The sequence below is a fragment of the Ursus arctos genome, unplaced genomic scaffold (genome assembly GCF_023065955.2).
Source record: "Ursus arctos isolate Adak ecotype North America unplaced genomic scaffold, UrsArc2.0 scaffold_19, whole genome shotgun sequence".
NCBI classification, from domain to species: Eukaryota; Metazoa; Chordata; class Mammalia; order Carnivora; family Ursidae; genus Ursus; species Ursus arctos.
In genome coordinates this window covers 12959067-13244786 of record NW_026622863.1, presented here as the reverse complement: position 1 = coordinate 13244786, position 285720 = coordinate 12959067, and the positions used below count along the sequence as shown (strand labels likewise).

Sequence of the window (285720 nt, the reverse complement as noted above, 5' to 3'; positions counted from 1 at the left end):
AGAGTGAACACTCACACAGTCTTAGAAGGCAGAGCTGGGGGTATCTCATCTGGTCTAGGCTCCACATTTTAAGGATGATGGCACTGAACCCAGAGAAGGGAATGAACTCCCAAGGTCAGCAGAAGAACCTGAAATCCAGATTTCTTCACTTCCTGGGAGGTGGTGCCACTGGCATAGAAAGAAGCTGGGCTGCAGGCCTCACATCTGCTACCAGCCACCTGAGGCCATTTGCTCCACCTCTAGGCCCCTTTTATTTATTCATGGAAGCTCAGAACTAGAACAGAACTCAAGAGATGATCGGATCAGTTCCTCTGGCTCCAGGCACGTGTGCATCCAGCCCACAGCTGTTGTCTTGAGGTTGCCTTTCCCTGTCCTTTAGATACCCAAAGCTCTTCTCTGCCACCTCTTCTGCACTGGTCTGCCAGTTCTTCCTGGTGTCTAACTGCAGTCATTCCTGCTTTACTTTTGGTTTTATTTTAACCTCTAGGCATGGGTTGGTTTTGGTAATGACTGTGAGGAGTGGGTTAAAATCATTAAACCTACATCAACCTCATTCTCTATTATTTCTATGGGAAAGGGGGCATAGGGAAAATTCCAGCCCTCTACCCCTACCCTCACGGATTGAGGACAAATAGGAAAGAATGTGGCAGTCCACTCAGGCTCCCTGGGACCCAGTCATCCCCAAGACTGGGAGGAAGGTGGAGGGCAGTGTCTCTCAGAGGCCAGTGGGCTGTACAGCCTTGATCCAAACCCAGGTAACTGAAAATCACCCTTGCCAGCTTGTCACAAATCCCACCACCTCTCTCCACAACTCATGTCTGTAAATATGGAGCATCCCCCCTCCCCGCGTTCTAGATTTTCTTTGTGTTTTGTTCTCTTTGGGAAAATATGAGCAGCTTTCTTTGTTCTCTTTGGGAAATATGGAATGGAGAGAAAGGAAGAACGGCTGCAGCCTTAAGCACAGAGGGGAGAAGGGGGGCCCCTCTATAGCTAGTGCGAATTCCTTTTGCCCAGTGCAGGTGGGGAAGTAGAGAGGCCTCCATGGGGCACCCTGTCTCTGGAGAATCAGACCTACAGGTCAAGGTACTTACAGCCAATACAAGACGTAGGATGGACTAAACTGTGGGTGGCGTGGGGTCGGGGCCCATCTGAATATCCCAGAAGCAAGAAAGGAGAGCTCAGTGTGGACTGTCAGAGCTAGAGAGGGCACTATGAACAAGAAATGTTCATGGGATGCTGACCCATAGGATTCAGGCAGGATGAGCCAAAAAAACAGGAACAAGAAGCTCAAGTGTTCAGGGGAACAGGGAAGAAAGCAGAGGCCCCATGCTATGGAAGGAGTAAGAATGGAGCAGGAGAGTTAAGCTAATTCCAGGGGTGCATGGGGGGCTGATGAGGGAGGGAGAAAATTAGCAAAGAACCAGACAGGGCAATCCAATGCCCAGGCCAGACAGAAGGCCATTTGGTCAGCACCAGAGCTATGATGGCCTGGGAAGTCTTCCTGGACTGGGAATATCCATGTCCGTGCCCCAGGAGCTTTCTGGGGTGAGTGGGGATGGAGGAATCCAGTGAGTGAGGCGGAAGGAGGGAAGATGGACAGTTCCTTGTGGATTGTGATGAGTCTCAAATCCCAGCAGGCCTGGAGATGTCCTCACAAGTCCTGCACAGCATGTACATGAGGGGCAGTGACAGGAGCTGGGATGGCAGGGGGACCTTGTCCTGCCAGGTTGAGCTCATCTCTCTCCACCCTGCTCCAAGAATCCCTGGGATGAGTGAGCTGGCCTTGCCATATCCAGGAGGAGTATCTTCGTCAAAGCTGTGGGGGGACTCCCCTGAGAGTAACAGGTGGGGAATCACTTTGTGCTGAGTCTAAAACTCTTCTGTCTGCTGCACTTCCATTCTGGAACAGGAGAATGAAATTCTCCATTCCTTCCCATAGCATTTGAAGCTCTCAATACCTTGGCTCTGGCCTCATTTCTCATTACTGTCCCATCATCATCATCATCATCATCATCATCACCATCATCATCATCATCACCATCATCATGTTAATAGCAAAATTAAAATTAACTAGTTTTTATTGAGATCTATATGTGCTTTTAAGCGTCTAACAGAGTTATATTTAATCTTTATGACAATCCAATGGGTAAGAACTAGTGTGTCCATCTCACAGATCACAAAAGGGGCAGCAAAGGCACAGAGAAAGGAGCTGACCCAAGGTCTCTAAGCCAGCATGTGGCAGGACAGTGGATATATCAGACACCAGAACTTCTTGCATATCATGCACACCTGCCCCCAGCCTTTCCCTAGGTTGTCCCCCGACTCCTGGACTGCCTTCCCACCTCTCGTCCACCTGATGGACAGCCACACAAAACCTAGCCTGCAAGAACGAGCTTAAAAGTCACCTCTTCTGAAGCGGCAGATCAAAGAGTTGGGATATGAGCCTGAAAACTATTAATTTTTTAAGTTTCTGTTTCTTTGTTGTTGTTTTGTTAATGTCATGCGAGTGACAATACCAGCATACCGCTCCTTTGCTGACTTCCTTGCCAACACCGTCCCCTTTCCCCTTGCAGTGGTAGCTCAGATTTCTTTTGGAGAACCACCCCTCTAGGGCTTTTAGAGATAGGGAGCAGCGCATGCGACCCAGAACTGGCCAATCAGATCACAGTGATTGACTTAGACATAAGCCTGTCACCGTAATTTCATCCCTCTGACCCTATAGGGATTGTTTCAGGGATGGATACTCACCCGCGATGGTCCACTTGGAATAAATCTTGGGATTACTATAAGCACCACTGGTAAAAGAGTGTCTTTACTAGGCTGGCTTGGGCCTAGGAAGGTTTAAGCCTAGAGTAGGTAGCTAATGTAGTTATCTTGCTGCCATATAAAGCCTGAGAACGAGGCCAAAGGTGGGAGAGCAGAGTCAGGAGATGGAAAGAGGTAGGATCCTGATGATAACATTGCACCTCTGGCCAAATACATTCTGGACTTTTCAGTTCAATAAACTAATATGCTCCTTTAAAAAAAAAAAAAAAGTCACCTCTTCTGCAAAGTCTTCCCCAGCCCTCTGGAGAACAACTTTCTCTAAGTTCCCCCAGCACACCCTGATTATGGTGTCGATCACGTCATGCTGCTGGGTTTTGTTCATGTGCTGGTTATTTCCCTCAGAGGAAGAAACCACTCTTTATATTTTTGCATTTTGTAAGTAAACATTTCATTGACATATAAAAGAACTGTATTTTTGTTCAAGTTCATGCCTTCCCTCTCCCTTCCTTGCCAAGGTCTGGTGTAGAGCAGGGCTGCAATAAATATTCATTGAATGGAGATGTCTTTCTGCCCCCACTCAGCTCCTTTCCTGACCACCCTGTTCCCGACTCTTTGCTGTGTGGGAGAATCCAGACATCTTGTACAGCTGCAGCTCAGTGTGGCCCATGTTGGCTGGGATTCAAGGAGTAATTGCAGACAAATAAGTATTATTACAACCCGCATCAAACAGCATCCCTCTCCTCAAATGCTCTCACCAGGAAACAGAGGATCTCAGTAAGATGCTTTCTTGTTTAAGCTTAAGTATCTTTCTGGTGCCCAGGCAGTGTGTGATACTCGGAGGGTTACCAGCACTGACCATCTGTAACAGAGTCTGTAGAACATATTGCCTGTATTATTTGAGATTCTAGGCCCCTAGAGGCAGACAGACCTGAATTCAAATCCTGCCAGTCACTGTATCTCTCTGTGAACTTCACAAAGGGCTTACCCTCTCTGAGTTTCAGTGTTCTCATAGGTAACATGGAGTCAGTAATTCCTGGGAATTATTGGGAATGTATTACAATGATTAAATGAGATAATGCAGTTAAAACGTCAGACGATTTCCCAGGCGATTAATAAATAAGAATTTTCTTTCCCTCCCACTTCTTAATTAATCATTGCGTTCTTCATTCCTAATTGGAGGTATGGTTTTGTAATCACAAGGGCTTTGCATCAGCAGCTAGATGTAAAGTTCCAACCGTATCTATGTTCCAAACCTCACAGAGCACAGAGTAACCAGTGTAGAGAAGCTTTCTTGGAGAAATAGGGGCTTGATCTGGGCATGGGAGGAAGAATCATGTTTAAAATAAAATTTACAGATCTTTTGTGGGGTGTTAGGGTATTCTGGAGAAAAGGAAAATAGAGCAGTAGAAGACCCAACCACAGAACTCCCCTCACATGACAGCACAACCTTCGGAACCATCCATGATTTGTCTGCAGAGAAAGTCGCCTATGTGATGGAGGCCTGGAAGATGGGCCTGGGGGCACCATGCTACAGGAAGAAGAACTTGTCCTGGGCCACTGGCTCATCTAGCAACCTGTTTGGCAAAAAAAAAAAAAAAGTTTCTAGAACTTTTTTTTCAATTGGCCAAGTGGCTGTTTGCATGGATGATGCTTTGGTGTGGTAGAATATAGCTTCTTTTTGCCAGTCTGTTCATTTCAATTTAATAAAATATCCCGATACTGTCTTTGGATCAGACATAGTGGTAAGATTTAGGGATCCAGGAAAGACAACTTGCATTCCAGAGTGGTCTATGGGAAGGTATGAACTAAAACATGAGTGCTGACTTCTGCCTGGGGGCGAGGCAACACCTGACCTCAGATCTGAAGGATGAGTGATCTGTTGCCATTATTATGGGCCAGGTGAATGTTTTCAGTTCCTCAGCCAAAAAATAGGATCTAGTGCTTAAGAGAAGTCACACAAACCTAGGTTCAATCCCAAGTCTGTCATTTATTAGCTGTGTTACTATAGGCAATTCACTGAATTTTTCTGACCCTCAATTCCTTTTCTGTAAAATGAGAATAGCGATAAAAACTCCTACTTGAAATGGTTTTTATGCAGATTAATAGAGGAAATGCATATAACACGCTTACCTGGTTCTGTGTAATCACCCAATAGCTGGTGGTGGTGATGGTGATGCTGAGAAGCTAAGGAATGGAGAACCAGAATCTGAAAGTGAATGTACAGCTGGTGCTTTATGATCTGTTTTCTCTTGGCCTTCTGATATTTTCTATGAAGCTCATAAATTCTCTTCTCCCTCTGTCATCAAGAACTGCCTGGCTCTACCACAATTCAGTTCAGATCTTCCATCATCCCAGTGCTTACCCCTGGCAGGTATAGTAAGAAGAGTCACAGAGAACAAACACAAGCACAGACAGGTTTGATTGTTCACTTGTACTTTGGCCCCAAATTCCAATGAAGCCATAGTGAGTTGGACTGGACTCTCATGATGAAGTCCTTCATCTCCACAGAAAAACTAAAGTCCAGAAGCCTCCTATTCCTCAGTTTTTTATTTCCCTCAGTTTCAGACATGTTAGGCTTCTCTCTGGGGTGACCAAGTATAGTCTGGTTTCCTCATGTAGCAGGTACTATGTTGTTCAAATCATCTCACTCTGAATATAGATTTTTTTCAACTTCCTTATATTTTTCTGTCAGTTCACTCATTGTTTTCTCCCTTATTTTTCTGTCAGATTATGCTTTATATATTTTGAAGCTTGTTAGTGGGTGCCTACAAGTTCTTGATTGCATTAAATCCTTAGTGGATTTTTTTTTAAGTCATAGAGTGTCCATCCTTATCCTTATTATTGTTTTTCAACTTAAATTCCATTTTGTCTGATTTCAGTATTGTGAAATATATTTCTCTGTCTTTTCATTTTCAACCCTCTTCTTGTTTCAGGTGTGTTTTTTGTAAACTACATATAGTAGATTTAAGTTCAATCTGGTGACCTCCAACTTTTTAAAATTGCATATATTTGACATATAATGGATAAATTTAAGATGTACAACGTATTAATTGGTTACATTTATATATTGTAATATGATTGTCATTGTAGCAATACGTAGCACCTCTATCATGTTACATAATTATCTTTCCTTTTTAGTGGTTGGGATAATTAAGTTTTAGTCTCTTAGCAAGTTTGTTAATTATAGTACAATATTGTTGTCTCCATTCATTATACTATGAATTAGATCTCTATAGCTTATTTATTATTCACTGCAAGTTTGTACCCTTAAACAACATCAGTCTTATCCTCCAACTCCCCATCCCCTGGCAACCACCATTTTGCTCTGTTGTTTTTTTTTTTAAGATTTTATTTATTTATTCATTTGCAAGAGAAGAAGCTAGAGAGAGAGAGGGAACGAGTGGGGGGTGGAGGGACAGAGGGAGAGGGAGAAGAAGACTCCTCTCTGAGCAGGGAGCCCAACATGGGGCTCGGTCCCAGGACCCTGGGATCATGACCTGAACTTAAGGCAGATGCTTAGCCAACTGAGGCACCCAGGCACCGCTTGGTCTCTGTTTTTATAAGTTTGACTTTTTTATATTCCACAAATAAGTGATATCATACAGCATTTGTCTTTCTCTGTCTGACTTAAGTCACTTAGCATATATGCAAATATATGCATATTTATTGCAAATGGCAAGATATCCTCCTCTCTCATGGCTGAATAATATTTCACTGAAATGTATATGCGGACATATATGTCACTAACATTTTTTAATGACCCCCAACTTCTAATAAGTGGGTTTAAGCCATTTATGTCTATTGTAATTACCATTATATTTGGTTTTATTTTTGCAATCTTGTTATTTCCTACTTTAACTGCTTTTCTTTTTTCTTCTTTTACTGCCTTTTGTTTGTTAATGATTTTTTTGTTTTCTTCTTTTTCCTTCCTCTGCTAGTATAAATTCTCTTGTTTCTTGGCTACCTTTTCATGATATTGTTTTGTGAGTTCACATTTTTTGGTGAGAGCTTTCATTTTCTTCTTCTCTCTGTGCTTATTACCCTCTGATTGTGTGTGGGGGTGTGTGTGTGTTGCTTCCATTCAGCTCTCTTGGCCTTCAGATTCAGGCCTTATGTTGGGGTGTGTGTGGTGAGGTCTTATTCTATATGAATATTACAAACTAAGTGACTGAGCCAGCAAGTCATTGAGACGAATCCATGTTGCCAGGGTTTCTGTACCTGTCCAGACCAATTTCAGACAATAGCTTACAACAGGCCACAACCCCAGGCAAGAAGAAGAGCTTTCCCTAGCTCAGATACTTGACTGGGGGCCTGGATGTGGCCTCCTACCTTGCATGAAGAGTTCCTTGCCTTTCTTAGCCTTCAGGAGTTGAACTTGCTGCTTGTTTCAGGTCTGGGAGTACAGTAGGTCTGCAACGTCTCTGCATAACTTTATCTTTTCTCTCTCTCTTTCTCTGCATACCTTTAAAATAGGTCCAGTTTGGGGATCTGTATTCAAAGGGGTCTTAATTAAGACTGATGACTAGAAGGAGTAAAACAGCCTTCCCCCAGGCTAACTTTTTGTCAGAATTGTGAAAGAAGCAGAGTTAGTCTTTGTTGCTTCCTCTTTCTTCCATCTTTCTTCCATCTTTCCCCTCTCATTTCCCCTCCCCCTTTCACTACTTCTTTATTGACCTGGACTCTTCTGGTCCAAAAATGAAAAACTCATTCCCCTTGTCTGAGAGCCTTGAGCTTCACTACCCCTCACTCTTCTCCAAGGTATTTGTGTTGTAAAGAAGAAATCACCAATAGTGACACTTTAGGTAACAGGTAGAGATGGAAATTTGGATGATAGTCTTCATGTTTTTATATAAATGCAGGGCATAAGGTTGTATCTGGCAGGGGCCACATTTTTGTATCCTCTGAGTCCCTTTCAAACTGAGCTGGGCCAAGGACTCTGACAGCTGTTGATAACCCTACATCATTGTGAATATCTTCTTGGGAAGGTCTGAATAGACAATGATTTTGCAGGATGTTGGTCAAGACTGAGAGAAGAAACCATAGTGATCTCTTCTTTCATTTGCTTCTTATCTTCTATGGACAGGCCCTTAGGAGGTCCATCCTAATGGTCAGTGAAGAAGTTGCACCATCTCTTTCTGCCTGAGGATGGAGGACAGCCCTCCTGGGGGCTTGGCCAAACTGGACAGAAGGCAGCATATAAGAAAAATTCTACTGTCTGTTCCATGCCTCATTGATCATAGCCTCCCCAAATGTCCAGGCACTGTTAGAAAGTGGATGTTCATATTTCTCACTCCCTACCACTGGCTGCCCTGACCTGCTAGGTGGCATAGTTTCTGTTTCATTCTAAAGGGAACAGAGGATGTGGAAAATCTTTGGTGGCTTTTGGCAGGCGAAGGATCAAAGCAGTGTTTAGCAGCCAAAGGCACAATCAAAAGGCCAAGATCAAAGGGAAAGGGCTTCATTTGAGAGTGAACTCTTCTGTTCCTCATTACAGTCTTTGCCAAGGCTTCTATCATTCCCTGTTGAAAGGAACAAGGATAAGGAGTTTGGGCTGCGGCTGGCTGCTGAAGCCACGTGCTGACAGACAGTCCCGGAACAGCTGCAGTTTAATTGTAAGCCTTAAAATTAAAATAAAATCCACTGATTTATAAGAGGGAAAGAGGGTCAACACTAGTAGGGTCAGAAAAACCATTTGCAAGAGCCCTTGAGTTGACCTAAATCCTACATATAAAATGGAAGGTGGAAGTGTTTGCCGTGGAAACCTTTAGAGGGAAGATGAGGGAATTGAGGTCTTGGTAGGTGATTTCAGTCCTTGTTGCACCAGGGGGGGAGGTAATTGAGGCCTCGATAAACAGGAAATCTGGAGAGGCTATACCTGAAGCTCGACGCATTTGGTAAGGGGAGGCTTCCTCACTGAGGATGCGGAATTTGCTTCCCAAACTCTATGGTAGGTAGGTTAGGGTATTTTGTGTTTATAGGGGTTTATTTTAACTTTATATTACAATGTTTGTTTGTTTTTTAACAATAAACCAAAACTTTGAATAGGATGCCCACAGGTATTTGCTTGCTGGCTTTATTTCCCTTACTTTCTGAGAAAGAATCCTATCTTGGGTATGGGTGAGGTGAGCCACTCTTCCCCTGACTCAGACAAACCGCTCTTTGTGCCTCAATTTCCTCATCATACCATGAGGCCGTGAGATGCAACGAGTGCTTCCTGGATGCACTTTTTAGAAAAGCAAACAAACCTCGGGTGAGGCACTGGGTGGATAGGGTTTGAGTGTCCTGGAACGACAACAAGCACGTGCAGCTTCAATTCAAGTTGGCACGGAAGCTGCCATCCAGCTCCCCCCGCTTTTGACCGCCTGAGTCTTGTTCCTCACCCCAAAATCTGCTTCACTCGGACCATCTCCAGGATTCTTCCCAGCTCTGACCAGCAGAGCTCTGCTGGAGGCTGTGTGTCTTCAACTTCTGGAAGTGGCTGTGGCATCACCATCGCATTTTCCCTGGACGACAAGTTCTCTTCCTCTCCTACCGGTGCCTGCACAGGCTTTATTATGGGATGGCACCAGGCTCATTCTTTCCGAGTGAAAGGCTCCCTGTCCATCTGAAGCAAAGCTTATTATTCCTTGAGAGGAGAGCCTTGTCATTCTCAATGTGCTTCTCATACGCCTTTTCTCTCTTCATCCACGTGAGCGGCTATTAATCTCACTTAATTCCCTGCAGCTGGCCTCACTTTGCATGGCTGTTTGGGGACAAGGTTCTTTTGTTCCCCTTTTCTTTCTTCATAGGCAAACAGATTTTCTTTTGAGTTCTGGATGAATGTCATTCCAAGTTTTTGGTGGTAAGCAGGCCTCTCAGAAGGCACTTCTCCTGGGGCAGAGCGTTAGAGCGGCAGACAGGGAACAGGCCATTTCCTGTGGTTGGCCTGCAGGGGAGGTCAGGCTCCTGTGTTGACAAGGAGGGTGAAGGGGGCCCATGTCCAGGTCTGGATCCATGCTCATTTACTGTGTGTGACCTTGGGAAATCCCCTTATCTTTTCTGGACCACATTCTGACTATCTTGCAACAAGAAATTTGGATTTGATTTGGTTTACAATGTTTAGGACTAATGTGGAAAACTCTTTCGAATTGAAAGCTATAGAAACCCAATAGGAATCATATGAAATCACTGCTTTTGTAGGTCAAAAATGTCAAGTGTATCATATGGTTTATTCCACGGTTTCTTTCTTTTTTTCGGAGGAGGGCAGAAGGAGAGGGAGAGAGAATCTTAAGCAGGCTCCACACCCAGCACAGAGCCTATGCAGGGTTTGATTCTACAACCCTGTGATCATGACCTGAGCCAAAATCAAGAGTTGGATGCTTAACTGCCTGGGCTACCTAGGCACCTCTATCCCAGCGTTTCTTAACCTTGGCACTATTGACCTTGGGGGTGGATAATTATGGAAGGCTGTCCTGAGTAGAGTGTCAGTAGCATTCTTGGCCCCTACTCACTGGATGCCAGTAGCACTCCCCAAGTTTTGACAATCAAAAATGTCTTTCGACGTTTCCAAATATTTCCTGGGGGGGGGCAGGCAAAATTGCTCCTGATTGAGACCCACTGCTTTAATCTAATAAAACAATTAAGAGGTGAGAGTCTCCTTTGAAGGGAAGTGGGAAAGAGTGTTACCCAGATACATTCTCTGTGTCTCTAGAGGCTCTTCTGACACACCAGTGTTTTAGGAGACAAAGTTTAAAGACTGATCGAGCCCAGAGTGTCTCTCAGCTCAAAACTCCCAGATGAATCCAAGGTCTTCTTTCCAAGTCTGAATTTTAATTGGAAAGGGAGAGGAGGGGCCTCTGGGGGAGATAGCCAGCAGCATCCTCAGTGCTCCCAGCTTCCATTTTGGAAAAATGTATAGCAGTATAAGCTGCTTTTCCTAGGCATCCTTATTTGGACACCTTCTCCAGGAAGCATTCCATCCTAACAACGAGAGAACATGCTTTTGACTGCTGTTATCTCTGTCCATTCCACCAAACCGAGCTGCCCTTCCCCTTCTGCAGGCTCAGGCACAGAGACCCTGAGGTGTTGGCATTGGGACCTAGGGCAGGTACTGGAGCATGAGGATGGCCGGAAAGGCAGGCCAGGCACTTGATGTGCTTGCCCAGGCTTGGGACTTGGCAGGAAACAAATCCATGGTGTATTTGGATCCCTGCTGAGTCATATGCCGTGCCTCCAAAGCCCTTACAACAGGACCTTCGTCTCAGCCTCCACTTCGTTCTGCCACACCAGCTGGGGGACCTTGGATGAACCTCTGCTTCCCCATCTGCAAAATGCAGCCATCAACACTCCTTTTACATGATGACGGAGAAGAATAAATTTAGATTACCTATTTAAGTACCTACACAGTGCCAGGCACACAGCGGTCTCTTGGAAAACGATCATGAGTGTGTGATTCCTGTGAGGAGTTTGGTGTTGGCACCACAGCCCAGTCTCCCTGGTCAGGCTGTCATCCCAGAAAGCCCCCAGCGTCTCTCACGGTGACAGAGCACTGGTCGGGCTGGGGGCAGCGATTCCTGGGCTCTGGGTGGCCCCCCGGGACACATCCCTTTATGAGAACAAAACCTTCCTTCCATGATGGGAGATGAGTCTTCAAAGGACTTCTGCTCACTGGATCTCAATTTCCTGGTTTAGTGAAACAACCTTATGGAGGCATACATCCCTTCTGCAGGTATTTACCGAGCGTATATGAGGTGGCATTATACTTTATTTGGAGCCTTCCTCCTTTATTCTTAGGGGTTATTTGCTTTGGTTTTGCTGTAGTTATGTCTTTCCCCAAATAAAAATAATCATTTTTTTTCTGATTACAAAAATAGTACGTGCTTATAATAAGTATAGTTTCAAACAATACAGAAAAGTATGAGAAAAGTAAAAATGACTCAAATTTTTTTTGAGTCGAAGATCTTCCCACTCTTGACATCCAGGGGCCCGCCTTTCAGAGTTTCTGGATGCACCTACACACGATTTCACATGCATGCACTCAAGGAATATTCACTATTTGCCTTACCCTTTTTATTTAAGTATAATGTGTAACATGCACATAGAAAAGTGTGCAAGTCCATAGTGTACAGATCGAAGCTTTACAAATTTTTGCTCATGCAGACACACCACACAGATCAAAACACAGAGCATTTCCCAGAACCCCAGAGGTCTTGTGGTCATTACCCATCCCACCACTATCCTGACTTCTGTCAGCATACATTAGCCTGACTGTTTTTGAACTTTACATTATGGAACTTATGCGGGATATACCCTTTTTGTGTCTGGCTTTTTAAAAAAAAAAAAAGATTTTATTTGTTTATTTAGAGAGTACATGTGCACAAGTGAGGAGAGGAGCAAAGGGAGAGGGAGAGAGAGAGAATCTTAGGCAGACTCTGTTTTGAGTGCAGAGCCTGATGTGGGGCTCGATCCCATGACCCTGAGATCATGACCTGAGCCAAAATCAAGAGTCAGATGCTTAACCAACTGAGCTTCCCAGGGTCCCCTGTATCCGACTTTTTTAAGTTTGACATTGGGAGAGTCATTCATTTCATGGCCTATAGTAGTGCTCTATTCTTTTTCACTGCTGTATAGTATTCCACATTTATTGTGGAATAAATGTGGATATATCACTTTTATTTATTCTGCTAATACATTTATTTATTCTACTAATGCTGGACATTTGAATTGATCCCAGTTTTTGATTATTGACATCTAATGCTGCTGTGCATGGTAAATTAATTTTCTAAGCACTGATGGTAAAGACACTTTGTCATCTCTAAGTGCCCCTTAAGCAAAAAGGAAACGTGGAAATATCTGCCCCATGCAGGATCTTGGTTTCTGTATTGTACATTTAGAGGCTTGGAGGGGATGCTTAAGGTTCTTCCACCAGGAACATGAGGGGATTTGGGGAATGCATCTTTACATCCAGGCACATGCTTGGTCCTTCTGTACTCGAAGGTAGATGTCTTGGTGAGGGTTCTCCAGAAGAACAGAACCGATAAGATATATAGAGATATATATAAGAGGAGGATGATTTCAGGAATGGGCTCACCTATTTATGGAGGCCTAGAAGACCCATGATCTGCTGTCTGCAAGCTGGAGAACTAGGAAAATCCATGGTGTGATTCAGTCTAGGTCTGCAGGCCTCAAAACTGGGACAGCTGATGGCTTCAGTCCCAGTCTGAGTCTGAAGGCCAGGAGGGCAGGAGAAGGTACATATCTCAGCTCCAGCAAAAAGCAAATTTGCCCTTCCTCCACTTTTTTGTTCTATTCAGGCCCTCAACAGATTGGATGATGCCCACCCACACTGGTGAGGGCAATCTTTTTACACAGTCTACTAATTAAAATGCTAATCTCTTTCAGAAACACCCTCACAGACACACTCAGAAATAATGTCTTACTAGCTATCTGGGCATCCTTTCATCCCTTCAAGTTGACACACAAAATTAACCATCATAGCTGGCTCCCATAGGACCCGTCCCCTCCATTTGGGTATTTACCCACATCTCCTAAATAAAACAAAGCAAATCTTCATCTTCGCCCCCTTCTAGCCCTATGTCACTTAGAGGGTCGTCCCAGGACCATTTCTTCCCCTTCTGGAAAACCCCTGCCCTCGTTCTCTCCACTTCTTCTTGGCTCTCCCCTCCCCCACCCCCAGTCAAACTGCTTTCTTTCCCATTGAGGACAGCAGGGAGTGGTCCCTGGCAGTTAGACGCTCTTGGCATGGGCAGCAACACTTAGCAGTCCCCTGGAGACACAAGCTGGAGAAAAGCAGAATAAGAGCTCTTTGCACAGAAGTGAGCAAGTGGGGCCTGGAGAAGTGGAGGCTAGTGTAAGTACATGGGAATGCTCCCGAGGCCCCCAACTAACAGAAAATCTCCCCTTGTGAATTCATTCCCCGGGATGATCTCTGGTCCCCAGGCAGGCAAACCAGGAGTTAAAAAAACAGGCATCCCAATTAGTTTTACTTTCAAATGCTGACTCTGCCATTCAGTGTCCAGGACCTTGGGCAAGACAATAACTTTTCGAAACCACAGTTGTGTCATATTTAAAATGAAGATAAACCCTATCTCCCAGGGTTGTCATGAGGATGAAACAAGACATAGCATGTCACCCTTTTGGTCCATACTGCTTACACGGTCAGATCAGCACCCTGGGGGAGGAAAGGGAGAATCCTCTATCATCCGTATAGAGAAGAGTGGTCAGGAGTCAAGAGCCATGGTCCTGGTGTGAGCCCTACCCCCTCTAACCCTCGGCACCCCCATCACTCTGAGGAGCAGGCTGGCTTTGGTCATCTCTACTTGTAATGCTCTCGGCATCCGTGAGGCATGATTGCTGCTTCCAAAGACAAATTTGCAGTGTAGGGGAGTGGGTGAAACCGAGTTAGAGGTCAGGGAACTAATTACTTAGTTCCCCTAAGCCTTAATTCTCTCACCTGTAAAAGGGAGTAGTAATAATACCCACTTGATACAGTCGTAGGAAGAATAAATAAAGTAACGTACGTGAAGCACTTACGCACAGCGGAAGTCATGATAACAGTAACACAACAGTGAATATTACATAATAATTGTGTCATATCAATATTACTCATAAATAATTTAAGTATTTCCTCCAGTTGCAAGGAGTTGAACTTTTAAACCTTGACTCCCATGACAATCATTGAGAGTGAAGGAGTGTGTTGTAATGTAACTACCCGAAACTTAGTACAAAAGTATAATATTCTTGATTGTTTATAACGCTAAGTTAGGATGCAGAGCTCTCACTCCACACAAATGGTGGGAAAGCTTAGCCTGACCTTTTTTCTGGGTTCACTAACCCCCTCCCCAGTTCTGGAGATTGGGTCGTAATCCCTGGACTTTAGTGCCGTGGCATGGGTTAGGGGCATAGGTTTGCAAGGCCACCTCCTTCTCAATCATGGTTCACATAGGGTCCAGCATCTATCATCCAGTGGTCCTACAGGCCCAGAATATCCATGCCCTTTGTGGGTTTCATTTGGGGCATGGAACTTGGCCATTTGTGTGATGGCTTATAGGGTCTTGTGCCCAGGTACACGTTACTATTCTTTCTTGGGGTGCAAGACTCATCCCTCTCCAGCTAGGAAGCATGATGCAGATCCCCTTTGTTCAGGACTCACCGGTTTCTCCTCTCCACTCTCCTCCACCCTTCTCTGCCCCCTCTGGAGCATGGCCTTCTGGAAACAACAGTGTGGAACTGAAATGTTTGCCAGGCATCGATTCTTTTTCTGCCTTGCTACATGATTTCTATCTTATCATAAGCAGCTAAGAGCACACTAAAGATATAACATTCTGTCTTAAGAGTTTAAGGTTTTTTTAGGCAGCATCTAACATCTACGTACCAACTTATGTCTCAGTTATATATTGCTGTGCAACAAACGATCCCAGAACATAGTGGCTTAAAAAATAACCATTTATTCGGCTCAGGTTTCTGTGGGTCAGCAATTTGGGCTGGGCTTATTCAGGCAGTTCTGTTGGTTTTAGCTAAACTCACTCATTCATCTGTGGCGTGCTGCTGGTCAGCTGGGAGACCCTGCCTATGTGGGTTGAATGGCTGTCAGCTGGAGCGATGGGGGCAATGGGCCTGACTCCCTGACTCCCATCATCCAGCAGGCTAGCCAGACTGGTTCACACATGATAATTGCAGGGTTCTGAAGGGCAGCAAGAGAAGCCAAACCCATTATACAAGCACTTTTCAGTTCTTTGCTTGTATATATTTCATGGCCCAAAGCAAGTCACACGACCAAGTTCGGTGTCCATGTAGAAGAGTCAATGCCAAGGGTGTACATATAAGGAGGTGTGGACAAATTTGAGCCTTTCCTGCAGCAATCTTCCAGAACTCCTTCTGGCTCCTTAGCCCCTACTTCTCATAGGGGTTGAAACACTCTTCCTTGACACAGCCCTGCAATCTTCTGGGGTTAGATGTCACGGTTTTAAGCTCAAGAAGGAAATGTAGGGTGTGAACTACCCTCAAGGCTGTGGGAGGACCAGGCTAGAAGCAAGTTGCTTCCTGATGAAGAGACCTGAAGCCATTGTTCAACAGCCATGAGTGCAAGGGTGAAAACTCAGTGGCTATCTGCCCGGTTGCTTCACATGAATCATCTTCCTTCTCTGCACATCATCCAGGTCCAAATCTCAGTTGGGGCAATTACCATGGTCTATCTTCTATTAGAGTTACCTGCATTTACACAGTAATTCCTGCACCTGGTTCTGGGCTCAAGAAGGTGGAATGTATTCCTTATTTTCTTCCCACCCTCCTGCCCACTGAGTCTTGCACAAATTAGTTTCTCAGCAAAGTTCACAGGAGGTCCCAACACTTTCCAAGGATGTGGGGAGGGATAATATTTTGAAGTATTACATTCTCCTGCATTCCTTGTACCTATTTGGCCCTTTCCCCATTCAGTAGTAAGGCCATTCTGCATTCATTGCCTCAAGGAAGAACAGCACAGCATAAAGCAGCCCAAATGGGAATCAGTTCTGAAATTCTGAGGTTCAAAAGTCCATTCAGTAGAATGGACAAAACGCATGTTCATGAACATTATTAAGTTTGCAGTTTCCCGGTCAGCATATGGCAGAGCTTGTTTGTGCCTTGATACCCTCCCGTGGTCCAAATCCACTGCTATGACAGGCAACACACAAGGGAGACCTTGGTAAAGCTCTGCTCAAATTTCAGACCCAAAAAGGAGCCGAGACACAGAACAGTGAGCAGGGATGGAGCTGCAGGCTTGGATCTGAACATGGGAGTGGTGGCAGAGTATTCCACTCTTCGGGGTGATGATGGGCACTCAAAGTAAAAATTTAGTTGAGTTAGAGAAAAACAGAGTCCCGTGTATTATGCTCCTGAGTTTGTGGACCAGGATTCACACATACTCCCTATGCACAGACGGTGAAGAACACCTGGATACTTACTGATTCTTTCCTAGTGGAAATCAGAGAGACCTCACCTGGACTGGTGAATGGGCTTGTACTGTTGGCAGAGAACCGCATCACTGCAGGAACTGCCCAGTGTATTTTCAGGACTGTGGCCTGAGCTGAGAGTTTGGCCACAGGATATAAGGATGAAAAGCTGACTAAATCCAGTGGTTGGCTTTTAGAGCACATCCAGGGTAGGGGGCAGTTGTGGAAGTCAGCACTGTATCCTGTCCAGCCAGGGTACCGGCATACGAGCTATTATTATGGTGACCCAGGGGCACCTGGGTGGCTCAGTTGGTTGAGCATCTGACCCTTGGTTTCAGCTCAGGTTATAATCTCAGGGTCGTGAGATCGAGCCCTGAGTCTGGCTTCACACTCAGTGGGGAGTCTGCTCAAGATTCTCTCCCTCTCCCTTTGCCTCTCCTGCTTGTGCGCACACATACTCTCTCTAAAATAAATAAATAAATAAATCTTTAAAAATGAAAACAAACAAAACAAAACGAAAGAAACAGTGACCCAGCCTTGACAGTGAGTGAATTCAGAAATGGCCTTGACTTCCAACACCCAGCAAAATCCTTAGAAGTAGGACCTCACTGGTTTATCTCTCAGCAAGCTGTTGAAAGATAATTTGCCTAGAGTGAGGCAATGCGTAAGTGTTCAGCTTCATACATCTTTACATATGTTGGCACCCATGTGATCACCAGATTAAGACACAAGACGTTGACATAACCCCCCAAAGTTCCTGTGCCCCTTTCTGCTTCATTCTCCCCTCTGATGTAACCACTCTTCTGACTTCCATCATCACAGATTAGTTTTGCTTGTTGGTGTCTGGCTTCTTTCAATCAAGAGAATGTTTCTGAGATTCATTCACATTGTTGTACATTTTGTAGTTTTGTATATTTTATGGCCGAGTGGCATTCAGTTGTATGAACATATCACAATTTATTCATTCTCCTATCGATGAACATTGGTCTCTAGTTTGGGGCTGCTATGAATAAAGCCACCGAAAGCATTCTTGCACAAGTGTTTTCGTGGACAAACACATTTATTTCTCTTAGGAATAGAATTGCCCAGTCACAGGATTGGTGAATGTTTAACTTACTAGGAACCTCTCTGCAGTTGATCATTCTAACTTCTCCCAGCAATGGACACTCTGCATCCTTGCCAATACATGATGTAGTTAGTTATTTTTTTATTTTTTATTTTTAGCTCATTTGGTGGGTGTATCATGGTACTCACTGTGTTTTTAATAACATTACCCTGATGGCTAATGATATGGAACTCACTTTCATTGCTTATTAACTATTTGGATAGTTTCTTCTGTAAAAAGCCTTCTCAAGTCTTTTGCCCATTTTTTAAAAACTGAAGTATGATTAACATAGAACATTATACTAGTTTCAGGTGTACAACATAATGATTCAATTTGTACACACTGTGAAATGACCACCACAGTAAGTTGAGATACCATCCATCCTACCCATAGTTACAACATTTTTTTTCTTGTGATGAGAACTTTTAAGATTTACCCCATTAGTGTCTTTCAGATATGCAATACGTATGGTTAACTACAGTCACCACGCTGTACATTACATCCCTAGGACTTATTTATTTTATAACTGGAAGTTTGTACCTTTTGCCTGCTTCATCCATTTTGTCCACCCCCCCAACTCATTTTTTGCCCATTTTTAATTAGGTTATTTGTCTTTTTATTGTAGAGGTATGGGAATTCTTACATATTCTAGACATGACTCCTTTGTAAGATATACATATTACGAATGTTTTCACCCAGTCTGTGTTTCATCTTTTTGCGTTCTTAATGGTGTCTCTCGACAAGCAGAAGTTTTGAATTTTAATAAAGTCTAATTTATCAATTTTTGCTTTTCCAATTAGCGCCTCTCTCAGAAATCTTTGCCTATCCCCTCTCAGAAAACTTTGCCTATTCTAATATTATAAATATGTTCTCACATTTAGGTTTCGATGTGTCCTAAATTAATTTCTGTGTATGATGAGGTAGGGGTCAAGTTACTTTTTTAGTAAGTCTTGATGTCTGATAGTGGAAGTCCTCCAAAAAATTTCAGTGCTCTACATTTTAGAATCAGCTTTTCAATTTATCCCTCCCCCCCCCACAAAAAAGGCCTACTGGAGTTTTTGTTTGGGTTGAATTCACCCTGTAGATCAATTTGGATTGAAATGATGTCTTAATAATACTGAGTCCTCAAATCCATGAACATGGTTTATCTCCCCATTTACTTATGTATTCCTTTTAGCAGTCCAGGTCTAGTGCTCTGTAGTTTTAAGTCAGAGGTCTTTCAAATATGTTAAATATATTGCTTAGTATGTGATATTTTTAATGCTATTATGATTTCATTTTCTAATTTTCTGATGGGAGGAGAGATTGATTTTTCATATTGAAAATAAACATGTTTTCACAAACTTAATAACAGACTGATCATTCTGTAGCCATGGTAACAAGTAGCCACCAGAGCTGCTTTTAAACTTGTTCAATCGATCAATGACAACTTGCTTCAGTGAACATGTTTTTGCAAATCACAAATCATCATTATCTGCTCACTTTCGAAAATCAGCCATCAGGAACAAACTCACTTCAATAAACACACTTCTGAGGGGCAATCGGTCAACAACAGTCTCACCTGAGTAAGCATGCTTCCACAGATGATGTCAATCCACTTATAATATTTGAAAGTCCACCAATCCCTGAACTCCAGTGTCTAATTTACCTTGTTATGTGTAACTGTGTTGCTTGATTTCCAAGTGTCTGAAATTTTTCTAATTATCAACTTCTGCATTGTGCCTATATCAGAGAATATACTTATTTTAATTATTTTAATACTTTGCAATTTATTAAAATTTGCTCTAGGGCCAGCATATTCTCTGTTAGTAAATGTTCAATGTGTATCTGAAAAGAGAGTGTAATCTGAAGTTGTTAGTCTAGCATATGTCAATTAGATCAAATTGATTATTAATACTGTTGTTCATGTCTCTATCTTTACTGATTTTTTTCTCCTTATTCTATTAGTTATAGGGACAGAACTGTATTAAAACTTCTAACAATGATTGTAATGTTTTCCATTTCTTCTTATGGTTGGTTTTTTTCTTCATGTATCTTGAGGAACATTGTTAGGTGCATCACAATTAGGATTGTTTTATCTTTCTGATCACTGTATTTTCTTTTTGTCACTAAAAAAATGCTTCTGCTTGTCTCTGGTAATATTTCTTACCTTGAAATCTACTATACTGAATTCACTGAAAATCTCTGTCTTAACTTGTAACGTTTAATCCATTTTTATTAAATGTGTTTACTAAAATGGGTAGGCTGAAGTCTATCATCTGGCTATTAGTTTTATATTTCTTTCCGAGGTTTTTTGTAACTTTTAGTGTATTGTTTTATTTTGTTTTGTTTTTAGAGAGGGAGAGGGGAAGAGGGAGAGAAAGAATCTGAAGCAGGCTTCATGCCCAGTGCAGAGTCCAATGTGGGGCTTGACACAGGGCTCCATCTCATGACCCTGAGATTGTGACCTGAGCTGAAATCAAGGGTCAGACACTTAACTGACTGAGCCAGCCAGGCGCCCTTTTTTGTACTCTTTGTTGTCCCTTCTTTTCTATTTTCTTTTAGATTAATCGAGTACTTTCTATGATTCTCTTTTTTTGGTCTCTGTTAGAGTATTTTGGCAACATAATATAAGGAACTTAATATGAATCCCTGTTACCCCCTCCTCCCATGTCATAGATTTTAACTTCTGTGTGTCTTAGAGCCTCGTGATAAATGTACATTACATTTGATTTATCATTTCCTTTCAGCCAGAAGAACATTCCGTAAAGTTCACAGTAATGTTCCCACTTTCATTACTGACTTTAGTATTTTGAATCTTTTCTCTTTTTGTTTTGTTCAATCTAGAAAAAAAAAGTTTTATTTTGTTTTCAATTTTGTTAATCTTTTCAAAGAACTGGCTTTTGGTTTCATTGATTCTCATGTTTTTCTATTCTCTGTTTTATTTACACTCTGACATTTGTTGCTTCCACCCTTCTGCTTGCTTCCGAGTGAGTCTGCTCTTCTTTATCAAGTCCCTTAAAGTGGAAGTTTCGATTATTTATTCAAGATCTTTCTTCTTTTTTTAATGTAGGCATTTACAGGACTGCCCACACAGCACCTCATCAGTTCTGCTATGTTGTGCCTTGATTTCATTCACCTCAAAGTATTTTTTTTAAGCCACGAGTATATACTTTAATAGAACATCTCAAAGTATTTTTTTAACTCCCTTGTGATTTCTTCTTTGACCTGTTGGTTGTCTGAGTGTCTTGTTTAGATTTCACATATTTGTGAATTTTCTGAATTTCCTGTTGTCGTTGATTGCTGCTTTCATTCCATTGTGGTAGGAGAAGATAGTTTGCATGATTTCAAACTTTTAAAAATCTACTGAGACTTGTTTTGTGGTCTAACATACGGTATGCCTTGGAGAATGTTCCATGTGCCCCGGAGAAGAATGTGTGTTCTGCTGTTGTTGGATGCAGCATAATGTGCAGGTCTGTTAGGTCTAGTTGGTGTTGGTTTGCAAGCTGGCTCCTGTACACAGAAGGTGAGGGAAGACCAAAGAAAGAGGTAAACCGCTCCAGATTGGTGGGTGGCAGGTTTAATAAACAAGCGAACTTACTTACAAAGCTTTTGTTGGGCAGCAGCAAAATGAGTAGGTCTCAGCAACCCCTCACCAGAATCTTATAAGTTTGTATCTAGGCCTTCAACTGGATTCAGTCATGTATACCATCCAGATGGTCTCCACAAAACCTGATTCTCTCAAGGCTCTGTCCTTTAAAATGGCTCCCACTGTGGGAACAGTGGGCAGAGTGTACATTTCAAGGATGGGGAGAAGAGTGAGGTGCCTCCTGATTGCCCAGGTCTAGTTCCTGGGTCAACTAGTGGTCACGTCTTCTCAATGACCCCCCGCCCCAACATTCCAGGCCTCGTGAGGGGCTCTTACACTCCTACACACACCCCTTTTCCTCAGTGTGCCCTGGGCGGTCAATAAGGGGTTTCACTAGCATGCAGGCTGTTCATTTGGTGGCTATCTGGCTACACTGGGGGCAAATACCACAGCAACACTAGAAGCACATGCAAGAGAAAACACCGATCAAGATAATTCCCAAAATAAGTACTATTTTTTTCCTCCAAGAGCCCATGATCCATCCAAACCACTGATTTATTAAGTCCCCTAGACTGGGGGTCGATCACTCAGGGCATTCACTTGTGTCCTCATGTGATATCATAAAGTTGATACATTAGCAGGCTCATCAGGTGTGAACACACAACATTCTATTTGGATGATAGCACAGGTGCCTCTTGGGAAGTAGTAATAATGTCCAAGGCCATCCTATCTTAGAGAACAGCTTTTCTTTTTTTTTTTTTAAAGATTTATTTATTTATTTAATTTAAAAAGAGATAGTACATGCATGCAAAGTTGGTGGAGGGGCAAAGGGATAGGGAGAGAGAAACTCAAGCAGACTCCCCACTGAGTGCAGAGCCTGAGGCGGGGCTTGATCTCACAACCTTGAGATCACAATCTGAGCCGAAATCAAGAGTCAGATGCTCAACCGACTGAGCCACCCAGGTGCCCCAAGACAGTTTTTCTTATGAGAGACATTTCAGTGTTGGGAAAGAAATGTTTTGTTGGCTGTCATTTAAGGCTTGTTGGGTGGATTTTTTAGGGGTTTTTATGAGTGCTCTTCCAGACCAATGGAGAAAACAAAGATGGTGGCCAAATGATCATACCAGTGGAAAACGGAACTTGCTCACTTCATCTGGCTGTGTGTACCATACATGTTGGCTGGGGGAGGCAGCACTGTCAGGCATGAGAAGATGTACTGGGGGCAGGATATGCCAGATCAGGACTTCCACCCTCTCCCCTTTCAATGGTGTTTGTTCTACTACAGGCCTAGTGCTTTTCAACAGGTCTGGCTTGCATCAGGAGAATAGGATCCCAGTGGAGATTGAGTAGTTCCCCCACACCCCCTCATCCAGGGGTGTGAAGTAACTTGCCCATCCCAGTGGGATGTCCCATTGCAAGTTCTAGTAGATGACACCTTTCTCAGGCTTGATGGGGCTTGGTGTTCTCAGCAGCATAGCACACTGATTCATGGTAAGAGCCAGGGCGATGGCTGTCCCCCATCACTTCCATACATTTACAGTGTTGGGTGTCTGGGCAGGAGTCCCCAATCTGGCATATGGGGCAACAGCCCTACTGGTTGATCATTTAAATGTATTAAAGCCACATTAGTCCACCTGACCAATGTGGTTTACCTGTTAGTAATTTAATTTACTGCTTTAATATTCCATTCTTTCTTTCTATCAACCCTGCTGCTTGCAGATTATAGGGGGGATGAAACCTCCATTCAACGTCATATCCTTTTGCCCAGTCTTATACATCATGACCTTTGAAATGTGATCCCTCAACCACTGTCTAACGGATAAAGGTATTTGTACATGGTATCCAGCTGGCCCAAACAGCAGAGGACATGAAAGGCTGCCAGCTTTGAGTGGGGTCTGGAGAGGAAATGGCACTGCAGAACAAGCATCCCTGCCATCTGAGTGATAGGATCTGGCAGGCCCTATGATATTGGAGGTGTCAGGGATGGGAAAAGATGCAGTGTAGAGTTTATGGCAAACTCCAGTGGGAGAATCATGATCTAGGTCCCTGGAATGCTGAAGTAAGTCCTTGCTAACTGCAGCAGAGAATTACACACCCTTTGAGAAGCATCTCCTGGAGTGTTACGGGGTCCTGGTTGAGAAGAAATGCTACATCATGGGCACCAAATGAGCATGCATATGGAATTTCCCATGATCGTTTGGGTCCTGGCTACAAATTCCTTTGGGAAAGAATTGAGGGAATTATTATTATGTATATATTTTTAGTGTCATTGCCTAGTTCTTCTTTAAGAGGATCCAGCATCCTCTCATCAATGGGCTCAATAAGTTTGAGAAGTGGTTGAAATCTGGAAACATCTGGTAAGGCACTGTGATTTTTCATTGTTACAGCTGACATGAAACTTCTGCTCACCAGCTCTTCACTTTTTCTGGTTTTACAAGTGAAGCAATGTTCAATTTGGCTGCCCACCTATCTTACTTCCAGGAATACTGTGGTCTATTAGTCACTGTCATAGACCTCGGTGGGACAAGGCACCCTGGTTGCCACTCCGTCTTTGCTACCCACTGAGGTGATTATTTCTACCTCATCTCTGGTGGTTAAGTAGCACTACCTGGCTTCTGCTAGTCCAGATTCATTCACATTGACTGAATCTGAACAAAGCCCATTCTCATGGTACTATCTGCTACTGTCAACCCTGACTTACTAAGAATTGTCACCATGGGGCTTCTCAAAGATGCAGGTGCCTTCTACACTTGTGCGTTCCTCACGACCCTAGTGAAGAGAGCCCGTGGGCACTCCTCATAAACATCATCAGGTCGTGAGTTCCCCCATTCTAGGAAATAAATTCATTCTAATAGATTCACATCCTAAACCTTCTGATCTCTTTGTCAATACTTGGCCATGGCAATTCTAGCAGCTCCATCTCATTCACTGTAGGCTGTCATCGTGTTCAAGCTTCAAGGAGTCATTCCTGCAGCATCTTAGATCAGCCTGAGGCATTCTTTCAGGACAATAAATCCTGAGTCGTGAGAATGTGCTCTTGTGTTAATAAATTCTCTCCTACCCAGTCTTATCTTCTGCCCCACCCCTCAGGTCCACCACCCTCAGAATTCACTCCCACACCTGTTTTTCTCAGTTGCTACCAGGACATATTTATTGGCCATGATATGCAATTAATTCAGTGAGAAAGCCATTTCCTCCTGGAGAAGGAATTATCTTCCCTTGCTCCAGCTATGCCAAAACCTGGCTCTCGTGATTGACCAGGGGCAGTGCATGAAATAGGGTGATCTTGATGAAGAAAAGCATTTTCATGGGAGGCACACAACACAAACCAAGTCTGCTCTCCTCCAGTGAGAAGGAGTAGGAGGCTTCTGCTAGTTTGGAGAGTTGAGGAGAATCCGAGCGTTCATGGTTTTCAAATGCATCCATCCACATGTCTCCATCCCATGTCTCCAGGTCCCAGTCATCTTACCTGGGGGGTAACTTTAGCATAGGAGCTCCTCCAAGGCTACACAATCAACCTCCTGTGCAGCTCTCTCACTCTCACGGTTAAATCCTGGGTCTCATTCAGCATGGTCTCACTGTGCTTCAAGGAGATAAAGTTATCTTTAAAAGCTGCCAGGAAGCCTTCTAATTTTCACTCTGTGTTGATAGATGACTGACCAGAGCCTGTCATTTTTTTTCAAGATTTCCAAGGCAGTTAATGAAATCCATCAAACACCACAACCCTTGTAATTCGCCTCTATACCTTTGAGAGGCTGGGATTAAGGCATACCTCACTGGTGCCCCTCCAGCTGGACCACATCCCAGCCCACCCCTGAGAGTCTTTGTCACATAATGCTGTCTGAATGGTGAGTGATCCAGTCACAGAATCCTGCTGATGGTCTGCTTTCGAGGTCTCCTTTTGGTGCCCACTGACTTACTTTGGTTCCCTGAGAGCAGAGCTGGGGGCGGGGGGAGGTCAGAGAAAAGACAAGATAGGATGTATTACTGAGACTGCTGCTGTGAGCAATGAGAGCCCGATTTTTCTAGAACCTTCTGCCTCCTGAGCAGCACACAGAATGCCTTCAGAGGCTGGAGTATATATCTCCCAGGCCTTATGCTCCCTTTCTTAAGGATTACTCCTGGGTTACTCTAATTCCAATCTCTCTTAAATAAAGTCAGAGGGGATATTTATGATGGGGTGAATGTCCTGAGGCAGAAAATAGAAAGTCATGTGGGCCTATCCATGCTTCAGGTGCCGTGCTGTCAGTGCAAGGTGAGGCTGAGTCTACACAGAACTGTCCACTGCAGCTGTGACTTAAAGCAGAAGTACGCTGAGGTTATATGACTAGGAGATGAGTGATGCCAACATGGTCATCGCCATCATCACCATTTGTGACTAAACCAGCCGTTGAACTAAAATGGAGCATTGTAAATGATATAATAGAAACATCAACAAAGTGCACAGGAGGAAAGGAGAAAATGATTCTAGCACCTTATTTGAGAATAAGGAGGTCTGCATGGAGGAGATGGTATTTCTGTGGGATCTTGAAAGACCAGTAGGATTTTACCAGATGAAGACGTCAAGGCAAAACATTCCAAGAGAGGAAAATGTAATTAACAAAAAGACTGGATGCAGTTGAGTGCTGTGATGGGTATAGTTATAGGGGTGAAGTGATGGGGTTGCTGTGATGGGACCCACACTGATGGACATAAATGATGGTGGTGTGATGATGAGGTTGTAAGGATGGGGTGTGGTGATGGGGGTGCAGTGATAGGAGTACAATGATGGGCTATAGTGATGGGGTACAATGATGGGAATGCAGTGATGGGGATACAGTGTTGGGAGCACAGTTATGGGCATGCAGCGATGTGGTTAGAAGGATAGGGGTTCAGTGATGGGAGTACAGTAATGTGGGTGCAGTGATGGGGTACAGTGAGGCATCCATCTGGAATGGCAGGACAGAACCAGATGGGAAAAGATCTGAACATCCTGTTGAAGTGTTTGAGTTGAATAGCAGTGTGAGGTGGGTTTGAAGAAAGGTCATGAGAAGGAAGCTCTAGGGTGCCCAGCTCCAGGCCCCTAGAGTGAGAGGTGCATTGCCCAGTGACCCGAGTCCATCCCCAGATTATCCTCCCTTTGTTCTGTCCACCTGCAGGCCAATCTCCACCCCGCGGCCATGGGCAGCAGGGTAAATTAGCATATGTTGTAAGCCAAAGCCAAGCTTCAGACTGAGGTTCTCTCTCATTCTGGTTTCTCCCTCAGGGTTTCAGCAGAGCAGTCTGGGAGAACAGAGAGAGCCCATCACAGGTCTGTGTCTCAGGGGCCCTCCAGGCCACTGGTCTGCTGGGAACAGCAAGGTCCAAGGAGGTGATGTCAGGTGGTTCCTCAGCTTCCTAGAAGATTAGATGATCTTTAATGGCCCAAGAACTGCAGAAGTCAGCCTATGCTCCCCGCCCTTCCTGTTGCTCCTCATTCCCGCTCCTCTTCCCTAAATGGCAAAGGCTGCAGCTTGGAGGCAGGAAGTCTGGGCTCAAATCCCAGCTGTGCTGGCTCCTCAGCCCTGTGATATCTGACGATTCATCCTACCTTGCAGAGATTCCTCCTCTGCAAAATGGGAATAATGGCATTATATAAGGTAATGGCTGCAAAATGTTTAGCCCAGGCTGTGATACCAACAAGGCATCCGGTAAATGAAAGCTAGTATCATTATTTCCTGCCATGTCAGTTTCCCAGAGGGCAGGCTCTGTCCATTAGGAGACACCTCAGATAAGCAGAGGTGGCACCTTCACCAAAGAGCAAATACAAGATATGCAGTTAGGAAGTCACACCTTCCACGGTTCTCTTTCAGTGCTGGGTTTGTAGAAAAAATAGACTTGGTTTGGCCATAGCATGTTTCTTATAGGTATCTATACCACTTATTAATGTTTCCTTTTAACAAAGAGAGAACAAGTCCCCCACCCCACCCCACCCCTATGGTTCATGGTAGATATTTACATGGAGCTCCGTCTGGTAAACTCAGTCCTATTCAATAGTTTAAACAATCTCTTTAAGTCACATAAGCTTTTTCAAATAAATGCATAGCCTCTCACATTTGCTTCTCATTCTCTCCAAGATGGCGTCTTGATGCATGAATTGGGGGCAGCTTATACGACCACACCAGTAGAATGGTAGAGGGAACCTAGACCCACTTGCAGAGGTCCTAGCATTGTTGGACTGTCCACAGCAACCTCCCTGTGCACCGAGTTCCTGGGAGGATGATGAATTCTAACATGGCGAGCTCGTGGTCTGTCCTGTCGTCTTAGTCAAAGCCCGTGGATCCTTCCTTGGGGACTCAGTGCCCCCACCTTGGCTCTGACCAGCACTCAGCACTGTGCTTCACCCAGGTCGGTTGTGGTTCACTTGGTCCTCAAGCCCAGGAAGCACCTCTGTGGGTCCCCTGTCCTCTTCCCTATCCAGCTCCCAACCCATAGTCTCAATTACTTCTGAGTTTCCTTCAGGGCCATGTTTGGGGCTCTTTAAAGGAATAGCCGATCCAGGGTAAGCAGGAGCATCACCTGAGATCTGTCTTGCCCAGCCTCTTCTACTTGGTTGTGGCTGTCACAGGCTGTTTTAGGGATTTGGGGCATCCCTATGGCAGTCTTCTCCTGGAGAACCAAGGCTGCCTTCAGCTCCCCTGTCTAACACACCTCCCACTTTGGGACTCCAGTCTAAGAGGGTGATTCAGGTCACCTTGTATCACTCCCTGTTTTCCCTACCACTGTTACCTTCTCCTTCCCAAGATCCACGGTGCAAGAGGGGCAGATTCTCCACTCTGTCCTATTTTGGGGTCCTCTAACCATACCTTACAGCTTTACTATAATGGTTGCTAGAGATGGGAGGGTGGTTTCACAGCATAGAAATGCAAAATATACTGGTTTACTCTTTTCAAAACACTATCTCCATTGCATTAGCTATATAAAAATTTCTTGGTAATCAACAGGTTTTTTTAAAGGTCTATTTAAAGAAAAATTTCAAGTAAATTGATAAGTTAGGAGTGGGAACGGTGCAAACTGGGAAGCTACCAGGTCCATGGCTGAGTTGGGGAAACACCAGGACCCTCGGAAGAAGCTGTGATGGGTACATAAATGGAAAAGACCTTTTCGTCGAGGTGGAAGGCAGTCATATTCACAGCTCATTAGGAAGCAAGAGGGACTAGAATCAGGAGTTCAGGAGAATCTAGGAAAGGTTGTTGGAAGAGCTGTTGAATTGGGCTTTAAAGGGTAAGAAGCTGAAGAAAGACATCAGCGTGTGTGGGGGAGGGGGGTACAATGAGCACACGCTCGAAGGCACTTTAAACAGTGTTGAATGGGTTAATGGTATAGAGAATTCGTATTATTTCTGATAGACTTATAGGGCAGGGAGAATCTTTCTGGTGGCAACTAGGGAGGGCCGGAGCGGGGAGAGAGTCTAAGTCTCAAGGTTGTAGACAAAATGCATATTGCAGCCCTTCATTGGCAGGGCCCATGGCGATGCCATTTTGAGCTGGCAAAGCCTGTGCCTCCAGAGCCACTTACTGGCCCTGCCAGCAGCCTTCCTCCTCTTCTCGGAAACTTGTCTACTTCTCCACCCTGCTCTGGGTTCCTCTGGCCCCATAGACAGTTCTGGAAACCTTATTCATGCTGGGCTCTCTGGAATTTATAATCTTCAAATGTCTGCACAGATGTCATCAGAAGATGGAAACACTGAGGCCCAGAGGAAAGAAAGGATTTGTTCAAGCACACCCTCGATTCTGAGGAAGAATCAAGAAAGAACCTGGGTCTCTGTAAACGGTCTCAAGGCCATGGGCAGGAGCATGCAGCTGCTTAGGGCAGCCATGCCAGGAAGGGCCTGCTGGGAAAGGCAGGAAAACAAGTTGCCTTTGTTTTGACGGCATTTCGAAGAACCATGTGTGGGTGGGTCTTACAAGCTAGGGTCAGATTGCAATCTAGCCAACACCACTGACTACCCACTCTGTGGCCCAGACCCAAGCCAAGGGCTTTGATGTCTAAAAAGCTATAAGTACTCGAACCTAGCAGCAGCCAACATGTCTCTACACATGCATCGGGATTTTGGTATGCTCAGTGTTTAACCTACACCAGGAAAGTCTACAGGGCGTGCTGGAAACATTTTAGAAATTCCCACCCCACCCCCCATTCACCTTCTGGGATTTGTGGTCACCTCAAAGGTGGGCAGTCTGAACATCTAGACATCTGATACAGGTAGTCCCTTTCTTCCTTGCTCCTCATCATCATACCTCAGGACTGCTGTCCACAGCTCTTCACTGGATTTCAGGGGGCAGTTTGAGGGGTTGTCAAGGTTCCATTTGAACCATAAGTGATTTTTGCTGAATTAAGAATCAAACCTTCAGAAAGGACTCCACCCAAGTCCTATTTTCGTAATTCTTGGCACGGTCAGTGGTGCATCAGAAAGGGACCTGGAGTTGGGGAGAAATATATTTACTGGAGGACTTCTAATCTGCAGAGATTTACAGAGCATCTGCCTTTAGCAAAATACATCGGCAGCCCCTTGCTCTGACTTTGAGGAAGTCTTTCCCTGCATGTTGTGCAGAGTTCTGTATCCAGCAAGCACATAATACCTGCTAGTGACAACCCTGCCTCTCTCAGGAGGTGACTACTCTGGGAGACCTGCGCATTAGATTGATGCTTCCCAAACCCACCATTGACGTTGCTCAAGCACCCCCAGAAAATTCTGATTCCACCCACCCAACCCCAAGCACTTGGGAAGCCCTATCCTGGGCTCTTTACCCCAAGGGCAGTGTGGACTCTGCTGGAAGCAGGGTGGTGATGCTCCTGGGTCCTGAGCCAGATCTTCCACGACCCACCAGAATGCCAAGGACAGGCTCCAACAGAACCGCGTATAGTAACTTCACCTTTTTGGACTTGTCTCCTCATAGTTACACATGGGTGCTGGGTCTAGATCAGAATTGCAGGTGCAACTCAAGCCAGTAGAAATACTGCATTGGGCTCATATCATGATTTTTAAAAATTGAACCCGCATATAAAAATCAAAAGAGACCACTGACTTCTGGTTTGGTGTACCTACATTGTTATAAGCCAGATGTTGTCTGGAGTTGAGAAGTCATTGCCCCTTTAAGAGAGGGCATGCGCTGTGTCCCACAGTCCCCACCACATCCTATTGAGCTCTCTCGGCCAGCTTCGTTCACTGCTTGCTTGTTGCCTTCCTGGCCCCTCCAGGCACTGGAGTTAAGGTCTTTGACTTCCCTGATCTCCAATGTCCCTGGTATTTGTTCCATCCCGCACGCCCAGAGCCTTCACGTTATCCTTCCCTAGCTTACAAGTTAATCATCAGCTTCTCCTTATGTAAATCAGAACAGGGAGGTCTTGCTTGGCCAATTCCTCTGAAAATCTTGGTCTGCAGCCTCTCTTCACCAGCCCGGTGTCGTGATTCTGCCTGCTCAACGTTTGTCTGCTAACCAGAAGCCCTTTCTTAACCCTGCCCGAGGCGCTCTGAGGCCAGCTGCGGCCGTGGAGGTGCAGGGAGCTCAGGCAGGCCAGCCGGATGAGCAGAGAGCGCCGGCACCCGGGCCAGACCCTGATCTGGGCTGTCTGGGTCCTTGCAGCTGCCACCGAGGGTGAGACGCCCCGTGGGAGAGGAGGGCCCTCAGAAGATGGGGTAGGGAGATCTCCTTACCGTAGAGGATTTTCCAATGGTGCAAATAAACCTATTTCTCAGAGGTCTGAAGGCTCATAAAAGGCTATGTAGTAACCTCAGGGCACCTGACCAATGTCCTGGCATTACTGAAAGCCACCCCCAGAGTCTCCTTTGTGGGAGTGGGTAGAGCACAGAAGACCCTGGTCCTGTCCATGGGTTGCTCACACCTTGTCGGAGCTTGGAGAGGCCTCTGTCCTAGGCACTGGGCAGGGGCACAGGATGAAGCCCATGCTTTGTTCTACTATCTTCCCTGACAGGCTTTCACTATTAAAACGACATTAGAGCAGGTAGCACCAAGACACCCGAGTCCTGCAGGTAAATAGCTGGGTGGTGAACTTCTCAATACTCCGTATTCTACGTGGAAACCGAGAAGCTTGCACCCTCAGGTTCCCAAAATGTCATCCTCAGATCCCTGGAGGCGGATGAGCTGATGTCAGGTGGCATCGGCATGAGAACCTTTTGTTTTCATTGATGTGTATGTATTTTCACGTGTATTCAAAACCACAGACCTAACTCATCAAAAGCACAATTCCGTAGATGTTATTGCTTAGGGTTCCTCTGGGTAAGATTTTTAAAGTTTATTTAAATTTAATTTTAAGAAAAGTCAAAAAGCTAGTCGTCATAGAGGGGCTGCACAGACATGCCAGCAAATGTGCTGATAGGTATGAAAATGACTCTGGGCCAGATGACTTTGTGGGATGCTAGGATCCGCAGAGCCAGGCATCTATCAGTTCCAGAGTGAGGGAAATCTGCACTGCAGAAAGGAAGGGTTCCTGGTTCCCCAGCGTGACCGGGGCAAATTTTGTGGCTTGGTGCTGTGTGTTCCTAGGAGAAACTAAGTCGGTGCTCTGAGGCAGGTGCCCTCTAAGGCGATCTTGAAAAAAGCCGTGGGCAGGGGTTCATGGACAGGGAGTCTAGATACTTCCTGTTGCACAGCATCTGAGCCAAGAAGGAGTGCCCCCACTAAGGGGAGCTCCTAGTTGGGCTTGTTCCGGTTCTCTCCACCCAGCCAGCTCCTGATTCCTCCCTGTGTGTCCCCTCAGGGCCCGCCGTGGATGCACCAGTGAGGAGTACTGGGCTGGGATGGGTCCGGGGGAAGCAAGCCCATGTGCTGGGAAGCACCATGCCTGTGAACATGTTCCTCGGGATCCCCTATGCTGCGCCCCCTCTAGGACCCCTGCGATTTAAGAAACCAAAGCCTGCCTTGCCCTGGAATGGCTTCCGAGATGCCACGTCCTACCCTAAATTGTAAGTGCAGCTTCGGTCCCATGGGGGAATGTGACCTGGGTGTGAGGGCAGAGCACTGAGGGGGAATAAAAGTCATGCAGCTCCCTGGGAGAGGTGGGGGCACCAAGGAGGAGGAGGAGAGCTGCAGAAGTGGACAAGGGCTTCCGTAATCACATGGCTCCCCGGCTGGCTGACCAGCGGGATCACTGGTGGTGGTGTTCAGAGCCTGCAGATCCCTCAGGCTCCCTTCTTGGACTTTCTGAATCGGAATCCCAGAGCTGGGCCCAGGAAACTGCAATCACTGAAAGGTGTCTAGGGATTTGAGGACCAGTCAGATTTGGGAACCACTGTGACAGACTTACTGAGTCTTGGTCCAGGTATTTCCCTGTCACCCGCCACCTAGGCTTAGTCTCCAGGGTCCAGACAGGCTGAGGGCTTTAGAGTAAAGAACCACCCGAGAGGGATTTCTAGAGCTCTGTGCCAGATGCAGGGAGATCCACAAACACCTGTAGGAATAGATGTGTGTGTCCTGGGTCAGGACCCCTCTCATGCCCGCCCCCGTCACTGCAAATTTTCAAGCTAAGGGGGGTGAATCGTGATGAGGACTTGAGCCTAGGTTGGGAGGTGAGACTTGCAAATTCCCAAGAATCTTCTGGTGCTCAGATTCTATGAATTGCTCAGGTTGGGTCGTGCTGGTTCTTGGCTCTTGGCCTTGGGGTCCCAGACAGAAGGAGTACCCTAGTGCCAGGAAGCTCCCTAAGCCTCAGAAGACCCCATGTGGCCCAGGGACTGAGGACACTAAGCTGAAACTCATCTATTCCTTCCTTCATGTATTCATTCAACTAATATGCATGGAGAATCAACTCAGGAATTGCCTCTCTGTAACACCCGGGGGGACACCCAGCGGGCTGGTCACAGCTGCCCTGCGGGAACCTGTAGGTGGGGGTGGTAGGGGCATAAATAATAACAATGATTAAAATATAGAGTGTGAAGGGCAACCTTTTAGGGGATCAGAGAAGGGTCTTGAGAAGGAACCACCTAGCCTCACCTTGGGGGGAGCTCAGGGATGGCTTTGCTGAAACCAGTGAGGGCCTGATGTCTCATAAACAATATACGAAGGGGCAAAAAAGGTATAAACACTTGTCGGGGGGTAAATTTGCAGTGATGGTTTCCCACTGCCTAAGCTGTACACTCTTCTATTAAAAAATTAACAATAATTGGGCACTGAGAATGTTAGGAATCACATATATTGGTCTCAGTCAATCTTACTGTGTCACAGTCTCAGTGCTGGGGACTATGAGGTACCAAGGTGACCAAAACAGCTTCTAGCTGCTCACATTTGAGTAGGGGAAGATGGTAGCTCTCATGTACAAGCCTAGGAGAACCTCAAGGAAAAAACACAAGTTATATAGGTGTTTCTAAAGAGCTGTGGTCTAACTGGAGAAACCTCAGAAGGCTTCTTGGAGGAGGTGGCACTTGGACTGAACCTGAAAGAAAGGGAAGAACATGAGCAAACAGATATGAGCAGAGAGCAGTCTGGGCGTAGGCACCAGCTTGAGCAAAGGCTCGGATACAGGAATCTCCCTGCACATCTACCTCCATTGGTTCCTGGTGGAAAGGCCTAGAAATGTCCTTTTGTTCCTCTGGGGGCAGAAAAGGGAGCTGCTAGAGCAAAAGCCTTCATATATAACTCCAGTGTCTTGCTGTCTAGTTTGGAGAATCGTTGAGCCAATGTTGAATCTTCGTGTGTGTTTCTGAATTGTGGTAGTGACTGTAGGCATGGGTGGGTGCTGGAAGTTAATGATACAATTATTCTGCACAATGTGCTTTCCTACCCAAAAACCAGGCCAAAAAGAATTATAGTGTGTTTCTTTGTTTGTGCCACCACGGCGGGGGCCAGGGAGATGACTAGACATTGTACGAGTAGCTCCCATATGCCTCTTCTGCTCAGACACAGGAGATCACCAGGCCTCTCTGCTGTCACAAGACCTGGCCCCTCCCAGGCAAGTTCGCTGACAGCGACTCTGAGGATTTCTCCTTCCTTCCTCCAAGGTGCCTCCAGAACTCAGAGTGGCTGCTCTCAGATCAACACTTTCTCAAGGTGCATTACCCCAAGTTGGAAGTGTCCGAAGATTGCCTGTACCTTAACATCTATGCACCAGCCCATGCGGACAGCGGCTCCAAGCTCCCCGTAAGGCTGCCTGCCACGCCCGGGGCTCCAGCTAGCGGGTTCTTGCCCAGGGACCCAGGCAGAGGGTCTGGGTGTCCAGAATCAAACCTACCCCCTGTTGGGTAAAAGGGAAATGTAATCACTTGACGCATCAATAACTCTTTAAAAGTCATTTAATGACAGAGTCACTTTATCTTCCTTTCCGATTGCTTCTTTGTTGGCAGTGATTTGACTTGACCTTTGATTTTTATTTTGTTTTGTTTTTCCCCTCTGTTGAATATTTAAAGGTCTGTGAACATTTAGAAAGACACTGCTTACAAGGACCCTGATTTTCTGTTTGCTTGTTTGTTTGGGAAATCCTTTTTTAAAGAGGCTAATTCATCCTCCAGTTTTTCTGTTTGCTGTGAGGACAGGTAATAATAAGTATTTCATTTAAGAACATAAACTCTCTCTGTGCAAGTGAATGGGAAAGGTACTAATTTTCAACCACACCCTCTTGTCATCCTCTTTCCCCTTTGCCAATGCAATGGGAGACCCACTCTTTTGGATCCTAACAATATATATTGAGCACTGATTATGTGCCAAGCACAATACGTTATCTCGTGTAACCGGTGGGAAAGAATTATTGGACCCATTGTATAGATTAAGAAGATGAGGCACAGGGACGACATAAGTGACTTGTTCCACGTTGTGCACACGGTAAGTGGCAGGTCCGGTGCCAAAGCCAGTGCTTTGTCTAGTCCTTCTTTTTCCTCAGTGGCTTTATTCTCTTTTCCTGCCCCAAGAGTTGTAGTCCCTAATATGACTTTAAAAAAGAGAAGGGAGGGGCACCTGGGTGGCGTCGTGGGTGAAGTGTCGGACTCATGGTTTCTGCTCAGGTCGTGATGTCAGAGTCGTGAGATCTGCCCGTGCTCAGTGTGGAGTCTGCTTAAGACTCTCTCTCCCTCGGCCCCTCCCCACCTGCATGTTCTCTCTCACTAAAATAAATAAATTATTTTTGAAAAGAGAGAATGGAAAGGATTTATTAATAAGTATATCAACCCTGATAGTGCCATGTGAATGTTTTATGTTCCCCAGTCCCAGTTTTTCTAATCAATATAGTGACGTTTTCACACTTCTCTTCCCTGTCATCTCGCCTTGCTTCTCTCTGTAGATAGGGGAAGGAGTTAAGTTAAAACAACTTAAGTGGTTTCTGCTCTCTTACATGGCTTATAAGGATTTCCATCTTCCTGTGGGTCACAAGTTCAGTGATATTTAGTTAATACTTTCTGAGCACTTGAAATTGTTCCAAGAATTTTAGATGCAGGATCTCGTTTAAATCTCATGATAACCCAAGAGTGAGACACTTTCATTCTTCACATCTTACAGATAAGAAAAACGAGCCTCAGAGAGGTTAAGTAATATGCCCAACGTCACACAGCTCGTCCGTGGCAAAACTGGGACTCAAACCCAGGCACTCAGGGGCCAGAGTCCCCAAGTTTACCACCTGGGCCTTCTTCAAAAGACAAAAACTCTGATGCTTCTTAGAAAGGAAAGTGAGACGCTTATATTTCCCTAAAGAAAGAAGGTCCCAAAATGCATGGGGCGGGGATGTGAGGGCCTGGCAGGTTGACTGGAGAGGTGTCTTCCCTTCTGCAGGTCATGGTGTGGCTCCCCGGGGGTGCCTTCGAGACTGGCTCCGCGTCCATCTTCGATGGGTCTGCCCTGGCTGCCTATGAGGACGTGCTGATTGTGACGACCCAGTACCGCCTAGGAATATTTGGTTTCTTCAAGTGAGTGTCCCCAAGTGATTGACATCCCAGATCCCCAAGGCACAGCTGTGCGGCAGCCATAGGGGATTCAGTGCTCAGCTGCCTAAGGAGGAATGAGCCTTCAGTGACCTTTGAACAAATGTGACCCAAATTGGTTAGGTAATTTTTGCAGCTGTAACAGATAAACCCCCAAGTCTTGGTGGCTTAAAATCTACAAATCCCTTTCTCACTCAAGAAAGGTGCAGTTGAGTGATCCCGACTGACTGACGTCTTTCCACGTGGTCCATCAGAGGCCAGGGTTCTTCCATCTCATGGCTCTGCCCTCCTTAAGGGCCCAGACCCTCTGCAGTTGACCAGCAGATGGACCAACAGTGAGATCATGCCGGGGAGTTCTTGCTGGGTCAGCCTGAAGGTGGCGCTCGTCACTCTTGTTCATAGATCACTGGCAGCGCTCAGCCACGGGACCACACCCAACCGCCAGGGAGGTGAAGCATAGCTCCGATGTGCACCCCGGAATCTGAGGAGGCAGGGTGGGTGAGCAGTGATAGGGCCTCTCGTCAAGCATCCTCAAGATACTCACCTGAGAGTATCATTCCGTCGTGCTGGCTGTCCTCCCCGCAGTAATATCCACCATGCACCAGGCACTCACTACGAGCCAGGCACAGTGCTGTGGACTTGCCATACGTTATTTCAACTCGCCCCCACAGTAATCCTACAAGAAGCGTATTGTTGTCATTCCCATCCTGCAGTTGAAAAGTGGAGACACAGAGAGGGGAAGCAACTTCCCAGAGCTCACAGAGCAGAGCTTGACCACTTCTGTAACCCTGCTGAGAACACAGCAGACCCTGAGCCCTGGCCAGAGAGGGCAGTATGAGCCTAGGGAAGCAGTGAGAGGCCACCAGATGGTACTTTGGGGAAGGTGGCGGGGAGCCCAGCATGATCCTACCCTTTGGGGGCTCTCAGTGTTGAGGAGGAGACAACACAGGCACACAGATATCCAAGCCACCAGGGAGGATGTGATTCATGCCCTCAGTGTGCCAGGCGGTGGGGCTGTACACACAGAGGAGGGAGCTGCCAGGAGTCAGGGTGGCTTCACGAGAGAGGCGGCAGTGGAATCGCACCTCCAAGACGAGGCTGGGTTTGAGAGGGGAGGTTGGGGGAGAGTATACTTGGCAAAGGAACTGCCCTAGCAAAATCTGGGGAGTTGGAAGGAAACGGAGCCGCACGTGGGCCTGGAACAATATTTGCAAGCTGTGCTTTGGGCCCGTGGCGCTGGGCTGGGGCTCTGGGGCTGCCGTGGAGTCAGGGAGGCTCTGAGAGGAACCAGAGTGATTACACTTGCAGCCACTTGGTACATGGGGATTCTGCATAAGATTCCTCTGGCAGAAAGGTTTCCAAAACTTGTTCATAAAATCTGGGTTCTAGTAGGCAGGTAGATGAGGCTATGGCAGGAGATGGATGTAGAAAGGGCTTGAAGGCCAGGCCATGCATGGGGGGCTGAGGGGCCCAGCTGTGCCCTTCTCAGAGCAGTCTGTCGGGATGTCACTCCCAAGCAGGTGGAGGCTGAGCTGGGGGTGCCCCGGCGGCAGCTGGGGAGTCTGGTCGGAAGGCTCCTGCGCAGTGTTGATGTGGGCCATGGGCATATAGTGGGGTGGTAGTTGAATAAACAGAGTGATCGCTCACATGGACACAGTGCTTGTTGTGGGCCCGCACGGTCAGTCTTCACAAGCACACGCAAAGCAGACACCACCGCTAGCCCTGTTTTGGACATGAGTACGTGGATGGGAAGCAGGTTAAGTGACTTGCCCAAAGTCACCCAGATTGTAAGTGATCAGACTGTGAATCTGGATAAATAGAAATGGAGGAATGGGAACCGCTGTGAAAGCCATAATGGGTTGGAATTGAAATCAGCAGGGCTTGGCTCCTGACTGGATGTGCGGGTGGTGGGAGAGAGAAGGCAGGGGTCATAGACGGGCACAGAGAACCAGCAGGTAGAGCCATGAGGGGCTGGAGAGTGGAGAAGAGTAGAATGTGATCCCGGGGCTACTCACATATGGTGTGGACCACATGGATGTTTTGATCTTGGTATTTCTTTGGTTCTGTGGTATTTTCCCTTGTTTCTCCATTAATCGTCCGCCTACCCTGGAAAAGATGCCATTCTGCAGCAGTAACAGCCTGCGGGCATGGTTGGGGGCCTGGGCTCTGGGGCCAGACTGGTTGAGATTGAATTCCAAACCTGCAGTTTTCTAGCTCTTGGGCAAGAGATTTAACTTCTCTGTGCCTCGATTTCCTGTCTGCGAGAGAACTGCGTTATCAGGCAGTATCCTTAGGGCATGCTTCTAGATTTCATGGAGGGGAGCATAGCCGATGCCCAAGGCACTGCCTAGCAGAGCGCATGCCTGGGGTGATGGAATGAACTTCCCAGTCTCTCAGTATCCCACCCTCAAACCCCCGGGCCAGTGCCTCCCACTGACCACACACAGCCGGAAGCCTGGGTGATGCACTTCATAGAGGTCAGGCTTTCGGGAGAGGGCAGAGAAGGGTGGAGAGAGGACCCAGAGGAGTAAAGGAGAAAACCCAGCACCACCCACCGCACAAGTTGGGAAGATCATAGGAGCATCTGCCTTAAAGCCCTTAGGACCGCGTCATGCATGGTACTGCCACTGCACTGTTACCATTATTATACATGTAGTCATTCTCCAGAACCTCTGTGCCCAGGACGTCTAGCTCCCCAGTGCAGACCAACTCTCAGGAACAGGACCTTTCTGGAATCCATGGATTCAGGGGAGCCTAGGAATACCCTCAAATAGCACTTACAAGATTGCATTTTTCTGGGGTACATAACTTTCGCCAGATTGTCCTAAAAAAAGAGAAAGAAAAAGAAACCAAATCCCAGCAGGATGAGAACCAAGCAGAGTTTTCCCTACTGCCCTGCACCTCTGGCCTTCCACCCTTCACCACCAGCTGGAGTGGCGATGCCCTCACACCCTCCCACAGCTCCACCTCGAACTCCTTGAGCTTCGGGAAGCAGATTGGCGTCCACTGAGTATTCTCACCGTGCCTCTTGCCCCAGCACAGGGGACCAGCATGCTTGGGGGAACTGGGCCTTCCTGGACCAGATGGCCGCCTTAACCTGGGTCCAGGAGAACATCGAGTTCTTCGGTGGGGACCCACGCTCAGTGACCCTCTTTGGCGAGTCAGCGGGAGCCATAAGTGTTTCCAGCCTTGTGAGTTCTTCTCTTTGGGGGGCTTGAATGAACCTCGGTGGGGGAGGTCACAAGAACGAGGACCATGAATCACTCGTAGCCAATTGGTGCTTTCATGTTGAACACTTTTATACACGCTGTCTCCCTGAAATCTACCCTTGTGAGTTAGGGGCTCAGTGTCCTTTCGTGGACAAGAGCTGTCATCAGGAAGAGTATAAATGAACTGCCCAAGATCACTTACTGAGTAACAGTTTGAAGAAAAATCCCTTATATTTGTAGGGTCAAAGCCTGGTATCTAAGTACCAGGACAGGTAATTACTCGTTTAATAGAAACATTCAGCTAAAACATAAAGCAACAAAGGATGCATATAACGTTTTATTTCAACTTCCAACATAAAGTGTGCATTTCTCCACCAATGGTTTGATACGGCGCCTTATCTTTTCAGGGTCGGTCTGTTGACCGGAGATCCACCGTGGGCTCTCTGGTGTAACCCCCTGCCCCCGCCCCAGATTCATTGTCCTCTAACAGCCTCCTTAGCTTCTGTACAGCGAGCACGATCTTAAGGTGCCTGCATTTAGTCTGTGAATGCAGCACCACTCGTGGAATCTTCCGCTGCCTCCCCACATATTTTATACTCTTGCCTTATTCACACCAAATTATTTTTCAGCTACTTGCCTTCATCAAGGCTTTCTTTCCTCAAACATAATTTTGTTTTCTTTTTCCACACATACTTCATTGGTTCCCACGATATTTCATTGATTAGGTCATTATAGTAGCAAGTGTAACTGACATAACAAGTTTGGAAGCAAACGCACCTGACTCTTGGCCAGTAACTGGTGGGAATAGAAAGGTGTGTGGTGCTAGAAAACAGCCCCCTGGCTGCAGGTGGTCGGCATTTCCTGGGCCTCTGCTAACAGCTTGATCACAGAAGGCAGTTACATGGAAGTGGGTTAAGAAAGCTTCTGCTGTATAGCACTCGACAATATACAAGATATTTTTCTATCTTCAAGATAACTCGATAAGGTGAATTAGAGTAACAACTTTTACATCTATGATAACAGCCGCCGTTGCCTGAGTGTGTACTATTTGACCAGGCATCGTGCAAAGCCTTCTATATTCGTCACTTCTGCTCTACACAACAGTTCTGTGATATGGGCTCCAGTTTTCCTTCCGGTTTTACAGGAAGTAATTGATGCTCAGAAATATATAAAGCAACTTGCCAGAGGTTCTCCAGCTAGGAAGTGAAGGAGCTAGCCCTCACACCACAGAATGTTTGACCTCAAAGTTCCTAAGGAGCCTGGGGCTCAGAGAGGTTAAATAACTTGCCCAAACCTTCATGGCTAGTCCTTGAATCCCCAGACCAGGGCTTTTTTTTTTTTTTTTTTTTCCCTGTAAGCATAGAGCTTTCAAGGATACTTAAGGGGAAGTTTTCTTTAAAGAAGGATGGGTGGTATGTGTGCGATGGATGCGGAGTCCCCTGCATAACTTTTCCTGGTCTCCTGTGTTCTCTTTCCAGATTCTGTCCCCCATGGCCAAAGGCTTATTCCACAAAGCCATCATGGAGAGTGGGGTGGCCATCATCCCTTTCCTGAGGGCCCCCGATGATGAGAGGGATGAAGATGTAGGTATATTAACACTTCTCTAGCTTCCTCTGCTTGGTAGGGGAGAATGTGGTCAGGTGTTGAGACGATGTGCTTGGCCGCCCTTACTGACCACGGACAAAGAATCCAGTGCTGGCAAAGGCGAAACTTATTGCTGCATGGAAGACCTGGTTCCGGAAGTAGGTCTCCAGTGTAGTGCTGCTGGTGCGCAGGTGTGTGTGTGTGTGTGTGTGTGTGCGTGTGCATGAGCGTATATGTGATAGTTCTTACATCTTATTCATTATTCCTCGCCTGGGATATATCACTCAGTCCCTGTGTTATATACAGCTCATCTCCTATACCTACCCCATCCCACCTAGAGTACTATGCTAAGAAAGATTCTGAGGCTGGTTCCAGTTCAGTGGGAAAGAACACTGTGACTGATGCATGCTGCCTGGCATGAGAGTGTGAGGGGTGGTGAGGCATATGCCCCAGACTTTTGTCATCTGTCACCTTGTTCTAGTGCTCTACCAGGCAGTGAGGACCTGGAGACCAAGGGCTCTATATCTTTTGTGTCCCAGCATAATGCCTAGTGCCTAGTAGGTGGCTATCGATGTTTGCCGAATGAATGAGTTGACAAATGAGCTGATTCAGTCAATGAATATTAGCACGGGGCTGTGGAGCCATCTCCTGGGGACTGTGCATTTTAATGGTACGTTTGCTTAAACACCTTATAGCAAATAACAGTGCACACCAAGAGCAGAGCCCTAGAGATTTAATATTGTAAATGTACCCTGAATACACAAGGACTATTGATTTGGAGAACACGACATAACAGCTTTTGGTTTGTGCACATACTTATTCATTCAGCACACGTATATTGAGTATCCCTTGTCTCCCCAGCTCTATGTTAGGACCTGTGGGTTTATAAACGGAGACAGGCTACACTGACTTGAGAAGACCACCATCTTTTTATGACAAGGGTTTTTAACCTGGAGTCCAGAAAAAGCCCGGGAGGTGGTCCTTGAGCTCCTACAGGTGTATGCAGATTCTTTATGTTTGTGCGTTTTCCCAGGGAGAGGGTTTGTAGCTTTCATTGGATTCTCAGAGCCTTCATGACTCCCAGACACTTAGGGACTACGACTTTCAAGGGGCAAGCTCCCAAGGAAAGTTCAATGACCGGGCAAGACAGTGTTTAGGAAAAGGCTAGGAAGAGTAGGTGGGGATCCTTGGGGTGATGGGAAATTAGAGGAGGAAGGAGTTCATGAAAGGACATCCGAGAGGAGGTGGGGATGAGTGGAATTGGTGGGAGACAGAAATAAGATGTTCAGGGTATTCCAGGCTGCAGTGGGGGTGAGGCTGAGCAGAGCTGACAAGCCGAGACTGAGCCAGAGTCATGCCTCAGCTGACAGTTAAGTCATGCTTGCAAAGCTGCTCCTCACGGTTGGGGCTCCTGCATTGGGCTTCTGGGCTCAGTGGGGCCTAGTGCCAATGGAGCCAACATCAGAGGACTGGTGTCTCCGTGACTAGGGAGCTTGACTCTGTTCTGTAGCCACAGACTGACACACGACCTCCCCCAGCTCCAGCGGTTGCTGAAGATGGCCAGGAGGGTCAGGCAGGAGCGTAAGGAGGTCCGGGGCCAGCCTGTCCTCAACGTGTATGTATGTGGGGGTGGGGAGGGGCAGCAGGCTTCATATATGAAGGACCAGCCTGGGGCTGGATCAAGGACTCTTTCCAGTTTTCATTTTCTTGGCGGCTTTCAGTGCTGTGCTCTAACCCAGTCCTTCTCTGGAAATAGCTGCAGGTGATAGCGCATGTCTGTGGTTGCAATGCGTCAGACTCCGTGGCCTTGCTGCAGTGCCTGAGGGCAAAATCCTCCGAGGAGTTGTTGGACATCAACAAGGTGAAGAGGGGCAGGAGGGTCTGGGGGCAGACAAATCCCACCCCTCTCTTACTTACTTTGATTTGGGACTTTGGAAAGACGGAGGTTGGGATTCATAGTAATGGCTGTAGAAGCAAGAGGTAGAATATATAGAACCCTGATAGGTAACGTAAAGGAACTCGATGGGCCAGGGGTGCTGCTTAGCCTGCAGAAGATCCAGGAAAATATGAAGGTTGTCTCCAAGTCACTGGGAAGAGGGACCGCACTTCTTCCACATGCTGCCAGAAATTAATTCAATGTCAAGAGCGGGAGTTCTGTCAGGAAGCCATTTTGGCTTGGTATAACCAAGAATTTTCTAAAAGCTCAGTTGTCTGCTAAACAGCCAGCTCCTAGAGAAAAGAGTGAGACACCCACCTCTGTAGGTATGCAAGCAGAATCTCGATGACTGCTGACAAATTTCAGTCACTGGATGATTCGTTGGACCAAATGAGCTTTTATGTCCATTCCAATCTTGAGAGCTTCTGATGGTCCTTGGAAGAGCGAGGTCATTATCTGTCAGATTCCAGATAATGGAATCTGTTAAGTAGTTTGTTGAGTAGTTTGTTAAGTTTGTTAAGTAGTTATTTGGCATGGATGAAGGGTCTGCTGTGAGCTATGCTGGAGTCTGGGAGCTGGTTACAAATTCTTTGACCCGATGTAATGTGAAAGGTCTTCTATGTACTCCCTTCCACCCCTACTCCCAAACAGAGATCCCAAAAAAACATGGATAGAGCCAGGTGTTGCTTCCTGAGATTCAAGAAATATCCAGCCAGGTTGAAGGCAAAGATACACCAACCCCCATTACTATGACCACCTCCAACCACCACCACCCGCCCACCCGCATCTCACCACTCTACCCATTTGGCCAGTGCTTCTCAAACTTGAGCATGCATCAGAATGACCTGGAGGGCTTGTGGAACAAGTTGGCTGCAATGCACCCCCAGAGTTTCACATCCGGTAGGCCTGGGCTGGGACCTGAGAATTGGTTTCTAGCAAGTTCCCTGGTGATACGCTGATGCCGCTGGTCCGGGACCGATGCTTGGAGAACTACTTTGTAAGCTATTGTTTTTTTAAGGTAGATACTAATTAGTATCCTCATTGAGCAGATGAGGAATCCAAGGCAGGAAGCTGAGCCCCTTTGCCTAAGTAAGTGGCAGGGCTGGTCAGGCAACACTCATGACTTGGGAAGGGCCAAAATGGCTTATTTTTCTTTTCTTAATGCAGTTTGACCATTGCCGGAGTGGGTTAGCTCTGCTGGGCTAGGGTTTTGGGGACAGCAGATTTTATGAATAGAAAGAGACGCTGATTTTTCTCTTCTCCCTTATTCCAGAAAACCAAGTCTTTCACTCGAGTGGTTGATGGTTTTTTCTTTCCTGATGAGCCTCTAGACCTTTTGACTGAAAAAACATTTAATTCCGTTCCTTCTGTCATCGGAGTCAATAACCACGAGTGTGGCTTCCTGCTACCCAAGGTAAGAATCCCAGCTGTCCTTCCTGTCGCTCCCTCAGCAGTGAGGCAGCCGCGTGCTTCGAAGCTGAGCGCTCCCATCCATGACACCAAGCGCTGCGAGGGAGACCAGCAGCCAAGGACGCAGAGATGCCCCTTCCCGTCGCGGAAGGAGGGTAACTGCGGATTGGGGGCAGCCGTGGCCAATGTCCGCCCTGCTCTTCATCTAAGGCTTAGGGAGAAAGAAACAACTCTATAAAAAAGTACAGGAGGCTGGGGTCCGTTTGAGCTTTGTTCAAAACGTTACAAGTGATGGTTTCAAATTAACACAGTTACTACCTCAAAGATGAAATTCACGCAGGTTTGGAAAATTGCAGGCCTTTCCATTTTCACATTCGGCCTCGGTTCTGGCATTTTGACTTCCAAGAGGGCTCCCGAGGCTTGTCCAAGTTGCAAAATGATTGAATCGCTTCAGTCATTTCCACAAGTATGAACGGAACGTTTGCTACCCGCTCTACACTCTTGCCAAAACCAAACGTTCAGCAGTAAACAGGTCACACGGCTCCAGCTTTCGGCAAGTTCCCATCCCAGTGGGGAGAGCAGATGAAATTCGAGGTTGAATAGACGGTTTCAGGAAGAGGCAAGGGCTATGAAGGACATAAACTGGTAGGAGAAGGTCTCGAGGGAGGAGAAGGGGTAGAGAGGAACGTCTTCTCTGAGGAGGGACCGTTTGTGCTCAGGCTGAATGCTGAGAAGGAGCCATGATGCCTTGACCCTGCCATTTAAGAAGCCCCTTCTGATTTGAAATACACTTTTCATCTGTCCTCGGAAGGGCGGAATGCTCCAATTCATAACACCACCACGGCTCAATTAAAGACAGCAACCTCCTCCTTTCAAGCTGAGGGAGATGAGGTTTGCCGAGGTTCGAGGCTACTTGGTGCTGTTTAGAACCAGAACCCTGAGTTCCCTGGGCTGTCAAAGGCACGTTCTGCCGTGATGAATTTGACCTACAGAGCAATGTTTTGGGGTAAGTGGGAGTGGGGAATCTTTCTCCTCATGGTGTAAATGAGCAACTGGGTCACCGATTGTGGCTTAAGGAAGGCCTTCAGTGCTCCCGATGACAGCCACCACCACTGTAACCCCTGCGACCAGTCCCAAGTGCCTTCCACATGCCAAGCGTGTGCCGCCCGTGCAACAGCTTGCAAGCGGGCATGGTTATTCCTGTTTTTCAGTTGAAGAAACGGAGCCTCAGAAAGGCTAAAATTCCTTTCCAAAGTCTCCCAGCTGGGGAGGAGACAGTGGTGTATAATTTTCTTTCATGCATGTAGGCTCTGCCATTAAATGTTGGGTTCTCTGTTAACCTACTGTGTGACCTTAAGTGAACTGCCCAACTTCTCTGAACCTTTGTTCCTTTCATCTGTGAAGTAGGGCTGATCTTAATACCTGCATCACAAGTACTCATCCCATAGCCTGGCATAGAACGAGTGCTCCGTAAATGTTAGATATTGGAATTATTCAAGTGGCACCGTGGAATTTGGTGCCCAGGTCTGCAGAGCTCAGGAGCCTGGATCGGTGCTGTTATTTCATGTGACCTTGCAGTTACCACGGCTGCTGCCCGTTGGAAACCATGGGTAACCCTCCAAAAACAAAGCTCAGCTCCTGAACACGTAGAGAGGTGCTTAGCAGTTGCACTATACTTGTGGATAAATTGAATGACTCTGGAGGTTCCCTCAGATGCCAGGAGACAGAGATGTTTAAATATTTACCCTGGTGATTTATTATCCCAAGATTCTCAGCAGAAAATGTCAAAGGGAAATTCATTTGACAAGTGAAGAGTACTTCTACCCTCTCATGTTTTTAAGCTGCAGTACTGGCCAGGGAGGGGTCAGTTAGCAAATAATTACCCGTAGCTCGTACTAGGTCCCAGGCAGAGCCCAGGTTTTTACCCCAGCCTTCCCACCTCGCTGGGTATTGACAAACTGCTGGCTTCTCAGAGGCCGTGATTGCAAAGGTCTGGAGAAAGAGAACGGTAAGTCACTAGCTTCGAGGTTTTCTGGCCTCTCTTTGGACTTGGTTGACACCATATAACAAAATACCACAGACCAGATGGCTAAACAACAGAAACTTACTCTCTCACAGTTCTGGAGGCTGGAAGCCCAGGATCAGGGTGTCGGCAGGTTCAGTTTCTTCTGGCCTCCCTCCTTGGCTTGCCTTCTCCCTGTGTCCCCACATGGTCTTTCCTCTGTGTGCACACATCCCCGGTGTCTCTCTTGTGTCAGAATTTCCTCTTCCTCTAAGGCCACCAGATTGGTTGAGTGCTCAGCTAACGTCCTTGACAAACCCTATCTCCACATGGCCACATTCTGAGGTAGTGGGGGTTACGGCTTCAGCAGGGGAATGTGGAAGCAGGGGACGGGTCAGCTCATAACGTGGCCTTTCCACAGAGCAGCCACTCGGGCCCCACAAGGCCACAGGTATGGAAGGGAATGGCTGCCTTTTGGCAAACGTGGGAAGAAGAAACTTCATTGCACCAACCCACTGAGGCTGCTCCTGCGTGTTGCCCCCTGGTGGCTGAACAGGTCCCTGCTCTCCCCAGCCTCTCTTCTAAAAGGCAGGCACTTTGACCCTCAGAGAGAACGCTTTCCCTTCTGGTGACCTGAGGTGCTCACAGAGGATGCCCTACTTCTCTCCACAGAAGGAGTTTCCTGAGATCCTTGGGGGCTCCAACAAGTCTCTCGCCCTGCACTTGCTACAAACAGTCCTGGTAAGTGAGCTTGGCCAACTGATGTTTCGGAGTCGTCTATTCAACAAACCTCCTTGGGCCCTCCTTGGGAGAAGGGTCTGGGGCTATAGACGTTCCTCATTCACTCGCTCAGTGAATCTTTGCTAAGTAGGGTTCCACCATCCCTTATTCAGTCTCAAAATCCAGGGAACTCTGAAAACTAGCCCACAGAGTGGCCACCCCCCAGAGCATGTGACATCATAATGCAGCCTCGGTACTGAATTATCTGTGTATAGTCTGAAAAATTCTAAATTCTGAAAGTCACCCAGGACTAGGCACCCATATTCACGAGATGCCAGCAGGGCACTGTATCAGGTTCTAGCAAGACCAGGGACCATCACTCAATCATTTATTCTTTCACTCCCTGCATGGATATATCACTATCGGGTCTTAAGATGAAGGGTGGATTCCTTTCTCTTCTTCCCTCCTTGCTGTAAACATTTATCCAGCACGAACTCTGTGCCAGGTTCCTTTTGTTCACGTATTCATTGAATGGATGTTTCTTGAGCACCCACCTGCCCCAGTGCGTCCCCGCGCACTGAGGTGCCCTGAGAAGCAGGCACTCCCCTCATGCTTGCAGAATCTGCAGGCTGTGGGGTGGGTGGAAGGAGGAGGCACTTCAGTACAGTGTCTAGCAAACCAGAGCAGAGGATGTCCGAGGCCCTCTGCTGCCCGCGGGAGAGAGCAGGTGGCTCCCTCGGGGAGAAGGGCCTTGAAGAATGAGTTAGGTTTGTCCTGCTCATGGAGGAACAGGGGCCAGGGGAGCCAGAGGACCCACCATGAGCAGTTAGGAGCAGAGCGGTGTGGGGAGGTCGGCGGCTGGGGTTGCTAAAGCACAGGAGGAGGCTCGCAGCTCTTAGAGGCTCCAAAAGGCATGTGAAGTTCATCCCGGGGGCTGGGAACAGAAGAGTGACCTGATTCGATTCCCATTTTGGAAAGAGCCTTCTGGACTCGGAGCGAGCCAGACTGAAGGGAGGGGACGCTGCAGGCCCCAAGGCTCAGGGAGGAGGTTTGATGAGTCTCAGCTGTCTGGCAATGAGAATCGGGACTAAGGTTTGAGAGATATTTAAAATATAAGCCAGATAGCGGGACCTCTCAGGCTGGATTGCAGATGGCCTCAGGCAGGAGGAGGTCATTGATCTGGGCCTTAGGAAAGGGGAACATTCGAGCAGACGGCTTTTCAAGAGGAGAAGGTATCTTGAGCCAGACCCCAGGAGTGGGAAGTAGGCTTTGTGGCAAGGTGCAGGAGGACTGGAAGTGTGTGCAGTCTCTCCTAGGGGGCAAAGCAAGAAGTACTTTTCAAATGATTAAGTTGTTCTCGATGCAGAAAGCAGAACCTTGCTCTAGAATCCCAGGGGGTTTGCACAATGAGTGTCCCCCTGGGGCTCGCCAGAGGCTCCACAGAGCATCTGTACCCACCTTGGACACCTTGAGCACCTAGGGGTCTGCTGGTCATATGGTCCAAGTCAGGCGCACTTGCACCAGAGCCTAGAGCTGCTCTGGGCCTGATTAAAAACACTCAGCCTTCAGAGGACCCCCTGAACAAGTCTGAGCAGTGCTCCCTGGTGTGCTCTCTACTGTCTCCAAATTCCAAAGAAACTTCTGCAGGGCTGTGCCTATTTTCACATGGCGGGTGGGATGGCTGGTGGTCGAGGTGCCATGACTTATCCCAGCATTTCCCAGACCCCCAGATCCCCAAGAACATCACCAGTGTGGCAGACCCTGAATCTCCATGAAGATTACTTTGCACCGTCCAGCATTTGTGCTTGGGGCAATTGGAGGGATAGAAGTCTGGGAGGCAGCCCCGTGATGGGTCAGGAATGCACAGGGATTTGGCAGAGGGTCTCGGGGGGACTGACAGAACTGAAGACGGGCTCTGTGCCAGACAGCACATTTCTTTCTTCGTATCTCATGTAATCCTCCGAACAACCCATTTTTTATAGATGAGGGAACTCCAACAAGAGATCAACTAGCTCAAATCAAACAGCAAAGGACCAGAGGAGCGCTGCTTCTGGTGGGCTGGCCTCATGGGTGTGCGACCTGCGTAGTCGCAAAGGTCTACACTCAGAAGAGTCCTACACTTGGTTGAATGTTCTGTTGTCAGTCACCATCTTGAAATTGGTATCATTTTTGAACACAGAGCCCCACATGTTCCCTTTGCTCTGGGCCCCACAAACCATGTAGCCCGTGCTGCCCGGGGATGGCTCTTTCTGAAATATCTCAGAGAGGCACGTGCGCGCTGTGATGAGAAGCATGCAGTCTGGCTGCAGATAGACTTGCGGAAGATTCGTGGTTGCACCAGTTTGGACAACCACTTACCCTCTCTAAGCCTCAGTTCCCTCATCTGTGAAATGGGGCTAATTTTGATATTTGCACCAGAGGGTCACTGTGTGGATTAGATGAGACACTGCATGTAAAGACCCCAGAATCATGCCCGCCCAAGCAAATGCTCAACGTGTTGGCTGTTGTTGACCTGGGTCTCCTGTGACCATGATTTTTTACAGCACATCCCCAACCAGTATTTATACCTTGTGGCTGATCAATACTTCTCCAACAAGCACTCCCCGGTTGAGATACGAGATAGTTTTCTGGACTTGCTTGGAGATGTGTTCTTTGTGGTCCCTGGGGTGGTCACAGCTCGATATCACAGAGGTGAGTCTCTGAGTACCCCCACCCCCTACCCCCAGCAGGGTCACACCCCAGCAAGGCCAGTGGCTGCAGAGAGTCTTGTGGCCTGACGCCTGGCCACCTGTTCCACCCTTCTGTTCCCTCAGTGAGAGGGAATTCCCAAGAATGTGTGGGAATTGATGACCTTTGCAATTCCTCTGCCTTTCAGGGTTCAGGGATGTTGATCTGTTCTGCTGTTTCTGTTTCTTCTCCTTCAGGACCATGCAGAAAATTCCCACCTCCCCATAATTTGGGGGGACTCGTTTCCCAGACTCCTTTCTCTTTGGAAGTGTCTTCCCAAGCATTTCAGCTCTAAGGAGTAGTGGAGCAACCAGAAAAAGAGTATTACTTGTAGGGACACAAGCCTTGTCTCTCCCTCCCCCCTCCCCGCCCTAATTCCTTCTCTCTCTCCCTCTCTCTCTTTCTTCCATTCCCCTTTCCTCCTCTTTCCACAATTTTTTATCAAGAGCCTACTATGTGCCTGACAGTATCCTGGACCCTAGAGATACAGCACTGAACAAAACAAAGACCCTGCCATGATGAAACTCACATTCTAGTTGGGGAGACTGATAACAAACAAGTAAAGAGAGAATATGTATGTTTTAGATGGTAATATAAGTAAGATAAAACCAGATAGAGGATAACAGTTGCAGGGCACTGCGGGATTCTGTATCATAAGGTCTACAGAGGTGACAAGGGAATGAGTAGCAAGAATCAGCTCTTGAATTCGGAAACACAGAGGTCACTGGTAACCATGGCAGGAGCTATTGTGATGGGATGATGTAGGTAAAAGACTGGTTAAAATGGATTCAAGAGAAAGTGGGCAAACTGATCTTCAGAAAATACATCCCAATCTCAAAATCTCAGCAGTGGTTTTGGGAAAAAATGAACAAAATGATTTTGAAAATTTATGTGGAAATGCAAGGATAGCCAAAACAATCTTGAAAAAGAATAACAAAGTTAGGGGGCTTACATGTTATCTGATTTCGAGTCTTATTTTTGAGATGCAGGAATTAAGAAAGTCTGGTATTGGCTGAAGGATAGACAAACAGAACAGAGTGGAGAGCCCAGAAAATAGTTAGCCAATTTTTGACAGAGGTGTTGAGATAATTCAGTGGAGAAAGGAAATTCTGTTCAACAAATAGAGCTGGGATAACTGGATATTTATGTAGAAAAAAGGAACCTCAACCCCCTTACTCACACTATATACAAAAATCAATGTGAGATGAGTTGTAGATCCAAATATAAAAGCTAAAATTGTCCTTAAGCGAAATTAATATATATTTTTTTGCTCATCAAAAAACACTGTTAACAATGTTAGCAAAATGGTGGAAGAGGGAATTCCAAAAATCTGTTCCACCACAAAAGCAGTGAGTAAACTGGTAAGTACTGTCAGAATCAATTTGATCAGAATCTGGAAACAAATCAAGGGTTTATAGCAAGCAAGTGAACATTTAATCAAGATCTAGATCCTTGAGTCTCAGTGAGAGAGTGTGGCATTTTAACTTACCCTGCACCATTTCCTGCTACCAGCTAGGCAGTGGCCTCAAAGACAGCAGCCCACATTTGTAGTATAGACTCCTAGTACTGGAGGGAGAGAAAAGGACCTTATACCCAAAGAATTGTGGTTATTTGCTTTGAGCTGGTGGCTCCTTAAACAACTAAGCTCGATGGGCTTGCTTTTATTTTACATAACCCAGAACGCTCTCAGGGATTAGGCACCTACCTGGAGGGCATTTTTCACAAACATTTAAAGGTAAATGCATTTGCTGAGGTGCCTGGGTGGCTCAGTTGGTTAAGGGTCCAGCTCTTGATTTTAGCTCAGGTCATGATCTCAGGGTGTGAGATTGAGCCCTGCATCAGGCTCTGCACCGGGCATGGAGCCTGTTTAAGATTCTCTCTCTCCCTCTCCCCAGCCCTGCTCACATGTGCATATGCATGAGTGCTCTCTCTAAAAATAAATAAATAAATAAATAAATAAATAAATAAATAAATAAATAAAAATAAATTTATTTGCTGCTGCCACCAGAGGCAAGGGATAACAGTTGAATAAACAATAGACAACATTTGGGAGGAAAAGCTGGGCAATGGAATGCTCTGGGAATAAAGGTTTGAGAAGCTCCCTCATATCCCTGGGAATTTAGAAGGCCTCGTGCATGTCCAGAGTGGGGAGCATGCTCAGAAGAGGCCTGAGATGGCCCTAAGCTGTTACATCTGGCTGACCTGAAGCCTCCGTGCATATAAAAAGTGGAAGCTAAGTAAAAGTTGCAAACTGTCTGAGTGTTGAGGGCATGCTCCAACACACACATAATGCCCATCTTCCAAGATTGGGAGGCTTTGTTTGTTTGTTTTAAGCATTTATGAAAATCTCAGCTGACCCATAAAATTATTAGTTGACTGCTAAGATAACAGGAGAAAAAAAACTTCGGTGGCCACACGTGATGAAGAATAGTCAAAATTAGTACAGAAATATTTCTAAACAAACAACAGCAACCACAACAAGCAGTAATAGTAAAACCATGGACAAAGGGTAGAATCTGATGTTTAGAGTTGCCACCTTATAATATTCAGAATCTCCAGGTTTCAACAAGGCATGCAAAGAGATGGGAAAGTATGGCCCACAGATAGGAAAAAAAGAAATTAATAGAAACTGTCCCTAAGAGCCCCAGACATTGGATTTACTAACCACTTTAATCCAACTATTAAATATACTCAAATAGCTAAAGGAAACCACATATAAAAAATTAAAGGAAACCAGGAGAATGATGTTTCACCACATAGAGAAGCAATAAAGAGAGAATTTATAAAATTATAAAAAGGACCAAATAGACATTCTGGCATTGCAAAATACAACTGGAATGGAAAATTCACTAGAGGGACTCAATGGCTGATTTGAGCATGGAGAAGAAAAAAACAGAGAACTTGAACATAAATCCATAGAGATTACCCAATGTGAGGATCAGAAAGATAAAGGAATGAAGAAAAATGAACAGAACCCAAGAGACCTGTGGAACACCATCAAACATCCCAACATATGTATGATAGGACTTCCAGAAAGAGAGGAGAGAGAAAAGAAGTGAAAATAATATTTAAAGAAATAATGATCAAAATGTCTCAAATTTGATGAAAGATGTAAATAGTCATGTCCATGAATTTCAGTGAATCCCAAGTAGGAGAAATGCAAAGAGATCCACATAGAGACATATTATAATCAAACACCCCAAACAGAGAAACCCCTGAAAGCAGAAAAAGCGAATATACTAATCATGTACAGAGTAGCTTCAATAAGATTAACAGCTGATTTCTCAACAGAAACCACGGAGGCCAGAGGCAATAGGATAACATATTCAAAGTGCAGAAAGAAAAAAAAAAAAGCCTGCCAACCAAGATTTCCATATCTGTCAAAACTATCTTCAAAAATGAAGGGGTAATCAGGACCCTCCCAGATAAACAAAAATTGAATTTGTCACTAGTAAACCTGCCAGACAAGCAATGCTAAAGGGAGTCCTTAAGGCTGAAACAAAAGGACACTAGACAGTATCTCAAATCCACAAGAAGAAAAAACGACACCACTCATGGTACCCACATTACCTATGTTTACTTACTGAAGTCAGTACTAATTAATTTTTGGTTCTCTAATGTCTCTTTGTTTTCCTATATGCTTTAAAAGACAACTATACGAAATAATAATTATGTTTTCACATACAGTGCATCAAGGTGCAATTTGTGATAATAACAATATAAAGGCATAGAGCCATAAAGAGAGAAAGTTTTTATATACTATTGAAACAAATTTGGTATTAATTTGAAATAGATTATTATAAATTAGGATGTTAATTGTAATCCTCAGGGCAACCACTTAGAAAATAACCAAAAATATGTATAGTAAAAAAAAAAAAAAAAAAAAAAAACGAGAGGGGAATCAAAATGGTACACTGAAAAATATTATCTAACATAAAAGAAGGCAATAATGGAAGAATTGAAGAATAAAAAAGATATAAGGTGTATGGAGAACAAATAGTAAAATGGCAGAAATAAGTCCTTTATAGTCAGTAATTACTCTAAATGTAAATGGATTTTCTCAAAAGGCAGAGATTGCAGAATGAATGGATTATAAAAACACTCCCAACTATATGCTGTCTACAAGAGACTCACTTTAGAACTAAAGACACAAATAGGTTGCAGTGGATTCTTAGATATAACAACAAAAGCATAATCAAAAAAGAAAAAACCCAGATAAATTGGACTTCATTAAAATGAAAAATTATTGTGCATCAAAGGGCAATATAAAGAAAGTAAAAAGGCAACCCACAGAATGGGAGAAAATATTTGCAAATCATTTATATGAGAGGGGTCTATTATTTGGAATATATAAAGGACCCTTATAACTCAGCAAAAAACCAAACAAGTCAATTCAAAAATGGGCAAAGGATTGAATGAACATCTCTGCAAAACAGATCTATAGGTGACTCATAAGCACATGAAAGGTGACCGATATCATCAGCCATCAGGGAAATGCAAATCAAAACCACAGCGCCATACCCCTTCATACCCACAAAAGTGGCTGTAAGAAAAGAACAAACAAACAAACAAAAACCATAAAATAACAGTGTTATTGACAATGGAGAAACTGGAAATCTTATGTACTGCTGGTGGGACTGGTAAATGGTACATGCAATGTGGAAAATGGTTTGGCTGTTCCTCAAAAAATTCAACATAAAATCACCATATAACCCAGCAATTCCACTCCTAGGGATAGACCCAAGATAACTGAATACCAGATGGTCAAGCAAAAATTGTACATGAATGTTCATAGCAGCCTTATTTAGAGAGGCCAAAAAGTGGTAACAAACCGAAGACGCATCAGCTGATGAATGGATAAACAAAACGTGGTGTATACACACGATGGGTTATCATTTGGCCCTAGGAAAAAATACTGATACATGCTACAGCGTGGTTGAACCATGAGAACATTATGCTAAGTGAAAGAAACCAGACACAAAAGCCACATGTATGATTCCATTTATATGAAATGTCCAGAATAGGCAAATCCGCAGAGCCAGAAAGCAGTTTCCAAAGGACAGGAGGGAAGGGCAAACAGGGAATGACTGCATAATGGGTCCGGGGTTTCTGTTTGGGGTGCTAAAAATGTTCTGGGCCTAGATAGCAGTAATGGTTGTACAACATTCTGAATGTCCTAAAACCTACTGATTTATATACTTAAGAGAGATTAAAGTGGTGAATTTTATGTTACATGTATTTTACCTAAAACAAACAAACAAGCAAAAACCCAATGCTGCTACGAAAATGAGAAGGCAAGCCACAGACTGGAAGAAGATATTCACAACATAATTATCTGACAAAAAATTCACATCCAGCATATGAGAACTCTTAAAATTCAATAATGAAAAGACAATCCAATTACGAATGGATAAAAGGCTTGAAAGGACACTTCATAAAACAAGATACAGGAAAGCCTTTTTTGGGGTGCATGAGAAGGTACTCAACGTTATTAGTCGTCAGGGAAATAAAAAATAAATCCCAAATGAGGAAACCATGTACATCTCCTAGAATGGCTAATACCGAAAACACAAACTTACCCACAGGTACTGCCAAGGATGTCGAATATTCAGAAATATCATGTACTTCTGGAAGGAATGTAAAATGGTACAGCCGTTCTGGAAAACGGTCAGTTTCTTATAAAATGAAGTGCACACCTACCCTACTACTCAACCATTCTACTCTTAGGCATTCACTGAAGAGAAGTGAAAGCATATGTCCTTACCAAAGACTTCTATATGGACATCCATAGCGGCTTTAATCATAATAGCACCAAACTAGAAAGAACCCAAAAGTCTATCGTCAGATGAGTGGGTAAATACATTGTGGTCTATTCATGCGAGAGCCATACTAATTGATGATAAGAAGGGATCAACGACTGATCCATGAAATACCATGGATCAATCTCAACAACGTTACATCCAGGAAAAGAAGCCAGACACACAAAAAGTATATATGTTGTGTTATTCCATTTATGCGGAGGTCAAGGACAGGCAAAAATTAATCTGTGGTGACAATCAATAAAAACATCGATTGTCTCCTGGTAGAGTGACTACAAAGACACACAAGGGAATTTTCCAGGGTGATAGAAATGCTCTGCGTGCCTTGGCATGGTGGTTACAGGAATGTGTATACATTTGTAAAAACTCATCAAACCGGATACTGCACTTTTTATTGTCCATAAATGACACTTCAAATAAGAGAGAGAGAGAGAGAATGAGGAGAGGGAGCAGAGATAAATGAGTATTGTAGGGTCTTGCTAGAAGGGAATTTAGAGAGAGAAGCCAGGACCCAGAGGGGAAGCTGAGACCAAGAGTATGTGTGTTTGTGTGTGCCTGTGTGTGTGTGCACACATGTGTGCGTGCGTTAACGGGAGACTTTGTAAGCACGTTGGCTACTGATGGCAGTGGTCCAGTAGAGAAGCATTGATGATGCAGGGAAACGTGGGGGTGAGGAGGAATTACAAAGCAAAGACCTTTAGCAGAAGAGAGGAGAAGGAATGTTGGAAGCAGGAAATAACTTTGGTTTGTCTCTGGACAGTTGAACCGGAATCAGTGGGAAAAAGTCACAGGGAGGTAGTTCTTCACTCGGTAGGAACGGCTCAGAGTGAAGTGAAGAACTATTGCCCTCTTGGTCTGCCCGGAGGGGTAGTGAGCTCTTGTCACCACGGTGCAGGGGCTGCTGTGGCAGCCAGTGCCTGCCTCCAATAAGGAAGAGGGAAGTTAGCAGGGTTCAAGTCACCTATTGTCTCTGAGCCGTCCCACCCACGGGTGTGGAGGACCTGCTGGGTGGGGATGCGGGGCCAGCCACAGGTCCTCTCCTACCTCGTGCAGATGCTGGCGCACCTGTCTACTTCTACGAGTTTCAACACGGGCCCCAGTGCTTAAAGGACACAAGGCCAGCTTTCGTCAAAGCCGATCACTCTGATGAAATCCGCTTTGTCTTTGGAGGTGCCTTTCTGAAAGGCGACGTTGTCATGTTCGGTAAGGAACAGGCTTGGGGGGGGGTTTCTGCTCTTGCAGGGACTCGAGCTGGGGATGAGCTGGGGAGAAGACACAACTCCCCAACCCGACATGATTCAAGAGCCCTGGAGTACTGGTGGGTTAGAATTAACCAGTGGTTTATAGACACAACCATTCCCTGGAAAATGCCCCCACTCTTATTTTTAGAAACCAAGATGAAAAGGAGTTGCCAGCATTTGCCTGATGCGTGTTTCTGTTTCTGCTAAAGCCTAAAGGGCTGGGCAGTTGGCAGCACTCATGCGATCTTATTTATTTTTATTTTTTTTTTAATTAGACCCACTTCCTTTTCTCTGACCACTGGTCTTACTCTCCCTGCCCTTTCCAGAACTGTTGATGAGGCTGCCACCCAGGGCTTTAAAGGGAAAAAAAAAAAAAAAAAAAAAACTCCACAAAACAACAACAAACAACCCACATTTTTCATAATTCCCGGCGTCCTCTGGACCCAGGTGATCTAAGGTAGATGTTCTTGAGCTGCTTCTAGTGAGGTTATCTCATTCATTCCTGAATTTATGACCCATTCAGGGCCTAAAATAAGGAGCCAATGAGATGAGTTTATCCATAGAAACAAATTATAGGAACTACACACTACAGATATCACTAAAATATTTCGTTAAAGAAATTGCTCGATACAGGCTCTTGACCAGTTGCTGCTGGCCTCTCGACGATGAGGACAGAGCCTCCACATAAGTGTGTTGGTGCGCTGAGGTTTATCTGTGTCATTTATTCATTCCATCCTTGTAATGCAGATCATAACACCACTACCTCTTCGGTTGTCATAAGGATTCAGTGAAACAATTCTCACTAGGCGCAATAAATGGCACTCTTACTATTACTTCGCAGCCATCACCGAGCTCGTACTGTGGGACGGGCACAGGACTCTCCAAATGGGAAAAAGTGAACCACATGTGTGTCAAAGTTTAAATTCCTTAATATCTAAAGAGCTCCTAGAATCGGTGGGAAAATAACAACCCAGGGGAAAACTGGCTAGCAGATACAAATAGACAGTTTATGGAAAAGGAAACACGCGTGACTTTTAAAAACCACTTGACCTCACCCATAACAAGAAGATTGCACACTAACCTTGACTGCGGAAGCCTTTTTCATCTATCAAGGTTGGGAAGAGCAATACATTTTACATAATGTATTTGAGCAGGTGTGGGGAGACAGACAACCTCATATATTAATGCAAAACTCCCACATTTAAAATGCAGATAGTCTTTTCCCGAGCAATCCAACTTCTAGAATTTTTTTGTGCAATTATACTTGCACACAGGCAAAAGTATAGGCACACGCGGAAGCATTGCTTTTACCCGCAAAAGATTGAAAACGATGTGAAGATCCACCAAGAGAGTACTGGATGTATGAATTACATATTCATATATAATTGCATATATACATATTTATGCATTATACATTTAGAGAGCAACAAATGGCAATAAATGGAAGGTTTATAGGCGACAGTGTGGAACTATCTCCTGGATATGAGTTTAGTGAAAAGAAAAAGATGCAGAATATGTGCTCCTATTATACTGAGTGTGTAAAGAGTTGATCGCTTGAACCCTTGTACACATCTAGCCTGCCTTCGGCGGGCACTCAAAAAGCTGGGAGCTACGGTTGCCTCTGAGGCTGGGGACTGGGTGTCTGGAGGGAAGAGATGGCAGGGAAACTATTGTCATTAGATACCCTTCCTGCATTTTGGATTTTGTACTTTGGGCAAGTATTCACTTTCTCAAATAAAGAAATGCAATAATTAATTAATTGCTTGAGGGGGGAGTGGGGGAAAGAGGCGGGGTGGTCTCTGTCCCCCGGGAACTTGCGGCCTCGTGGGAAGGCTGGAGGAGCAGTGGCTAGTCGGGGAAGCTGTGTGTTCAGCACCCTCTGGCATTCAGAAGCCACGATTCCTTGGGTGAGCCCTGGCTGCTCTGGGCCTCAGTACCTGCAGGTGCAAAATGAATGCATTGATTGGTGGGCTGGTGAGACGATCAGGCGGGAAGGGAGACGTGAACGTGCTTCAGCAGACCTGAGTCACCTTGGCTTTCTGGTGAATCCGTGTGAGAGCCAGACTCTGCCATTGTCTCCTTCAGAAGGAGCCACCGAGGAGGAGAAATTGCTGAGCAGGAAGATGATGCGGTACTGGGCCAACTTTGCTAGGACTGGGTAAGTGAGCACACCTACCGCCGTCCCCGGCCTCCCCCACAGTCAGGTGTTGGAGGATGGAAATCTCACCCCCGTCTGTGTCCTCACTTCCAGGGACCCTAACGGGGAAGGCCTGCCTCTGTGGCCGGCCTACAGCCAGAGCGAGCTGTACCTGAAGCTGGATTTGAATGTGAGCGTGGGACAGAAACTGAAGGAGCAGGAGGTGGAGTTTTGGTCAGATACCCTCCCCCTGATCATGTCCACTTCCACAGCCCTCCCTGGTCCTCCTTCCACCTTACTCTCCCTTTCTCTGCTCCTGCCTTTCTTCTTCTCCTCTGCTCCTTAAGAAATTCTGTGATTTTGGTTTTCCTTCTTTTGCAATTTGCCCCATGATCATTAGCTCCATTTTTATGTTTAGCTACTTTGTGGAATCAACTGCTTTTACTGATGTTTTATGGACGTGGGGATGATCCCTAGGGGACTTCATTTCAATATCAAACAGTGCTGCTTGCCTTGGAACGCTACCAGATCTCTTTAATAAATCTGCAGGAGGGCCGGCCTATTGGTTGACATCATAATGATCTTGTTACTAAGAGGAAACAAAATCAGAACGTGATATATGTACAGGGAGCAGGATTTAATTCTGTGCTCAAAACTCCCTCCGTCCCCCAGCATCCAAGGTGAAGTAGACTTCCTATCAGAGGCGTGTGTTACCTGAAATCTGGAGTGCTCCAATTCCAATCCAGGCAGGTTTCAGCCACAAGCCAGGCATGGATATCCTGAACCTCAATGGCTTGAACTGGGTCTTTTCTCCAGGTCGGGAGATATACGGGGAGGAGGGGTGGGGGTGCCAGAGAGCCTCCTCCTCAGCAATGGAAGCCAGAGGTCCTCCAAGGTCAGGAGCCAAGGAATCAGACGTCTGGTGGCAAAGTCAGGTCAAGGGGGACACCGAGGAGAAAAGATGTTTGCCTTATGGGGTGGAGATTAATCCATCCTTCCATAAGCCTACACTGGGTGCCTGATGTGTGCCAGACATAGCCCCACTGGGGCTGCGGTGAAAGCATTCACCCAAGTGAAAAGCTGATGACATAAATTTGATAAGCTCATTTAGGGAGAGTAAGGTGTTTTATGAAAGTATAACAAGGGGACCTAATTTAGATGCAAGTCTTAGGAGGTTCTCTCTGGAGAAAGGACAAATTAAAGTTAACCAGATGATAGGTAGGGAGAATGTATTCAAAGGATACACTTTTAGGTTTTTTTCCTTCAAGATTTTATATATATTTTTGTATATTTATTTGAGAGAGAGAAAGAGAGAGAGAGAGAGAGTGAACAAGCAGAGGTGAGGGGAAGAGGGAGAGGGACAAGCAGACTCCCCACTAAACATGGAGCCCGATGTGGGGCTTGATCCCAGGACCCTGAGATCATGACCTGAGCCAAAGGCAGGTGCTTAACTGACTGAGCCACCCAGGGGCCCCACACTTTTACTTTTTATATCATATTATAATTTAATATTTAATTTAGTGTTTTGTAATTATATATTAATTTATAATTTATATTTAATATGTTAATATATTTAATATTCAATATAATTTGATATTTAATTTAATTCATATTTTAACTACATAATCCCTATTCTATCCATGTAATTTACCAGGGTAATTAGTTTTTCTTTGTGATTGCTTCAAGATTACATGTGAGGTGCATGGAGTAGGAGAGTTTCTGAAATGTCAGTAATGTACAGTTTCTCTGAGTCAGAGATCTCCAACTCCTAGCCTCAATTTGGCCCGCAGAAATGTTTTGTTTAGCCCAAAGATATCAAAAACATTTTGGAATTAGTTTCCGGTTAATATGAAATCAGGGAATTTCACTTTAAAAGCCATGTTTCCAGGCCCTCCAGAGGAAAAGATGGAAAAGGAAAAGAGGAGGAGGGGGAAGAAGAAATCCAGCAACACTAGAGCTGCATTCTGCGTGGTCTCCAGGGCTTCTGACAGCCCATACGTCACCTTTGTGCAAATTAGAAGGTATCCTTTCTTCAAAACCCTCTACAGGCATCTTCCAGGAAATCATCATCATCAGCGATAGATATCTACACCTGTGATGTGAATGGTATCTCCTCTGAAGTAGTGCTCTTGTGCAGTACACAACCTACACAACTGTTCTCAGTGACCCCGATGGAACAACCTGCAGGAACTGAGGAGAGGCCACCCCTTTACCTAGGCATAAGCTCTCCATTTTTCACAGTCCTCACTATTCCCCTTTGCGGGAAAGATTTGGTTTGTCTCCAGAGTTTTGTTGGACTTGAATTGAGGTAGTGATTCAGGTCCAAGATTGTAGGGGGAAAAAAAGATTTTCTGTAAAAAAGGAGGTTGTTTAATTTGTCTTGTGCCTGGTCCATGTCACTCATTGATATTACCCGACCCCTGAAGATGTTTAGGTTTGGACCCCTGGCCTCTCATTTTACAGACATCTATGGAGACTTGGAGGAATTCGCCCAAGATCACCCAGTGAATTAGGAGCAAGTCAAAGCCAGGCCTCGAGTCTCTTGTCGTTCCAGAGCAGAACTCTTTCTGTCATGCTCCCTGCCTCCCTCAGCATAGGGTCCAAATGTGGTGGATTGTCTCTGGCTGAGGTGGTTGTGGAAGGGGGTGGATCAACAATACTCGGGGCATTTTCTGGTTCTCGGAAGAGGAACCAAGCCACACACGAGCAAGCTGGAAATTCAGTTGCCTGTGCAGCTGCGGAAGGCTAATTTCTACACTGATATTTGGCTAAACGAACAGCTAGAAAACACCACTCAACTCATTTTTTAAAATACTATCATATTAAATGACATTACACTTATTTATATACTGCACCCAGTCCCAGCATCCTCAAATACAGTTCTAATTTTGGTGGGTGTCTAGCAAGAGGGAGCATATTTCCAACGCATCTAGATACAAGGCCCTCTTTCCTCCTTATTCCTGTCCACGTGCCGTCAGATGTTGTACTGCGTTGAAACTGAAATATAAATGCCACTTGGCATCCTGCTTTTTCCATTTAATTCAGGGTTTGCTATCAGAGGAGTAAGCAGAGGAATCACCCAGAGGGCTTTTCCAAAATTCCACTGCCCAAGCCGCTCCCCAGTCCAACCGAACCAGAAACTTCTCGGATAGAACCTGGAAAGGCACATTTTCACTTTGTAAGCATTAGCTGCACACCCCGATGAAGAACTGCTGAGTATTCACAGTGTGGTATTTGGATTCCAAGTTTCTAGAGCCTCTTCAAAGAATCGGCTTTCCTATCTGTCTGACGTGGCTATGTCACCATCTCTAGCCAGTAGCCCGCTCCTGGGACGCTTGCGGATATAAATTGTTGAGCAGCTTTGGGAATGAGTGATTTTACTTTTTACAACTATTCCTGTCACGTGGATCTGCAGAAGATGGACCCGGCGACAGGCCATGCCCTTTTTAAATTGCGCTTCCTTTCTTTTTTTTTTTTTTAAAGATGTTATTTATTTATTTATTTGAGAGAGAGAGAGGGAGAGCGCACACAGAGGGAGAGGGAGAAGCAGACTCCCCGCTGAGCAGGGAGCCCAGTGCGGGGGGGGGGGGGGGGGCGGGGGGCTCCATCCCAGGACTCCAGGATCATGACCCGAGCTGAAGGCAGATGCTTAACCCACTGAGCCACCGAGGTGCCCCTAAATTGCTCTTTTTATGTTCTACAAATTCACTTCCCCAAAGGGTCCCTTCACTTCTTTACCAGCAACACAGATACATCACTTCCCATTCACCTCTGCTTTCCCACCACTGTGAAGACAGAAAATATTTCATTACTTTCTTATTGTAAATTAAACAAGTTCCTTTTTTACAGAAAAATCCCCCCCTCCCCAACTTACAATCTTGGACCTGAATCACTAAAGCAAGTCAAATCCAGCAAAACTCAGGAGACAAACCAAATCTTTGCCTGTGACTTCCCTAATGCGCAGCAGAGGGCAGCATCGTGAAAGGGGAAAAACTGCCCTCCTCCCCCTCCCCAGGGCTCCCGAGGTACTGGTGAAGTGAGATTGCCCAACTTCGAAGATTAAAAAAAAACAAACAAAATAGTTAAATTATAAACCAATACAATTTATCGTTGTTCCTTTTTTCTGTAGAACTTGGAAAAGGGAAAATTCTAACACATTACCTAAAAAGTCTGACTCCGATGTCCACACTCACAGGCAGAGCAGAGGTTGGGGCCAGCAGGCTTTTTCTTTACTAATTTTGGTACTTTCCCATCGAGACCTGAGGAGCCTGCTTGAGATGGGCAGGAGAGGGGCCCTTCTCCGGTGGCTCCCTGTTCCTACTCCTCTCCCCTCAAGGGCCCTTTAGACTCTGGACCTTTCTGGTCAGCCCCAAAGCCCAGCTCCCCGCCCTGTGGCCCTGGTGACCGGTCCCAGGTGGGCAGAGAGGGGGTGTGTTTTTGCATCGCGTATCCACATAGTAAGGGTTGTGGCTTTTTATCGTTGCTGTGTAGTCATCATTTGTGTGAATATGCCATCATCTGTCCATTCCACTGGTGGTGGGCATTTGGAGAGTTTCCAGTTTCAGGTTATTATGAAACGAGTTGCCATGAATATTTTAGAACATGTCTTTTAATGACTACCTGCATGCATTTCTCTTGGATATTTACCTAGGAGTGGCTTTGCTGGGTCACAAGGGTTGCATATGTCAACTTTAGTAGGCACTCCAAAAAGTTTTCCAACATGGTCGTGCAGACTTGTGCAGAGTTGCCCTCCTGCCAGGAGAGGAAGAAATTTCTAGCTGCACCATATGGTTGTCGATACTTGGTATTTTTCTAAAGGATTCTTTCACTTTTACCTCATTCATTACTGCGTATTTCCTGGCTTAACTTTGCTATAATGCTGACTTACAAAATTGGATTCCTGTGGACCATTGATGGTCAGTTAGTAATAGAGGGCATGTTTAGGTGACCAGGCGTTGGTTTCATCAAGGGTCACCGTGACTGCGCCATTTCCTTGAACCTCAGGGAGCATCTTCCTTTTGACACTGAAATCTCTGGACAGAAACCACACTGTGTCGATGTTGCCAAGGCACTTTGGACGCTCAGTTATACTCAAGTGATTGGATTCCCCAGATTCAGTCAGTCCTGGGACTAGCAGAGGCAGAGCACATGTGGGAACTTTGGTCTAGGGCTGGATCTCAGATGGGAGAGCTGCACTCCCATGTGCATAACTGGGGGATATCTGCACCCCGCTTTCACAGATGCCCAGTAGCTCTAAATCCAGAGGGTTTACTACTGCCTCCACTCTGAATGTGGTGGTCTGAGTGGGGAGGGGCGTCCTTCCTCATGCATAGATTTTCCCTTTCTCTGCTCTGAAAGCAGTTGTCACTCCTCTGTCCACCTTCCTGCTTCTAAAATGCTGATGTCATGTCATCTCCTCTACCGCTCTGTTTGTACACAAGCCTGTGCCTTCAAAGACTTTATGGCCTTTTAGGATAATGTGGGGAGAGCGTGAAAATAAATGCAGTTTCTGATCCTTCTTTTTAGGAAGTAGCAAAAATGCTTTTTAAATGAACAAGTGAAAAATATATCTGTTTCTACATGTTTGAGAGCACGTAAAGAGTAACGAAGGAGAAAGTAAACACTTTCCATAGCAGGAGTACGTGATAACTTATTTAGCCAGTCACTATAGCTGGTCACTTAGATTATTTCACAGATTTTGCTACCGTCAGCATCACGGAGGCTGACCGTCTGACGCGTTCATCTTTGGGCTCATTCAGAATTATTCCTGGTTAGAGAATAGCTAGGACAGTGGGGATGCCCTTTTGCAGCGTTTGGATGGATTTTGCCAAAACTGTCCCCAAGCAAGCTTGTCCTCGTTTCTCACTCACGGGCGATCATTCTTGTTTTTCCACACTCTTGTCAGTATTTGGCACACCCACGAACATAGCAGTGGTAGAAATCCTTGCCATTTTGGTCACGGCCGTTTGAGTGTCTGCTTTTAATTCGTGTGTCTTGATGTTCGTGTTTCTTGGTATGTTGAAACGGCATTTTACGTGTGTGTAGCCTGAAAGGCCCTTGGAACCTAGGTGATAGGATGAAGGGGGTTGACTGACTCATCCGTCCCTCTACCACACACGGGTGCTCACCCCCGATGTGCTCCTGACCTGCTTCCATAGAAAGACAAGCAGGTCAGGGCAGACAGTGACTTGGGGGGGGGGGTTACATCCCCCCCCCCCCAGCTGCCATCCAGCTCGCTAGGCATTCTGAAGATTTCATGGCCCCCCAGGACCTTCTAAAGTGAGAACCAAGGGCCAGCCTTGATAGATCCTGGGATTTGGGCAAACCATTGTGCAGTCCAGCATTTCGGAGAGGCCGATGTCACCATTCTTGCTGAGGCCTGTGGGAGCCGAGTGGGCAAGCTTTCCCGTGCAGAGAACTTAGCCTTCTCTGGAGAGAACTCACCTCCCACCTCCCAGTGAATATTTAGGAGGAACCCTCTTGACCTCTCCAGTGGCTTGCCTGCTTCTGCCAGATTCTACTTTCGGAAACACCCTTTTTTCTCTTGTCACTCCCAGGATTAAAGACTTTCAATGGCTCCCTATTGTCTAGGGTGAAAGCCAGCTCCCCTTAGCTGGCCATTCAAGCCTTCTGTCCTCCATTCGCCCTTCTGGCCCAGATGACCTCCTCAAGAGGCCCTCCAGAACTACCTTGCACCAGTGCTAACGTGCTCTCTCCTTTGCCGTTGCAAATCCTGCTCCCCTCTTAATGCCCTGCGTAATCAGAAGTCATGGACGATTGGGCGTTCATAGACATAAACTCTAACAGTGCTCAGAGTAGGGAAACACACAAAACACTTCTTTTGTTCCAGGTCACTGTATCACCCAGCTATCTATAATACAATCTATAATAATAAGTGGAGTTTGCTGGACACTTTTCAGACTATAATTCAGTCTTAACTTTCTGGGGCCTCCATTTTTATGTGTCTTTCTGATTCAGCCTCTCTCCTTCTTTACTCTTAAGAGGCTGAAGGAAACCTTAAACAGTAGTCTGAATAAGCAGGGAATAGGTTTATACTCAGGCTATCAGAATTTAAGTAAAAGAAAGACAGAAGCTCATCATTTACTGAAGTCTAGTACACTTATTCCCAGAGTTACACAAGATGATTTCAGATGGCGCACAAGTACGCTTAAAGCATTATGTAATGGTTGTATGTTTATTCTGCTATGTGTTAGAAGATCCCTAGTGTCAAATTGGTGATTTAATGGATATTGTTATCTGTGGCAGGAATTGCCATTAAAATCCGTCCACCCTCCTTTGGCACATAGCCAGACCAGATCTCCCGACCTTCCTTACAATTAGATTGGCCATGCGGCTACGTTCTTTCCAATGGAATGTGAGTGGAGGTGAGGCCACATCCAGGCCTGGCCCAAACCCCCTGTTCACTCCTCTGTGCTTCTCCTAATTCCAGCTGACTAGATTGGCACCCAGGACAACATGACAAACTGTGAGTTCAAGATGGTAAAGCTGCCATGTTCTAGCTCAGGAGCCAGCAAACTGGCCCGTGGGCCAAATCTAGCCTGCCTCCTGTTTTTCAAATAAAGTTTTATTGAAACACAGCCATGGCCATTTGCCTACGTGTTCTCTCTGGCTGCTTTTGCTATAACAGCTGATTGAGCAGCTGCCACAGAGACCGTCTGACCCACAAAGCCTGAAGGATTTAGTGCCTGGCGCTTTACGGAACAACTTTGCAGACCCCTTGCTCAGACCACTGGAGCAGCAGCAGCACGTTTCTTTACAGAAGCAGACATAAGCTGTTGACATTCTGGGACCATTCGCTACCATGGTTTACCCTACTCTCACCATGTATTCGGACTTGGCAGAAGCTAAACTAAGCAGTCCCATGTGCTCGTCTGATGGAGATGGCATGAACCTTGCCGGTTGGAGATGAAACGTCTCCAGTTGTTGTGCCTTGTGGAATGACCCCTTATGCCCATGGCGAGTGAAGCACGGCCCTCCAGAAGCCACACTCAGGTCAAGCTTTCCCGCAGGGGCTCTGCCTCAGTCAATCCTAGGACATGGGCTCATATTTCTTTCGGGGTTTGTTATAGTAGGTGCCCTCCATGTGTCTGTTGAGGAATTTGTTGGAGAGGTTTGGGGGGATAACTTGGAGGCCTCGGAGGTGTCTTCTCCCCTAGGAGCTGTCTAAACGCTTGAGAGTTTCTGGGATTTTGCTCCTCAGACCATTCAGCTCCACGAGAGAAACCTTGGGGAGTTTCCCAGGGGAAAAGCAATAATCGGAGTCAACTACCACCGAAGCAAGAAGAGCTGTATTACTTACAGAGCTAATGGGCTGCAAGGAGAGCGTACGCGTTAAGCAAAACTGAGGTCTGGCTTTGTAAGCACAGCCTCACCCGTTACTCTGCACAATCACCATGAGCCAGGAATGGGCTTCCAGGCTGCAGCCAGACATGGCAAGGTCTGGGAGTGGCTGCCTCTGCTTGCAGAATTGGCTAATGTCACAAGCAGGCATGTGATTAAACAGTGGGATCGGGAGAATAATCCCTCCCTCCCTTTTATATTTTGCTAAGACAGCATCCTACAATTTTTTTTTTTTTTTAGGCTGGGAACCAGGGCTTTGTTCCCAGGCTGCAAAGATGAGCTGGCTAGGGCAAAAGGTATAATGGTTATGTCTTAATGTGTGTGGGAGGGGGAGGGTGCTAAATGGTTAGAAACAGTCTCGTTGTCCGCTTGTCTGGAAGACAAGCCAGATTGTCCCATGTGGATAGAGATAAGGGTCCTCTTTCTTAGGGTGGTCTTTATGACTCCTGTTTCTTTCCTGGATGAAAGGGAGGAGCCCCAGCCCAGGTCAATCATAATGGAAGTGATCACCTCTAGCGCCATCACAAAGCCATCACCCCTATCCCAGGGCTTCCCTCACTCGCCTGCCACCGTGGCTAGAATGAGTGCAAATACCATCCATTTTTTTTTTTTTTTAGTTGGGTTTCCAGATGCTTCCTTTCAGCTCTAACCTTTGGCCTTGGCCAAGAACCCATGAGCTTTTCTGAGTGTCATGTGCTTTGTGGCTGCTGTTTGCCCAGTTCTCTCGGATGTCAATATTGGTCTGGCCTGTGCAAGAGCAAGCTTGCCAGAGGACACCAGGAGAGTCGTTCAAGCGTAGAGAAGGCACAGCTGCCCCTTGACCGTGCCAGCCTGGGGACAACCCTGCTCATATCTGCTGACTTTCCACTCACAAGAACACATCTCATGTCTTCAGTTAAATGCAGGAGACCTGGTGCGTGTGATTCCTGGCTGGACAGTGACTTCGCCGCCGCAAGGCCGTCTCGGCTGGGAGAGGGGCGCCATGAAGACTGAGCGAGCGGCGAGCACCTCTGACGCCCGGTCACTACCTGTCCGGAGAAGCCTAGCACTTCTGTTTCCACCCACCCTCCCAGGCAGCTTGAGGGTCCGGGAGGGGTCTGCAGGGAGGCGGGGATGCTTTGAAGGGTGGAGATGGAGAAGCTGCCGGGAAAGAGGAACCACAGAAGCTCACCCACAGGCCAAGGGCACCAACAAAGTCGGTTTGTCAGCCATGTTTGGACAGCACAGCAGAGTGATTAAGAGTATGGTCTGGAACATGATGCAGCTTTTGTTCAATCCCCAGCTCTTCCTATACTTGGTGTTCCGTGCCCATGCTGAGTCCCAGGAGATAGTAACATCAATTCGCAGGGTTCCACTGAGAACCACGTGAGGTACCACATACAAAGCGCTCAGCCCCTGGTTTGCCACACAGTAAGCCCTCAATAAATATTTGTCACACGAATGTCTGAATGAATAGAAGTGGAAAATATAAATAAAGAAAAACACAACACAGTGCAATACAAATTAAATGTATAACCTTCCAGGATTTTTTTTCTACACAAAGATATGTTTTTCCTAAAATGGGGTATTATACATGACTGAATTTTTAAGTATTTATTTTATTGAAAGATAATTCACGGGGCGCCTGGGTGGCTTAGTCAGTTAATCGTCCGACTCTCTGTTTTGGCTCAGGTCAGGATCTCAGGGTCGTGGAAGTGAGGCCCCCATCAGGCTCTGCGCTCAGGGCAATCAGCTTGTCCCTCTCCCTTCCGCTCTACTCCTCCCCCCACCAAATACATACATACATACATACATACATACATACATAAAATCTTTAAAAAAGAAAGATAATGCACATACCATAAATTCACTTTTTAAGTGTATGATTTGGTGTTTTTTTGTAGTATATTCACGTAGCTGTATAACTGTCAGTGCAGTCTAAACCCAGAACATCTCATCACTCCACAAGAAGCCTCCCATCCATTATCAGTCATTCCTCATGCCTCTCTCCTCTGCCCCGAGCAACCTCTAGTCTTTTTGTCTCCATGCGTTTGCTTATTCTGGACTTTTCATATACATAGAATTATACGACATGTGGCCTTCTGGGTCTGGTTTCTCTCATTCGTGTATGGTATTCCGGGTTCATCCATGCTGTAGCAAGTATCCATACTTCGTTTGTTTTCATGGCTGATTAATATTCTATCGTATGGACAGATCACACTTTATTTCTCCGTTCATCAGTTGATGGTCATTTGGGTTGTTCCCACTTTGGGGTATTAGGAAAAATGCTGCCATTTGTGTCTTGTTTTTATGTGGATATGTTCTCAGTTATCTTGGGTATATACTTAGGAGTGGAGTTGCTGGGAATATAGTAACTCTGTGTTTAATTTTTAAGGAACCACAAGTATTTTATAACCTCTTTCTCCCCCTTTACAAGAGATCATGACTGTCTGTCCTTGTCCACACACAGGGTATTCATCGCTAGTCTTCAAAGAATGCAAGGGTGTTTCCTTAGCCAGCTGTACCAGACTGTGTTTAAGGAATTCCCTTCTGTTGGACATTCAGTGATGCTATGAAGCAGGCTTTGAGAGTCTTCATCTTCCTTGTGCCCCCGGCAGACACAGGATACTCTCCCAGGTATGGCCAGAGCACGCCACTATTTTAGGGCTTTCACATTGTGCGGTGGCCCACCACACACATACACCATGTGTCTTATGCACTAGATGGTGGGCTCCTTGAGGAGAAGGACTATCCCTTGAATTCATCTCTGTACCCATACCATCTAGCATCGCATCAGGCATTGGTAAATGGAGAACGAATGAATAAATGGAATATTGAAAAAATGGAATGATGGATGGATGATTAGAGCCAGGGACTGTGGAGACCTAGAGCTCCTTCACTGTAAAAATATTCTGCCCAAAGATCCCTGCCTGGAGAAGGAATGCATTCCCTGACCCTGGAGGTATGACGAGAGGCTGAGTGGCTTGGTAGGAGTATTATAAAATTAATTTAGACATCAAAAGGGAACCAGATGGGGCACCTGGGTGGCTCAGGCGGTTAAGCGTCCAACTCTTGGTTTCGGCTCAGGTCATGATCTCATGGGTCATGGGATTGAGCCCTACATGAGGCTCTGCCCTGGGTGGGGAGTCTGCTTGAAGATTTTCTCCCACTGCCCCTCCCACCACTCTCCCTCCCTCTCTCTCTCTCTCTCTCCCCTCCCCCTCTCTAAAATAAATCAATATTTCTTTTAAAAAAGGGAGGGGGACCCAGATGAATTTAAGGTGTTTCCGAACTTGAGAGCACAGAACTGTATGGAAAAGAAGCCCAACCAGCTAAGGTAGATTTGTCCTGAGTTCCCCAGCTGAGCAGTTACTGGGCTGGCAGATGCTGTAGTTTTCAAGCTTGTTCTGAGAACCCTGGACCAAAGCCTCCCCCTCTCTAAAGGCATCTGTCTGCTTCTGCCTGCCTTGGGAAATTCACAGTTCTCTAAGGTTAGAGTTCTGCAAGGGAGAAGCACTTATATAACAGGCTGCTGGACGAGTCTGTGGCTCTCTGTAATCCGAGACTCAGTCCAGGCTGTTTGGATGAAAGAGGGTAAACTCTGGGTGGGCGTGGCCGAGAGGCCCTGCAGCGGTCGAGAGCCATAGGGCGGTGGGGGTGGGAGTGGGCCAATGGGGCGGGACCTGAGCAGACTCTTAAGTAGTGTGACTGCTTGAGGTCCTGGAGCTGCAATCCCTCCACCATGTGGCTCATAGCTCTGGTCCTGACCTCCCTCACCACTCCCATGGCTTGGGGTGAGTCCTTCTGAAATAAAATAGCGGCGTGTGTTTGGAAATCCCTGCCCAGGCGCGAGATGGGGGAGAACTGTGGGGGTGGGGGGGAGATGCGTGGAGGGGAAGGGTATGGCAGGCCCGGTTCCATAACAGCCAGCGCCCTCTGGACTTCACCCGCTTGGTGGCCAGCCAGTCCCTGCCAACCTGATATACAGGGGAGCGTGAACACTCCAGACTGCCGCTGTGTGCACCCCGTGCAGGGGGGCAGACGACTAACCACCTGCCTCCCGGGTGGGGATTCCAGAGAGCTCAGTTTATTTTCTGCTTGATTATTTGTCCATGTATGGCCAAATCATAGAGAGTGGCTAAGCAGAATATTAATAGGAGTATCCCGGGCTTTCCGCAAGTTGCATTAGGCCTCTTCACCTTTAGGAAAATCCTACATTACTGTAGCAATGGAAAAACAAAAATCCTCCTTGGATTTTTTTGGGCTATGATAACAGGGACTAATGGAGGTCTTTCCTCAAAGCAAAGTGGCTTAATGCAACTTGCAGAAAGCCCAGGATACTCTTTGCTTTGTGCCATTTCGGCTTAGGCAAAGTTTCATAGGAACGCTCTACCCTCAGATGGCAGGCAGGGGACCTGAACGGACTGTGGCTCCAGAGTGTGTAGGTTTGAATCCCAGCGCAGCACTTACTAGCTGCCTGTCCTTAGGCCTTGTGCTTTAGTTTTCTGTGCCTTGGTTTCCCCCGCTCTGACATGGCAGTAGCTATGTCATTGGGCCGTTGTGAGGATAAAACAGGTTGTTTCTAAAGAGTGCCTGGAATGGAGAGTGCAAACAAAGGATTTATAAATAAAGGAGTTGTTTTAAAATGTTGCGTAGTAGTAGAAAATTTGATGTATGGTGAGGCCCACAGATAGGAAGCAACGGCCATCACTTGCACACAGTTTCCAGGAGGAGGAGGCGTGCCCACCACCACCTTGCACCCTGAGGTGATGCTCCGGGTAGGTTAGAGGAAGAGGGAGGAGGGAGGAATTTCGGGCAACAGCCGTTATTGTGGTTGCCAGGGGAAGGAAGAGGTGAGACAGGATAAGCAGGTTTAAGACTGGCAAACTAATCCATTTCTGCAAGTGCTGGGGCACAAACGCTTCCCGCAGTTTTCGGGTGCCTGGCCCTGGAGTGATTAGGGCAGGATGGTAGTGGCTTGGCCAGGGAAGGCCTGATAAAGAAGATGATTGGGGTACAGGCTCCGCATTCTGGAAAAGAAGTTGATTTCTTTTTTTTTAAGATTTTATTTATTTATTTGACAGAGATAGAGACAGCCAGCGAGAGAGGGAACACAAGCAGGGGAGTGGGAGAGGAAGAAGCAGGCTCATAGCGGAGGAGCCTGATGTGGGGCTCGATCCCAGAACGCCGGGATCACGCCCTGAGCCGAAGGCAGGCGCTTAACCGCTGTGCCACCCAGGCGCCCCTGGAAAAGAAGTTGATTTCTATCACTAGAATTGGCTAACTCTGAGGAGGGCGGTCTGTCCAGGGTCAGCAAGGCCCCAGATGTCAAGCATCAGCATACACATGATAGCACATGATTACTACAAAAGAATAGCATGGGACCCCAGAATGCATCTGGGCCAGTTTATAGGCAGGGAAACGGACTCAGAGAGGGAAGAGGACTTGCCCAAGGTCCACTGGAAAATCATGCCCTGGAGTGTGTCTATGGCTTGTGAATGGAGAGCCAGGGCTGGGACCATTAGAACCGGGAGGGCCCAGGCCCCACCTGCACCTCACCTTCATTCTGATGGTGACGCTGTCGGAAACCTGGGACTGAACGTGAGGGCAGAGTAAGAACCGAAGGAGGAGTGGATTATTCCCGTACTGCTGGTTACCCCCTGGCAAGGCCATCCCATTTCCCACTTTAGAAAGTCCACGCTGGTGGCCTCCATTTCCGTAGCTTCTTCATCTGTGAAATGGGCATCTTGTGAAGACGAATTTAAGGGAAACAGAATGTGCATCTGGCACATAGTAAGTGCTCAGCATATAAAGCTTACATGGGTACTTACATAATATGCATAAACATTACATGGGTACTTATGTAATAGGACAAGTGCTGACTGCTCCTGCTACCATAACTGTTACGCCTCTCACCCCATCCACCCACTTCCTCACTCTTGTCCATTGGGCTTCTGTCCACTTCGTCTCTCTTGCAGGTTACCATTGGATATTCTTCTATAAGACCAAATCTGGATTACCCTTTCTTGTTCTGCTCCTACACTTTGAGGGAGAGGTTGACCTTTTGTCTGTGTCTACAAGGGAGCAGCTGGAAGGGTGCCAGGCTAGAAATCATTTCAGATAAGGAAACGTATGCCCCGAGGCTGCTGAGGCAGGACGAGGGAAGACTTGGAGGAGGGCTGTGAGCGAGGGGTTGAGGGCCCACTTGCGTGTGCCAGCCCAGGCAGGTCCACAGCTGGTGGAACCAGGACTGGGATGGAAGGGGCAGGGGGACAGGGCAGCTTGGTGGGGAAGAACCACCTGCCCCACAACGACGGAACAGGTAGGAACCAGACCCTCTGTCTCTCTCCCCCTCTCACAACCCTGTGAGAGATGCATGCCACTCTTGCATACTCCACGACTGTTCACTGATGCTTGTGTCCCCACTAAATAAAGCCCCAAACCTTAGCCTGGCTCTGAGGCTCTCCCAGACTTGAACCTCTCTCACATTCCAGGCTGCCGTCCGCTCCTCATTGACTCCCTCTGGCTCACGTGGACCCTTCGCTCTTCCCCAGGCCAGCCTTTACCCTTTGCTCTCAGAGCCTAGTCTCTGCTCTGCCTTACACCTTTATCTCCCCTCTTCTATCTCCTGCTGTTCGCTCCCCCCTCTCCTACCGCCAGTCCCAGCTCAAAGGTCACGGCCTCCACCATGCCACCAATGAGGCGGCCTCCCTGCCTCTTCTGACCCCTGTGGGACCTTACTGGGGCCTCTGTCAGGACACTGGCCCCTTCCCTCCCACCCAGTAGGGTCAAGTATGTTTGTGGCTGATGCTCCCTACATGGTTCAGAGATTCCAAGAGGAGGGACAGCCCCTTGTTCGTGCTCTGCGCCAGCATGCAGTTCAGTGCCTGGGGCCTAACGGCTAATTGTTTCTGGAGGCTCCTGGGAGTGGCAACCAAATGGCTCGTTCTCCTCAGCTGTCCTCCTTGCATTTCTTTTTTACCTGATGCTATTATACCTCCAATTTCACTTCGCTCTTCTAGACAGCCCCAAGTAAGGAATGGACGGTTGACCTTGAGGTTAACTGAGGCCTCGAGGGTTTAGCTGACTCATTCAGGGTCACATGCTCAAAGTGGAAGACCCACCAGGGGTCCAAGTGAGACCTTTCCCGCTGGCTGATGTGTCCTCTTTCCTCTGGATGTCTAGGAGGGCGCCCGTCCTCGCCCCCTGTGGTGGACACCGTGCAAGGCAAAGTCCTGGGGAAGTACGTCAGCTTAGAAGGGTTTGCACAGCCTGTGGCCGTCTTCCTGGGAGTCCCTTTTGCCAGGCCTCCTCTCGGATCCCTGAGGTTTGCTCCGCCACAGCCTGCAGAGCCATGGAACTTCGTGAAGAATACCACCTCCTACCCTCCCATGTAAGTTGGCATCTCTCAGGGGGCATGTTGGCCTCAGAGTGAGGCAGGAAGGAGCCAAGGCAACATGTTGAGTGGCTTTGTTCCGAAATCTCCAAGCTGTTGTAAATCTTTAAAAACCTTCCAGAACTCACAGGCTTCTAGAGCTCTTTATTCAACAAACGTTTATTAAGCACGTTCTACGTTTCCTAGGATCCATGAATGAACAGAAAAGTACCCCGAATCCCTTCATGGAGCTTGCATTCTAGGCGGGAGAGATGGTGACCAACAACAAGTATGCAAATCAGTGAAAAAATTATGTTAGACTATGTTAGACTATGACATAAGTTAGACTATGACAAGTGCCTTGGGAAAAAATTAGAAGTTGAGCAAGTGAGGGAGGTCAGAAGTAACGATTCTCCTGTCTTGAACTTTGCCAAAGCTGGGGAGCCAGGGTAGACCAGGAGGTGTGTAGGTGGGGAGTGCTTTGGGGAGCTGACACGGAAAGTGGTCAGCTCCCAGGTATGTCTAAGCACCTAGTCATGAGCTGAACAATGGCTGCTGTGCCCCAACCACCCCGACCAAGCTGGGCGAAGAAGCCAACAGCTGCCTCCCCCGGGCGACTCAGATGCCTACATGTATCCATTAGGACCTTATTCACCTCTCAGCAAGGCATTCTGGAAATTTCCAGGGTCCTACCCCTTGCTGCCTTCCCTTCTTCTCTTCTTCCTCCCCTCCTTCCCTCCTTTTGTTTTAAAAAATAGTATTTGTTCTTTTATTTTCCTGATTGCCGATGTAATACATACTTAGTACAGAAAAGGGAGGAAGTAGAGGCAGTAAAGAAAGTGAAAATCACATACGATTCCTCCAGCAAGAGAGAGATTGTAGATTGTTGTAGATTATTTTTCCAGTCTTTTATCTGTTGCATATTTTCTCCCTTAAAAATAGAATCCATAAGATTCTGCACTCAATTTCTGTGTATGTGATCCTTCCCTCCCTCCCGCCCCCGCCCAACACACGCACACCAAGAAACAAACCTCCGACACCAGCTGCATGTCCTCCAGTTCAACTAATTCTTACATTGCTCTGCCTGGAGATAGCGTCAGATCCCACAAGTTAAGGACTTGGGCCCACAAAACTGCTCTCTGCTTCTGATGCCGATTACAAGTCCAAGTTGCTACCCATGTTTGTGGCCTTGGCTGTATATATCAAAGGTTCCTCTGACTCCCTCTTGGGTTCCATTAATTTGCTAGAGTGGTCATAGAACTCAGGAAACTCATTTATTCACTACATTACCAGTTCATTGCAAAGGTTATTAGGGGATATGAATCAGTAGCCAGATGAAGAGATCCATGGGGTGAGGTCCTGAATAAAGGAGCTTCCGTCCTTCTGGAGTTGGGGGTCCGGTACAGTGGCCATAGAAGCTTTCTGGTTCACCAGTCTGGAAACTCTCTGAATCCTTTTCTGTGGTTTTTTAAAGAGGCTCTGTTATGTAGCCATGATTGATGAAACCAGTGGCCACTGGCCACCATTCAACTTCCAGCCCCACCTCGCTCCCCAGAGGTCAGAGAGGCAGAACTGAAAGTTCGCGGGGTGGTTCATCTGGCAGCCAGCCCCTAGCCTTAAGTGTGATCAAAAGTCACCTTATGAACATAATAAAGATATCTTTATTGTTTCCTTCACAGAGGAAATTCCAAGGGTTGTGGGGAGCCTGTGCCTGAAATGGGATGGAGGCCGAATGTATATTTATTATAAATCACAATATCACATCACATGTCACATGATACAGATAGTTTGGGTGCCTGCTTTGCTCACTTATAAGTATACCAGGAACATTATTCTATGTCATTAAATATCACAGCTGGACTTGTAATAGCTGTATTACATTGAGTCTTGGGTCATAATTTATTTGCCCCATCTCTTGTTTGGGGCCATTAAGTTGTTCTTGATGTTTTTGATAGTACAAATAGCACTCTGAGGAATATCCCACAGCTAAATCTTTAGGCACGCCCATGAATATTTTCGGGTAAGTTTGAAGAAATGTCATGAGTATGCACCTTCTGTTTACATTTCCCTCCAGAAATGTTCCAGCAACACTCCTTCCATTGATACATGAAACCCTCCACTCACTAGATCTTTGGCAATGCTTGGGATTATTAAAAAAATGCTCCTTGGTTATTGGATAGGCGAGACAATAATAATTATTATCATTATAATTATATATAATTTTGCTGTTTATTCTGCATTTATTTGAACACTAGTGACCTTGAGCTCTTTTTCCCTTTTTTGACGTTTGATTTTCTTCTTTTATGACTATTAGGCTCTTTGCTTTGGTGATCAGGGGAAAGTTCCCTTAGAATAGAAATGAAGAAGTCATTGTTGGGGGCTCCTGATTCTGCCACTTGACAGCAGAGTGACTCAGTGACCTCATTTACAAACTGGTGGTGATACTTGCATTCTGGTACCTTGAGATCTGGAAATGTTCCTTATAATGTCCTTAGAAATATCATGCACTACATAGTATAGATCTTTCTGGCTTGGGTAGCTTTTCTAACCTCTCGGTGCCTCAGTGTTCTCAACTGTAAAATGGGGATAATAATAGACTCTATGTTAGGGGTCTTCCCATGGGAGAATTAAGTTAGTTAGTACGTAAAGAGTACTTAAAACAATGCCTGGCATGTTGGGAGGTCCATAAATCTTACCAGTTTTAATCTGTGTTGGGTCTTTAAGTTCTGTTATTAGGGAAACCAACAGTGCTTGCCTGGGATGGGTAGATTCTTAGCATGTCAGGGCTGCAAGACCCTTATAAAAATCACTTCCCTCACATACACCGGGCAGATTCAAGCCAACACAGGCAAGGAATTCACCCAAGGTCACCCAGAAGATTAGTGAGTGGGGCAGAACTCGAACACAATTCTCCTGATACTGCCCCACAAATATTTCATCCCTGACCTGTTGTAGGGACTAAATGTCAGCCATTTGAGTGACTTCTCAGGGATTATGGAAGTCTGCCATGGACCAGAACATGCTTAGGTGGCGGAGGACATGTTTGCCTGGAATAGAGATCTGGAAGCTGGGATGCAACCAGGCATGCAGGAAATGGTCCTCTCCCAGGCGGTCAGTATATGGGCAGCCTCCTCTCCTTGACCCAGGGCATCTCAAGGCTCTAGGAAGGGGACAGGTACTATACCTTCTTCCTATCTTTACACGGTCCTGGAAGACCTTAGTGAACCTCAGGGTTCCACCCCCCAAACCTCACCCAGCCACCCAAAGAGACTCCACCACCCCAGTGTCTCCAGCCTGGTAAGAACAACCCTATTTACCAGCCTCAACCTTCCAGCCCAAGGCCCAGCTGACCACAGGAGACATCTTGCTCAGCTCTGAGCGAAGCTCAGAAGTCCTTCTTCCTTGCCCCCCTCTGCCCAGGTGCTCCCAGGACGCAATGGCAGCGCAAGTGCTCTCAGAGCTCTTTACCAACAGAAAGGAGAACATTGCTCTCAAGTTTTCTGAAGACTGCCTTTACCTAAATATTTACACTCCTGCTGACTTGACAAAGAAAAGCAGGCTGCCGGTAAGTGGAAGGTTCCAGCCCTGTGGGTCTTCTGGTGTACACTAGAAGAAGGTGAAGGCTGCTTGGGGGTGGGGGGGTTGTTTCAGAGACCCCAGGGCTTTCTTTACCTACCACAGCCGGACCACAAGACACACAAGCTTTCCATACCTTAGTTTCCCCTAGTGACAGATGTAGGGACTCTGGGGGAATTTGCCGTACTTCTGTCATGTACATTGTAATTTTTCCAAACTGATTCTTGATAATAGAAGGACCAGAATGCTTACTCTTAGAGATAAGCCAGTCCTTCCTTTACAGGTAGGGAGACTGAGGCCCAGAAAGAGGGAGATGAGATCACACAGAGGGATCGGCAGGACCCGAGCAGAGGCCTTCTGAACTTCAAGCCAATGCTCTTTGACGCAGACTAGGAAGCGGGCCCGTAGGAGGCCTTTCCTCAGCACATTAAGATGCTTCTCTAACAACTTCCAGGGTCACCTGAGAGGTGTTAGGGCAGAGTCTGGGGCAATCCAGGAAGTGCATTCTTTTGCCTTTGGCCAAATATCTGGGATTTTATTGTAGCTAAATTTCCTTCCTTAATTGTCTTTGGCACGGCTGACGACCCAATGAGTCAGCATTTCTAGAATAAAGGAGGCCAAGAGACGGGACAACTTCCAGACTCAGGCTGGGGCTTGGAGGCGTGATCTCCTGAAAGAGGAGGTGGTCCCCGGGGTAGAGAGGTGTGGGCATGTTGGCACCCGGCCATCTCCTGACGGGGTGCTCAGGAGTGGGGGAGGGCATCTGTGGGCTTGTGAGCAGAAGCCAGCCCTGCACATGCTTGGCTCAGCGAGATGGGACGAAGTTTCACCCGGTTCTCCATTCACACATTCTTCTGTTGTGTACTCAGTGCGCCCACATGCATAGCTGCAGCTGGGGGTCAGGACAAAGTAGGGACCAAAACAAAAAACAAACCCATCACCAGACCACCATTGCTTTGGAGGGTCTTGGCATCTGGGATGCTTCTTCAGCGAATCCCTGCTGACCGGCCCTTGGCTCAGCCTTCACTCAGATGACTGCTAAGTCAGTCCCTCTACCCAGACGTAGGCAGGGATCTGGAGATGGAGGAGGAACAAGGGGCAGAACCTCTACTTATGGACACAGGCTCTGGATCCCGGTTCGGCCTTTTACTAGCAGACAGACCCGGCTCTGTTTCCTAGAACAGGGCTCATCACGTATGAGGATCCAGGGGCGTGTATCAGGCTTTGTGTCTGTGGCTGGTGAGTGAAATACTCCTGAAGCATTAGTTAGAGTCAGAGGGAAGATCTTACTCCTCTCCCATCAACAGGCCCACTGCACCTGGGCCTGTGGCTACCGTGGGCTAGGGGGCTCAGCAGGTGGACTCCAGAGCCAGACCACATGGGTTCAAGTCCTCCCGCTGCTTATTAGATGTATGATGTCAGGCAGGTTAAGTGCCTCAGTTTTCTTGTCTGTTAATGGGACGGTGATTAGTCCCTATCGCATGGAACGGTACTTGGCACATAGTGTGTGTTACAAATTCTCTTTTTTATGAATAAAATGATTACAATGTGATTATTTTAGCCACTCTCATGTCCTGGCTATGTGAGCTCTTACAATGCCAGAGCCCAGCGTGATGAATTCCTACATCCAGCCTCGTGCTCCGTTCTTACTGCCGTCCCTGGCATGGAGGAGGTCCTCAGGCCCTGTTAGTGACATGATTGAAGACTTACTGGAGGAGGTGGCTTTTAGGCTCGGCTATGGAGGAAGGGTGGGATTTGGGGATGTGGAGGAAGCAGAAAGGATGGCCTGTTCCAGAGAGATCCCACTGGGGGCACGTGTGCTTCTCGAGACAGCCACTCGTGCACGTGAGCAGCTTAATTCCCCGCACCAGACATAACTAAGGTGAAGCCGAAGCACAGGGTTGTGGCAGGCAGAGGTTGCCGGGCTGCGGGAGGGGCCCAGGCACGAGCGCCACAGGAGCGCTGGGGAGAAGATGACACTCTTAGCCATGACTGTTCCCATGATGAAGTTCTGCAGTGTGCCCTTCATTGGCACTGGGGCTGGCGACGCCGGCAGGGGCAGCCAGGGCATCCTGGCTGGGGAGGTGGCCTGGGCCCCAGTTGGGAGGAGGGGGGAGAAGAGCAACTTCCTGCTCCAACTTTGCTGGTGGACTTCAGGTGATAGCCTCCTTGAGTCACAGCTAAGAGGTCGGCGACCAAACAGGACAACGTCTTGAGGTCCTGCCCAGCGCTGCTTCCTCTAACCAGTACGTTGCTTCCTTCCTGTCCAGGTGATGGTGTGGATCCACGGAGGGGGTCTGGTGGTGGGGGGCGCGTCAACCTATGATGGGCTGGCCCTCTCTGCCCATGAAAACGTGGTGGTGGTGGCCATTCAGTACCGCCTGGGCATCTGGGGATTCTTCAGGTAAGATTCGGCACGGTCCTCACTGCACATTGCCCTCCCCCCGCCCCCAAGCAAGGGTGCTAGGTATTCAGCTCTGGCCATGTCAGTCCTCAAAGGGGTCTTTGCCAGGTTCCTTATGAAGGCACCCAAGTCCCTTCATCACTGGGCTCTACTTACCTTCTCATTCCCCAGCCATACCAGGTTACTTGCTTCTGAGTTTTGTGGGTGCTCTTCCCTCTACCTGGAATGCCTGTTCTGCCTGACGAACTCCTATGCGTTCTGCAAGGCCCTACCCAAATGCCCCCCCGAAATGCTCCTCTCTTTTTCACTTGTGCCATCCCAGCACATTGCACACCTCCGTTAAAACAGCATACAGCACAGCTCTTAGAGGCTTACACATCTGAGCTGGTGGGAAAGGAAGGAAGGAGCATGCTCACGGCAGGAGCTTGGTGCATGCTTGTGGGTCAAGTAATGGGATGTCGGGAGCTGCAGATTGTCAGAGCATCTGAGCCCAGCAGACAGCCCTCCTGGGAGGCATGTCAGGCCCACACATCCCATCTCCTTTTGGGAATTTGGCACACGCATGAGTGAAGGCAAAGCGTCTTCTCCAGCGAGTGTCCATGGGACAGCGACCAGTGTTCCCAGCAGGACGCAGTTACTGTGAGCCTTTTCTGAATTCGCCAGCCGGGCACGTCCGCCCCTGAGATGGCTGCTGGGCGGACTGGGGGAGAAGCCCACAGGAAAGACCCCTGGGGCTGGAGGAGGCTTATCGCAGGTGATTCCTGTGCCGGGCTGTAGCACCTTCATGGGGACTCTTCTCTCTCCCGCCTGTGGTTTGTCTCTCTGCTCCCCATTATGGTCAAAGTGCTACATGAGTGCTTCCTGTGGCTCGTCCTCCCAGTCTGTCCTCTGCCCAGTGACCCAACAGCTTTTGGACCAGCCTTGGGAGCATCCCCACACGATTCCTTACCTGTGAGCCTTGGCCTCTGTGTGCGTCTCTCTCCATCTCCACTGCTTCCCTGGGTGACCTCAGGAGCCGCATTCAAAGCTCCCTGTTCCAGCCTCTGCTTCTCCTTGGAAACCCAGATACCCCTCATTCACCTTGCATCTGTTGCCACCTCCACTGGACGTCTGAGGGTACCTCACCCTCTAGGGGACAGACGTAACCGTAACCCTTGGCTCCCACTGCTCCTTCCCCCACACTCTCTTACTTTGCCCACCGTGCCTCCTGTTGGCTGTTGGCAGACCCTCCCCTCCCCCCCCAACTGCTCTGGATAGACTTGTGGTCAGCCTTGACTTCTTTTTCTCACCTCTTCACATCAGGTTCAGCAAATCCTCTTGGTTCCACCTTTAAAATATATTCAGAATCCAGCCGCTTCTCACCTCCTACCTTATGCCCCCTGATCAAAGCCCTCTGTGTCTCTCCCAGATGATTATAATAACCACCTACTTTTATAACCTGCTGCTTTGATGCTGTGTCTCAGCCACGCAGTAGCCACTGTGACCATTTAAGACATAAATGGAATTTTGTCATTCGCCCTGAAATGGCTTCCCACATTACCAACAATGACATCAAAGTTCTTATCAAGGCCCACAGAGTCTTTAGCCGTGTGTATTACACTCACACTTTTGTCCACTGAACCCCGGACCTTTGCACTGGCTGTTTCTTCAGCCTAGAATTCCCTTCTTTGGATATTTGCAAGGTTCATGTGCTCATTCATTCAGGTCTCTATTCAAATGCTACCACTTCAAAGAGGCCTTTCTAGGTCATGTGACCTGAAATAGGACCCCACTGCCCCACCCCTGTCTTTTCCCTTACCCCGTTTTCTTTTTCCTGGAAGTACTTTCATGACCTGATATCATTTACTGGATCTATCTGTTTGTGATCTGTAGTGTGAGCTCTGTATAGTCAGAGATTGGGCCTGTTTTGTTCTCAGATGTGCTCCTAGCTCTTAGAAAGGTGTTTTGCACAAAGTAGATACTCAGTAAATAGAAGCCAATTGAGTAAATGTAGAGCCCTACAACAGAACAATGCTACAGGAAGGAAAGACAGAAGACCCTTGTGTCAGGGCTCTGGAAGGCTGGTCTTTTTCTAGAAGGCTCACCTGGAGCCCTCAGCCCCATCTGTGGTCCCGAGAGCCCCACCATGTAGTCTGTGCTCCCACTCTTGCCCCGTTCTTACAGCACCGGGGACGAACACAGCCGAGGAAACTGGGGTCACTTGGACCAGTTGGCTGCACTTCGCTGGGTCCAGGAGAACATTGCCAACTTTGGAGGCAATCCAGGTTCTGTAACCATCTTTGGAGAGTCAGCAGGAGGTGAAAGCGTCTCTGTTCTTGTAAGTGTTCCTGGCCCTGATATGGCTGCTGGTGGGACCCCTTGGAGCCTTTGGACCAGCTGGCAGCTTTACTTACAAGACCCGGATCCAGAGCTGACCCTACTCCGCCCAGCGTCAGTTGGTGGAGAGCTAATGGCGGAACTCTCCTTGGCCCCCAGGAGGCTCAGAGCCCTGGCTGGCATCCTAGGGCCTTGAGAATCTCCGGCCACAACTACAGCAATAACACTCCTCCTCCTCTAACGTGGTCGAGCACCCCCCCTCTCTCTGTCCTTGTACTTGTTTTAACATTAGGATTCACTTCACTTCTCCTGGCAAGTAGGGGTGTAGATTATGAGTAAGAGTTGGACAAAGTGTCATTGTTTAGCTGGAAGCCAGGTCTGCAAGTCAAGGGATGCCAGCACCAAGAACAGGTCAGGGGCCTCCTGTGAGGACAGCTGCCTCCGGGACTGAGAAGTGTAGCTGGGCTGGGGGTGGGGCACGGGGAGGCATGGGACAGTGGTGTGGGTACCTGGAGCTCCTGGGGGCCTGGTGTGGGGAGTGGGGCTGGGGAGCCACCGAGGGCAGCAGGGATGGGAACCAGATGTGGACGTGCTGGGAGACATAGAGCATCTTCACTGTTGAGCAGAGGGTCAGTGCTATTACTATATTTTTAACTATGTATTGGTTTCCTTGTCTAATACTCAGAAGGAAGTGTTTTTATATTTTATCAAGTGGAGAAAAGGGAAAAGTACAGATAAGCCCAAAGAAGAAAGAGTCCTCCATAGTCCCATTACCCAGGGAAGCTCACCATGGACATTTTGAGTCTTATTTTTCTAGTGTTTTCCCCATGTCTCACTCCTGTCTATCTATCTATCCATCTGTCATCTGTCTACCTGTCTTAAGATTTTTTTTTTAAGATTTTATTTATTTGAGAGACAGAGAGAGAGTGAGAGAGAGCATGAGAGTAGGGTGAGGGACAGAGGGAGAAGCAGACTCCCTGCTGAGTGGGGAGCCTGATGCCAGGCTGGATCCCCAGACTCTGAGATCATGACCTGAGCCGAAGCCAGTCACTTAAGGGACTGAGCCACCCAGGTGCCCCTCCTGTCTTAAGATTAAACAAGCCCCTCCTTTAGCGTACCCTATAACAGAAGCACTCCCCTAGCATTAAGTACGCTTCCATTAGTATCATCTTGTTGTAGATTGCACGGTGTTCCGCGGCGTAGGTCTGAACAGTATTCCACAGTAAAAATGAAAAATCATTTATTCCCTCAATCTCATAATATTGGAACCTTGGGTTATTTCCAATTTTATTATAAACATTATGAGCATTCTCAGAAATCGTCATGCACTTCCGTGATCACTCTTCTTAGGCCAAATCCTGAGTAGTGGAAATGGGGAATCAGAACTGCGTCTTTAAAGTGTGGCTAGGAGTTGCCAAGCTGTCTTTAGATACTTCTGATTATTACGATCAGTGCATGTGACATACTTCCTGTCCTTCCCTCGCTCTGTGCTGCTGGCTCCCTCCAGCTCAGCTTCTCTTGGAGAAGCTGGGCCCCAGGGTCAGCCTGGGAACAGAGCCAGGCCAGGCGAGGACCTGCCATGTTCCCTGGGTGCCCAGGTCTCCAGGGGAATGGGCCAGGCCAGAGCTAAGGATGAGGTGGCTCTTGAAGACCCCTCCCCATGAGCATAAACTCTCTTCCTGTCCATTCCCCTGCCAGGTGCTGTCTCCCCTGGCCAAGAACCTCTTCCACCGGGCCATCTCTGAGAGTGGCGTGGCCCTCACAGCTGCCCTGGTTAAGAAAGACATGAAGGACACAGCTCAGGTAGGTCTCACGCTGGGCCAGCGCCACACTCTTGGCTCTGCTCTCCTGGAATCTTCAGGCGCCTTTCTTGCCATGGGATCCAGTGGGCATCCTCAAGGAATCACGGAAGCGAGAGCAGTTGAGTGGAAGGGCAAGGAGACACCTCAGCCAGCCTCCCTATTTGACCACTAAGCAAACTGGGCAGACAGTGGAAGCAGCTTGCCAAGGTCAACGAGTGATTGGAGTAGAGCTGGGACTCGAACACATGACTCTGGACTGCCAGCGTAATACGCTGTCCCCTGAGCACTCCTCCCGAAGTGTGCCAAGTTGGGGTTTCACCAGTAGGTAGCGGACTGTCACCGTGTCTGGGCTCTCTCAGGCTCTGAGTTCTGGTCAACCCACTCACAGCATGTGGGCCTGCTGCAAGTGGCTCCCCCTTAAGTGCCTCATGGATGGGGTGGGTTCCTGGGAATTCATCCATCCATGCATTCATTCATCAGATAATTTTGATATAGGCGGACATCTAGTAGCCTCATGCCGTTTGCATTCTATTGGAGGAGACTAATCAATGATTTCATAACCACACAAATTATAAAATCTCACTGACAAGGGCAATAAGACAGGGGTATCTGATGTCATAACAGAATCCAAAAGGAACACTTAATCTAGCGTGGAGGGTGAGGTTATCACGAAAGGCTTCCTGAAAAGAAATTTGAAACCAGGCAGTGTGAGTCTGGATTCTGTGCTCTTAAGCCCCACTCTGTGCTCCCTCCCTTTCGACGCTCAGCTCTGAGATCAAGATGCCCATTTGAACAGAGAGAAGGTAACAGACACAGAGTTTGTTTAATTGGCACCACCGGGACCCAGGACCCTTCCCTGCTGGGCTAGACTATGTTCTGCTCCCCGCTGTTGCCTTTAGAAACGAAGGTTGGGGGAGAACCCCTCTTTATTGATCAAGGGAAGGGACATGGCCCCTGAGTTCTGCTATTGCTTGTGATCTCTGCAGCAAATCGCTGTCTTTGCTGGGTGCAAAACCACCACCTCGGCCGTCCTTGTTCACTGCCTGCGCCAGAAGACAGAGGACGAGCTCTTGGAGACGTCGCTGAAGCTGGTAGGCATATCCATTCTCAAGGGCGCACAAGCCCCCCCACCCTTGCACTTGGCCCAGGCTTCATTATGTCAGTTGTCCCGTTGCCCCTGCGCCTGAGAACTGTCGGAGACAGTGTGTCTGGCCCCCAGCGAACAGTGTCAGTCTCGGGATCTGAAGGGGAATTTCTTTTTTTCTTTTTTATTAGGAAGTATCTCAAACATTTGCAAAGTTGAAAAGCAACATAATGGACAAATTGTATAATAATCTCTCACCTCAACCAAAACTTACTATTTTCCCATTCTTGTTTCCAAATGTATTTTAAAGAAGTTACGCATTACATATTCCCAGAGGTAACTACTGTTCTGAGTTTTGAGGATGGGATATTAAGAACAAAGATTTTGAGGAAGGTTGTCACAATGTATCTTGCTTAATTTAGCAACAACCTCAATTATAACCCAGTGGAGGTCCAGTTTTTTTGATTTTTCTGAGACTCTGCCTCAGTTGTGGTTCTAGAATAACCATGCATCCACGCACCCATCCATCCACCCACCATCCATCCATTAATCCATTCATCATCTTATCCATCTATTCAGCCGCCAGTCTATCCAATTTATCAATATTCTTTCATCAGTTTAATATCCATCCACCCATAACTTTCATTCATTTCCATCATCTGCACATCATCCAACCACCAGATATCTTCACCCCATCATTCAACCACCCGGAATCAATGATCCGTCCATCACCTAGTCAGCTAGTTATTATTCATCTATCTGCCAATCCATCCAGTTCATCCACACTCCCTGTATTGACCAGTTCCATCCATCATCTAGCCATCCATCCATCTACCCATCCATCTATCCCTCCATCCATCCATCCATCCATCCATCCATCCATCCATCCTAGGTGTAGGGAAAGGATAACTGGGGGGGGTGTGATGCAGACATTAATCAGATATAGTCTCTGCTGACAAGGAACTATCCAAGGAGAAACGCACTCATATACTTCATGGGTTAAGGGTGGTGGGAGTAGAGAGAGAGGAAATGCTCGTAATAGCAGGGGTGCTTCACAGAGGAGGTGACATTTGAGGACTGATGGATGGCTGTGACAGTGTGTCATCAGAAGGACACCCAGAGAATACAGCAGGAAGGCCCAATGGGAGCTATTCCTTCTGTGGGGGAAGGGTTTGAATGTGATCTCAGACATATCCCGAGCCCCTGGACTTTCTGTCTGGGCCCCCGGCTCCTGACGAGACTCTGGGACCCCAGGGCCAGGCCTCTGGCATCAGACTCCGCTCTGTTTCCTGGAGTGATTCCAATGTGGTCTTGGGGCTCGGATCTTGGTTTCTCAGGCTCAAATAAGGTGATCAGTGCACTCAAAGAATGAAAACACAACCATTTCTGATTCCTGGAAAGAGGCAAGTTTATTTCAGCAATTCTCCATTGGCATAAGAGGACCCAACTTATAAGAGAAGAGAGTTGGTGATTTTGAGGAAACCCAGAGCACTTAAGGACCCATGTTATCCTTGTGAGATTTTCTGAGACCCCGTAGAGTGTTTCCATGATTATCCACTCTCCCCAAAACACACACACACACACACACAGGCACACAGACACACACACCTCTGACTGGAAGGGCCACACCCATAGTAAGGAGTGCCTGACTGGTCCCTCAGTGCATACTGATCAGACCTATCAGCTACAGTGTAACATTACAAACGGTGCAATCTTAGCGACTATAGGACAAAGAGAAGCATGGGGTGGGGTGAATTTCAGTGAGCTTGTATAAGTCAGGACTTTCTCATGCAGAATGAGGAAACTCATCTCCAAGTGCCTTGAGTGGAAAAAGAAATGTAACAAAATCTTTAGGTAACTAACTGAAAACTAAACCATAGTTCAGGAGTACATGGTTTCAGGCATGGCTGGATCCAGATGCACATATATTATTAAGAATATATTTGCTCTATCCCTCAGCTTTTTTTTTTCCCCTCAGTGTTGGCTTCACTCTCAGACAAGTTTGTTCCCTAGGGAGGTAAAGTCAGCGACAGCACCTAGGCTTACATCCTGTTTAGAAACCATTCACAATAATTCCAGCAAAAGTTTTGGGGTAAAGTCTATTGGATTGACATGGGTATGTGCCCGTACCTGAACGAAATCTCTGTGGTCAGGGAGATGGGGCACCACAGGTCACATATAGGTGCTTGGATCTGTGGGGTGAGAGTGGGGAAAAGGGAGGTCCCCCAAAGGATGACTGGGATAGTGCTGTCTAGGGGAACAAGAAGGGGAAATGGTTGGAGGGCAGAGCAGGCAGGAACAGCAGACAGCTGGGTTCACCAGCACTCCCCTCCCACACCTACACCTGTGCCCCTGCCAGGGGAGCCAGCGTCCTGCCCACTTCCTCTTGGCCCAGCCAGGGTGGCACCGGGAGGGAGAACCTGACACCTTTGGCACACCGCTCACAAAGATCGGCTTTTGTCCCTGGAAGCCTTTTCATACACACCCTCTGCCTTTGTTTTCACAGAAATTTTTCACTCTTGATTTGTTTGGAGACCCCAGAGAGGTAAGGACTTCTAGTTTCTTGGTTACAGTTTGTAAGTCTTGACATGTTTAAGCACCAGTTAAATATGAATGAAAAGAACCCTTTGTTGGGGCTCATGTTAACTCTTGTGTTTGTATTGCTGAGGCCCAGAGAGGGCCAGCCACTTGCCTGGATAACAGAGCCAGGTGGACTAGACGTGGGACTGGAATGGGTTCCTTTGACTCCCAGCCCAGTGCTCCCAGTTATCAACTCTGTGTCCCCTGGGCCCAGCCTACCCCCCACTGCTTGTTTTCAAAAATGTCCCTCAGGAGAGGACTGGACTAGAAACTTTCACTATGGGGTGGTGGAGATAGCTGGACGCAGAGTTTCTTCAGGAACCTTCACTTAGGAGCTAGGCTTTCCCAGGGGGCTACAGGGTTGACGAGCTGTGCAAGCTACACGGTTTGCAGGGGCCTCCAGGAGGGGCAAGACTCTCCGTCCTGAGGACACCACCCTCCCAGCCACACCAGAACTCCAGGAGCCTCCCCACCTCCCTCCTCCTCCCCTCACGCCTTCCCCGCACGTTGACACTTCTGAGACATTATCTCTGCCACATTTTATAGTCCTATGCTCTCTGCTCTCTCCTGGGGATACTGGCACCTACCTTAAAAATGGTTGTGAGGATTCACAGAGATTCATTCGGCGAAGATTTCCTTAGCACTTACCATGTGCGGAGACCCGATTCAGGAGCTGGGGAAATAGCAGTAAAGCAGGCAAAACAAGTATAACGCCCTGTCCTCTTGGAGGGAAGGGAGAGCACAGCAAACATGGGGTTTGGGGATGGTCCTTCTTATGGAGACAAAGAAAGTGAGGAACGGGGATAGGGTTTGTGGGGGTTTGGATCTGCACAGCAGGGTCAGGCAATGGCTCAACAGGAAGGTGACATTGGGGCCAAGTTCTGGAGGCGGAGCAGAAGGCAGCCGTCAGGAAAACTGGAGGAAGAGTGTTCCAGGCAGACAGAAGAGCAGCTGCAAAGGTCCCGAGGCAGGAGGCCAGTGTGGCTGGTATGGAGGGAGTCGGGGGAAAGAACAGGCTTGGGGACAAAAAGGAAAGAGAGGTGGGGGCGGTCCCTTTAAAGGACTCGGAGTTTGATTTCAAGTGAGATGGGAAGTCTTGGGAGGGTTTTGAAAAGAGGAGGGTGTTGACTGTGGGTTTATAAAAGGGCTTTTTCACTGCTGCATGGAATTGAAGGTAGGGAAGGGTAGGGCAGTCCCAGGGAGACCAGCTGGGAGGCCCCTGAGCTGAGCAGTGTGGGCCATGGCCGCCTGGGCTGGGCCCATAGCACGGAGATGGTGAGACGGCCAGAATCTGGATAATTTTGAAGTCATGGCTGATGGGGTTTGCTAATGGACAGGATGTAGGGTGGAGGAGAAAGGGGAGGATAAAGCACACCCCTGGGGTTTTGACTTCAGCCTGGCGGTGCCTGAGGCCCACATGGGCAGCCCCTCGCAAGCGCCATGGAAGCAAGCGGCCGTGCTGCTCTGCGTCTCACTGGTGCCAGTCAGCCCCGCTGGATCAGATCGGGGCCCGCTGTCTCTCTCCCGGACTTAGACTATCTTCCCCCTGTACTCCTCCTCCCCACCCTTGCCCCACAATGCTGCCAGACTGACCCTTGTACACATAGGTCAGGGCATGTCACCTCCTTAAAAGGCTGGCCTTCCTTACAAGACCAGTGCCCTGGCCCCCATGGAGTTATTCCTTCAGAGCACAGCCGTGTGGCTGCTACGTGCCAGGCATTGGGCAGAAAATGTCCTGCACCGTCTGACCTCCCCCCCCCCCAGGCCATGGCCAGACTGGAGGAGGCTTTGGGCCTCTGCCTTCCAAGGCAGATTCACTTGACAGAGCTCCTCCTGTGGCCACCAGAAATGGCCCATCATTCATTGGCCCTCGCAGAGCAGACGCAGGTCCCTGGAGCCACAGGGGCTCAAAGCCCGGGGGTCGCCCCATTCTACCTGCCATGCAGCAGCAGGAAATAAGCCACATGGTGTGTGGAGCTGGAAACATGGCTCCTGGAGCTGGGGTCTACATGAGGGCTGTGAGCACTGCCCACGGGTCATAGCTGATGTGGATGGGGCCGCGTCCGGGTACCAGGTACGGTGCTGAGCGCTCTGCGCCGGTGCAGATGCTTCATCCCCATAACAGCCCAGCTTACAGATGACAGGACTGAGCACAAACGGTGAAATGAGTGTCCCAAGTTACCAGCTAGTGGGTGGTGGAGCCAGGATTCAAGTCCAGATAGTCCGACTCCTGAGCCCATGCTCTTCATAACTCCACAAGTGGCCAAGTGTGCAATATAACCAGACCCAGAGCCAGCTTCCCAGGTGGTGTTGAGGGGCCCCTGAACCTGGGCCCATGTGAGTAATTTTCATCAAAGGTAACCCCTAAAATGAAGATGTTTTTCAGTGCGTTGCGAGCCCATCCATGATGCTTTTTTTCATGCTTTTCCTCTCTAATAGGGAGTTGGGTGTTTGTGTAAGTACCTTGGTGATGGGGAGCTCACTACCTCCTCGAAGCAAACTGTTTATCAGTGGCAGCTTATGTTTAAAGACTTTATTTATTTATTTATTTTAGAGATAGAAAGAGAGAGAGAAAGCGCTCACAGGGGAAGGAGCAGAGGGAGAGGGACAAGCAGACTCCATGCTAAATCTGGAGCCCAATGTGGGGCTCGATCCCAAGACCCTGAGATCATGACCTGAGCCGAAATCGAGAGTTGGGTCCTTAACTGGCTAAGCCACCCAGGTGCCCCCAGTAGCAGCTTCTGTTTAAACAGAGACAGCTAAATACAGTCCATTCTTATTAATGGGGAGTTCCGTATTTGTGAATTCCTCGACTCTCTAAAATGTATGTGTAACCCCAAAATCAATGCTCGTGGCACTTTTGGCATCATTCACGGGCACGCAGGGAGTGACAAAAACCTCGAGCGACCATGCATAGGTTCTCACTCGAGAGCAAACACGGCTGCCCTCTTCTTCTTGTCTCATGTCTCACACTATTAACACTCGTCCTTTCCACGGTCTACGTAGGGCCACATTTTCCGCATTTTTGTGCTTTCTCTTGGCGGTTTCACTGTTGAAGATGGCCCGTGGGCGCAGCGCTGAGGTGCTGTCCCGCGCTCCTAAGGGCAACAAGGCTGTGATGTGCCCCGTGGAGAAAAGTCGCGTGTTAGATCAGCCTCCTTCAAGGTGACTCACGGGGCTGTGGGCCAAGAGCTCATGGTCACGGACCAGTAAGCGGCCGTGCAGGGAAAGGAAGAGGCAACTTGCCAGGCTGTCGGAGGCTGCTCGGGCGGGTGCTAGAGTAACACCGCGTGTGTGCTGAGGCTGCGGGAGGTTTTGTGAGATGCCGGTGGGTCACGGTCGTGCGGCCGAAGGTCAAGGAAGCTCCAGGCACGTTACCCAGGGCCCAGAAAGATGGCGAGCCCTTCTCAGCTGGTGTGCTATTATAAATAAACACTACACACAATTCACTATTTGTGAGCCATGCGTATTACATCAGGTGTCGTTAAACACGCATGGAACAGGGTAGACAAAAATGTGACCGGATAGTGGCAGGAACCTGACGTCGTACCTCCCCCAGGAGCGGCGCCTCAGCCCCTGCTGCTCAGCGGTCACGGCGGCTCCGACAGAACGCAGCTAGCGCGGAGACCAGAGCTGGCTGCAGCAGAGATCAGAGAGGCAAACGCGTCCTTCAAACTGGGGCCTAGAAATACATACATCCATGTATTTTATGTGTTTATATTAAAATCATATAAAATGTATGTTTATAAAGTCAATACTAAAATATATGCACATAGTTATATATTTTATATATTTATGAATTTAACACATTTGTATTTAATTTAATTTATACTTACATGCATATAATTATATGAAAATAGGGGCATCTGGGTGGCTCAGTTGGTTAAGTGTCTGCCTTCAGCTCAGGTCATCATCTCGGTGTCCTGGGATGGAGCCCTGCATTGGGCTCCCTGCTTAGTGGGGAGCCTGCTTCTCCCTCTCCCTCTGCCCTTCCCCCTGCTTGTGCTCTCTCTCTCTCTCAAATGAATAAATAAAATCTTTTAAATATATATATATGAAAATATATACATATATGTATACATGTATTTCTTTTCTTTTTTTTAGAGAAAGACAGAGCACAGGAGGTGGGAGGCAGTGGGGAGGGGCAGAGGGAGAGAGAGAGAATCTTAAGCAGGCTCCATGCTCAGTGCAGAGCCCAACCCTGGGCTTGATCTCACCACCCTGAGATCATGACCTGAGCGGAAATCAAGAGTCTGATGCTCAACGACCGAGCCACCCAGACGCCCCAGTGTATTTCAGTTTGAGTGAGTGTTGCCGCCATCACTTTACTACCACTGCTAGTTTCTGAGTCGACGTTCTGTCCTTCGGGGTCGCATGTACTTGGCCCGCTTTGTTCAGGAGCTTGAGTTCTGTGGCCACCACCCGTGGCCATGCAGGTCTGGGGTGCTGGCTTCCCGCTCAGACCGGCAGAGAAGGGGATGTGGGTGTGGCCTCTAGAGGGGAAGCCCAGACACCGTGACGCTCTCTTCCCCAGAGCCATCCCTTCCTGCCCACCGTGGTTGATGGTGTGCTGCTGCCAAAGATGCCCGAAGAGATCCTGGCTGAAAAGAAATTCAACTCTGTTCCCTACATCATCGGAGTCAACAAGCAAGAGTTTGGCTGGATTCTTCCAATGGTGAGAATGTGGGGTCTCCTTCGTTCTCCTCCCCTGCCCATTGAGTCACCATCTCTGCTTGCAGGGCTCCTCCTTCTCTAGACCCCTCTGAATCCAGAGGAGCTGTGCCCTTCACACAAGCTGACATTTCCGTGGGGAGCTTCTCTAGGATGGCCCAAGTGTCACCTGGGGACCCCTCTCCCCAAACACTATTGTCTTCTGATCTAAGAATCCTGAAGTGTGGGTGCCAGGAGGGCCTGGAGTAATGATCACTGGGCAGACACATTCCTATCTCTGTGACAGGAGTCAGGTCTTCCCACTCCCACAGAGCCTGGGAGAGGACGAGGCTTTCTGGGTGAATGTCTGCATTTAAGAGGTGGCTCTCAGGTCCTGGAGGAAACAGTTTCGGGTGGTAGATTTACATCTCAGAGGGCAGAGAAGGATTTGTAATTGCAAGCTCTCTAAAGTAGTTGCTCTAAGAGGAGGCTTGGGGACCTACCACCCTATTGCCAGGTTTTGGCCAAAACAAACAGTAAACTTGGGGCTTCCTGGGTCATCTGAGACATGTAGGAGTGTTTGTAAGGTCTGTGTTCTTTGCTCCAGAGCCCTCTGCTTCAACACTAGCCAGGCTTAAACCTTTCCTGTGTGTCGCCATGTCCAGGGTGGGGGTTCTTGCCTGATTCACACACACACACACACACACACACACACACACACACACACACACACTGCAAAAGCCCGGGATAACTCCTCTTCACATTGACTTTATCCTTTTGCACAGCTTGAGTTTCTGGATATAATAAGCCCATTTGTTTCATTGATTTTGCCCAATGCATCAAGGACCCATTCTTGTCTAAGTCATGACAAAGTGACCTTTAGCCTGCATTGGTCTGGTTGGTTGGTAAGTTTGGTTCTTTCTGCTAGTTCCTGATGATTCACAATCGTGTCACCATTGTTCTAACAGATGATGGGTTATCCGCTCTCTGAGGGCAAGCTGGACCAGAAGACGGCCACATCACTCTTGTGGAAGTCCTACTCTGTTGCTGTAAGAGGCTAGGGAACCACAGAACTGGCTGTAGACCCAAAGAGGGACAGAGACTTGCCCAGATTGCTGAGAATTAAATGGCAGGGTGAAGCCCAGGGATGGAGGGTTCTGTCCCCATTTTTCTGCCCTTCCCCCCTCACCACACAGGGTGGGAGTGGTTGCATAGAGTCACCATTCACACAAGCCATCCCGGGCTCTAGAAGCTGCATCATTCACCAGGGCGGGGCCAGGGGTCACTTTTACTTCTGCTCCATTTCAGAGAGTCCCTGAGGAACTGACTCCACTGGCCACTGAGAAGTATTTAGGAGGGACAGATGACCCTGTCAAAAAGAAGGACCTGTTCTTGGACATGTTAGGAGATTTGGTATTTGGTGTCCCATCTGTGATTGTGGCCCGTCACCACAGAGGTGAGTCCCAGAGGTTGGACAGGAGAGGGACACCAACCCCAGCAGCTTCTCTGTCTGTCCTGCCCACTTCTCAGCATAGACAGATATGTGGAAACCACCAAGGCCCCTCTAGGGCCAATCCCATATGGCCTGGGATGGGGCACAGTCTCACTTTGGGTCCGCCAGAAGGCAACTCTGAGAAGAGGATTTGAATGCAAGTAGCTTATCTGGGAAGGGATCCCGGAACACGCCAGTAGAGGAGGGCGGAAGTGGCACGGAAAGGGGAAGGAAGCCAACGCAGCTGCGCAGTGAGCAGCTGTCCGCTGTGGACACCCGGGGCTGTCATGTCTCCAGTCACGTCTCAAGATTATTCCGTGCGAGTGGCAAGGGAGCTGAGGTGTTTAGCCTCCCACTCCCGGGAGTCATGGGTTGAAGCCTGTTCCCAAGGGGCTGTTAATTCCCTAGAGATCTGACTTGCTGCACACATGGGCAGAATGGTCCTTTGGTCACCAAAGACCTCAGGCCAAGAGCTACGGAGGGTGGGGGTGGAAGTCCGGCTGGCGGGCCCAGAAGCTGGGTATGCGATGAGGGGCCAACGGCATCTACCACAGGAACGCCTTCCCCTGACGTTACCGTGGTCTGTGGGGCTAGAGGGCAAGTCTTAGAAGAGACGTCTCGGAAGGCTTTCAAGATCAGAGCTAGGGGCAAACTCATTTGTTAACTGGTGGAGCTGGGGGTGGGCTGAAGCCAAGCCTAGAACCAGGCTGGTCCAAGATCAAAAAAACAAAAGAAGCAAGCAGTGGGGGGTGTGGAGGTAGGTGTTCTAGACAGCGTCCATGCCTATGGCTGGCTTCTGTCCATCCTGGTGTGTGGGGTCTACCACAGCACCGTCCAACATCGATCCTGGGCCGTGTAGGTGCAGTATGAGGTCAGGGGTGGATACGGTCCTCTAGGGAGGATCCACCCCTCTGAGCGTGTTTTGGGGGTCCTCATAGACCTCTCCTTCACCTAGTCTGCCAGCCAGGAAATGGTTCTTGGTACAGACCTCTCTCTCTCTAACCATGCTGGGAGGGTTTTAAAGTTCAGGACTTTGTAGGCATGAGAAAAAGCAGCCGAGCTGACCTACTCTGTTCCCAAGCCCTCAGTATAGTGAGGACAGGTGCTGCTCCCTCCTGTCGAGGGTCCTGACGAAACTCTTCAGCCAAGGGCCACCTGCGGTCACATTTGCTCTTTTGTAAACTTGGTCTTGCGTCTGGATACATGTCTGATTTGTGGTATCTTATTCTGCTTTGTCTGCCGGTCCCAGCCATGCTGGACTTGTGTTTTTTTAATCTGGTATCCTGTGACTTTGAATTCATGGCGTTCTCTCATTTTGTATTTGTCTCACTGTCTTTTTGATGAGAAAGAACTTCTCTGAATATAAAATTAATATCCTACACTGGGGATATTATGTGGGAACATGTGAAGAAGAAATTCGATAGTACTCTAAATTCCTCCACCGAGAAACATCGGCTATAAATTTTTGATATATTTCTCTGAATAATCTTTCCACATCTTATGCATAACTTAGAAATTAATGTTATATCATGTTTTTGTTCATAAAACACTATTTTGTAAGCCTTTGTTCAATATCAATGAAAAGTCTTCAAAAACATCCACTATTTCACAGAATGATGCATCAAAATTTACTCTAGCATTCCCTGTCCTACTGGATATTTAGTCTAGCCGGATCTGTATTTTAATGTGAGAAAAAACATTATGCTCAGTCTTATGTGCATAAATCTTTAACCAAGGCTCTAAAAGTTTTCTTAGGATTGGATATTAGAAGTGAAATTCCCAGGCACGGCCCTAAGAGCATTTCAAAATTCCTGATACATGTTGTGAAATTTCTTTCCATTGTATGAATGGGATTTCTTAATTCTCTCACTTGGGAAACTCAGATGTAAAAATAAAGATAATGCTGCCGATTTCGTACCCTTTTCCCTGCAAAAACAGACAAACAAACAAAAACCAACAACAAGAAACATTGCCATGTTTTCAGTGACATACTTAGATTACTAACTCTGTCCTCTCTGCTTCTCCTGTTTTCCTGTTATCCTAATCTGTGCCCTACTTTCCTTGTGTTGTGCCTGTAGGAATTTTATACATCTCCGAGTTGTATAGGTAGAAAGCTTTTAAAAAAAAAAAAAAAAGAAGAAGAAGAATTATCTTTTGTGCAGCGTGCTGCCCAAAGAAGTTCTCTCCTTCAGGAAAGGTTCAAGGAGCTCCTTCCTAAAACTTCTGAGTGGTGGAGGTGAGGTTACAGCCCCTTCTCTCAGTGAGTTCTGCTTGACCTTGAAGCAGCTGCTAACAGGTGGATGTCAGACCCATGGAGGGTTGCTTCTTCTAGACAACACCTCTTGCTAAATAAAGGGTGCATTGACGGGGGTGAGTGAGGCAATTCAGTAAATTATTCCACATCCTCATGTTGGGATGGCATATATGGTTAAGTCATTTTTGGACAAATATTTAATGATATGGAGAAATGATTATTGTCTATTTCAAAATGACATATACAACATCATCCCATTTTTATATGCAGAGAAGGGATATATGCTAAAATATGAACAGAGGTGTCTTTGAATGGTGGGACTGTAAGTGATCTTTTTGTTCATCCATTGTTCCTGCACTTTCCAAGTTTGTTGTTATATGCAAGGGGGAAAACGCTGTGCAGTGATGTCTCCTCCAGCTCCACCAGGGACACGGCCAGTCCCCCGTGAGTGTTAGGGTGGGTGTTAGTGTCCATGCCAAGCGCTGAGCTCCCCAAGGTGGTTAGCCCTGAAGGAGTGCGTGAACTGCAGGAGAACTGACTCCTTCTGGGGGCTTGGGGAGGGGATTCCAAGAGCGGGGACTGGAAAAGCAAGAGAAAGCCACCTTTGTCCTCCCTCAGAGACCCCCTTCTCTCTGCTGCCACCACTCTGGGCGCAGCAGGAAGCAAGATAGGAGGTGATGGAGGAATAGAAAATGCTGGGTTTTTGGTTTCCCAAGATACAAGAGACAGATTGTGCCTTTTCCCCATGTTTGTATTTAAATATCTGAGCTGTCAGACCAGCAACTCAGATTTGCATCACTCCTCCCTAGAAGTTAGGTGAGAAAAACACTGGAAACTGTCCAAACTGGGCAGAATAGAGGCACCTGTTGGGCCTGTGGGGGAATCAGACCCAGCCTGCTTCCAGCAACACACGGCAGCGGCTGCAGTGTGTCCGTGGATGTCGTGGTGTGGGAACGCATCGGTAGGCAACGGCGTCTGTGGGTATTGACCCAAGGCCCCTGTAATGGTAGTCATTTTGAATGGATTGATCCCCCAGTTTCAACATTTCATGCATTCAACCTGGGCTCATTGATTTGCTCACTACCTGGCTCCAAGCCAGTTTCACCTCCACCAACGGTGTGTCTTTAAGCAAATCGCGGACCTTTCCCAAAGCTCGGTTTCTCTGTTGTGCTGGTAACCAGGGCTTTTCTGCAGGTCCACGCAGTGTCTAGCACACAGTCGGTGCCAACACTGGGCAGTTGCTATTAATGTTGCTGTTGTTGTGTACCCAGGACCCAGGTGGACCTCCCTGTCCCGGAGCGCTCAGGGGCCCTGGAGACCTTGGCGCCATCCAGGTGTGCCTCTGGGAATGTGAACTGTGTGTGAATCCATGTCTTCCCAGATGCCGGAGCCCCCACCTACATGTATGAGTTCCAGTACCATCCAAGCTTCTCGTCAGACATGAAACCCGAGACGGTGGTGGGGGACCACGGGGATGAGCTCTTCTCTGTGTTCGGGGCCCCGTTTTTGAAAGGTGAGGCCCTTTGGTGACTCCGAACGTGGAGTTAGAAGATCTGGATTCACGTCTCAGTTTAGTGGTGGGCTTGGGCAGGTTCCCCTTTCTCTCTAGATCTTACCCAAATACACCAGAGTGGGGCTGAGCTACAAAGATTTCCAACCTTTCTCTCTTACTCCGACACTCATGTTGGAGAAGGTATACTCACGTGTCCCCGTTTGCAGCGTCTCTAAGAATTTGGGCCTGGGTATCCCTAAGACACCTGGAGGGTCACCTTCAGGGCCCTGCTCAAGGGCCAGAATGCCACCACTCACCCCCCCCCCACAAGAGTGTATCAGAATGTGAGAGTAAGGTTAGCATGGGTGTTGACCTTGAATCGGGGCTAATGTGCGTCTGTGTGTCTGTCTATTCAACCAGCTATCTACCTAAAACTCATGTTTCTAAACTTAATATGTTTAATAGTATTGTATTTTAAAGAAGACCTCTCACAAATATCTCCACTGTCCTAACTAGCAGCTGTTAGAGATGACCCATTTCTTCTTGAAATGCGGTTTTGACTCAGTAGGTCTGGAGTAAGGGCTCAGATTCTGAATTTCCCACAAGCTGTCGAGGGCTGCCGACAGTAACCCATGCTTGGAGGAGCAAAGGCTTTTTTCTTCTTCCCCACAGGCGGTGCCTCCGACGAGGAGGTCAGGCTCAGCAAGATGGTGATGAAACTATGGGCCAACTTCGCCCGGAGTGGGTGAGCTCAGTGGCAAAGAGGGAGCAAGGCTGGGGGAGGGCCGGGCGTGTTGACTGGGAAAGGCAGCTCCCAGCCCTGTGACCCTGATGAGGAGAGTTCTCTGAGCGTGAACAGGCTGCCTGGGATTTGGTGAGCTCCCTGCCTCTGGAGGTGAATGAGCCTCCTGGCGGAAATGAAACCAAGAGGTCTTGAAAATCTCAAAGTGTTGTTGGGGGACCCCACAGTAGCTCTGGGTAATTCTCACTTGGTTCTGTTCCCAGGAACCCCAATGGGGAAGGGCTGCCCTCTTGGCCGGCTTACGACCAGAAGGAAGGGTACCTGCAGATTGGAGCCACCACTCAGCCAGCCCAGAAGCTGAAAGACAAGGAAGTGGCTTTCTGGACTGAGCTCCTGGCCAAGGGGGCAGAGGAAAAGCCGCCTCATACAGAACACGTCGAGCTGTGAATGGGAGGCCTGGCTGGCCTGGGGGCCCAGGGAGCCCAGACAGGGGCAATCTACAGGTGTTTATGAGCCAGAGAGGGATCTTACTGTGGAGGCTGGGGATTGTCTGGTGGAGGAGGGCAAGGGTCAGGGAGGGGGAATTGGGGAATAATTCAATTTGGGGAATAAATTCTTTTGGAGACCAAGTCAGTTTCTGTGTCTTGGGCTCAGAAAGAGAAGGGTGATAGCGTGTGCACCATTGTCCGAAAGGTGCCTCCAGTGGGGATGGCTTGGCCCTGGGAGCTGCTGAGGGGGCCTCTGTCTCTGCTCTGTGTCTCTGGGCCCTCAACAACTCCCAACAACGGGGTGGGGTGGCCAGAGCGCAGTATCCCTCTCCTCCATGCAACACTTGGAGGTGAATGCTTGCTGTCAACCCTGTGAATTTTAACACGAGGCCCAAGAACACTCAACGAGGAAGTGGCAGACCGGACCAAGTACATAATTTTCTGTGCAAAATAAAAATAAGCCTTATTTTTAAAAATTATGAAGAATTTCAAGATGTCAACAGCAGAGCGTTAAAGCGACCATGAGCCTGGGGCTTTGGGTCTCACGCCTGTGAAGCCCACCCTGGCGAGAGAGCTGGGATGTAAACCTTAGCACTCTGGCTCTAGAACTTGAGGCCACAGAGCAATCCTTCCTTCCTAAACAGGATGCTTTAGAGATCCTATTCTGGGCTTGTCCTGATCAACGGAGTTCATTGGCTTCCTGCCAAAAGCACCCATTTGCCTGACGGTCCTCTGCTGCCCTCTAGTGGGCACTGTTCATATAGCCACACCGGCCTCAGGGTGATTTTGCAGCTGATTTTGCAGCTCCACCCATTGAGGGTCTGGGCTGGCCTCTTCACTCGCTTTATTTTATTGTCAAATAAAGTATGGCACAAGTGATGCTATGCCTCAAGGGTCCTTTGCCCGTGCACACGCACTCTCTTGAACCCACGTGACTGCCGTGTGGACAAGCCCCGGCCAACCTGCCGGGAAGGAGATGTCCGCGGAGGTCCTGTCGAGGACCAGCCAGCCTCCAGCTGACCTGCAGCTGCAGACACTTGGGTGAGCCAGGTCAAGATCAGCTGAGGCCGGCCAGGTCGGCGGAACTTCCTGGGTGGCTCACAGGCCCATCAGCCAAATACGCGGCTGCTGTTTTACGTTTGAGGCTGGTGTATGACACAGCAAATCACCTCCAGACAGACTATGTAACAGCCAAGTACGATCACATCACTTCACCGACCTAAAGATTTTTAATGGCTCCTCACTGCCCTGTGGACAAAGTTCCATCTCCTTCTCCCAGCTTGGGAGGGCCCTCATCATCTGGATTTTACTTTTCCCTGCAGCCCTTGCACATGGAAATTTCCACTGCAAGTTTCTTCAGATCCTTCAGTTTCTGGTGCTCCCTGTAATCCTTCATGCATCCGTGCTGTCACTGTTGCTAGTCTTAGCACCTGGAATTTTCCCCCTGACTCAGCTCAGGTATCACCTATTGTGGGCACCCCTCTCTGGTCTCCCCAGGTGGGGTTCTGGGCACGATTCCTCTGCCAGGTTTTGAGATGGTCTTGTCTCACTCGTTTCTGTAAACGCAACCATCTACTGAGGGCTGACCATGTGCCAGAAACTCATCTAGACACAGGAGAGGTAAACAGAAGTGGTTGCTGCCTTCTGTCCCCCAGGCTGCTGGTCCCCTGAAAGATCATTTCAACAAATTGTGGCAAGTTTGGTGAGAGGGGTAGGTTAGGAAAGGCTTTTTTTTCTAGGGGTGACATCGAGGGACAGATAAGAGTCAGCCAGTTTCAGAGAGAGGGAAAAGGCCCAGGGATGAGGCCCAGGGACACGGGGTGTCCTTGGGGACACATCTGCAGCTAGTATGGGGTGACTGGAGCAGAGGGGGGGAATGAAATGAGGAAGGAGTCTGGATTTACTTTGAAGGCACTGGGGAGACACCAGTGGGCTACAAATAAGTATGCAGTAGGTGCTCAATATATGTTTCCTTAACAGCATATCATCTGCATCCTCCATCAGACTAAGAGTTTCTCGATGACAGGGTTATTCCTTCTTTGTCTACCCAGTTCCTTTCTGGTACATACTAGGACCAGGTATGGTTCTCATCAATGAATGAATGAGTAAATAAATCCACCCAAGATACAACAAAACAAACCAAATGGATCTTCTCATCCAGACAAGAATCACTTCTCACTCCTCTGGTTCGGGGAGGTGTTGAGGGTTCCCACAGGCGCTGAGGAGGGTCCGGAGACCAAAGACCCCTGAGTCCTCAGGGCTTCCCTCAGCCTCTGAGAGGCAGCAGGAGTGTGCGATGGCGCCACCTGGTGGCTACGGCCATATTCTGCGTTAATCAGCTGCTTCCGTTGCTAAGGCGCAGTCTGGCCAGAAAAGGTGAGAGGGAAGCTGGAGCGAGCAGAAGGGTAGAAACATTCTGCTCAGCGGACACACATCCCCACCCGTTCAGCCAGCCTCGAGGGACCTCTGGGGATGCCAACCCAGGTCTGCCTGTCCTCCCCTGCAAGACCTGAGCCCTGAGTACCCCCCTCCCCCAAGAGAGGAACTGATCTCAGACCATGGGGCACAGAAGCCCTTAAGGATCGCTGCTCAGGCCAAGGTGCTTTCCACAAGGGCCCCGCCGTTCTCAGCAGATGGTGGAATCCAGGGGGCGGCGCCACAGGAGAGAAGGCAGTGACCAGGGTCGTCCCAATATCCTTCTTGTCCTTCTCCTAAAAGAACCCGGATTTTGTTCGGGGCAGCAATGTACCAGCAACAAATTCCAGACACCCTGACGGCTAGAAGTTGCCCTGATACATGGGTCTGGCCAGTGAGACACAGGCAGACATTGGGCCGGCGCTCCCGGAGACCTGTTCTTCTCCAGGGTAAATGGTTGCAGACTCAGATGGCCTCTGCCTTTTGTCCTTTCTCTGTATTTCCCTCCTTCCTGCCTGAAAGGTGGGCAAGATGTCTGCAGGTGGATCAGCCTTCTCTCTCTCTCTCTCTCTCTCTCTCTCTCTCTCTCTCTTTCTCCATGAGCATGAGAACCACGGGTTATGGATGGTGGAACAGAAAGCTAGAAGTAGTCCAAATCCTTGATGACTTTCTCAGGTGTCTCCAGAGCCACCCCAGGCTTCGGGGAATGTAAGGCAGAGACCTGCTCTAAAGTTCTTCTCTGAGACCAAAGATACTTCTCCTCTTCTTCCTGCTGAGGAACACGTCTCTCCCTGGCCCATTGCTTGCTTGTCACAAGAGAATGAGAAAAACCTCATTTGTTAAGGGGCCATAGTTAGATTCCTGTTACACCTGTCATTCTAACCTTTAGAGGAGATAGATAGGGAGCCCAAGCGGAAGCTGTATTTGGCATAAAGAACCAGAGAGCGCAAGGTTAGGGCGTGCTTGGAGAAAGCCAGCACAGGTATCTTCTCTGGGAGGCAGGGAACCTCTGTGTGAGATGAACTCTCTTACGGTGGTGGCCTGGCGCAGGTCACGTGCTTCCTAGCACATTGCAGACACTTAAATATGTATGCTAAATGCATGCACGTTTAAGCACGTCTGTGTGTGTATACATATACGTAACAGGTGTATGTAAATTATCTATGCGTATGGATTACAGATGGTTCGTAATGAAGAGGGTGTTGGAGCTAGTTGAGGACCCATGCTACTTCCAGCTGGGCTGTGTTATGCCTGTGTGGCCAGGGACCAGGGACAATGGCGTATCAGAGTGGTTAAGAACCAGATTCCCTGGGTGCCAACCCCAGTGTCACCAACTGGTACGTTATTTCAACTCTTTGTGTCTCAGTTTCCCCCACTTGTAAATGGGGGGTAATAATACTGCCTCGTGGTCTCGTCAGGAGAATTCGGTGAGCTGAAATTTGCAAAGCCCTTGGAACAGTACCTGGCACTGGGTAAGCCGGTGCGTTGGCTAATTAAACGTCAGCGCAGTGCATTGGCCTTGTCTCAGGGGCTGATGCTTCTAAGGTCTCAGTCCCCCTGGGAATGCATGGCTGTTGAGACTGGAGGGCCCCATTCTGCCTTTAATAAAGCCAGGGAGTCCTTGTGCCAAGTTTCGGTGGGGGCCGCTGTAAGTATAATAATCCAGTTAACAATTCTAATCTTGGCTCTCATGCTCCCTGATCTGACTCCATGGCTCATTTGCAATGTCCGTGTTGTCTTTCCTTCCTTACCTGTGAAGTGGGAATGCCTCGGATGCCGCCCCACCCCTTACTCTTCGCTACTGATAGGGTATTATTACTGTGTGTGGCTGGAGATGGGGGTCAGGGTTCAATGGCGTTTACCAGGGGAGCCTGGGGGGCTGTCATGCAAGAACAGAAACTTAGCAGGGACCTGGGAATGTGCTCAGGTGGGCAGCAGGTAGGTCCAGATGTTGGGCTGACCGTGGCCTTCAGGTCTGCACCAGACTTACTGTGTCCAGGGGCTGGGCTTGCTTCAGGCCCCTCCTCTTTGGATTGCGAGTCTGCCCATCCTCAGCTGGTCCTCTGGACCACAGCCTGAAGCTACAGGGGGGATGGGGGCTGTCCCCCCCCTCTGAAGACATGCTCTGCTCGCAAACAATCCGATTCTGGCTCCTGGGTATGTGCAGGTAATGGACTTGGCTTGGGCCTTCTCTGGGGACGGAGATGGTCTTCCTTGATTTCCTGCAGCCCAACCCCTTCCCTCCAGGCCCTGTTGATCTGGCCCAGCTCAGCTCCTCCCAGGCCCGAGGCCGACACAGCCAGGAGCTGATAAGCACGACACCAGAAGTCACTGAGTTGCCAGCTCTTGCGGGAGTCTCTGGTCCCCACACTTCTGTCTGCTCCTCCTCTGGGTTGGAGCTGAGGTCAAGGCCTGCCTGAGTCGATGCCCGGCTGGGGGAGCCTCTCCCGTGCCAGCAGCCTGAGGGGGGCTGACAGCAGAGGGCTTGCGGGGCAGGCGGGTCCTGCAGAAGGCTGGCTGCTGCCTGGCAAGGCCCGTGGGTCCTGGTATTTCCCGAAGCTTGAACTTCCTGCCCAGGTAGTCCCGTGCACTGGGGCCCAGGGAGACTCGGATTTGGCTACCGAGACCCCAATTCAAACCTCAGCGGCACCAGCAAAAGGAGGTGACAATGGAACAGAGACACTGTTTGGGCTGCAGGCAAATACAGCAATGACTGGGCTGCCTTTGAAATGGGCAAAGGTGGGGGAGAGGGAGGAGATGGACATTTGTCACAGAGCTGATCTGCACTAAACATGTAACAAGAACCACGGAGCAGGCACTCTTCTGAACACAAGGTTAACATTCAGTCCTCCCCATGGCCCCAGCACTTGTCCTTCAGTGGCTGGGCGCCCTTGAGTGGGTCACCTGTCAACCCCAGCCCTCCACTCCCTCGTCTGTCCAGTGGGACCGTTGTGAATGCTACTGCCTACCTCACAGGGTCGCTGCCAGGAAAACAAAGGACATGTTGGATGTGGGATGGATTCAATGCAAACTCAACACGAATGGGGTGACAGACATTTAGAAATAAGCTCTGCTGTTGTCCATGTTTGGCTGGGGTTGGAGAACAGAGACTGACACCGTGTATCACCAGAAGAGAGAGGCCCCCAAAGGTCATGCTAGTCTCAAACATCTGAGAATTTGACGAATGTCTTCTCTCTCCCACAGAAGCAGACACAAACTCATCAAAGACAAAACTTCAAAAGTTCCAAAATTCTTTGAAGTCCATCCATGAATAGTTTTCATAACCCCTGACCCATTATACAGATGAACAAATTGAGGCCCAAAGAGAGTGCCTCACTCCTCTCAGTGCCTTCGGAAGGAGGCAGAAACGAAGCTACGGCTCTCCACAAGCAGGCCGGGGCTGTGATTCAATGGGGGAACGTGGAAAAGGCTGCGGCTGCCTCAAGCAAGGCTCCCCTGTGCGGGCTTTTCTGCCACATCCGTCAGCCGAGGGCACAGGGCGGCAGCCAGGGTTGCCGGGCGCCCGGTCGTCCCCAGAAGAGCTGCCCTTTCTGCTTCTGGCCCAACCTCCCTCCGCTACACCCGCAGGGCCGGTTACTCATGAAATGTCAGCATGCACAAAGGCAAGGCTGCAAACCGGGCTGCCTTTCGTTTGGTTCATTATAATAAACCCTAACTCTGATTCTGGAGTTCAAACAGAACGACCAGAATCCTAGTACCCTCTCTGGGGTGTCTGCCCAATGGCAGTTCGACAGGCCAAATCACTCCCCACCCCAAGATCCTTGGCACGAGTGTATCTGCTTGTCCCAATGCTGCCGCGTGAGCTGGGGCTCATGGCTCTCCACAAAGAAGCCCCATGGAAGGGACTTTAGAGGTTGTGCAATCTCTTTCCCCCACCCCCGTGGGACACCGTGTCCCCTCTATAACCTGCCCAAGAGACGTTTTCTGCTAGCTGCTTGCATATCTCCAGTGACGGGAAGCTCGCCACTGCCAGCCCATTCTCTCTTCTCGTGTAATCTTGTAAGCTCTTTTCTTGGACTTCCTATTACTGGTTTCAATGCAGCCTTCAATCAGCGGGTTCACCGCCCCCTCCCTGATAGCCTTCACATATTTGGAGACATACACTGGATTGTTTTTTGTCAATACCTTGTTTATATTGATGTCACTTTAAAAATAATAATTAAAAATTAAAACTAATAACAATAAAAATAATATTTATTAAAAATAATAATAATAGTACTTAGCAACAAGGACCTATGTGTTAATGTATCCTTCTCTCCCCAGAAAAATGCACGCGGGCAATAATGGGTTGTGCACTGAATGTGATCCAACTGCAGCTCCCCCCCCAACTGAAGGTTCTGATCCCCTTGAAATTCAGCCCCAGAAATGAAAAAGCAAAGCTAGGTGCCTAACTTGGTGCTCCTTGGTGCCCATTTTCTATTTAAATAAAAATATGTCTTAAGAAATAAAACCAATGTAGCTATTTTAGTAGCTTGAATTTCAAAAAATAAATTAAAAATTTTTAAAAAATATGTCACTCTCAGAGCTGGGATTCCAGATCTCAGCCCCTCCAGTCTCCTGCTCCATGGGTTATACAAAGAGTTATTTGGCTGAGGAGGTGGACCACTATGACCAGAAGCTCTTCTTTACCAGCTGACGCTGATTGCAGACACCCCCCTTTGCCTTACGTAATTCATAGCGTTTTACCTTCATGACAGAAAGAACCCACTACCAGATAACGTGGCACAGGAAATATCCTTTATTACTCTGCACACTTATTTTTCCATGAAGAGAACAGCTTTTAAAACAAATCCACACCAAACAGAGAACCTTCATGACATTGGAACAGTCCGTGACACAGAGAGGGCACCACTGGGACAATCCTTATTTACACAGAAGTGGAGAAGCAGAGGGATGAGGATGGGTACCCCAAAAGCAACGTCACATTCACCCGTGTCTTTGGTGGCCTCTGACCTTGCGGCGTAACTACGCTAACACCTGCACAGCTGTGGCTCCTGGGGCTCTCAAGGGCGTGTCATGTCACCCTCAACCTCAAAACAAAAGGGTTGGGTTTTTTTTTTTTTTTAAACCCATTGTTTCTGGCATCCATTGAAGACATACTAGAGAAGGAGAAACTACTGAATGTCCAGAAAAATCCAAGTTCTGGAGGCCAGAAATTGGACATCGCTCTACTCCACAGGTTACGGGTCGCCAGATCATTCTGGAAAAGTCCTACTGGAAACAATGTGCTTCCCTCACAGTACATTTAGCACAAGAACATTGTCATGGAGACAAGAACATTTTTTAACTGGATGGGACCTCTGATTACAGGCTCCAACCCTTGCCTGCAGACAAAGAACCCCGAGGCCCAGAGAGTTAAGCGCCCCCCTCCCCAGGAGCCCAGGAGGCGGCTGTAGACCCAGGTCCGGTGAGCCGTGCCCCCTTTCTCTGTTCTTCTCCATCCGCTGGCTTCCAAAGGAAATACACAAATGAAATGAGCCCAGCGCGCTTCTCTACTAAGAAATGACTTCTTTGGTAAGAATGTTTCGGTCTCACCTCACCAGGGCCAAGAGAAACGGGTCCTACACCCAGAGACAGCCAACCCCTGCTCCCCAGCCCGGGCGGGGCCGCCGTCCCAGAATTAAGGCAGCTTTGGGGACTTGTATGCGGCAGGCCCTTTGGCACGAGGTGGCAGCTCCCCTTTCTCCTTTGTCTCCTTTGCATCTAGAACGAGGACCCGCTCACAGGTGGCCACGGGATCACGGACACTGAGCAGATGGTAACGCAGTGGTCTTAAACAGACATTTTACATTTCGTGGAAAATAACAGTCTTTTAAAAATCTGATAAAATGCGAAAGTGTCATATACAGTACACAGGAGCACCCTCGTGCCGGGTAACCTCTGCTCTCAAAGAAAGGCCACAAAAAAGAAGTCACACATGACTCGGGATAAAGGACACACTCCCTCTCCATTAAGTGTGGGTGGAAGGTGAGCCCAGAGTGTCTGCCGGCACCCCCACCAGAACTTCCAAGGGCTTCCTGGGTAGGGGGACCCTGGGCTTGGGGGCCAGAGCCTCCCTCGCCCCTCACCCCAGGCTCAGGAGCCGACTCCCGCCGCCAGGCAGCACCGATGCTCCGGTCTGGTGTGGGCCAGCTAGCAGCACATCTCCGGTTCACCCTCGGGACAGATGTCTGGAGGCAGGAAGACCACAGGCGGATGGCAGGGTCTCTCCGTAGGGTGTCCCTGTTCTGATACACACAGGCTTTTCTGTCACCCTCATTTCAGCCAGCCAGCCTCAGCTGTCACTCCCCGCTGTTCCCCAGAGCGACTGTGTTCATCAGAAAGGGGGCGGCTCAATGATTTTCTCTGGCAACCAGATGGATGAGAACAAATGACGCCTCTCCCCTTCTTCCAACAACTGCTGAGGGTCTGACTGGATCCCTTAGTACCTGACAACGCTTGACCCAGAGTGCCCAAAATGCTGGGCCCGGGTGTTCCCATCTGGGAAACGGGGACAAAAACTGGCCCTGCAGTCCTCGCTGGGAAGACGGGAGGTGACAGGGATGAAAGTGCTTTGTGGAAAACAAGCATGACACCGAGGGAGGAATTACCCTTCACGGGAGGATTCGAAGTCACTTAGCGGGTCAGATCCCACCCGTGATGGGTCACCCTGCCCTCATCTCCCAGACCCCCACCTTATCGTTCCACTCCATCGATGCTCCACTCCCAGGCCCCGCCCTCCACAGTGGTCCAAGACACCTGCCACCTGGGCTGTCTTACACTTGGAGCTGGCCTTTTTACATGAAAACATCAAGCGAAAGTCTTCTGATTTTTCCCTCTTTTTTCCAAAAAATGACCCATGGACACTGACTTAGCCGGGAAATCTCAGGACTGTCAGAGAGAAAACCGCCTCTCAGCCCCCGACTGGCCCCCTTATAACTCTCTTCCACACACCGCATGACCCATTGTTCACGCTCAGGGACCTTCTGGATGTGTTGTGTGTCTTCCTACACTCCCAGTATGAGTGGCCTCTCTGTTTATTTACTTATGGACCAAGATTCTTCCACAGGGGCTTCCACAGTCACAACAAGAACCTCTGAATCTCAATTTCCAGCAGGGACATAAGAAGAGACTCAAACCATAAACAGAAACCTCCAAAAGATGCCACCAACTTAACCCAACTAGGAATCCCTTCTCTAAATCACCACCACCACCACCAGAGGGCGCCACACGCGAACGTGTAACAGAAGTCAAGCTGGAAATTCTCTAAAACCACCAATCCGCTCCATCAACTCAGAATAGTCTTGCCTGGACTTCAGTGACCAGGTTGCTCTGTACTTGGTCCCACCCTGCCCTCAGGTGCCAAGTCCAGACCATGAAGAGAGACAAAGGGAATTTTCACGGCCAACCCCCCATCACTTGAAGAGCCTGGGACCCTGCTGCGTGGGGGACCTTGCTGGGTGGGTGGGCTTCCCCACGAAGAATGTTCCAGAACACACACACAACAGACTCAGCCAGAGTGAAAACTAACTGTGAAGGTTTCTGCTCACGATCCCCCAGAGAATCTGCCCACAGACCCAAAACGGAGACAAACCAATCCAAGCTCCCCGACCAAGGTTCAGATACCACAGTGCTGACCGGGTGGCAGGAGAAAGAGGATCCCCTGCCCCAGACCCAGCCAGGCTTCTCGTTTGTGTTTGGTTTTATGGCGTCTGACCAAAAGGAACGTCCCCTCCCTGATTTGGCTGACAGGATTTCTTCCGTGGCCCAAAGTCCAAGCTAGCATGGGGGGGGAGTTCTGCCTGAGCCATGGAGCTCAGCTTGGGCCAGATCCCAAGCTGCGCGAGACCTTCCCCAAAACAAAAGAGGTTCAACAGAAGTCATTCTTCCTGTACCCTCCCCTCCTCTTCTCCCTCGAGGCTTTCCAATCCCAACTCCAAGACCCCGGGCCAGATGAACAGAATGTGAATAAAAACCAGGTCACGAAACCATTTGTAACTGGGAAAAGAGGAAGAGGGACGGCACGACACATCTTTCAGGAGAGGATTTTCAAGACTGTGTCCGGGGTAGTAGCGAAGCCTCGGACCTGGGCGTGGGCGCGGTAGAGCTCCTCCTCGGGCCTGGGGTCAGATGGCCAGCCAGTGCTGCAGCTGCGGGGGGAGAGGACAGGTGTCTGTGCCGGGGCCGGGGGCGGGCGGGGGCCGAGGGGGCAGCGAGAAGCACAGGGCGGGCAGAGAACACACGCCGTCACTCCAATGACCCCGGAGAACATGCAGGCTGATTGCCTTCTTGTCACTTAGGCCCGGAAAGGGCCAAGAAGCCTCCCAAAGCCGCACAGCAAGTCTGAAAACGGGGGGGGGGGGGGGGGCAGGACCCTCCCCCACACCCCAACCGCAAGGATTTTAAGGGAAAAGGACTTAGGTCAACGTGTTACTGATGCCCCTGCAGCTCTTCCTCCAAGATGAGAGATCCCCAGCCTAGTGCGGCGACCACTCAGAGAGAGGGAATAAAGCTTAGGAAAGACTGGACATTCGGCTTCCCCGGGACCACGGAGCAGAGGGTCAGGCAGAAGCTGGTAGAAGCAGAGGACAGGGCCCTCCTCCCCTTCCTGACATCATAGCCCTGGGACTACAGCCCACAGCTGCTTGGGGCTTTGTGGCTTGTGAGAAGCTAGCCGCCCCCCCCCCCCCCCCCCGCCAGAACATTCCAGCCTGCACCTACTTGGAACTGCCTGACATCCCTCTGGGCCACCAGGTGATGCTCGTTCTCCGGGGTGATGCCGTAGGCCAGTCTCTGTGAGAAGACGGAGACGGAGAGGAGGCCTCAGCCAGGCCCTGGGGTACCAGCCCAGCCGCCACCCCCAGCTAAAGGCCACCTGCTCGTTGGCCCTAAAGTCCTACATAAACGGCATGTGAGGTCCATACAGACACCTCCTGGCCTTCCTTGTGGAGCGGGTCTGTTCACCTTGAGTCATCCGGCCAGTCAGGGCACACTGGGCCGACTACTGCGGTCCGACACTAGGTGAGTCCCCGGGGCTCCAGGGCCGAAGGAGCCGCCGTCTCTGCTCTGGGGGGCCCCACAGGTGCACTGAGAGGGCTGGCACTGAACACATACACACACGGGCAGTTCTGAAGCCGCAGCTGGGGTGAGTGCTGCAGAGGACGAGCCCAGAGCACAGCGAGGGCGCAGGGGTCAGGGAGGCCTCCCTGGGGTGCGGACACGGGGCAGGGACTCAGTGATGCATCGGGGTCAATGACAGATCACTGCATGGTGGGGAGCCCTCCCTGCCCCCAAAGTGTAAAAAATAAAAAGCTCCAAGTAGATCCAGGATGGGCTCACAGAACACAGGTCCTCCCAGTGAGCCAGAGGCTCCGGGATGTGCGAGTTCAAGGACGGGAAACGTGTCATGAGGACCTGGGGGAGAGGGCGGACACAGCCCTGCCTGGGACCCTCTTCCCTCAGTCCGCATATCTCTCACTTGCTGCCGTGCCCGTCTGACTATCCGTCCCCTGGTTAGAATGTGAGCTCTGGGGAGTTCCTTCCAGTGCTGAGCGGCCTCCCGGGGCCAGGCACCCTCGCAGCAAGTAGCTGGGAGGCGAGGCCATGAGGGGCTGAAGGAATGGAAGCTTCACCTTGCAAAGGAAGGACACAAGGCCAAGCCTGTCACCATTATTTATAAAGGAAAGGGCCTTTGAATAACCAAATAGGACAGACATCATTTCCAAGGAAAGGCACTGTTTGCTCAACGCTTCTCCGTGTATCTGCACACCCACAATGCACACGAGGAAAAGAAGATGTATTCTGGAAATCTCTGATTTAGGCTGGTAGACGTTGGGTTCGGGAAAGAGGCAGGTAACAGCTGAGATGGCTATGTCATGGTGAGCGCAGACTGGGAGATGGGGACATCGGGGCATGACAGGCCTCAGGTGGGGCCAGGAGGGTTGAGCGCCCCCTCCTCACATAGTAACAGCAGGGACAGTGGAGGGAGCCTAGAGGCGTGCGACACAGAACCTGACAGCAGGGGGCGCAGCCGACCGCCTCCTTGGTGCCAGGCGCGCGCTCCGCGCTCCCCCGACCCTTCCAAGGTCCACAGGGTTCAATGTGGAAACACAGGGTGGGGGGTGGTAAATGGCTGGGCCATCGCTGTGGCTCTGGTGTCCACGCCGCCCTCGTGGTGCCTGCCCTTCCTGGGCTCAGCAGGGATGCCTGGAGACTCCCCGCCATCCCGCCCCCAGCCCGGCCGCACCGAGCTCACCTCCCGAAGGGAACCCCGGATGCTGACGAACTTGTAGATGCTGTAGGCCGGCACGAGCGCCATGGAGGAGAGCGCGATGCCCCACCCGACCCAGTTGGCCCAGAGCGGGAAGACGTAGTCGTCGTAGTTGAGGGGCTTGAAGTTGATGACACTCACCACAACGACAAACTGCGGGGCACGCGGGCGGTGGGGAGGGACCGAAGGAAGGGGAGAGAGATGGGGCGGGGACCGGGAGGGGAGCAGGGGGGGGAGAGAGGCAGAGCAGACCCAAGGGAAGCGAGGGGTCACAGGGAACGCAGGAAAAAAGGACGGAGAGAGGAGGAGGAGGTAGAGAAGGAGGAAACATTCGTGAAGCGAACAAGGACAAAAAGGAGGCAGAGAAGAGGCGTGGGAAGGGGACCGCGGAGCTGGGCTGAGTGGCGGCACACAGGCCCCTGGGGACCCGGCCCCAGACCGAGACCCCGCTGCGGGGGGAGCCTTCCGTGCTGTGAACAGCGCTGGGCGTCCCAGCATCCCGTCCGCATAAGCGGGGCCCTACGGGGCCGGAGCCTCCACCCTGGGACTCGGAGATGCCCATGCCCCTCGCCCCAGGAAGCCCGGGCCACAGCATACACACCAGGAGGAAGGCGGGGCTGACGAACTTCCAGCACAGTCTCCAGTAGAGGCCGGGCTTGAACCCCATCATCTGCTGGATGTCGTTGCTGAACCTGTCCACACCTGGGCACACAGGGCCGGCCGGTCACACCGGGCCCCGAAGAGCCCCGGGCCTCCCCCTGAGGGTCAGGCCCGGGGGGGGGGGCCTGGGCGGTGGGGCAAGACGTGGGCTCCATGGCACTTGGGAGACCCGGGGGTGGGCACTTGGCTGGTGCAGAACTCACGCCCAGCAGGTGCCGTGCGTGACGACAGATGGACCTGGAGGGTGCCGGGCTCAGTGAAGTCAGGCCGTCTCAGAGAGACAAGTGCCACAGGACTTCACTTATCTGCCAGATCCCAAAAAACAAATCAAAGGAGCAAAGCAAAAAAGAGACAAACAAAAAACCACACTCTTCAATACACAGAACATGGGGGCGGTGGCCAGAGGGGAGCCGGCGGGGGGATGCGAGAGACCGAGAAAGGAGAGTAATAGGTGCCCACTTCCAGCTTTTAAACACGCAAGTCCCGGAGCGCAGGGAGGACAAGGAACCACACTGCAGGAGCACTGTTCAATGACCGGGGGTGACGACACTGCGGGGGCGAACCCCGAGGAAGGTGCAGAGCGTCCGACTGCTACGTCGTGCACCTCGGCCACACTTCACGGAAAAATAGAAATATGTATATAGTATCTCCTTATATACCCCCCGCTTTATTTTTCCAGAGGGAAAGCTGTGCTCTGGGAGCAGAGGGGACCTGCCCCAGGTGACGCTCCTAGAACAGCGATGTCACTGTGCAGAAGAGCCCGACCTCACACTGATCAACTCTTTGATGCGACTCGTGGGGAAAGAAAGGAACAGTCGGAGCACAGGGGACAATTTGTGACACCCTCTCCCCGTTCAGCTCCCGAGGAAGGCAGCCAGAGAGAGAACGCGAGCTACCCGGTTCCCTCCGAGTTTCAGAGAGACAGCGGAGCTGCATCCGTATCTGGGACATACTTACACTAACACAATTACTCAGTGTTTATCTGCGGTGCAAGTGTAACTGGGCGTCTTGTATTCTATTTGCTAAATGTGGCCACCCTATGCTAGAAGGAATTTTGCGGCTTGGGGGGTCAGCAGCTTTGTCTGGCTCCTCGCTAAAAGCTGGCCCTGGGTGGCCCTGGGGGTCTTTGCAGCTTTCTGCTCAAAGGCAAGATGAGCTGGGGGGGTGGTTGGGGGGGAGAGCTGCGCCCAAGAAGCCACATGCTCTGCTCTGGAATCAGCAGTGGCTGCCCCGGAAATGGAGAGCCCCTTTGCATGTCCAGGTGTGACCGAGGCTTTTGCCCTGCACTCCGGGCCCCCCACGTACCGTAGAACCAGGAGACGCCGATGGCTTCCATGAGCACCGCGAACAGAATGGAGGTCCCCGCCGCGAAGGTGTCCAGCAGGGTCAGCACATACATCCCACCCTGGGCACGGAGAGAGAAAGCCTGAGGCCACCCTGCCCAGAAATGACCACTGACTGTCACATCTGTCCCGACCCCCCACCCTGTCCCAGTGGCTCAGAACCCTGTCTGAGAAGGTGGGTGACAGGGTCCTGGTGCTATTGTCTCGATGTCACGTATCTGCCTTCCCCCAAGGGCTGAGGGTGCGTCTTTCAGTCAGGAACAGTGAGCGGGCTTTCAAAGGGGCTTCTGCAGCCCCTCAAACAAACCAGCAGTTGGGAAGAGTCGCCTGGAATTCCTGAGGCCCAGAGGTGGGAGGCTGAGGACACTGGGGTGTCGCCCTGGGGGGGTCAGGCTGCAGGGCTGCGGATGCCAGCCCCACCTGAGCTCACCCTGCCCCCCCACCCCACCCCAGCTCCAAGGCTGGGAATTCCTGACCGGATTGGATGGAAATGCAGCCCCAGGAGCTCCAGGTGACCCAGAGCCCAGCCCCTCCTCACCTTGGTTATGCAAAACAGGGCCAGAAGGAAGGTCCCAAAGGTGACAGCAAATGTGAAGAGTTTCCGGTGTCTCTTCAGGACCTGGAAGTCGTCGGCCAGGCCCGTGATGACGGCCTCCATGCCTCCCATCTGGACAGACCAGGCAGAGTGAGGAGCCGGTAGGAGGGCCGGCCCAACGCGGAGTCTTAGGCCCCAGGCTCCCAGGACCTCCTGAAGCCTTGGGGGCGGGGGAGAGACTCGGGCACCCTGGGGTGGCGGCCTTGCCTTCCCCCTCATCCTCGCCCCACTCTGCCCTGCTCTCAACCCCACTCAGACTCAGAACTATGTGGGAGAGGCTGAAGAGTCGACTCCTGTCTTCCTTTGCAACTTCAGGCATCAGTTTCTGACAAGGATTTGTCGCTGCCTTTCCAACTGTCGAGCAAGGGGTCCCCTCCGACGCCGGCCTCTCAGAGTCTGGAAGGGTCCCCGGTGAGGAGTAACCACGGGCTTACGTAAGCGACACCCCAAGCCTGGGATGGCAGGCGAGCAGCCCACGTGCCCTCGCTCTCTCCCTGTACGTGCCCGTAGCCCCGGCACACGGTGTCGACCGCCATCAGGATTCCTTCCTACGAGCCTGGGAGCGGCCTCAGAATCCTTCTCAACGCGCTGCTCCTGGCCGATCTACCCACGGAAGGGAAGAGGCAGCAAGAGGACCCTCCTTCACCGGCCCTACCCCAAGACTTCCTGCAAGCTTCCAGGGGTGACGAGCCAAAGGTGGGCGCGACGTAAAGAGGTCACTACATCTAATCTCGCCCGTGGGTAAAATAAAGGGTTCTAAGAAACCAGTGGGAATCCGAGTGTTTTCATTGGTTGTTGGTGATGAACTCTCAGGGGAAGAGGGCTTGGTGACAGGAGAGACGCTCCACGCATGCCCTCCCTGCATTCGGTTTCCCTGGAGGCCTGGGCCGGCTCAGCGGCTAGGAGCTTCTGGGAGGGATTTCTGTGACGCCGTGGGGGCTCCTACTGGTCCTTAGCCTGGGCCGAGAGGAATGCACTTCCTTGTCTGCCTTTAATTAGGGCTTCTTGGACACAACTAGCAACCAGGTGGGCACTTCAGGCTGAGTCGTTGGGGGGTGAGGAGGGTCAGGCCCAGGGTGTCCCCCCCGCCCCGCCCCCGGTGTGTGTAACATGGTCTCCCGAGCAGGTCACTCACTGAGCTGTCAATTCCCAGAGCCAGGAGCATGATGAAGAAGACGACCGCCCAGAATGTGGATCCCGACAGTGTGGAAATGGCTTCTGGGTACAAGATGAAAACCAGGCCGGCTCCTGTGAGAAGCAGGGAGGACCTCATCAAGGGCTGGGCCTGCTGGTCTGAGATGCGGCTGGTGGAAGAGTAGCCAAGGCCCATCTGCCCGGCCAACCCCGCCATTTTTGGTCAGTCACCTGGGGCAGAGCCATCCCAGGGTCTGCGATGACAGGGGATGCCGGCCCCAGCTCGCAGGCTGTTATGCCCCCAAGGAGGCTGACCTCCAGCAGCCCGGCCAGAGAGCTGAGCCCGCAAAGTGGCAGGCCGCAGGCTGCGGACCCCACCCCCCTACACCCTCAGGAAGTCTCTTGCTCTCAAAAGTCTCTGGTCTTCACAGCCCATCCAGGTTCCCTCCCAGGCCCAGCTTCTCTGTGGCCGTGAAAATAGGAGCAGCAGGAGGGGGGGACAGGGTCCAAGGCCGGACGGCTCAGGGCTTGAATGCTGGCACCGTGGCTCACAAGCTGGGTGACCTTGGGCCACTCCCGTGGCCTGAGTCTCAGCTTTCTCACCTTTAAAGTGAGTTGATTAACACTTGGCTCACAGCACCGTGAGGACTCATGAAGGCAGGTCAAGTGCTCAGCACAGGGGCTGCACCATCGGTCCCGCCTAGCCCGACTCACGGGAAGGTTCTGTTGCACAGGCAGGAACCAGGACAGCCTGGAAGGCCCACCGACGGCCTCAGGGAAAGCCCGTGACACAGACAGTGTGGAAGGTTCCAGGTCCAGCCCTCTCGTTCCCGCAGCCACCCACAAGAAAGCCGCCCGGCCACGTCCGCCCACGCACCTTCAGTGGCCACGTCCTCAATGTTGACCTTGTGCTCGTGGGCCATGTAGCCAAGGATGGAGAAGATGGCGAACCCGGAGACGAAGCTGGTGACACAGTTGATGGTGCTGGTGAGCAGGGCGTCCCTGGGGGAGAGGAGCACCATGGTGTCAGGCGGCCGGACTCCCCCACCCAGCTCCCCGAGCCCCACACTGTCTCTGGAGCCGCCGATTCCAGCACCAGCCCTCCTGCTGCCACGGGGACCCAGCACCCCACTGTCAGGATGTGCAGGTGCAGGGGACAGACTGACAGTTTCTGGGTAAACCACTCTGACGTCAGGGGCTGGTGTCCAGCTCTTGTTGGGGAGTCACACAAGCAGCCTCCCTTCTCAGCAAACTGCCCGTAGCTCCCACCTGCTTCTCAGCGTCTCACCCAGGCCTTCGAGAGCTTTCTTGAGATGACCCCACCTGCCTTCCTGGCTTCCTTTCCATGACTCCCCAACACGCAGTCTTGGAATAAGCCAGATCGGTCCGCTCGCTGGCCCGCGGACGTACCACCTCCCTGCCTCCGCTCAGGCTTGTCCCCCACCAATGCCAACGATCCTCCAAGGCTCCCCTCGAACTCCCCTCCCTGCTCCTGCTGAGCCCCTGCAGAGGGCTGATCACCCTGCTTCCCCAGCCTGCCCCGCTGGCAGGTGTCCATCCCCCTCCATCACACACTAGAGGGAGTGCAATTCTGTCTGAAGCCTCACGAGAGTGACGGGAGCAGGACCCACGTGTGCCCGTCTGACGCTCCCCCAGCGCTGGGCCCACGGGAGGCAGTGTCGGATCCTGAGCGAGACCAGAGCTGCAACGTGGTTTTCTGACTCTGCTGCCCTGTGCGGACCCCTCAGTCTGCCCTGCGGTCTCACCTCTGACCCTGCCAGGTCCTCACCTCTTGTGCGACCAACCTTTGCCTGTGTGGGCATCAGATGGACAGACGGACAATGCTGTCGGCTCTCGAAAGCCACACAGCGCTCCTCTGCGCCAGCTACCCATCCCCATGACCTCCCAGCGCTACGGCCTCGACCTTCCCAGGTGAGGACCTCCGTGTTTAAGAGGTGTCCTGCATTGAGACACATTCATCAGGACACCCCCCCCCCGAAGCCATGTCAGAGTTCACAGAACACCCCCTCTGGAGTTCACGGCAGGTCCCCTCTGCCTCCTTGCACACAGGAAGAAACCCAAGAAGAGTTGACTTGCCTCAGACCAGAACCCTCTCTCCCATGGCCCAGGGGTCGGTCCCCAGGATCTAGAGCTTTCCAGAGCCCTGACAAGGATCTTACCTGTAGCAGTTGTTGTCAAATTTGTTGTAACTGGCAAAGGCAATCAGGACTCCAAATCCAGCCCCCAAGGAAAAAAATATCTGAGTTGCCGCATCGATCCACACCTGAAACCGGCAGACAAGAGCCGTCACCCTCTGCTGCCTAGAGCACGGGAAGGCAGCTCCGGGAAGGCAGGGGAGTCCCGGGGTGTCTGAGACCCGAGCAAGGAGGTCTGAACCCGCGATGGGCAGCCACGCAACATCTCCCCAGAAGCCTGCGCGAAGCTTGGGTGGAGACAGCGGCCCCTCTAGCAGCGTCTGGCCTTGGTGCCTGCGAGCGAGCTTGGCTTGGACGAGCTCACGGGCTCAGTCTGATGTCCAGACTTTCAAAGAAAGTTACTGAACTCACAGTGCTAGGCTCAGATGTGGATGGAGCGAGGGCAAAGGGTAGGACCATCTCAGGAGTTACGCAGACAGCATCTTCAGAAAAGGGACAAGGATTCCTGGCAGCTTCCGCCAGGGGAGGGGCAGGGGCCCTGGGGTTACTTGTTCCATCTTTTGGGTGATGAAAACACATGGCTGGAGGCCCGGAGATCTGAGCATCGCCCCCCCCCCGCCCCCAATTTCTAGCCCTGGTCAGTTTCACCTGTCCGCATCTGCATGGAGGGGACGGTTAGACCCAGCCCAATTGGATCGAGAGCTTCATGCCAGTGGGATTTTTGAGAGTTTTCCATCACCTCGCTCATGTTACCCTAGGCTTCCCCTCCTCTGCAAGCACAGGGTGCAAGAAGGGAAGCAATCCGATGGGGGAGGAAACGTCTGCTCCCCGAGACAGCATGCGGGCTCAGTTTCAACTCAACGGCGAGATAGGATATTTGAACCGGTGGAGAACAAAGAACTCGGACTTGTTTCATGATTTACAAGACCGATGCGAGTCCTGAGCTCTGTTATCTGACGGTGACTAAGGAAAAAGGTTTCCCCTCGGTTACTGGACCGGAACACTGTGGTGCGCTGGGACATTATAACTATGGGAGGTGCGTACTGGGACGCGTCCCTCCTAAGCCTGTGTGGCTCCCGCCGGCGGGGATTACTGCGGGCTCAGAGAGTGTGAAGAAGCCTTTGGGAATAGTGAGGGGAAACACCAAGGTGTCGTCACTGAGGAGGGCTTCAGGGAGGAGGCAGAAATGATCTCGGCCATGGTTGGAAGATGCTCGAGGCACTGGGACCTCCAAGGCTGTCTCTGATCCCAGCCTCGTCCCACTGCCTTGGGCTCCACTCCACATTCACCCCACCTTCATTTCGTCTGTGCCCTGGGCAGGACGGCGGGCTGGAGGAGGCTGTGGCAGCATGGGGGGAGACAGCAGGGTCCAGACCACCCTGTGGCTGCTGCTTCCGCCCACATCACGGGATGGCAGCAGAGGGCGGGGCAGGGGCCAGTGTGGAATTAGGGCTGGGGTGGCTGGGGTGGGGGTGGGGGGCTAGGAGGCCACGGCAGGTACCAGGACCCAGAACAGAATACTGCTCCCCTTGGAAGGAGGAGTCTGCAAAGGACGCCACCAGAGCCACAGAACCCTGGGCTGTCAGAGCTGGGGGACTGTCAGGTACAGATCAAATGGGCATCAGTCAGACGGAGAAGCTGTGGCCGGGAGAGGGAAGGATCTGTCCTCCGTCCCAGGCTGTGCCGCAGATTTGTGGCCCAGCTGGGACCCGACTTCCTACGGCCGCTCGCGCCGAGAACCCTCCCCAACCCTGGCCGGAGGGCGGACGGTCCCCGGGCACTGACCGTGGCCTCTTTGAGGCGGTAGAAGTCGATGTGCAGGTAGGCGTTGATGCCGTTGGAGGCGCCGGGCAGCGTGATGCCGTGGACCAGGAGCACGAACAGCACGAGGTAGGGCAGCGTGGCTGTGATCCACACCACCTGGCAGTGGACAGGCTTGCTGTGAGAGCCTGGCTCCGCCACCACCGGGGGCCCGGCAGTGGGCTCGGGCCTGGCCCAGGGAGCCAGGCATGCCCTCCCCAAAACTTCCTTCACCGTGCACGAGCCGCGAGTTCCATCTCTGGGCCCGGCCACTCCCTCAAGCAGTCAGGACCCAGGCGGGAGAGTCCGCACGTGGAGACGGCACTGCCCCGAAAGGCCACCAGGACAGAGATGAGGTTCTCACGGCCCCCAGCACCTCCTCCTCCATGAGCTGCCTCTCCTGACCCCTTCAAGCGGCCCCAGGCAGATCTAAGCACGCTCACCTTTATGCTCTCTGCAGCATTCCCTGCCCCCTTCCCCCCTCCCCTCTACCTCCCAACTCATTGCCCAAGAAGGGATTCATTGTCCAAGAAGGGATGTGGCAGGCGGGAAGCACAGTCTCCTGCTGTTCTTTATCTTGGGTCGGATTTGGGACAAAGACAAACCACCTCGCTCAGAAACCCATACAGAAAGAGATTTATGCCCGGAGTAAAAAGCAACATTTCTCTTACCCCCTTGACCAAGGTGGAAGAACAGAGATCAAAAGGAGAGAGAGAGGAAGGTTGTATGGATTTCCTTGCTGTCCCCTCTCACTCCTGACTACACATTAGAGCACTCTGTGTGAAGTTATAATTTAAAATGTCCAAGTTCGGATCCTATTCTTGGGGTTTCTAATTTAATCAGTCCATAGTGGGGTCTGCACTTTAGTGTGTTTCGAAAGCTCCCCCCACCCCCGGAGATGCAGATGGGCAGTCAAGGTTAAAAGTCACTGCCCTAGGCAGGTGCAGCCGGGGAGAGCCTTGCAGAAGGAAGACTGTGCCTCCAGCAGAAAACCTGCTCAGGGCTGGGATAGACAGACCCTAAGACCACTCAGCTAAAACAAGAGAGGACACATGACTTAAGGACCAGAGGGTCCCTTCTCCCAAAGCCCTGGCACTACGCAGCCCCTAGAATCTTCACACATCCCTGGGGAGAATATGGCATCTCTGAAACATGACTAAGGATTAAGTTCTTTACTGGCCTAGAAGGATACGGGCTCAACACAAAAAATGAAATGTGAAAAACACAAAGTTCTGTTTTCCATACCTACATGGAAGGACTGGGATTTATCCTCCTTGTCCATCTTTCCCATCTACCAGGGGCTCCTTGGAAGCAAAATCCCTATATTTTTCAAACTTGTATCCCCAGCACATGGCATACGGGAGTGCTTAAGAAACATTTGTTGGATAGAGGGATGGATGATTGGACTGTTGCATAGATGAATGATTGGATGGATGGATGGATGGATGGATAGATGATGGATGGATGGATGGATCTAGACAGTTTACAGATACATGATTGGACGGATGGATGGATGGATGGATGGATGGATGGATGGATGGATGGATCTAGACAGTTTACAGATACATGATTGGATGGATGGATGGATGGATGGATAGATGATGGATGGATGGTTGGATGGATGGATGGATGGATGGATGATGGATGGATGAATGGATCTAGACAGTTTACAGATACATGATTGGACGGATGGATGGATGGATGGATGGATGGATGGATGGATGGATCTAGACAGTTTACAGATACATGATTGGATGGATGGATGGATAGATGGATGGATGGATGGATGGATGGATGGATGGATGGATATACAGTTGGGCAGATGGTTAGATGGTAGATGGATGGTTACATAAGTAAATTGTTGAATATACGGATGGGTAGGCAGATGAGTGAGTCAGTGATAATTCTGAGGTTCGTGGATGACCAAGTGAGTCCAAGGACAAATGAAAGAACGAGCAAGTGAATGAATGAGCAGATGAGTCAGGGAGTAATTAAATGCATCAATGGTCATGTCTTCTGAGGGAATCAGAAGAGGAATCAGCCTCCTCTATTTCATGCTACCCAGTCGTTCCTCCGTCGTTCCCTTGTTCTGTGTGGGAGGGGGTGGAGTCTTTGCGGATCTGTTTTCTTTCAGAAGCACGGGAACAGGAGGACAAATTGCCAACAACGAATAAGGAGGAAAACATGCCTTGGAAAGTGAAGCCATTGCCTCTGGTTGGCCCCACATTAATCCCTGGTTTACTCTCCCAAACTGGGACAAACGGGTCTAACTCCTTGGTGACAGGCATGGGAGGAGCCCTCATATTATCTTTGTATTGGGTCCTAACTGCTGTGTTCCCTGCAACTCATGTCACCAGCTGCAGGCCCAGTGGCCAGCCCAGCAGGCCAGGTGAGACCATACTCCACCCATCAAAGAGCATCCTCAGGTCTGGCTCCAAGGGATCTCCCAGGGGATCTGCAAGCAGTACTCATTCATGTCTGAGGCTAATGCGGACTTAATTGGGAACACAGCGGGACACAAGGAACATCGGGACACGACTGAGCTGACCCTGACGGCAGCTGGGCATCAAGACAGAGGAGCTTGTCTTGTCCATGCACACGTACTGAAAGCAAAACCATCTGAGCCTTATGGAAAGTTCCCAGATTTGCTGGCAGAAGCGAGCTCAGCTGCCTAAAATCTTGTGCAAAAAGGAAGGCCCCTGGATCCTTGGCCAATCTCTAGCTCCTACTAACGCGTGCCCAGTGTGCGCACTGGGGAAAGAGAGGGGACACTTGGGCTCTCGTCACCTCCACCCCAGGCTTCTCTGCTCTCAAAATGTCAACTTACATTGCATCTCTGGCCACAAGTAACCAGACTCGGTCAGTCTCTGAGTAGGACATGAAAGCAGTGTTGTTTAAGCAAGTGTCCTCAGTCCCCACGGGAGGCCACCGCTTTCCATCACCTCCAATTCAACTTCTCGCCCACTTTGTGTTTCTACGGACAAGGGCCAGGATTTGTTCGGCTGCAGGGTGCCAAACTCAAACCAACAGCCGATGATTACAGCGAAGATCTTCACTAGAACTTTCTAACGACTAGAGCTCTCTAAGGGGAGAATGAGCTTCCCAGGGAGATGGGGAGACAGTGAGGTCCCCGTCACCGAAGGTGTGCAAATCTTGCCGGAGATCCAGGCATTAGGGCAACGACTGCGCAGATCGAGGTGAGCCCGTGGGCCGGAGACATGGGCATCACCTCGGCGCTTGTCGGAAAGGCACATTCCCCGCCCCCACGGAATCAGCCTCTCTAGGAGAGACCCAGCCGCCCGGAGTTTCGACAAGCCCTCCCTGTGATTCTTCCACGCGTTAAAGGCTGAGAAGCACTGCTCGGGGGCACGAAGGTCTACTCTGGCCCAGGGACGAGAGCCGTCCGTGCTTTAGCGCTCCCAAACCGCACGGATTTAAACTCGAATGATTCAGAATGCGGATCCTCCAAACTGGGTTTTAGGGACGTTTGCACAAATTACGAAGACATACAAAATTTGTGGGGTGAGGGGTGTATGTTGATGTTACATGAAAAAACCCCCACGAAGCTGTAAATATTTTAGCATCTTCCTTGCTCATATGTAGATGATACTTGTCACTATAACTGGGTCTGATGAGGTGACTAAAGCCAGGCAAACCAGCTGTCCGGAACCATTCATGGGAAGACACGGGTAGGATTAGGACTCACAACTCACAAGGAACAGAATGACCTTTCTTTTAAAAAATTCTAAAATTCAGATTTCTTTTTAATTGGTCCAGCTTTCTCCCCAACCCCACCACTCTCTGCCAGCATCTGAGAGGTGTTCTAGTCTTTTCCCATCTCCCAAACGGCCCAGAGCCTGGCCGTGCTGCGGGCAGAACAAGGTGGCTGCCCCCAGCCGGTTCTGTGGTCTTGACTGATCTCCAGGCAGAGGGGAGCCCAAGGTTTCTGAAAGTTTAGTCCAATATGTAAACAGAGCAGGTAGGAGCCGGGCCCGCCCCTCCCCTCTGCTGCACTGAGGGGGAGAGCAGTGCCTGCAAAGCCCTGAGGTCCAGACGGAGCACTGGAAGGGGTGCCGAGGAAGGAGCCAAAGGCAGGACGAGGATCATTTATTGAACAACTTCCCTCTGCCAGCCCTCCACCAAGGACCTCTCCTCCATCCTCCCAATGGCCCTGGACGTTGGCACTATTATTAACCTCCCTCGGTAGCGAGCAGCCTGAATTCCAAGGTCACCCAGCAGGAACTAGTGGTGCCTGGACTCCAAGCCAGGTGCTCTGGCCACAAAGCCATGTTCTTAATCACTCACACCACTGTGGATTTGGGAGCCAAGGCCAAGTCCTAGCCGTGCTTGAGACCGTGGTGACACCCTGTCCCCCTTAGGCCTCGGCCTCCCCGTTGTATAAGCAGTGTGGAGTAGATGGCCCCCGTGTGCCAGCCAGTCTGACATTCAGGGGCTCTGTGGCTGGGTTTATCATCTAAAAGCCTAGTTCAGCCAAGGACACAGGGGATGGGGGAGGCAGGCAGGACTCCAGGATGCTTCCCAGCTGACTCCGGGGGGCTGACTCCCCACCGTTTACCCTGAGGGGGTCAATGGGCCGAGGTCAGAGTGTGTAGGGTCACCCCTTTCCCTGATTCAGACTGTGCCCCACCCCCCACCCTCCCAGCTGCCCCGGGGGAGTCACATCCCCTGCCAGGCACAGAGCCTTTACTTGCCAAGACGGGAAGTGTGAACATTTGCAATTCATTTCGGGCCGCTCTGAGGCTGTGGAAGCCTGCTAAGAAAAGCTCCGTCCTGTTCCAGATGTAGTCTGGGCAGAAAGAAGCAATGCTCTTGATTTTCTCATGAGCCAGTTTATAAAAACAATTAAAGACAGGGCCCAAGAATGTCCTGAGTGAAGCTCCCCATTCTGGAAAGCTCCCTCCCCCGGGACTGCCAGGGGGACCTTCCCTGTTCAGCTGCCAGAACCGCTGGGAGATTTACGCAAAATGTGGACCGTGGCTTCCTTTGGGGGGGGATTTACGGAAAATGTGGGCTGTGGCTTCAGTTTGACGCGTTTCCACCTGGTGGGGGGGGTTCCCCGGGGCAACACTCTGGGGAAGGGCATGACTCCTTGAAGGTGCGTTTGCACGGAGGAACTGAGCATGCTCAGCTCTGTGCCTTCTTATCATCCTCTCCCTGCAGACAGTCTGCTCCGGACAAAGGGCTACAGTAGGTGGGGCCGGCTGTACCAGATCCGGCGATGGCTGTAGGGCACGGCGTCTTGGAAGGTAGTATCAGGAGCTGTGGGGGCCTCGCGCCCAGGCCAGAAGCAGGAGTAAAGCTCCTACTGCTTCAATTCTGCCACCTGCTCCTGACACCCAGGAAAGGCGCAGAGGGGCTGGGCAAGGCTGGCCTGGGGCTTCGGCACCTCTGTGGCTTCACTCAGGCGGTTCCTCCCACCGAAAACCCCCTCCCTCTGCCCCGTCCCTATCTGCTCCTGTCCTTAGAGACCTGGGCCAAACGCCACCTTCTCCATGCTCTTTAGCTCAAAGAGCGAATGCCGATGCAGGAGCTCTCGCTTTTTTCACCATGACAACTGACGGTAATAAACACCTTGTACACCAACACAAAACACATGCAAACACGCGGATTGCTGTAGCTAAAATCCAAATTCCACGAGCCGGCTCCAACTCTACCACGTGCAACGCGTTCCAGTCCATTTCCTTCTCAAAAAATTGTGGCGATCGCTAAACTGATTTAAGGACAGTTGAAACAACCAGTTTGCAGAGTTAAAATGCAACCTGAGTACCTGATATGAAATGATCTCCAAGGTAAAGTCTAGACATTTTTTAAAAAGCAGGACATAGAATATGTGTGCAGTTTGTGACCATTACTGTGTAATTTGAGGGAGACACACGTGTCTCTGGATGAAGACTCAAGAAACTAGTCACACTGGGTGACCCGTGCCTGTCTGTAACGCACAGAAGATGATAAGCAATTGGAGAAGGACCCCGTCTCATATATGCCCATGTCATTAGTACTAGCATCAAGCCTGGCACATAGTAGGTGTCCATAAAGGCTTAATACGTTGTACTGAGTTCGAAAGAACACTCAGCGAGGCTCTCCAACTTATTTATCCACCCACCCTTTCTCCTTTATTCCTACCTTCCCTCCTTTTCACATGAATCCTTCACTAAATACTTCCTGAAGACCTACTATGTGCCAGGCGTTGGGATGGTAGCTGTCCTAGCCCGGTTTTGCCCTATCCCAGAATTGCTTGCAGTCCTGGTCTGCATTTTATGTGGGTTCCTCCTTGGGCCAGACACTGTGTCTTCAACATGCTGAGCGGAAGTTCCATGTCAAGCCTTTCTTGACAGATTTCGGCCCCACTGGCTGCTGGTCCCCTGCCACTATCTTTGCTCCCAATGGCATGACCAAGGACTCTGGGAATACCAGAAATCACCTGGACGCATGCCACTTGCCCAGTCACTTGTCTAATGAGGCTTCTCACAAAGTCACACCGGCCTGATTATGGTAGACGGTTGCCTCGTGACCACCAGTGAAACCGCACCTGGGTTAGTCCCCTCCCACACGGACTCTGGGCTTTACCACAAGATTTGTCTTGGCCATTGGGCCAACAGCAAGCATGATGCAAGCAGAGACTGGAAGAGCTACTTGCACACTGGGCTTGTGTGCTTGGAACGTGCTCTTGGAACTTGGCCGCCATGCTGTGAGAAGCCCAAGCCACTTGGAGAGGTTCTGTGGAAACAACCCAAGACGCTCTGGTTGATGGCTCCAGCTGGGCTCCCAGGCAGTACGAGCTACCGTCCATGAGTGTGCACCATCTTGGACATTCCAGCTCAGCCAAGCCCCCAGGTATGGAGCCAGCCAACATCACATGGAGCAGAAGACCCACCGATCGGGTCTCAGTCAACCCACAGCATCGCGAGAGGTAACAAAAGGGTTCCTTTACATCACTCCGTCTCAGGCTGTTTTGTTACACAGCAGTAGCTAATTACAGCACTGGAAAGAGCATTTGTCAACTACAGCCTCGTCAGGACAGTCGAGCCCCACAGGGACCCCATAGGGTCCAAATGGGGCAGTTCTGATGTTCCCTGGGTTCAGAATCAACACGGGCCATGAGATGCGTGTACTCCCCCCGAGGGACTGAATCCGGGGGGCGGGTGGAAGGGTCACCCAGGTCAGAATGCCGACTCTGGCGGCCACCCGCCCCCCGCGCCCCTGTCCCCAGGAAACCTAGACCCTCGCAGGCACTCGTACTGAGCACGGTGAATGAAGCACATGGATTTGCTAGTGGAGGCAGCGGTTATATTCCAGAGAAGGAGCAAATGTGCATCACGTTTTAGGCCAGAATTCGTGATTTATCAAACGCAGTCCAGTAAGTCACTTTAGGCTTTTTCCCGAGACCCTTGGGGTGTCCCAATCCCTGGGAGCTTTGGTGGAGAAGTGTGGAGCCCTGATGCACCCCCTCACCCCTGCTGGGGAGCCTTGGGCTTCGGGAAGGGAAGGGACCTGTCGTGGCCTCCCAGTCAGCCAGCGGCAGAGCCGGGGGAGGGGGGGCAAACCCAGGCTCTGTACCTCTCCTTCCACGCTTGCTTTTTGCCGACCATCTAGTGACAGCTGGAAAAAAAAATGTCTTCTTTTTCAGGCCAATGTCCCAATTTAAATAGAAACAAAGATATTACCTTTCCTGACGTCTTCACTCCTTTCCAGAGGCTGAAGAACAGGATGATTACGACGACCATCAGACAGAGCGAGAGCTGCCACTGGGGCAGACCGATGTCATGGATCCCGCTGCTCTCGTGCAGGTGCAGGACGCCACGCCTGCCCGGGGGAGAGGGAGGGGCCGGAGGAGACGGTGTCGTCAGACGGGGTGGCCTAGGCCGCGGGCCAGTCCCCGAAAGCACCCACCGACGGAGACCGGCCTTGGGCTGCGCCAGCCACTGCCCCGCCTCGTGTGGGCCTGCCCTGCACGGTCGTGGCCGGGGCCGGGCCTGCCCCCGGCCAGCAGATCATCAGGCAAGTCTTTCCGCTCACCTCTGGTTTTGAAACAGTAACACACATCTCTTGAGTGCCCCCGGCATGCCCGGTCCTGGGGAGAGGGCGGGAAATAACAGGAAGAGCCCGGGCCCTTCGAGCACCCATAGCCTACAGCAGTGGGCTCTCAGCAGGAGTGATGGGTAGTGTTGCCCCTCTCCCCCCGGGGGGACAACGGAACATTTGGCAAGGTGTGGAGGCATCTTTCATGGTCATGAGTTAGGGAGGGAGGCTGTGCTCCTGGTGTCTGGAGGACTGTGACCAGGGACATCCTACAACGCCCAGGACAGCCTCTTAACAACAAGGAATTATCCAGTCCCAAACGTTCCAAGTTCATACAACCCTGTCTAGGGACTGAGATGAGAATAAACATCTCTTCGCTTTGGGAACGGCCACTGAAGCTAAAGGTACACATATCCCACGCCCTGGCAATTCCATTCCTGGGTATTTACTCAACAGAAATGTGTGCATATGTCCACCGAAACACATGTTCTAGAATGTTCACAGCAGCATGAATCACAATAACCTCAAACTGAAAAATACTCGAATACCCATCAATAGAAGAATGGATAATTATGAGACATTCACAAAACGGAATTATCACGAAGCAACTAGCTCTCTATCGATGGACCTCTCACGCAAAATCCTATGAGAAAGAAGTCAAAACCAGACCCGAAGAAGTCAGTGCTTTCTGTCTAATTCCACTCCTCTAAACTACAATACGCAACCCTAACCTCAGGAGCTAGGGGTCAGGAAGGGCAGGTGCTCCCTGGGTGGGGACGATGGGGGTACAGAGTGGGACACTACAGGAATTTCTGGGACACTCGCCAGTTAGGTTTCTAGATCTGCGTGCTGGTGACATGGCTGTGCTCCGTTTGTGACATTCCTGAACCATCCCTCAGGAGTGGTTCTTTATAATATGGTGTCCTTCAATAAAAAGCGGGGTGTTCGAAAGTAAGGAAAACAAACACGTAGAATAAAAATGACGTTTGAGACTCCTGGGGTTCCTCATACAATCCACAGTGAAGAAACAGTGAATGGAATTGCACAGAAAATGACCGATTGCTAATTAGAATCTAACCAAAGTCATGAGGATCTAACCAAAGGTCAAGTCAGACCAGGTCCCAGGGGAGGGAGACCCCCCCCCCCCAGTTCCGCATCCTTGCAAGACCAAGAAAGCAGAACTGTTTCCGTGCAAGAGGGGACAGCTTGGTAAGGTGTCCGCCTGCATCCAGATCATTCGTTCCTCAGTGAGGGCAAGCTGGGAGCAGGCTCCCCCTGGGCCTCAGCGGCTCCGTGGGGCCTCTCGCACACAGTGCCTTGTGTGGGGGGCTCCATTCTAGCCCCAAAGGCGGCATTACCAGCACAATCACAATGAAGTGTGACAAGGGTTGGGAGCTGAGAGAGCTTCAAGGGCACCCAGAACTGGTCCTTGCCGTCCTCCACTGCACCCCACACTCAGAGGCTACAAACTACCCATACCTTTCAAGGCCCCGCTCCAATGTCACCTCCTCTGGGAGGCCTCCATGATCACCCCTGGCATGGATCTTTCAGCCCTTCCAGTTCCCGTGGCTCTTGGCTCATTTCCCAAACCACACCTGCTCCTGCCACGTGAGGGCTGGCTACATCCAAGGCTCTCCCCGGGGTGAGGAGGTGGATAAGGCATCTCTGGGTCCCCAGTGCCAAACCCAGGCCTCGCAGTCAGGCCTGTTAGCTCAGAGCAGATCATAGGATCAGGAACACCGGTTCACAGCCCTTCTTGCTAAATCCAACAACCATCTTCTAAAAAATGAGACCCAGGTCCTACCCGAGAGGAGCCAGGGAGCCCAGAAGGTCAGCCTCCCACAGGCCCCCACTTCTCTCAGCAGCTCCTCCCCCAACCTGGAGGGGTCCTCACCCTTCTGTCCAGGTCCCTCACACTGTCCAGGGTGACTAGTGTCAAAGGCTAAAAGTAGCTTAATATATTGTCCTTCCCTAGAGGAGTGCTTTAACTCAAAAGGACACACTAATGGCAAAAGTTGGCAAAGCTAGAGTGGATAAGCTGGGCGGTAGTCAATTGTCTGTCTGTCTGTATCTCTGTCTTTCTCTCCCCCCACCCCTCCTCCCTTCCCTCCTCTTCTTCCTCACCCACTCCCCCCAGAAGAGAAATCCGAGGTACGAAGAATGTCACTTGGAGGCCTGTCAACTTCTCACCCTGCACGTTGGAATCACGCGGAGATCTTCTAAACGAAGAATTCTGATGTCTGCGCCCCACTCTCAACCAGTTAACTTAGAACCTGTGGGGGAACGGACCTGGCACCAGCGTCCTTTAAACTCCAGGAGATGCTCCTGGGCAGCCAAAGCTGAGACCCCCCCCCCCAAACAAGAGGTCTGCTTAAATTACAGGTTTTCTTTAGAGCGAGTTTGAGTCTTCCAGAAAGTGTCTTTACTTTCCTGGCAAAATAAAATTGGCTTCTGTGCCTCAGGGGGCAAAAAAAGGCTCAGAGAGGCTCATAAAATGTGAGCTTGGACTATTTTGTACGCCTGGGTGTCAGAGGAGCCCGCAGAACCAGAGGCTGACGGCCGCGCTTGCTGGGAGCAGCGCATTAGACGCCGGAAGATGCCGCGCTTGTGGGGAAGCTTCACCCAGAGTCTGGAAACTTGGTTTGCTTATCCTTGGCCAGGTGATTGCATCTGAGGGGCCACCACTGCCCCGGTGCATAAACTAATGGGGTCATTTATTCATCCATTCCAAATCGATGTCTATTATTTGCAAGAACTGAAGGCCCATAGAAGACCGTGGCCCAGAACGGGGGTCAGACAGACCTGGGCTCCCGCCCTGGTCCTGCCACCGGCGACAGGTGGCCTGAAGCCTTCCTCTGATTGTGCAAACTCATTCTGCATGTCTGCGGTGAGGCTGGCAGTGCTGGGCGCTGGGGACCCGGCTGTGGACAAGCAGGTCCCGGCTCCAGCACAAGGAGCTCCTGTGGGCTTGGGGAGCAGGCAGAGGAACTGGTGCCAACGTTCCCCATCTTGAGCTCTTTTCTTTCTCTTCTCAGGAGAATGCTTCTCGTGAGGAAGAAACCATGGAACGTGAGACAGTGCCTAGAACTCAGGATATGCTCCACAAATGGTAATCGTAACTGTCATGAGCCAGTCCCAGCCTTCAAGGAGCAGCAAAGGAGCTAAGGAGTGCCCCCAAAATGACCAAGGGAGTTAGCCCCAGGGAGTCAGCCTGCAGGCTCCCCCCTGGGGTGGGGGCGGTGGCTGGTACTTTCTCTGCGGGGCGTGGGGGAGCAGGTGAGCTGAGAGGAGGCGCACAGGTGAGGCAGAGGGAGAGAGGGGCAGAGCGGGTTGTGGATGGGCCTATGTGTCTGCAGGTGAGCCAGTGTGACCCACAAAGCCCGTGTACCCCCTCCCCGGACGGCCCCCATCCCTGCGGCCCCCAGGCCAGATGTTGTGGCTTGAAATTCCCCACCCTGCGTCAGCTGTCCCAGGCAATCGGCTTCGGTGTTGGCCCTCTTCATCCTGCCTCCTGGTCTGGTACCATGGCCACATCCCAGGCCAGACCCACATTCTCTTCCCCCCGGACTGGTACAGAAGTCTCCCGCCTCTCCACTACCCAGTCTCTCCGTGGCCCCTCAACTCTAGTCTGGGCTGCTGTAGAACCATGCATCTGACTCGTCCTTCTAATCTGTCACTTTCCCACCCCTTATCACCTCCTTATCACCTCCAACAGTGGTTCTCACCGGGGCACTTTAGCCCCGCCTCCCCAGGGATGTCTGGCAATGTCTGGGTTGTCTCATCTGGAGTGGACGGAGGTGCTGTTCCTATCTCGTGGGCAGAGGCCAGAGATGTTACTAAACATCCCAAATGCACAGGACAGCCCTGCCCCAACAGAGAATTTCCTAGCCTGTAATGCTAAAAATGTGGAGGTGATGAAATCCTGGTCCAAAGCATAAAAACATAAGCCTTCCAGAACCTGAGGCCTTTCCTAACTGTCCCCTGCCCACTGCATCCCCTGTCTCACCACGCCCTGCCTGGGGCTCCTGGCCATGGCCAGCCACTGTCATTTCTCTGTCATCTGAAGCTCTTGTTGCTCGGGGCCTTGGAACTTCCTGTTCCTTTCCATCTAGAACACACTTCCTGGCCCAATTTGTCTGCCTGGCTAGTGTCAACTCAAAATGATGCCCTGAATTAGGCTCCTCTCCTATGCCCTGAGAGAAAGACAGAGAGATTGGTGGGGGAGGAGGAGGGAGAGGAGGAATGGGAGGAGGAAGGGGAGGGAGGAGGAGCAGGGGGAGGGGGGAGGAAGAGCAGGATGAGAAGGGAGGGGGGAGGAGGAGGAAGCGGAGGAGGAGGGGGAGGAGAAGAAGAAGAAGAAAGGGTGGGCCTATCCGAAAAGGTAGAGAACCAGAATCAGGGGCTGAACCCATCTGGCTTAACTCTGCTTCTTCATTGTTTTATGGGCCGAGGGTTGAATGGTGTCGCTAACCATTTGGCCCATTTGGTTATTGAAGTGATGATAAAAGGCACCAGACCCACTGTACTTGGCCTGAAACTTGCTAAAACGACACCAGTGCCCAGCCAGCGGGTGGAAAGGCCCCCACGTGCATGCGAAGCCCACGTTCAGGTTTCGGGGCTTGCCTAGATATTTGGCCAGTGAAAAGGCCAGACTCCTGAGCTGATTCCCAGGAAAAGACATGTGAACCCAGCCTCTCCCCAGCAGGCCCAAGCCTTGGGGGTGAGCACGAGTAACTCGGGTTTGTTGTACTTTTCCAGCAGTTTAATGAAAATGAATCATCGTGAAGTATATGGTCCAGGCTTTCCGAAGTCTGAGGGCCAAACAGGCTCAGTTTCTTCCTTGACATATGAGCCCAGAGGGTTAGCACAGGGGTGGAGGGGGACTTCTCTGCCCCACCGGGAACAGGCAGGGAGTAGATGTTTTCTGTCTCCCGAGCGTGTCGCCAAGGGCGCCCTTTTACAGATAAAGTTACAGCGCATCAGACTTTCTTTTTCGCCGCTGGCTGCTTGGCTGCAGGCCTGGGGCCTGGGCAGAAGAGCGGTTTTGTTCCCTTGGATGATGTTTTCAATCCATCCTCCTAAATGAGTATAAGATGGCAACGAAATGGGCCAGCAGGCTCTGGGGAAAGAGAAAAAAGGACCTGGCCTTCTCAGGGTTGGCACTGGGAGTCCTACTTGCCGCCTCCCCAGACTGAGATGGGGCGACTCTTTTAAAGCAGAAACCCTAAGCTAAAATGGCCATGTGGCATTAAAAAAAATATCCAGTAGCAGCTCCTGACTTTGACTTCGAAGCACACAAAAGCCAGCTGAAGGTGAGAAAGAGGTGCATAGAAGGGCTTCTGTCCACCACGGAGACTCCCGCACGCGGGTCCCGAATGGATGGAGGAAGGAGACAGGAGAGCCTGGGGTGCAGAGATCCAGGCTCTGCCCCTTCCCTAAAATCCTGACCTACCATCTTCTTATCTGTGAGATACGCGTCATTTCCACCGCCACCATCTCTGCAAACTAAGTGGCATTTGGTGTGAAGAGATGCGTGGTGCCTGGTGCGTGGGCTGGGAAGCTTGCAGGGGCTGGGGCTGGGGCGAGCCCTACAGAGCACAGAGCTGCTGCGAGAAGTCCCCATCAAAGGCCCCCAGTTCCCAGGCCTTGCTCGCAGAAGAATGTCATCTTCCTCCACCACGTTCTGCTCACAGCTGAGCCTGGACTAAGTTCAGGGCCTTAGCTGAAGTACTCTGGGTCTTAAAACCCAACTGGCCTCTCTCTCCTGCTGGGCGGGGGTCTCTGCTGGGGCAGACCTGCTGGCCATTTCGACGCCAGCAGAGGAACCAAATCATGGCTAGACTAGAGATGACCGACACTACCGGTTTCCATTTTAGTTTACAAAGACAAGGGTTGCCAAGAGCAAAAAGAAAAATCATGTCTCTTCCTTTAGCACGAGCTGGTGAAGGGGAGCACGAGGAGCCAATGGCCTGTATGAGCAGCTCCTGCTATCTCCTGGCCCAAACCACATTCATAAGCTACGGAGGCCTAAGACCTCCACCCGCAAGCTCCCCGAAGGTTCTGGGATTTTCTGAGGCCCCGCTCCTCAGAAGGGAGAAGGAGGTCCTCGATTTCCCACCATAGGACACTGTTGGGACATCAGTCTGAACCAGGAAGAATCTCGCTCTGGCTAAGACAGGAAAGCAGAGTGGCTATGATATCAGAGTCTCCAGAGGGGCTGCACGTAAGAGTCCCCATGCCCAGGCTGCACCCAGACCCATGAAATCAGGGCCTCTGGGTGTAGGGTCCAGGCATCTGTGTGTTTTAACACTCTCTGCGTGGCTCTGAATCGCTCCACTGGGCTGGGAGCTTGGCCTTTCCTCCCAGACTGCCTGGGTTCAAACCCACTTCAGATGTCACCTCTAAACTGCCTGACCCTGGACAAGTCATTTCCTGCGTGGGCCTCTTCCCTCACACATAGAAGAAGAATGATTCTAGACCACAGTGGTCAGGATGAAAAGCCATGGAGCGCAACGACGGGGACATAATCTAAGCCAGACAAACGTGATTTGGGACTATGACAACGTTTCCGAGTAATAATGACCATTTATAATGGCGAGAACGCAACACAAGCCAGCGGCTAGGACGATGACAGTCTCTGGATTTCACTGCCGGGCAAGGCAGGGGCTGGGGTGAGCAGAGGGGGGCTCCTAGGGGCAAAGTGGAAGCAGGTGCTCACTCCCGGAGGCCTGGGCCGCGGGCTGTCCAGGGCCCGAATCTGGACTCCGCAGGGCACTGGCCGTGGGGGCCGTGGGCCAGCACCTCCCGGTCTCATCTGCAACTGAAGCTAATGTTGACGGCCCCTTCGTGTGCGCACCGAGGGGAAGAGTCACAGAAACCTCGCGGGGTGGGTGTGAGGCTTCCATTGAAGCCATGCCTACAGGGAAGTCAGGAGGAAGCTGGATGTGCGTGGTAAGCGATGAGCTGTTCACGGGACAGTGAGGGAGACGGGAAGGACGCTGCTGTGGGAACAGATGTTCGATGTAAGTACCGCAATGCTGCGGTCCTTGGGGCCCTGCAGACGTGGTTCGAATCTGATGACAATGATGGACCCTCTCCCCCCAAATTCTGACACCTATATAGTTCTGCACGTGCCTGCTGGAAATCCAGGAAACACGGAGGGAGGTGGGCATGTAGGGCGGGGGCCCTTAGCAAATTCGCTGCGAGGGCTCATGGAGGGTCGGTTCTGGGTCCTGAGCCCCTAATTCCCCCGAGCCCCAAGAAGCAGCAGACTTTCCAGAGGCTGCTTTTTACCAAACCGTATCTCCTTGGCCCCACTGGCCTGAGATGGCAAGGGTGGAAACTGGCCTAAGGGAACTCCAATCTCCAGGTAATCGGGACTCACTCCCAGGTCCTTGGGGTTGAGAATCCGTCGGACAGACAGAGGCTGGTCCTAGCGTTCTGTCTTCTATAAATCTGTCTTTCCTCATCCTCTGGACCTCAACTGTCCGAGGTGGTAGCCACTGGCCCCACGTAGCTCTTTAAAAGTATATTGATGGAAATTAAATCACATTTAAAAATGTAATTCTTTGGTCATACTGGTCACTTTTCCATGGCTCCACTGGCCACATGTGGCTGCTTCACTGAACTGGACAGACAGACAACCTCTCTAGACTAGGAGTCAGCAAACCACGGCCCCCAAGCCAAATCCAGGCTGTAGCCTGTGAGCTAAGAATGGTTTTTATCTTTTGAAAGGATAAAAGGAAACAAAGAAGAATAGGCAAGAGACATAGAAGGCCCTCAAAGCCCCAAATATTTGCCATCTGGTCTTTTATAGAACAGTTTGCCACACCCTCGTCCAGACCATGTGCGCCTCGAGAGTGAGGTCCCAGTGGCATTTCCCCGGTCCCACGCCCCAGGAAGAAAGACAGTCCCTGCTCCATTTTCAAGGGCCCGCCGTGCAAACATCTTCCACTAGGTGGCTGAGGACAAGTTGACCATCGCCCACCTCAGGACACAAAAGGATAGACTAGAGGATGACAGGATTCAACGGAACCACAAAATAAATGTCGACGGTTCTGGATTAAAACCACAGAATAAAATAACCCTCCACGAGCCCGTACAGACATAAATGAATGAATGAGGAAATGCGGACCAAAACCACCACGAGCTGTCAGAGCCTCACACCTGTTAGAATGGCCGCCATCAAAAAACAAGATGTAACAAGCGCTGGGGAGCAGGGAGGAAAGGGTCCCCTCATGTGCTGTGGGTGGGGACGCAAACAGGCGCAGCCGCTGCGGGAAACAGTATGGAGACTCCTCAAAAAGTTAAAAACAGGGGCTCCCGGGTGGCTCAGTTGGTTGAGGGTCTGCCTTCGGCTCAGGTCCTGATCCCAGGGTCCTGGGATCGAATCCCTGCGTGGGGCTTCCCACTCAGCAGGGAGCCTGCTTCTCCCTCTCCCTCTGCCCCGCCCCCGCTCATGTGCTCACGTGCTCTCTCTCTCTGTCAAATAAATAAATGAAATCTTTTTTTTTTTAAGTTAAAAATGAACTACCTTATGATCCAGCAATTCTACTGGTAGGTATTTATCTGAAGGAAGTGGAAACACTAATTCAAAAAGATACCTACACCCCTATCTATGTTCACTGCGGCATTATTTATAAGAGCCAAGACACGGGAGCAAGACATCCATGGATGCGTGAATGTATAAAAATGATGGAGTGTGCGTGTGTGTGTCCCTGTCGGGGGGGCAGGGAGAGAAAGGGAGACAGACAGACAGACAGACAGACACACACACACACACACACACACACCATGGTATATATACACAATATTCAGCCATAAAAAAGAGGGAAATCCTGCCATGTGTGACAACACAGACAGACCTTGAGGGCATTATGCTAAGTGAAGTAAGTCAGACAGAGAAAGACAAATCCCATATGATCCCACTTATATGTGGAATCCAAACCTTTAAAAAAAAAAATCCAAACTCCTAGATAAAGATGAATTGGTAATTGCGAGAGGCAGGGTTGGGGGTGGGCAAATAGGGTGAGGGGGGTCGAAAGATACAAAGTTCCAACTTTAAAATAAGTAAGTCCTGGGATGCCACGTACAGCGCAGTCCCCCAGTTAACAGTACTGTCCTGTGTATTTGAAAGTTGCTAAGAGAATAGATCTTAAAATTTTCTCATCACAAGGAAAAAAAAATTGTAATTACGTGCAGCGATGGATGTTAACCGAACTTACTGTAGTCATCATTTTGCAATATATACATGTTTCCAATCGCTGTACACCTGAAACATAATGTTACATGTCAATTATAGCTCCAAAGAAAGAACTGAGTCACCGAATGAATGAATAAATAGGGAGAAAGGGACACCTCTTTCTTACAGAAGAATTCCAGTCAATTAATCTAGGGGGAATGATGGGAATAGAAAAATCACCATCAGACAAACGCTGTAAGGATTATCTTTGCTTGCAAGAGTCATTGAAGGGCGCTCAAGCATTGTGGGTCCAAGTATGGGGAGAAACAAGATCTTCAGATAACCGCAAGCGGCTCCGCGGAAGACGCTGGTGAATGACACAGGAATAATGCTCTCTCCACACAGAAGGAAGCGGGCTGCCACCCTTTTAGCCAAGCGATCGCAATGCCTCCCGGAATGAGACTGGCATCACATACTCCCTGATCCGGCACACTGGGAAGGACACGCGCCGTCTCTATGGTGTTCTTGTCCAAAATGCCTAAGCTCAGCCTAACCAGGAGAAAACAGCAAACCAAGCCACGCGGAGGGCTACTTTACAGAATACCTGACCAGCACTCCTCCCAAGTGTCAAGGTCATGACACTCAAGGAAAGACCAAAGAATTCTCACAGATTGGAGACTAAGGGGAAGTGGATCCTGGGCCGGAAAAGGACATGAGTGGGAAAACTGGTGAACTAAAAAAAAAGGGGGAGGGGGCTTTAGCCAGTTAGTTAACAGCATATGAACGGTAATTTTCTGATTTTAGTCACTGCACTCTGGTTCTATAAGGAGCCAAGTGGGTGGAGGGCATATAAGAGTTCTATGGGTTACTTTTATAAGTTTTCTGTGTCTAAAATGGTGTCAGTATAAAAAGTGTCTTTTTAAAAAAGATGTTCTGTCTTCTACCACCAGTGACTCCCTCACACACATGGTCCAAATATTCCCCCCAAGCTGCACATAGCTGGCCTGCCTCCCGCCTCCCGAATTTCACTCCCAAGCTCTGGCTCCTCGCCCCGCTGGAATCCCCAGAGAGACAGCAGCATGGGGCGGGCTAGGCGACGGCTCCGGGATCAGTTCCCCTTGGGTCCAAGCTACAGCTCCATTGGCTGAGCCCCTATATGTGTCCCCTCGGCTGGCTTCATCTGTTCTCGTGTCACCTCCTCAGAGAAGCCCTCCCTGACCACCTGAGCTAATGTTTCTCCCCACCCCCATCCCTTTCTACCGCATACTTGGTTTTAGCTCCTTAAGAATGCCTACACTCCTGAAATTGTGTTTCATTTCCCAAAGGGCACGCCGACTCTCTAAAATGTTCTTGCTTCCCTGCCTGCGGACTCGTGTGTTTCTCCCCAGCCCCACTCTCCCGTGCCGGAACACGGGGTCCGCCGCTGCCCTGCCCACGACCGGATCCTCAGCTCCTAGCAGGTGCTGGCGGCTCAGGGCACCCTACAAACCGTGGCTGGGGTGTCCCCTCCTCTCTTGGGGTTTTTCCTTAGCCTTTGGCCCAGGGCCTGCCCAGCACCGGGGCTGGTGTGCCCGTGGGTGTAGGACACGCGGCCGATGACTTACTCATAGAACTCTGCTGCGGGCGTGAACTTGTACTTGGAGTACTTGGTGTGGTTGCCCAGCACGGAGCTGTTGAGGAGCTTGGGGTCGGTGCAGTTGGGGCTGTTCCAGGAATGGCCGCAGTCAGTCCAGGGCAGTTTGAGGGTGAAGGAGGAGAAGAGGTAGTAAAGGGACCAGGCGATGATGACGTTGTAGTAGAAGCCGACGTAGATGGCGATGAGGATCACGGCGTAGCCCACGCCTGCGTGGGGGCAGCGCGGGGTCAGGCGGGGGCTTCCCCAGGCCCCGCCCCAGAGCCACTCATGTCTCCCGGGGCGCCAGCTCCGACCATGGCACCACCTGACCCCTCCGCCCCTCCTCCTCTGCAGCCCCACCCGTATGCCCTGGGAACCCCCCAGCCCTTCGCTTGAGCGCTCTCTCTCGCCCCTGCAGCTCCTCGGCCGCTCATCAGGCCGGGAGAAGTGCCAGGCCCTTCCTGCCCCCAGGGAGCAGGCAGAGTGTAAGTACTGGAGTGGCTGGAGGCACTGGAGAGGGAGCATCCGGGTCCCTCACCCCGGGGCGGAGTAACAGGGAGGCCGGCTAATATTGTCTCCCAGGCGGATGAGCCCCTGGTCCAGCCATGGTGGAGCCGGCTCGAGGACATACTTTTATTGACTGACTCCCCTTCTCTGTGCCCTAACAGTCCTTCCTAGAGTCACCTCCCAAAATAACTCCCTACACAATCCTTGTCTCAGGCCCTGCTTCTGGGGAACCCCAAACAAACTCCCTGAGTAGCCCTGGGCCCTGCTTTCAACATCTGCTTAGTGCATGTGTCAATCCCACCTTCCTGAATATACTGGAAGCTCCTCTTGGGCTAGCTAGTTCTAGGTGTTTGCCTAGAGTAGATTTTTTTTTTTTTTTTTTTTTGCCTGTGCAGCATTGCTTGAAGGGGGTAGCCTTAAGCATTCTTAGCATGTGAGGCTTGGGTAAGGCTAATCCCTCATGCCCTTGACCTAGCAATAGGCACATGCCTCAGGCCTGGCCACTCAGAGTTCTGCTTGCCCAGAGCCATAAGGATTGGTTGACAGATGGGCTTATGACTCAAGTAAAACCAATGAGAGTCCTCTCGGGGAACTCTAAGGATGCTAGAAGGTGTTTTTGATTTCTTGTGTCCCTGTTAAACTTGGTAGGAGGTCATCTCGTTGTTGCTGATGCCAGTTTTGCTGGCACCTGAGAAGAATATGCCTGAGATGGATGCGGACGCTGACTTCAGATGGAGAGAGGTGGAGGCAGATTCCAGGTGATCTTATTCAAGCACCTAGATCAAGCTGCACCTGAAGCTAGCCAGAAGCTCTTAGACTTTACTGTATCATAAGCCAATTAATTAATTCTCTTTTACATTAAAGACACTTTGAGTGGGATTTCCGGAAATTAAACTAAACAATCCTCACTAATACACATCTTATAAGCCTCTTGTACCAGCCTATGTCTACTACAGGACTGAGTACGGAGACGGTGGTCAGGAGACACGTGCCAGCTGAGAAGAGGCGCCCAGGAGTCATACTGGCCCTCAGTGCTATCTGGGCCCAGGTCACTAACCAGCGCTTGGGAGGCACTAATTCTGACTCCCTGCCCTTCTCATCCTTGTACCAAGGGACCAAGAAATGCCAGTTGCTATGGCTACTTTCTCCAGATGTGCTCCAAGTACCAAATGCCAGCAGGCTTCATCACCTCTCCCAGCTGTGATCAGTTAGTGGTGGCTGCTGGATTAAGGACTGTGAGACAGGTTTCTAGCTGAGCCCGGAAAGGCCCACGAGCAATTGACCATGTCTCTGCCATGGGAGCGTGAGCGGAGAGGAGTGGTGTGTGCTGGGTACTTCTGACACTTCTGTAAATATTTCCCGTATGGGAAACAGACACCTTCTGGTCACTCAGCGGTGGAAGCTGGACTGGTCCCCAGGTGTCTCGACTTTATAGGCTAAGCTGTCCCTGACACACCAAATGCTCTCCCCGTAACTGTGAACCGTGGGTGCTCTTGACCCTGCCCCCACCCCCACCAAGGCAGCTGGTCTACCTCAGATCCCACCTCCGGAGCACTTCCTCCAAGGGGCACGGAGGAAATCTTTTGGACAACTTGGACCCCCCGACCCGTGCTTTACCTTTGAAGAATGGGCAGATCTTCCACACCGTGGCTGCTCCTTCTCGGTTGTACTGGCCCAGGGCCAGCTCCATGTAGAACAGAGGCATCCCGGCGATGATAAGGAACAGTGTGTACGGGATCAGAAAGGCACCTGGAGGACACAGAGGCAGCGTGTGACCCCCCCAGAGCCCTGCCCAGCCTTAGCCTGCCCCTCTGAGCGCCTGGATCAACATCTAGTAGAGCCTTGGGGTCCTCACCCAGCGGCTCCCCGGCCACTTCTCGAGGGGGGCTTTGTGGCAGATGAACAGAGTGGCGCAGAGACACGCGCACAAACTGCCACACTTGTAATAATTGTGGGGGTACCAAGACTAGCCATCGGCCATGCTAATGGGGTTCCGTGGTCAGGGCAGTAAATTCTGGCTTCATCAAAGCTGAACGGCCTTGTTTCTTGCAGGATTCTTCTGGCCTTCGATACACAGACACATGCTGTGCCATGAGCACGCGTAGAGGTCCGGTGTGCACCAAATTCCTACAGAACCTTTTCTCGCACGAACCATTGCTCTAGGAGATGCCAATCGCCCCAAAGCCTCCTTGTAGAGGCCAGAAAATAGAGCTCAGTGCCCAAAGTCACCTATGATTGAGTTTCTAACTTTGCTTCTATCGGTCTCATTTTCAGGTCTCGGGCGCTTTCCCGAACACAATCTCACTGGCTTATTAGGTCCACTAAGAGACATAACCAGAGACACAATCAGGTAGGGTCACTCTGTGTCCCCCCCCCCCCCAGAGGAAACTGAGGGCAGAGAAGGGAGTCGATTCAGTCCTGTTGGCGCTGCTGGTAGGTGACAGAAGCAGGATGAGTACTCAGGTCTTCCAACACGTCAGGCTCCCTCGCCCTGCTACAGGGAGCTGAAGGGAAGCAAACCCCGGAGCAAGGGTCTGACCAGGGAAGGAGCCCACCCAGAGCATCGCAGAAACTAGAGGGGGCTCCTGGCAAGGAAGGGGCAGCGACTCATCCCTGAGAGAGTTCCCGGTGGGATGAGACATGGGTGAGTTTCAGAGATGATTCTCCGTGTGCCTGGCAGCCCCAGGGTGAGCTTACGGGGCTCTGACGCCAAGAGGTGACTCACTGGGATACGTGCCATGTCAGCCCCGGCTATAAGCGGGGCCGAAGCAAAATGCCAGCTCCTTTTCCTGACACAGCTGGAGGTGGCCAGGCCAGATCCACACTCGTCCCCCCCGCCTCTGGCCTTTGGCCAAGATGTCGTAACCTTGGAAACCAAACGCTGTCTGGCCTACCCACTCCAGCAAAATGCAGAAACTGGGAAATATTTCATGACGGTAGCATGAGGACGAGAACGTCCTGGGCCGTGTTCCAGGCACTTTCCAGGCAAGGTCTCATTCCATCTTCACACCAGCTCTAAGATGCAGAGATGATTACCATCTCGATTTTACAGAGGGTGATGGCGAAGTCACATGGCACCCCGGGTCAAACGCGCCCAGCAACTGAGACGGTCAGTCTCTACTTTCTTCCCAGGGCTTCTCCTCAGGAAGCCCGGGGCTCTTAAGGACAAAGCATGAAGTGTTGTAGCAAGAGACGGACCAACATGGTGGCATAGGAAAGAAACTACCAGAAAGTGAGGACTTCCTATGTATCGAGTAGGCACTGGGCGCTGGACATCTGGGATCCCATCTACCTTACCCGGAAAAATCTGAGGTAGCTCCTGACAGGCCCATTTTTCAGAGGAAGGAACTGAGGCTTGGGGAAATCAAGTGAGTTGACCAAGGTCACCCAGCCGGTCAGTGAGGGATCTGGGGTTCAGGCCTAGGTCTGCCTGCCTCCCGAGCTCCAGAGCCATTCCAACATATTGTGCAGATTCCATAACATTCTGGCCTCAGTGAAGGCCATGAGTCTGAGCAGGGTCTTAGAGGGGAGAGTGTTCTGACCCTGGGGATCTGGAACCAGCTCGGCCATCTAGTCTGTTGGTCATACTCTGGTCCGACACCCCACCCCCTGCCCCACGCCTGACCACGCCTGACTTCTTTGCAATGCCCAAGTGCCCACATCTCCCTTCCGCTCCTCATTTCCTGCTTTCAAACTCCGCCCCAGCCCCTCTCCCACAGAGAGGGCTGATCTTGCACCTGAACCCATGTCTGCCCACGGTGGGACAGCAATCCCAGTGGGGGCGGTGATGCTCATGGAGGTAGGTGGTGGTGGTGACACTGGTGAGTTCCCGTTATATGCCAAGCCACACGCTAATTATTCATGTAAAACCGTCCCTGAGAGATAATTACCACTAATTCGCCCAAGTAGCTTGTCCAGACTAGGAAGTATGCAGCTGGGCTTCAAACCTGGATCTCTTTGAGCCCCACTCCATCTGTGGCCACCTGCTACTGCCCTCGGGAGACCACAGCCAGAGAGGAGGGGAAACAGAGCTATCCGAATGAACGTTGAACAGGTCTGAAGACTGAGGTCGGTGGCCCAAGGGACAGCGGGGAAGGAAAAAGCCAGGAATCATGGCTCAGATCTTGGCCCTGCGGTTTGCTGCTGACAACATGACATTATTTCTACAACAAAGGGAAAGAGCAACGTCAGCCAGCTAACCGAGTGTCTCACCTGGGCCAGTTTTCTCAACTCTTACGCCTCCGGGGGGCACCTGCCAACAGGTAGATAGGTTAAGCAGGCTGAGATTCGTCTCCTCTTGGGCTCAGCTGGGAGTCCCAGCAAGGGAGAGGAGGAGGGGGGATGATGGGTCTGCCCAAGCCCGAGGCTCTTCTCCGAATGCATTTAATGTGGGCCAGCCACCGCTTCAGGAGGAAACAGCCCAAGAACACTCCAGAAACATGGAACAGCTGAGTGTGGCTAAAAACCAGAAAGCTGCCCTGTGGCCAGTGCCTTATTCTCAAAGAAGACGTTGACCATCTGGTTGGCTCAAGCCCCCTTGCAGAAAGATCTGGAGGAAGCTGGGGCAGAACTGAGGAGCCGGAAAGGGATTTCAGGGGTGACTGAGGTCAGCTGAGGAGTCCTCCCTTAGAAACAGGCCTGCAGCAGCTCCTGGGGAAACAGGCTGGACGGCAAGCTTTCTAGAAGTTACTATCCTGCAAGGCCTATAACCACCACACTCCCATGGGCCTGCTACATCTTCATGTATCGCACTGCCAGCTATAAGCAGCCTTGCACGGGGCCCAAGAGCGGAGAACCTCGGGCCACAGCCCACAATCCTGTCGTGATTCTGGAATGCTCTGGTTGTGCAGGTGCTGGTGTGCAGACCTGGAGAAACGCCTACAGGGCATACCTCCTGAACCTTCAGCCCATATGCCTATACACAGATGCATACCTGTGCACACTCTCGATCCTTCTGCACACTGACACCCACAAACACACGAGGGAAAGAACCGTCAATGGTAAAAGGGACTCTGACAAATGGCCTCGGATGAATTTATAAGGAAAGCGTCTGTCGCATCACCTCCAGCCCAGTGCACGCTGCTTGACACGCCACCACTACAGGGAAACGCTACTGGCCACAGAGGGGCTCTGGAATCTTCTGTGCAAACGCCAAGTCCTCAGGAAGGGAAGTGCCCTGGTCACTAAGCTCCGAGCGGGGATCCACCCAGGCAGATGAGGAGGCCACATGAGGGGGAGCTTGGGAAAGGGGAGCGAATGTCTACAGGGGGCTCAACTAGAGGTGGTAGGGCCCAGGCCTGGTGGCGATTTGGGGTGAGGTGGAGAGAGTGTGATCAGGGAGGGGCTGCAGGAAGGAGAGGAGGGTCCCCTGAGACCTAGCTGAACCCTCTTCCCAGACCGCTGGGGGCCGGATTCCTCAAACTGTGCCTTCTGGCCACACCCTGATATATCAAGAAGTGAAAACCCACAAAACTACGGATGGTCACTGCCTGTGGCTTTCGCCAGATCGCCATGAAAACCTTGGTCAAGGCCAAGACTTAGCCAGACTTGAGCCCCCTCCCTGAACACCCCAAAGGCATAGTAGACATAAGGGGGGAAGAGAGGTTGAGATTTCTGTAGGAGACAGTGCTGCCCCCGTCAGGTGCACGGGTGGGCTCGGGGGCAAGAGTGGGGATCTACACCCACGGGGCCACGCCTTTCATGACACATCGGGCCACACCTCTTAAATCAAACATGCTCTCTCTTCTTACCTCAACAGCTAGACCTTCATGATGGTTCTATTATAAGGTTCAATTTTGGAGCCCTCCCCTCCTATAGTTCTGCAGGGCAATGTGATAACATAAGGGGAGCCCCATTTGCCTGCACCCCAATTCTTCCCCACCTCAGTGCTGTCCAATGACATGCAAGGCCTTTTGCACACACGTGTGGACTCTTGCACCCACATGTCTAAGCTCTCTGTCCACACCCCTGCGGACAGTGGGTCCCCGGCCTCCCCTGGGTCCCGGGCCCTGCGCACCTGCAGCACAGCCCACACGACAGAAGGCATGAGCTGGGAGGCCCCTGCAGACCCAGAAGGGGGTTGGGGTGTTTGCACAGGGAATTCCAGGGTCTGGGTACCTGGAGTGGTGGCGGGGGGAGGCAGTGCTCTGGGTGAGCAGGCTTTCTTGGCTCTGGCCTCGGTGAGAAGGGAAGGAGGGCCGAACGGGGTTCTCTAAAGCACAGGGCCCAGGGCAGACCCGCTGTGACATAATGTGATACGTAGATATTTGGTCTCTGCTCTGGGTTCCTAACACAGAGCTCTTAAAAACCCGCACAATTTTCTGAGTGGGAGTGATAGGAGTGTCTTACACAGAGCTCCCAAATCCCTTGAAATTTTCTGGGTGATAGGAGGATCTTTTGTTCTAATGAGACAATTCTTGGTGGGCTGCTGGGGGGGGTGGTCCCCAGAAAAGCCAGACCCTGATTAGAAATTTGGAACTTTCAGCCCCAGCTTCCAACCTCGGGGAAAGATATGGGGGGCTGGAGATGAAGTTAATACCAATGATGCCCACGTGACGAAGCTTCCATAAAGGTCTCTGAGCTACGGAACTCGGAAAACTTCTGGGGTGGTGAACACACCCACGTGCCAGGAGGGTGGCCCACCCCAACTCGGCGAGGGCAGAAACTCCTGCGCTCGGCACTGTCCCAGACCTCGCCCCACGTACCTCCCCAACTGACTGCTCTTTGGTATCCTTCATCACACCGTTTATAACAAGCTGCAAAATGTAAGACGGTGCTTCCCTGAGTTCTAGGAGCTGCCATAGCAGATGACTGCACCTGACGAGGGGATCCCGGAAACCCCTGATTTGCAGCCAGGTGGTCAGAAGTGCAGCGGACCGCTGGAGACCTTGGCGGGCACCTGAAGTGGGGGCAGTCTTGCAGGACTGTGCCCTGAGCCCGTGGGGTCTGCTCACTCCGGGTCGACACCCCGCTGGGGTCTGGAGTGTTGGAGCACGGGGCCGTGTAGAAGCACGGAGGACCGTCTCCGCACCACCGGTGTGCTGTGATAATGGCGATGATGGAGGAGAAGCAAGTACCTGGCACGTCCGAGGTGCTCCCTCTACGGGAATCGTGTCCTGCCATCACGCAGGGGAGCGCACGCAGGTCCCGTGGGGCCTCCTGTGCCCGTCCCAAGGGAGGCTGGCCATTCCCCTGTGGCCAAACAAGGGTGCAGACCACAGGCAGGAACGGAGTCAGGGTTCCCCCAGGTCACCGCCAGCTCCAAGACTGGAAAGGGCTCCTACTGTGCTCCCCAGAAGCCCCTCAGGAGGGAGAGACCTGCTCCCCCGCGGCTGGTCCTGCTCAGCCCTCAGCTGTAGGCCCCTTGGCAACCGCCTCAGTTGAAGAGAGCCACCGCCCCCAAGGCCACGTCGCCTTCCCAAGGTAGCTGGTACCCACTGACCAATTGATGTCAGGGCATAGTCCCGGCCTCCTCACCTCAACTCAGGACAAGTCTGGGGGGCCATCCCAGGCTCCGAGGTCCCCACGGTCCACTGAGGCTTTGCTGAACCTGGCGGCCAGCCTCTCCATCTGGCCAGCATGACTTTTTCCCGTTCCCTCAATCCCACACCCCCCCCCTCAACCGGCAGCCTCCCCTTTCCACCTTCCGTCTGGCCTTAGAGCCACGGAGAACAAGCCAGATCGGCCTTGTCCAAAGCAATGCTTCGTGCACTGGGGGTTGGCCATAGCAACGCCCTCTGAGCCCTCACCAGCTCAGCCCCTGGCTTCATGCGGCCATTCCTGTAGGGAAACACTCTAATTCTTATACTAAACCAAGCCCAGATCATTCGAGTTTGTCAGCACGGACTCTGTCCAGGGTAGGGTATCAGAACCATGGGATGACGGCCGTGTTTCCTCCTCCCCAAGACTTATCTTCTCCTGAAGGACCTCAAGGACCACCGTGGGCCCCTGCCCACTGGCCTCAGGATCCCCCCAACTACCGCCCAAGTGGGGTCTTGTAGCCCTGGACTCCTGCCTCTCACTGAGATCGGCCAGGAGCAGGGGTGCACACCACTGCAGACGCTCCCGCTGCTCCAGGAGGGAGCTCCCCACGGAGTGACCTACACATTCGGCTTAGGTGCTCCCAGCTGACCTCTGAGCTGACCTTGGCTCTGAGACCAGGGAACACCCCCAGGGAGGAAACATGCCCACTTCCTGATAGATGAACCCCCTGGCTCCTTTCAGGAGGGCACTGGGGGTGAAATTCAGGGAAACGGGGGTTGGGGTTACTTCGCCTCATGGTAGCTTTGCGGGTCTGACCTGATTTTTATTCACAAAAGCTGGAGTTTCCCTAGAGCTCCTTGAAGGTGCTGCTTTCCCATCTCGGTCCTGGTCTCTTATCAATGAACCAAAAAGCGGGTCTTCCAGATGCTCAGAATCCATTATAAGTGAACCCTCATCTCCCTCATTCGGGATATAAGCCTTCCAACAACAGGATCCAAGATGACGTTAACTTTTAGGATATCTACCCGAGACTACGAGCTCCCTAAAGGGAGCTTTTGCTCATCTCCGTGTTCCTGGAATATGGTGGGCATGTTGGAAACGCTTTCTCGTGCGGTACGTGGCTCCCGCGGCTAATGAAAGCCCCAGGGCCTCCCTCCCCTTGCACTGTGACCTCATCCTTACTTAGGCAGTCGGGTCTGGGACCACAGGAAAGGGTGTAACATTTAGCCCCATGAAATCCCATCTTGCTGGAAACGGCTTCCTTAGCTCTTTCTGGCCAGCTCAGAGCAACGAGCCACATCATGCCAGTGACCCCAGATTCAAGACGCAGCTCTAGGTCCTGATGAGCACCTCCTCGTTCCTGCAAACTCGTCAGTGGACGGCCCTGTTGGGTTTGGCAAGCTCAGGGCGAAGACGGCCTCCTACAGCCAGGCCGGGTGGGAGAACACCGAGTTTGCAAGCCTCTGACCTCTGCACCAGCCATCACTTCACATCCAGCCTCCGGAAGCCCAAATATGTTGGCCAAGAGGGTTCCCACCCCATGGGCTACGGATACCTGAGACCGTCAGCATACTAGGGAATGGAGAAGAACCCTATTCGGGACCAGAACCACATCTCACGGGCCCCCGTGCAGGAATATTAATCCCCATCATCCAGGTGAGCAAAGAGCCGTGGGAGGAGGTCATACTCCCAGAACACGGAGCAGAGCCCAGCTCTTGATTCTCGATTCCCTGGGCCCAGGTGTGCCTGCTGTCCAGCCTGACTCCCCTTCCTAGATTGATTCCTAGAATCAATTCTGCTCCCTCCAAACTCAGGACCTGACCGTACTCCTGGGTCTAGCCTGTAGTTGAAAATCAACAAACAATAGCAACGATAGGAACAGGTCTGTTTCCTGAGCCACTTCTCTGTGCCAGACACTATATCGAAGGCTTTGTTTATGTCCTCGATATCATCACCCTGCTGGAAGGTAGACGCTTTCTCCTTCTCTGCACAAGGAAACTGAGGCCCAGAGAGGATGAGTTCAGGGTTCCATTGCCAGAAAGTGTCAGGCTCAGATTCAAACCTGGGTCTGCCTGAACCCAGAGACCATCTGTCTGACAGCACAGGACTCATTTCAAACAGAAGCAGCCATCGCCGAGACTCCTTTCCTGGCCGGGCAGGCCGACGTGGAGAGCCAGGCGATCGGCCCACGCCTCCCCGGGGACCAGCACAGGCCAGGCCGAAGACCACAGGTGCAGGGGAGATTCTAGCATCCTGAAAATAGCCCCCACAGCCTGGCACTGTCTCTCTGTTTGAGAAGGTTCTGAAATTTCCAAAACTGGCTTTCCCCGTCCGTAGCCTCCCGCACGTGTGCCTCCCAGCAGCTGGCCTCTGGGAAGATGTTCAGACAGACTGATCGTTCCCAGGAATTTATTCAGAAAGTATTAGCCGGGGGCCTAAACTATTGGCACCTGTATCATTTCACAACATGCTCCGGTCTGAGCCAGCGGGCACAGCCAGACTTGGAGGTTACTATGTGCAAACCGGCAGCAGAAGCTCACACGGGCTAGTACACGACAAGGCGGCCGAGTCCCAGCTTGGGCGCGGCGTTGAGCCAGGTCACTGGAGAAGGAGAGCTCGTGGGGGGCATCGAAGCTCATCTCCAGCTGTCACAGGGAACTCAGGCTAGGAGAGGGGTGGGGCCATGCCCAGAGAAACGGAGCTGGGATTCAAACTCGAGTCTTCGGGCTGCTTCCACCATTACAGGACACCCACCTGCCAACCTGCTTGCACATCTCAGGGGCTGACTTTAGAATTATGGTGAGGGACTGATCCCCAAGGAGCAGCCAGGAGGGCTCAGCAGAGATGAAGTTCCAAAGGGGCCAGCTGAGCTCCCCTGGAGGGCTAAGGGGTAGCTCAGAAAAGGAGCTGCCTTCTAGTCGGCAATGGAGGGGGAGGCTGCATGGCTCCCCTGGGTCAACCGCGGACATCGTGGCCACTAATGGAAATTCACTGGTACGACTTCCCCACCCCTTAGCCTGGCATTCAAGGTCTCCAGGACCGGGCCCTGACTTGCCTCTCCGCCCTTATCTCTGCTGGCTTGCCCTCCCGCCAGCCCGCACTCCTCGTCTCTGAGATGATCCCACATGCATTCTCGAGCAACGAGCATGCCTCCTACCGTCTCAAGGCTTATCCATGCACCTCCCATCCCGAGGGCCTGAGCTCCGAGGACAGTCCACGTCCCCATCTTTCCCAATCAGCCCCTCTTCAGGCCTTTAGAACGCTTGTCACCTCTCCCATCCATTTCCCACATCATCAAAACGTGGTTAAGGAAGAGGGGCAGCTACCCTTACAAGGGGCCATACTCCCTGCGTGGCTCTCCGTGAGCCTTATATCACATTCTCCCATCCTCGCCCTCTGAAAGGTGAGAACCATTCTTTCCATTTGACAGATGAGGACATTGAGGCAGGAGAGGCCAAAGTCCCACTGGCAGAAGTTGGAACCCGGGACTCCATGGCCAAGGCCCCTGACCCCCGGCCTGCTGGCCCCAGCCCACCAGCGCGAGCTCCCTTTCTTGGTCAGTTCCTGCCGGGCGTTCCCGCTGTCTCTGAGTAGGCATTAAGGCGTGGATCATTCCATTCATGTACTCATTCAACAGACGTCTGTTGGGCACCTTCTACCACCTTCCTAGGATCTGGACCTTATTTTGAGCATTCGAAATAGAGGCAGGAAAAAGCCACAGTTTATGCCCCCGTCTGTTTGGGTGACCGATACACAAAGAGATAAAAGACCAAACAACACGGCTGGGCGATATGCAGGGTTTGCAGACCAACGACAGGGAGTTTCCCACCGAGTTTGCCTAAAAATTGGAACCTGTGACAAATTGGCTGTGTTTGTCCCCCGCCCCGCACCTGGTGTATCACCGAGCATACAGCAGGTGCTCACAGTTGGTGGCAATGGCCTCGGGAGCACACAGTGGGAGCTCTAGAATATCCGTCTAGCCGACATGTCCAACTGGCCATCTGGGGTGCTTTTAGTTTCAACCAACACTTATGACAGTGACAATGGCGTGCAGTGGCATGACACTTTAGGTGACTAAAGCTCCTGGCAGGCAGACGTGGTGATGAATATACGTAGGGGGCCCCCGCGGAGCCTAGCACTGTGCCTCACACTGAGAGGAACCCAGGAACTGTTGCTGGTTCATGAGGGGGCCTCCTGCTGTCTCGGGGCATGCAGCCTCGGACGGCCACTGAGGACATGCCAGACGGCGCATCTTAGGGTCTCGGTCTGTCTTTCATTCGTCATCTCCCCACCTGCTAAAAATACATGCAATCTGCTTTTCCTCCCTCCCTGGGTCCAAAAGGCCAGAATTCTTAAAGCCGACCAGAGACTTGAGAGGCTGTGGCAGCCAACCACGGAGGAGTGTCACCTCTGGATCGTGCTTCCCATTTCTCAACCGGAGCAGGTGTCCAGAGCAAAGGCTGAAGCAGAGAGCTAGGTCCCAGACCCTACAGGACCGGTTGCGAGCCTTCCCTTTACCCGGTTCCAAGCCCTCGCCCTGCCTGCCTCTGACCACCTGGAGTCAGGAGCTAGAGCCCCTGCCAGGCAGGATGACCTCATGGATATAGAGAAGTTTCCAGAGCCGGGCTCCCCTTTGCCAACTTCTTCCTCCCCATCATTTTCCCAGGCTTTCGGCAGGGCACCCCTGAACTCATTCCAGCAAGAGGCACAGGACTGGGGTGGTTTGGGCACCCAGAAGCAAAGGCCCTCAAGAAGAGGCTAGAGTGTTAGGACCTTGTGTCCCACGCCCTAGGCCCCTTCTTCCAGGGCTCTGCTGTAGTTGGTGTCTAGACTCGCGTCCCAGGCAGGTAGGTCATCTGTCACCCGGCTCGGGATAGGGAAGAGAGCCTGGCTGCTTCCACTGGAGTTTTCTCCAGGCCCCTCTACTACTCCACCCTGCATTGTGGCCAGGACCCCAGGAAGTAAAGGCTTCATCCCAGGCCTCCTGCCTCCAAGATCAGGTGAGTTCTTGGTACCTAATGACGCAATCCTATTGAGGCTGTGCACTCCGGCGCCTCCAGCAACACAACCCCCATCCTGAGAGAGGTGTTCCCTCTGACACTAGCTTCTCTCTGTGTGTCTCTGTTTCAGAGTCTTTGTCCCCAAGAGTGCAGGGCCCCCCAAATGCCTTCAGGGAGCCCACGTCCTCTCTCCCTTTTTGGCCCAGAGGCCTCTGGCCCAAGGCTCAGAGTGCTGGAGTTAGGGTTCCCGTGTGCCTGGTTGTCACTTCCTGTGCCCTTCTGGGGCCCCTTCCAGAGCTCTCCAAATCTCCACCTCTCTTCCTGCGAACCATCAAAAGATCAGTGTTTCTCACCCAACTTAGGGCCCCAGATTCTGTCCTTCCACCCATGCACTTATCACTGTCCAGGGGCAAGCCTCCACTTCTCTTTTCCACCGGGGACCACTCCTTTTTCCATGAGCCCTGTCCAGACCCTTCCTGCGTTCCAGACTCGCTCGCATGCTTCCTCTTCTACCACGCGCATCCCAGCATCTCCATCCCAGCCCCTATCCCCGCCACTGCTGCGGGACAGGTAGCCTCGCAAGTCCAAACCCCCAGCCCATCAGGGGTCTCACCACCACCGTTCTTGTAGCAGAGGTAGGGGAAGCGCCACACGTTGGCCAGGTCCACAGCGAAGCCTATCACCGACAGCAGGAAGTCGATCTTCTTGCCCCAGGTCTCCCGGGGCTGCTCGTCCCCTGCGCGAGACGCCAGGAGACACTGGACGCCGTTGCGCTCTTTTACCACCAACAGCTCCGCGGCTTTGCGCCCTTGCACGGGCTCGGGCCCCTGGTCCGCCCCGCTGTTCTCGGGCTGCACCTGCGGCTTCATCCGCGCCAGAAGCATGGGTGCGGTTGGCGAGGGGAACGTCAGCGATACTGGGAGCACTCCGAGGCTCTGCGCGGATGAAAGGAAAAGATGCGGTCACTAGGCCATCCCGCCCTGCTTGCGCCTCCAGAGACCTCCCCGGAGCGCCGAGACACAGCAGCCAGCGCGCCCTGGGCAGACGCGGGGTTTCCCCAAACGCGAGCGCTTCTGTTGGAAAAAAAAAAAATTGGAAACAGTGGTAGGGGAGTGTGGAACTGAGACAGAACTGAGAGGTGGAGACCGCCCCTGTCCGCCCCGTGGGTCCGGCCCGGGACCACGCAGCGCGTCCCTCATTCGCCCGCTCCCTCTCGCCCCCAGATGGCGGGGCTGGGACACGCAGAGGCTGAGATTTCCCAGGGGCGGGGACCCTGCCAGTGCCGTTTGCTGCCCCCTGCCCCCCAGCTCGGATCGGTGCTGCCTCCAGCAGCCCCGGGAGCCTCCCGGGACACTCACCCTTCTGCACTTCAAACTCGCTGCCACTCTGTCTCTGCGCTCGCAGCCAGGGCCTCCCCGGCACACCTCGGCCAGGAGGCGCGCAGGGCGCACTCAAGTGTCCGGCAGCGCCGCGATCCCGGGTGCCCCGCCTGGCCGCGGCAGGCTGTGCGGCGCGGGCCGGGGCTGGGCTCCGCCGCGTGGCGCTCGGGCGCGGCCCGAGGAGCGCGGGAGGCGCGGGGCGGCCGGCCGGGCGCGGGCTGCCTGGTCTGGCCGCGCCGGGCGGGGGACGGGCTGGTAATGTAGCCTGCGCCCCAGGTAACGCGCCGATTGCATTAAGCCCGCGCCGGGCCCGCTCCGTCTGGAGCCTGTTAGCGCTAATGGGGACTGACAGCGCGGTCGGGGCTGGGCAGGGGCGGGGGCGCGGCGCGGGCTCGGGGGGCGACTCGGGGACCCGGGCGCCCGCTCCCTTGCCAGTACGCACAGGCGCGCCAGACGCAGCTCCCGGGGGGCACCGAGCTCTGACTTCCCACCACGGGAAGAGAGCGAGACGCCCAGAACTGGGGTCAGAGTCGCGTCTGAGAGGGGCCCGGGAAAAGACCACGGAGAGCAGATGACCCGAGTCAGTCCTAGCTCTGTCATCCGCCGCAGGCCCCTTAAACTACCCTGCGGAGTTTTCTCCGTCAACAAAGTGGGGATGTTCTGCTCAGTGCCTACCTAGGTTTGCAAACCTGCTGGTGGCCCATTGGCTGGCTCACAGTTGAAAGGTCATACCCCAGCCCTGACCTCCTCTGTTTGTTACACAGATTTGCGGGTGTGACTCCTGTTCCATGAGCCTGAGAACTTTATTCATTTATCCACGTGTTCATTTACCTCTTCCTCATCTGTTCCTACATATGCCTGCGATGTGCCAGTCACTGTTCTAGGCTCTTGGGAGACAGTCCTGCACAACTTATTCAAAAATCCCTGACAGGGTACCCTTACCATTCTGCCTGGCGGGAAAACAAGAGGCATAATAAATAAACACATTGTATGGTGTGTGGGGAGGTCATATGTGCAAAGGGAAAAGTGAGCCTGGTAAGGGGTTGGGAGGGGGAGAAGGGGAGGCAGTTTGGTCAGGGAATTTGAGAAGGCAACATTTAAACAAATAAAGGAGTGAGCCATTTGGACCTGGTATTCACGCATTCATTCACTTGCCTGGTTAATTTCTTCAGTCATCAAATGATCACCTGCTGTGTGCCCGAACAGGGCTGGCTCCAGGAGCCATGGAGATAGCTCCTGCCATCAAAAAGCTAACAGTCCAGTGTGTAAAGAGTCTATTACAACCCAGTGTGGTCAGGATTGGTTGTAACTACAGGGGTATGGAAATTGGTTGGAGCTGAATCAGCAAGTAAAGGGGGGGCGGTAATCCAAGAAGGCGCCACAGAGGTGACAACACGTAAGGGGGATGGGCAGGAATTTTGACAAACCCAGGCAGGCTGACCTTTCTGTTCTTTAAATAGTCCAAGCTCAAACCCACCACAGGACCTTGACACTTGCTGGTTCCTCCGCCCGAATTGTTCCGATAATAGTTCAGTAGTCCCTTCCTGACCACTCAAATCTAAAATACACCCCCGCTCTCTAACACATCACCCTGTTTTACTCCCTCCGTTACATCAGTATACACATGTATTTATTTGTTTATTATAGGTCTCCTCTTGGGTAGCCTATGAGCTCCATGAAGGCGGGCACCTTGACTGTCCTGTACCCCACCGTGTTCCTAACACCTGAGACATACTAAGGCACCAATGACTACGGAAACGGAATGCATTCATGGTGGTGCATGGGGTGCTGAGGGCATTTTTGCCAGAGGGACCAGCATGACAAATATCCTCTGTGAAGGATGTAGAGAGGAAGGGAAAATTAGTGGGTGGTGAGTCTGCCCTGACCTTCTGGGGGCTGATGAGGAGAGGCAGAAGAAGGTCAGGGGAAGGACTGAGCCAGTTTCAGGAGAGCCTGGAGCCACAGGTTCCCATCCATCAAGGTTGTCAATCTCCTTTGACCCAGGGGTTATCTTGATAAGCCCGTGAGGAAAGCAGGAATGAAATCATCTTGCCATTTTTCAGATCAGGGAACTGTGGCTCTGAGGACTCAAGGGACCTGCCCGAGGACCCACAGGTTGGAACTGACAAAGTTGAAATGAGAACCCAGGTCTCCTGGCTCCCCACCTCTGTCCTCTCCACCGATTGGTGGATCGAGACCCTCAGAATCTCTCTAATGATCACGTTTCCCTCCTCTGCTTTTACCCCATGCCCCACCCAGCTGGTCCCGAGTCTCCCACCTCTGAACAGCCCGGGAAGCCCCAGCCTCCCCTGCCGCCCACCGCAACATCCCCGTCTTCTCACTGCTACAGCCTCCCAGCTGACCACCTCACGTCCAGTACCTTTCCAGCCGCCTGAGGTGCACCAGCTGCCAGAGCTCCTTCTAAAACTCGAGTCTGATCACCTCACGCTTCTGCCTCCTCTTCTGTGGCCCCCCAGCGAGAGACAACACACCAATGTGATTTCATTAATCCTGGATTTAAGGTAATTTTATTTTCTTCTTTATACTTTATTTGCCAACTTGGCTATAATGAGCATTTGATACTTAGGCAATCAGAAAAAAATAACCCACAATTTCTTAAAATCCTCCGATCTTTTCAAGATACTATCTAACCACCTTTAGCAGTACAGACAAGATTCTGCCTGTCTATTCAGTCACATTTCTTGCTATTTTAATTCTCTCCTCATTCTCGCTACAAACCCTTTGCCTGATCCAAAAAAATATACTTTATTCTCTAGCAACATGGGAGATACTCAATGACTAGTGGTATCCTGGACATCTTGTGCCTTTTTACACCTCTGGATTTTTAACTCTGCTCTCACCATCTTCCTCTTGTCTACCCGGAGAACTCCTATTCATCCTTCAAAACCTCAGATGTCACCTCCACTGTACAGCCCTCCCTGACCACCACCTCCCAACCACCTCCTTCTTTCTACTGCTTTGAATATTTGTCTAGTTCAGTCATCTGTGTGATTTCCCTTCTAGGGACAAGGACAGTACCCAATATATCCTGTCACACAGCTCGTGCTCTAGAAATGTGTATAAAACAGAACTAGAAGAGATCGCAATCACTGGTTGGGTTTGGTGTCTTTGGTCGGGGTTGTTTATGTTGGATTCCTCCAGAAGCGGAATCTGAAACAAAGATTTGAATTCAAGTAGCTTATTCGGGAGACAACTTCTGGAAGCACTTGTATAAGCGTGGGGACGGGAGGCAAGAAAGGGAAAGGGACCAACAGAGGGGATGTGAAGGAGCCGTTCCAGCTGTGGGCAGCTGATGTCCAGCCCTGCCGGGGCCTCTGGGAGGCTGCGTAGAGCCTGCCTTTGTTGTCCCGCTCCCGGGCAAGGAAATTGGAGTATTTATCCATTAAGTCTGTGCCCTGGGTGCTCACTTGCCAGCATTTCCAGCCTGCCTGGTGTGTGGGCTGAGTCTGCTCCAGTTGCCAGGAAAAGGCTTCTAGCAGCATCCCAGGTACTGGCAGTAGGGAGCTGGTGGTGGGGTCTGCATTGGCAGGAACAGTGTGGGCGGGGCACTGGAAGTGTTTCTACAGGGATGGAGGGAGGGACCCCCCCCCACTCCTGCACGCCATCAGAGGGCCAATCAGCAAGCCCCGAGAGTTCGCCTGTGCTTTCCGAGACTTCTGGGGGACGGCAGTGGAAACACCAGGCTGGGGCTGGACTGAAAGGGAAGGCGTCTCTCTCCCTTTCTGGCCCAGACTCCCTGCCCATCACTCCAAGAGCCATGGGGCCATGTGGCTTCTCTCCATACCCTGCATTCTGCCCTTCCAGGTGGCCTGAGGGCAAGTGGGTGGGCAGACGGCTGGAGCATTATCAGAGCTAACTTGATCTCTGGGGAGGCGTCATTTCCACTTACCTTGGCACTTGGTGACACAGGCCATGGGCATAAGGTGATGGCTGGTGCTGTCAGTCTAGCTCTGGACATCTCCCAGCCGACGCCAAGACCCTGACACACAAAGGATACCCCGGAGGGCATTTGGAATCCAAGGGGCTGGGTACGGGACGTGGCTTGAGGATCCTATCAGATCCTGTGCCTTCATTGCCCTGATGGGGAAACTAAGGCCAGAGAAGAGGAGAGGTTTACCTATAGATTTCCTCCCTTCCTTTTCTCCTCCCTCCCTCCCCCCTTCCTCCCTCCCTCCCTCCTTCCCATCCATCCTCCCTCCCTCCCTTCTTCCTTTCTTCACTCCCTCCCTCCCTCTCTCCATTCTTCCTTCCTCCCTTTTTCTTTCTTTCTTTCTTTTCTTTCTTTTTTTTTTTTTAAACCAGGGCATTAGACCTACGTCCTTGCAGCTGACCTGCCCTGGGGCCTTCGCTCACTGATATAACTTGCATTGCATTTACAAATAACGTAAAAGTCCCCTCAATAAAAGACCCCCATATGCTGAAATCAGTCTCCTCCAGAACACCTCCGTGAAAGTCCCCTGGTCCTTGAGGCTTCCAGCTTACCCAGAGGTGGCTCAGGCCTTACAGTCTTGTCTGCCGAGCTCCTACCCCACCAGCAGACGGCAATCAGCCACTGGTATTAAAGCGCATCCGACCGCCATTGACCCGCACAGTCACATCCTCCACCTGGGTCCAACTACAGACTGCACGTCTCTACGTGGGGGACAAAAGGCACCTGGAATTTACTGGGTCCAAAATAGAATTCTTGAGCTCCCCTCCCTGGCCTTCCTGCAAACATGCTTCTCCCGGTCCTCCCTCAGTCCAGGTGATGGCATCTTCTTCCTTCTGGCTCCGCAGGCCAAAACACCTTGGAGTTGGCCTTGACCCCTCTTTTTCATATTTCCACTTCCAATGCTACTGCAGACTCTTGTGGGTCCAAGCTGCCTCACCTCTGCCCACCTCCACGGGGACTGGCCTGCCACCATCTCTCCCCTGGACGACTGCACAGCCTCCGAGCGGCCTCCCAAACTCTGTCCTTGCCTCTGAAGGTTAAGCCCTACTCAGCTGCCAGATCTTTTGGGACTGAGTTCAGATCCTGTCCCTCTCTCTCATGCTCCCGTCTCACTCAGCATAAAACTGAATAAAAACGGATCCTTTTGTGGACTCGCCAGTTCAAGCCCAGCCAAGCCCTGTGGCCGCCGGGGGCGGGGGAATCAGGCGAGGAGGACGGAGGTGCTGGGCGAGGAGAGAACAGGAGGGCAGGTGGTGTGGCAGACGCGGCCCTGGGCCGGGAGTCAGCACCGGGGTCCTGACTTCTGCTCTGCTGGTTTCAGGCTTTGGGATCATGGGCAAGTCCAATGGCAACATGCGATGAACCCCAGGAAGAAGGCGGGTCAGGAGAGGAGCTGGGGAGGGAGACAGGGAAGGAGGGAAGGCAAGGGGGTTCAGCCTCTTGGGAGGCAAAGGGCCCTCCCTCCACGGCAGGAGCACCTTAATACATCCTTTGGCCTTAAGGTGGGCACATGAGCTATGGTGACAGGGCACTCACCCTTAGTTTGCATCAGTCTAGGGGGTAGAGGGGACTTGTGGTCAGCTGACCAGGGCGAGCCATAGTCGGGCTGGCACAAGGACACTCGGCGCCTCCGGGGAATATCAGAGCAGGAGGAACCCCCAGAAACCTCTATGCCCAGGCGTGCTCTGTTGGAAGACCAGGAACTCCTTAGATAATCTGATGAAACATGGATTCTTCTAGAAATAGGCACACACACGCAGCATTTTTAATGTAGTGTGAAATTTATCATACTTAAGGAAAAGTATATAAAGCAGGTAGCAACAGTTTCCACTTTGAATAATATTAATGACATGACCATATAAGAACTCACCTTGTGGGGTAAGAAATAGAGCATGTCTTGTACCCTCCCCGCCCCTGCGTCCCCCTCAACATACCCCTTCACCGCTCTCCCTGAAGGTACCCACTACCCTGTGTTCAGCAACTAATCATTTCTTTGTCTTCCTTTCCTAGTACCCGTATTTCCGTAACAATACATGATTTTGTCCTGCTTGGAACTTTATATAAAAGGAATCACACTACAGATACGTCTGTGACTTCTTTGGCTGTATATACTGTTCTGGGGACTCACCCACGACGGTGGGGTTCGCTCATTTTCATGGCTGCCTATATTCCTTCTATTTTATTAATAATAACTAATCCATGTATTCGTTCAATTGTTGAACGACATTTGGATGATTTCTAGCTATTTTATCTTTGAACAACGCGACCTATAAAATTTGTACAGACAACTCCTTTGCACATGGGCGAGAGTTTCTAGAGTTTCTGTACTTTGCAAAGTACTGGTCTGTAGGGTTTGTGTTTGTTCGGCTTTCTCAAGGAATGTCAAACTATTTTCTAAGATGGTCGTACCCATTAAAACTCTCCCCAGCAGAGTCATTTCTTCACTTCCACTTTCCTTTTTTTTTTTTTTAAAGATTTTATTTATTTATTCGACAGAGACAGAGACAGCCAGCGAGAGAGGGAACACAAGCAGGGGGAGTGGGAGAGGAAGAAGCAGGCTCACAGCGGAGGAGCCTGATGTGGGGCTCGATCCCACAACGCCGGGATCACGCCCTGAGCCGAAGGCAGACGCTTAACCGCTGTGCCACCCAGGCGCCCCTACTTTCCTTTTTTTTTTAAGATTTTATTTATTTATTTGACAGAGAGAGAGACAGCCAGCGAGAGAGGGAACACAAGCAGGGGGAGTGGGAGAGGAAGAAGCAGGCTCGTAGTGGAGGAGCCTGATGTGGGGCTCGATCCCAGAACGCTGGGATCACGCCCTGAGCCGAAGGCAGACACTTAACCGCTGTGCCACCCAGGCGCCCCCACTTCCACTTTCTACACATCTTCCCCAACCCTTGGTGTTATTTAAAGTTCTAATTCTTGCCACTCTTTTCAATGTGACTTTAACGTGCATTTTCCTGACGTCTAATGACGTGGCGCATCTTTTCACATGCGTATTGGCCAGTTGTGTTTCTCTTTCTCCTGTAAAATGATAGTGTGGTGTTTGTGTAATTTTTATTTGTTCGTATCATTTTCTATTGGCTTGATTGTCTTTTCTTTCTTTTTTTTTTCTTTTAGATTTTATTTATTTATTTGAGACGGGGCAGGAAGAGAGAGCAGAAGCATGGGGAAAGGGGCAGTGGGAATGGGAGAAGCAGACTCCCCTGCTGAGCAGGGAGCCCGATCCTGGGCTCGATCCCGGACCCTGGGATCATGACCTGAGTTGAAGGCAGACACTTAACCGACTGAGCCACCCAGGCGCCCCTTGTTTGTCTTTTCTTATTGAAGCACAGAAGTTTTTAATATTCTGGGCATGAATCTTTGTCAGTTATATTGCAAACATCTTTACTTGGTCATATTATGTCTTTTCTCTCTATGTGGTGATTTCGGTAAATAAAGGTTATTAATTTTCATGTAATTTAATGCAATCTTACTTTAACTTTTCTTTTGGCTTATGTATTTATACTTTAAGACATCTTCCCCTCCCTGATCTTTCCCTAAATTACCATTTAAAATTTGACAGTTTTTCCCTTCATATTTCCCTTCGATGGCTTAACTAACATTGCTTTCTAGGTACCAACTTTTTTAGATGAGTAAGTTCTGGAGATCTAAAGTAGAGAATGATGACTATAGTTAACAACAGTGTATTATGTATTTGAAATTTGCTAAGGGAATAGATCTAACTTGTTTTCACCACTCACACGCAAAAAGTAGCTAACTCTACCGAGGTGATGGATATGCTAATTAACCTAGTTATGGTAACTGTATTGCGATGTATATGTCTCTCAAATGAATACCTTGTACACTTTAAATACATACAATTTTCTTTGTCTATTATACCTCAGTAAAGCTGGGAAAACAAACAGCATTGCTTTAAAATCTGTTTCTCTATCTGATGGGGCAAGATTCTCCAGCTCTTTCTTCAGGAGTGTCTTGGAGGGACGCCTGGATGGCTTAGTTGGTTAAGTGTCCGCCTTTGGCTCAGGTTGCGATCCCAGGGTCCTGGGATCGAGCCCCACATCGGGCTCCCTGCTCAGTGGGAACGCTGCTTCTCCTTCTCTCCTGCTTGTGTGCGTGTGCTCTCTCTCAAATAAATAAATGAAATCTTAAAAAAAAAGGGGGGGGAGTCTTGGCAATGCTATTCCAAATTTCAGAATCAGCTTGCTGGGTTCCTTGAAAAATCGCATTGGAGTTTCAACTGTGATTACACCGAACGTATAGATCAGGCTGGGGAGAACTGACATTTCTGCTATATTCAGTCTTTCTATCCAAGAACACAGTACATATCTCCCTGTGTTTCCCATCTTTAATGTACACAGCATTTTAAATAGAGTTTTGGGGGATTTGCAGATACCCTTATGAAGCCCGTCCCAGAATCCCTTAACATTACTGCCTGCTGGCCTCCATGCTCTCTTTTCCAGTAATACATATGGACCCAATCTCACAGCTACCTCCCACCTCCTTCCCGCTCCTCTTTCTGGCCCTCTGATATCCCTTCCTAGGAAACTGACCAAGTTCAGCTTTTTCTGCAGCCTGGAGATGGCAAATGGTGAACTTGCTAAAAATGCAGATTTGTGGTTCCAACCACATGGCATGAGCTCTAATCCTGCTTCCCACTTACTGTCTGTAAAATCTTGGCCAAGCTCTCCCGCTTCTCTGTGCGTGTCGGTTTCTTCATCTGTAAAATGGGTACAATGGTGATGGCCACAGTGCCCACCCACAGAATTGTCGAGGGGATTAAAGGAATAAATACAGGCAAAGCACCTAGAACAGTGCCCGGTACCGCATAACGTGTGACTTCTTCTTGCTGTTGTTTCAAAAAGTCTAATTTCTCTATGTCTGTGGGAGGTAGGGATCTTCTCCAGAATCTCAAGTTAAGTTCATCAGACTTCACAGTCCACGACTGGGATGGCATAGCAGATATAGGTTGGTATAACAATTATGAGTATGGAATGGGAATTTTTTTTTTTTTTTTTTTTTTTTTTTTTTTTTTTTTAGGGAAAGCTGGGTGGGTTCAAAACCTGGCTTCACCACTTGTGTGCTGAGGGACTTTTGTTTCTGAGCCTCAGTTTTTCCATCTGTAAAATGGGGGGAACACACCTGTTCAGTAAGAGAACCAATGACAAGGACTTCGAGGACACTATTGGAAGAGACTTGTTTATCAGGACTCTGTGATGCCAGCTGCAGCCGTGTCCCTGAAGGTCACTGCTTCTTCCTAGAGGCTTGTCCTCTCTGCCCCTTTCCCAGATCGCAGATCGCACTAGTCTAGCAGATTGTTCAAGGTGCAGATTCCTTGGTCCCGTCCCAGAAATTTGGATTCAGTGCAACGGCCGTGGGGACCCAGAATCTGCATGTTTATAGCATGTTTAATTCCCGTTTTGGAGGAAATAGAATTCCAGCCCAGTGATATGTTTCATGACCACAGTCCCAGGCTAAGCGGGACCGAGCAATTTACACGTGCTTTGCCTGGCCCCGGGGCCTTCTTTCTCTCACGCTGGACGCCTTCCGTTTGCTCGGCTACACTTAGCAAAAGCACAGAGCCGCTTCCTGGCGGAGCCGTCTGCTCCCCGGCAGGGGTGAACGGGCGCCCTCTAGGGCACGGAAGGCAGAAAAGCTGCTTCACGCTCAACGTCAGGGCGACAGTCGTGGGAGTACCAGGGGCGGCCAGAAAGCCCCCAGAGCAGGTGGGGGGCAATGGGCGAGGGGACGGAGGTGGGGACTGAGCCCTCATCAAGGTGATCACCATGAGGCTTCAGCATGGGGCTGTTTACAAAGAAGCTAAGGGCTGGGGTGGCTGCCTCCGGCTTGTCCTTCTCTGGCTTCGTGCCCAGGAACCTGAGGGCCGTGAGCGATGGCAGTGCAGGGCCCCAGTCCCCACGCCCGAGGCATGGCCTCCTCCTCGGTACCCTCTCCCCCAAGGAGAAAGCCGAGTGGTCTTAGGGCAAGGGCAGGGCAACTAGAGAGCTGGGCTCAGGGCGGGGATTTTCTCTCCCTCTTCGTGGTAAACACCATCACTGTCCCCTTCTAGTTTTTCTTGTTTAAAGATTTTATTTCCTTATATGAGAAAGAGAGAGAGTGCCCACGAGTCGGGGAGGGGCAGAGCCAGAGGGACAAGCCACCGCCCTGCTGAGCGGGGAGCCCAACGACACCCTCAGTCCCAGGACACTGAGATCATGACCTGAGCTTAACCGACCGAGCCACCCAGACACCCCACCTCCTAGTTTCTTAGGGGACTGCGTATCCCTGGCCTCTCTAATACGATAAGCCCGTGCAGTGACACTCAACTTTCACACTTAGTAGGGCTTCGAATCCTGGCCCTGTCACCTCCCAGCTGTGCCCCTTGGTCTGACGGGCGCCCGTCTTCTCGTCTCTACAATGGCGCCCAGTGTAGTATGTATCCTACGGGGGAGGTGAAAGACGTGAGGGCGTCACGATGACCACCTGCTTCACAGTGTCTGGCACGTACTGAAGGCTCGTGGATACGTGCTCCATTTTTGACATTTTGACATTTTTACTGAGCATGTACCACGTATGATTTCATATAATACTCACCATTATCATCCCCATTTTATAGTTTATAGACTCAATGCCAGCAATGGTCAAATGTCTTGTGCATGGTCCCATGGGTAGGATGGGACAGAACATGGGATTGAACCCAGATCTGGGCCGGCTCCAAGGCACACGTTCTTGATCACTGTTCTTTCTGGTGGCTCAGCGTCTCTCTCGCTCTCTGGTCCCCACCTCCTGACTGCCCCCTCCCCATGCGAGCTCCCAGTTCAGCAGGGCCCGGCCCCCTCTGTGGCTGGGGACCTGGAGACTGTGGCGGACGCAGTCTGAACCCCAGCACTGTCTGTAGCCACTGTCTTCTCCAGTCCTTCCTCCCACCCTGGTCCCCGATGCCCAACCCACCCACCACCCTGTCTCTCTCCTGTTTTCTTTCTCTCCTCCCCTACCCCGAGTCCTTCCCACCTGTCCAAGCCTCCCCTCCTTAGTGCTGTAGCCTGCTCACCTCCTCTCATCCTGCGACTCAAAGAAGAACCCTCCCCTCTCTGCCTCCGTGCCCCCCCACCTCCCAAGTCACACAGGTTAGTGGCAGAACAAGACCCCAGACCCTGACTCCTCACACAGGGTCCAGGGCTCTTCCCACAGCCCACAGCCCCTCTGTGGAGCGGTTATCAGACCGGACACACCCTGTGGGCATGCGACACAGGACAGGGAAGCTGAGATGAGGAGACTGGCAAGGAAGGTCCGGACCGGCGGGATCCGGGTGCTGACAGAGCCAAGAGAGGTCAGCGTTAGGCCATTCCTGCTTGTTCCAAGGGACACAGAAACACACCCGCTAACCCGGTGAGGCGACTCCGTAGACGGTTCATACTGTCCTTGGGTGGGTGTGGGCTGTAGCTCCGTTCAGCCCAGACTCTGCCCCACACATCCCACTGGACCCCCTGTGTGCATGAGTGCTGGGGGGGGGGCAGAGATGACGGGAGGGGACTAGTGAGGGGCTGAGCCGCTGGCCTCAAGGGGGGACATGCCATGGGAGAGGGGAGGCTGTGCTTCTATCCTGTGTGGCTCGAGGGCAGACCTGGAGCCCAAAACACCTGCAGCGGGGGGCCGCAGAGCCCGACTCAGAGGAACACAGGCAGAGTTCAAAGGGCCGTGTCAGGGATGGCCTGAGGGTAACCCTGGTTTGTGGCAACAAATCCCAGTGTGGAGCCCATTGGCCTGACAGCTTTGTAGGCAGTCACGAGGCTGGGGAAGGGGCCATGCGAGGGGAGGACACTCTTCCTGAAGGTTTTCCGAATTGTGCCAATCTCGGCTCATCATTTTGCTAAGAATAGTCCCTCTTGTGTTTTCTCCCTGTCCTCCGCCCCACTCCTAACAAGACCTCCCCCACTCCCCAGCTCCCCAAAACACTTAGAGTCTGGGGTGGCCAGAGCTTAGAGGGGCCTCATCTCGCCTTCCTAAAGCAGAGTGGCAGGGCTAGCCCATGAGAGGGCCCATGGCTGAGGGCCGCGCCAGCCCTGCTTAGAGGGACCTAGAATCAGATAGGGGGAGAGTCTGCCCCCATTTCCCTGTCCCTTTAAGCTGGACTGTTGAAGAAGCAAGTCTTCGTCCAGTTTCATATGTCTGATTCCCCTTTCAGCAGAGGGAAGCCGGGCTTGGGGATCATCCTCCAGCCCCAACGGTGCCCAGTACAATTGGAGGCCAGCATTTTCTTCAAGTTGTTTTTTACATTTACCATCTAGTTATGACTTTGATACTGGTTTTCCATCAATGATGGATATCAAGGTTCTTTCATTATTTATGACTTTTAAGATTTTCAAAACCGTGCCATATCTCCGACTTTCTTGAGCTAGCTTAAGAAACAAAACCATGAACAATGTGATCGAGGTCCCTGTGCGCTCCTTGCCACGTGTGTCCCTCTCCTCCCTCCTACCTGGCCAACCACTGTCCTTACATAGTGTTGATAATTCTCAAGCAGGGATCTATGCTTTCACTGGGTAGACAGACAGATACAGAGATACACAAGGGTCTCTACACAAGGAGAGATATATATCCCTAAAATTATAAATGGGTATTCCTAAAATGATTAGATCTTGACAGCGGACCCTCTAACATACAGGTTTGCATTATGCACGTCCAGTTACGCGCAGACTTTCTACAGTACAGTTCTGTGAATGTATTTTTTCTTCCTTAGGATTTTCTTAATAACACTTTCTTTCCTCTAGCTTCCTGTATGGTAAGAACATAGCATATAATACACGTAACACCAAATGCGCGTAATCAACTGTTTATGGTATCAGTAACGCTTCTGATCACAGTAGGCTATGACTGTTGGTCACCTGTCTATGTGTGCGTGTGAGGCTTAACACACACACGATTGTACTCATCATCGTAAATGCATCCATAAAAATCACCACTCAGACCACTACAAGAACTGACCAGCACCCCAGAAGTCCCCCGTCCCCCCTCCTAGTTAATATCTATCTCCTCTATCCTCCCCCAAAGGTAACCACTCCCTTGACCTCCAATAGCATAGATTCCCTGTGCCTGTTTAAACAATAGAAAATATCATTTTGTGCATGTTTCAAGTTTATACAAATGGCATCATTCTGCACGAATCTTTCTGCAAATGTTCTTGAGATTTTTCCATGTTGATACTTGAACTTCCTTTTAAAAACAAATGTATTTAATTAAGGAGAGTGAGTTGATTTCAAGGAAAACACCGAGGGCATACTAGGACAACTGAGCGTGGGGGTGGGGGGAGGGTGCCAGAATTGAGAAAACATAGGTTCTGACTCCACTATCTTCCCCTTTTACAGGTGTGAAAACTGAGGCCAGGGAGGTAAGAGCCGGGCCCACAGGTCACTCGGCAAGTTCTCGGTCCAGCTGGGACAAGGGCCCCCGGGCCCCAAATGCCTGAGGCCAGAGATCTTTTCCACTACGTCATGTTGGCAAGAAACAGCTCCCTCCACCCAGCCCCACGGCAACAGATAGCAACCGTGTTTCCTAGCCAAGGTTAGGTCTTAACTTTGAACTGCAGAAAGTAAACTGTTTTCGTTGAATTGTTTTAGCGTGAAGCCTGGGATGGGGGCGGTATGGTGTTGTGGGGACAAGTCAGCTGTCCAGCCTTCAAAGTTATGACAAGGCTTCTACTTGGCAGCCCACCTCGGTGACCTATATTTTAATATGTGCTATTAGATTATTGCTAATGAGACATTTTAGGGATAAAAGAATTATGCTCGCTGCCGGGCCTGTGGTAAAAGTACAATTGAATTAAGGGCTGAAATTGTTTAGGACTCTGCTAGACAACCTGTCCCCCAGGCTGGGCCCGAATGGAGAGATTAAGCTTTAGAAATTACACAGGAAAAATAAGTATAATTGATCTAAGGTAACTTCACTCGTCTAAATTAAATAATGTGATTGTTACAGGCAGAAAAGATCGGGATGAGCAGCCGGACGGAAAAGGCTCGCTATCTGCAAACAAAGTTAGAAGTAAAAGCCCTAGGGAGTTGACTTTTTCCTGACAAGCTGAACACCCTCCTGATGGCCTTGAGAGGCCGCTGGGGCCTCAGCAGGAAATGGACCCAGTCTGGGCGTCCTAGAATCTGAGGTTTGGCAGGGACCCCCACGCACCGTCCTCACCAGCCCCGACCTAACACATGAGTCCTTATAGCTCTTCCCAGCCTCCCGGGGGTGGGAGCGAGCTCGTGCCGCCCCCATCCCCTCAGGCAGGCTGTCCACTCTTGATTAGAAGAGATGTCTTTGCGGGTGGCTGGCCAGCTGCTTTGGGGTAGCTCGTGCCCACCCCCGTGAGTCCTGCCCCCTGGATGGACCAAAGCTCGGGTCCGTCCCAAAGTCCCGGAACAGGCTCCCACCCCCTCCCGTGCCGTCATTCATCACACACGGTTGTGTGTGACCAGATCTCGAGTGGGGACGCTGCATTTGTACAAGGGCAGAAGACCCGAGGCTTATCTCCAGGGAGCTCACCAACCTCCCCCCAAGTATTGCTGCATCTGATGCCTTCCAGCCCATAGTTAACCCTTTTTTAAAACTTCCAGCTAGTTAACATCCAGTGTTATATTAGTTGCAGGTATACAATGTAGCGATTCAGTACTTCTATACCGGACTCAGCGCTCAGCACGATAATGCTCTTAATCCCCTTCACCTGCTTCACCGCTGCCCCCCGCCCCCCCCGTATCCATCAGTTTGTTCTCCGTCCTTAAGCGTCTGGTGCTTTGTTTTGTTTTGTTTTTTGGTCTCTTATTTCTCTGTTCTGTTCTTGAATTCCACATGTGAGTGAAATCACATGATATTTGTCTTTCTCTGACTTAGTCACTTTGCATAACACTCTCTAGCTCCGTCCATGTTGTTGCAAATGGCAAGCTTTCATTCTTTTTGATGGCTGAGTCATATTCCGTGGTATATATGTACCACATCTTCTTTACCCATTCATCTGACGATGGACACTTGGGCTGCTTTCATATGTTGGCTATTACATAGTGCTGTAAACAGAGGGGTGCGTATATCTTTCAAATTAGTGTTTTCATACTTGTTGGGTAAATACCCAGAAGTAGAATTACTAGATCATAGGGTAGTTTTATTTTTAATTTATTGGCGAACCTCCACCCTGTTCTCCAGAGTGGCTGCACCAGCTTGCATTCCCACCAACAGTGCACGAGGGCTCCCCTTTCTCCGCATCCTCACCAACACCTGTTGTTTCCGGTGTTGCTGACTTTAGCCGTCTTGACAGGTGTGAGCTGTATCTCGTTGTGGTTTTGATTTGCGTTTCCCTGATGGTGAGTGATGTTGAGCATCTTTTCATGTGTCTGTTGACGATCTGGATGTTTTCTTTGGGAAAATGTCTGTTCACGTCTTCTGCCCATTTTTAATTGGATTATTTACATTTTTGGTGTTGGGTTGTATCAGTTCTTTATATATTTTAGATACTAAGCCCTTATCAGATCTGTCATTTGCGAATACTTTCTCCCATTCCGTAGGCTGCCTTTTTGTATTGTGGATGGTTTCCTCTATGTCACCGTCCAGGTTAGAACATGTAGATACAAGAGACTTCCTCCCTCCCACCGACCTTTCCTTTTTTTCTTCTCCCCACCTCTCTTCCTCCCTTCCTCCCTTCCTGAGCCACCACTATGTGTCAGGGACAGCACTGTGACACAGGACTACAATGGTAAACAAGACAGCGAAGCCTCCTGCTTAACCTCAAGGAGAGGGTGAAGCCTAAAACAAATAACCAAGCAAATAAATTAGATATCAAGGGATATGGACAAGTGCTTGAAAACCACACCAGAGTGTGGGTTAACTCGGAAAGCCTGGGGAGGGCCCTGGGCTGGGCAGGCATTTGGGGAAGCCTCTCCAGGGCCTCCCAAGTTGAGAGAATGGAGGGTGAGATGGGATCGGCCCTCCGGAGAGCGGGGAGGAGAGACTGAGGCAGAGAAACACGGGGAAGGGTCGGAGCGGGCAGAACGGCAGGAAAGGCAGTGCCTTCCAGAGGAGATGCTGGGAGAAGGAGGGAGGAGGCAGGCAATGGCACCTGTTGGCTACCGTGGGGAGGGCAGCACGGACTGAGGAAGCCCTTGGGAACGGCGGACTAGGGGGAGTGCACGATCGAGGTTGTGTTTGAAGGGTCTGCCTGGCCAGTGTGTGCAGAGAGGAGCAGGACAGAACACGGATTCTGACTGCTCTTAGCACATCTCCAACATCTCCAGTCTCACCCTGGCAATGAAAAGGTGGCTTTTGGTTTGTGGAACAGGAGGGATGTCTGCTCCTCAAAAGCCTGTTACTGAGTTGGCGAGACTCCTGTATTAACTCCCAGAGAAAATGTTGTTTAAAGCAGAAGCACAAACTCGAACTTCAGCGGTATGAACTTCTTTCTCTGTGCATTCAGGAGGGAAAATGAATGGACTCTTGCACTCCTCCATCCTCCACATTGCACTTGGCACAGGGTCCGCTCTTCTGGCCTCAGCTTTCCCTTCTGTGTGATGGGTGAAATGATCACCAGTATTCACTTCTGTCTGATATTTCTGTCCTTACTGAGAGGGAGGGGTGCGTGGTGAACTTAGGAGCCCTGTAACCAGGAGCAAGTGGACAATTTTGACCAAATGGGGAGCCCGCTGCCCATCTGATTGTGTCCTGGGATGGGGGGCTGCCCGGGACTGGGCAAGAACCAGATAAGCAGGGCGGGCCAGGGGCAGAATGGGTTGGCTGCCTCAGAGGACCCCATATCAGTGTGTAATTACATTTTCCCGACTTCTCCTGTTGTTTTTGGTCACCTGGGGTCTTCTCAAAGCTTTCATTATTTTTCCATTGTCTGCTTTTCTTTTTTCTTTTTCTTTTCATTTTTTTTCCCCGTTCAGACTTTGAAATTAGCTCAGTGACTCAACTGTTTAACTTCTTATGAATTCCAGTCTCCTGCGTCCTATCTACCCATTCTCCTTCCTGCCTCTCAGGAACCCGGCTTACACTACGGCTCTTCGTGGGCAGCGAAGGCTATCGACGACCCCCCACCCCCACTCCCACTCCCTTCTTCTCCAAGATGCCGTGGTTCTGCAGGTTGCCTTCCACTCATCACGGTTCCCAAGCCGACGGCTCCAAGTCCCATTTCTAGAGTAGAAAGAGAATTCTGAAGTTGCTGCGTATTTTCTAAAATAGGAACAAGACCTCCAAATAAAGCAGGTCAGCTGAACATCACAAGATAAATCACAAGATTTCTAGGATGGGTGGGGAGGAACTCCAGAGTGCATCCAAAAGCAGCAATCCCTCTCCACTGTATCATCCCTAAGCACTGGGCACTTAACACGTGCTTGCCTGCCTCCCATGACGGAGTGCTTACTTCTTGTAAAGGCAACTAACTCCACCTTCAGACCACACGGGGTCTTCGGGACTCCTTTGGTCAAGCTGCTGGCCCTGGGTTTAGCCCTCGGAGCCACACAAAGGAAGGTGACTCCCTCCTTCTAGACAACAACATTGAAGATATTGGAGGACAGTGATATGAGTCTCCCTCCCCTACTGCAACATTCCCCCCTCCCAACTTTGGGTTCTCTCTTCTCTGGGCCAAGGCTCCAGCCCTGCTGCCTTCAAGTATTAAGAGACTTGATTCCAAATCACAACTCCTGGGATCACCCTTGGAATTGAGCAGCTGCCAGGGACATCAAGGCTAATTGCCTAAGAGGCCATGGGGACACATTTCTTCCCCCTCCCCGGTCATTGACTTTCTCAGGTCGCGTTGATCTGGTTTGTATTGATTGTATCCCTGTGAAACACAAACATTCGCCCAGCTTCACCACCCCCGGGACACCTGCCTGTCATCTCGAACCGGGGACAGGCTCTAACCATTTGTGATCATTCACAGAGGTGCCCGAGGGTCACTAAAGCAGCTGTGGCATCGACTGGCCGGATGTCAGGGTCAATGGCAGAAGGAGCTCCCTGTTGCAGGGAGCGCCGTCTGGCCTCTCTGAGTTTTGGAGAGGGGATGAGCTTTCCAGTGGACCCCAGACTCCTTACTTCTCGTCGGCCCTGCTCACTCACCTTTCAGCCAAGTCTGCAGCCCCTGCCCTGGCACTTCCGCCTCTCTGGCCCCAGCGTGGCCCCCATGGTGGTGGTGCTTTCCTCTGCAAGAGCCCCCAGGGCTGTCCATACACGCCCACCTCCCTAGCCATCATCGCTGGCCCTCCATCTGAACTCCTGCCACATGAGTGTTGCTGGGTGCTTCCTGACCAGGTCAAGCGCCTTTGGCTCTCCTGGTCTTTGCCTATGTCGTGCCCTCTGCCTAAGGCCCCACCCCACCCCTTTGTCTGCTGAACACCCATCCACCTTGCGTGACCGGCTTTGAATGTGGTCCCTTTCTCTGAGTGCAGGCACCATGCAGACCTTCTCCTCTCCGAGCCCCCTTGGTCAAGCAGTGGGTTTGCGTTTGCTTTTCTCCCACATGAGAAGCAAGAAAAACCACAGACTGAGCACTCAACAGAACTTGCCATCTACTTGTGATCTCAGGTCAAACTCGTGAAAGAGAGGAAACATAATCTGATAAAATCATCATTATTGTTACCCCTTAAAGGACTGGAGAGTTGCAATGTGTGTTCACATCCATGGTGCCCTTTAATATCATATGGGTGTAACCTGGAGAAGCAAATGAGAAAAAGTAGGTCAGCCTGCAAAACCAGAGTGAGACCCCAGCGTAATGCCCCTCGGAAAGGACTACTGCCCATCTCAAGGGCGAGCCTGGTATTCCGAGGTGGGGAAGGCAGAACGGGCTGACCCAACTCAGCACACCCTGATTCCTAGAAAGCCTGGCCGGAGTGGCCTAGCACATGTGGCGAGACCCAGCCCAGGATACGGGGCCTCTGCATTGGGGGGGGGGGGGGCAGAGTGACTCCTGGGGTGCCCTGGCCAAACCTTGGGAGTACTTGGCAACAGGCATTTTCTCCATGTTTATAAGCAAGACAGGCACTGGGGACAGGGGACAAAGTCAAGTCTGTCAGTGGGTTCTTTATGCTGCCAAAGGAGGAAGGTATGTCTGGGAAGTGTGGTCTCCACCATTTGGGGGGCAAATAGCAGTTTCTGTGAGCTGAGGCTGGGGGGAGTGGCATTTCTCCTTGGGCCTGACCCACTCCTTGCTTTAAGAGAGAGCACTATGGCTATTCTTTTGTGTGTGTGTTTTTTAAAGATTTTATTTATTTATTTGAGAGAGCAAGAGAGCATGACCTGGGGAGGGGCAGTGGGAGAAGGAGAAGCAGACTCCCCACTGAGCAGGAGCCCCATGTGGGGCTCGATCCCAGGACCCCAGGATCATGACCTGAGCCGAAGGCAGACGCGTAACCGACTGAGCCACCCAAGAGCCCCCACTTTGGCAATTCCTAATCTTAGCGATGGAAAGTGAGCCCCCACCCATGTTCTTAGGATGAACCAGTGAAGAAACGTAAACACATAGGCTCAGGGTTGAGAGAGGTTCACAGAAATGGGTGTTTCCCGACAAGATCTCGCCCTGGTGGACTGACCATTTCCCCCTAAATATGGAAGAAGTGAAGTTGTTGACTCTTTTGCTTTTAGGTATTTTCTCACAACAGATTCCAAGATCAGAAGGCTTCCGATCCAGCAGCCCCTTCCGCAAACACACACACCGAGGGTCTGCCGGCCACTTCTTGTCTCTCTGTTGAGCTGGAGAAGGGGCGCTCGCTCCCATCCACAGCGCCAGGTGACTTCCAGCTGGGAGGGGGAGCGCTTCTCCTCTCCCTGGACTCCTGAGGAGAATGCGGGGAGTTGCAAGCCCCCCCACCCCGGAGGGAGAGAACCAGCCCACCACAGCACCTGTGCCGAGAAAGGAGGTCAGTAAGTGCAGAAGAGCCTCCAGAGGGGTGAAGTCTGGACATCAGTTTTGAGGGTTTGTCTTCTGTAATCAAATTCCCTCCTCAAAGCCTCAAGGACCCGCAATGTTTTGTTAAGCACTGCGTCTTGGTGTGAACCGGGGAATGGTGGTGTCCACTCTCGGGTGAAGAGCCTAGACACAGGGCAGTAGCTCTGGGAAATGAAGAAGCTGGGCGGTGGCCGAGAGGGAGGGGTGACAGGTGACCGGCAGGATAGATGGGTTGGATACGTACGCCCCTCTTGGGGTTTCTCAGAAAGACCGTGGCTCCAGCCTCACAAGAAACATGGGTTTCTCATAGTTCCAGAAGATCAAGTCTTAATCTGCTATCATAGTCTGCTGTCCTAGCCTGTGATGCAGATTTGGACACAGGTGGTGTATCTGGGAAGTGACCCCAGGCAGCAGGAGTGAAGGAAGAGGACGAGGGACCCAGGGAAGGAAGAAAGGCCAACATAAGGGGGTGTTCTCAGGGTTGTGCTGTGAGCAGTGGGGGTTCAATTCTGCCATTGCCTCCCAGAAGCTCCTTGCTCAGAGTGCCCCCTAGCATTGTCCCCTGAAGGATGGAAGGCGGGACATGTGCCCAGCAGCTCCCACCACCCACCCCTCTTGGGTGGGAGCTAACGGCGTCAACTCCCCCTGCACACAGGTCAGGAGGACTCCCCGCCAGGCATCCCAGGAGGCCGTGAACAAGAAGCAGAAAGGTGCCCTGCGCCCTCTTGAGGTTCTCTGAGGTGACTCTGAGCCCGCCCAGAATGTTCTCCATTGCCCCTGAGGCTGAAATCAGAGGTGAGTTGAGTGACCGTGATGCTGAACATCAAAGGGGTCCCCACCTGGCAGCAAATACCAGAATCTCCTTCACGTCTAGCCTTGGCTGTCTCCCAGCTGATGGCCAAAGGATGACGTCAGTGACAAAAGCAGTTGAGGTATCGCCATGAACGACCCAAGACTAACAGGGCCCCTCAGCCTACTCCGGTCCACGCGGAGGTCCACGAAGGGGCAAACGGGGATGCTGTCTGGTGTTTTGTCATTTCACGTAGCCTGATGCTGCCGCCCGGACGCACCAGCCTATCTGGCCGGTACGTGGTTGCATTCCCAAACCGAGGACCTGAGAGCTGCCATTTACTTTCTCTGCCCTCGAGAAGAGTCAATGCTGTGAGTTGCTCCGGAAGTACACTGGGGGCTTTCCGGGGGCTTTTCCTGACTGAGCTCGGACTCCGAACCGAGGAGCTCTAGGGGTGTCCTAACTGGGAGTAGTATTTTTTTCTTAAGGGACGTGACCTCAGCCTCAGACTAAATCCACTCAGTTCCAATGATAGAGTGACCTTTGGATTTTTTTCCCCCTAGGATATTAGTTACAGGAAAAAAAGAAAAAGTGGATTCCTCTTGGAATGGATTTATTAGTGGATGTTGGGGATAAGCAAGAAGCCATAACTGAGCTCTCTTTTGATCTGAAGGGGGAAAGAATAATTGGTTTGATTCAAGCTTTAGAAAATGAGCCTATTTTTTTTCCACTACAGTTTGGAGTTCTGGTTCGCGTCACATCCCATTTGACAAGACTGGAAAACATGCTCGTTCTGAGGAAGGCAATTCGTATTCCTCAGAACTTGTCAACAGGGCGTTGAGTACCCAGCACCTGGTACATGGTACCAGTGGGTACCCCCACTCCCCCGCCCCTGCCACTCATTCCACCTGCACCCAGAGTATTGTTTGACCACACCTGGGCTCCATCAAAGTGTCCCCTCGTTGTGTGTCTCCTTGGTTCTGTTTGGAGGCGGTGAGAAGACTGAACCACCTCTCTGTCCCAGTCTCCCTGGTCTTACCCCTGCCTCTCAATACATCTGTAAAATGGGTGTCTCAGGGTATTAGAAGGACAACCTAGGCAAGATCTCTGCTGAGCTCTGAGGTCCTTGGGAGAAAAATAGCAGATTATATCCATCGGAATCCCTTGATTTTCCAAAGCTCAGACAATAATGCCAGCTTTCAAGGAAATATTTCAAAAACTTGAAAGTTTTTCTTTCTCATTCTCTCAGCCTCTCTCTCTCTCGCATGTACACACACACACACACACACACACACACACACACAGGGGTTCGGTCTGAACTGACTCACTAATGCTCGGTAACAAGAGTATGTTGATGAGGGAATAACCCCATTTTATGGATGAGGACACTGAGTCCCAGAGGGGTAAGGGATGTGGCAGTGAGTCAGTGCATGAACACAGGGCCTAGAACCTAAGTATCCTGACCCTGGCTTTCTTTTCTGTGCACTACAGGCCCACTTGGAAAACAGTGAGCCGAGGCAGACATGGAGGGTGGGACGGGGAAAGCCTGAGCACTCAGGCAGGTGCCTCCCGGGCTCTGTCCCAGGCCACCGTCCTCCGAAGCCTCTTGCCATGAGCAGGTCTCCCCCGCCCTCAAATGTGCGCTGGAGCCCTGGCCCCAAGCCTGGCGATCAAGCTCTCTGGGAACAAACAAGGCTTTTCCTCCCACCCCAGAACACTCAATCTCTCCTCTAGTGCTGACCCCACCCCGGGGAGCCATGCGTCATTGCTGTCGACAGACAGGCCGGGGGCTGGGTGACCGCACAGGAATTCATCCATCAACGCAGACAATGGCTGAGGAAGGGCAGGCCTTTCGTGTGGCTCAAGGGCCGCCCTGTGGGCGATCCAGCAAAGGGGGTCTCCAGCCCAGGTCAGATGACCACTCCCCCCCTTCACGTGTGGCCTGTCTTGAGGCATCTTGTCTCCTTGTCCCCCTCCGAGGGGCCTCTGCAGCAGACAAAGCCCCGATTAGGATTTCCTTGTCCAGATGCAGGAGCTGAGGCTCCGAGGGCCAGACTGAAGCGGTTTAGGGGTGTTGTGCGGGATGCAGAGCTGACCTGGGGGTTTGGGGACTTGGAAGCCTCAGCCGGCTCTGCTCCCAGAGGGGACCCGGCAGTGACCTCACCTCACAGGATCCCAGCTTCTTCCTTTGCAAACGGGGGCTCTTGCTTCTTTTGAGACGCTGCTTGGGTCCAAAGAGGGAGCTTCTTTTTGCCAGTACTTTCAGAACGATTTATGAAAAAAATCACACATCACTTTTTGGCGCATTATTCAAATGACCTGCTGAATCCATGGATGAGTGGAGACACAGCTAAGGTCTATTTGAGGCTGTTCTGAGTGAGCTCATGCTAAAAACACAATCATTCCCCAGAAATGTCTTCCGAGGATCAGAGAGCCATAGAACATTCCATGGGACCAATTATCTGGTTCCTTCTCTTCCGGGCCATTTATGATTATGTCTAAATGTTCCCCCAACTCTTCTCCATTTGCCAGAGTTGTTCTCAATGTCCATGACGCAGGCCTTGCAGGGTGATGATGGGGCCGTTTGGGCCGTTTAAAGGCGCCTCACCAGCAGGTTGGGTATAATTTAAACAAAGAGCCACGCTGTCCCTGGGGAAGGTGACGGCGCTTCTCTCTTGGGATTTCTATGTTTTGTTTTTTCACTAGGAAACTGTCAGGTTGAGAGTACTGGCTTGCTCGTGTGTCCAGAAATATCATGGCAGAGCGGAGGAGAGAATGCTAGGCCTCCATCACGGTGGGATTTGGATGGAGGGAAAACATAGCCTGGAAAGAAAAAGCCCAGGCACCAGGGACGGCTCAGGGATTAGTGAACAAGTACTGCGTTTAGTTGCAGGTTGGCTCGATTTTCCGAGACAACGCCTGGGTTCAGATAAATCGGCTGCCTCAGAAAGCCTTCCTAGCCTTCCAAGCTTCCCCTGTCCATTTCATTGGAGCTCTGACAAATCCTTGGTCAGCCTGCCTGTCTGAAAGTAACCCAGAAGGGAGTGAAAGGGACCTCGGCGGGCCCATCAATGTCCCTCACGGGCCTGTGTTGACCCTTCAAGGGAAATGGCTTTTTCCTGACAACGCCGTGAAGCACAGAGATTTTGCTCCAATTAACTCGATTGAATTTGGAGGACCTTCTAACTGAAAACCCTCACAAGGAAATGACCGACCCCCAGAAATGTGGAAAAATGTGCAAGTGTGTATTGTGAATGTTTTCTCATTGAAGAAAACTCTGTGTGTGTGTGTGTGTGTGTGTGTGTGTGTGTGTGTGTGTAAAATAAATATTTAGGGGAAACTTCAGGCTGCTCGAGTGGCTGTCAACAGAAGAATGGATGAGGAAATGAGATAAACCTTACAACAGAATCCTACTGTGTGGCAGTACTCACCGACAGAGGTGAGCCTCGATTACATTCTGCAAAAGGGACTGGACATCAGAGTACGTAATTTATGTACGTAAAGTATCTACCTTATAAGTTCATTTGTAGGATTTTTAGAACAGGCAGGCTAATCTGTAATGATAGAAATTAAAATAGTGGTCATCTCTGTGGCGATGGGGATTACTGAGTGTAAAGGATTTACGGGAACTTTTTGGGTAAGAGGATGGCTCGCGTGAGCTCTGTGCCTTTCAACGTGTGTATATTGTATTTAAAATAACTATAAAAGGACGCGGGGGTGGCTCGGTGGGTTAAAAGCGTCTGCCTTGGGCTCAGATCATGATCCCAGGGTCCTGGGATCGAGTCCTGCATTGGACTCCGTGCTCAGCGGGGAGCCTGCTTCTCCCTCTGCCTCTGCCCTGTCCCCCAGCTCATTTTCGCTCTGACAAATAAATTAAAAAAAAAATCTTTAAAAAAATAAAATTAAATTAATATAAAAATAATAACATATGTGAACAAGTTTTCCCTAAAGATCCAGATGTTTTTATAATATTCCTTTTACCCTTTGCATTTCTGCGTTACAAGGTAACGCGTAACAGCCTTTTACGGGTCATCTACCATAATTCTCTTAATCTTTCTGTGTGTCTTAGATCTTTTACTTTGAATGTGTTGAGTGGAATGTATTATAAATTCTTCCTGCTATCAAATACAAAGGAAATTAGTATCAAATATAAAATGCATTTTAATAAGATGGGTAGGATTTCTCTCTGTGTCTCACATCTGTTCACCTGTATTGCTTATTGCTACAAGCATTCATGGTTCCTTGTCAGTACTATTCCCATTTTTTCTTTTTTATGGATGTAAGCTTATTTGTGTATATGTCGGAGGTAGGAATGGAAGGATTTGGTATAGAACATTATTTAAATTATTTTCAAGTTATTTGCCAAAAATCACTTAGTAATCTGCTATCAAAGATTATTTGTAATGACCCACTAGCAAGTTGATTGGTTCCTCCTTCAGTTTTGTTGAAAGCAAATAATTAAAACCACGGCCATTAAATACATACGTTAATGACTTAAATAACACCATCAAGTATTTGTTAACTAATTAGTTTCCCCTTCACTTTCTCGATGCCTCTATCAGTATCCCAAATTGTTCCTCTGTTCCATGTCCAGGGTGTTCTCACATCCCTGGAGTAAAGTGGGGTTTTAAGATTCAGAAGAGGTGAGAGGCGCACCTTTTTTTTCTGTAAAGTAGAGGAAATGTAACTGGGGAAGAGGTCTCTTCGAAAGCAATGCCATTAATTGTAAGAGGTCAGTCTCCCCGGGATCTTTCCACCCCCATCCAAACTAGATTTCCGATAATTCCAGGAGTAAGCCTGGCTTTCCCCTGCACATTTCATTCTTTCTAGAAGAAACACTCCCTCCTCCACTCTCTAACCTCTGCTCTTCTTTCCTGACACAGGGAGGACTTCCTCCTCCGTGAACATTAAATACAGGTGCCCTTTTAAATCTTCCCAAAGCACCCCGTACTTTCCTGTTTTGTATTATCACATGGGCTACTTTATACCGGCACGGTTTCACTTTGTATTAATTACCATGGCTTTATAATACAGTTTTATATCGGATGTGGCAAGCCCCCATATCAAACACATGCAATTTGGGTTTTTTCTTCAGAACTTGTTACAATATGTGGCTCTTTGTACTTCTACATACATTTTACACTAAGCTTTTTAGAATCAGCTTGTCCGTTATACACACACACTCCCCATACCACAGAAGAATCTTGCTTGTAATTGCTCAAATTTATGGAACTATTGGCAGAAAATTCACGTGTTATCGTATCAAGTCAGCCTATAAATGTAATTAGATCTTCCTATGCTTTCCACTTGGCCCTTATTTAACATACTTTTACTCATATTTCGTAATTTCATCCATAAAGTTCTCACAAATGTATTTTTGATTTATTTTCAGATATCTTCCTTTCCAATTTTTCCTTTTCTAATAATTGATTCCTTGTGTGTAGAAATGCAATTTAAGGGTATATTAAGTTTCTCTTATGAATTCTAATAATTTATCTGTAGAGGCCCTTAAATTGTTTATACCTCATATTCTCCTTGTCTCATTCCTTGATCTTTTCCCTGTTTTCCCGTGCTTGCAAAGACCTCCACTACAATGGTAACCAGAGGAAATGACAGCAGACATTTTTGCCTTCTTTCTGACTTTGAAGGAATGCTTTCATAATTTAGTGTGCTTTTTGCTAGAGGTTTCTGGCAGACGATCAGGTTAAAGAGGTTTCTTTCTGTTCCTAGAGGGTCATGAAGAGCAAAGGAAACAGCCCAGATGTCCATCAGTGGGTGAAGGGTGAAATAAACGGTGGTATGTCCATATCACGGACTAGAAAGGAACAAACTCTTGATAGACGCAGCAACTCGATGAATCTCCAGAGAAATATGCCGAGTGAAAAGAACCAGTCTCCCCAGCATCACGTACTGTATGATTCCACGGATACGACGTCCTTGAAATGACAGCACCACAGACATGGTGAGGAGATGAGTGATTGTCAGAGGCAAAGGGGGACAGGTGTTAATGGGAGGGGAGGGGCAGTGGCTATAGAGAGCAAAATGAGGAATTCTTGTGGCGGCGGAAATGTTCTGAGTCTTGACTGTATCGATGTCATTACCCCGGCTGTGATATTCTACAGTAGTTAGAATTGGGGGAAAATCATAATAAGATTTCTCAACACTAGTAATAAAGAAAAAATGTAAAAAAAAAAAAAAGAAAAGAAAAGAAAATAGCCCAATGATACAAATACATTATATACGAGAGAACCACGAAAAGAATAATTTCTAACTTCTCATCAGACACAATGAAAGCAAGAGGACAATGGAATCTTTACAGCCCTGACAGGAAACAGGATGTCAACACAGAATTCTGTATCTGACAAAAATATGTCTTCGATGAAGGCAAAATAAAGACATATTTAGACAATAGAAAGTAGGGAGAATTTATTGTCAGGAGTCTTGTACTCTAAGAATTGTTCCAGGACATTCTTCAGGCTGAGGAAAAATGATGGAAAGGTGAAATTATACGAAGAAATTGAAATAGAGAGTCTTGGAAATAGTAAATATGTAGATAAATAGACCTTTTTTCCCTCCAATTTTTACTTGACTGTTTAGAACAAACGTGGTAAACGTGTCTTGTGTGGTTGAAAACCCAATAGTACGAATGATTGGATGGGAGAAAACGGAAGCATATCGTAAGCTTCCGATGTTGTAAGTAAAAAAGCAGACTCGTATTTGACAGTAGACGAGATTAAGGGAAAGATATATTGTAAGGTCTGGAGCAACCACTACAAGTAAGTAAAATAAGTATAACTCACAAGCCAAAAGAAAATATAAAGTGACAAAATACTAAAAAAAAAAAAAAAAGTTCAGAAGAAGTCAGAAAGGAGGAAAGATCAAAGAACAGATGGAGCCCGTAGACAACGAAAAGCAAGCCGTAGACTCGAGTCCAATCATATCGATACCTACATTGAACAGAAGTGGACCAGGTGCTCCCGCAAAGGCAGAAATTGCCAGACAAGATGAAAAGTGAGAGCCGAACGGACCACAAAATGCTCATGTAAGAGATGCATCGTAAGGATAGAGACACAGATGGGTTAAAAGAAGGGAGGAAGGAAAAAGATAAAGCAGGCAAACACTAGTCCTAAGCCGGCAGGGTCGAGCCGTTACTTAATAGCAGGACAGGCGGTGTTACTGGAATGAAAGAGAAATATTCGTAACGACAAAAGGGTCAGTTAATCAAAATGACATAACAATCGAAAATGATGATGAGCCGAATGGCAGAGCATGAGACGAACTGACGGTTGATAAAACTACATGGTCGTCGGAGATTTCCACATCGCTCTTTCAGGAACCGCTAGAACAAATGGATAAAGACCCCGTAAGGTAGAAGAGGGCGTCTCGAGTGATCAACGAACTGGATCTGACATTTGTGCAACATCACACCTAGCAATTGCAGAATGCTCATTCTTTCCACAAGTACCCACGAGATTATTCGCCAAGACACACCGGCGGCTGGGCCATAAAATGAGTCTTAAGACACTGAAAAGAAGGGATGTGAAAAAAAAATTTTTAAAAGATCAGAGGGAAGGTTTTTCACCCCCAGCTTAGAACCCAGGCCGAGACAGAAACATTTCCTCCGTCTTCCTTTGCCAGAAGTTGAATTTTTCTGGTTTATTCTTTTCCTGAGAATGTAGCCCTTCCTATGTCTGCTTTTCTCCCCTGAGATCTTGGTCCCAAATCCCCACCTCCCACAGAAACCTTGTCTTTTGCCTTGTAGAGCTGCAAAATACTGAGACTCTTTGTTACCGAGACGGACAGACGTCCACGTGTCACCTGGAATTTTTATGCCTTCACACAGTTCCGGTTTCCAACTCTCTTTTGGGTTTTGGCCGGTGAGGGTCTCCCTTGGGATTCTGCGTGCTCGGCTAGCATTTCGAATATGTTTGTGACATTTTGCTCAGCATTCTATGGGTTTTGTGGCCAGAGGGTTCTCAGATTATCTAGTATCCATGTTTCTGGAAACTGAAACCTGTCATATAATCCTTTAGTTATTTTATGGGTTCAAGTTACCTCAGCCTTAATCAAAAGTCCCCTCATTTAAAGCCAGACAGCCTTGAGTTTGAATTCCAGCCCTGGGGCTCGCCAGTTATTAACTCTGGCCAAGTGATAGAACCTCTCCCAGTCCGTTTCTCCATGAGTGTTAGGGATGTCACAATGCCAGGTTTTCAACTTTGTTGTAAAGATGATCTCTGCTCTCATGCGATGTGAGGCACGATCACGAAAGCATAACGTTATCATTGTTCATTCACCCAATAATGTCTGCTCCGTGGCGGGCCCACATTCTAAGTGGGGGGAGTAAACATAGAAACAAATAACTTCCCAGAAGTTTAAGTCCAACCACAAAGACAAATGGGACTGAGAATGTCTGAGACAGGGCGGGATGTCTTGATCAGGCCGTGGGGGTTCCTATTTGAGGATGTGACATTTGATTTAGAATCCGAATCCGAAAACACAAACATTTAAAAAATCAGGTGGGATGGTAGCATGGGTCTGGGACCATCGAGAAAAGCACTGCATGGCACGCTTGAAGTGGGTCGGTTGTACGACATGGGTATCATCTCAATGAAGCTGCTGCTTCATTTTTAAATCTGAGTGAAGAAGAGAGACCCAGGTGAGGAGCATTCTAGCCCGAGGGAACACCGGGTACAGAGCCCCCCTGAGGCTGGAAGGGGTTTAGTCAGTGTGAGGAAAGGAAAGAACGGGTGGTGGGAGTTCAGTGAGGGAGAGACAGAAGACGGCCGAGATCTAGACCTCCAGAGGGGGGACCAGACCATGCAAGGCCTTGTGGGCCAAGCTGAATATTTGGGATTGCATCCAAATCGCAACGGGTGGTTTCTGAAAGAATGTAACTGGAGAAGTGATAACTGGTTTATGCTTTGGAACAATCACTGTATTCTTTGGCAAGGGAATTTATAAGAGGATAAAGGCATAAGTGAGGAGAACACAAAGGGGGTGCTCCAGGACACCGAGAAGGAAGGTTCTAGGTATTCCCAATTTTGACTTAGTCTTCAGTTCCCTCAAACTCAATCTTGTTGGTCATGTAACATTATTCTGAGAGCAGAGATGTGACTAAAAAGGGACCCACAACAGAGGGACCCATAAGAAGTAGAGAACTCATGCTCCGTCACTATCCACCAAGGAAAAAGATGACCGTAGGATCCTGAAGTTGACCTCGTCATTGATTTACAGTAACTTGGATTATTCACATGGGAAAGTTTCTGGGTTTTCGACCTATTCTGGGCCTTGGTTCACCCATCTTTTCCTATCTCAACCACTGCTCAGAACCACTTGGAACCACCTCGGTCTCTCTTCCATTTAAGAACTCAGTCACAATTTGGTATCTAGAACCCACAAGTAGGAAAATACAGAATAGATATTAATCTATAAGTTCTACAGATCAGGCAACGGTGATGCTATATGTAAATAATTAGAAGCATGGCCTCTGTAGTCAGACAGAATTAGTTGTAATTCCAAGCTCTGCCATTTAATGAGTGACTTAAGGATAGTTCTAAATTTTGTTCAGTAAAACCAGGGACACCAGTACCTATGTTTCATTAAGTTCTCAAATTAATTGATACTTGTAAATCATTTAGCACGATGCTTAATACATGGTAAGCACTCCAGGTTGGTGGCCATTTTTGTTATCACTTACTATAATCATTAGTAAGTCTGTTACTTTTACAAAGGGAAAAATAAATATTTTTTAAAAGATGAAATGTACTTACCTTTTTGGGGGGGAAGGGCAGAGGGACAGGGAAAGAGAGACTCTTAAGCAGCCTCCGCATCCAGCTCAGAGCCCAACTGGGGCTCAATCCCACGTGACCTGAGCTGAAGGCAGATGTTTCACCGACTGAGCCCCCCACACGCCCCTGTACTTACCTTTAAAAGACATGAACTTGGGAACCCCTACATGATGTTAAAATGACTCTACTCTATGTAATCTGGGATAACAATATCATTTTTCCTGTAATAAAATTAGCTTAAAACAAAATTTAATAATTATAAAATCCTTAGTGAATTCTTCATTTTGGAATTCAGAAAGCATAATTAAGTCCCTTGGCAAACTACTCCTAATTATGAACCATTTCGGAGTACCAAGTTGGATATTTATAATATCCCAAAATGAAAACCAAGCTCACATGTTCCGGATGAGAAAAATACTACAGATATTATCTTCTCGCTATCTGAAGGAATATTAGGGACACAGAACAATTTACATGTCCAGGACGTTTTAATGACCTTGTAAAAGGCTGCACTCCACGTGAAAAAGTAGAGCGTAAAGTAACGTGTATATTGTTATCTTGAGAATGTAAGAGCTTCTGGAAAAAAGTGTGAAACAAAACATGTTAAAACATTAGTAATTATAGATTGGGGTGGTGGAAATTACCATGATTTTTCTGTTTATTCTTTTCTTGTTTATCTTTTCTAATGTACACAGATTCTTTCCTAAGCATGAGAAGACAACGATACGGTTCACGTGTTAGAAACAACAGCAAGCTGGCGTCCCGGTGTAGGGGACACATTTGTTAGAACACGTGGCTCCTTACACATGCTCGAGAAGTTGATCGATTACCTCGAAACAAGTGCTACATTAAATGGGCTAAAAGGGACACAGGTTATTAGCCTATGTACTCAAGTTTGTGAGGTGTAAATTGGATATGTATCAAGAACTTTGTGCGGGCCTTCACCTCCATCAGCTCACAAGCAGCAATCCATTTAACACTCTGGTGTAACACTCGAACAACAGAAAAATGGAAGTTTATCCAACAGAACAGAAAGGGGCCGGGGGGAAAGATTCTAAGTATGTCTGCTTGCCTAGGGAATGGTTTCTGACCGATGACTTTTTATCCTCTTTCGTGATTGCTATATACAAACAAATACACAAGGATTTAAAAAAAATTTTTATTATTTATTTTATTTTAGAGAGAGAGAGAGCACATGAGCAGGGGGAGGGGCAGAGAGAGAGGGAGAATCTCAAGCAGACTGTGCCGCGCACGGAACCCAACCCGGGGCTCAGTCTCATGGCCCCGAGATCGTGACCTGAGCCAAAATCAGGAGTTGGAAGTTTAACTGACTGAGCCACCCCGGGTGCCCGTACACAAGAATTTTTGCGGTAGGGAGCACTCCTGTCCACCCCGCCTGGAGTGCCAATTACCCCCCCTGCATTTGCCATAGTGTGAAGGGCAGACCTCCCCAGTCCGGCAATCCGATATCTGCACTGCTGTGCCTCACGCACACAGCCGCCCACACCACGTCTAAAAGGGAGGCAGTCTCTTTTATATGTCCGTGATAGGTACCCCTGCTAGCGATCCTAGCCGGCCTTCCGAAACTCTAGAAGCAGTGGCAGAGGAGTACAAAAGACACATAATGCTAGCAGTTTGGTCCATAAGCACGCAACACGTCGTTATCCTGCAACAGGACTGTTCTGATTGAAATTCTTATGGTTTCGAGGACTTAGGATCTAGTATGTCTCATTTCAAAGAGCAACCTATTTTTTTTTCAGACAATTATAGGAAACCACAGTGCATTGAACTGATCTCATGCAATTTAATTCCTTGCTTCAAGTTCTCAGAGGAGAAAAGCCTCTTTGAAGGAAATTTGAAGGAGAGGCCGAGGCTATGGGGATCCCGATGATCGCGACCGTGTTATCGCGCACACCGCACCGCCGAAAGTCAACTGCTTTAAGAACGCTAACTATGGCAACTTTGGCTAAAATTTGAGTTTTTCATTTAGAGTAACATCATGCCTGACATTTCATAAAGCTTAAATGCAAACAAGAATGATTAATCACAGTCGTAAATATGCAAACACATTCAAACCATGATATTAAAAAGGTAATATTACCTTTGAGACAAAATGGCAAAACCAGAATTTTTTAATTGCCAAGAATTTTATGTAGCAGGTTTGTTTATTCAAGTAACATAATAAAATAGGAATATTACATTGGCAGAAGTGGACTGAAGGAGCATAAGATGTTATTTTAAAACAGGAAAGCAAGGGGCTCGTTTTCAAGAGCCTCACAGAAAAATTTCAATTTACAATGCGGCTGTTTTCATAATTAACAGGAGTAAATGTGGCTTTTCTATGATAAAAAGCAATCAGGGTACCTGAGTAGTACATTCATTCCACTGTGTGTGCAAACACTACTATAGAGAGGTACTTTTCTAATTACTCAAGCAACTGTTTTCAGTCTAAACCGCTTTAAGACGTAGAAAAAGCAAACAATCCTATACACTGAAGGATAACACATTTTAGTAAGCAAGTATCCAAATTCACCCATTACATTAGAACATGCACAGCTTAATGGGTAAAACTAGTTTGAAATGATGACTCGTGACACTTCCCACCTTCACAAACGGCTTTAAAAAATGAGTTTGGGGATAAATCGGCAATATATTCAGAAACACAGCCAAGACAAACAGATCGAATTCAAAGACGGAATTCAGAAATGAACCAGTTATTTTTTGTGCATTATATACACTGGTTCTTGGTTCAAAATTTCAAAACGTGGACGACATTGACAATAGGTATGATGCGTGACATCCAATAAAAATGGCACTTGGGGGAAGTTATTGCCTCACCTGAAGGAAAGATGTCACTTTCACCTTCCTGCCAGGGGGTTAAGCTGCTGCCTCACCTTAATAAGTAGGTTTTTGGATTCCCTAGCTTTCGATAACTTTGGAACGTTTTGTGTTTTCCCTCTAGCCATCTCAGACAAGCTCTAAAATTTGAGAGGACGCTTAACACAAGAAAACTCCCACTTGGATGGTAAAATGCGTTAATTCCAATACTCTATAATAAATGGAGCAACTCTGACCAGTTAGTGGGTAAGCCCTGCATTCTGACCTATCCAACTCAAACGTCCTGTTCTCATCGGGCAGTCAAGATTACCTACAATAGGGCAATCCCCACTTAGCCTTTGGCCATAGTCTTGCCCTTTAACACAAAGTTCTAAATGGTAGATCGTGCAAAACGGTATCATTTCCTTAGCAGGTGGGTAAGGAAATCTGCAATAAAGAGAACAGGAGTTCTAAGTAGTCTCATCGAATCATCGGGAGCTCTCCCTTCCAATCCGTCATACTCAGGGATCCAAGAAACTGAACCGGAAATGGAAATAATGCATCTGTGAAGTTAGAGGCATAAAGCCCGCAATGTTCTTATTTCCAGAATGGGACGGGATTCGAGATAACTATTACTTCATGTCTTTCGAGACGAGTAGATTAAAAAGTGTTTGCGCTTTTTAAAACTCTTTGCCGTGCTGATTAATGCCCATCAGTAAACAGGTGAGACCATTCTGTTCATTTGCCTTTGCAAATTAAACTGGAAGAGCCATGAAAACATATTTATCACCAGGAAACCAATCGGTAGAGCACAATAGAACATAAAATAAAGGGAATATTACTTAATAATATACATACGTGGATAAAAGCATTTTAATAAGAAAATCTATCATTTTTATTTTTTTATTTTTTAAAGATTTTATTTATTTATTCGACAGAGAGAGAGACAGCCAGCGAGAGAGGGAGGAGGAGTGGGAGAGGAAGAAGCAGGCTCTTAGCGGAGGAGCCCAATGTGGGGCTCGATCCCATAACGCCAGGATCACGCCCTGAGCCGAAGGCAGACGCTTAACCGCTGTGCCACACAGGCGCCCCTATCATTTTTATTTTTTAAAAAAGCTCTCTGTTTTCGACATCATTATTACTCAGAAATCACTTTGAAAACACTATCAATAAACGCCTTCGCAATTTCAAGTAAAAGCTTTTCCTTATTGTGACCATTTGCCTTCAGTCGCAATTTCAAGTAAAAGCTTTTCCTTATTGTGACCATTTGCCTTCAGTCGTCTTTTTTGTCTGAGGTACTCTCGTCACGATTTTCGGGGCTGACTTTATTACTGGCGACCAAGGGAGCTGGCTGGGCTTCATTTGGTAGTGAGAACACGTGGCATGTCTGGAGGTCTAGGTAGGTTGTAAATATTTTAGCATATTCTGGATGCTTTAGGGCAAAACCTTTAAATTCCTCTAAAAGAGGGGGGAAAAAACAAACAAACAAACAAAATCCAATAAATGGAGGCGAATCTTCCTTTGGCATGACACAGACTCATACGGCCTTAATAATACAAAATTGTCCAGCCACTTCACAAGATAGTTTTTCCATTATCTAGTAGACCTGAGGATTCACATACTCCGTGACCCGTTAACTCTATTCTGAAGTGTATAACCCAGAGAAACGTGTGCGTGCTGCGCTCTGGGGGACGGGCCCGAGAATGCTGACAGCCACACTACTTATGACAGGTGAGAAATGGAAAGCACTCAGGTGCTTGTCAACAGCAGAAATGGAGACTCGAAGCATTTTCATGGGACAGAACAGCTCCAGAGCAATGAAGACGAAGGAGCGGCTATGGTGTAACACTGTGGACGAGTCTTAAAGCCATAACGTTGAATGGAAACAGCCACACACAAAACAACAGAGACTGTAGGAGTCCACTATGTGAAGTTCTAAAACTCAGGCAAAACTAACACATTATACTTAAAGATTTTGGGGTGACATGCTAAAAAGGAAAGCAAGTTAGAGTACACCTTCTAAAGTCAGGTCAGCCCTCCCCCCTTTAGGAGAGAGGAAAGGGCTGTTGCTGGGAAAGGGTGCACAGGGGTTTCCAGAGTTCTTGAAAAGCTCTATTTCTTGACCTGGGCAGTAGTAACACAAGCACTCACTTTATGAGTCTGTGTTTATGTTTCACTCAGTCTTCGGTATCGCCGTTAATTTTTATAATGCAAAATGTTTAAAAATGCTATTGCCCATGACTTTCGATTAGTGGTTCTTAAAACTATTTTAACCCTTAATTCCGGTATGTAAATACACAGTCTTGAAAAGCTGAACGCTGACTTATGATCCATAAAGGCAAGTAGAATGTACAATATATCATAATCGATGCACAAGACCTTGGAGTAGTGGGCCTCTCTCTATCTTGCGTGTTTTAGATTTAGGAACTGAGGGAGAGGTCTAGAAGGCTGAGTTAGCCAGCAGAGTTTGAACGTCGAGCCTCCAATAACCTGGAGTTTCTGTTGTGTGCTTCTCCTCCACTCCAAAACCCCTCTCTCCTCTTCTGTTTGGATGGGGAAAACTTTATTGACCTCATACAGCAAAAGGAGCCTAGACTTGGAATCAGCAATCTATTTGGCTCTATAATAAAAAGATTCTTAACCCCATGTTCTATTTCTGTCTATTTTTTTTTAAACCTCTTGATAACCCAGAGTCTACAGAAACAGGTCTCAGTGATGAGGAAGCCATTGGACTGAGTCCAAATCATTCTTTGCATTAATAGACCACTTAAATGTTTCCAAATCAGGCAAACTATTAACACGGTCTTTAGATATTTTTTCTTAACATCCAAAATAAAGGTTTATCTGCACGAGTCTGTGGCACAGAGGACTTATGTGACTTTTATGGAAAGTAAACATGAGAGTTGATCTACTGAAACCAATGTCTGTCTTTCAAGACTTGTGCTCTGTTCAAAAGATCAAGGTCTGTGCCGCCTTTGGGGATCTCAGCGCCATTAAGAAGTAATTCGTTAAAAAAAAAAAAAAGTAACTCATTTCCAGAAGTTCTATGAGTTGGCTAATCTGTGGAATTTGGGCATTAATTTGGCTAATGGAAAACTGAGAAGGAAAACAATTTAGATGGTCATATTCTGATACATTTCAATAGCTATTCTTTCATAAATCATACTTAAATACCTCCCAACATTGCTACAGAAAAGGAAACTGACATAATATTGGGGAAAGAGAGATATTCTACGTATTCTAAAAAGATCAAATTCTAGAAAACAAAGCAGATTTCCCTAAAAATTTGTTAAAATCAACAGGTAAAGTTATGACTACCTAACAAAACATTTATGGTATAATTTCCACTGAAAGAGTTACTCCAAATAATTGTTCCAAATTTGGCAGCTCAGAGCAATAGAGTCTTACTTGTGAAAGGAAAATGGTCAGAGAGTTAGTGCACATGGGGTTTATGACTCATACATTTTATCTCAGTATGTACTTCCCATTTTCCCTTCCTTCCTTCCTTCCTTCCTTCCTTCCTTCCTTCCTTCCTTCCTTCCTTCCATGAACTCAATAGAATAAGTGCCCTAGGTATTTAATTACTAAAATAGAGTAAAGGGCAGGCAGGATGATAGTAATTAAAAACAGAGAGTGAGAGAAGTGTGTGATCTAATTCCCCCATCCCATGAAAGTTAACAGCTGAAACTCTCTGAGCACCATAAGGAAAGAAGCATTCCAGAAGAATCCCCCTGCAGCCTGCGCAAGGGGAAAGGCTGGGGGAAGAGAAGCCAACTTGCCGTGAATGACCACATCAAAGCCAAGACAGGGAAACAGTCACCTAGGCCTCTCCACTGAGGTGTGGTTTTCTCAACAACTGTGCTGGGAAATACATGGAAACTGATGTGGGATTTGTTTTGATGTGTGGACTCAAGCCATCCGGAGAAAGCTTGGTCCCTGACGGATGGACCTGCCATTTGGCTGCAGGGTCTTCCTCCGCCATGATGGTCCCGACTTCACGGGGATGCCCTCTACAGGACGGGAGGAAACAAGCCTGCATGAAAGCTTACTAAGCAGCTCACGACAAACGTGAAGACAGACGGTTCAGCTGCTGTAGTTACTGCTGGTGCCCCAGTCCGTACCCCTCTAGCGGAGTTACAACCTCTCTAGCTAACTTGCTCAGTTTTGCGTGGCCACGGTGATAGCAGAAGGAAAAGACCCTTCCAGGAGGGGCAGCAGATGAGAGATAAGGTGGGGAGGGTAGAGGTCCAGGCTCTAAAACCAAACTTTCTTGGTTTTTGAATCCTGGCTCTGACATTCTCTAGCTGATGACCTTAGATAAGTTAAATTCCATGCATCTCAATAAAATAATATTAAGAGTGCTGATTAAATAGGATTGCTGTAAAGATTTATTTAAAAATGTTTAGAAGAATGCTTAGCATATAAGTAGGTCCTCAGTAATTAGCTCCCCTTATCCCACTACTACTATTATTCCTGTCACCATCATCATTCCTGTTCTTTCTATTGTTAGTACAGTTAGTGGAGGAAACCACACTCCTGCCTGAGGGTCCATCTGTAGTTGGGATGCCCTCCTGGTCAACTAAAGCAGAAGCCAAGCCGCCTACTCACCATAGGAAACGGAATCTCCCTGGGCTATTTCCCTGAAGAGACCAGAAACATCCAGGTCGGGCACCCCAAGGGCGGCCTGCAAAATGGTGGTAAACTCTTCCTCTGTTATGTAGCCGTCCTCATCAACATCAAAGAGCTGAAGGAAAGAGGAAATAAAATACAAGGTTGAGTTCCCGCGGGGCCATAATGATACGGACTAATCTCGGGAAAGGAAGTCTTTAGTGAGTCACCCAACTATTGTGTCAGGGAAGAGGGAGACGTATCTGAAGGAAGAATGGTCTTTGCTGCTCTCGAGACACCGGGCTTGGTCATGGGAAGAGACAGAATGAAAGCACAGGCTACAACAACAGTGAGACCAAAGGGTGTGGGAGTCCTGTGGAGAACGAGATGAATCCCCTGGGAGAGGTCACCCCTACCGAGGTGACAGATTGAGTTGGGCCTTAGAACACAAAGAGATACTCCTGGAACAGACGGGGGCTGGCAGTGATTGCCGGGGGCTCAGACCAGGCGACGGACGGACAAGCCGGAGTCACGCCATGATGGATGTGGGCCGCCTCACCCCACGCTGTGGGATTATGACTGTGGGGGATGTGGTGTGGTCATATGGGAACTGAGAGTGTGGAGGATGGATTAGAGTCAGAAGGTTGGAAAGCCTAGAGGTGGGAAAAGCAATAAAGAGTGTGGGGTGGAGACACAGGAAGGATGGGAAGGGGCAAGACTGACGAGGAAGCAAAGGGAGGGCTTGGCCAGCAGTCGGGGCCCTGTGGGGATGGCAAGAAGGAGAGACAGTGGGCGGCAGCACTCTGGCTTGGGCACCTGGGGGAAAGTGGGGTCCATTCCCCAGAGTGGGAGATCAAAAGCTGGACCTGGAGAGATTAGAGAGTCAGAAGTGCGGGGGGACATATGAGACACAGCATCTCAGCTCAGGAGAGTGGTCGAGGCTCGAGCCATGGTTTCGGGGAAGAACCGCCAACTCTGGGGGTGTTGAGGTTATTTTCGGAGAATGCAAAAAGCAATGCGAAGCCTGGGGAGCCGCAAGAGTTCAAGTGTGTGCAGGGAAGAGGAGCTGGCAAAAAAAAGATTCAGGGAGAACTGGAAATGAGGAGCGTGCCACTGGGAGCTCAGGAAGGCTTTCTGGAAAGAGAGAGACAGTCTGAGAGCGGTAACAGCCCACTGAGTAAGACACCACAGAGAGGCCAGGCCAGAAGCAAAGAGGGTTGCTGGGTTTGGCAGTTAGGAGATCCGGATGTCTTTGGGAAACATGGCTTCGGGGAGCAGGAGGCCAGGTGGTCATGGGAAGCCGGGAACGAAGAGAGGTGAGCGGTGGAGGCAACCAGCATGGGCTCCTGGAATAACAGGAAGGAGGGAAACGGGGCATCGGCCAAGCACAAAAGGAGGCTGTCTTTAGGAAGGGAGAGTCTGAAAATGTTTATAGGCCGAAAGGAAAAGGCGGTAGGTGGGACGGATTGAAGTCAAGCAGCAAGACAGTGATAGTTGTTAGATAATTAATATCCCAAATTCAAAATCTTCTCCTGGGCATTCATGTTTTTAAACGAGGCAAGCACTGATTCCTTGCAGGCCCCGATCAAAAGTGTCCAAATCACTTTCTTTGTATTACCTGATTTCACCCTCACAACAGCCTTACGCAGGGTCGGTGCTGTCATTAGCTCTGTCTTCCCGAAAGCTGAGGCACGAGATAGTTAGGTCCCTTTCCCAAGGTCACACAATGGGTCGGTGGTACGGCCGGCACCCAAATCCAGGCAGGCAACATCTAGAACGCCTGCCGTTAAGGCCTCCACTTTTTTTTTTTTTTTTTAAGATTTTATTTATTTATTCGACAGAGATAGAGACAGCCAGCGAGAGAGGGAACACAAGCAGGGGGAGTGGGAGAGGAAGAAACAGGCTCCTAGTGGAGGAGCCTGATGTGGGGCTCGATCCCAGAACGCTGGGATCACGCCCTGAGCCGAAGGCAGACGCTTAACCGCTGTGCCACCCAGGCGCCCCAAGGCCTCCACTTCTGACTGAACGCACGACCAAAACCAGAAAACCAGAGGCATTAGATAAGGTGTGAGCATCACGGAAAGAACCAGAAGCACAAATCGACTCATGTTTTAACTGTCCAGCAGGGGGGGAGAAAACACCCGCACTTGACCAGCTCAGAAAGCAGAGACTTGCCCATTTTCTGTCCCTCAGCCCCCAAGGCAAAGAGAAGACAGCCCCAGAGTGACAAGTGACTTAACATTTGTTTGCACAAACTGCAGCTCAGGGCTCTTTATGGGCCTTGGACTTCCAGCAGGAACTGCCGGGAGATCCCACCCAACCCCACTCCTCACAGGCTCTGAGCTTTCACGAGAGGCCTTCCATCCCGACAGAATCCTTGGCAATTCATCTGTCACACTTGGTGTTCTGGTGGCTGTCGCTCCTGTGGAAATTCCCTTCGAGTGTCCTTACTGGGTGCTTTTTACTTCCTCTCCATCTGGCCTCATCATGGCTACCCCAGACCGTGCCCCTCATGCAAACGCTCACTTTCCCTCCATTACTCATCACTCGCCATAGTCTCCCTGCTACAGAGTTCCCAGACTTGAGGTAAATCCCAAGCTCTGGGCTCTGGTGGGAAGCTCAAGAGCCCAGTGTCCTTTGGGGGAACGATACCTGTCCATTGCATGGACTATGGCGGGACTCTTGGCCCAAACATCCTGTCCTTCCAGCAAGCACATGACTCAAGGCCGTCTGGACCCTTCCTGGAGGGTGATTGAGGGCAGAGCTGGAGATGCCACAGTGGGAGCCTGTGCCCTCGCTGCCTCTGAGTCAACCCTGGAGCCCCCTCCCCAGCCTTACGACACAGTGTATGCCTATTGCTCACGACTGAAGAACTCTGGCTAATCCACCTCCACGGGTTTCTGTGATGATGAAATGAGCTCAAGGATGGGGAGTTCACTGTGAAGGGCTTCCCAGATAAAAGGAAGTGACAAGGCCCTGTGCGTATAAAAGGATACAACTACATGAAAAATACAAGTGTGCCAAAATATTTTCAAAAACATCAAACACCCCTGAAAAAGAATGTGGAAAAAATAAGCAATGTAAAGCATGACCCTTGTCTTACTGGAAAAAGAGCTAATTATAGTTTTAGGTCCTCCTTGCTTCCCTCCTCCACACCAAACCAAGGTCTAGGCTAGAGAAAAATCTCACGACGTCTTTAAAAACAATAATTACTGGGATCGAGGGCCAAATTTTCTATCAGGTCTTTCATTGGTAAACCCAAAGTGACCGTTTGCTCAGCTCAACTTATAATTACGTATACAATCCCAAAACAGAAACAGAAATATCTGGATTGGAATAAGTTAGCTACGTGTATAATTTTAGGTTTTATGATGAATAAGTCTGTAAAAGCCAAACGTTTTAAACTTGGAAAAAGTTCTGGCCCTTGCCTTATGACCATCTGCTAAGCATCAACCACTGAGTTCTTTACGGGCCTCGCAGTTAACTCAGTTTAAACCAATGTGAAATAAAAAGTAAGCTTGGGGACGTCTCTGTCAATGACAGAATGCGCGAACATTCCTGAGGCTTGCCCTGGTGGCCTCTAACACGCGAGAAAGGACTCTTGGAGAAAGAGCACTTTTCTAGATGATGGAGGGGAAAGAAAACCTGTCGGAATCACAGTGGGATATTCTTCTCAGAATCCAGGGAAAGAGGAGAGTAGGAAACAGGAAGAGAGAGGGTCCTCAGTTGTCATGGCGGACGGAAGCAGAGAGACGGCCAAGTCTGGATGAGTCGGTCTACATAGCTCAGTACCAAGTCAAGCAGGGAAATCGAGGTTTTGTTTCACTTGAGAGCAGACGATACAACCGTAGAACTGGAAGCGAACACCCTCCTTAAATACTAATTAGATGAAGCACTTTGTATCTCAGAAAAACAAAACACACTCTGGGAGTGTATTCTCCCTGCTCCTCTTGGGCATGGACGTGATAAATGGAGTCGGAGTCCTCACAGTTCGGACCACCACCCAGTCCCCCTGGGGATGGGGTGTTACTCATCGGCCCCCCCTTCCCCAATGTTGCTGTGGAAATAAATGTGATACTACAGGAAAACCTACAGGGTGGGGACCTGGGACGTGTATCGTGACGCTCACCTGGCCCCATCACAACAACATAAATCCCACCCAGAAAAGAGCACTTAAAATTATCTCTGGCACACAGAGTGAGAAAATCAGGATAGATGGGAACTTTCCAGATGGTGAATTAGGATGGCTGGTGACAGGTGGTGTTTATTTATAAACTGTACTTTGGGGCTTCAAAATGGAGAGGCTGGAAAGAAATCATTTCTAAAGCTCATCTGTGAAATCACCGGCTCTTCACTCTTGTGGCCGTTCACGGGGCTGCTCCCATAGACCGCCCTTGTGCTTAACTGGATGCCGGTGTTTTCTTTATTCTCAGGAACAATTGTCTTAATTGCATTACCCCCGTGTATACGTCGTGGCGGATCTATAAACTCATGTAACAGATACTGATTTCCAAATAATACGCTTTGAGTCAACTCTTGTTCACAAGGCAGACCCAGAGGCTTTCAGTGGGGCCGACAGTACCTTAAATGCCACCTGGATGATGTCCTCTGTGTTGGCAGGGTTGCACAAGACAGCCAGGCCGATCACATATTCGCGGAAGTCAATACTGCCATCGTGGTTCTGTGGAAGGAGGGGAGAAATCAATTAGCGGGCCCACTAGTTGAATTACTATTAATCGCAGCCCCAAAGGTGAAATCCAGGCATGTCACACAGCTCAATGTCATCGTGCACTGAGCCTATTTGGAAAAAAGTTGGCACTGAGAGGGGACGGCAATATATTTCTGTTTAGTAATGAATATAAACGTTGGATCACTGTGGCCGTTTAGTGGTTCCGTGGCACCCGGTGTGGGTTCTTGAGCTCAACCCTGGTAGAAGCCTCTCTACCAGGCAGGATCTAGAATCTTGGTAGTGGCCCCGCCATGACCAACAGGTCACTAAAGGGGGACCAGGGTCACTAAGCAACCCCCTACATGCAGACAATGGAAAGGAAGGGAAAGGGAAACTGAGGCAGCAGTAGCAAATGGAGTCTTTCTTCCTCGCAGGCTTTCTCTGTAACAAACCAGGAGCCAGGCAGCAAACCGGAGCCATGTCAGTGGCCACCTGGTGATGGGAGGCCCCAGGAAATCCTGAACTTCTAAGAGTCTAACTAGTACGATATGAGTATCTCTACACTTCAGGAGGTATTCCATGATGGCAACAGAGAAGAAGGTATTGATAATTCTAAGCCAGGCTGACTGATTGCAGAGTTTCCTACACGTGAACTACTCACCTAGACAGGAACCCTGAGGATGAAGTGGGGAGAAGGAAAGAGAACTGAAAAGAAGCCCTGTGATGATACTATCCCAGGTGTCAGAAGCATTTTGGCAGCAAAATCTTCAAGTGATGAATTCCCAGATAAAGTGTGAATTAGGAACGACACAGCTAGCGCAGTGCTTGACAGATGAACAAATGGTGTTTGGCGTCAGTAAGAGTGTCATCTTTAACTCTGACTGAGGGTCTACACTTCGACCATCAGGAGCTCCTTTCGGGCAAGGATTGCTTTCTTTGCGTGGCGGTGTATTTCCGTTACTTGGCACACGTAGCTACCTAAGCGCTGAAAACAAACACTACCTTTTCCTCCTTGACCCTTACCTATGACGTTGGGTTCACTTTCAAGCTAAGGCAAGTGTTCTTTGCTGTGGTTTCATGGATGAGCTTGGGGAAAGGGGAAGCCATGAAGCCCCTGACAAGGTGTGCAGTTTTGGTGTGTACACGTTTCTAGGGAAGAAAATTGCAGCTTTGACCTGCTCCTCAAAGCAACCAAGACTCAAAAGATCAAGAGTCACTTTTACCTTACTCCTTTATCTTACTGCAGGGTGGGAACTACAAGGAGGAATAACTTAACTTCCCTTTCCCACCAGAGAAGGTAGAAACAAAGGTATTTTAAGATTTCCCTTAAGGAAGAGGGTTTATTCCTGGGACCTCAACTCAGGTCATCTGACTTCCATTTTTGTCTGGTTACCTATAAAGGAGCTGTTTTCTTCCTTTTCTCCCCCCCCCCTTTTTTAAGATTTATTTATTTATTTGAGAGAGAAAGAGAAAGAGAGAGAGACAGCACGTGAATGGGGAAGGGGCAGAGGGAGAGGGAGAGACTCCCCACTGAGGGCCGAGCCCAGGTAGAGCTGGATCCTAAGACCCTGAAACCATGACCTGAGCCAAAATCAAGAGTCGGACGCTTAACCCACCAGCCACCCAGGGGCCCCGCTTCCTTTTCTTGAGCCAATTTTTTTTTTAAAAGCTGATCTTTTTTTAAAAAAATGTATCATTTACATCCAATGAAAAGCACCCATTTTAAGCATACAGTTAATGTGCTTCGACAAACATATGCACCAGGGTAACGTATGCATCACCACAATCAATAGCTACACCATTTTCATCACCCCAGGAAGTTCAGAGACAGTGGAGTTTTAAGTGACATCATTTCCTTCTTGTGCCACCACCATTCATTTCCTTGCACACCAGAGAGGGCTGCTGTTCATTAGCATCAGAGGCTGAGCCGCTCACTGAATCATGGACCTGCTGCTCACTAGAGGGTACATCTGTTCCTCCACTGGCTTTATGAAGCAACACAGAAGTCTTGAATGGAAGGTCTGAAGAAGAGATGGAAGAATGGTCGATGGACAATGAAGATACCATCATAGATTGTGTGATTGGAAATACTCTTTTGAATTTATGTTGTCTCTTTATCGTGAGGCATCCAATTTTTCTCTATACCAACTAAACCCTATGTATAACAGAGGTCAAACATCGTAACTCAGAGGGCGCCTGGGTGGCACAGCGGTTAAGCGTCTGCCTTCGGCTCAGGGCGTGATCCCAGCATTATGGGATCGAGCCCCACATGAGGCTCCTCCGCTGTGAGCCTGCTTCTTCCTCTCCCACTCCCCCTGCTTGTGTTCCCTCTCTTGCTGGCTGTCTCTATCCTGTCGAATAAATAAATAAAATCTTTAAAAAAAAACATCATAACTCATTTTGCAGATGGAGAAAGGACTCTTTGTCTTACCACTATTCACAAAACAAGGTAATATTCTGGACCTCTAATATTCGAGAACAGTCTTATCTCTGAATGGTTTTGGATGACAAAAAGAAGCAGACCCTTGATAATCATTCACACGCGAAATTATATGTCAGTTTTCATCTTAGTAATGAGAAGGGGAAAGAAGCAGCATGGAAATTATTCTCAGGTATTTTATTACTGGATCAATAAAATAATACATTGTTAAGGTTCCAAATTCAGAATAATGAAACTTTGAACTGGAAGGAATCTTAGAAATAATCCTTTCAACTAATTCATTTTGACTAATTAAAAAAAATGAGAACCCTACGAACCAGCAATTGCACAACGCAGTGTTCCAAAGGGCACCCGCACCCCGATGTTTACAGCAGCAATGTCCACAATAGCCAAACTACGGAAAGAGCCCAGGTGTCCGACAGATGAATGGATAAAGAAGATGTATATATGTATACACACACACACACACACACACACACACACACACACACTGGAATATTACTCAATACACACACACACACATATATATATACACACAACGGAATATTACTCAGCCATTAAAAAAATGAAATCTTACCATTTGCAAGAATGTGAATGAAACTAGAGGGTATTACACTAAGTGAAATAAGTCAATCACAGAAAGACAAATACCATAAGATTTTACTCATATATGGAATTTAAGAAACAAAACAAATGAACATAGGGGAAGGGAGGGAAAAATGAAATAATACGAAATCAGAGGGAAACAAACCATAAGAGACTCTTAACTATAGGGAACAAACTGAGGCTTGCTGGGGGTGGGGGGTGGGGGAGATGGGGTAACAGGGTGATGGGCATTAAGGAGGGCATGTGATATAATGAGCATTGGGTGTTATATGTAACTGATGACTAAACTCTACCTCTGAAACTAATAATACAGTAAATGTTAATTAATTGATTTTAAATTTAAAAAATGAGACATAAGCTTTACTTGAGGTCATAAAACATGCTATTACCATTAACTCCAATGAAAATTTAGGTAATTGGACTCTAAATCATTCAAATTAAAGCAAGTAGCTTAATAAAATAAATTCAGAAACAGATAATTACAAAGTATACAACAAAACACGCTCCTTTAATTTTTTAATTTCAAATAAATTCCATGACAAAAATTATCCTTCAAATCTGTGGTTCTTTTCTTTAAAAACCTATTGAGAATTTCTCAGGAAGAATTATAAACTTAAAAAAAACCACCCAGACTTGAAAATATTTCAGGGCCCCATTTCAAAGGAGGAGCCCAGCTTTCTGGAAGGAGATGTTAATCCCTCCATAATCTGTCTTAATCTGGGGGCCGGGACAGCCCCGAGTAGGACCTATGGATTCATATTGGGTCACTGCAAAAAGAAGGGGTGACTGAGCCTGGCTGAAACAGCAGATGGTGGGCCCTGTCCTCTCCCTGGTAGTCAGAAAAGCATGGAAGTGAAGGCTGGGTGTCACTGTGACCTCTCGGCGCCCCGGTGCCTTGTCATCCCCACAATCACATGACACAGGCTTCTCAGACCAGTGGGAAGCCAGACCGTCACGTGTGCAGACATGGTCCATTTAAAATTCCAGAAGGAATAAATGGTGGGGTTCCTGTGTCTGATTCTCAGGTAGCCATTCCCTAAGGCTCTTCCTAGTCGAATTTAGTCAACATTTTTATTCCTACCGAATCAGATATGTTTTACAACCTTAAAGTCCAGCAACATTTAAGGATGTGGTTCTGAATACATGTTGAGATGGTGAACTCCCAAAGATAAGGACTATATTGTCTTTGGTGTGTTGTAATTGATACCATCCCTGCAAATGAGAGATAATCAATGCCATCAAAACAATTTAGAAATGTTTACATAAAAACAGAACCGACAGCCAACAGAAAAAGGCTTTGAGTCTTTGAAGATTAACTTTACCAATCCAAAGGAGTACTATATTTAAAATACAGTAAGTTCTCAGTTTTCCAGAGGAGCCTGGGAAGAGGTGTTCTGCTTACTCGAATATTCTTATTAAGAGCGTATTTTCTACCCACAGACATAATTGTATTACCAATTTTCTCGGAATTAAATTGCTTTAATCCACTTAGCATTAAACACAGACACTTTTAAGAAGTAATTTTGAAAGCATCTCAAGATCAATAGATGTGTTAAATATCAGGGCCCTGCAGGGGTATCTGTGAATATTCTTTAAAGGACCCATTATGGGTTAGTTGTGCAATATTACTGATGAAATCTCTCACTTAAAAAAAAAATCAGTTCTTAAAAATACACGCACTACTACTCAAAAGATATTTCAAATGTGACCTTTAAGATGATGTACACATTTTGAATATCCTTGGAGGTCTGCTTTTCTTAGGTACAAGCCTACGTACATGGGTACAGAGCTACATTCTTTTTCCTGCTGTTACAGGTGACAGAACCCAGTGGATTATATTAAGATAAAGATGTTTTAAAAAATCATACGGGATGTTTTGAAATTTTAAAATGCAGATGGTACAACTTCACATGCTTTTTAAAATCGTTGAGTATTATTTTCAACTTACTACATCGATTGTATTGCTTAATGTTAGAAATTGAAATATCAGGGCACCTGGGTGGCACAGCGGTTAAGCGTCTGCCTTCGGCTCGGGGCGTGATCCCGGAGTTCTGGGATCGAGCCCCACGTCAGGCTCTTCCTCTATGAGCCTGCTTCTTCCTCTCCCACTCCCCCTGCTTGTGTTCCCTCTCTCGCTGGCTGTCTCTCTCTCTGTCGAATAAATAAATAAAATCTTAAAAAAAAAAAAAAGAAATTGAAATATCATGGGGTGGAATGACATGAATCAAAGACCTTCGTCACAGCCTATAGGAGGCTTCCATGTAGAAATGGCAAAATAAGAAACAAAAATCATCAGATAAATACTCCCTCTTACATTGAAAATGTGCCTTTAAAATGTCAACTTTTGGATAAAAACTAAGAAATTCAATCCTTCGGCAGGCTATCGGTCTTAGCCAATGCCAAAGTTTTGAGTACTTAACGAAGTCCGGAGTTGAGACTGGATTTTCTAGCCTCTCCTCTAGTGATGGGGTTACCTGTACACAGTTTATACAAATTCAGAAGAGAACAGAAGAGAAATGTAGGTAACTTCAGGATGTTTTGCCTTGTGCGGGCAGGAAGAGAATCGTAAGAGCAGATAATCCCCTGACCCGAGGAGCAAGAAAAATACTTAATACCACCCCCAGCATGGGATAACCATCTTAAGCTTCATAAAATATTTAGAATTAACTGAGGACAAACAAGGGTAAGGCTCTGTTGCCCTTTCTACAACCATCATGTGGAAAGGTTAAATTATAAACCTAGTATTCTGAGGACCTTAAAAGGCATCTTGGCAGTTTTCCCCTTTCTTGGCTGGAGGCCTACGCTCATGCCTGACATATGAATGGGCAGATTCTAAAATAGGGATCCTGATAGTAATATATGGTTGCTGGCAGCAGCCTTTTTCTGATGTGACCATACCTGGCTAAGTAGCCCACCAGAGCAAGCTTACATTTACAGGTCCCTAGAGGAAGGCGGATGTGGTCTCTGGGCTTGGCTCCGTGCAGAATTATACGCCTGTGGTGTTTCATAAATATTATATGATGGTGACGATGGTGAGCGCAGAGGCCAAATGCCAACCTCTCCTAATGTCACTGGGGATTTCTCACCCGCAGCTGCGGGCTCTTAACAGGAGAGTTACATCAGTTCCACAGTTAAACTTACCTCTAAATGAGTCAAAAGAGGAAGGAAGAATTTATCTTCCAACTCAGAAGGACCCCCTAAAGTAGCCTTTGGAGAGAGAGGGAATGCACTGAGTCAGAGAAGCAGGAGGGGTGGGAGCCAATGAAAGAGCAGGTGGGGTAGGGGGGTGGGGAGGGGAGACTGAAGGCTTGCATACGCAGCCCCTCTGGCTCAGTCTACTTCCTCGGGGATTCTGGATTCTGCCAGCCCCATCATAACTGCTTGAATCAAAATGATAGAGCCAAACCAAGGGCCATACACACGAAAGGAATGACTGTCCTGGCTGGTGACCTTGGCTGCTTATTGAAGTCACCTTGGGGAGCTTTAAAAATACTCATCTCCAGGCCCCGCCTCTAAAGAGTCTTCTTTAACCCATTTGGAGTGGGACTCCGCCATCAGTATTCCTAAGGAGCTCTCCCCGTGATTGGGAATCACAGTCCGGACTGAGAACCACTGTAACAGTCAATAATATTTATATATCTTTATATATCTCTATATATCTCTATGTTCCTTTATATACCAAAGAACTGATCACTGTATGCTTTTCCTTCCCCGCCCCCTTCTTTGCTTACGTTCCTTCTGTCTGCAGTTTTCCAAGAGGAACAACAACAACAAAACATTCCTAGCTCTGAGGCAGGGCAAGACACGACAAGAGCCGGCCAACGTGTGCTGGGCATGCCTGATTTTGTATAAAGCGCTTGCAAGAATGATCGAGGGTGACATTTTGGACTACGGGTCCACCCTTCATTCTCCAATGCCCTGACCCTCTTTACAAATACATCCAAACAAAACAAACTTGCTGCATGCTTCTTCTACTGGAGAAACAGGACTAAGGAATTCTGGAATTTTAGACAGTTGCTCCACCGTTAAAAACACATAGATACTTACCTTACATGAAATTCCTCCTTTTCTCATTTCTGAACCTGTTTCTATACAGTTAAATACATTTCCAGGAAAACACTTTTTCTTTCTTTCTTTTCTTTCTTTTTTTATATATATAATGGAAAAACCAGATGTGAATTATTAAGAGAAAAACAGATTCTGAACTTCCCTCCTCCTCACCTTTTTAAAGGGAAAAATAGATCTCTTGAGGGCTTTCTTGATTTATTCCAGGGTTTTTTCAAAATTTCATTCTCAATAACAGCAAATGTCCTGCCTTTGGAATTCACTCACCAAACAACCAATGCCCTATTAAAATCTACTCCACGGGGGCTCTGCCCCCCCCCATCGCATATATATGTCCATAGACAGCCAGTATCTCAAAGAGCTGACATACAAACCACTCAGAACATTTTTCATTTAAAAAGAAATCTGTTTTAATTAAGCGCTGAAGGGCAGCCCCGGTTCAGAAGCGTGCAGGGTGGTGTACGAGCTCTCGGGCAATGACAGCTCTGGGACAGGGTATCAGTCTCCGTGCAGAAGGCAAGGCGAGGCTTTCAGGAGTCCCGTCCTCGGGGAGGGCGCTGGCTTCTGGGCGCCCACTTCAGGAATACATGGTCAGCTGCAGCCATTCTTGGAGGGACACTTGAACCAGGCCGTCTGTGTCTCTGTCCAGGGATCTGAAGGCACGGAACATGGCATCCAGGCGGACCAGGCAGCTGATGAAGTTGTTGAAATCCATGCTGCCGTCCTCCTCGGCGTATCGGCGGACGATCATTTGGTAAAGTTGCTCATTTAGCTGGAAACCCGCGGCCTGCAGAGCCCCGCGCAGCTGAGAACTTCCCAGGGACCCAGAACGGTCCCTGTCATATTGCTTATAGACGCACTGCCATTTCCTGATGTTGTTCCAGAGGTACTTAAATTCTTCGAAGCCCAGCTTGCCCGTCGTGTCGCTGTCCATCACAGACACGATGCTCCGGCAGGTGTCAAGACTAAAGCCGTCGGTCTTCAGGTCCTTGTGCTTAGAAAGGACTTTGTTGAGAATATTCATGAGGTCGGTGGCACCCACCTCCATGTCCGGTCCTGCTAGCTGTGCAAACTGTTGCCGAAACCGACGAACTTCCTCACTTTCGCTGGCCTCCACGTTGGTGAAATGTTGCTGAGTGGGCGGCGGTTCTGGGGTGTACTGAGCGGCTGCGGCCTCGCTGATGAAATTCACAATTCCTCCAACTAGCCCTCCGATGTTTCGTCCCCCTCCTCCTCCTCCACCTCCTCTTCTCTGACCACCTCCTCCAAGAAGGCCTCCAAGAGCTTCTCCAAGCCCTCGATCGGCCCCTTCCAATAAAGCCTTTGCGAGAAACATGCTTTTGGTTTAACAAGCAAGTGTAAAAGCCGCTGATGTCTTGGAGATGGTGTGGAGAGAGGTGAAATGGAGTCTCATTAGCTTACAGGTGGAAGAACTGGCTTTTCTGTACCTGCTTGCAGGGCGCCACGCCCCATGGTGCTATGTCTCCCCTCCTACTGAAAGCCTGACTTCCATTAGGTCCTAGCACCTGCCAGTTTTGAGAGGGTACGTTATGGTGTGTATGACGAATTACAAGAAATAATATTTTTAAATGTAATATATTCAAATACACATCTCTATACATCACTGATCTCTTGGCACCTGAAAGATGACATGCACTTTCCGACCTGAAGAAGCTAAATGATTCAAAGGTATCAAGAATTTCTTTTCTAAGGCATATCTCCTGTTAGCGCAGAATGGAATTCTTGGGCGTTGGGAGGCTATTTCCCTAATCCCTTTCCTTTAGCAAAGATTCCCCAAATCCAACTCTCTTAAGAAAAACTTGGAAGGGAGGCTTTTAAGATGCAGGGTCCCCAGGTCCCATCCTCAGAGATTCTGACTCTAGGGTCTGCTGTCGGGCTAAGGATCCACATTTCTGGAACCATTTTTGGAGTGTAACAGGCACGTGGAAAACCGTACAAGTCACAACCGGAGAGCTCAGAGAGGTTCACACACCGTACACACCTACGTCACAACAGCCAGATCAAGAGATAGGATATCCCCGTACCCTAGAACCCCCTCCTGCTTTCTAGCTACTCTTCCTCCCTTCCTTCCCTGCCCTCCTCATCTTGACATCGAACACCATCAACTGACTCCCGTGCCGTAAATACACGGAATCATACAGTATATACTTCTTCGTGTCTTGTTCTGAAATCTGAATTAAAATCTCTAAAAACTGTGGTAAAACACACATAACATGGAATTCACCATCGCAACTATTTTTTAAGAGTTCAGTGCAGTGGTTTTAGGTACATGCACATTATCGTGTAGCCGTTACCGCCGTCTATCCCCAGAAACGACAGCAGAGAGAGGCAGATCAGCAGAAAATACTGGAAAGGGCTTTGAACTGCCATGTGGCCATCGATCTCTCAGTGGGAACTACCCAAGCTCGACTATGAAGTCAAGAGGAGAGGAGATGTAAAATTATGTTGTAAGTTGTACAATTTCTAGAACTGAACAACAATTGTTCTAGCTGTTGTTAGGAAGAGAGCAGTAGCTGGGAGACACTGCTCTGTTCAGGGCACGGGAGCAATGTCTCCTTCTGCCACACCCAGTGGTTTGTGTAAAACTCGCCAACCACTGGTTTTATGATACAATGACTCCAATAACTGGTCTCACGGGCACAATGAAATGGCCTCTGTGAACACCAAAGGCCAAATGTCTTCCTTCGCCCCACAGAAGAAAGCACCACAAAAGGATTGTCTTCCTTTTAGGGGATCACAGGGCCATCTGGCCTCAGACAGATGTAAACCCATTCATATGAGCTTCTCTCGGAGGAAATTACATGGGCTTTATTTTTATAATATTGCAAATTAACTTGATAGCAACCACTGCCCCATAAAACACGCCTCCTCATGCCCAGCTGAAGTGGTTTTCCCTGAGGTTTAAATCCAATTCCTCTCATTCATTTTCTATGAAGATGGAGGGCATTTGGCTAACAGTTTCTCATAAGCCATCCTAGAATAAAGGACACTTATTAGATTAACAAGCCTTCTCTTCTCTGGACTACTGAATCCCCTGAGGCTATTTATTAGAACATTAATAGCAACGTGGGTTGCCATCTGGGGGAACGCTACTGCCCAGATCGGGAGGGAAAAAGACTAGGGGAGAAGGCCACATTTGATGGAAAATTCAACCTCCATTTGAGGGGGACAATTTACTGAATGTAAAAAAAGTAAACAGAGAAACATGAATGCTATTAACCACATTATTCATAATAGCCTCACAGTAGAAACAACCTGAACGCCCACCAGCTGGTGAATAAACGAAATGCAATGCGTCCATATAATGGAGTACTTCTCGGCAAGCAAAGAGGACAAATTACCGATACACGCTAACGCATGGATGACCCGTAAAAACATGAGGCGAAGTTGACAGAAGCCAGACACGTGAGACCATCTACTGTATGATTCCATTACATGAAACGTCCAGACAAGGCAAACCCATGGAGACAGAAAGTCTTTCTTCTAGACCGGGTCTAGAATTACACCAAAGGACTTACAACTCCGTTGTGGCTGCCTAGGGCTGGGAGACAGCTGGGGACAGGAACTAACACTTAATGCCTCCAGGAGACTCCGTGGGGTGATGGAAATGTTCTCAAGCTGATTTATGGAGATGATGGCACAACTTGGCAAATTTACTCAAAAAATCATTGACTTGTAGGCTTGAAATGGGTGAGCGATAGGATATGTAAAAAAGCCCTAAGAACCCATCTATGTATAAAGAAGCCCATATATGTGTGTGTATATATATATATATATATATATATATGCATATAAAGTCAACAGTGACAGTTTGAAGGAAGAAGGATACTGACAAGCCATTCTAGTCTCAGTCCTGCAACTAACCAGCTGTGTAGCCTTGAGCATGTCACTTCCTCTCTCAGGCTGGCTGCCTTCTGCAAAATGAGGAAGGTGGGCAGTTGGACGGAAAGGTCCTTTCAGCTCTAGAATCCTGGGAGTCCAGATCCTCACGTGCCCTGAAATGGTGGCAGCGGCATCATTCTTGCCTTGCATTTCCTTTCCCTCTCCGGCCCAAGTGTTTTTCATGCTCTATGTTGATTTAATTTAACCTGCTTTTTTCTTGGGTCTGGTTCCACCACTTTTAAGGACATACTTACCCTTATCCCCGCTTTGACATATTGTCTGGTTTTCACAACTATTCCTGGTGGCATCCTATCAAGTATGGTGCTCCTCCAAACAGAATGCCAAGGTGGGGGCGCTGAACCCAGAAGGACGTTCAGCTCCCACTTGCAGCAAAGCCTTTCTGTCAAGGGGGACTTTCACCCAACTGCGGCATGATCTGGACCAGACCTTCCTAATTTATTGATGAGGATGTCATGTTGGATGAAATCAAAAGCCTTTCTAGAACCCATATAGATAATATCTATTTCTTCTTCTTTATCATCTTGGACCGTCGCTCTGTCATAGGAGGAAATTAAATTGGTCTGACACAATTTGCTCTTTACAAAGCTCTGTTCTTTACTTCCTTGTGCTCATGGAGGAGGCCAGCGATAGCTCACTTGTGCTTATAAAAAAAAAAAAAGGTTAAGCTTTAACTCATGCAGCCTCCTTTCTTTTCCTTCTAAGCATCTCCTAGGTATACCTGCGTGGAGGAGCCAAAACGAAGAGTATAATTCTCATTCTTCACTGGAGATTTATAACGGATTTATAACAGATTTATAACAGAGATTTATAATGAGATAATAACACTCGGTGAGAGAAAATACTATAATGGATTGAATGGAGGAGCTAAGTCAACCTAAGACATGGACAGGGAAATGATCAGACACATAGGACCACCATTTAGGATAACTCCTACAACTGCATAGAGAGAAGGTTATAGCCTTTTTCTGTTAATTGCATCATATAAATTGTGGGTAAATTTCACATAACAAATCTTGATTAACTGAGATTGCAATCAACAGTTCTTTTCACATGAACTATGAAATACTATATTACACATCAAACCTGAGCTGGAAATTTAAAGAAGACTTCACTGTTGTTAGTATTCACCTCTGCCACTGTAGACAGAAAGCAGCCACAAGCAGTAAATAGAGAAATGGGCATGGCTGTGTCTCAATAAAACTTTATTAACAAAACAGGCCCCAGGCTGGATTTGGCTCAATCAGCTGTAGTTTGCTGACTGCTGCTCTATGTCCTAAGCTGATGAAAATAAAGCATGTTGGTAAGGTTTAAGGACTGAGAGATGGACCGCAGTCAATCCTTCGAGTGACCACTGTTCATTTGCAGGAGACCCCACATCTGATTCAAAACCGATCCTCTGAATCTTTATTCTTGTCTGCTCTGTCTGCCTCTTGCTGATAGCCTCCCTTGGTTTTACTAGTGTTATACTGTTTGTCTTCAGAGACGAGAGAGACTGGTTTCTAACTCCTCAGCTATATATAGCTTAGCACGAGCTCATTGCCTTCTCTACCAACAACATTGCAAAACAGACCATCACCTGAAAAAATTTAGATAGGTGTTTATTCTTTCCATTCTGTAAAATAATTTTGAAAACTGTCATGATTTTCCCCCTTTCGGCCTTCTAACGGGTACTTCGTTCTTCTGGCATTTACTACGTCCTTTGTTTAACTATTAGGCAGGAAAAGTGTGTGCGTACTTTAGCACTTGGACAATCCAGCATTTTCGGCTATTGTAAACTTCTGTAGATCTTTTATTACTGTTTCACATTATGTGGAATGAATGCGTCTCTTTATCCCGAGTTCTTTCCTGTCTGCCTGGTTCCTGGTCTTCGTTCCAGCATGAAATCCTGAGTGCCAACAATAACTGGCATCTTGGCTTGTCCCTTCCTGTGGGAGAAGGTAGGGTGCTGCAGCCTGCAGATTTTTTGCTCATGCTGAGTGGGGACACTTTTGTGGTTTAGGTGACTGCAGGTAAACAGAGAAATCTTTCTGAGCGGGATAAGACGAACTATTCTCTTTGGTTGTACAAGCTGCCCTGAAAGTTTGGGACCATACGTGCTGCAAAGTAAAAAATATTCACTATCTGGCTCTTTATAGAAAAGGTCTGCTGACCCCTGAAATATGGCTCGGCCACCAGTGGGTGTGCGTATGGTGGTGGGGATGGGCGTTGATGAGATATTAAGCTGAGTCTATCAGGAGGTGCAGTTAGAAGAGATGGGACTTGCTGCTAGTAAGAGGTAAGAGGCAGATAACATGGTGCCTAGTCAAGCTAGCAAGAGGGGTGAGCTGCGTCTTGAAGTATTTGAGGACTCTGTCTTATAGGTACATCAGAGACTGCTGGTGGGACAGCACGTGGCTCTGCTCGGGGGACACAGTGCTCAGGGAGGGTGCGAGGAACAGGCATGCTGTTATGGACATTCTGAGACATGGTTAGAACTGTAAAAATGACTGTGTTATAATGACTTTGGTTCAACCAGTCTTGTTTCTTAATCCCATTAAGGACACTTCAATCCCTTCTGGAGTGCTGGCAAAAAGTCTAGAATTTAACACTGAATTACTGACTATAAAAAATGTCGAGACACCACTGTTTTTAACTATTGTCTCAGTGTTCAACTCTGACTCGTCTGGACATCCGACCAATCCGAGGCGGAGAGTTCAGGATACATTTGTAAAAAATAAAGAAGCTAAATTCAACGCAAAGATGAAAAAGTTCCTTTTTTTTTTTTCAGAGGGATGGGACCTCTCCAGAGGAAATGACCTTAAACTAATGAACTACGTCATGCTTTGGAAGGTGAATGCCATGTTTCTGTGGGACCTTACTTGTCATCGGATCCCCCGAGAGTCTGGAAGGACATGTCTGGATTGTCAGCAGGAGCTAAAGAGACAGTGTATTTTTTAGGGACAAATTGAGACAAGACCATTATGAAGTCTTTATAGACCAGCCGAGAATGTACATGAGAAGAAAGAGTCAGGGGATGTGGAGAGATTTTCAGGTCTTTTTCCCATCCCCCAAATCCCAACACAACCTCATTAGACTTGGGGGAGGACAGAGAGGCCGAGGGCAGCTGTCTGAGCTGCAAAACTTTACAGCTGCTGGAAGAGCACAGGAACACCCCACCCTTTCTCGTTCCCACCCTTCCTCCCCCGACCCCCCACCCCTCATTAAGCTTTGAGTTTAGCAAGATAAGCTACTCTGAGAGAAACAAACTGTGTCATTACCGAACTTCTTGTCTTTCCCATGGAACATTCCCCAGCTAAATGACTTAAAGAGACTGAGGAAACAAGCCTAGCCTGGAAGTTAAGTGGGTATGTGCCCGGGGCGTAACAACAATTGCATAATTCGCCTTCTCAAAACAAAGCAAATCTTCACAGGCGCAGACAGGCAGATACGTTAAAGATAAAAAAAAAAAAAAAAGGATAGAAAGACAGACAGACAAAGACAGAAAGAGGAAAGAGGAAAAAAGAAAGGAAGGAGAAAGGAAAGAAGGAGAGAAAGGAAGGTCTCACGCGTTGGTTCCTAATTCTCTGGGCTATTTTCTGTACCTTCCAGTATGTTGGGAGATCAAAAGAAAAGTGCTGGAAAGACCATCTCACGGTCTACAGGGAAAGCCAAGTCACACTATACAAAGAAGTGACAAACACTCATGGTTGTAAGTGACGTGTGAGCCGGTGGAAGCCGTCCATGCGGAAATGTGATTGGCCAACTTGGCTGCCAAGACTTGCTGTATCCTCTAGTTCAGAGTGAGTCAACCTGGCTAACTGGGGGTTATTTTAATCCTTGTACCCTCCCTTCCCCACTTCCAAATCTTCCCATCCTTAACAGTGCCAGAGAAACGACGGGGATCATCAGCCACCAAGAGACAGAAGGGTGTCCTAACATTCCTGGAATTGCTAGCAGTGACAGTCTGACACCTGAAAAGGGAGGGCAACCTCCATAGATATTATTTCTAAGGTTGATGGAAAATCCTGATGAGCCCAAAGTCTAAGATATGCTCTACGTGTCCGCCTTGGTCCCTGTTTCGTGTCCCAGTTCCCCATCTCCTGTCCTTGTTTGTCTATCCCTGCCATATTCCTTCCTGTCACCAAGTTCGTATTTATAGAAGCTTCATTTGAAATTACTTGCCTGGTTTCTGGAGCCAAAAAGGAAGATGCGACGACAAAGCTCACAGAGAGACTGGTAATAGTACAAGTAAGAAGAGCTTCCATTTTCCCAACTTGTGCGATTATAGCCAATAATGTACTTCTCCTTTCTCCTAAATCTTCGTTATACTTCCTAGTAGTACGACTGTGGTGGCACATGCTCGTTTCACGGACAAGGGAAGACGATCTGTGCGCTGCAAGCAAGCCAAGCACAGGGGACTGGGCACTACAGAGAGAAGATTGCCCTCGCTGCATCAGGTGGAAGGATGGCTCATCTTAGAGGTCACGGAATGAGTCATTAGGAACGTGAGTGTGCTCCGGGTAAAGAGAAAAAGAAGCCCTGTCCTGGTTTCTGTCATCAAGCTCTAATTTCTTTGCAAAGTATCTTTTCCCAATGGTCCATAGAGAATCGGGATTTCTGGAGCAGACTGGATAGAAAAAGCCCGGCCAAGCCCATCTCTCCTTCCGATTACAATTAGAAACTCAGGGGCGCCTGGGTGGCACAGCGGTTAGGCGTCTGCCTTCAGCTCAGGGCATGATCCCGGCGTGATGGGATCGAGTCCCACATCAGGCTCCTCCGCTATGAGCCTGCTTCTTCCTTTCCCACTCCCCCTGCTTGTGTTCCCTCTCTCGCTGGCTGTCTCTCTCTCTGTCGAATAAATAAATAAAATCTTAAAAAAAAAAATTAGAAACGCAAATCAAAATGCAAAAGGCAACCACCCCTGGACAAAAGGCCATAGTAGGAGGATTGGGGAGGAGAGCCAAAACTAAAGAACAATCGGGAAGGCAGCGTAGTCGTGGAGGACCTATGGCAGTAGGACACCATCACTAAACTGCTGGAAGGGAGGAACTCTCACGTCAATTCTATTCACGACAAAAATGTCCCTTAGGAATGAATGCAAAATAAAGTCACTCTCAGATAAGACAATAACAAGATCACAATCCTAGGTCTGACCCCAGTGAAATGAAAGCCTAGACTTACATAAAAACCTATATAGGCATATTCATAGCTTGTATTATTCATCATTGCCCCAAATTGGAAACAAACCAAAATGCTCCTCAACTGGGGCCTGGATACGCCAAGAACAGGGCGTCCATAGGATGGAATGTCACTCAGCGAGAAAAGGGAACACATTACTGATACGTGCAACAACATGGTGGGTCTCAGATGCGTTATGAAAGAAGCCAGACTCAGATAATATATATCTGATTCCACTGACATGGCATCTAGAAAAGGCAAAGCTATGGAGACGGAGTGATTGCTGGGCCTTAAGGGCAGTGCAAGGATTTGACTACAAAGAGATGTCTACAGGGAAGGTTTTTTTGCAACTGTTCTGTATCTTGAATGGAGTGGTATTTACATGCCTGGATGCATTTACGAACACTTGTAAAACTGTCACTAAAAGAGTAAACTTTACTGTCAACTTTATATGTTAAAAAAAACACATGAAAAATCGAGAACTTGAAATCTTGATACATTTTTCCTAAGGAAACCTCTTGACAATTCAGTTATCTAACTGCCTGTACTTACATATTTGTAAGCAGAAAACCGTACCTCCAATATAATGGCCAACAGTCCAGCTTTAATTGAAACCTTTGTCATAAAAGATTACTTGAGAATAAAATCTACTCGGTCCTCACACGTTTTGGGGGAAGTCCAGAAGCCTTCAGGATAGAATAGTACCACCCCTGTCATCAATGAATGAATTTTGACATAAAGATTTAAGTTCTTGCCAGTTATAGGAGCCTTTCCAATTCTATATTACAAACATGGTTTTATGGTCACAATATTTATTTCTGACCTGGTGTTTAAAATAACTAGATACCACCTTAATTGTTGCAACACACACACACATACAATGATGTCACTAAACTACTATTACTTAAGGGGAAAAACCAGATCATGAAATTAAACCTGGGGTCGATCTTGCTCCCTCGAATAGTCCCCTGCCATGTGTTTCTAATGCCATACTGATTTATGCTCCGTGGAGACAGGCAGAGGCAAGATGTCTGCCCACTAGAGATGACGTTTGAACGTACCCTGTCAAACAGTGCAAAGAGTTGTCTCAGGACATCTGAAACAGGCAGCTTCAAATACTCTGCAAATTCTTCAATTCCGATCCTTCCTCCTTTTGAAGAACTCGCAATTATTGCGTATTCATCCAGCTGCTTACGAATACCATCCCAGTCTAACCTAAACAAAGAATCACAAATATGTATCATCAGCTCTTAACGGTCCACATGGATGTTTTATGAGGGAACAATATTTTAAGTGTTACATCTGAAAATGAGAATAAAATGGTATTTTAGAGTACTTATGGAACGTGTACACAGGCTTCTGACTTTTTTTGAAGGATATTAGTAAGATTATAATTTTCCCAAATGCCTGAGGAAAAGAAAAGTAACTGAGAAGAGGAGCAATGTGATAGAATAAGAAATAACTCGCAAAAAGAAAATAAATCATATCGTTAATCTAAATATTACTTAGTAAGTCAACAGTACTTATTGAGTTGTTAAAAAAATATGCAATTTTGGGGGCGCCTGGGTGGCACAGCGGTTAAGCATCTGCCTTCGGCTCAGGGCGTGATCCCGGCGTTATGGGATCGAGCCCCACATCAGGCTCCTCTGCTGTGAGCCTGCTTCTTCCTCTCCCACTCCCCCTGCTTGTGTTCCCTCTCTCGCTGGCTGTCTCTATCTCTGTCAAATAAATAAATAAAATCTTTTTAAAAAAATATGCAATTTTTGGTTTCAACAGTTTCCAGGCTGATGATGAACTCACATTGCACAAAATGTTGTGATAGGGAGATTCATTAGACAATACACACTTCCTCCAATATTAGTTATAAAACATTAAAACACCAAAACACCAGAAAATGTACCGTAGCCCACATCACATCCTGCCTTTGTCTTGTCGAATTTAACAGGTGACCTAACACACAGTTTCTTCTGTATCCAATTTCAGTAACTATCTAAACTTTTCAAATTTATATGAATATTGTGAATAGAATATCAAAACATGTTTGTTACTTAGAAGATATGAACCATATTTGCTCTATCAGTTATCAAAATATTATCTTCAAATATTGACTTCTAATACAATAACGAGTTCTGTAGCTCTCTCCTTGGGAGGAGGCCAAAGCCTACTGAATCAATATATTCTGCAAATCCCCAATGGGGCTCAAAACAGAATGAACGGTAATAGGAAGGGAATCGGGGGTGATATTTTTCCTAGCAGATGGTTCGAAGGGGTTGTTCATAAAAGCACAAAGGGGTGTTTTTGCCTTAAGAAAAGTATGTACCCTGAAGAAAAAGGAGATCTAGGGTAAGTATTTAAAACTCAGTGATGGTCAGGGGCGCCTGGGTGGCTCAGTCATTAAGCGTCTGCCTTCAGCTCAGGGCGTGATCCCGGAGTCCTGGGATCGAGCCCCACATTGGGCTCCCTGCTCTGCTGGGAGCCTGCTTCTTCCTCTCCCGCCCCCCGCCCCCCGGCTCGTGTTCCCCTCTCTCGCTGGCTGTCTCTCTGTCAAATAAATAAATAAAATCTTTTTAAAAAAAATTCAGTGATGGTCAGAATTGATTCTCTACAAGTCAATTCAGATTTCACACGAGAAGGTCTGACCACCACAAGGCAGTACCATCTAATTACGTCATTCTTTTTGCAAGAGGGCAGCCGGACGGACAGACTGCCCTGAGACACTTCTGAGAGAGGCAGATCTGTGCTGCTCCACACTGACTATCTCTCAGCCTCCTCCTGTGACCAATACACATGCTTCTGAGTTAACTGTTCTCAAAAAAACACTAGATGAACTAAATGGGAGATGAATTTACAGCCCCATCTTCCTTAATAAACACCTTGTGGGTTCTAGAGCTGGGCATTAATGAAACCAGAGAAAAGAAACTTATAAGATGTCAGATCTCTGGGGGATGCCTTTATGAAAGTGTAGCAATTTAAAAATATACTTACTTCAATTTCCGGCTAATTTTGGTAAATTCCACTAACCCAGCTTCCATAGGTAATGTCAGCTGTCCTGCTGAAATCATTAATCTGCAGTCTTCATAGGTATGATCTGTTACTGGAATTCCCAAAGCTCTGAAAGGCATTGAAATGCAAACAAATTCAATTTTTTTCCCCAAAAAAGGTAATGATTTTTTCATCAGGCCTGAACTGGTCAAAAAACAATAGTAAATGGGAAAGTATTTACTACTTTTTCAAACCAGTAGCTTTGGCTTATTATTGCCAAAGAGACATACTTCTCTCCTGCACAGACTTCCTGTGGCCAAGTTAATCCCCTGTCTGCATGCTTCGGTCAGCTGGTCGTTTTGCTCAGGGTTTTAACTGTGACCATGCTACTAGCTGACTTCGGTCTCCGGGAAAGCAGTAAGACCCAGGTTTTGTTCTAGGGGAGTCTCTTACCAGCTGTGGACCTTTTGGTTCTTAACCTAAGCCTCCCTTTTGTCATCTGTACATAGGAACAATTACTTACTCCACAGTGTTCTTTATTGTAAAGACAAACTAAAAAGGACTGTGGAAGTGCCATTTAAACAGATAAATGGCCTCTGTTTATAGTGTAAGGGGACAATCTATCCAAATCGCTAGCCACCTGAGTTTTTCATCTCTCAAAACTGGAGATCACTTCTTGCTCCGTAACAGTCGTCTGAAAATACTAAAGAGAACTGAGAATAAGCTCATTATTTCTTTTACACTTAAAACATACTCCAGCCTCAGAGGAGCGCATGACCCCTACTCCCTCCTGCTCAGAGGTCTAATAACGAACTAGATTTGAAAAAAATAGATATGAATAACAACTTGAAAAAACACTGAGTACTAAGGAAAAAAAAATCCTGTGCGGTACATAAAATAATTTCCTGAAGGTTCCTCTTCACAAAACTTTTATTCACAGATATTCAGTGAGAATCATAAAGTTCTGTCTTCAACTGTATTTGATTTGGTCGACTCACTGCTAAGAATGTCACATTTTCAACAGATGCGATAAGAATCAAGTATGTTTTCTATTTACAACTGGGCTGTTTTTGATTACTACATATTTTGGTGTAAGGATATTTTTATTTGGGAAAATAAAAATTTTAAATGTTTCAGGAATTTATCATTTATAACCCTGGACAGTAGAGATGCCCGGTAAGAGCTGGGGCTTGGGTAATAAGAAACGTGGATTTGAGTCCCAGCCCAGACCCTCACTACCTGCTATGATCTTGGGCAAACGGTATCTCTCTCTGAATTTCACTTCCCTTGTTTGGCTCCAAGAACTGCTGTGCAGAGTATGTTAGATAACCCGAGTAAATGGCCCGGCACGGTACTGGGTAAATATTCATTACGAGTCGCAGTACCACCGCTAGCTTGCACCTTTCCCATTTTCAAATGCCTCTGTCGACCACTTTCCTCCATGAGACTCATGACAACCAAAACCAGGAGAAAGGCAAGGCAAAGACTTTAACTCCAACCTTACATACTAGGAAAGGGGCTACAGAAGGGTTGTCCGTGGTTGTACGGCTAATTGAGGTCTTTCTTACTCTTTATCCAAGGCCCTTATACCTCCATGCCTCCAAATTCGGAAAAAGGCCGCCTAATCAAACCTTGCTCTGTTTTTAGACACCTTTTGGGAAGTCAACCTATCTGGTATAAATTCTCTCAGTTTCTAAAATTGATCTTAGTTCCTAACTTTTGGACATAAGCTGGTATGAAAACAGGAGAAAGGGAAGAAAACAACCTCAAAGCAAATTTTGTAGCCAGCCTAGAAACTGGGAAAATCAAGTACATGTAGGTACACATAGTAAAAAAATTTTTTGAACATCTATGCTGTTGTGAAAATAAAGTTATTCTGCTGTAGAATATGAATCCATGTATATGTAATCTTGCTTATAATACCAAATTCAGCTATGAAGCTAGATTTAGATTTCTCATTTGAATTTGTACTAGGAATACAGATTGCTGGCCTGTCAGCGCCAAGCCTACTACTGGAATGACAGAGGGGGGTGCTGCCTGGCGTGGGGTGCACATTGGGAAGGCTCCAGGGCTGCCTGGGTGGTAGGACAGTATTACACACATTCATTCATTACAGGATGAGAGATGATTTATCTAAGCAGGGTCATGGCCAGTTAAAACTCCTTTAAGACAGGAAAATATTCGCCTTATGTTTATAATCTACAAATCCTAAATTTCTAGCCATCCCTTAGTGAGGGTGACTTTCCCCCCTTTTCTGTGTATCTATTACCTTCCCTTGCAAACTTTCTCCTTTGTGTGGCTATAAGCATTAATGCCTTTGAAACACCCGGCCTTGGCAGCTCTGTGGAGGCTGGGCCACAGAAGGCGAGCCACGAATGTGTGACAGCGACAGGCCAGCTGAGCAGAAGCCACCCCGTGGAAGTCACTGGCTGGTCTCTTCTGGTTTTTGAAGCCTCCTTACTCCCCTTCCGACAAAGACTCATTTCCATTAGTTTGGGGCTGCATCTGGGGAAAATATTTATAGATTGTCTTACTGACCACATTCCCAGACACGTCACTTTCCTTACCAAAATGAGTTAGGGAATGAGGCCCTCAGGATGAAACAAAACAAAACAAAACACAACACCCAAATCCTAAAACTATGTGAAATGCCATTTGACCAATCATTTAAAAACTATTTACTAACTGCGATCACACAGAGACACTTACTCTGCCATTAAATTCCGGACTCTACCAGCAAAAAGGACGGGATCGCTTTTTTCTTCCTCATTTGGTACCTGAACAGGCATAAACTGAAAGACAAACATAATTTTTTATCACAGCTGTTAGGCCTAAGACGTCTGCTAAGGGCTACAAATATTAACTCATAAGCCCTCTAGCATTATATGAAACCCCCCACCGCCCTTCCGGCACACAGGTTACATGCCGTAGTGGAAAGAACACTGTGCTTGGACTCAGGGGATCGGCAGCCACGCCTGGGTCTTTCTGCGTGTTCGCGAGGATGTCCCTGAAGTTTTCGTCACTGTCGCCTGGACTCTGACAAGAGGGCGATGATCACCCACTTCCCTGATGGCGAAGAGGATGAACTGAGCTGGGGCCTGGAATTCTGGAAGCTGGAAAGCTGTAGGTATAAAGATCTCCTCCTCCACGCTGCATTTCCTCTGTGTGGACATGCGAGTATGGGTAGCAGCGTATCTCTCACAGTTTATCTTCTCTACCCACTCCTGTGTGGGCGTGTTGTATCATTTGTGCAAATGTCACCTTTTGTCATTTCTTCTGCTTTCTTTTAACCTTTAGTGTTGGCTGTCTAGCTTTTGCCAAACCCTGTGCTTTGCTTTACCATTCTAAGTTTTACTCTTTTTTTTTTCTCTCCTTGATACTCAGTGTTGCCTCACTGGGGCCGTCCTTGTTTCATTTACAGCTTTCGAACATTAATGAGATTTTGGTGCTATATTTAAGTCATTACATCGTTTTTGAACACCTACTATAGTCCGGGCAAGATTAACGGGACTCTATTCCCGCTCCAAAAAAGACCCGTATCTTAATAGGATAGACCAACACAGCATGTGCTAAGTATCATTACCCTCAATGACAGGGCTTAAAAGCGTCATTAAGTCAGCTTAGCGTTATTCAGGTCACATGACCAGGACTCTGCCCAAGTTCTGTCAGATTCTAAAACCCTTGTTTTCCCCACTAAACCATCCTTCCTGGAGTATGAGAGTGAGGGATAAGAAATGATTAATTTGGCCAGGGGGCAGGGAAAAGCAGCCAAAGAGGCTTTACAGAAGAGCTAAGACTTGATTTTGGCTTTTTGAGGATAAACACGATCTCGCCAATAGCTACTGTTCATTGAGTTCTAATTACGAACAAGCAGCATGCATTATTATCTTACATGCATTATTTCATTTCACCAATCCTCCCGATTTTCGTCATTAGGATTGGGGTTCACAAAGATTAAATGACTTGCTCAAGTTTTCACGGCCCACTTACATTCAACAAATACTAAGTAGGCACCTACTGTATGCCAGGCCCTGCGCTAAGCCCCAAAGACATGACAAGGAAGCCCCTGCCGTCAAGGGGGCTTCCATGCAGTGGGGTAAAAATTATGACAGAGGAGTCAAGTCCTACCAATAAGAGCTACCATCCATTAGGTGCCTACTGTGCGCTGGGTACCCTATAAGATTAACTCTCAACAATTCCTGGAGGCCAGCTCCACCATTTCCACTTGATGGGTGGCGAAAGGAGCTTGAAGAGGCTAAACAATACAGGCAAGGCCACGCGCAGGGGCAGGACCGCGATTTGAAAGAAAAAGAACGATCTGTACAAATAACACCACTTCTGGACTCATGCGGACCTGTTGTCAAATCTCGTTAATCACGTTAAGACGCCTTTGGGTGGGCAAGGGCGATTTGGAGATGAAGTTTGAGCGAGGGAGTGTGGTGACCGAGTCCAAGCTTTTGAGCAGAAGCCTCGGTGGTAGGAAATGGCTAAGCCAAAGAGGAAAAGGGTAAGAGCGGGGAGAAGCCCACGAGGCTACCACAATCACGTTGTGGGAGAAAGTAAGACACGGACAGAGGGAGTGAGGGTGAAGGGGACAGCATGGATGCAAGTGGCATTGTAGGATAACACGGATACGAATCACGGGAGGGTGTGTTGTGTGATATGCACCGTCATTAACCTTCTCCCCCAGGGAGCAGTGGCACGCTGTAGAAAGAGCACTCAGCCTGGCTACGGCCTTGGCTCTGCTGTGCAATCCTGGAAAAGCCATTCAGCCCTGATGGGACTCACTCCCCTCTCTTGTCCAATGAAAAAGTTCGACTCGATGATCTTGAAGGCCCGCTCCAACTGGAATTCTGCATCTAGCTTTCCACGTGGTCTCTAGTTATTCTTTAAGATGGAAAAATAAACTAAGCCACCAGAGGTCCCCACATCACTTATCTATCCAGAGCAACAACGGATCTTTTTAAGTAAGTATTTCTCAAAACTCCCTCCATCCTGTTCTAGACTTTCATCTCTTATATTTGCTTCGTATGAAATCCAAGGAAGAAAATGCATGTTAAAATCAATGTTCATAATTCTAACAAAATAAATGATAAAGTTTTAAATTGGCATATAATTCTTCATTTTTTAAAAAAGGCCACATGATCGTCTGTAACACGCTTAATTTGTAGGTTATAAAAGCACATCCAGAAAACCCTGAAAAATAAATTGCTGCCACACTGTTAACCAAACATAATACAATGAACCGTGGCTTTAATTCCTTTTAGTGCAGGTAATATTTTCCATAAAACGATTTTTAATAACTCTCATATTGGCATGGCATTTTATTCTCGAAGAAGAAAATCCCACTGAGAGTACAAAATAATTAAAAACCTGGATTTGACCCTCACGGGCCTTCGAGGCCCCCCCGCATGCCTCCTGAGAGGCAATACAATGGAAATTCTCATAAAAAGTCACTTCTCCTTGGAACAGACCTTGCCCTCTTTATCACATTTCTATATCGTATGCGGTCAGTCAAGGCTCACAGCAAAAACATATCTTCTATTTGGAAAGGAGGATCGGCCGAAGACAGGGAAACATGATTGCCATTGTCTACTACTGTCCCCTAACACACAGCTCGATACCTTAGTGACTTCAGGACCCCCAATTTTCCTCTCCACCTTCCTCTTCTCTCATTATCCCGAGTATCCACACGGATGGCTCATCTGATATGTGATCTCACAGCCTCTTCACCTGGCCACAGGTATTCTCAGCTGTGCCTTGGCCACGGTGACAATAACAATGACAATGACACTCATCCCCTCGGATGAGCTCTTGTTTACTTCTCTAACCTGGTCTGTCACAGCTGTGAGAACCTTCTGGTCACTCTCAGGACCATGCCCGTCTCTCTTCCTCCACTCCGTCCTGGCAACAGCTGGCGGCCTGTCTCCACTGGACTTCAGGAGTCAGACACACCCATGTGGACCTTCCGTCACCCAGAACCTCCCCTTTCTGCCATATCCATAGCGCCAACCGCAGACCCGTGATCACCTCTCCTGCTCCTGCCTGCCCATCCCTGTGAGAGACCACTGAGGATGCTCAAAGGATGGTCCGCAGTCTCGTGGGTTGAGTCTACTACAAATTCATGTCAAGTTCCACAGGGTCCTCACGGCTGCTTGAAAATTGTGTGATTTTCCCAAGGTGACCATACTGCCTCCAGGTACAAAATAGTTCTGTTTGTTTCGCTGAAGGTCTTCCTTTTTCCTTTCAGTCATGCACGTGTGCCCCAAACAGGGTCTTAATCTCGAGTCTGTTTCCTTAATGTCTCTGCGACAGGTGAGCATCAAGTTACTTAACCTGAACCTCACCTCTGCTTGGGGAATGCCCGTTGGACCTGCTGCCGCCATATTTTAATGCTTCAGACACAGTCCGTGCTTCTCATGTTGCCAATCTCCTTTGCCCTCAATGGCACTTCACATTCAACTTTAGAAAGAAGACAGTGGAGGAGTTCGGGACATGCTGCCCCGTCATGTGCCCCTTTGGTTCATTGATTACGCTGAGCTAAAGGCACTTGCCTAATGGCAAATGCAGGGAGAGGCTTTCTCCGAACTTCCCTTATCTGCCTAAGGTCAGCCCCTCTAAAAGGAACTCCCTTGTCGTAAATTCCCTCCTGGGGAGTTTCATCAAACAGGGCAGATGGACTCTTACCACAGGAGATGCGACCGAAGTCGACATCACACCCAGACAAACTTTACCACGCGCTATCATAGCTCCCGCTCTAGTCTTCCCAGGGCCCATTTGTCCTTCCTAAAGACCACTGGCTCTCCGCTGAGGGGCCTACACCCTCCCTCCCCTTCTTCACCACTTTTTGGGGATTTTACCTTTTATTCCCTGTGATGCCCTTGTGCACATATTAAAAATTAATAAATCTGTATACTTTTTCTCCTATGAGTCCGGCCGTGGTGAGATTATTTCACAGACCCAGCTGTGGGACCCAGGTGGGTAGAGGGAAGGCTCTCCTTGCCCACAAAAGCCCACGTGAATGTCTCCAATTCTTTTCCACTGCTCCTGAGACTGGCTCCCAGCGCCTCTGCCCTCCTCACTTAAGTGTGCTCTGGTCCTCCGCCTGCTGGCTCGGCACCGTCCTGCCCCATAAAAGGGGGCGGCTAATGGACGTGTTTCCCATAGGAACACCCCCTGTGCCCTTCTGGCCCCAGACTGCCCCACTATCTCTTGGGCCATAGGCTATGCACAAGATAAAGTCAGAATCCTTCAGCCTGTTTTGAAGGCGATCCGATGATCTCCAGAGCCAATCCTTCACATGAGTACTCGGGACCAGTACAACTGCTTTATTCATTGTTTCCTGACCCATCAAGCACATTCCTTTCTACTAAATAAATGCTTATAAAAAAGGAGAAAGACTGATGAGGGACAATACTACCAACAGCCTTTTCTTTTTCCAAGTAACAGAAAAGGATTTTGATGAGTCAGTCTCAACAGATGTGCAGTTCTGGCTGTTTCCATGATTCTTCCGTGAAGGCTTCAAAAAGAGCAAATACGAATGAAGGAAGGTATTTGTGAACTAACATTTGCTGCTCTCTTCCCAAAAGAACGGAGCAATTTAGATGGTAAGGGAAATACAGGTACATGCTTATTCAACACCTACTGTGTGCTAGCATTTCAGTCACCTTATTAAATGCTAACCACCCTATAAAAGAGGTGTTATCACCCCCATTTTCCCAGTGAGAACACAGGCTAGGGGAGGCTTACGTCATTTACTCAAGCACATACAGGTCGGTAGTAGCAGAATTGGAACAAAACCCCAGCTAATACTCTTTTATAACACTTCATTTATCGGGGCGCCTGGGTGGCTCAGTCGGTTAAGCTCCCGACTCTTGATTTCGGCTCAGGTCATTCATGATCTTGGGGTCGTGAGATCGAGCCCCGCCTCCAGCTCCATGCTCAGTGTGGAGTCTGCTTGGGATTCTCTCTCTCCCTTTGCTCCTCTTCCCCCACCCCGATCATGCACTCTCTCTCTCTAAAAGAATAAAAATTAAAAAAAAAATAGAACACTCCATTTCTCTACTACTACTTAGAAATTTCAGAATTATACCAAGTTTCAGAAGAAATTAGTTTTGTGAGAACAAGTATATTTATGGTGTGTGTGTGTGTGTGTGTGTGCGCATTCATGAGACAGAGGCTTTCTAAAAGGCCCGTTCATTTCAGATTCAAAACTATAAGTCATTTGAGTGTGTTTGGATATTTACGTAAACTAAATAAATATATTTGAACACTTCCTGAGTAATGAACTCTTTAGAGATTTAAAAAGTTGTTATCTATCTACAGGTATTGATCATAAAACTATTACAATCCTTTCCTAAATTAGGATTTTTTTTAATGAAAACAATCCCTTTCTACTAGCAATGGATTGCCCACTGTAAAGTATTGTAGGTCTAACGCTCGCCACTAGAAGCTCCTTTAAAGGTCTGCAAAGGAATTTTACTGAAACAAAATACGTCTGTATGCCTACAGACAAATATTTTTATGTGTCTGTATTATAATGGGTGGCTTTGAGTATAAATGGAGAAAAAGCCTATGAAGGAGGAAACAGACTGATGGTCACTGTGAATGTCCTGTTTCCATTCATAAACCAGTTGCTGCCCACATAATGCCCGATAGTCTAGCTTTGTGTGGATTCTCTCTCTGAGATACAGCTAGCAGGCTCTTGGACTTATGTCACCTTTTGGGATGTTTCCTACTAGCGATCTTCCTCCTTATGCCCCTAAGCCATCTGCTTATAGAGGCATACTTGTGAGTAGCTGGCCAATAAAAGTAACCACTAAAAAGACACTTTAAACACACCCAGTAGGCCACGATGATCCAGAGAATAACTTTCAGTGGAACCCTCTCTGGACACACATGGCCTCATTGTTCACGGATGCTGGAAGACCAATTACAGAGGGCACGCGGGTTGGAACGGATTATATTTTTAAGATTCAAGAGTCAAGAAAATAATGGCCTTCTCAAAAATAAGTCTCTGTCAAGGAAGCAGAGAGGGAGTGGGGAGAGGAGACAAGAAAACACCCCTCAATATTACACTCCCTAGATTTTAGCTTTCTAATGATTCTGATAACTACAAAGTTGGAAAATCATCATCAGGAAGGGATAACTTGTAAAAGATGAACGGATAAGGCCATCTACATCCCGGGATGTCCTGTGACTCACCAGGGGAGAGTGTCTAAAAGGACACCAAATGATCCACTCAAAGTTCATTTTAAAAACCACAAAACTAAGACGATAGTCTTGAACGATACATCTTCAATTAGGCTTACCTAATTAATATACACAAAGTTCTAAAAATATATGTGGAAAAATAATAACTAGGATTTCCATCAGTTTTTTGTTTTTTGGGTTTTTTTTTAAGTAGACTCCACACCCAGTGTGGAGCCCAACGTGGGGCTTGAACTCATGACCCCGAGATCAAGACCTGAGCTGAGATGAAGAGTCAGATGCTTAACCAAATGAGTCACCCAGGTGCCCCGGATTTATAACAGTTTTAAAGAACATGGAGGTGGTGGTGGGCGGGGGAGGGTGCTGCTGAGTAGCTAAGTCACCTGACGTTGGCACAGCTAAGCGCCCTGAGCCTTCCAGGTAAGCCACGTGTGTAGCCACTTAAGCCGGGCCTCCGTGGACGTAGCACAAAAGGCTGGACACAGTGTCCAGCTCTTGAAAGTCTTGAGCTGGGGTGTGGACACACCCAGCACCTGACAGGCTGTGGGATACATTTTCCAGTTGCACCCAACCTGGGGGAATTAACTATTCAGAAGTCATAAAGTAGTGAGGAGTGCCCTGAGTGAAAGGTAGCACCATCAATCTAAAATAAATATAATGAAACTCAGAATACGAAACTTGAAGGCCACACATCCCCACCCTCTTGCCGTGTGCCACAATTCTAATACCTTGAATCTCCCCGATTCTGCTATTTTAGGCAGGTTGGCAGCCATTTTGTTTGTGAAGTTATCAAGGGATATGTTCTTTGCCAGGAAAGATTATGCAGACAGGTCTAAGAACTGGCTGGAGAAAGCAAGTATTGTGATCGGAAAGGAAAGAAGGAAGGAAGAAAGAAAGAGAGAGAAAAGGAAAGAAAGAAAGAAAGAAAGAAAGAAAGAAAGAAAGAAAGAAAGAAAGAAAGGAAGGAAGAAAGAAAGAAAGAAGAGGAGAGGAGAGGACTGGCCATGATACAGAAAGGAAATGTGGTAATAATGTTCAGGGCCAAAAAGAGGACTTCGCCTACCTCTGTTGTAACAGTTTGACCACTGACACATGTAGACAAAAGAAGTAGAGTTCTACGCGCATTTCCGCATCTGTCGCTAGATCTTGTTTTTGCTGGGGAAGGGTACATGGGAAGGGGCAGCATAGATACTGCATACACAGTATCTTCCAAATCTGCACAGAAGACAGCGTGGCTCTTAAGTATGAGTTTTCTGTTCTTTTTTCTTTTTTCTTTTTTTTAGAGAAAGAACACAGGGCTAGTTGATCTGAACATCTATTAAAGAAGGAAGAGCCTGCTTGGAGTACTTAGAAATAATACAATATTGCTTCCTGATAGGGTTCCCCAAAACGTATCCTATGGAACACCGGAGAAAAAGGGGTACTGTGGTTAAACCATCTCCAAGGCACTCACAGGTCTTGAGGAAAGGAATCTGATTCATTTTGTTTATCCTGGTACTTCTTAAACTAATTATTAGGGCACAGACCATTGTTTTTCTCTAGGAACATCTATATATATATTCCAAGAACTAGTATTTTTTGGCACACTGAGAGATACCGAGCTGGTCTTAAATGTGGGATCTTTTCCTGGCAAGTAGGCAACCTGCAAGTCTCAAGAAAAATTTCAACCGAAGTGAAACTCATTTTGAAATATAATTTGCCCTCCTGTGCCACTTGGTACTGCTGACACCCTCTACGTGGCTAAATGACTAAGCTCTTCGACAAAGTAAAAGACAGTATTCTCGTGACTTCGATTTCCATGTCCTGTCACTTGGAGAATGGGCCCGCACTCAGGACTCCGAATTACATATGCAAACTTCAAGTTCTCATTACACGATTTCTGGATGCCACTGGAAAACGGAATCAAGAGCCTGCCTCACTATTCTGACCTTCTCTCTTCAGAGGTTACCTGACAGTATCACTAAAACCAACTTGATTCTGCATTTAGGGGTCCATTCCACGTCACTCCTAGAACCTAAGAACAGTTCTGGAACCAACCTTCGGAGTCTTAAAAATCTGGTCAGAGTTTTCAGAATGATGGAATTACTCCCCAACTCCCTGCCTGTTGCTGCAACTCAAGCCGAAAGACTGTCCTGATGATATGAGTGGCCTTCCAGATAGGATTTCCTCAGGCCTTCCGTGTGCAGAATGACTCCAAAAGTGGGGGCTTCTGATGGCCGTGCCTCTCCACTCGGACAGAACAAAGTCTTCCAGGAGCTCTAGTGCTCCGTCAGCGACTGCAGCTCCTTTTGTGAGAATGTGAAGCCGACCATACCACTGGGTGAGGTCAGTATTGAAAGGAACAAGATAGAAAGCAGTTATGCAAATCTAGGCAGCCAGGGGTGGCCACAGGCGGAAGTTCCCAGAAGTGAGCCGTACTTCCTGGTATGATTCTAAAGGCTGGATCTGAGAGCCAGGTGGACAATTTGTGAAAGAGCAGGGCTTCTTTTAAAGAGGGTGGGCTTAACTTCCTACCTTTGTACAGCTGGGCTCTCTAGACTAGAAGTTCGAAATGAAAGGGAAGGCCCAATCTCCAGTGCCAACGCTACGTGTTGAATGACTTACCTCAACTTCCACCTTCGTGAAGGGCTGGCAGAAAGTAAGCATACAAAGCTGAAAGCTGAAGAGAAAAAAGAACAGGCCATTGTTACATGGTAATACACAATCATCTAGTATTATCGCTCAACGATCCTTTCTTTATACACAAGCTCCACTGCATCAGCCTACATCTATATCCCGCATTTGGAAACGCCACCCTGCTGCTGTCACACTCCTTGGGCTCGCACAAGTATTCGTGATATTCAAAAGTTAAATCACCAAAGGCAAAAACAAATATGCCCTTGTGAGTCAGAACTGCAGCCCAGCACACTAAACCCCAAATCTGAAGTCTCCCTGACAACTCAGACTCGTAGGCCTAATAGAGAAACTACCGAGGCCACATTTTAAGGTACATAAATGTGTTTATAGGACAGTTCCTGAGTAGAACATTACATTTCTAAACTCTTTTCTGATATGAAAAAAAAAAAAGAAAAGAAAGAAAAGAAATCAGTGGGCCTTTCCCTAAGAGCAGAAACTTTTTCGTAACTGTCCCAATTAATAAGAAATGTTTTAGTTATGGAGAAATTTTCTTTCACTGTAAAACTGGACAAAGGACAAAGGCTTTAAAGTGATTATAACCAACCCTCTCACAGAAAATTTTTGAAATAGTTGTTTCTGTGTATGGCTTTCTAATACATAGGTAGACTCTCTCGATAGGATGTCAATGGGATTTTTATTTTGCTTCATTTACACAGATGACCCAGAATTCTGGCAGAGTGGATTAATCTACATGTTTAAGAAAACAACCAACCTGTTTTTGCTATTAAGAAACTAAATTTGGGGCACCTGGGTGACTCAGTTGGTGAAGCATCTGACTCTTGATTTTAGCTCAGATCATAATCTCAGGTTTGTGAGATAAAGCCCTGGGTCAGGCCCTGCACTCAGTGGGGAGTCTGCTTGAGATTCTCTCTCTCCCTCTCCTCTGCCATTCCCCCCCTTGTGCTCTATCTCTTTCGAAGAAGAAGAAGAAGACGACGAAAAATAATATGATTTATCTATAAAAAATTACTTAAAGGACTTACTTCAGACAAGAAATGTAAAAATTTAAACAAGGAATTTAGCTAAAAGAAGGAATTTAGGTAGAGGTACCAATTCTACATATAATTATAAATTGTGACTGTAAGTATCAGTTCTCAAATTTTCCATCTGAGAGGAAAAAATCTTTTACTATAAATCCCAAGCAAACAAAATCCCCTTTAAATAGGTCCAAGTGGCTGTCTATGCATCAACAATGTTATGTGAACTCTCAAAGTTCAGTAGTAAAAAGGCAGTGCTGGGTAAGCCCCCGCGCAAAGTCCTCAAATCCAGGCATTTTTTTTTTAAGATTTTTTTAAAAATTTATTCGACAGAGATAGAGACAGCCAGCGAGAGAGGGAACACAAGCAGGGGGAGTGGGAGAGGAAGAAGCAGGCTCATAGCGGAGGAGCCTGATGTGGGGTTCGATCCCAGAATGCTGGATCACGCCCTGAGCCGAAGGCAGACGCTTAACTGCTGTGCCACGCAGGCGCCCCAAATCCAGGCATTTTATACATGGCTCTCACCGCACTGTAAATGGGCTCAGACTTACCCAGGGGGAGCTCGACAAAAGGTCTGGAGGGAGAGTAAGATGCTACATGTTTCGTTCTTTCTAAAGGCCTGTTTCACTTCAGCTTGCTTACTGGTGAGCTGTATTCCTCTCCTCTCTTAAATGTTTATAGAAACTGCTGATCCCTATGCTTTTAAAATTCAAGAACGGAACTGAAAGCTTAGCTATTTTCTCAGCTCAGATCAGACACATCACTGCTATTTCAGGCCACATGACGCAATGGCTCTGGACTGCTTAAACCGAGGTAGTGAAACAACAATGGAGACACCAGCTAATAGGCTAAGTCTGCAATGGAAATAAAACTACAAGATTAAAGCTAAGTAGGATGCAAACCAGGTCACTGGACTGGTTCTTAAGAATTGGGAGATACACACTGGAGACCCATAAGAACAGGGCAGACAGCTAGAATCCTGCACCTGGGAGGGGCCTGAGGCTAACGGGCCAGATAGTGATGTTCCCTACAGAGACTTCTCAGTGGTGAGATTTTAGGATCTGATTAGCAATCTTTGCTTTTAGGGGCACTTGGGTGGCTCAGTCGGTTGGGCATCTGACTCTTGATTTCGGCTCAGGTCCTGATCTCAGGGTTGTGAGATCGACCCCTGTGTTGGGCTCAGGCTCTGGCTCAGTGGGCAGAGTCTACTTGTCCCACTTCCTCCCCCTACTTGCACACACACTCTCTCTCTCTCAAATAAATATATAAATCCATAAATCCATAAGTAAAATCTTTTAAAAAAAGCTTTACTTTTACAAAAAAATAGGACTTATTTTTTTAAAAAAGGAATAAATGATCTTTTTTTTAACTTCACTTGAATAAAGTTTAAATAAGCTAATAATAGAAGCAACTTACAATGTATATCCTTGCCATGTCCAAGTCACAGTGTCCTACAATAACAGAAGTATTGAGACTGTTAGTTCAGTGAAAAAATACCAAATAAAACCCAAATCTTATTTTAATATTAGTATTCATATACTTTCCTTCTGAATTAAAAGCAGTATGTGGAAAAGTAAAATGAGTCTGTTATCAGCAGTGAATTGCCGTATGAATCCTCGGATTATATATTATAGAGCAAAAATCTGTTTTCCATACGTAGCCACTTACCATTTTACGGAATTAAGTTGCTCTTAAGTTTTAATAAAACTATGTGCATGCTTAGCTATTTTTCTCCTAGTATGAACATATCTTGGTAATTGATTTGCTTACAAAACCCAGAATATACCCATTCTCAAAAAAAAAAAAGAAGGGGATAGGTATTTGGAAGAAAAGATTAAAGTAGTACATAGTGAAAGAATTTGAGTAAATGTGAAAAAGCAGAAATACAATAAGTTAATTTTGATGGATTTTAATCTTTTAAGTACAGATGTTGAAAGGTGAGAAGCCAGCCACTGAAAGAAAAGTTGAATTGAACAAGAACGCTTGACCTTAAATAACATAGATAATTAATTACAGCCTGCCTTTTTATGTAAAGTCTCTAGGAGACAAAGTTCCTCTCAGACCAAAACAGATTCCGAAAAATCTTTCTTTATAGGAAAATGGTGGCACCATCTGTATCTGGAGGACGACGGAGGACCCGGCTGGAGCAGAGAGACTGTCTGCTAAGCCAGCTGTGCACTTTCTATAGGATGACAGATTCTTTTCCTATCTACCTTCTTATTTAAGTTACTTGTTAAGAGTCACACAGCTAGTAAGTACTGAGCCAGGAAGGAAACACCAAGCCAATCCCAAATTTATCCTGCTATGCCACTTATCCTTCCAGTAATAACCACTGAATCAGGAAAAGGCTCCTTGTAGGCTTAGTGAAAATCACAACTTTACGCCGGTTTTCTCCTACCCGGTCTAAGAAGACCCTGAATCGGAGACTTAATGGTACCATTACTGTGACAACAGAGTTCCAGAAGCTAAGGAAATACCTTCCCGGAGCTTAGTAACAGCAGAGACAAAATGTAATGCTGGTGTCCACGAGTACGTGCCTGTCTTGCAAACTTCTAAACGCTCCATGTGGCAAGGGGAATGGGGTCTGTCCATGTTCTTCCACTATGTCTAGTCAGAGCTGTATTCAGAGATTAAAAGGGGTAACTAGAGAATTTTTTGCTGTTCGGAATGTCTGAGGTTTTCCCCAAGTAAAACACTATGCTTACCAGCGGGTTTGGGTATCTGAGAAGGATAGGCTGCAACGGAACTCCGGGAATGAAGGCTCCTATAACCACAGCAAAATATTAGAGCATCTTCCTTACATGACTATCAGGTTTACAACGAAGACAATTAATAATAAATAGCATACCTATCCTTACTGGTTTAAGATTACACATAAACTGTTTGCTAAATGTTGGTAAATCCCTAGTGCTTACCACAATGAGAGAGTTCTAAAATTCGGAGGTACGAAACCAAAATACATGTTACGCCCAAGTCACTGAAAAGATTTGTTTACATCTCTACATGTTTTCATTTTCCAAATACTCATTATTCAAAAGGGTTTAAAAAAAAAAGTAATAACAAAGTCAAGATCAAGAGAAACTGAGGAGAACAAAATCTAAATAAAAGCGAATACTTGGAGCAAGGACGACCCCACTTGCTAGAAGGGAGTCCTAACTTTGGCTCTGAGCATGCCAGCAGCCAATACGAAAACATGCTAAAGTATGACCAGTTACTAGGAAATTATGTATGAAATTACACATGACTATGAAATTAGTGACTTTATAATATTAAAAAAAAAGGAGTGAAGCGTAGAAGGCATCTGAAGGCATATAATGATCACTGAAATAGTTTCTAGTAGATAACGCAGGAACCTGGGGTGTCTGTGAGGGTATCCCTGGAGGAAAAGAAAAATATCCCAGTGGTTTCTGTGTGCGTGTGTGTGTGCACGCAACTAGATACAGTATCAAATATGGTTCACACGTACACACACACACACACACGCACATACACATTGACAATCCAAGGAAGAAGTGGTTATGATACCGAAACAGAAAGTAAAGGAGTGAGTTCTGCGGAGTCACAATGTTAACAACTTTCTTTGGGAAAGAAATGCCCAGGACAAACTAACAAGTTGTTTTGTGTATTAGTATCAAATCATTTGAGAAATTGTCCATACTTTGTTATAGTACGTAATGTAATTGATCTCACCTGGTTTAAAAGTAATCAAACAGGAACGATTAGTACAAGTACCTTCTGGGAAAACTAGTATCTTGGGAGAAAAGGAATACGTAGATTTAATATTTCAGTCTAATTAATAGATTACCTCTTTAGTCACTTTCTTATGACTTCACAAAGAGCTGCCAATTCTAATAAGACAAAAGTGAAATGAAATGCTGATACTTGATTCTTTCGAAAGCTAGAATCGAATTATCCGGTTTTCCTCTAAAAAGAACGGCCCTCTGACCATTGAGATAATCAGAAAATGGATTAAAGTTTGGAATAGAAAATACACTTAGTAAATGTTTCTTAATGACAAAGTAATGATCTGGATAAATTTTAAAAAAGATGCAGGCCCTAAGTTGTGGTCAAAGAGCACATTAAATTCTTTCCTTTACTGCTGTATACCCTTAACCAAATCATTGCTACTTTCTTGTTTCTGTTTCCCCGTTAAAGGATATTATTCACTCCTACAACGCACAGTTCCTGGCTATATGGAGGAGGGAAAAGGAGAAAATACTTACAACATGCTTTATGCTTACTTGAGTTAGTAAACATATGAAATACAATTTAGTATCTTTTTTTTTGAGAAAGTATTTTTAGCTTTTAACATAGTCCTTTCTATTCTTCACTTGAAAAACATGCAGCGTAGTTTCCTCATTAACTGAACAAGCTAGATTTTAGATTTCTGAAGCTTTTAGAATTTGGCAATGAGTGAATCGTTAAGTACATAAATAAAGACAGAAATTCCTGCACCCACAGCAGTTAGTATGTGTACTCAGTTGGTATTTTTTTTAATAATAATTAGAAAGGGAAAACATTATTAGGCGAAAGTGCTACCATGATGGGTTATTTATAAAACAAAAATGATGAGTGTATGCAATTTCATCCCCGAATTAAAAAAAACAAAACAGGTCACACCTGGGTAGAATACCAAATATGGTTCATTCAAAGGAAATTCTACAGCTCCTCTATTAACAATGAGTGGATATAGAGTAAATCATAGTATCTCAGATCTGGAAGGGGCATTAAAAGCCATCCAGCACTGCCAATGCTCGAATTCTTTCTACAATGTCCCCCCCACGTGGTTGCTTAGCCAGTGCCTGAAAATTCTGGAAAAGGATTTCAGATCAGATCATTCTACGTCTGGACAGAAAGTTCCCTGAGATGAGCACAATGGGCTGATACCTTACCTATTTGTTAACTTTTGCCTACCAGTCCTAGATATAGTCCTTGGATCCAAAGAGAAAGATTGAACCCTTATTCTGAGTGCCGTTTCTTCCTGGTCGCTTTTTAAATCATTCCTCACGTGCCCTGGTTTCTAAACCCCCTGGTGGGTCATAACTCCCCTTGGTATTTTAACATCAACACGTCATCATGGGTGGCCAGATCACTGCAGGATCATGAGTCCTGCTAGAGGTCCCCTGCTTACACCTGGGCCAAGGCAGGGCGATACTTACCAGAATAACCCAGAAGGCTCCCTTTATCCAGAAAATGCCGCCCCTCCCTCACCCTCGAAAGGCGTTCTAGGGGATGGGGTCAGTAAGACGGTAAAGTCTAAAAAAGGTCTATAGGTGATTCTGATGTACCCCCTGAACTGAAAAGCCCTGTCTAAATATACTTCGAATAAGATGAAGATCGTAATTGGTTTTTTTTCAATAAACCTACCATCTTGATGAATAGAATTGAGCTTTGATATTTTGTCTTTAAGATAATAAATAAATTCAGAGGTAGACAATTACTTTTGATGACACAGAACAAAAATTGTTTCAAAGAGTTTGGAGGATAAGAAAGAATGATACATTTAACCCCATGGAGTATCTCATGGGGATGAGGACTTCTTAATACTCACTCATTTGTTCTGTTTCCATCATGCTCCAGACACCCAGCGTAGGTGTCCCCAGATGCTGCCTTCTGTGGGTCCAAATGATTTACATATATACAATAAGTAAACTCGCAATGTATCTAAACGGACGTCTCCCGTGTTTACCTGCGGCCACTGCCCTCCTGATGTTGCTCGCCTTACTATTTCATTTATTGTGTTTTTTCGAGAATCCGGATCTACTCGGGACACCAGCACTGGCTGCAGGGCTCGTAAGAGTCCTTTAAAACAAAAGATCAGAGACAAGTCTTTTTTTTTTTTCTTTCTTTCTTTTTTTTTTTTTTAGCTAAAGCTACCACAGCAATGATACTGGATAAATCATAAAACAATTTTTATGTAAAGTTAAAATATAGCAAATCAAAGAGAACTTAAACAAGGAGACCGTCCTTGCCCCGCTCTTATTCACAGCGTATTAGAAGGTTTTGTATACCTACAAAGATTTCATTGACATAACAGAAGTCAGCAGCAAGGATATGAAAGAAAGCAAATGCAATGTTCTCCCCGAAGGTCTTCTTCCTCCACTGCCATTAAAGCTCTGGAGTATATACTACAAGATTATCTTGTTTTATTTTAGGAATATCCTGAAAACTGCTTATGTGAATTCAGAGTACACACGGATAGGGAGCAATTATTGATTTTACTCAAATTTTCAGCACGACAGTCTTCTAAGTAAGTAGCTTCCTCACACATGCAAAGTAAACCTCAATTTACTGAAAATCTATTGCTAAACAGCTCTTCAGGAAAATGCCATATTACACAAAGCAAGGCGGTTACACTGAAAAAAAAAAAGAGAGAGAGAGCGAGAGAGAGTGTGTGTATGTGTGTGTGTGTGTGTTTTTTTAAAGATTTTATTTATTTATTTGACAGAGATAGAGACAGCCAGCGAGAGAGGAAACACAAGCAGGGGGAGCGGGAGAGGAAGAAGCAGGCTCATAGCGGAGGAGCCCGATGTGGGGCTCGATCCCGCAACGTCGGGATCACGCCCTGAGCCGAAGGCAGGTGCTTAACCACTGTGCCACCCAGGCGCCCCATGTGTGTGTTTTTCTTAGCTGAGTGACAAAGCGGAACTTTGCTATTTCTCCAGGAGTGCCAAGGTAACATCGGGCAACTTCCACACCCACTCTCTCACTACCGGATGCTTGTAATAACCTCGGGACGACTGGGAGCGGTTACTTAGAGACCCACACCCTAGGGAGAGACCAAAGCATCTGGTGGGATACACATCTCACTTGCTTCATTATTTTTTACGGCAGGAGGCACTTTATCGTTCCACATCATCATTTTCAAAGCGTTTCACGTTGGTCCCTCATGGAGACTCTGGGGCAATAATAAGAGAACAGAGTTAAGAGGAAAGACTTTGTGTGTCTCTCAGCCTAATACCCCAAAGAGAAATTCGTGAAATAGCATGTAACTGGTGTTTTCACAAATTCTTCAGTTAAATTCGCTCTCAAAAAAAATCAAGCATGTTTGGTACTCGAAGCCTGGTCTTTCTAGCTAGATATAAGAACAGAAAGCAGTGATGGTACAGGGACAAAGGTAAGAATTTGAAAGAATTCTAAGAGAACAGATAGGAATTTATCATAAATTCCTTCTTTTGATACAGTTCCTCATTAAAAGTAAGGAAATAGCTTTGAAGTGCTTCATTATTTGAAAGATTTTAAAAAGCCCACCAATAAACTATAGATGATTTTTTTAAAAGGTGAACCATGAGTATGAAAATATCTATATTGTCTTATAAGTACTTACTGCCAATCAGAGGGACTTGGGCGTTCTCGTTTCGAGATACCATCGAAGGCAACCCGGCTACAACGCAGGCAATTCCATCAAAGAATGTTGAATGGGGGGCAGCCACAAAAATTGGGGCCTCCGTGGGACTCGCGACCTTTCCCTTCACAGTAACTATGAATCCCATTGAAAAGAACATGGCATGACCCAGAAACTTTAAAACTGGTTGAGTGATTTTCCTTTGGAAAGAAATATTTAAAAAAGAAAGAAAGAAAGAAAGAAAGAAAGAAAGAAAGAGAAAGAAAGAAAGAAAGAAAGAAAGAAAGAAAGAAAGAAAGAAAGGAAGGAAGGAAGGAAAAAAAAAGAAGAAAAGAAAGAAAAGAAAAAAAGAAAAGACACAATTAACCTTGTTAATCTTGGCTAATGGCAGGGCTTTACTCTAAAACACAACACAAACCCCAAACGTGTCAGAACACTTCATTTTAAAATATGAGCTAAGAAGAGCTAGCAGTTATACAGAGGGTTCTTTGTGCCAGGCACTAATCTAAGGACTTTACATTTCTTTAAACCTCAGCCCAATTTTATGAAATGAGTATAATTCATTAGCACCCTCATTTTACAGATGAGAAAACTGAGGCACAGAGAAGCCAAATTTCCCAAGGACATATGGCTACTAAGTGGCTCTATTGTTCTGTGACTATAAAGGGATAAACATGAATTTTCAACACACATTACCCCACTGAGAAACCCACAGGAGTACTGTTCTTCTGAGGAGTCACCTTGGGAATGGACGTTTGGGTAACAATGATACTGCTATCTCTCCCAACACTTCTAGAACTCTCGGGCTGAATCTGTCCTCAGAGTTATTTTTTTAAAAGCCTTATGACCTATACCGTTATAGCTCTTAGACCTCATCCAAAATCTTAAAAGGTAAATTCACCATCTCACTTCCCTGGAACATAGATGCACGTAAAGAATTTCAGATATCGAATTGCTTACTTTTGACAAAAGAATTTCTGTCACTAAGGAGTAATTAATTCATCAAACTGTGCCAGGTGACCTGTGCTGGACGCACAAGACAGATAAGATCCCGTCTCTGTCCTTGAACAGCTCAACTGAGTAGGGACACAAAAACCCACTTACAGAAATGCAAATACAGAATGGACACCTGAGGATCTGAATAAGCATACAGCTTTCATGAAAAACAAAAACACGTGTATTTCCCATAAGACATCTAATGAGAGCTTTAAAAAACAGGCTTCCTGTCTAATTCTCTCAACACTCGTGTCATAATGCAGCGAGGGGCTATGAAGCAACTGGCCACTGAGGAAGTGTCTCTGACTTTCATTTCATAGTAAGAAGTGAGACACAGAAAACCAAAGCACTTTTCCAGAGGGCACAGGGAAATGACTGTATCTCTCCTTCTTGCCCTTTCAAGTTCAGATGTCTATTTCCATTAGGATAAAAAGCTCACCCCGTTACTGAATTGCCACCTCTTATTTTTGATTTACAATGATGTAGATTCTGACGACCGCCTTCTAAAATATCGCATATTCAGGGCTGTTAAACGTTTCTATTTAAATGATTTCATAAAGGCTAAAAGTCTGGTACTGCATAACTAATTTCAACGGTACCTGCGTGAGAGGAAGTGGAGCTACTTGCTTAATTGGCAAAGATAGAACTTTTTTTCATAACATTTAGTAAATCTGTTTCCTGGATCCCTGGACTATTCCCTCCATCATTATAGGGCTCCATAAGCCGTTAACGGTAGAAACCAAAGAGGTAATTGAAAAGGATTGGTGCATGATGAAAAAATCTCTCATGAAGTATTTTTAGTGACACGCAACCCTGAATTCTAAAACAAAGGAGTGTGGTTTGCAAGGATTGAGGTGGTATTAGTTCTCTGGGGACACTGCCAGCCTTGGATTCACTTCTAATTCAAACCAGCCTTGGGCTGAATGTTGACGTTTATTCGCTAGAACATGAACTGAATAGCAAATTGCATATTTCTTTAAAAGTTTCTAGAACAGCGATTTTCAAAATTTTTGGAGGACCTTCTCCTTTGAGATTTGGATGAAAGGAATGGACCCTGGGTACAAAGAAAAAAATGTGCACAATTTTAGAGAGTTCAACAGTGCCCTAAAACTCACCCATGGCTTCCTATGCCAAGGAATCCACATTTTGAAAGGCTTCACTCTCAGGATAAACATATGGCAACAAGTTGGCTCTGCCCAGTGGGAATGAATTTCTACCAGTAACTTTGTTACTCTGTGATGAGTCTATTCTCTAATACCCTGCTGATTAGATGAAGCTCGAGAAGCAACTCCATTCTGCCTCCATGCTAATGTTTTAAAAAGCTAGGCTATATTGCTTAAGAATTAAACTGTTATTAATAATAATCACCGAAGCATTAAAAACACTGTAACTGATCCACTTAATTATACCACTGCAGGAAGTGTGTCATTACTATTGAGGGACAGAAGCAAATGTCAAGACTGAGGGAGAGCAGAAGAAAGCTAGGCATTTTTCAGCTGTGATGGTTTCAGGTATACTAAGTGCGTCTTCCAGAACCGGGAATCTATCACTTTTCAGCAATAACTCAGAAAACAATATTTTAATGTTAGCAAATTACAACTTCAACAGAAGAGTATCATAAGGTGCTTTGGCAGCATTTTCTCCATATGATGAATTAAGAACTGTTTCATCTGAGAAACAGAAAGAAATGGTGAATATCGAGTAGGCAGCAGTAGATAAAACTATCGCTCGATGACTAAACCATGGTAAACTCTTCTTTATCTTGATTTACCTAACATTTAGACATTATTCTTTCTTACCTCCTCCAACCAGTTATTGGATGGGTCAGCTTTTCGGGACAGCATGCTGTTGAAAGGGCGGCAAATGGCCATGCGAGTAATACAATTAATGCGACCAACAAGGCACGGATTGGAAGCAGGATAATTCCAAGAAGGAAAATCTGAAAGCCAAAGTTGATACAAAAAAAATAAATGAAATAAATGAATGGACAGTATTTTAATGTTCTGGCTATCAACCAGAAACATGGAAGAGGAAAGTTTTGTGTTCATGTGTTCTCCAAAGGATGAATTGAACATTATTACCCTGCACCAGACATGAATCCAAGCACAAAGGAAAATAAGGTACTATATCCTGCCACACAACACCTACGACGTAGCAAAAGCAACAGCGAAGAAAATCAGGTACTATAAGAACACGTGATCTGTTTACCAAGGAAAGTGGCCGAGAGGATGCTGGGGGAAACAAAGTATCTCACTGAGCAGTCAGGGAAAGCTTCCTGGAGGAGTTGAAGGCTGAATGGTCTTGAAAGACAAGCAGAAGCTAGCAAGGTAAGAGGGGAAATTGCTTTCTGAGAGCTATCAGTGGAAGGAAGGGTGTTAATGAAGGCGTTAGAGTGTGAAAGAGTAAATGCGTTATTTTATATACCTGCCAGTCCTTTATAGCTAACAACAACGAGATGGAGAAGGAAAAAATAAAATAAAAAACAAGTAAGAATAAGAATGAAAATTAGTAAGAATGGCCAATAATACATGAATGCTTATTATGTAGCAGGCATGAGAAGCACTTGGCATGTAGTAACCTATTTGATTCCTACAACCTTAAGCTCTTTTACATACAGAAAAGAATGGCACCGAGGAATTTAGGGGTAGCTGTTCCAGATCACAGTTACTAAGTGGCAGTGCCAGGGTTTGAACCCAACTTGGTTACAAAGCCCTTGCTCTTAATCCTATACCATACTAACTTTTTAAAAAGATTTTTAAAATTTGTTTGTCAGCCAGAAAGAGAGAGAAAGCACAAGCAGGGGGAGCGGCAGGCCGAGGGAGAAGCAGGCTCCCTGCTAAGCAAGGAGCCCGATGCAGGACTCGATCCCACAACCCTGGGATCATGACCTGATCCGAAGGCAGACGCTTCACCGACTGAGCCACCCAGGCGTCCCACCATATTGACTTTCAAGTGAAATAAACTATCCTTATGCACACCAAATTATCTTTCTTCTACTAGCCATCTACACTACCCAAGCAGCGCTGTCCTTCTGCCTCTCCTGGCCCTTACTGTGAATCTAAGCATCATTAAATAATTTATGAGGAAACACCAAAATGATTCTACATTTCTGTCAAATGATTTAACATATAATTTGATCTCTGTCAAATTATGTGTGTGCATGTGTGCGTGTTTGAAGTCAAAATTCCATACAAGGAAACGTTCAGCTCTTAAGGAGACAGTTCAGTGAGTTTTGATAAACGTATACTCTTGTACCTACCACCCCAATCAAGACACAGAACACGTCTACCCTCCAGTCATCTTGCGCCTCTTCCGGTGAATCCCTACCCTCTTAGGCAACCGGTGCTGGATTTCTATCACCACAGATTAGTTTCATCTGCTCTTGAACGTCATATAAATGAATCATACATTATGTGTTCTTATGTGTCTAGTTTCTTCCGCTTAACATAATGTTTTTGAAATCCAACTATGTGATTTTGTAAACGAGTAACCAATTATTTTTGATTGCAGAATATGATTCCACTGTATGCCTATAGGACAATTGGTTTGTCTATTCTCCTATGGATGAATTTTCAGGTTGTTTCCAGTCGTGGGCTCTTAGGACCGAAGCCCCTATGAACATTCTTATACAAGCCTTTTTGTGGATATGTGTTTTCCTTTCTCAGACGAGGAGTGGAATTGCTGGGTCATAAATCGTTTCACTTGATAAGAAACTGCCAGAGCGCTCTCCACGGTGGTTGCCTCATTTTAAAGCGTCATTGGCAACGTAAGAGAATTGAGGTCACTTGTACATCCTTGCCAACATTTTGTCTTAGTATGCTTTTTTAAAAAATCAACTTTACCAAGGCATAATTTACATAAAACAAAATGCACCTACTTGAAGTGTGCAGATTAGGAGTTTTTCAAATATATATCCCTATGCAAACACCACCGCACTCAAGATCTAGAACAGTCCGATCACCCAAAAAAGTCCCTTTGTGCCGCTCAGCAGTCAGTACACCCTCCCTGGCACTTGGCAGCTAGTGACAGGCTCCTTTTCTCCCTAGTTCTGCCTGTTCTAGAGTGTCCCATAGACATCCCCCAGGATGCATTCTTTTATGTCTGGGCTTCTTTCCCTTCACATTTTTCACATTCTACCAGGTCGGTCATTAGGTAGCAGTTGTAAAGCCTTTACAATTGCAGAGGATTATACAGCACGACTCATTTATCCCTTCACCCGTGCATGGACATTCAGCCTATTATAAGTTTTTAGCTATTATGAATATAGCTCTCGTGGACATTACTGTACAAGTCTCTCCGTGGACGTAGAGTTTTACTTTATCGGGAGTGAAACTGTGGGGTCAGGGTATGGTTAACTTTGTAAGAAACTGCCCCACTGCTTTCCACAGTGGTTGTATCATTTTACATCACCAACAAGTATGAAAGTTTCTGTTCCTCCACATCCTCACCGACATTTGGTGTTGTCAGCCTTCCGCAGCCACTCAGGTGGGTGTAAGATAATATCTCACTGTGGTTTTCATTCACTTTTCCTTGATGAACAACGATGTTGAGCACACTCTTCATGTGCTTATTGGTCATTCCTTTAACTCTTTACGTTAAGTGTCTGTTCAAGTCTTTGGCCCATTTTTATTGGTTTGTTAGTTGTTCCCTTATCAGTTTGTGGGAATTCTTTACGTGTTTCACATACAAGACCTTTGTCATTATATGTATTGAAATATTTTCTCCCAGTCCATGCCTTGCCTTTTCATTTTCTTCATGGTATGTTTTGATGAGAAGAATTTTAATTCTGATGTAGACTAACTAATTGATCAATTTTTAGTTTTCATTTTCTGTGTCCTTTCTGAGAAATCTTTACGTACCTCCAGGTCACGATGATATTTTATACTCTCTTCTTCTAGAAGCTGTATGGTGTTAGCTTTTATTTCAGTCTATGACCCATCTTAAATTACTTTCTGTGTGTGGTATGCACTAGGGATCAAGGTTTATTTTTATCCACAGCTCTATCCAGTTGTTTCAACACCATTTGTTGAAAACACTTGATACTCCATAATGAATTTTCTTGGCAACTTTGTCAAAAATCAACCAAACACATACGTGTGGGCTCTCCATTATGTTTCATTGATTGGTTCATCTATTCTTCTGTCAATACCCCATTCTCTCAACTTCTGCAGATTTTTTTTGTTTGTTTGTTTTTTAGTAAGTCTCAAAATCAGGTATTGTGTGTCCTGTAGCTTTTTCTTCTTCAAACTTTTTTTGGGCTAATCTAGTTCCTTTGTTTTTCCACATACATTTTGAATTAATTTGTCAGTTTCCACCCCCCAGAAAAGCCTATTGGGATTTTTATTAGGGTTTCAATGAATCTATAGATCAATTTAGAGGAATTATCACCATAATAAGTGATTCTTCCAATTTATAAACATAACATATCTCTCCACTTATGTAAGGTTTCATTAATTCCTCACAACAGTGTTTTGTTGTTTTCAGTGTAGTGGTCTTACATGTTTCTGGTTAAATATATTCCTAATTGTTTAATGTTATTTTATTGCTATTACAAAGAAGATTATTTAGTTTTACTTGGCAATTGTTTGCTACTAATATATAGACATGTAACTGATTTTAAGTTTTAATCTTATGTCCTACAACCTAGCCAAGTTCACTAACTAGTTCTAGTTGTCAGGCATTTTGTAGATTCTTAGGATGTTCTACATATACAAACATGACACCTGTGAATAAATACAGTTATAGGGGCGCCTGGGTGGCTCAGTCGTTAAGCATCTGCCTTCGGCTCAGGACGTGATCCCGGCGTTCTGGGATCGAGCCCCACATCAGGCTCCTCCACTAGGAGCCTCCTTCTTCCCCTCCCACTCCCCCTGCTTGTGTTCCCTCTCTCGCTGGCTGTCTCTCTCTCTGTCAAATAAATAAATAAAATCTTTAAAAGAAAATACAGTTATAATTTTTCTTTTCTTATTTTTAATTTTTTTAAATTCCAGTTTCGTGAGCATACAGTGTCATATTAGTTTCAGATGTGCAATATAGTGATTCAACAATTCTATACATCACCCAGTGTTCATCAAGACAAGTGCACTCCTTGATCTGCATATCACCTATCTTACCAACCCCCCCACCCGCTTCCCCTTTGGCAACCTTCATTTTGTTGTCTATGGTTAGGAGTCTGTTTCTTGGTTTGTCTCTCTCTTTTCCCCTTTGCTCATTTTGTTTTTGTTTCTTAAATTCTACATAGGAGAGAAATCATATGGTATTTGAATTTCTTTGACTGAGGAAATTCACTTTCCTTTCTAATCTCTATGTCTTTTTTTTTCTTTCTCTTATTTTATTGCATTGGCTAGGATCCCCAGTTCAACGTTGAACAGAAGTGTTAAGCAAGACATCTGTCTTGTTCCCACCCTTTGGGGTCACAGCTTCGATTATTTCACCCATGCTAGCCAAAGGTGTTTCATGGATGCCCATTAGTAAGTTGAGAGAGTTCCCTCTTACTCCTTTCTTTACAGAGAATTCTTTTTAAACATCAGTGGATGTTGAATTTTGTCAAATGAATAACAAAATTTCTGCATCTATTGAAATGATCAAATGCTTCTTATCATATGTTTGGTTAATATGATAAATTACATTGAAATATACATTTTTTGTATGTTAAACCAACTTTATATTCCTGGGATACACCAAACGTGGACAGGATATGTTATCCTTTCCACATATTGCTATGTATTTGACATGCTAATATTTTGTTAAAGGTTCTTATATCTGTGATCATGAGGGAAATTGGTCTATAATTTCCCTTTCTTTTAACATTTCTTTTTCAGATTTTGTTATCTAGGTAATGCTAGCCACATATGTTTTTGTATATTGTCTTCTTTTTCATTCATCTCAAAGTATTCATGAATTTTTCTTATAATTTCTTCTTTGAATCAATGATTATTTAGGAGTAATTTAATTTCCACATATTTGTGAATTTCCTAAATTTCTTGTTATTTTTTTCTAATTGCAATCCATTGTGGTTGGATAACATACAAATGTAATCCTCTTACATTTATTGAAACCTCTTTTAAGGTCTACTATAGTTGCCTTAGAGACTATTTCATGGGCACTTGAGAAAAATGTATTTTCTGCTGTTGCTGGATGGAGTGCTCTCTTCATATACTTCTTAGGTCTAGTTGAGTGTTGTTCAAGGCTTTGCTTTGTTTATATTCTGTTTCATTGTTTTACCATACTGAAAGTGGGGAATTGAAGTCTCTCACTACTATTGTTGAATTGTCTATTTTCTGCTTCAATCTCTTTTTCTTTGTGTATTTGGGGCTCTGTTGTTAGGTGCATATATGGTTCTAATTGGTATATTTTCTTGATGATGCAACACTTTTATCATTATAAAGCGTCTTCCTTTATCTCTAGTAACAATTTCTGTCTTAAAGTCTATTTTATTTAATATTAATATAGCCCCTCTATTTCACTCTTAGTTACTGTTTGCATGGTATATCTTTTCTATCCTTTTACTTTTGACCTATTTGGGTCTTTGAATCTGAAGTGTGCCTTTTTAGATAGCATAGAGTTGGATTATATGCTTTTATCAATTCTTCCATCTCTGGCTTTTAATTAGGTGTTTAATCCATTTATATTTAATGTAATTACCGATAAGATTTACAACTGTTCTTTTGCTACTTGCTTTCTACATATCTATGTATTTTTTGTTTCTCTATTTTTCCATCATGAACTTCTTTACGTTAAGTAGATATTTTCTAGTGTACCCTTTTAATTCCCTTGACACTTCTTTAAAAATTAATTTTCTTAGTTGTTGCCCTAAGTGTTCCCAGCTTCATTTACAGTAACCTAGTTTGGATTAATACCAATTTAATCATAATAGTATATAAAAATTGTATTTCTATAGCTCTATTTCTTCCCTCTTCCTGTTTGCTATTTTTGTCATATAAATTACATCTTTATAAATTGTATGTCTATCAACACAGATTTCTAACCATCGCTTTATGTAGTTGTCTTTTTAAAAAAGATTTATTTATTTTAGAGAGAGAGCACAGTGTGCACACAAGTGGGGGGAGGGGCAGAGGGAGAAGGAGAGAAGCAGACTCCCCACTGAGTGTGGAGCCTAACACAGAACTTGATCCAGGACCCTGAGATCATGACTTGAGTTGAAATCAAGACCTGGACGCTTAACTGAGTGAGCCACCTAGGTGCTCCTATGTAGTTGTCTTTTAAATCACATAGAAGACAAAAGGATTTACAAATAAAAATTATATTTATATTGTCTTTTATATTTATACATTTAGTTATCTTCACCAGCATTTTTATTTCTTCATGTGGATTGGAGTTACTCTCTGGTGTCATTTCAACCAAAGGTCTCCCTGTAGTATCTCTTTCGGGACATGTGTACTAGTGACAAATTCTCTCAGTTTTTGTTAATTTCTCCTCTATTTTTGAAGGATAGTTTTTCTGACTATATAAATCCTGGTTGACAATATTCTACTTTCAGCACTTTGAGTATATCATCCTATTGCCTTCTAGCCTCCACGGTTACTGATGAACAATCAGACATTAATCTTATTCAGAATCCCTTTGTGTATGATGAGTTATTTCTCTTTTTGCTTTCAAGATTCTCTCTTTTTCTTTGCCTTTTAACAGTTTGATTATGATGTGTACACGTATGGATATCTTTGAGTTTATTATAAATAGAGGTCATTGAGCTTTTTGCATGTGTAAATTAATGTTTTTCACCAAATTTGGCAAGTTTTCAGCCATTTTTTCTTCAAATATTCTTTGCCTCCTTCTGTGGCTCCCATTATGCTTATGTTGATACAGTTGATAATGTTGTACAGGTCTCTGAGGTTCTGTTCACTTTTCCTCATCTTTTTTGCTTTCTGCTCCTCAGATTAACTAATCTCAATTGATCTATCTTTAAATTTGCTAATTCTTCTGTTTGCTCAAGTCTGCTGTTGAGACCCTCTAGTGAATTTTTCATTTCAGCTATTGTACTTCTTTTTTAGTAATTTCTATCTCTACTGATCATCTCTATTTGGTGATTCACTGTCTCACATTTTCCTTTAGTTCTTTTGACATGGTTTCCTTTAGTTATTTGAACATATTTAAAATACCCGATTTAAAGTTTTTGGATAGTAGGTCCAACATCTGGGCTTCCTTGGAGATATTTTATATTCATTGTTATTTTTCCTATTTATGGGACATATTTTATTGTTTGTTGCATATTTTGCAATTTTTTTTGTTGAAAACCAAACATTTTCAATAACATAACAACTCTGAAAATCAGATTCTCTTCCATCACCAGGGTGTAATGTTGTTGCTGTCTGTTGTTATTTGTTCAGCGACTATTATGAACTAATTCTATAAAGGATGTATTCTTTGTCATTGTCATGTGTGGCTACTGAAGTATCTGACCAATTTGTTTGGTAGTCAGCTAATGATTAGAAAAGATTTCCTTAGGTGCCTGGAATCAATAAGTTTCCCAGTGTTTGCAAAGAGTCTCTGTGTGCATGTTGGAGCAGACCTTCAGCACTTAGCCAAGTAGAGGTTCACAGCTCTGCCTTAGCTTTTACCTGCTATTTGTACAGAGCCCGATGGTTAGTTAGAGGTGAGAGCTTAGGGTAGTCTCATTTGTTGTTGTTGTTGTTGTTGTTGTTGTTGTTGTTGTTTTTCAGGTCACGTGCATAGCCTTGGGTATACAAACAGACCTATACTTGTGGCTACCCTTCTAGATTTACATGAATATGTCAAAGCGCTTCAAAGTCCCCTATGGGCATCTCATTCCCTAGCTTCTTCTCCAAAGCTGTTTGGTTAAGCCTATTGTTTGCTCCAATCATTATTCACTGCCTCAGGTAGCTGTTATGTTAAGCAATTGTCTCTATTGTTTTGACAAACATCCCTGGAGAAAAGACTCAAGGCAGGTCAAAAAAGCCTTGCAAACAGCTTTGCAAATGACCTAGAAATAATCTTTACTGCAAGACAGGACCACAGCATAGACCCTGAAGACAGAGTTAGAATGAGGTTATAGTATATTCATATAAGCTAACTCACATTCACAGTGAGTAGCTAATATGGATTTTAATTAAGCTGTCAAATATCGGGCAACCTTTTTTGTGTGCCATTTCCAGGTCTCCAACAAATAATAGTATTTAACAGTAAATAAACCAACTTGGAGTAACCCTTTGACAAAATAAGAGGATTCCTCATCATATTTCCATTTGGTAATACATCATCTCTGTAGGGAGGCCTTCTTTCAACACTCTATCAAGGTTCTCTTCTCTGCATTTTCTTCATAGCACTACTAAAACATGGAAATGCGTATTTTTGTACTTGTCTCTAACTTTTTTCAGTGAAACATAAGCTTTAGATAGGCAGAGTTCTTATTTCTCTTGTTCACTGCTGTATTTCCAGAAATTAGCATTGTTCCTGGTACATAAAAGACATTCAACAAATACTTTTGGTATGGATAAATGACCCACAATTACTAACAAACACTTATTTCAGTTCCATATTCTATTGAGGAAATGAAAGCTAGGCTACTTGTTTCCATGCCACTAAGTACCAGGCCCTTAAATTGTCAAAAAGCAAAGTCCTACAATGAGATACAAAAGTGACAACGGTCCTTAAGCAAGATATTGATCATTATTCAAGGTTAAATTTATTCTGAATTGATCACAGTAAGTCATACTTAAGTAAAAGTATATCCATCCTTTAAACTTGATAATACAGACAATACTGTTTTTTTAATCATGTCTGGTTAAATCTTCCCTTTGCCCAGACTGTTCAAGCCATTGAGACCTCTTTGGTATCTCTGGTCTATATTTTTAATTAAAAACAAACAAACAAACAAAACCTAGACCTATTCAATTCCATTCAATACAAGTAGTAAATTTTAAGTTCAGTATAAGATTTGTAGGCAACAAATAGCATAACAATCAAGATCACCAAACAATCCAGATTCTTTAACATATGTCACTTAATTTTAACCCTTCTTCGATGTAAGACTATTCTAGTTTAATAAATGAAAGTGAAGTTCAGAAAGGTTAGGTGACTTGGCCAAAGTCATACAACTAACTGATAAACGGCACGGCCTGAGCAGGTTTTCCGACTAAGTCTAGTGATCTTTCCATTATACGACAGCTCTTGTACAGCTATTTGAAAGTGCTCTCCAAATAGTAATAGGTCATGCTATAAAAAAAGAAAGAAAGAAAACCAAACACCAACAATTAGTCTCCCTGTAAATATGCCACTTTGATCTTCTCTCCAAACTATGAAGACAAAAAGACATACTTACATTTAAGAATGACTGATTTGACCAAATCAGACTAAAATTAATCTTGAGTGTTAGTGTATTTACAAGTGTTTCAGAAGTTTTAAGATACAAAGGGAGCATTTATCCATTTAAAGACATGAAGATCAAATTTTAAACATTTGGTTTCTTTTTTTTTTTTTTTAGATTTTATTTATTTATTTGACAGAGAGAGAGACAGCCAGCGAGAGAGGGAACACAAGCAGGGGGAGTGGGAGAGGAAGAAGCAGGCTCATAGCGGAGGAGCCTGATGTGGGGCTCGATCCCAGAACGCCGGGATCACACCCTGAGCCGAAGGCAGACGCTTTAACCGCTGTGCCACCCAGGCGTCCCTAAACATTTGGTTTCTTTACAAAGAGGTATTACTACATTATCCTCCTCTTCCTCTCTCACACAATTCTTCAACAGATGCCCATTTACCATTACTCTGACCCGCCTCCACTGTGAAGGACAATGGTCTCAGTGCATATAAGTGGGCTATGCAAAAATAACACTATTTCAAATCTGGAGTAAAGAAATGTGTGAGATGGACAGGAAAACATCAAAACCCTTCTTTCATGCAGAACACACAGGACAAATGTAGCTTGCACACTCTATCTTGTTCTTTGATCGCTAACTTTACCAAAGAGGAAGTCCACAGAGCGAGTTGTAACTGCTAATGGTAAAAGAGCATTTTACAAGAAAAAGGAAAGAAAAGGAAACTTCCTTTTTGTATTTAGCAGTTTTTAACAGTGGAAGAAAGTTTGGAGAAGTATTGAATCTAGAAGTGTTTGAGTGAAGACTGATTCAGGACAGATTCAGGGTGAAGAAGACTTCTGAACACATTAAGCTGATCCACATTATCCTGTTTTCTAGATTCTGATTTCCTCCCCTTGATGCCCCTTCTCAGCTAGATCATCCCAGCCTTACTTGTTCTAATTCCAGACCTGGGTTCTCTGCCTTCTCCCTCACTCTTCACCTCCTAGACTGACTCCTCTCCTTCCCTAAGGCAAAAGAAAAAGAAAAAAAGAAAAAGACTTCTCCAAGCCCACTCTCCTATAGATTGCCCCCCCCCACTCTAACAAAGTGAAGTTGAAGCTCTTGTCACAGATCCATCTCCCTTCTCAGCATGGAAAGTTTCCTCTGCCACTGGCCTGCTCAGCTTTCCCTTGTTTAGGACCTGCCTCTCGGACCCACATGTTCTTTGCATTTTCTCTTCTCACACACCCTCAGACCATCCTCCAAGTGCCCTCAATTCTCATACCCACATCTCTGCCCCTTCCAGACTCATGGTGCCTTCAAAAGCCCTCACCTCTCAGACAGACATCTCTTTCTCCTCAGTCTTTGCTTCTCAGATTGGCACCCCCCCACCTCGGATACCTCCCCATCATATCCACACTTCCCTCAGACAACAGCCCTCCCCCCTCCCCCGCAGATCCAGGCCCCTCCCCTGGATCTGCCTCCTCTCCCAGACCCACATCCTTCACCTAGATCTGCCTCCTCTCTCAGACCCACATCCTTCACCTCTCTCACCTGGCTCCGCCTCCCCTGTCAGATCCACGCCCCTCCCCTGGATCTGCCTCCTCTCTCCGTCCCACTTCCCTCCCCTGCATCTGCCTCCACCGTCAGACCCACGCCCCTCCCCTGGTTCCGTCTCCTCTCTCGGGCCCACGCCCTCACCTGGAGACGCCTCGCGGCGCCCATCCGCGTCTGCTGCACGAAGGGATTGGGCACAGGCGGCGGGAAGAAGGACGCCTGGCGGGGCACCATGGGCGGCCGCAGCCCGGATTTCCCCATGCCTACGCCCGGCACGGTGGCCGCCACCGCCGCCGCCTCCGCACACTGGCTCATGGCCCAGCCGGGCGTCGGAGCGGACGCCGCGACGGATGCGGAACGCGGGAGCGAGCGCCCGCGGAGACCTAGAGGGAGCTTCACGCGAGTCCCAGCCCGCGGTGCTGCTGCGGGGCCTCCGCGCAGGCGCGAGTCACCTAGACACTGTCCTGTCTCGGCCCGCCCCTCTGGCTCTGAACGCCCCGCTCTGGCTCCACCCTCTGAGCCTTAGCCACACCCCTTTAGGTATCGCTCTTCCTCTTTGGTCATATAGCTCCACCCCTAGAGGTGACTTTCTCCCTTGGAGCAGGGCACCCCAAGACAGTTTAGGCAGAGTTCTCTGCTTGCGGGTCACGCCCATCTGGAGTAGCAATGTCTTTCACGGGCTTTGTGAGTGCCCTTGGCTAAGTCGGGGTCTCCATGAGCCTCAGTGGGCCCCTTCTGTAAAATAGGATATACAGAACTCAGATAAACAGAACCCCAGTCCAGCCACTGCCAGGCTGTTCCACTGAAGTGAGTTACTATATCCAGGGTGCGTTTTGTTGTACGCGTCTGATACCTGGAATATGTTTTGGCTTTGCTTAAACCAGTATGAGGTGGATGTTTGTCAGTGACCGCTGAAAGAGTCCTGTATACGCAAAGATTGGTACCGGGGGTGGAATATTCCCCTCAAAACATGGACTGACCTGGGCGATGGCTCTCCCAGGGAAAACTGAGCTTTACCAATACTGTTACTAGAAAAAGAAACAACTATTGCTTTCCACACTGGATGAGGAACCTGGCCCCGAGAAGGGAAATGATTTGGGCTGTGGTTCCATTTCACCCTGAGGAAGTTCAGGGGACTATCGGGACCTATATGGCTGGTGGTGGAGCTGAGGAAGATAGGCCCTGAGGTCAGCTGGTCAAGCCCTGAGCGCTGAGAAGCAGAGGAAGATGGGGAATGACTTACAATTACCGGTCAACTGCTCACTGCAGGCTAGAGGGCACGGTGAGCATCGGTCTGGGCCGTAGCACAGGGGTGCTTCACGCTTAGTACCGCCGAATCTCAAATCTTCCAACCCCACCAGAGAGATGTGTGGCTTTCAGCTCCTCACGCACCCTCTCTGAGCTTGTACTCTCATCTAAGCATGGGGAATGATTAATTTCTGCCCCATAGGATTGCAGTAACAGTTTTTTAAAAACGTGTAGTGTTCATAGGAAAGCAGTCAACAAACGGCGCCTTTCAGGTATTACGTCATGGAGCAGCTGAATGTTCTCAGTGTAATGGAGCAGACTAATAATAGTATATGACAATTATGATATAAGCCTTGGGGGTCTTTGAGTAGAGGCTGGCAGTCCCATGTGGCTCTTCAGCCAGAAACTTGCACTGAAATCTGTTTCTTTAGGACCCACAAGGACCTGAGCCATCAGGCAGGGCCCAGGGAGGAGAAAAAATGACTCCTGGCCCACGCAAGTCACCTCCAGAGAGTCCTGTCTACTCTTCGCCCCCTTCCCCACCAACCCCACCATGAGAGGCCTGAAGCAGTAAGTCTATCAGAGGCAGAAGGGGCCTCTGAAATAATCCCAGGCCTTCAATTTGTTATCCAGCAGCTCCGGGATTTCTATATAGAAGGGGATCATAGCTTCCCCCTCTTTAGGTTGTTGTAGAGGTTAAACCAAGTGATGTGTGTCGAGCGCCTGGCACCTAGTAAGCGCTCTAGTAACGGAGGGGGTGTGTTACTGTTGTTCACTGTTAGTGGTAGCGTTAGAAGTGGCCTTGCTGTCCGCGAAGAAAGGGACACTCAAAAAGGAAGGAAGCTTTGAACGAGACCCTGCCAGCAAAGTGAGAGAACTGCTGCTATTTCTAGGCTCTTTCCAGGAGACAGAGGGACACCAGCTCACCCACTTGGAGGGTCTCTTGCTGTTTATTTTGGCAGCTCTGACCTTTGCAGCAAATGTCACCTGAGCCCCCGCAGGGAGCAGAGATTGAAACTTTTTAAGTTGTTTTCCTCCACCTGGGGCCATGGCCCCTCTAGGCTCGGCAACAAACAGCCGGCAAACACTGCCACTCTATTGGTGTCTTTATTCATACTCGTTGACATTTCCCATGGGGAACTGTGGGGGGGGGCGGGGCTGAGCGGGAGCCGTGGCTTGGTTTTCCTCCAGCCAGTGGAGGAAGTGATGGGGTCGGGGCATAGTACTAATAGAGGGAACAAGTGACCATCCCCACGTGGGCTGAGATGCATCGCGGAGTGACTTCAGACAACCTGAGTCCTTCTGTCAAGAAATTCCATGTCAAAGTGGAAAAATAAAAATCGAAAGAAAAGAACAAAGTGCATACGAAGCGTACCGCTAAGGTAGGAGAGGTCCTAAGGGCAGCCAGCAGTGAGAAGCCAGGTGTGCGGGGCGGCCGCGGGACCACGCCCCTATCCCACTGCCCCATGCCAGGCTGGGCTGTCGGGCCACCAGTGCCCTCTTGAGACAGTCTCTGTCTGTTGGCTCTGAGGGTGCTGTAAGCCACAGAAAGTCGTGGCGGGAGGAGAGCCTGAAGTGTGGGAGCACCAGGGAAGCCCAAGGCAGGGCTGCCTTGAGAATATCAAAGAGATTGAGAATATTGGGGGTGGCTCTGGAGGGCTGGTGGGATACAGATGGGGAGGTGAGGGCAGCTGGGAGGGGTACAGTCAGCACCGTTCCTTGGGCACAGGGCAGAGCCACTCTCCAGAACCTTAAATTACCAGGGAGGGGTGAGCACGCCGATTAACTACAGAGCTGAAGGCTGCCAGGCCCATCCAGGTCCTCCCCTGGTGCTCAGGGCTCGGTAGGCAGAAGACGACGGAGGGGCAGGGCCTGGGGGAACCAGACCCTGCTCAGCAGCCCAGCCAGTCGGATTTGATGCTTCCAAATTTCACGCTCTTCAGGCTTTGGTTCTCCAACTTCAGGTAATATGCGCCCTTGAAGAAGTAGCTGTGACCTGGGACGAGAAAGAGGGGAAGCTGTCATCACTCCATCCTCCGACATGCAAGGTTCCTGGGAGCTTTGAGAGTCACCTGCCACAGGGAAAAAGCTTTTCAACCAGAGAAGACCCCTTGGAGACCAGAGGAAGGGGAATGGCTGCGGAAGTAAGCTCTCCAAGTCTCTGCTTCTTCATCTCGAAGGTGGGGATAAAGACACCGACCTCTCAGAGCTTGTGGAGAGGACAAAATCAGATAACGTGCACTATTATTAATACAAACAACAGCACTCCGCTGAGCACGGACACCAACGAAGCACTTCCCATAGACCAGAGATGGCAAACCAGGAGACTCCTAGCCCTGTCAGGCCTACAGCTGGGTTGTATTTGGCTCACACAAGTGTTTTGTTTTGTTTTGTTCTGAATTCTGAGTAAGGTGCCAACATATAAACATCTGGAAATTTCACACGAAAATATACATTTCTCACTTCCTTTTTAAACAGCTAGACTATCTAACTGCACGGGGCCCCCATTTTTGCAGCAACCGCGAGAAGCAGATGATTGTAATGAGCCATGAACCTTCTGGTTTACCACAGACCCCACCCCTCCCTCCTGTCTGCCTGGCCTGCCTCACACATCTGCGCTACTGGCCTGGCCCCCATGGGCTTTCAACTGTGTGACTCCTGACATACATGATCTCATTTACTTCCTTGAAAAGCCCAGCACATAGTGGGCACTCCTTAGAAGTTGATTCTTGAAGATAATCCTTGACCTAGCCCCTCGATGATACACTGCTCTTTACTGGACATGTGAGACCTTTCGCCACGGCAGGTTAGGGCCATGTGCTTCGCATAAGATAGGGGCTCAAAAGAAATCTTTGTGGAATTTAATTGCAACCTCTTCTGAAAAGCCAAACCGGACCCCTTTCCAGGCCCCTGCAGACCTCCCAGAAGCCTCCTCGGGAATATGGTTTGCAGACTCCAAATGCTATCCCTTGCCGATACTGGTTGTATTTTATTCAGCGAGGGACCGGCGAATGGGAGATCTCTGCCACATCAGCCACAGGGCACGACCCAATCTGTCCTGTCTCAAATGGAGCCATCCTTCTGCTAATGGGAGGCAGTCACAAGGCCTCCTGTGGAAACTGAAAGGGCCTGGACCAAACCCCAGAATGAATCCAGGGCACAGAGCCCACGTTTCTTGTTCCAGCCGGCCTCCTGCCCTCCCCTTCCCTGGCTCCAGGCCCTGCAGCTGTGAGGGGCCTTTCTGGGTCTTACTGCCTGGAGCCGGCTGAGTGAGCAGAGGTCAGGGGTCTGGATGCCTTCCCAGCACCGGGCTGAAGGGGCTGGTTTGTTTTCCCCACCGAGCGCCGCCTGCCTCCCTGCACAATGAGGGAGTGTGTGCTTGTGCGGAGCTGGGCCGGGGCTGGGGGCGAGGAGGCATGTCCTAGAAAGCGGACAGGGGCCTGGGCAGCTCACCACTGCCCTGCAGGTCCACCACGGCGTCCAGGTTGTCGGGGATGGCATTCCAGGCATCGGCGATGAGCTTGGGGAAGCCAGGATCCATCTTCTTCTTTACTTCATTGTACCTGCAAGCAAATGGATATGAGGAAGCCGCGGCACCTCCCTAGAGGCCAGCCCTCCTCCAAACCTGGCTGGGAGGGCCCAGCTACCAGGTCCTGGCTGAGCCTGGGAAACCAGACCCAGCCCTGCTGGGAGGCCGCCAGCTGCAAAGGAAGGCCGGGCAGTCAGACTGGCTCTGGGTCCCAACCCCACAACTCATGAATCACATGACCTTAAACAATCCCGTAAAAGCAATTTGGTGACTACTGCTGACATGTAAAGCGGCGTGTTAACCACTTCCCACATACTTTCTCAGTCAATTCTTGTGACAATGCCAGGACACGGTTATACCGTGATACCCATTTTACAGACCAGAGGCTTCGAAGGGGCACCCAGCTTCCAAGTGGTAATCCAACCCGGGCCTGTCTGGCTCCAGGGCTGCAAGTTGCTCTCTGAACCTCCATTTTACCACCTGTAAAATGGGGCTGTAGTTAATGTTTTTAATTAACCTGCAGAAGAAATGAAAGAACGTATGCAAGGTGCTTGTCTCCGTATCTGCAACTTGGTAAGTATTTGGGAAATGTTAGTCCCTTTATAAACTCTGATCCCTGCTGTGTGCTGTGGTATGAGGAGCACTGGACTAGGAGCCCAAGGATAGGTTACAGCCTACGCAGCCTTTCACGGAGAGGCTTGAACTGCTGCTTCTTTATCCATCAGGTGGAGTGACAACCCACACCCTGGGAGATGATCTCACCTGGCACGGAGGGCCAGGTTACACTGCAAGGCGGTGCGGGAGTCCAGGCCCTGTTAGTCACGGGGCGGGCCTCCCGCCACTGCCGTCCCTGCTGCAGCCACCAGAGTGAGCAGTTATGCTGGGCCGTGCCCTTTATCCAGGTAGATACCCTGAGTATTAGCTGGCATGTTCTTCTTCCGGGCTAGCAATGCCACCACCTTTTTCATTTCGGGGAGAATTTTTTAAGTGCTCGGGTCACTTTGATTCCTTTGCTTCTCTACTTGCACTCAACCTACTCGTTGTTCCCTGAATACTTAATGAGCCCTCCGTCTGTCTGCCTGTGGGTAGTTCATGAATCAAGATAACGTTTTGCTCTTGTGGAGCTCATTTTCCAGACAGACCCATGTTTGAATGCCGTTCTGGTGACAGCCAGGCTTTCTTCTGCTGTGCCTTAGGGTGGATCCTCGTCCCCACGGCCAGCCTGACCACCCCGACCCGAGGCACCAACAACAGCTTCCCCTGTAAGTTCCATTCTGCAGGGGGCTTCACGTCCCCCTCTCCCTGTCACCCTGAGAACTGCCAGAAAACCTTTCCTTGATCCCAGCTGCATCATAAGACTGCTTGCAAAACCTAACATGCTTCCTCGTGACCTGGCATCCCAAAGCCATGTTTGCAGCTCAGCGTCCCAGCACTCCACCCACATCGCCTCCCAACACCCCGGCTCGGAGCTGTGTGTCCTCTGCTTGTGTCCAGTCTGCTCACAGAGGGCGGGCAAGGCAGGAAGCAATCCCATTTTATAGATGCGGAAACCAAGGCTCAGAGAAGTGAACCAATTTGCCTCCACGTTCTTTTCCTCTGGGAAGAACACGGTATCATGGCATTAGAAGGTGCTGGCTTTGCAGGGGCCTAAAGCTCTCCATTTAGCTCTCTGTCCCCAGGCTCCTACAGTGTTTCCTGCTGGCTGTCTTAGAAGTTTCTTTTGGGGTGCCTGGGTGGCTCAGTCAAAGTGTCTGCCTTTGGCTCAGGTCATGATCCCAGGGTCCTGGGATCCAGCCCCACATCAGGCTCCGAGCTCAACAGGGAGCCTGCTTCTCCCTCTCCTACTCTCCCTGCTTGTGTTTCTTCTCTCACTGTCAAATAAATAAATAAAATCTTTAAAAAACAAAACAAAACACAGACACTTGCATCCCAGCTTTTCCACGGGTTTGTATCCTTGAGACACTTCAGCCTCAGTTTCTACACCTGGAAAATGGGACTAATAATAGTATCTATCTTAAATAAGAAATAAAGGTGAAATGCATGTATGTCTGTTTCCCTCATTCTCTCATAAGCTCCACAAGGAAAAGTGTGACTAGTTCTTGACCACTGCCTCCCAGCACTCAGCTAAGTGCCTGGCGCATAGGAGATATTGAATATTCGTGGAAGCTTCCAGAAGCAGGACCTGAGTATTCCCTGGCATAAACTAGGGGATGCCAGGCTGGAGGCAGATGCTTGCATCTGTCATCGGGGGTTCTCTGTTCTCCTCCGGGGCCTCTGCAGACTGACCTCCAGTAACAATGTCTCAAGTTCATCAACCACCTCTTTTGGGAGACATATCTGTCTCTTCTGGAAACCCAGTCCTGAGCTTTGGATAAGGACTTCGGCTCTGCTGCATTTAAGTGTCACCGACCTACAGCAGGGCATCCTGGACCTCAGCTTTGGAAGGTGGGCTTGTTGCAGAAAGGGACCGGGAAGCAGGTAATCCCGCCCGAAACCCAGCAAGGCACCGCCACGGCCCACGCCCGCGTGCATGCACACACTTGTATTCACACGTGGCTACATCTGTCCTATGTGTTTACGACCACAGGGGGCACTGGAGGGCGGTTAGAGAAGTCCTTCCCACACCCTGAATCGTAGACTCTAGTCTTTATGATTTGATTCTGAGAATCACGTTTCTGTGTGTCTGTGCCTCTCACTGTCCACACTCTAAGATTTGGAGATTCAGGGTGCCTGCCACGCTGAGATGCCATTCGTAGTACGTGCTGGTGCTGAGGAGTGTTCCGGAGTCTGTGGGCGGAAAGCCCGCTCCGAGGTTTCCTGGCTGACTGTGTTCTTTCTTGAGGCTTGAGATATCCATCAGCGTGAGTTGCTAAGTGTCTTAGCAATGTGTCTGGAATTCCTCCCTGACACAGGCAACCAACTTCTGAATGCAGGGCAGCTGGGGGCGGGGAGCAGGGAAGGGGGAGAAGAGAGAGCCCTGGGAGGGAAGCTGGGCTGTTCCAGAACAGACAAAGGGCCCAGATGAAGTAGCAGCCACAGCAGGAATGCAGGAACCAGCCCCTGCACCCCCCACCCCTTCCCACTGACTGAATGACCCCGAGGGTACCGTGGCGGGACGTGGGGTTCGGGGACGGGAGACGAGGTTATCATCCTGGCCCTGTGGTCCACACACTTGCATTTAAGTAACGTACACCAAGTTATTTAATTTCTTTGGGCCACAGTTTCCTTGTCTGGGAAATGTGAAGAATTATAATCAAACTCCAGAAGTCTGGGCGGCCTTCCACTGACCACTCTTGGATATTGGGCTCCCTGACCCGTAGCCCTGACCGTGGCCTCTTGGAATTGAACCCTTTTCTTCTGATAGGAAGCTATCGGCTTCCGAACTGGCCCCCTGCCAGTCTGCACCCAAAGACACTGGGTCCGTGTCAGACACACCAGAGGGTGCCTGCTGCTTCCCGGGGGGCCCGATTTGGAGGCTCCTGCGGGCAGCTGGTGCACCCACCTCTGTCTTCATCATATTTTGTTCTCTGCACTCCCTGCCTTCACGACCCCTATTTCTGAGGATCCTGCTATCTCAGGTACAGTATAGACCAGTGAAGAATAAACAGCGTGTTCTCTGGGAGCCAGAATTCCAAGGTTCAAATCCCAATCTGCCACGACATGGCTGTGTGATTTTAAGCTAGACACTTAACCTCTCTGAACCCCACTTCCCTCATCTGCAAAATGGGAATAACAGTAACAATACTAATCTCACAAAGCCCTGGAAATAGTGTCTGGCATATAGCATCAGTAGTAGCAGCTGTTAGCTTTATTTTTATTATCCCCTTCTGCAGCGAGTCACCCCCAAATGGGAGGCTCCAGACCAGGCAGACATGGGCCCCATCGAAAGACTTCGGAGAAGGAAAGGAGGTTCTGACCAGCCCCGTACCAGCAACATGCACAGGGATGTTCACCCTTCGGGGACCTCTCGGAGGCCCTGCGACTCTGGCAGGTTAGAGGCCAGAGAGGGGGTATCCATGGCCCCAGACCACCGACCTTGACCCAGGAAACAGGAAACCACAGAGCGTCTTCTCCACGCCCACGCAGCTGGCTGGGCTGTTCTCCTTTCTACGCCCGCACCCCGCCCCTCCGCCACCGCGCCCTCGCCGCCAACCCCTTACCTCCAGAACTTGTCTCCCGCAAAGATGTAGGTCTTCTTGTTCTTGCTCCAATTAAACGCAGCATCCACGCGTTGAACATCAGGGGGCAGCCCCAGGCTGGTCAGCGGCTTGGGGTACCCTCGCTCCAGGGTGCTGGCTGAATAGACCCAGTATTCGTTCCCTGGGGCAGAAGCAAAGGCTGTGTTGGTGGCTGGTGCTGAAATCCCTCAGCCTGGCCTGTTCCTCCCGTCATCTGTCTGCCAGGGACCCCACTGTGGTCATTCTCCACAGGGACACGGGGTCCCGCTCCGTTCCGGTTCAGTGCCCAGAATCGGGACTCGCATATATGGTTTTACAAACTGCTTAGAGAAGTTGCCTGGCCGAGGAGGTGAGTGGGAGCAGTGGGGTCCCTGCAGCCCTTGTTCGCTCCCCAAGCCAGGTATGCTAATTGCCACACCTGCCATGAAGGCCTTCTCCTAACTGGCGCCCCAGTCCAGGAAGGCTCTGGGACAGCTGAGGATGGGGAGCTGGCTGGTGGAACATGTACTTGTTATGTGGCCGAGCCTCCGGCTGCCCCAGGAAGCTGTCCCTGTGCCCACAACTCAGACCAGAGCAGGCTCCTGACGGCCCTCCCTCCCCGCCACACCTTTACTACATTTCCTCATGAAAGCCTGCTTTCCCGTCTCCCCCACCAGTTTGTGAGCTCCGTGAGGGCACGGCCTGGGCCCTGGCACATGGGAGGTTCAGCTGAATGCTGAAGGAGCAGGGTTTCCCCAGTGTTGGCCACGTGACCCTACCTTGATCGTTTATACCACCTACAGACACTTTCCGTACTATTCTTTATATTTTGCCTTCAAGCCATTTATCTTGAAATCCATAGAAAGACATTTATCTTTTGGAAATAAATTCATTTTAAATGTTAAAAATGACATCGCCATTTAAAAAGTTCTGGCTAAAATTGTTGCCTGCCAAAGGCTCTAGCATCGCAAAAGTGTTAGAGGTGCTGACACTGAACTGTGATTTTCCTTCTAGAAGAGGAAGGATTTCCTTCCAGAAGGATTGAAAATTAAAAGGTAATGGAACGTCCACTCTGTGGGCTAGTGCTGTTTGATGCTGGGTGTCTGAGCCAATCTCCCAGATGCAGCCCATGCTTTCGGAACTGATGGTTGAAAGAACAGATCCAGAAAGGAGAAGGAGCGCCCACAGGTGCACAGGAACCATGGTGCAGGGCCCTGGGGAGCCGAGGGTGAGGCAGAGCCCTTCCCACACACCTGCAAAGAACACAGCCTTCTCCTCCTGTGGGGCCTCGTACACAGCATCGATCTTTTCCGGGAGCTCAGGCCAGAACGTGGCTACCAGCAGGGGCCCCATGGGCTTGTTCCGTGGTGTCACTGTCCGCCAAATGAACCTGGGGGGGGGACACAGGAAACCACACCTTCGGTCACTCTGCTGCTGTTCCCACAGATGCCTTCCCAAGCCCACTCAAAAACTTTCCAGCGATGATGCCCTCAGAGGTGGAGACAAGGTCAAAGGCACATTGGAGAAGGATTGAAGAATGGGCAGAGCCCTTCTGCAAGATGCCAGGGCTGAGATGCCACATTTTTGCTCCCTCCTCCAGGAAGCCTTCCCTAACTACCTCTGTCCATACTATATTCTTCCTCCTCTGAGCCTTTTTTTTTTTTAAAGATTTTATTTATTTATTTGACAGAGATAGAGACAGCCAGCGAGAGAGGGAACACAAGCAGGGGGAGTGGGAGAGGAAGAAGCAGGCTCATAGCGGAAGAGCCTGATGTGGGGCTCGATCCCATAACGCCAGGATCACGCCCCGAGCCGAAGGCAGACGCCTAACCGCTGTGCCACCCAGGCGCCCCCCTCCTCTGAGCCTTTTAACACTGTGTGCCTTGGAATACTTTGATTGTTTTTTAAAATGTCTTATATCTTTTACTAGATCAGAAGTCCGCTGAGGCAGGGGCCAATGGTACTCGAAGTATTTCCTGAACTGAAATGGAATGGACTCATGCACTTTGGCAAGGGTGAGAGCTATTATTATTTATGGAGGGCTTAGTAAGTGCCAAGAACTTTGTGTGTCATAAGCTCACCCGCCAGCGGACCCCATCCCCATTCTGATGAGCTTAAGCCACTGGTCTCCAAGTGTGGTCCCCAGACCAGGAGAAGGATCATGCTGGGATGATCCCATACGATGATCCTTCGTATGGGAACTGGGAAACACAACTTTGTTGGGTCCCACTCGAGACCTGGGCACCAGACTCTCTGGGCTTGGGGCCCAGCAATCTGTTCTAATAAGCCTTCCAGATGACCCTAATGCATGCCAACGTTCGAGAACCACTGGTCTAAGCCTCTCAGAGCTTAGCATTTCTTGGCAATGGGCATTGATTCAGCAGTTACTATATGATTCATGTGGGCCCAACGAGATCGAACAGACAGACTTGTAATTCACAGCTGGAGAACCTTTTGCTCTCCCGCGGGATGTGGCCAAGGAAGCCTGCAGCTTCCACAGTCCCTGGCAGTCACTGCGTGACCATGAGGGACCCAGCCGTGAGGGGAAATCAATGCAGAGGATGGCAGTGGACAAAGACATCACTGAGTCACTGAGCCTCCTTCTGCCCCTGGAGGCAGCCCCACCTCTGGACTTCGTACCAGATGAGAGCAGTTTCTCTCTGCTGTGTAAGCTGGTCTGAGCAGGGTTCCCTGTTACCTGCAGCCAGAACATCTCACCGCAGGAAGGTACCACCATCCTTATTCGGCAAATGAAGCTCAGAGAGATTATGGTACCACCAGGATTCAAACCCAGATCTGGTTTTGAGTTTAATTATCTTGCACTATGACCCTTCTCATCCCCCCAGTGCCTACCACCCATTTTTGCACATGTCCGGTGCTTAAATATTTACTGCTTAATTCAACGAACCCATCAAACACTCATCAGCATCCTTTAGAATTAGGGGATGGCTCCAAACCCGGGCCTGGGCTCTGCACCCTTTCCTAGATCCGCCGCAGGTCTCAGCTCCGAACGTGGTCAGGGCCTCGTCAGTGGGAAGTGCTCCAGGCTAAGGACAGTGCTAGGCAGCGGGGCCCCACGGTACCTGACTTCTTACTGCATTTTGAGTCTCCTCTCTCTCTCTGCATTTTGGCCATCTCCCTGTTGGCCAGAAGACTCTGCAAAAAGCAGGGCATCTACCCCCCAGCACCCAGCCCAATGCCTGGACCAGAGGAGAAGGAGGTTCACGGAAGTTCACGAGACATCTACCAGCCTCATCAGGCTCCCTCCGTCCTTCCCCCAAGCCAGGAATTCTCACATCTCTGTGGCTCAGGTCCTGCAGGGCCCCCTGACCCAAACACCCTGCCAGCCTCTCAGCTCGTCACTCCCTCCCGGATCTGCTTCTCCTTTAAAGGCCCTGGACACTCGCAGATGTCCAGGCAAGCATCTTCCAAATGCTTCTGCAACTCTGTTCCTTTTATTCAGCTGTGGACTGCCGTCAGCATCCCTGCCTCTGTTTCCCAGACCTGACTGAGGCTGCTCACACTTCAATGTGCGTAAGACTCATAGGGGAATTGGCGAAAATGTAGATGCCTAGGGCCCTGTCCCAGAGATTTCAGTCAGAGGGCCTAGGGCTGGGCGCAGAGGCCACACTCCTAACATTCAGATCCTGGAGGGCTCTGGTATAGGAGGCCACGGACCTCTCTTTGAGAATGCTACTCCAGGCATTAGGTGGCCCCTCTGCTCCCAGCACAGCATCTCCCACCTCCAGCTCTAAAGCAAAGTAGCTGGTACGGGAGGCTCCAAATAATTGTTTGTTGACAATATTACCTAATATGATCGAATACACTCACCCTGTGTCAGGCATTATTCTAAGCATCTAATCTTACAGCATCGAATCCCTACAACAGCTCCATGAAATAGGTTAGAATTTTATAGATGAGGAAATCGAGGTACAATGGAAACACATAATTAACATGCCTATAATCATACAACCAGTAAGTAGCAGGTCCCGGATTCCAACCCCGGCAATCTGGGTCCAGAGCCCATTCTGTCAACTATCACACTGGATGGATGGATGGATGGATGGATGGATGGATGATGGACAGATGGATGGATGAATGGATGGATGGATGGATGGATGAATGGATGGATGGATGGATGATGACAGACTAATGGATAGTAGATAAAGGATGATGGATAGATACATGATGGACAGACCCTTTAATGCAGTCCTAGATACTGCATGCCATTCTCTGGGAGGGCTAGGGCAGCTGGGTGAGTCTCAGCTCTTGGTTGACTGAGTCGGGGCCTTTATCTCTAGCATGAAGGGTACCACCTCTCCCCTGCGGCTACTTGCTCCTCCTACAAAGAACGATTTGGCTATCTGGGGTCAAGGCCATTCCGGGAGAAAACCTGTGGGAGCCTGGATTATTGTTCCCAATTCTTCCCTCCACCCCTATTTTAGAATTCTACATCCATGTGGGTTTGCCATGTGACCTCACGGCACCCCCCTCTACAGTAGGTGTTGGGCCTGGCCATGTGATTTGCTTCAGTCAATGGAATATTCTCAGACATGAAGTCAGCAGAGGCTTTAAATGTGTTTGTGTGGTTTGATTTGGCCTCTTGTGCTCGTCATCTGCCACAAGCAGCTGCTAACCCCAGGGGAATGAGTGACATGTAGAACGTACCCGAACCCAACCACAGGCTGAAGCCCAGACACCTAGCAGACCCACAGATTAGGAGAGAGCAAAAGAAATGCCCATTGCGGTAAGCCACTGACATCTGGAGGCTGTGTGATACACGGGACGACTGTCTACACAGGCCATTCTGTGAAGCCCCCAGTGAGTTCCCTGACCAAGGGCTGGGGGCACAAGAATAATGGAGAATGGGCAGAAGGCAAGGACAAGAAGCAAGCTCCCGCACTCACCGGTCCTTGAAGAAGAAGATCTCCCCACGGATCTGAGAGATGCCATCAAAGACAATGTCCTGCTTGCAGATCTCAGGAGTGACGGGTCCCAGAGTTGGAGTGGGGCCGGTGCCCATGCCAGTGTCAGGGGAGGCTCCTGGAGGAGGAGGACACGACCTCAGACTCTCCCCAGCTCCAGGGGCTCTCCCCACCACACTAAGCCCCCAGGGCTGCCCACCCAGCCTGCAAAGCGTCAGAAGAAATAGTATTCTGGCCTTGGAGTGAGGCCACGGGAGACACAGAGATGATGCTTGGATGTGGGGGAAGGACATTAAAGAGAAACCAGAACGCTGAGCACTGGGTACATGACAAATGCTCTTTGCTGACGTCACCCGAACCAAGTCTCATCACATCCTGGGCAGGGAGGCACCGTTACTACTCCCATTTTACAGATGAGGAAACTGAGGCCCACAAAAGTTGAGTGACTCGCCCAACCATTCAAACCCAAAGCTCAGGTTCTTAAGCCCTCGGGAGAGTCAGGGCCATCAGCGGCCGCCTCTGTGTCAAGCATCTGGTATGTGGCACTCTCTCAAGGATCCATCCCTTTGCTCCTCATGGCAACTGGCCACAGCTTAGAGATGGGGAAACTGAGTCCAGGGAGGTAAAGACCTGCTTTATCTCTTGCTCCCCGTGAGTGGCAGACACACTCGAACTCGGCGTCTCTCCCTCAATCTCGTGTTCTTTCCCGAATCCGTGTGCCCGCAGCTCTGCCTCCCAGCACCATTTCCACTACTGTGACTTGGTCCAGAACCACTTTATAGCTACTTTTTTTTTTTTTTTTAAAGGACCCACCACTCTAGTCTCATTTTAAGCATTAATAAATAAAGCACTGGTTTCAAGCTCCGGTTGAATTCTGCCTATTACACGTTAAAATAAAAGAATCAGTATGAAAACTAGACACTTTCACCCCCTGTGTCGTCAGGGCCTTTCCATATGCTGGGCAGTTCTGCCCTGTGTTTAGCTCTTTGTCCTGGATTCTAAACCTAACTTGGTGCTTGAAGCCTGGTGACCCTGGGCCAGGAGGGTCACCTTCCTCGGGCCTCCGTTTACTCACCAAGAAAATGGGAAGCCGGCTTCTCCCCTGCCGAGCTCAGGCAGCGGCTCCGGGCAGCCGAGAGCGTCATGAATGATGGTGTTATTTGGAAAGGAAAAGGACCATCCAAAGGGAAGGGACTAACCCTGGGAGGGTTGCTCAGCTATCCCCAGAACAGATCAGCACTCCTGCCTCTTGCCTTTATCTCCTGCCGTCCTGGGGAGTCCTGGGCCTCCATCCCAGGCTGCAGGACCTCCCCAGGCCCCCATCCGGAGGCCCCCACGCAGAGGGTTACCATAGAGCTCTTGAATGCCCTTGATGTCGTCATGGGACAGGCGGAAGTTCTTCGTGTACGTGTAAATGGGCGCCATCAGGGCTCCAGGGTCCTCGGAGTGCTCCAGCCCCATCGCGTGGCCAAACTCGTGGGCTGCCACCAGGAACAAGCTGTACCCTGAGGGCCACAGGAGGGGAGGGGGCAGAGAGACAGGGAGAGAGATGAGAGAGAAGCAAGGCTCTGGCCCCTGCAACAGGGACTTTGAGGACATCGCATGGTGGGGCTGAGAGCCGCATAGGAGGCTCGTATGGATTCTTTCTTCTGAGAATTCTGGGACCAAGAGACCATGCCCATTGCTTTCAAGTAGGGTCAGCCCAAGTCCCTTTGTCCCTTTCCAGGGTGGAATTCTTGGGAGCTATGAAGGAGAGCAAGAGACAGCCGCAAATCCTCTACTTCAAGTCCCACTTGTTAAAAATCCTGTTTGCTGGCTCTTTGTGTCTCTCTACAAAGAGCAGGGGCAAAACCTGCACTTCAGGGTCTCCAAAGAGGTAAGACAGCAGGTCCACCATTTCTTTCCCGGGAAGCAGTAAAAACCACTCTCCCTGGGAGTGACTGCCCAGGCTCAGCCACGGAGGGCAAACCCCATTGCAAACCCTGTTGTAGGATGAACTGTGTCTCCCCAAAAGATAAGTTGAGTTCCTAACCCCGAGCACCTGTGAATGTAACCTTGTTTGGAAATAGTATCTTCACAGATAAATTAAAAGAAGTTATATTGGGGTAGACGGGGTTCTTAATCCAAAGTGACCTGTGTCGTTCTAAGAAGAGAAGACACGCTGAAGGCCATGTAACAAAAGAGGCAGAGACTGGACGATGCAGCCTTCCGAGGGCATGTGGCCCTACCAAAGCCTTGACTTTAGACTTGCAGCCTCTGAAATGCACAAGAATAAATTCCTGCTGTTTTAAGACACCCAGTGTGTGGCGCTTGGGAATGACAGCCCTGGGAAACTGATACACGCCACCAGGGTACCACACCAGCTCTGGAGTCCCGAGCCGCTCCCACAGAGGTAGACTCCGACCTTGAGGTAGAAACTGGAGCAGAGCAGGTCATATCAGGCTCACCTGGCCATCTGGGGCCACCAGGGAGCCTTGAGCCCAATGCCACCAGGCCCTGCCGACTAGAGTGGGCACAGTGCCCCCGGGCAGGCTGCTCACTGCACTGACCTCGTGGTAAGGTCCTGGTCTATCTCCTGGTCACTCTCTTGCTCCAGCCTGTGTGCCCTGGAGGGCAGAGAGCTGTCTCAGGTGGCTCTGTCCTCAGCACTCAGCACTGTCACAGATCCCCCATTCACAACTTGGCAAAGGATGGCGTCGAAGGGGCAAGGAGGGCTCTGGGGGCTCTCTTGTGTAGCGTGGAGGGTGGTGTTGGAGGACGAGGCTGCTTCTGTTTTCCTCCCTTCTCCTGCCCATCCAGCTCCTTGAAGGCAGGAATGCCTTTTCCACGGGAGCAGGAATGCCTCATAGGGCCGCATTCTCTGGTATAGGGTACCCTGTGCCCAGCACTGAATGATTGGGGTAGTAAGAACCCCACCTGGAGGGGTGGTCAAGGTGGAGGGGAAGGGCAGCATTTCCACGGACAGGCAGGACCTCCGCCAACACAGTGTCTCTACCAACACAGGTGGGTGTCTGGGGGTGGGGGGGCGGTGTCTATGCCTGAGGTGGGGGGGGGCAGGAAGGTTTCCGGGGCAGGGGCGGGGCGGTGTCTGGTGTTTCTGCCCAATGGTCGGAGCCTTGTACCTTGGTCAGGGCAGAAGCCCCATTTGCGGTCGTCGTCATAGTTGGCCGTGGTCGCGCACCACATCTTCCCATCGCTGCGGCCCGCACTGGTGCAGCTCTCGTGCTTGTTGCCCAAGAAAGTGAAGGGGAAGACACAGGGGGCGCCTTCCGAGTTCCCGCCCACAGTGGACATGGCTGTGGAGAGAGGGACACGGGTCAGGGGGCCGCAAGGCACCTGAGGTCACCCCCAGGGAATGACACGATGCGGATGTTAGCGAACCACGCTCCCCGGGCCCTCGCTCAGCCCTGGGCCCTGGAGAAGGCACTTTATACATGTCTCTACGTCCCTGTGCAGTAGGGACTGTAGTTACCCCCGTTCCTTGGATGGGAAACTGGAGCTCGGGGAGATTAGGAAAGCTGCCCGAGCAGCTACGGCTAGAAGTGTCAGGGCCAGAGTCAAACCCACGCAGCCAGATTCCAGAGCTTTAATCAGCCTTGCACGGATGGGGCCAGGGGCACCAGACGCAGAGGGGCTGGGCAGAGCGAGTGGTGCCCACATACTTCCTTAGACCGCGAGCTCCCTCACGCAGGAGGACCCGCGTGGGGTCCCTGCAGAAAGCAGGTGCTCGCTTAAGATCCGCTGGAGGAAGCAGAAGGAAGCAAGGAAGGGAGGGAGAAGAAAGGAGGCAGGAGTCCTTACTGCAAAACAGAAACCCGAGGCTAGAGATACAGAGGAGAGCAAAGAAAGGCAGGCGAGAGAGACTTCAAGATGAGACGGAGAGAGAGAGAAACAATTACCAGGGAAGCCCAGGGAACGTGGGCCATTCAGACAAGGTCCCGAGCTGGCCGGACATCAGGCATCCCCAGTTTGGCTCAACGGGCTATTGGTGCCCGCCGTCGGTCCTGATGTGGGTGCCCATGCTGTCCCAGCCGCTAAGTACTCTGGCTGGCACCCCCATCCTGGGGAAAGGAGGTGAGGGTGGGGGGGCAGGGTGCTGGCCCTGAGGGGCGGGGAGAGGCGGCGACACCCACCTGTCTCGGGGCAGAAGCCATACTTCTTGTCGCGGTCATAGTCCTCGGTGGTGCCGCACCAGCGGTAGCCGTCCGTGCGGCCCTCGGTGGTGCAGCTTTCGTAGGATGTGCCCTGGAAGCGGAACGGGAACTTGCAGGGCTGTCCGTCGGCGTTGCCACCCATGGTGAACAGGGCTGGGGGGAGGGGGAGAGAGGGGAGGGGTGCAAATGTGAGAGGCCACCGCCTGCCTGGCCGAGGAGCAGCGGGGCACCGGCGTGGGCACAGCACTGGTGGCCAGCGAGGTGGTAGCATCCTGAGAATATTCAAAACCGTCTCTAGTGGTTGGTGAATTGTTGTTTCTCCAGGTTCCTGGAGAGCATTCCTGCCTCCCTGGCCAGCTCATCCCTCCCCTGGGACCTTAGGGATGCCTCCTTCAACCCACCCAAACGTCCTCCTCCCATCAATGAAATGGTTAAAACCAGGCACACAGCACGGGGTCTCCAGAGCCTGGCCCACAACCCCAAGGTCACTGTCCATGCTGCCTGACCATGCCCATGCCATGCAGATTGTGGCTGGCAGGACCACAAGAGTCTTTCCATTGGACAGATAGGAAAACAGCTCTCAGAACACAGGCGCGCGCGCACACACACACACACACACACACACACACACACAGAGGAAGCTTCACCTCCCTCTCGACCCCAGGGGCTTTCCTGGATGGCCCTGCTGTGGTCCCTGCAGGAGAGAGAGGAGGAGAAGAGGAGAACGGAAGGGAGGTGGTGTCTTCCTGTGTGTCTTCCTTTTAACGCACACTCTGAGCTCCCACTCCAATCTCCCCAAGACAGAGGCTATGACTGGAGAACTGGGGGACAGTGGGGTTCAGAGTCTGGGCTTGTCTGTCTTGGGTTCTCCCCCTGCTCCCCCATGCCTTCACCCACCCCAAAACTACAAAATGGTGTGTCTCTAGAATTGCCAACTAGCAAAACCACAAGTGCGTAACAAGGACCATCTGTGCGCAAAGGCGCCAGAGGTGATCTCATCAGCCCCCGTTAACTCCACTATGACCAAAGTGGGGGCCAGGGATCACAGGATCAGGGCCCCCTATCCTCACTACTCCCCTCTCTCCAACCAAGAGACCTTCTCCACACCCGAAACAATGAGACTCAGGGAAGAGACAAAATTGAAACCAGATGCCATGGTGGCTTCAGAGAAGGAAAGGCAAAGTGTTAACCTCCACGGAGGCCAGCCTCTGCCTCTGGCCTCCCAACAGCTGCATGCCTACCACCCAGGAAGCCCCCATCTTCTTTCAGATCCTGCCCCCAACAAGGATAAAGAGAAGCAGACACTGACTCAGCAGTCAGGAGGGGCTGAGTAACCAGAACATCTATCCCAAGACCCAAACACGTGCGTGTTGTACGTACTTGCATCTGGCCAAAGACCAAGTAAATGGCTAATGGCCAACGCAGGGAAAAACCAAACTTATGAATTACAGCTGTTTCCACTTCTACGATCAAGGCATTCTGTTCTGATCACAGGGACTGACACATGGCAGGGTTAACTCTGCTTGAATCCCTACTGGGAAATGCAAGATACATAAAATGCTTTTGTTTAAAAGTTTCTGACTTATTAATGGTCCATGGCTTGAACTCTAACTTAATACAAAGTATCGCGTGAGCTTTGGTATTAAAAGCGTAAACAGGAACACGATTAACCAGCTCTTTGTTCCTTTCCTTCTGTTAAGATGGCTGGGGCTCGGTGTTCAGTTGCCATGGGGTCAGAGAGATTCCCAAACGTGTAAAATTACAGCCGAAAAGACAGAGGCATATGTAGATCAAAGAATCTTTACAGGATGGAAAAGAAACACGTATTTACAAAACTAATTTTTGGATTTTCTCCCATAGCCTCCCAGTTTTCTGGGCTTTCGACCTCTAGAATCCTCCAATCTAATGATGGGACCAAATATGAAGACGAACAGGCTGTCTTTTTATGATTTCTGGTTATGAAGTGTGTCTCATTGTGAAGGATATATTAAAAAAGGATTGAGTGTGTATGTCAGTACCCTTACCCCTTTAAACACGTCTCCCTCTATATGGTTTCAACATGTCTGAAAATGTGATGTCCCAAGCATTGGCAAAAACACATACAAAAATACTGAGTCAGGCCTATTGCCTTTGCCAAGACACAGAGACGCAAACACAAGCAAGGACAAAGACCCGGAGAGGCAGATAGGGAACAGCCCCCACGCCCAGATGTGTGTGTGTCTCACACACACACACACATACACACACACACACACACACACACACAGGAAGAGTCAGCATCAGAACTGGGAACAGCGGCTGAAATTCCGAGGGCTGGTGTCCCCAGGCCAGGGAGGGTATCAGCCCCAGGGTCTGAGTCTTGCCTCCCAATCCTAGTGCTGGGCTTCCGATCTGTCCCCCAGCCTCTCCTCATGTCCTTGAGGCCCCCGTCCTGGCCCGGGGTGGGGGGGGCGGGTAGAGAGTGGTTCTAGAGAGAACCACTGGGCATTGTAGTAGTTCTAAGTTCATTCTAATGCACATTAGGAAAAAAAAAATCATTAGCACATCAAACCTGTGATTTCACAAATATTATTGCTAATGGCAGAACAAACCAAGCAAGCGATTTAATGAAAGGATCATGAAAATAACTGCGAGGACGAGGACACAGCCGTGGCGCACGCGAGCATGGTGGAACCTGCCGGAAAGAAGTGGGGGGATGCTGGCTGCCAGGTAGCGTCATGCCTGCGGAGGAGTGGGAGGGCAGGGGGAGAGGCGGGGCGAGCTGGGGAGGTGGAGCCGGAGGAGGAAAGCCTGGGGCAGGCGGCCGCTCACCTTCGTGGGGGCAGAAGCCGTACTTGCCGTCCTTTTCGAAGTTGTAGGTGGTGGAGCACCAGAGGAAGCCATCGGAGCGGCCGGTGTCCGTGCAGCTGGTGTACTCCCGGCCGTTGAACAGGAAGGGGAACTTGCAGTACTCGCCGTCGGCGTTCCCGTACTTCACGCGGACCACTGAGGACAACACGGGGTGGAGGGTCAGCCGCTCCGGGCGCTTCTTTGGAGACCGGGATTCTGACTCAGCGGCGTTATGGGATCTCCCTCCCACTGCAAGCTCCCTGGTCCCATCAGAGCAGATGGAGGGCCCCGAGGTGGCCAGGGAAGCCACGGTCCTGGTGGCCAGGGACAGTGAGGCACGCAGAGGACCGGAGAGGAGACCCGGCCATGACTCGGCTGTTCACTTTCTTACCTTGTCCTTCTCCCAGGGTCCACAGCTCATCGTCGTCAAAGTGGGAGTCTCCCCCGACGCCGGGGCCCGGGGCAAAGGCATGAGCCAGGAGCCCGTCCTTGCCATCAAAAGGGTATCCGTCTCCATGCTCTGCAACACATAGGGTCTCAGCTTCCAGCTGCCCCAGCTGGGCCCGGAAACCCAGCCACACCCTGTCCGTGGTCCCTTGGCCACTCTGACATCCGTCCCCTTCCCTGTCCCAGTGTGACTATCCAGCCCTGGGAGCACAGCGTCTCAGTAGAGTTTTCTTGACTTGATTATTACCCTCCTACAGTCTACACCACCCTCTCAAGCCTGTATGGCCCCCAGTGTCTCTCTACTGCTGATCTTCACTGCCTATCCGATGCCAGTGACATCATACCTACCTGCAGACTACCGTGCCACACCCATGTCCTCACCGCTCTCTCACTATCCCTCATCTGTACTGTTGTCTGTATCACCCACGCCACAACCACATGGCTGATTCAGCCCTATCGCTTACCCTCAAGTCATACCATCACCAATATCGACAACGTTAACCCTCACGTGTACTTTGCCACCCAGGTGCACACCACCCACCCACGGGTTGCCTGTGCCCGTGTCATTTACCCACATTGCAATACCACTCGTAATGTCCACACCACTTACCTTCATGTCTACACTGCCACCGGCATTCACAAGACCAACCCACATGGTGTCCTCGGTCCCAGGTTCTAGCCCACTTCCTCTGACGTCTACACTGCTCTGCTGTTTCTGACCCCTCTCACATCTAGAACGCAAGTCTACACTGCTCCGCTGTTTCCGACCCCTCTTACATGGAGAATGCCTCAGTGTCCACCAGCAATAGCCAACAGAACTTTCTGCAGTGATGGGGATATTCTTTGTGCTGTTCAATTCAAGAGCCACTCATCTCACGTGGCCACTGAGCAGCTGAAATGTCACTAGTGTGACCAAGACACTGAATTTTCAGTTTAATTTTAACTAATTTAAATGTGAATGGCCCTGCGGACGTAGCGGGTACCATGCTGGGCGGTGCAGACAGACCACCTGCTTTCAGGATTACACTGCCTCTAGTGTCTACCCACCATCACGACACCTGCCCCCACGTCCATGTGGCTGCCCACATCTTCTACTCTCCTGCCTAAGCTCTTCTCAGGACCCCAGGTCCTTCTAATGGCCAGACCGCCCCTTGTCTCCACACCGGCCCTCTGCTGACCCCTCTTCTGCCTACCCCAGCGGCCAAAGTTGATCATGATGTCAGCCTCTCCATCGTGGATACGAGAAAACCGTAGCGGGGTTACATCACTCCAGACTTGGAAGGCGCGAGCAAAGGCATCATCCACCGTCTCGGGGTCCAGGTCAGGCGTGTAGCCAATGATCCTGCAGGGGGTGGAAATGCGTGGGAGTGTGTCTGTGTGCACAAAGCAATGGGAGTGTGCATAGCCACACTAGCATGCTCGTACATGCCCAAGTGTGTGCGTGCAGCTGTGTGTGTGACCATGGATGTGTACGAATGTGCGTGCACATGTGCAGTTTGGGACTGTAAGGAGTGCACAGGTTTCTGCCTGCACGTATGAGTGTGCATGAGTGTGTATGCACGGGCAGGCGTATGTGTGTGCGTGTGGAGCAGAGCTTACTGGGAGAACAGCCCACCCAGAATGCCTTGAGCTTCCGTGGAGTCCTAGACCAGCCCACATCTCCACGCCCTGGCTCAGGAGTCTCCTTCCTCACCTCTGGCTGGTGGGCGGGGAGGCATGAATAGTGAGTGCATTCAGGGCTACGGGGCAGGGATCTCACCCCTGGAATCCAGCATGAGACATACAGAGCAGAGCTCTCAGCCCAATTAACAACCAATGATAACAACTCTATGATAGAATATAAAACTCAATTAGCAGCCAGTCATCAAATCCCTCCAACCGCCCTAATGAGCCCATCTAAGAACAACGGTGACTCGCATGCCTTACGCTCTCACTGTGGGCTGGACGCTGATATATATCCTGGCACCCCATTATATATGTGACCAGGCTTAGTTCCCAATGAACCTATGAGGAAGGTTGTGTTTTAGCCCCATTCTGTCGACTGCAAAGCCTGAGCTCTGGAACCCAAGTAGCCCGCTGCCCCAAGGCTAGTAAGTGTGAGATTCAAGCTCTGGTCTGACTCTAGTTCCTGAGAACTTTGTAGGAAACTCCTTAAACTGCCAGGCCCCCACCGTGTACTCCCCGGGGCCCCGGGAAGGGAGACCGCAAGGCCCAAGGAGACCCAGTGTCCCACAGCCCAGGCGCCCTGCCTCCGGCCGCCCTGCCTGGGCACCTGTATGTGATCTGGTTCTTGTCCCACTTGGGCTTGCGGGGGAAGAAGTTGTAGTTGGCCACGTCGGGGTTGCCGCAGCGCGGCTTCCTCATGGTCTCGATGGTGCTCTGGTCCAGTTCCCCCGTCTGGGGCAACCCGAAGAACTTCTGCATCTTCTTCAGCGTGTCCTTCAGCACAAACAGGTTGCAACTCTCCTTGGGGCAGCCGTAGAAGGTGTTCAGATATTGCTGGAAGAAATGAACGCCCCGAGGCCAGCAGCCACGTGAGGATGGCATCCTATGGACCCAAGTCGTCCAGGACCCAACGGTCCTGGGTAGAATCCCGGGTTCCAAACTAGCTCTGTCGCGCACTAGCTGAGGGACATAGAAGCTGTAACGCGTGACCTGGGGCACGTGTTGGGTGCTTGCTATATGCCCCACATAGCGACTCTATAATGCAGTTATTCTAACTCTCATACAGAGGAAGAAATTAAAGCACAGAGAGGTTAAGAAGCTTGCCTAAGATCCCACAGCTCACAAATAGCAGAGGTGGATTCGGACCCAAGCCATTTGGCTCCAGAGCCCATGCTCAGAACTAGAACTCCCTGCCAGTCTCCTTTACCTCCCGTCTCTCTTAATTCACCTGACTGCTGATGACAGTGGCATTTCTCACTTTCCTTGCAAGGAGATTCAAGGCTTATGTGCCTGGACTCTAGCAGCAGATAGACCTGGGTTCAAATCCCGGAGCTGTCATTTCTAAAAAGAAAACCATCCTGCCCTTGGTGCTTACTGAGGTCTAAACCAAGCAGGGCTCTGGGCAGTTTCAGGGACCAGCCAGCTTATTTATCTGTTCAACAAATATTTTTTGACTCCCACTGTGTGTCAAGCCCTGTGCCAGTACTGGGGAGAAACTGGTGAACACGGCAGATGTTTCTAGTATCCAGGGTTCAAATCCCAGTGCGGGGCTGCGGATGGACCACAGTCAATGCAAAATTGGATGTGTGATTTGTGCTGTGTTGGAATGATGAAAAGAACCCGGAGACCTTATTACAGGGGTCCCAACCTTGTTGAGGGGTAGTTAGGAAAGGGGAATACAGAGTATAATAGTAGTGACAATGAGAGTAATAACAAAGGTTATCTCTTGTTGAGTGTTTACCATTCCCAGGTACCCTTCAAGGTGTCCAGGATTACCTCCCCCTTAACCCTGAGACCCCACTATCATGCTGTTTGCAGAAGCAGCTCAGATTGCGAAGTGAGGTCACTTCCCCAAGGAGGCCAGTCGCTCGTGACTCCCTGATGCGAAGCCAGGCAATCTAAGTCCAGAGGCGCTCCTCAAGTCTCCCCCTGCATGGCCTCTGGGCAACATGCACTTCCACGTGCTGTAGGAGGTGTGGGGACCCATGGAGCTTTGTTAGGGCTCCAAAGCTCACCCTCAACCCACAGCCACCTCATCAGGCAAGACAGCTCCAGGCCTTTAAAGTAAGTAGCCCCCTAAAAATGTAAGGTCTCCCAACCCGTTGACATAGCAGGGACGGAGGCCTATATGCAGGGAAAGGGAGTGGTGGGGTCACATCCCGAGAAGGGGTTCCTAGGGTGACCAGAGGGTACAAAAGTCTTGTCTTGGGCCAGTTGGGGACCAGGATGAAGAAGAATAGGAGATTTCTGGGGGGTGGCTGAAAGAGTAAGGAAGCAGATGTCTTGTAGGCTGGGAGACACATCTGGAGGGGTCCCTGCCCCTGAGGGGCTCACAGGGTGAGAGGAAGCCCCCAGCCCCCTTGTGTAATGCTGCGGTGGGTTGGTCAGGGGGGAGCTCCTCCGGCCAGCCCAGAGCGCTGGCAAAACAACCTCTGAGCCACAGCTCGGAGCCCCGCCAGGAGGGAGGGCTGACTGGCTGAGCTCCGGCCTGCGCCTGGGGCTCTGTCCGCCCCTGCCCCACGCGCCAGGGCCCTCGTGTGCCTGCCCCTCCCTGTGCCTGGCCAGCCAGCTCTCTCCTCCCGTTCTCCAACCCCTCTGGAGAAGTTCGAGGAAACTTTCCGAGGTGCAACCCTTGACCCTCCAGGCCAACTGGTTCATTGAGCCAGGTGAAAAAGATGTGCTCTCTGCTTCCCTCCTGCCCCCAAAACTTGCCAAAAGATCCCCTCCAGGGCCTCTCTCCAGATGTATGCCAAAGGTTCCTTGATGTTGGCCAAACTCTGCTTTGCCCTGAGTTCCTAGCCACATGCGTGCAAAAGTTAACCCAAATCGTGTGCCAAACGACCCTCTTCCCAAAGTCTCACAGGGGTTCAAAAGATCTTCCATTTTCAAAAGAGACCCCTTTCAGGCCTTTGGCCAAAGGCCTACAAAGATGCTTGCCAAGGGCCTGTTAACCAAGCCCCCAGATGTGTCCAAAAGTTGTTTACACAGCGGCCCCCTTGCCAAATCCCCCAGATACTAGACAATGCCGCCGTTATTTACAATCGAGGTCCCTTCCAGCTGTTTCCAAAGCATTCCCTGCCCTACCACCACCTCGGCTTCTCAACCACCCTGCCCACCACCCTGCCGGTCTCCAAAGTTGACAAGTTGTTTATCAAAGGCCTTCTCCAATTCCTAAGGCTCCCCTACGGTTTGCAAAAGAGGTCCCTCCTTCAGCTAGCCAAAGACCCCCCCCCCCCCAAGCCATTTCCTGAAGCTCCTCCCCACGCCGCGTGCCCACCGCGGGGGTGGCCATTCTGGAGACCCCCATTCCCCGAAGTTTCTCCGAACTTGACTCCCGGAGGCAGGCGCTGCAACTCACCACAGCCAGCTCTTTGTCCGTTTTGGGGGCGACATCTCCAGGGAACTTGATGATGGGCGAGGGCGCGGCGGCGGCGCGGCCCAACAGGCAGCCCAGGACGCAGAGCGCCCGCAGCGGGCCGGCGAGCGCGCCCCGCGCCCCTCGCGCCTCGGTCATTGCGCTCCCGGGCCCCGCGCGTCGCCCGGGGGGTCGCTGGCTCGGTGCGTGTGGCCGCGTCGCCGCCTGGCTGGCGCCTGCTCCACCGCGCGGCGCTGCGCTCCGAGGGGCCGCTCGACTCGGTGGCCTCGGCTGGGCCCGGCTCAGCGGCGCATGGTCCGGCCTCCGCGCCCCAGCCCGCGCCGCCGCCGCCCGTTCCCGCCGCTGCTGGCAGTCCCTTTGTATGTTTCAAGCCCCAGATGCGCAGCCTCCAGCCACCGCCGAAGTCTGGAAGCAGCGGAAACAAGGGAGGGGGCCGCCGCCAGATGTGGCCTGCTGGGCTGGGAGGGCGCGGGCTGCGCAGGGAGGGGGGCGCGCTCAGGCCCGCCCCGCGCCGCCCCACCCCCCACCCGCCCTCCCTCTTTTCTCTCCTCTCCCCGCCTCTGAGCCCCGCCGCCCGCCACTCCTGGCCTCGGTGTGCCCCGGGCCCCTGCGCGACCTCGCCACCCCTGCCTCCCAGCCGGGCGCCCGGCCTCAGGAACCCTGCGGGGAAAGAGCTGGCGCGACCCTTCTAGAGTCTCCACGTCCTGAGGTTGGGGAGCAGCGGTTCTCGGAGGCTCGCCCGCGGTGGGGGCGAGGGCAGGACAGCCTGCGGGTCCGAGACGGGAAGGCAGACTTAGAAACATGATCCGCGCGCGGCGCCGACAGATTGTCCGAGGAAGAGATTTTAGAACTTTCGAGATGAGAACAGAGAGCAGGGAGAGAGATGGAGAGAAAAGGAAAGAGACAGAAAGATGGAAACAGGGAAAAGTGGAGGGTCTCTCCCTTCCCTTCCCTTCCCTCCCCTCCCCTCCTTCCTTGCTTCCCTATTACCTTCCTCCCTTCCTTTCTTCCTACTGCAAATATTGAAGCATTTGCTTGGCCTCGGGGATGATGCTGGGTACACTCGGAAACACAGCAGTTAGGGTCCCTGTCCTTGACGCACATGTCCCCTTCCTCTCTCAGGAAAGAGAATTAAGTGCTAAGGGGAACTCCAGCAGGCTATGGGAACATCTGTCCTCAACCCCTAAACTAGTATAGATGGTCAGGGAAGGCTTCCTGGAAGAAGGGACGTGCGACTTCCGAGCTACTACCTACAGAAAGACACAGGAGTGTTGGGTGGGGGACGTTTCAGGCACAGTCTGGGGAACCCCACGTGCAAAGGTCCAGAGAGGGAAGACACAGCAAGAGGCCCTGGGGAAGGAGGTTCCCTCTATCTAAAAAGGGTGGGGGGAGGGCAGGGTGAAGAGATGGGATTGGGGTCAGCAGGGACCAGTTTGAGGAACAAAGTCACCAGCTGCAACGTTCGGGAAACATTTGCTAGTGAGAGCCTTCAGGGGTCATGGTGAGGAGTCTGGACTTTCTCTTGAGAACCGGAAAAGCCTCCGAAGCTTGGGTCTCAGTGGGCTTCGGACATGCACAGGCTTGCCTGGCAACCCTGTGCTGCGGGCCTGCCAGCTCCCAGTCTGAAAGGAGGCCCTCCCTAGGGAGGGACTTAGCTCCACAGGAGGGAGCCGGACCCATCAGCCTGACCCCAGGGAGAAGCCCTGGCTATTTGAGGGAGGGTGAGTCCGAGGTCAGTGGGGGAGGGGGATCGTTCCTGGCTCTGCCCCCATTTGATACATGTCCACGTCCTGTGGATAGCCAGAGAGTCAAGCTGCGGAGTGGAGAGCTGGGGAGATGGAAAAAGTTGTCTCACTAAAGCCGGGCTTGCAAACTCGTGGCCTGTGGGCTGAATCCAGCCTGAGCAGCATTTTGAAACTTGGGCACCTTCATGTAGAAATCGGACTTTCTGGTTTTCTTTCAAAAATGCCCCAAGATCTGGCAATCCTGGGTGCCAATTTTCACATGGCAGCCAGTAGCCGGAGCTAAATCACAGATGTCCCGTTTAGATGAGGCGTGGGCTTTGGTTTGCCACAGTCCCCACTGTTCTCTGTTGCCTCACATGTGACTCCTGACTCCTCTCGCTCAGCTGTGCTCATTTACGTCGCCGGCCCCATCCAGGGTTTACCGTGTCCCAGAAGGCTTTGTAAGACACTGCGGCCTATACAACATAGCTTTGAGGCTTCTCTGCAGAAGACAGCTTTGACGGTGCTTCTTCTTTTAGCAAAAAAGATTTTATTTATTTAAGCAAGTGAGAGAGAGAGAGAGCATGAGAGAGTGCAAGCGGCGGGGGAGAGGAAGGAGAAACAGACTCCCCCCTGATCAGGGAGCCCGATGCGGGCTCGATCCCAGGACCCTGGGGTCAAGGCAGATGCTTAATCGACTGAGCCACCAGGCACCCTGACTATGGCTCTTGACAACCCGTGGGGCTTTGGCATTCGGAGGGCACTGGTGTCCAGGGTAGGGGCCTGGTACCCATTTAGAGAAGGCATCAGCTACGGAAATGAGGGAGGAGTGGCAGTGCCCTGCAGCGACTGGGGCCCAAGGCACCCAGATGGCAGAGGCTGTGTCTGCTGCGAATGGACTTGTTAGTGACCCATGAGCTCCCTGTGTACCCCTTTCACCGTCTGCCGTAAGAACCCACCTTGCTAATCCTCGTAGCCCCATGTTGGTGTGGTGCAACCACGAAACGAAAGCAACCGGACAAACTTTTGCATAACAGCTGCCAAGATTCGGAGCTGGGTTTGGGCCTGCAGCATCTTCCAGCCAGTCCTAACACAGGCAGTGTAAAGGGGCTGTGTAGTGGGGAGAACCGTGCTCCCCCCAAAAGGATATGTTCAAATCCTAACCTCCGGGATCCGTAGTAAATGTGTCCTCCTTTGCAAATCCAGTTGACCCATGAACAACATGACCCTTGAAATGTCCACTTCTATGCAGATTTTTTTCCAGAAATACAATACAGGACTGTAAATGTATTTTCTCCTCTTCGTGATTTTCTTAATAACATTTTCTTTTCTCTAGCTTCTTTTATTGTAAGAAGATAGCATACGATACATACATATAACATCAAAAGAGGGTTCATTTGCTGGTTAGATTATCAATAAGCCTTCGGGTCAACGATAGGTGATTAGTGGTTGAATTTTGGGGGGAGTCCAAAGGTATGACTGCATGTGGGGTCATTGCCCCCGCCTGACCCCCTGAGCTATTCAAGGGTCAGCTGTAGTCTTTGCAGATATAATCAAGTTAAGAGATTAAAATGACTTAGTTGCCTGATAAGGAATGCCAAGAATCGTCAGGAGCCACCAGATTCTGCAAGAGGCAAGGAAGGATTCTTTCTGGGGCCTGCAGGGGCAGCATGGCCTTTGCCAACACCTTGATTTTGGACTTCTAGCCTCTAGAACCGTGCAAGAGTCAATTTTAAGCTCCCCAGTTTGCGATGCTTTGTTACAGGAGCCCTAGAAAATTCATACAGGCTGCATTAGGAGACACCAGGGTATGGGATAAATTTCTATCAGTCATTCATTCATTTGGGAAAACTTTTCTGAGCACGGTTCCAGGTGCTGGGGTTTAGCGACGTCAAGATACAGAGCCCCAGAGGAGCAGAGGCAGGACCTTCTCAGGAGCCAGGAAATCCAGGTCCCTTTAGGTTTTCTGCCTGGGTCCCAACCCTAGACCCAGGCCTCTGGATTCCAGGCTCGGAGGCTCAGAAGGCTTGGCTACCCTCTGCTTAAAACCCTTTGCCTGGGTGTTATACGCAAGTAATGGATGATGGAACATTACATCAAAACTAGGGATGTGCTGTATGGTGACTAACATAACAGAATAAAATATTATTATTAGTTATATTGTATCTTATATATTATATATTGGATAAGATATATATTATATCTTATAAAGGCCAGGACTCTGTCTTAGGTTTTCCCTTCCTGCCACGTGGAGTGTGGTGAGGACAGACCATTTTAGACCACTTTGCCTACTAAAACCCACTCTTAGGCAAAACCCCACTTCCTTGCCGCGGCCTGCAGGGGGCCCTCCCTGACCTGCCATGGCCTCTCTCTGTAGTCCAGGACCCAGGAGGGGGCAGATGGCCCTCCTGGAGGAGGATAATTCTAGGAAAGCTTATTGAACGGATTAAATCCAAAGCCTGAGGGCAGGGCGCTGGGGAAGCCAGCCTGTGGTGCAGGAACCTGGGCCAGACGCTGCAGGACTGTGACCTTTGCAGGCCCAGAGGGGTGACAGGACAGAAGTCACAGGAACCCCACAGGAGAGAGAACTGCGCAGAGCAGATGCCTTGAACCATGCAGCCAGCCCAAGAGCCCCTCTGATGCTGGTGGGAGGAGGGACCCAGGAACGAATTCCCTGATCTTGTTCTCTTCCTTCCAATCCTTAGCTGGTCTTCCCCAGCCCAAAGCCAAGGGCATAGAGCTGGGCCATGCATTCTGGGAGGGAGTGGGGCGTGGGGGGTGGGGAGTGGGAGGTTGGAGCATCTTCTGCAAACAGAACTCCCAACTCCATCTTAGAATGTACTGCCTGGGCCACCCAACTGACACACCTGTCCCTCTTGGCCTGCACACTTCTTTTCTGTTAGGTCTCAGCTCAAATGCAGCCTCCTCTGTGAAGCTTTCCTGGATTGACCATCCCCCAGAAGGATAGCACCCCCCACCCGTGTTATTTCCTCCCTGGCAGTTACAAGAGTCTTGAAACAATGTTGTTCTTCAATTTCTTACTTGTTTCTGGACTCCTGCACTAGAATGTCAGCAGCTGTTCTGGTACCTAGCATAGGGCTCTTCACAAAGGAGGTACTGTATTTGTCAAATAAATGGTTGAATTAATTAATGATTCTCCCCTCGATGTGGGGACATGGATAGAAAGGCTGAGTAACCAGGGGAAGCAGTGGTGGGGTGGTCCCCGGAGTAAAAGGAAAGGCCAGAACGAGCACCTGAGGGCTCTGAGTTGGGTTATCTAGAGTCATTTTGGATGACTCAAAGCTCTGAGGCTTCTCTTGTCTTATAAAGGCCAGGACTCTGTCCTAGGTTTTCCCTTCCTGCCACGTGGAGTGGGGTGAGGACAGACCACTTTAGACTTTGGGGAATCTGAAGGCAGAGTTGTTCATTTGTGACCAACAGCAGGAGAAACTTGGGGTAGACTTCAGGTAGGACTTCCCAATTGGGGGGGGAATGGAATAAGGCCTTAAAGTGTCCATGAGGTAGGCTGAGACAGTTGCCTCCCTAAGAGGCAGAGAGAGGACAGGCAAGACCGTGTTTGACCTTTCGTGGACTAGCCCGGTGGACACAAAGGCCTTCAGACAGCTTAAAGATCCTGTCTGGGCAGGGACAGACAAGTGGGCCGTTGGCTTCCTTCCTTGCTGCCCCCACCTTGCCCGTTGGCCCTTCATTCTCTCCCAACCACGCCAACGTTGAGGTCTCTGAGTCCCTGAGTCACTGCCTCCTTCCAGGGCTCCCTCCCTGCCCACCCCCTCTCACTCCCCCTGTGCCTTTGTTTTTGTCCAGATGTGTGGTCTCTGGCTGGGATGGTCAGGACAGAACTTGGTGCTCTTTGTGCCTGCTCAGCACTTTTCTCCATTCTTCTGTTCACAGCGCACTGAACTTGGCTTGGGATACGGCCCCTCCCTCCCCCGAGGCCCAGGCCAGCAGGAGGAGGAGCTGGGAGTCCCCCTTGAGGAAGGGAAGCCACTTGGGGGAGGGAGGAGGGAGGAGGAGATGCAGACTTGGGGACTCTTGTTGAGACCCCCAGATCTAGCTTTACCTGAACCCAATCTTGCCTTGGATTTTTCCATTTGATGAGTCCTTTTAGACTTAATCCAATTTGAGCAGCATTTCTGTTGTTTGTACTTAAAGTCGTCCTGGGTGATGCGTGTGATATCTGGGAAGGGTCTCCACTGGGCTGCTTCTGCAGGTGGGACGCAGCTGGGCGGGGGGCGGCATGTGCGTCCTCAGTGGATGGGGCTGTGCCCATCACGGACTTTGAGAGTGTCGGTCTGCCTGCTTGCCTTTCTGTCCGCACCCCTTCCTCGGCTCCTGGGGGTCGGGCCCTCCTCTCTAGACATCATGAGGTGGAAGAAATGTCAGGGCCAAGATCCAGCCTCCACGGCTTCCAGGGCCTCAGCGAGGAAGGGACTCCATTCTTGCCGTTGCTTGCTTGAGCAGGCAAAGAGAAGCACAGAATACCAGGAGGTAGTGAGCTCCCCGTACTTGGATGTGTTCAAGAAGGCCGGGGCTCCGGGCGTCAGGGAGGCTGCAGAGAGGACTCCTGTAATCTGGCCTCTGCAGTGGGTGGTCTTGGACCCGAGGACCTGTGGCCCCAGCTGCTGATGTGCTGTAGGCCAGCGGTCAACCCTCTGGGAACTGCCTCAGCCTAAGTGCATTGCCCCCGCCGCTCCCACGGCCATGTCCTCCTACTGGAACAGCATTCGGGACTGGCTGGTGCAGCAGCCTACAGCCGCCATCCCCACCCCCCGCCCCCGCCCCAGCTGGATGCCTCTGATGCACCCCTGCTCAAGGTCATACACCCAGCATCAGCACCGGGAGACCCCCGGGCTCTCTGACACCAGAGCCCTTGGACCCAACCATGACATGACCCGGCCACCCTGGAGAGATGGGGAAACTGAGGCACAGAGAAGGATTTGCTTAGGTTCCATGATATGGGAAAGAAAATCGGCAACTCGAAGGGGCTCACTTTGAACTGGGAACGGTGGCAGGTGCCTTCACATAGGTGACTATACTCAGTCCTCCCAATGAACCTGTGACTGGGCTATGAATATGAGGGAAAGTGAGCCCAGAGAAGTTAAGAAACTTGACCAAGGACACACAGCATGTAAGTGTAGCACTGGACCCTGAGTCTATTGACTCTTTCCCCCACAGCAGCTGCTACCTCCCCAGCAACTGAGTCCCCTGTCAGCCAGCTCCCCACCCCCGGTTGGCTTCCATCCCCTTCCAGCACCCCTGCAGCCAAACATCTGCCTCTCCACCTCCCTCAGCCCACTGGTTTCCCCTTTGCTCAGGGGTGTTCTCCCAATGCTCTCCCTTTGCCAGTCCATGACTCTCCCCTACTTTGGAACCTGCTCAGAACTCACCCCCAGGAAGCCCTCCTTGGTTCAGAGCCCTTGCTCTGCAACCACACTTGAGTGCTGCCTATGGCTTCCTGGCCATGTGATTAACCCCATAGAACCTCATGCCCCTTCTACGTGCAATAATCGTCATAACCACCTCTCAGGGCTATGGGGGAGGCTCTGTTAGTGTGTACTAAACACTTAACACAGTGCCTGGCATGCATGCAGTAGGCACTTAATAACGAAACGATCACTATCTTTATAATAATTGTTTTCCACAGGGCTCACCAAGCAGACCTGTGTGTATGTGTGTGTGTGCATCCACTCAAGTGATCAGGTCTTTGTTGAGCACCTACTGAGTGCAAAGCCTTTACCCTGGGAGAGAGCGCTGACATCACCAGCAGATGGGACTCTGATCGAGACAGGGGGTTGGAGATCTATCACCCTGAAAAAAACTGGGTCTCCCCTGGCCTCGGGGCTCCTCCTTGCGGCTAAAACCCACCTTAGTAGGGAAAGATGTGTGTGTACCCCTCAGACTACTGATTCTGTAAGGCGGGGCGATCCGTTTCCCAGCCGGCTGTACCTCAGAGGTGCGGCTCCTTCTGAGGACAGACTACGCCATCTGGTGGCCACTCTTGGGTAAAGCAGCCTTAGGGCTCCCAGCGGCCTGGGTTGGACAATTTCTCTGGGCTGGTGGCTCCATCTAGTGTCCTTAAGGTGCAATCATAGCCTATCCGTTTCAAACTGAAAATCATGGGAGGCTGTTCTTGGAAAGTTCTAGGATTCCACTTTAGAGCTACTGAATCAGAATTCGGGTGTAGGCGGGATGCTTCCTTAGAACCCACATTTTAGACGACATTCCCAGGTTATTATAACTCTGGGAAAGGTGAAGTTTGAGAAGCATGACTTTACAGGGACTTCTGCAGATGCATTTGTAGCCGCTCCCCACCTATTCAGTAATAATATAGTCATGCACTTCACATCTGGGATTCTCATTTCCAAGATGAGGAAACTGAGGCACAATCAGTGAGCACTGACCCAAGCAATCTGCTGTGGAGCCCAAGCTCCTAGCCAGCTGACACCTAGTGCCCCAGAGCAGGCAAAGTTTGGCTTTTGCACCCTGAATGCCATCACTGGGCGTCCTTGGCCAGGCTGCCCACCCCTTGTCTGGGTCTCCTTGTTCCTATTTGCATATTTACCTGGCAAAGGCTTGTTAAGCTTATTAAGCATCTACAGCAATGACTAACTACATTCATGGTGCCTACATTCTAATGGAAGGAGACAAGCAACACAAAGCAGACACAGTCATAGATGATGTAATCTTGGATGGTGGGAAGACTTACAAAGAATGGTCTCAAAATGATCTGATGGGGAAAACTTGAGAAAGGTGGTGCAGTGGGAGGCTTTGAGGGGAACTAAATTTAGATCTGAGTTCTAAAGAAAGAAAGGGAACCAGACATGTGCAGAACTGACGGAAGGGTGTTCTAGGTAGAGAGAATGGCAAGTGCAAAGGCCCTGTGGTAGAAGCAAGCTTATTGTATTTGAGCAACAATAAGCAAGGCACTGTGGCTACCACAGAGTGAGTGAAGGGCACAATGGACATTTGTGGGTTTGATCTCCAAGCATGTGTGCCCTCTTCCTCTGGGGGAGTTCTGTCCTTCCCACTGAGGACAGTGTTGCTGGGAAGGTAAACTGAGGCACTTGCCTTCGCACTTCAGCAGCCAAGAAGGTCCTTGAAACCTTCTTGGACCAGGCCCTTCCTCTGGCTACCCTACAGGTGGGCTTGTGATCTAGACTCAGCCAATGGGATGCCCATGAAATCCTGAGTGAACGTAAACATAAAGAGAGTGCTGGCAGCCCAAGGGTACTGGCTGTAGGGCCCCATGGACTGGTATCCCCATCCTGACCCCTGCCCCAGTTGTGAGGCTCTTGCCCACCTGTCTGTCATCACCTCAATAACCCCCTTGCCCTTAAATCAGTCAGGGTGTATTTCTGTTGCTTGCACCCAAATAATCCTAAGGGTTCAGTGTGGCAATAAAGGAAGATGAAGTTGGGGGGGTCGGTGGGGCCAGATGATGCTGTTTGGCTGAGCTAAGGAGTTGGATTGAGCTCTGAGGACAATGGGAACCCGGGGACGCCTCTGGTACTACCCTTCTGAGATCCTAGGACTGTGTGTTGGTGGCTCCTTACCTAGGGATAGCCTTAATCCACCAGCCCCCATCCAGAATGCTCCCTCCCCCACCCAAGCCCAGGCCTGTACCCCACTCCACAACTAGCAAGCAATGGCCTTCAGTAGGTGATCAGGCAAGAAGCCAATGGCTTTGAGACGTGCCCGTGAGGTCTCTACAAGGCCCAGGGAAACGCCTCTAAGACTTTGTCCCCACCACACACTCCAGCGAAAGAAGAGCAAAGTGAGAAGGAAGGAGAAATGGGCAATCAGAACATCGTACATATTGTGGGACCCGGGTGGGGGCTGGAGAGAGGGCTAGGGAGCCCGAGGGTTAGCGGGTGTCCCCGAGTGCCTCCTGCCCTTGAATTCCGAAGCATCAGAAACCAATCACAATGTCACCAGCCAGCTGGTGACCCCAATCCTTCTGCCCCAGCAACAAGCCCTGGCTATTGTTTTTCTAAGAATCCAGAAAATCTCTTTGCTGTAAGTACCACCCCGACCTCCCCCTCCCCCAAGTTGGCCACAAATGCCACTTGGCTCCTCTCTGCTACCCAGGGCATCAGCTCCCTCCTTCCCCTTAGCTTGACTTCAGTCCACCTTCCTCCCTGCCACAGCCCAGAGACCCAAGACCCGTCCAGGCTCCCAAAGCCCCGACTGGGATGCCCAAGTCAGTCTCTTAATCTGGAACTTTCTCCATGTCCTGTTCCCACTCGTCAAACTCACCTAGTCCTTGCCTCCCCCCTCGGTGACCAGCACTAAGGGGTTGACAAGCCACTGCCCCTTCCTGTACCCAGTGGAGGCTCACTGGAGTCAGTGTCTCTGTGGCAGAATCCGAGAGGGATCTAGGTAGCACTGCGGAGGGGGAGCTGGGAGGGAAGCCGAGGAAAGCTCGGGGGTGGGGGTGGTGTCCACAGTGCACCTTGTAGGCAATGCCCCATCTCCTTGGGGAATCTTCACCAGGCACCACTTCCCCCCCACCTTGACTCCTGCCCTGGAGCCTGTGGGCACCCACATGGGTGGCAGGTGAGCACCCCTCCTTGCTCACATGGTGGAGGGGTGACCAACAGGTGACAAAGGACCCCCAGGACAAGGCCGAAGCTGAAGAAGGGGGCTCCCAGGGCTTCAAGAGTTTCAGAAGGAGAAGTCTCGGTCAAAGGAGGGGATCA

At 48.7% G+C, this 285720-nt stretch overlaps 6 protein-coding genes and 1 long non-coding RNA gene across 9 annotated transcripts; 3 read left to right on the top strand and 4 right to left on the bottom strand.

The window, feature by feature from the left end:
• The first annotated feature begins 30815 nt into the window (after positions 1-30815).
• On the top strand, positions 30816-59589 carry CES5A (carboxylesterase 5A). Its single transcript, XM_026494783.3, has 13 exons — positions 30816-30981; positions 32105-32309; positions 34341-34479; positions 36097-36230; positions 39283-39436; positions 40933-41037; positions 42795-42899; positions 44248-44388; positions 47059-47127; positions 49650-49797; positions 56706-56855; positions 58979-59051; positions 59145-59589. Exons 1-13 carry the CDS (start codon positions 30909-30911, stop codon positions 59374-59376), a joined length of 1728 nt encoding a protein of 575 aa, XP_026350568.1. The 5' UTR covers positions 30816-30908; the 3' UTR covers positions 59377-59589.
• Positions 59590-71020: 11431 nt separating this feature from the next.
• CES1 (carboxylesterase 1) lies at positions 71021-99766 on the top strand. Of its 2 annotated transcripts, XM_026494784.4 has the most exons (14): positions 71021-71164; positions 74556-74763; positions 78166-78310; positions 80592-80725; positions 82889-83042; positions 84740-84844; positions 85830-85934; positions 88434-88472; positions 93042-93182; positions 94126-94206; positions 94466-94613; positions 98285-98416; positions 99068-99140; positions 99401-99766. In XM_026494784.4, the coding sequence occupies exons 1-14, from the start codon at positions 71113-71115 to the stop codon at positions 99582-99584; spliced, it is 1701 nt and encodes a 566-aa protein (XP_026350569.2). In that variant the 5' UTR covers positions 71021-71112; the 3' UTR covers positions 99585-99766. The 2 variants fall into 2 exon arrangements, with proteins under 2 accessions (XP_026350569.2, XP_044238328.2); XM_044382393.3 differs by lacking the exon at positions 88434-88472 and having other exon boundaries at positions 71057-71164.
• Positions 99767-106780: 7014 nt separating this feature from the next.
• SLC6A2 (solute carrier family 6 member 2) lies at positions 106781-152883 on the bottom strand. Its single transcript, XM_026493684.3, has 14 exons — positions 152437-152883; positions 140959-141090; positions 138824-139061; positions 127684-127822; positions 119984-120118; positions 118223-118326; positions 116920-117044; positions 116044-116156; positions 114852-114980; positions 114276-114375; positions 112912-113012; positions 112296-112463; positions 110762-110833; positions 106781-110190 (listed from the first exon to the last, which is right to left on the bottom strand). The coding sequence occupies exons 1-14, from the start codon at positions 152705-152707 to the stop codon at positions 110167-110169; spliced, it is 1851 nt and encodes a 616-aa protein (XP_026349469.1). The 5' UTR covers positions 152708-152883; the 3' UTR covers positions 106781-110166.
• Positions 152884-177231: 24348 nt separating this feature from the next.
• LOC130544112 (uncharacterized) lies at positions 177232-183584 on the top strand. Its single transcript, XR_008960098.1, has 3 exons — positions 177232-177351; positions 179588-179819; positions 181620-183584. It is a non-coding gene; the product is annotated as an uncharacterized LOC130544112 (long non-coding RNA).
• A 3770-nt stretch (positions 183585-187354) lies between these two features.
• Positions 187355-251170, bottom strand: LPCAT2 (lysophosphatidylcholine acyltransferase 2). 2 transcript variants are annotated; one of them, XM_057314124.1, is made up of 15 exons: positions 249091-251170; positions 237917-238056; positions 235104-235321; positions 233466-233578; positions 231467-231527; positions 230482-230540; positions 229193-229227; positions 226728-226782; positions 217623-217705; positions 214917-215042; positions 212993-213146; positions 195653-195751; positions 191071-191206; positions 187734-187920; positions 187355-187684 (listed from the first exon to the last, which is right to left on the bottom strand). In XM_057314124.1, exons 1-14 carry the CDS (start codon positions 249259-249261, stop codon positions 187736-187738), a joined length of 1635 nt encoding a protein of 544 aa, XP_057170107.1. In that variant the 5' UTR covers positions 249262-251170; the 3' UTR covers positions 187355-187684; positions 187734-187735. The 2 variants fall into 2 exon arrangements, with proteins under 2 accessions (XP_057170107.1, XP_044238327.2); XM_044382392.3 differs by having other exon boundaries at positions 187355-187920.
• CAPNS2 (calpain small subunit 2) lies at positions 202493-209871 on the bottom strand. The gene has a single exon (XM_026494779.4). It carries the CDS (start codon positions 204184-204186, stop codon positions 203428-203430), a length of 759 nt encoding a protein of 252 aa, XP_026350564.1. The 5' UTR covers positions 204187-209871; the 3' UTR covers positions 202493-203427.
• Positions 251171-251282: 112 nt separating the features above from the next.
• Positions 251283-275739, bottom strand: MMP2 (matrix metallopeptidase 2). Its single transcript, XM_026494777.4, has 13 exons — positions 275259-275739; positions 272508-272734; positions 271429-271577; positions 270180-270308; positions 269771-269944; positions 266939-267112; positions 265928-266101; positions 264155-264310; positions 262788-262923; positions 259134-259270; positions 257884-258043; positions 253648-253757; positions 251283-252190 (listed from the first exon to the last, which is right to left on the bottom strand). Exons 1-13 carry the CDS (start codon positions 275412-275414, stop codon positions 252087-252089), a joined length of 1986 nt encoding a protein of 661 aa, XP_026350562.2. The 5' UTR covers positions 275415-275739; the 3' UTR covers positions 251283-252086.
• Between the last annotated feature and the right edge of the window lie 9981 nt (positions 275740-285720).

Excerpts from the sequence above, each read along its gene's own strand:
- CES5A (XM_026494783.3), top strand. The coding sequence starts at position 30,909 with ATGAGCAGAGAGCGCCGGCACCCGGGCCAGACCCTGATCTGGGCTGTC. Across the intron at positions 39,437-40,932 it reads CCATAAGTGTTTCCAGCCTT|ATTCTGTCCCCCATGGCCAA; the intron begins GTGAGTTCTTCT and ends TTCTCTTTCCAG. Across the intron at positions 59,052-59,144 it reads GCCAACTTTGCTAGGACTGG|GGACCCTAACGGGGAAGGCC; the intron begins GTAAGTGAGCAC and ends CCTCACTTCCAG.
- CES1 (XM_026494784.4), top strand. The coding sequence starts at position 71,113 with ATGTGGCTCATAGCTCTGGTCCTGACCTCCCTCACCACTCCCATGGCT. Across the intron at positions 85,935-88,433 it reads TGGAGACGTCGCTGAAGCTG|AAATTTTTCACTCTTGATTT; the intron begins GTAGGCATATCC and ends TTGTTTTCACAG. Across the intron at positions 99,141-99,400 it reads GCCAACTTCGCCCGGAGTGG|GAACCCCAATGGGGAAGGGC; the intron begins GTGAGCTCAGTG and ends TTCTGTTCCCAG.
- SLC6A2 (XM_026493684.3), bottom strand. The coding sequence starts at position 152,707 with ATGCTTCTGGCGCGGATGAAGCCGCAGGTGCAGCCCGAGAACAGCGGG. Across the intron at positions 127,823-138,823 it reads CCCGCAGCAGAGTTCTATGA|GCGTGGCGTCCTGCACCTGC; the intron begins GTAAGTCATCGG and ends TCCCCCGGGCAG. Across the intron at positions 114,981-116,043 it reads CTCTGGGAATTGACAGCTCA|ATGGGAGGCATGGAGGCCGT; the intron begins GTGAGTGACCTG and ends TGGTCTGTCCAG.
- CAPNS2 (XM_026494779.4), bottom strand. The coding sequence starts at position 204,186 with ATGTTTCTCGCAAAGGCTTTATTGGAAGGGGCCGATCGAGGGCTTGGA.
- LPCAT2 (XM_044382392.3), bottom strand. The coding sequence starts at position 249,261 with ATGAGCCAGTGTGCGGAGGCGGCGGCGGTGGCGGCCACCGTGCCGGGC. Across the intron at positions 217,706-226,727 it reads TCACGAAGGTGGAAGTTGAG|TTTATGCCTGTTCAGGTACC; the intron begins GTAAGTCATTCA and ends TTTGTCTTTCAG. Across the intron at positions 191,207-195,652 it reads TCATCCAGGTGGCATTTAAG|CTCTTTGATGTTGATGAGGA; the intron begins GTACTGTCGGCC and ends TCTTTCCTTCAG.
- MMP2 (XM_026494777.4), bottom strand. The coding sequence starts at position 275,414 with ATGACCGAGGCGCGAGGGGCGCGGGGCGCGCTCGCCGGCCCGCTGCGG. Across the intron at positions 269,945-270,179 it reads GACCCTGGGAGAAGGACAAG|TGGTCCGCGTGAAGTACGGG; the intron begins GTAAGAAAGTGA and ends TGTTGTCCTCAG. Across the intron at positions 262,924-264,154 it reads GGGCATTCAAGAGCTCTATG|GAGCCTCCCCTGACACTGGC; the intron begins GTAACCCTCTGC and ends CTCCTCCTCCAG.